Here is a 231,450-nt window from a genome sequence, read left to right on the forward strand (position 1 = left end):
GATGTTTGTGTAAACAAACGACAAAGAAGTAGTGGAAAAAATTAGATGATGATAAATATGCTGCGAACAAGTGACCCAATCCTACGAACCAAAGAAAGAAAAATGAGAGGGTATATTAATTTGGTATAATATGAATAATATTTAGATAATAAAATAGAATTCTCAAAGTTATTTATTTATATTTTATAGTTATCTATTCAAAGATATTTATTTATATCTAATATTTAAGACGATGGCAAGTATATTAATTGAGTCAATTATCTTTACCAATAAATTAGGTTAATAACTCATAAATGTACTTATAATATTACCGGTATATGAATAACTTGTCCGGCAATAACTCAACACGGGCAATACTACCTAGATATCTTATAGTATTAACTTTTTTTTTTCTAATATTCCATCTTATCATAAACTCATTAATAAATCTATTCTCCTATAAATGAGGGACTAAGATAAAATAAAAAAATAATTTCTTCTTGAACAAGAAAACCATCATCGCGCCTTTTATTGTTGGTAATGCCTCCACTCTTAAATTAATTTATAAGAAAATAAATCTGAGTCAATCGACATGAAAACACAAATTGACATAGAAACATCCGAAAGTAATCTCGATTATGTGAAGTGAGTACGGTAGGAGGAATTGTAGTAGAATCTGGTCCTATATGCTGTTAGGGAAGAAATAGTTCTTTTATTGACGTCTGGATGCAAAAGGCCTGTCTTGAGTCGAGTACGATGTTGTCCACACCACCCGCTTAAAGGACGCCCGGGGGAGCCTACTTGAAGAATTTGGTATGCTCTGCAGAAAACAACATCAATTTTTGGAGGGTTTGTTGGACTCGATAAAACCCCTATAACTCGAGTTGGAAAGGTTAACAGGAAAGGTTTGGTAACCAATGATAATGATTGGAAGTTGTTTATGGGAGCTCCAAGATTCTTAAAAAATGTGATCGATAATATATATACATGCATATGTAGCTCTTTTTTTTTAATTCAAATATCTATCCAATTTCGAATTTGAAACTCTTTAAAGTCATCAGAGCCACTTTGGCATGATTATCAGTTTTGTGCGTCGTCAGGAGTTCAAAGAGCCTTGGGGACTAGCGTGCGAAACTTGAACACCTCACATAAGCAAAATATATATATATATATATAGCTTCTTCTTTTTTGTGAATAACATGTATATATATAGCTGGAAATGTTGAGATTTCGTGTACATATACTTATTCATTAATTAAATGCAACTTGGAACATGTCTTTCTATATCATCCATAAAAGAAAAAGAAAAGTCATTTTTCGTGCTATTATTTATGTCCTTAAGTTCTCCAATTCATTATTTCTGATGGTCATCATTTTCTAATATAGCCTTTGTATTTAATTGTAATCCAAGCATTGTACGCAAACTATATATAGTTATATGTGTGTGCGTATATAGTTAAGCTTTTCGATTATTTAATTAATTGGGTTTATTTTAAGGTTACAATTAATTGTCCTCGGTATGATTTTTTTTAGTTGTAAATGAGGTTCAAAAGTCCAATATAAAACTAAGAAATCAAAGTAAAGTAACATGAGAAATTACGCGGGGAGTTCAAGACTCGTTGATTTTAATTGAGCAATTTGTGCCCTGCAATAAGCCTCCTCAAATTTGACATGATGCTTGTCCTGAGATGAAAACCCCTATAACTCGAGTTGGAAAGGTTACCAGGAAAGGTTTGGTAACCAATGATAATGATTGGAAGTTGTTTATTGGAGCTCCAAGATTCTTAAAAAATGTTATCGTTAACATATATGCATATATATATATATATATAGCTTCTTCTTCTTTTTTTTAACTCCAACTGAGTTTAGTCTAATGATAAAGGTGGAACTCAAATACCCATATGATTCAGAGTTTGAAACTCTTTGGAGTTACCGAAACTCTTTTGGCGTAATTATTCGCTCCGTGCGTCGTCGGAAGTTCAAAAAGCCTTGAAAATTAGTCGGGCAAATCCTAAACAACTTAGGTAAGCAAAATATATATATAGCTTTTATTATTTGGCGAATGACATGTATGTATAGCTGGAAATGTTGACATTTCGTATACCTATACTTATTTATTAATTAAATGCAACTTGGAACGTGTCTTTCTATATCATCCATAAAAGAAAAAGAAAAGTCATTTTTCGCACTATTATTTATGTCCTTAAGTTCGCCAATTCATTATTTCTGATGGTCATCATTTTCTAATATAGCCTTTGTATTTAATTGTAATCCAAACATTTTACGCAAACTATATATAGTTATATGCGTGTGCGCATATAGTTAAGCTTTCGATTATTTAATTAATTGTGTTTATTTTAAGGTTACAATTAGTTATCTTTGGTATGAATTTTTTTTTGTAAAGAAAGTTCAAAAGTCCAATACAAAACTTGTAATCGAAAAAAAAAAGTCCAATACAAAACTAAGATATCGAAGTAAAGTAACATGGGAAATTACGCGGGGAGTTCAAGACTTGTTGATTTTGATTGCGCAATTTGTGCCCCTGCAATAAGCCTCCTCAAATTTGACACGATGCTTGTCCTGAGATGAAAACGTCTGCAACATATTTTGAATAGCTATAGCCTATACGCATGTATAGCATGATCCAATTATACTAATCAATCCGACTATAACTCCTCTTGAACAGTAACAATAGACAGGCGAACGAACACAGATTCCTCCTTTGACCGAAAAATAGAAAACGCAGATTCCTCCAATCAGACAGGACAGATCTCCTTCCTCCCAGGCAATAATGTTTTGTATAATAAGGTTGGTTCCAAGTAAATTTTGTACCGCCCGGAAATATGAACTTAGCAATGCCAGAACTCGGCGTTTCGCATGGCGGCACCCGGGGATGCACCAAGAACCTCGTGGTTCGGGTTCTCGCGAGCCGGTGGTTCATGGTCTTCGCATCAATTTTGATCATGTCCGTCAACGGCACGCTCTACATGTTTGGTCTGTACTCGAATGACATAAAAACATCCATGGGCTACGACCAGTCCACCCTCAATCTGATAGGCTTCTTCAAGGATTTGGGCGGCAACTTAGGCATATCGGCTGGCCTCATCTACGAGGTCGTGCCGCCATGGGCCATTCTCTCCATCGGGGCTGTCATGAACTTCTCCAGTTACTTCCTCATCTGGCTATCTGTCACGGGCCGGATCGCGAAGCCCCGCGTGTGGCAGATGTGCCTGTACACATGTACTGGAGCGAACTCACTGTCGTTTTCGAATACAGCAGCTCTGGTGACAAGCGTGAAGAACTTCCCTCACAACAGAGGCATTGTGATCGGCCTCTTGAAGGGATTCATCGGTCTGAGCGGTGCCATCATCACGCAGCTCTACCACGCTCTCTATGGGGACGATTCGACAGCCCTTATACTGCTCATCGCCTATCTTCCTGCTATCGTATCGCTGGCATTCCTCCCCACAGTTAGGATCATAAAGTTCGTTGCGAGAAAGGAAGACGTAAAAGTATTCAGCGATTTCCTCTACATTTCGCTCGGGTTAGCCGGATTCCTCATGGCCATAATCGTTCTACAAAGTAAGCTACAATTTAGTAGATTGGAGTACATTGGTACTGCTGTGATTGTTCTTGTTCTGTCATTATGCGTTCCTCTATGTATTGTTATATACGAAGAAATCAAACTTGCTAAGCTCAGGAAAGCAATTGATAATCCATCTCGATGCGAACTACCGCCGGCAGCCCTCGAGCCACAGTCAGGCTGGTCTAGGGCCTTGACGTGCCCGAATCCGATATCTTGTGTAGCTGACATTCTCAAGCCGCCCGAAAGAGGTGAGGACTACTCCATACTTCAGGCCATCTTCAGCATCGACATGTTGATCATATTCATCGCGACAACTTGCGGGGTCGGGGGGATCCTGGCTGCCATCGATAACCTGGGTCAGATCGGCGAGTCAATGGGGTACCCCGCCCACAGCATGGCCGCGTTCGTCTCTCTAATAAGCATCTGGAATTACCTCGGGCGGGTGGCCGCTGGCTTCTCCTCAGAGATTCTGCTGGCAAAGTACAAGTTTCCCCGCCCGTTGATGCTAAGCATCGTCATCCTCTGCTCCTGCGCCGGGCATGTCCTCGTGGCATGCGCAGTCCCCGGGTCTCTCTACCCGAGCTCAATGATCATGGGCTTCTGCCTGGGCGCACAAGTGCCTCTAGTGAGCTCAATCATATCGGAGATCTTCGGGCTCAAGCATTACGCGACTCTGTACAATGTGGGAACGCTCTCGAGCCCCGTCGGGTCATACATTTTCAACGTGAAGGTGGCCGGGCTGCTGTATGACCAGGAAGCCGCGAAGCAGATGGAAGCTCTGGGGCTGAAGAGGAAGGCAGGGGAGGCGCTGAGGTGCAGGGGAGTGCAGTGCTACAGAACGGCTTTTGCGGTGCTTGCAGCTTCGACAATGTTTGGCTGTCTTGTCTCACTTGCTCTTGTCATTAGGACATGGAAGTTTTACAAAGGTGATGTCTATAAGAAGTTCACAGAGGAAACAACCGCAGCAGAAGATGTCCATGATGAGAAAACTGATGAAAAATGAACGACGGTTAGACTATCTTCTTAATAAATCTGATATGAAAATATGGACTTACGCCACCATCGAGGGAATAGAGCAGTCGGGGTTCGTGGGCTAGAAGGCATTAGAGGAGTGCTAGTGGGGCCCGAGGGGATCGAACACGACGGAGGCAAGAGACCTCGGGGGCTCGAGCGCCTTTGAGCCTTGAGCGCCTCGGAGCTAGGGAACCTCATGGGTTCATACGCCTCGAGCCCAGAGGCCTTGATTGGGTTTGAACCTATCGAGGCCAGAGGCCTCGGAGGGATCGAGCACCTCGAGGCTAGAGACCTCGGAGGAAAGTGGCCCCGGAGGTCCGAATGCCTCGTAGGCCCGATGGCCTCGAAGGGATCAACCACCTCAAGGGCCGTAAGGCTGTCGGTCCCCTTCAAAGGGTCGATGGGCTCGATGGTCCCAACCTTTAACCATATCGATTAGCTCGTTCCTCAAACCGAAACGTCCGCCCATATACAGCGTGTTTCCAAACCATTGATCATCAATGGATAACTAACATCCAATATGGACCTCAGGCCCCGTAAGGCCCATAAGGACTCACGCTGAAGGTAAGAAGTTGGCATGAGGGTCCATTCTTACATCCGAATGACGTAAGTTGGACGCGTATAAATAGAGAATTCACTCACTGATCATGGCAAGTACACATTCCCCGTGAAAAATTCTTATTGCCTTTGACATAAGTTTTCACTTGAGCGTTGGAGGAGGTTCTCCCGGGGTTCCACTAACGCTTGTTTTCGTAGAATCAGGTGTTAAATTAAACAGAGGGAAACGCGAGTGATTAGCAGGAGAACCCGTTGAAGATCTTGGGATTAGGGAACATCAAGAGAAAATCAAGTCGTGATAATTTTATTTCACATCAAAATCCATTCATCAAAATGATATTTAAAATCCTCACTCAAAAGAATTGATTATGAATTGATTTGATTTTATATTCCGACTTCAACTTGCTGCTTTTGTTCATCGTATATGGAGACCAAGAGCACTATGGGCGGCTGCGGTAGATTCGGAATAGAACTATTATGAAGTAGAGCCGGCTTTCCATCCTAGTTCACAAAATAGAAACGTTCACTTGCTAGCCATTTAAGTTCTTTTTTTTTTTTCCTGAATATTTATGTAGTATAGAACTATTATTGACATTTGACTGATTCGTAGCCGTCCATGCCGACTGCATAGAATGAACGCTATTTGGGCCCGTGAGATTGCTCCTTCGAGGAGCTACGTGATAAGCACAGAGCGAACTATTCTTTCGCCTTTTACTAAAGAATATCGTATGCTCGTCACATAAAGCAGTATACATCAATTTTTGAAGGGTGCGCGTCGCATAGAGCAGCAAACATCAACTAAACATCAATTTCAAAGGGACTTCGCTTAATAGCAGAGGGCCCTCAATCAGTCTGAAAAAATAATATCGAATTTGTTATGATTATTTATATTTGTTTTATTCAACACTTGGAATTATAAGCATTTTCGTATTCATGAATAAATATGTTCTTCCGATTTTAGTTTTTTTAATTTGAATAAATGCCATGTGCATCCTTTACAGCTTCATGAAATATCATGCGCACTCCATTCTTTTATAACGGAACAGTTATCACTCATATAATTGCTGATTTGGCAGTTGATGCAATGCCACTGCCACATATGCAACTGTGTTGACGTGTCACCCTTAGAGTATTTTTCAAAATAAAAAAAACAATTATTTTCTAATAAAAATAAGAAAATTTAAAAAATCTCGCAGAAATAGAGGTGCATATTGCAGGGGAGCTTCTGGGCGACCACTAGTGGTGCAAGCCCAAAAAACAAAAACAAAACAAAAAAAAAAAAAACCAAGATTCGGCCCGACCCGATCCGACAAAGTTCTCATCTTCCATTTGTTTTAGTGACCAAAGTTCAAAAATGGTTTAATTTCAATCTCCTTATAAAGTAATCCCAATGTTTTTTTTATAAGTAAAGTAATCCCATTGTTTAGTCGAAGGAAAATTAAATTTTGTATTTTATTGAATTATATACTCTTTTGATAAATTAATAACCTGGTGCGATGATTATGTTGGACATAAATAATCGTAATAATGATAATTAATCGACAAAAAGTCTCTGCCTCATGCTTATCTAAAGGTGGGCTAAATATTCAAACTTTGGACCAATTAACTGTTTTTCGTCATGTGGGTCCATCATGCTATCAAACAGAGTTGAAGATAATTTTTTTAAGAAGTTTAGGATAATTGAGAAATTTCATGGTGAAATTACTTTTTTTTTATTCAATCACTTGGGGCCAAGTATCTAATATAACGGTAAATTGTGCCATCACTTCGTGATAAGGCACCTTACCGGAGCAATGTCAACAGCTACTGAATCTAATGATCTTACTGACTATCTTGCTGCATTATTGCACAGTCGATCATTTAAATTTATTTCCAAATTTGCACTTCTCCTTATGAGAATAGCGATAGCAGACGATACGCAAAATGCCTTTTCGATTTTGGTTTTTTTTTTGGATGAATAAAATGGTTGGCATCAATTTCGTTAAGTTACAGTATAAGTAACAATCATGCTCCGTTTGTTTCCAAAGTCGTGATTTAAGATTTTAACTTTAACTTTAACTTAAAACACTACACAACAAAACACACATTTCAAAAGTCAAATTGGTGGGCCCCATATATTATTAAAATACAATCCCATTATAATTAATTATTTATACGTTCTATTCATTTCATATTTCAAAAGTCAAACTGATGGGCCCCATATATTTTTGTCTTCTTCTACAATCACAATCACAATTACAAATTCGTGACTTTAACTCCGAAAACAAACGCATTGTCAATATCCTTCCAACTCCTAAGCTGCTGATTCAGTTGATATCATGAGCGATGGTTGGGCAACAAACTGCAGATGAACATGGAACCTCGTATCGTCCCAGGAATCCGACATGCTCCCGGTATTTTCGCACTTTCCCAGCCAACACGGCGCCGGGCCCACCTCAGTGTGCTGTGAGGCGCATGCACCTGGGGCACACGGTGATCTGGAGCATGACACATCACCAATCGCCACTAGATTTTTTGTGGGGCCCTGCTCTTGCTGACGCTTCACTTCTCCGCCACGTGTTCAATTATCACTGTTAATACCTTTACGTCATAATATATATAATTTTTTCCCTTTTTCCTATGATTAATTATTAATATATAATAATAGAGAGGCGCGGGGGAGAAATAAATAAACAAAATTTCTAGGAAATCCTTTTAACCATAAATTAGTTTTCGTTTTTTTTGTTTTTATTTTTCAATTTCTTGCCCTTATCTTAAAATGAAAAAAAGAAATAGAAAATCCTCTCTCTCTCTTCTTTGCGTCACTTCCATTCTCTCACTCCCCCCCTCTCTCTCTCTCTCATCTTCCCCTTCTTTCTCTCTCTTCTTTGCGTCACTTCCATTCTCTCTCTCCCCCCTCTCTCTCTCTCCTCTGTCCTGTTTCTTCTGTACCGTCGTTGATTGCCGCAACCTCTTCCCGGTCAACTGCGGTGATCTGACTCAGATGACTCGCCGCTCCGATCCATCGACGGTACAATTCCTCTCGCGTTCCTCTCAGATCCGTTCCCTTGTGATTATGTTCTTATAAGCTCTGAATTGGGTAGCCCAGATGCTGGGTGATTGCTGAATCATAGGGTTTACGCTTCCGCTATTCCCGACCAATGATTCCTCGGGTTCTTTGATTGAATCCCCTAGCTCAACCGTCCCTGATCCGGGGCCTGATTGGCGGTTTCTTAGGGTTAGGGTTCGCTTTTTAGGAAATGTTCAAGAAGATCATAAAGGGTGGGAACCGGAAGCCCTCGAAGTCCGACCCGAATAGCACTTCCTTATATGGATATAGCCAGCCTGGGAATCGGAACTCGGGCTCGGCGTTGGCCCCAAATGTGGTCGTTAACCACGCCTCACGGGGAGGTGCAGGGGCCCCTACCCCGCCTGGTGGGGTTGCCGCTCCAGTTATGGCTCCACCTTCGGGCACCATCGAGCCCTTGCCCGCCTTCCGCGATGTGGCAGTTGCAGACCGACAAAATTTGTTCCTTCGGAAGCTGCAGATTTGTTGTTTCCAGTTTGATTTCACGGATACAATGAAGTCGGTTCGTGAGAAAGAAATAAAGAGGCAGGCCCTTATGGAGCTGGTTGAATATATACAGTCAGGGTCTGGAAAAATTACAGAGCATTGTCAAGAGGAGATGATAAGGATGATTGCGGTGAACATTTTCCGGTGCTTGCCGCCAGCTTCTCATGAAAATACAGGTCAGGAAAATGCCGAACCTGAAGAGGAGGATATGTATTTGGAGCCCTCCTGGCCCCATTTGCAGCTAGTTTATGAGCTGCTGTTGAGATATGTTGTTTCCTCGGATACTGATACGAAGGTTGCCAAAAGGTACATTGATCATTCCTTCGTGTTGAAGCTGCTTGAGTTGTTTGATTCTGAGGACCCGAGAGAGCGGGAGTATTTGAAAACGATTCTCCATCGTATATACGGGAAGTTCATGGTGCACCGCCCTTTTATAAGAAAGGCGATCAATAACATATTTTATCGGTTCATATATGAGACAGAGAGGCACAGCGGTATTGGTGAGCTTCTTGAGATTCTTGGGAGTATTATCAATGGTTTTGCACTTCCGATGAAGGAGGAGCACAAGTTATTCCTTGTTCGAGCCCTCATTCCTTTGCATAAACCGAAGCCGATAGCAGTGTATCATCAACAGCTGTCATACTGCATTACCCAATTCGTTGAGAAAGATTATAAGTTGGCTGACACAGTCATAAGGGGATTGATTAAATATTGGCCCGTGACGAATTGCCAGAAGGAAGTTCTCTTCCTTGGGGAACTAGAAGAAGTGCTCGAGGCAACGCAGGCTGCAGAGTTTCAGCGGTGCATGGTTCCCCTGTTCAGACAGATTGCTCGCTGCCTTAATAGCCCTCATTTTCAGGTATGTATTGGAGTATTGGCGTATGCATTGCTTCGTTATACAGAGCGGGTTACTTTATGTCAGTAATTTCTAATGTGTAACCTTGCTTGTTTTCTTATCCCTATCTTTATAGTTAGTTTAATACATTGAGGGACATATACGGGATGTGGTTGCACTAGGTTGTTGCGTACTTGATGTTGAACTGCTCTCTGAAGCTTTCCACCCTCAAAGCGGTCCAAGGATCATAACTCTGAGATTGCTCTTGTGCGACAATTGTCGACCATGTAAATATTCCTTTTCTTAGAAGAAAGACTGGGTAGTCCTTTTGCTAGGAGTCACCCCTTCAGATAACAGTTAATACTACTATTACTTGACAGAGGGAAGTAGAGGTGGGCTGCTAAGGCAGTGTTCGAGTTACTGCCTGTTTGATGCTCCCCTTGGTAGTTGGTTGCGGCTACAAATGTTTTTGTCCATTTACTTTGGCTCATTAACTCCGAGCAGATCATGTTGGGTATTCAGACCATGTTGGGGCCCTATACTGTTCCCTGTGTCTTTCGGTATTAAATGATAAATTATCGCCTTTACCTAGTTCAGTTTGTCGCAACAGCTAGTTAGTGTTAGATTCATCTGCCTCATTGCCCTTTCTTGAATTGTTTTGAGCAATGTTGGGAATTGAGTTTGAATGAATCTACAGTTGATTTTGTTTGAGTTAATTAGTAGCTCCCTACCGATTATCATCCCCGGTTGCTTATTTGTTGACCTTGTCCTTCCGGTGCTCATATTTTGTTCTATCATGCTGCCACCTCATATGAGATCAGGTATGCTTAGTACAAGGTGTTGCATTCAGGATGGCTTTCAAGATGCTCAAAACAGAGTACCCTTTCTTGGGGACATTTATTAAGTCTTTATATTTAAGAAAATCATGCTCCTGCTGTTACTGCTCTTCTAATATAGTCAGAACTTATCCTTCGATTCGCCTTTCTTCATTCCTTTTCATTGTTTTGGGAACAAAATTTGTCAGTTGATTATAGTAAACTCCAGTTCTTTCATCTTCTTGCTATTTATTTGGTGGGAGCACTATCTGAAGTCATCGCTTTTTAGCATTGTTGCTCAGTTAATCATTTTGTACATGAAATTGTTCTCAATTATGATCCCGAAGGCTGCTTCCAACATCTTTGCCTGGGGTTCCATGCATTTCAGGTCGCAGAGCGTTCCCTCTTCCTATGGAACAATGAGCACATCGTGAGCCTAATCGCCCAGAATCGTACCGTGATACTCCCAATCATATTCGAAGCTCTGGAGAGGAACATCGAGAGCCACTGGAACCCGGCGGTTCACGGGCTGACTGTCAATGTCCGGAAGATGTTCATGGAGATGGACACGGAGTTGTTCGAGGAGTGTCAGAGACAGTACGAAGAGAAACAGGCCAAGGCCAAGGAGGTAGAGGAGCAGCGGGAACTAACATGGAAGAGGCTTGCTGACGCAGCAGCACAGAGTGGAGGAGGAGACGACATGATCACTGTTTAAGAATAGATAGATTGGTGGAGAGGTGATACGGTTCATCTTTTCATCCCCTTCAATTTTTTTTTTTCTTTTCCCTTCTTTCGGTGTAATTCTTTTGTCTTTCCTCTGTTTGATACTCTCTCCCCCTTTTTGATTTTTCTTTCCCTCCTTTTTTTTTCCTCAATTAATTGAAGATATCAATCAGGTAAAAAAGGAAAGCAGCAAAGCCGATAAAATGTAATTTAAGGTGTATGGAATCTCTTAGTAATATATACTGCAGATTGAGAATCTCTGCTGGGATTGCGGATTTGCCACTGTTCCCTTCTATTCATGTTCATGGACAAACATTATCCGGCCGCGTCTGTTAAACTAAGTAGCGTTTTATTTCGTGTGATGTTCTTTGTTATTGCTAAGTTATTCACATTTCCTCACTTTGGTTCCTCTTTTACTGGAACATCGACATTGGTTATGATAGGTCAGATGGGAGTTCAAAACATGTGCACATATCTACAGTTGAAAACCGATCACCTTCTGTGATTTAAAAATCAGGAAACCGAACATTCCGCCAATTTAAGGCAGTTAAGGGGAAATTGTCCGAGTTAGGGTTTATTGTCACAACATTAAATTTGCTGTGTTAAGGTGGAAGAGTAACGAGCCAGACAAAGCTAATGAGAGGAAGAGGAGTTGGGTGGTTGTGGATGGCTTGACAGCAGCATGGTTCCCCTGAAACTTTGCCCTGGCGCTCCACGTACCGAGGTCGTTGTCCCTGCAGACATTATCCGAGCCAAGATCAGCATCCACATCGAGGCAAGGAAGCGTACAAGCAACACGGCCATGAACATAAGCCGAGTGAACATTACGCCGAACACGAATCACGAACCCTAGAAACTTGTCTGAGCAATAGTACGGTAGAGGGATTATTATATTTGCCAGCGTTGGGCCCGTTATGACTTTTGCATTTGGATTCCCTCTCCCCCATTTTACTCAACCCAATTGTGCCCTAAAATTTCAATGGACACTTGAGGCTGATGACGGGCAATGATTAAGGGACTAATGCTAATCGTAAAGGTCAAGCAAATCGCTGTTTCCATAAAGAAAAAGGTGACCTGCAGTGCCCCAAAGGATGAAAGAAAGAGAGAGGGAAAGCAAAAGTGAAGAAAAAAGAAAAATGAGTAAAGCAAATATAGAATAAACAAATATTTAAAAAAAAAAAAAAAAGATTTGTGATTTTTCTTTTTTCTTTTTTCTTTTTTTAGATGACAATAATCTGGAGCCGAATGCGTGCTCCGGCTAGTAATTTTGGATGACTGGCTCGTAGCGTATCGATGTATTCGGTGCTATAACTAAAAAGAGGGTGTCAAGAAGCAAACCTTCCGCCAACGCCAAGAGCACCAGCATGCCACGTGATGAGGTCAATGTAGGCAGCGGACTTGGGCTCGACGCTGTAGGCCTTCTCGTACTTGACCTCTAGGCCCTCTCCCGAGGCCACGAAGAAGGCACCGTTCACCATCATGTCGCCCTCTGACCTCCAGTTCCAGTCCCTCCAGTCGGCTTGATTCGTGTCCACCCGCTTTGTCACCTGCCCCATGCGCCATACAAGATAAAACTATTTAGACAAAACATTTTGCATCTTCAATGTCCATGGCTCTAGATTATGAACAAGCACTGATGATTAAATATATTTGGACTCAAAGTAATTAATAACAGAGCAATATTTTATCGAAGTGAAGTAATAAAGCATTGCATCTTTTCTTGTTGTTGTAAAAATAAACTAAAAAAAAGAGTTTTAGATTCCATTGTTCTCTCTTTGTTGACAAAATATAAGCTAACTGCTAACATAGGCTCCAAAACAGTCTAAGACAAGCCCTTTCATGTCTTCCACTGTCGTGTGCTTTGGGAGGTCCCCTCCTTGACAAAAGCACTTAATTTGCGGTGCTTAATTGCCTAATATTTTAATTTTAAAAAAATACTCGCAGCCCGCAATCATTGCATCAACGATCAATAGTTGTGATTGTAGAAATTGTAGGAAGACGAATGTTTACCTCCTTGGCATTATGGTTCGATGGGGCGATGTACCGGTTGCCCTGGCTGTTGATGGTGGGGTTGCCACTGCCCCCGATGGCGTACATCTCCCACTGGGTGAAGTCGTTGTTGACCACGTGGATGTACCCTAGGCGGCAGCGGGGCATCCTCTGCACAAGCTTCTCCCCGAAGTGGTTGAAGGCGATGGTGACTTGCATGCCTGAGTCAGGAAGGTAATCGTCGGAGTGTCCCAGCAGCATGACCTCATTATGGTGGGAGAAGAAGTTGTTGGAGATGGTGATTCCGGAGGACCCCATCACAGCGTCGATCAGGCCATCCTTGCACTTAGAGAGCGAGCAGTGGTCGATCCATATGTCATGGGAACCAAAGATGGAGATCCCATCACCATCTGATTTCGTCCGCCAGCCCCAGTGAGTCGGGCTCGACCGCACGTTAGCGTCCCCTGCAAGAACCAAGCAGGGAGCATAGTCGATTAGATGTGCCATAAACCTGAAGTCATGGAAGAAAGCTATAGAGCATGATATGGTAAAAGAACCATGTCTTCCATGAGATAACAACTTTTACTTTTACGCATGATTTCTTCTACCAAAAGCAATGATAAATCTCTTTGAATCTGCTGCAAAGACCCTTTACGCCACTTTCAGAGCTAGACTAGGACATTATTATTGGGGTTAAATTCGGTCCTAAGTAACGAAATTCTGAGAAGGAATTGCTAGATAACATGTTCTTCATGATGATTCCATTCCGTGATTTTTTTTATCATTTCTACACTCCAAGCTGGCTATAACCGGTGTTCGGTTTTCAGTTATAAGAGACGGGTATCCCAAATGACATACGAAGGGCTTGGAAACATGGACAAGAATAACCTTAATGGAGCATTACTAGGTGCAAAAACATAGGAAACAGATAAAAGTTACCTGATGGATAACAATCATGAACGTGAATGTTGTGAATGATCACATTGCTGATATACTGCAAGGTGATGCACCCGCCCCCAACAATGTGGACGTTTGCCCCGCGCCCATCCACGGTCTTGTAGCTATTGAAAATGAGCTCCTGGGACAGCCTTATCAGCATGTTCGTGGGGAACACAATCCACAGTGGCTCCTCCTGAATGACCGCGTACCGCAGCGTCCCAGGCCTCGGGTTCACAGCATCATTGTCCGATGAATCAGTAACAATGTAGATCTTCCCGTTCTTACCCCCAACTGCATACTGCCCGAACCCAATGGCACAGTCGGCGAGACGCTGGCGGTTGCTGGCCCAGTCGGGGTCGCACTTCCAACAGTCGTCGACGGGGTTGCCCGTCTGGCACGTGGCGGCCTCGTCATTCTGGGCGAACTCGAGCATCTGTCTCCTCCTTGCTAGAGCAGCATCCACCTTTCTGGATAAAACCCAAAAAAATGGAAATCCAGACAAAATTATTCAATGTCCTAGGAGTAGCACCGGTGGATACCGCGCTCGGGCTAATTACCATTAACAATTCAAGCGAGTATTCACCCAAAAAGAAGAATTCAAGCGGGACGACGTCTTTCTCGCGGACAGTGACAAAGGCTATGTATTGCTTTCAAAGTATGCAATATTAGTCTCACCACGCTGGACACTGATTTGGCAATATAAGGGAAAGATCGGTTCGGCCCAGTGGTTAATGTGCACCCAAGTTTGCACCGAGACCCAGGTTCGAATCCCCTTGGGACCACCGGAACGCCTTTGACATAATTATCCGCTCCATGTGCCGCCGGGGATTCACGGATTCCCGGGATTAGTCGGGCGAAACCCGGACACCCAGGGTTCACGGAGTCCAAAAAAAAAAAGGGAAAGATCCAACTAATGGCTGAACAAATAAATTATGGCTGAAGAAAAGTAGATATCAAAAGACTCAAAAGGTAAATGGAAGCCGTAAACAACTGCAAAGTTGAGGAGAGTAAAGCTTCTCATAACAGTGACATGAACATGTTCATGTTCAAGTTTATATGGTATACACAAAGAAATAACAAATGCTGCATAGAAAAGCTTCAATTTTTACCTCACCAGAAAAGAAAATATAACCAGAGAAACCATTGCTGAACGTTCAATGTCCTGAACTAACAAATGTAGGTGGAAGACAGCAGCTCCATGAACCGGCAATGTGGAACAAAATGCAGCAAACACAGCCCAACAGAGACCAAAAGACATGGGAGAGCAGACCACGATAATGTAGGAAAGACAAGAGAAATGGGAGCCGGGGGGGCACCTGTTAACTTCTTGGACGACAGACTCAGGATCTGTGTGCTGACCGGGGAGGGTGAGGTTCAGCATTGCTGTTCCCCCGCTGAGCGAAGACAGGCAGCAGCCCACGAGCGTCACCAGGACAATGCAGCTCGCCCTGTCGTGCCACATTGTCTTCCTGTGGGTCGAGGAAGAGAACAGAGACCAAATGCAGAGAGAGAGAGAGAGAGAGAGAGAGAGAGATGGTTTTAAGCTGAGACCCTTTTGACGTTTGAGTGTGATTAGCACTGATTTCACTGCAATTAGACGTGCATTTGGGAGATGATTAGGCGTGGGGGGTGGGGGTGTTGAGGGGTTAGTGGCTCAGTGAGAGTGAGTGAGAAGAGGAGGAAGCTCTTCTGCAGCAGAGTTTTCTCTCTGTATCTGTCTCTCACTGGTCAGTGCTCACTACTCACTAGTTAGTCCACTTACTGGACTGGTACTGTTGTTTGACAAGGTTTCCATTATCGTCTCTCCCCCACCACCGGTCTCCATTTATAATCATTGTAAAAGAAATAATTTAAAAAAAAAAATTGAAGTAAAGAGGTTGAGGTTCCCTCAGAGATTCAGTTAATGGAGGGTAAAGTGAGAGAAAGAGAGAGAGAGAGAGAGAGAGAGAGAGAGAGGAGAGGGGGCTGTTGTTTCTTCCAGTGCTGAGAATCTGGCTTTTCTCGAGGCAATGGTCTTGTGCTTTAGTATCTGCAGCCGCGGGGCTATGTGGTCGTTTTGCTAAAAGCATGAGGGAAGCTAGGTCAATTGAAAGGCTAGCGTAGTGCTCCGACTGATTCTCGAGAAAGCAACTCGAAACTTCCGAGATATGCACATTGTAAGTGTGCCACCGCAGTATCAACGCTCCAGGGTCGAGATATATCTGAGGTGCTCAATTTGATGGGAATGAAATGCAGGATGGGTCCAGCAAGCAAGCATTACCCGGAATCACTTGGCGTAAAAACATCATAACAGGAGTCACGAGAATGAATAACCTCGGACAAGATTGCTATCGCTGCAATGTGATTGGGTCGGAGCGCCGAATATTAACCTGTGCTGGAACCACACTTTCCTAGCTATCAGTCCATGGAGGAGTGAGCGAAGGTCTCGGCATTGATGAGGTGTCAGCAGGTGGTTGGACTGTTGCATTGAAAATCGGGAGGGGAGAAGGTAAAGAAGTAAAAAGACAAATCATCCTGACTTGGATGAAACATGAAATTTCGCATTCGAATGTAAAAATTTATATTAGAAAAGCTTTATTCTTAATGACTCGATTTAACTTGATTGGATTAATCCGGATTCAATTATGGAGGTCCACCCCCGAAAAAGAACGAAAAAGACATGCCGTGCCAGAATATTTGCAGAAGATCTTTGACTTTTTTGGGACCAAAGCCCGGTGAGGAACCGTTTCGGTTCTGTCTGGTTCGTTTCATTGCAGGCAACACCTGAGATGAGCGCATGGGACAGGGAAGCAACAGTCAACAACAGTTGTCCTGTCTTCTCTTCCCTCTTCTCAAAGCAATCCCCCCCTCCCTGCAAATTGAGCTTAAATAAATTAGCAAAAACAGGGCTAGAGCTCAGATCGAGGAAAAATGTGTTCACAACTACGTACTCTTGGGATTGGTTCGACGGGGCAGATTGGTTAAGACGGATTCAATTAGTCTGAAGTCTGAAGTATGGTTTGTTTCGAGTTTATCGAATATTGAATTTCGAATTTTTATTTGTTATTATAACTGCCGAACAACGACATGTTTGGTTTGTCATCGAGAACGTTTATGGGAGCCCAAAGTGTCAAAACATGAAAAAAAAAAAAAAAGGAAGGAATCAGGATCGGGCTGGGCTTTATATTTGATTCACTTGCCGGAGGTTCAGTGTCGATGAAGTCATTTTATTGACTATGACGATGGATTTATGATCTGATTTTCCGATCAAATGTCACATATGACTGGTTCCAGCCAGTTGTGGTCACGCCTGCCCCGGCTAGGCTGAACTCAACCACGTCATCCGATTCCCTGGCTAGGGGTTCTCACTAGAGATGGCATATTACACGACTTCGATCTCCTCTAGAGTTTAGGTGACTTGATCTTATATCAATGCAAGCTGCAACTTGATCCTGGCTAAAATTTCCCTTAAATCTCATACGATTCAATAAAACAAACTGTATTCGTTTTATGCTCTTAATTTCTTCGAAGAAAATCTAATTATATATGCCAAACTAATATGTAAATTTACGTCTATGTATTTTACATTTTAGGCTGCCACCTTAAAAATTGTTTGCTCACCGAATGTGATTTCATTGTCATCTGCATGCTGAACTCCGCAGACCTCGAATGGGGCCGAACTGCGCCACAAACTTTCCTCATTACTAATTAAACTCCTACCATTTGTTGTTGTCTTTGTATTTTAGTTCATCTATTTCTCTCATTTCCGTCATACCAAATGAACCATGTGACATTTCATCAAAAGGACTGATAACTCGACCTAAATTCATAAGGAACGAAATTCTGCTATAATACAAGAATTCGATCTCCATACATGATTGCAAAGAGAATATATATACATGTACTTTTATATTTAAAGGATCTCGAGATTCTTCTTTGCTAAAAAGTGAAAGATTATGCTGTTAAAAATCCATGTTGTGAGCTAAATAAACCTTCTCATTGCAAAATTAAATTAATGGATACCGTCTTTTGCCAATCTAAAATATCTAACTGCAGCGAACCGCTTTCATATTTATACCTTTCCTCCTCAACATGCAAAGCAGGCAATCGGCCTGCCATCACGTACTGCTCCCTCTGCCTTTTAAATGGGGCCCTCTCAGTTGCAAAAATTTCAAAATAAGTCCCACAATTATTTTAATGAGAAAAACTTGGTCCTTTGAGCTCCAAAGAACAGACAATGAGATTCTCATTCTCCTGAGATTATTTTAAGCTTGTCGCATTAATTATTGAGCTTAGGAGGCGCAAGGAGAGATGAACGTCCAAACGAGTCCATAAATATTCTAGGTGGATTCTTCTAACATAAGACCTTATCACGATAATACATTCGGTACTTTCAGTTCCAATGTCTTATACTTCAGTTCAAACATTTAGTTATTTTAGTACTCGTAATTAATACAAGTATTTATTGTTCTTACTTTCAGTTCGGGTATTTAGTACTTTAGTTTGAGTGTTTAGTATCATGTACAAGTTCATAGAAATCAATAAACGTACTAAACACTTGAACTAAAATACTAAATAATTAAACTGAAGTATCAAATGTGTCGCTCTAACGATAAGTCATGTTTAGAATTTCCTATATAATCTAGTGGATCAAAGAGCTTACTTATATTCAAACTCCCTTCCAGTTTATAATATGATGGCTAATTTGATTTATTATTACATGACATTCGTCACCGTGACTTAAAAAGAAAATGTTCCTTATCCCTATAAAAAAGAGAGAAAGAAAGGAGATGTTTCAAATTCAATTCTAGCTAGTCGACAAAGTTTTAGCTATATTCCCTCAATATGACCAATCAATTCTAAAAATTTTGAAATTGGACTGGAAGATGAAAATACTATGAAAGGGGGCGATTAAAAGTTAGTTTTGTTAGAACCATGATATCCGAAGTTTTGTTTGGGGGAGAGAAGTCAACAATACTGTGGACAAAGGAAGAAAATTACGATTTGTGTAATGATTGATTGAAGTTATAGTATATACATAGTGATCGATGATCGATCAAGTTTTTGAATCTTGAGCCGGACCATCACTAGAGCTTATCAGCTGCATCACATCCGCGTGGTCTATCCATTTCTCCTGTATCGGGTTGAGCTCGAGATTAATAATATCAAGAGACTCCGGAATATTTGGATGAAGACACCCGTAGCTCGAGGACTGTTTCTCCATCCGACTGTTGGCTCTTTGTCAGTCCGTGAGATCATAAAATTTTCCATGAATCAATTTATGTTTGCTATTTGCAATATGCATTTTTTTCCCCGATAGTACTATATGACATTATAAGAAGCAATGGAGGGATATTCCAAAGCAAACTACATCAATGAAGAAAAAAAAGAAAGGCAAAAAATGGTAGGACCACAAAGCACAGTGTAATGAGCCCTGATGTGTCAACCTCCACCTCTTATCGTGTACAAAGATTCTCCGTGAAGATGGAGATGAATATCCTCAATTTATTAAATCCTTGCAATCTCAGTCATCTAAAGCAGATTTCTCCAAAAAAAAAAATTCACGATAGAACAAAATAGAACTGACATTGAGTAGTATCCTGCGCAATGTGCAGTGTATTAATTACTCCGATGCTAGGGCAATTTTTTAAATAATCAAAACTTAGAGGTCCTTTATTTTCCTTTTAAACAAGATTTTGAATTTAATTTTATGAATAAACAAAACTCACATTTTGAGAGTTTTATTTTTTAGCGAGTCGATTCGGTTTAAACTGAATTAGACTAAACTCATTGGAGTCATTGGACTAGTATATATATATATGAGCTACTTCAGGAGTATACTAATGTGCAAGTATTGTTGTGAAAGATAGTATTCATGCAAATACAGATTTGGTTATTGAAAGTATAAATCTTCTTTTTTTGGCCATACATGTAACATTTTTTTGAGGATTTTTCCTACAACACGAGACAGCAGCATTCCATCTTGTGGGGGGTTGTGTTTTTCTCCAAGAAGACGCAGTCATCAAAGCACCATTACAGTAATTTAAACCTCTTTTTTTTCCCCTGAATGGAAACGTTATATTAGTTTACAATTAGACTCACCAGCACACCACCAACATGATAGTCTAATGGTTAAACATCAAGCGCTTCACTTGAATATCGCGAGTTCGAACCTCACTGAGGAAGTAAAACTCGTCACTATGTGGGTGTATTATGGGATGGCGATGGCCGACCCATAATACTTGATCCAGTGAGTCTTGAACTTAATTCACCAATGTGTTGGTGGACCTGCAGTGATCAAGTTGAGCAAAAATCTCAACGAGCTATGACGAAAGTAACATTCCGTGACGGTTAGATTTCTTTAGTTGGGACAGTTACAGCGGATTAATAATCCGACTTATCCTTTTATTCAGAAAAAAAAAAAAAAGACCCGCCCGCACTTGCATTGCCCGGATATTAGAAAAATACCGATTAAATGGTACAGAACATTATCCATTTTTGGGGCCCAATGAAGACCTTTTCGTGTCTTTTCACGATTCCAAGTCTTTATTCATAATTTTATATGCACATAAAATAACGGAAATTCTATGGCATGGCGAGAACGAGAACATAAAGAAAAATAAATAAAGAATAGGAGAAAAAGTAAAATAAAATAAATGGGGGCACTGTGAGAGACTGTGGGTGTAGTGCAATATTATACAAGATCTTTTCAGCTCAGTTAATGCCGGAACTTGGGGCCGAGAAGAGACACAGGAGGCAAAATGTTTCTGTGAGAAATTAGGTTCGAATCCCCATAGCCATAAAACTTTATTCCTTCACTTATTTGCTATTTAATTACCTTCGCGCATGCGCACATGCAATGTATCTTTCTCATAAATGGGTATTTTTTTTCGATTATAAGGAAATAAAGTGAAATAAATAGTAACTAAATGTCCGTTGGTGAAAATCAAACTTTCATGATCTTTTAATTTTAAATCGTCGTCGTGTATCACTGCATTAAAATCTCATCGTTAGTTCTTGAAAATGTTTAAAGTCACCTGGAGAGAGAGTATTAAGGGCTCTTTGTCAATCTTTGCAATTTTTTATTTAGCATTTAATGGAACTAGATAGACATCGGTCTAAACATCTCACTGCATGGTGTGAACAAGTATTAACAATACTAGACAAGTGTACGGGATTTTGATAGAGAAATGTGGTGCTTATAAACGTTTAATTTGCAAAGTTAATTAGGCGACAAATAATTACCAAAAAAAATGAATGAATGAATATATAAACTTCTTTAAATTAAAGTTTTAGGGGTGACTACTCTCTAACTTCCTTCTAACTCCATCCTAATACGAGCAAACAAGTAAATGAGTAATAACCACATCTACTGTCAATGAAGAAGTTTTGTTATATTCTTTTCTCGGATATATTTCAAGACCTCTTTTTGTCTCTTTTTGTATGCTTATGAGATGTAACTCAGTTAGTCATACTAGCATTCCAAGCACTAAATTTAGGGTTCAAGTCCCCTGGCGATAGTAGTTTTCTAACTATAGACTGGAACAAATAACGGGTTGAGGTTCATATGTTACGCCATATTGGAGTTACTAGGCCGATCACCTCTAACCCTTTTGTTCATTTAGACCCAAAAAAAAAAAAGTTTACTCTTTATTTACCTCTCACAAACATAACAATTCCATTTCTCTGTCGACATCGTAGATTTTCACTTGCACCGAGGCCCAATCCAGCATATGTTTAGCTTTCAAGAAACGGGGCCTCCTTCGCGATAAAGAGACCACATCGAACATGGGCCCCGTCGAACGTCATGTCAATGCATGTATTCCTACTGCTGGCTCCGATTTACCGATTTACAGATCAACCTGAAAGTCTTACGAATTTTAGTGACTAAATGGATCCTCTTTTTTTTTTTTTTTTTTACAAGAAAGGCCTATAGACCTAGTAAAATAAATTAAAAAATTTAATATTAGATAAAGAAATACGAGTAATCTCACATAGTAATTATCAAATCCAAAAATTCTTGATTAACAAGCGAATGTCTCTTAACGGAGGAAAAAAAAGAGAATTTTATACTTGTATTTGAATTTGCGACAGATATAAATGTAAAGGAATTGATAAATGCCACTTATACTTCTGGACTTTTGTCCAGAATATCAAAAAAAAGTGATTCAAATCCTACATAAAATGGATCGTCTTAGATCAACCTCAAATACGCTCGTCGATCAAATATTAAGCACTGCCGTAGAATCAATTTTGCATCCTATTGTTCATCCTATCCGCTCAGCAGTTCCCCAAAGGACCCATACGTAGTTCTTACATTGGGTTAGTGGGTTATTTGTGCCCGTTCTGTTCAATGAATAATGGGCCTCTCTCAGTCAGGACTCTTTTTTTTTTTTTTTTGAAACAACCTACGCCATGTGCGTTGTGCATTAATATAAAAATTCGGCTGCGTTTGGATTGAGAGTTTGATTTTAGAATCATAATTTTAATTTTAACTCTACCCACTACATAACAAAAACACACGTTTCCAAGTCAAATTTATAATATCATCTCATTTGTTATTTTCCACAATCAAAATTAAAATCAAAATCAAAATTACTTTAATTTTGAAACCAAACACACTAATATTTAATAAAGGTATACGGATAGTCCCACTAGATATTAAATTTGAGATTTTTTAATCACCATGTGAGAGATGCATCATTACATTATATCGGGACTTTGCTTTTGATTCACGAAAAAGGAGGCCGGACGATGGGTCCAAGAACATTTCAACTCTGTGACCCAATTATCAAAACCTGGGAGACTGGAATACATTTGCTCGAACAACATCGACAATTTGCAAAGATTTCTTGAATATCGGAGCATTCCTTTCCTCCCAAATTTAGTATACGGTAATTTTTCCAAACAAGTTTCACGATGACTGCCTACAACCTCTGATTCCTTTTTCACGCGTGCGCGAACGATATCGGCTAATTCCTGATCCCATGTGTTCCATCCCTGGATCCCAGTGATACGAAAAATTCACACCAAGAACATTCTTCCACAAAAATACTAGCATTTTCATGCACATTATAGAGGTTAGCGAGACGTCGTCCAGCGTGTATAAGGTTGTAACAGCTCCAGCAAAACTGATACGTACTTAATCATTAGTTTAAAGATCCAATCACATGGATAGAGATTTAGATCTATTTTCTGATTTTATGATGGGCGAACGTACATGAAAGTGATCTCTCGATACCGTCCCCTTAGAGAATTATGGGTATATATGTTTATATTCATTGAGAAACCGCCACAGCACATGAGTATGTATTGAATGGAGCTCTTTGGGTTTGGGGGACCGCAGAATCTTAGGCTGGACCGAGCACAATCTATAGATAAAGACAGCACGCTCGGAGCGTGCAGGGGTACTTTATCCCGGTGTCCCGTACATGTATATTTACACACATATATATCAGTATAAAATTACGTGTAGACAATACATTCGATAGGCAAATCTTGTTATTGAACCTTAAACAATCATAACCTGAAAAAAAGTGAATAAAGTATAGTACAGCAGCTCACATCCGCACTTAAAAATCAAATTATTTCAGGTTATATATTTTATATATCGAATTACGTATTTCCCTTCATCTAATTTATAGTACGAATAGTTTTCGAATCTCCCCATAAATTGAAAAAGATAATCATAAACTTGACGCTCATACCATTATAATTTCAGGCTAGAACATGTTGCAACTAGACTTCACATGCACACATGCCATTGCCACGATGAAACTTTCACCACTTCAAGAAGGAAATTTGATCAATCAGGTATATGCTACATACATAACATGTTATCCATCCCAAGAGGACGGCGACAGATGAGAAGGAACTAGCTAGACGGAAGAAGACGTCATGAGGTTCTTGATGCTTCCATTAGGGCATGCACCGTACGTAATACGTAGCCGCATACTCGTGAACCAAACAATGACCGTTCTCTCTATTCACGGTGCAGCCTTTTCTTTATTATCAGTTTTATTTATTTGGTTGACAGCAACCGCGGCAGCAAAAAATTACTATTAATTTTTAAACACATGGAAGAAAAAGATTGCCCCTCGTTCCAATGGTGTTGCTATCTCCGTAATTTAATTCTGAAATACCCTTCGTAATAATCTCTAAGACACGTGGCTTTTTTTGTCATCTTTTATTAATGATATTGCCATGAGTTATGAAAAAAAAACAAAACGAAAGAAAAGATACAAATGAAAGAAGGGCAAATGTAAGGACAAAAATCTCTATCGAAGTATCTAGCCGAAAGTAGGGAAGAAAATTTGGGATTGAAAACGTGAAAGCTTCACTTTCACGGTGCTTTGCCGCTTCTCACTTAATACAGGATACTCTCGTATCCTCCCATAATTTACATTTGTTTCCTTATACATAACATTGTATTGTGGGATTGTTAGGTGGCTAGGATTAATTACTTGTATCATTTGGCTTACTTTCCTTGTATTCCTCAAGCTCATGATTATATGTACAGAGTCACCGTATCAATAAGATTTAACACAAATTATTAACAGAAATATTAGTGTTTTACATGGTATCAGAGTAAAATTTGCTTGAGGAATACAAGGAGAGTAAGCTAAATGATACAAGTAATTAATCCTAATTAATCCAGCCGCCTAACAATCCCATAATATAATGCTATGTACAAGGAAACAAATGTAAATTATGGGAGGATACGAGAGTATCCTGTAATATCACTCTTTAATAATCCAAAGGAATCTCTATTTTGCAGCGGTATGGAAGTAATTACCCCGAATTATCAGATTTTCTTCATTCACCGAGCGTGCGCAGTGCTGTAGTTGGTAAATTACATGATCAATGGAGCGTGAATGTTACCTCTGATAGACAGAATCGAAACTCACTCGGAGTATTTTGTTATCGAGAAAAAACCAAAATTAACTTCAATTGACAGATTGAATTCCCACATATTCCATGTGCGGAAACCGAATTATCATGGTAAATTTAATATGCTTACAGATATAATAATATTGTGAAGTTCATGAGAAAAAATAGTTTCGACCAATATATGATATTGGCGTGGGGGTGTCGGGGAGAACGAGAATTCGAAAAAGATATATGATTTACAAATTTTTTTCAAATATAAAAATTTTAGGAGAGACAGACACTGCTATCGGTAACCCTCTCGATCCATCTTCGGTGGAGTAGAGTATCGGGGCCTGCTGCGATACGTGGGACGAGAGGTGGAGACCCATCGCTCTCTTTGGTCGGCGTTGAAGGCCACCTTCAAGTCCATGACCTCCACTACTTCATCTGTCCATGGTCCCCCCATCCCATCAATACCAACATATGCACTACATATTTCCCTGAGGATAAAACTTTTTATGTACGTGGTGCCAACTCCAGCGGGCCTATGCGCACACACAGAGCATAGGCAATACACATACACGTGAAAGTCGATTTAGTGATCTAATGGGCGACCTGAGAAAAATAACACGACCCGCAAGTTAACAACGAACACAATAAATAAAAATATGAGAATGAGAATGTGATTACTGATTAGACCTCATGCTCGAGAATGGCGTGTCATGTAGAATGCTGGGTCTCAACTTTTTCAGTCGGTGGATCCGATGGGGAGGTACCGATCGAAAAAAGTTAATTTTACGAGTAATTTTCCATGTGATGGTATCATGGCAGTTAGAGGCAAAGTCTGGAGAATTGAACTTTAAGCTGTTGAAAAGATCATGACCACCAAGAATATATTCTTCATTCATGGTTTTTAATCATCAGTTGTGGCCATGCATAATATTTGAAATTAATTAACACCAATTTGCACAGTACAAACACTACGGTGAGGCTTCTACGATAACCGAAAGGTTATCGTCCGATCAAACGGTAACGGAATACATAGAATACACAAGAAAAATCTCAAAACCAAGTGAAGAAATGCGCCGGCAAATCAGATTCCAACGTGTTTGAGCTCTACAGTTCCTTTCCCACGCTCAATTTTCTACGAGCATCCTCAGTAGTCTGCGGTGGACAGCGCCTCGTGGGTTTGGTTGATGAAGAAGGTCTCGTAAACTAGGCCCGCGAGCCCGCCCCCGATCAGTGGGCCGACCCAGTAAACCCAGTGGTTGTCCCAGCTCCAGCTCACCAGGGCGGGCCCGAACGACACGGCCGGGTTCATGGATGCCCCGTCGAAGGCTCCGCCAGCCAAGATGTTGGCCCCCACGATGAAGCCGATCGCTATCGGGGCGATTATTCCCAGGTTCCCCCTCTTCGGGTCGACGGCAGTGGCGTAGACGGTGTACACCAGCCCGAAGGTCATGACGATCTCGAAGACCAGCGCGTTCCACGCGGTGACGCCCGAAGACAGGGCAAAAGCCGAGGTTGTCTGTGGCATAAAGATCGAAAAACCAACATCCATCATTAAAACAGACAACTTAAAAACATACATACAGACATATATGTATATTTACATGCATATCATGCCGACGTACCATGCCATTGGTGACGAACTTAAGGAGCAAGCACGCGACGGTGGACCCCAGCAGCTGGGCGATCCAGTACAGTATGCCACGGAGCAGAGTGATGTTCCCGCCGATGAAGGCCCCGAAGGTGACGGCGGGGTTGACGTGGCCACCGGATATGTTTGCACCGACGGCGACGGCGACGAAGAGACCGAAGGCATGGGCGATGGATGCGGCGATGAGGCCGGCCGGGGTGGTGGCGCCGTTGTCGGTTAGCTTGTTAAAGGCCATGCCCGAGCCCTCCCCGGCAAACACGAAGATGAGGGTCGAGATGAACTCGGCCAGCGCCGCCTTAAGGGCGTCCGGGTGCACCGCCTCATGGGGACGGCCGACGGCGATGTTCCTGATCGGCATGGCTGCGGCGGGGCGTTCACTGCACGCGCTAAGGAGGCTTCGGGAATCGGGGGGTTGCAAGACAAGACTACTGGTCTCCCCTTCACAAGTGGTGAGTTTATATTGAGCTTAACCGTACGACTCGGTCGACCGGTTACTGCCGGTTTCCGGTGGGAGTTTTGGAATTTTCTGAAATCTGATTGGCTGACAGGTAGGAGGAGGTACGTGATAATTTCGGTGGTTCATAAATCTGTGTTAATCGGCTAAGAGCTTCTACCGGTTACCGGGCCTTGTGTTATGACACGTGGCATGAAGTGATGGGCTGGACAGCAGTAGACCTTTGTCTGTTTGCGGTTGCTCCATCTCTCGAATTATCGAATCACATGGAAACTGCTGGAATATGGCGGTGTTGTGCCGTAATTACGTCATTTTTTTCAGCCAAAAAAAAAAAACTACTTCACCCCACATTTCGCAGGATTATTATTCGTAACAAAGATTAGAATATTTTATTATGTAATTTAATTTAATTTCTTTAAGATTGGTATTTAATGAATTGTTTTATTGGAACCTCAAATATACTTTTTTGCTGCCATCTAAATTAAAGTTCGTCCTTTGTTATTATCATTTTTTAATTAAATTTGCATAACTATCTTATCTGACTGTTTTAGGCAAGTAATAATTGAAATTTTACTGATTCTAAATTTAAATTAAATTAATTACTTATAATTTTGTGGTATTTGGGCAATGTACTTATGAAGCAGTCAATTAAGAAAGGGCATTGGAGTTAACCAAAGTTGATTTTTCAAGCGATTCGGCGCTTATTCCGCTTAAATAATACTTCGAGATTCAAATCATTGTGAATGCAGAAAGTTCACGTTTAAAGAATTTTACCTCTTAGTGGACCGATTCGGTTCGAATGAATTAATCGGGTTCAATTAGGCTTTCAAATACCATAATTAAAAAAAAAAAGCATTGGAGTTATCGAAGGAAAAAGAATAGGCATTCTACCGAAAAAACAAGATAAGCATTGGAAGTAAAATAATAAAATGAAATTAATGTGCTGAGTTTGCAATGATCCTTTTCCTCTAACCAATTCTCAATTGACTTTCCCTCAAATTTACTTCCATATATTGAAATTCTTTGCAACATTTAATTTCAATTAGTTTGTTGAGTTTGCAATTCATATTTTCTAGTTACGCTGATTTAATTAGCCATATAGCCTATGAAAAGGCTAAATCCTCCTAAAAAATATATCTAATAATCCATAGCCTATAGTTTTTTCTATGAAAAACCTATGTTTAATTTTTAAGCAAATTGGTTTATTTTAGTAAATGTTTCGTCTATCTTATAATTTAGTATACATAGAATATTAGATAATTAATACTTCTATTAAGTAGCACATGGACTAAATTAATATTATGATTTAATTAACATCTAATTATTTGTTTGGATACATGTATTAAATTAATATTATAGTTTAATTAACATTTAATTATTTTTTTGGATTTTTCATGAGCCAATCAATGTTGTTGGCTGATTAATATTAATAATGTAATAAATAAAGGTGCTTAATTAATTTAAGGAGTATGTGAAGAGTAGGGCGACTAAGAGCTAAGGATTTGCCAATTGGACAAATTTTGAGGGATGACATTAATCCTTCCTGTCGTCTTATAATTATATATTATATATATAGATAGATGTAATTTTTTTTCCTTTTAACGTTTTGAATTGTTTTACGTAGTTTCATTTGACGAATTGTAAATCGATATCAATAATATGAAGCTTTTGAGATGCTTGTGGAATGTCGCTGCATGTCAATGCAAACATACACACATCAAATTTGCCTATGTCGATCCGCTTCTCTTAACCGAGATGGTCTGGATAAGGCTCTCCACGAAATGCGGACTCACCATTGATCGGTTGTAGAGATATATGAGCTCTTTTCTTCTAGCAAGGGGGGATTGCCTGCAAAGGCTAAAAGCCAAATGGTAGATTATCCTGTTCAGTTACGTCCCTTTGTTGCACTGACATTCTACTTTTGGAGGGGGGGAAAAAAGGGCGGGATAAAATGATCGTTGACGGCTTCTCCTTTTATGGAGAATCTGATGAAAAAGGTGAACTGCATTTGATTAATTATTGAGTGAAAATATGTATGTCTGTAAATGTGTAACATATGTTTTAGCCCACGATTATTGTCCACAGGAGGATATTCTTGAGAATACACAATTTTCGATCTCGATAATATACTAAATAAACTAAAACTCTTGTTGTAGTTGGTCATGCCGTGCCTACAATTTTTAGGCTTTCTTTTTATGGTGTAAGCTTTTTATTATTAAAAATTGTCAAGTGAGCAAAATATTAAGAAATCTAAGAGTTAACATAAAATTTAAGTGGATATATACACGGTAAATTTTTTTCATATATGATAAATTTAAGAGTTAATATATAATTTAATTTACATAAAATAAATAATAATTATGTCGGGATTTTATTTTTTTTTTCTACAGCATAGCGGAGTGTTTTGCACTAGTACATAAGTAACATGTCTACATTTGGGCATAGCATCGACGATGGAAAATATTGCTTAGACGACATTAGAGACTCACTACAATTTGAATATAGCAAGACTAACTGGTCAATATATTTATCAGGGGTGATATGGCAATTATTAATGTCCAACCAAGCCGAGCTAGGTTCCGAGCAATTAAGGACCCTAGAATTGATTATCTCGATAAGGTATCAAACGTGGGCACAATGGATCACCTCCAAGACCCATAACCCATAGGTCAACAAGTTCAACCCATACTCCCCCTAACAGCACGTTGGACACGACCCTAGAACATGTTTTAGCCCACCAAGGGACATAGATCTCGGAACACTGCTCCCTCTGCCAATGACCCTCGAGTTAGGCTACCTGACACCGATTAAATCTGGACTATCTATGTGGGCTGCGGGTCTAAATGATGCCCATAACACGCATAAAACGAGAGATAGTAAAGAAGTCCAGCTTGATTACTAGATGACGACAAGGAAAAGTTCTATAAGTCCTCTAAAAATACAAAACTACTTAACAATATCGGGGATTCTTCATATACGCTCTCCCTACGTACACTGTCTAGACTCTCTCTATCCCTCTCCGCATATCCGACTCGAGTGTTGGATGGGCTCTCGGGCGACCACCCCGATAGCTTTTTATAGGTATGGGACGACGGTCGGAGTCGGATGGAGTAATTCGAAGATTTGTTATGCATCTACATGATTCACCAATACTTCTCTGTGATTCGAGGAACAATTCGAATTATGGACTGGCACAAGGCAAAATTAATATACTTCTTTTTCGGTGAATGTTTTGATATTCGATAAAGGAATATTACTAATCACGTTCAAGCAAGGTCAACGCATTAACGGTAAAACTCTTTCAAAAGGTTTTCTCTATTCACGAAATTCGAATTCGAAATCTTATTTAACGAGGATAAGAATCGAAAAGCCGGAAACAATTCTCGTTACTGAGACAAAATATACTTTAACATTTATAGATAATATACTTTAACTCCTCTTTCCATTAAATTATACATTATACAGTATATACTTCTCGAAGTGGCTCGTTTATTTAATTATAATTTGCCCTTCTTTTTCTGATAAAAATAATGTACGTACAAACTAATAATACAGGGAACGCGACACGTGAAAGAAAGATAATGTCATGGTCAAACGAAGCACTGCGCATGCCATGATGAGCATAACAGCCTGTAAAGAAAAAAGTCTAGTCCTGTCTGACGGACTGATGAGCCGAACACCAAACTCTCGCGCTACTGTCTAGCGTTCAATAATGCCAAAACCGAGAAAATATTCCGTGATAATATAACCGCGTGATTGCGTAAATATCAATCTGGAATAATAGACATGGTGAAAATAAAGAAAGAAACTCTCCAAATTATAACCCTTTATTTTTACATAAATCAGTTCTTAATTATAAATTTTTCATCGTCTTATCATGGGGGACAAAATCCTCTCTGTCAAGCCTTATCCCTCATCGTCTGGGCCCACCTCATGACCCGTGGGCCCTACAGGAACTTTGTTTGAATTGAAGTGTGCGTACGTTCCGTAAAAATTTACCTTTAGTTTAATTTCACAATTATCCTCTTAATCATCAATCCAACTCGAATTGTGTCTCTCTTTCATTTTTATCAGGATGCCATCGAAAAACAAACCATTTAGAACTACAAATAATTATGTTTCCTTTTTTATTCTTTTTCTTTTTGGGCGCAGACATAATTGTTCAATGGGACTTCATTTTGTCAATAAGAATCGGATCATATCGTATGTGCATCAATCCAAAATCATACCGGTCGATTTTATATGAATAGACTAATTAATAGCTTATCCAAGAGAAGAAAAATAATGCATAAAGGACTTTGAATAAGTTCCGAAACTTCTTCATGAACTATGATACAAAGAAGAGGTCGCTTCAAGGTATTATATATATTATTATTATTATATCATATAATATAGATAAATGTAACGATCGTACTAGACACTTATCGATTGGAAAACTCTTCAATTATAAATAATGACGTTATGATGTGCCCTAGACAATAATTTTATTTTAATAAAAACGAAAAAAAATATTTTTTTGGTGAAGAAAAATAAAAAATTAGATTTTGACAAACATACGCGGGTTATTGTGCCCATTATGGGCCCAACACGTGCAGAGGGAGCAACGTGCCGATCGATTGTGCGCATTATCTGGGCCCACAATTTTTCATTTGTTAAAGAGAGCTGGCATTAGATTCTCTTGGCACATCCCCATAAAGGCACTTCGACCGAAAATGTCACTGTCGTGGTGGGCTCAAGAAGGAAAGCGATTTTAGCCCATTAAGCCCAATTTCAGGCCCATCTAAGAATTTTGTGCTCAAAATTCAATGAGCTCCCTTTTTCTTTTTCTTTTTCTTTTTCTTTTTTCACTTTCATGTGGTAGTAATTTTCTTTTCTACGAAATTTCAAAGGGAAAATATGTTCAAACAGATTTGTGCCCAAATGCTGATTATACCAAACGTCAACGTCGGGGTTGGCCCGAGAAGGAAAGTGATTTGAGCTCACTCAGCCCTAACTTAGGCCCATCTCCGAATTTTTTTGTTTCGTATATGTACAATCGAGAATCGACCTTCCCCACCGACCCCGCAGTGCTCGGGCGTAGCCCAACAAAAGCAGAAGGTCAATATTTGCAAGACCAGCGTGTCTCCCGCTTAGTCACCTTGCCCTTAATTTACGTTGGTATGCTATTTGCTAGGCAAGTTTCGGAGACTATGAAATTGTGAATGTCAGTAAGAACAGCTTGATATATGACTGCATGAGGATCTGTTGTTGATAGAGAGCATGCCCTCTTATGAGCCCTTTGAGTTGGGGATTCCACCTCCACCACCCACACCCATCTCTAATGGGATCGATACTGGCGAAAGGCATTACCTTCCCTTGAGCGCTTCCACCAAGGAATACCAGAGAGAGTAGTTTATGAAATCAAGTAGTCTTAAAGCTTAAACCATATCCGAAACTCTAGCTTACAAACTGTTTAATAGCGCCTCTCGAATTTTCGGTTAGAAGATTCCTAAAAAAAGGGAAAGAATTCGATTTTATGATCAACTTAGGCTGATTTAGGTGATTTGACGCATGTTCTTCTTTAAAAAAAGTCTCGTGTTTGAGTTTTGTAACTAGAGAAAATTCGATATGTTCAAAACTCGATTAGTTTGAGTTTTTTGAGCTCTTGAATTCCTATACTACGTTTATTCCGCGGTAAATGGAATAAAGTAAGTAATATGAATTTAGCGGTAAATGGAATAAGTAAGTAATATGAATTTAATACAAAATTATATAATAGCATTAAGATTACATATGGAGAAATTTGTTTTGTTGGATGTAATATAGGAGATGAGAATTACAATTTTGAAATTTGATTGGAGAGAATTTATAGAAAGGACTTGTACAAAAATCCGAAAACACTCACTGAACAGTGATAAATGCCCTATAATAAATAATTTATTAAACAAATATAAAATAGTATATTAAACTTATTTGAAAACTAATTTTAAAATTTTTATAAAAAAAATAATGCTTTTCATTTTCTTCACGTGCTTGTTGGAGCTCACTCAGTTCCACGAGCTTGGGACTTCCTTGGGTTCCTGAATCCAATGGCTGGGGGTTGCCTTGGTCTCATGCACCCAGCCTTGGGGCTCCATGAGCCCCGACTACGTGAGCCTAGGGCTCGAGAGCCTGCGCTTGAAGAGAGAGATTTAGTCTCTGGGTTCACGAGCCCCAGGTGCATCGACGACCCATTTGATTGGAGACTTGAACCCAAGTTTGTGGGATTTTGACCATTGTCGACCAAGATCTCGGTCTTCGAGCCTAGATCTGGCTAAATTGAGGCCGGATTTGCCTTCACGAGCTCGGATCTACCGAAACTGGTGCTCAATGTTGCCGAAAGTGGAAGTTGGCCGAAAGCTACAATCGAGATGAATGAGTAAGGAACTTGTTGCTTATTGCATACGTGCAATTCCCATTGCATAGGTGAAAGTAGGGTTGGTCATTCACCATTTATCACGCATTTTAAGTCCAATTCACAATTGCTATTATGATTATGGATGAAAACAGACGATGTATTAAGCATCGCGTATGGAATCCGCATTATGCCCAACCAAAACCAACACTAGTGATGGTAATTTTGACCCCACATGCTTGCGCCGGCATGTTTAGGTCAAGTCAGGTCTAAATATCGTGTAAGATTCGCCCCGCTTGACGATGTATATTTTGTATTTTATAAATACATATTTAAATTTACAGAATAATTTTTATTAGTAAAATTACTTTTAACAAAATTTTAACTCTTAAATTATGCATTATATATTTATATAATATAATGTAAATCTATATAACTGTTATTTCACTCAAATTTTGCTAATTCAGAGCGTGCGTTTTTCTTTAACATTTTTTTTTTCCCCGCAAATCGGGGCGGGGTGGGGCGGTCCGGTCTGGTCCCGCCCCCAAACAAGGCAGGACCCAGGTTAAGGCTGGCCTGCAGGCCCAGAGCACAGATTGGGCCTGAGCATTCAGATATCCTTCCTAAACTGGCCCAATGCCACTCCTACGAATACCAGGTGATGCAAATCGAAAAAAGAAAAATCAATTTTATTGCAATAATTATATTTTACTACACGACTTATTAATATCTAATATGGGCCGGAGTATTGGGCCTTTCAATAGAGTCCATTAAATGAAAGGCCCAGCCCAGACAGGAAGGAGCTGAACGGAGCTCCCCCCACCGTGTCTCAGTCAGCCGCGTCTTGTTCGTTGAGTGGGACCGCCGTTCTAAACCTCTGGTCGGCTCCTCCTCAAACCCTAGGGTTTAAGGCTGTCTGATTACAAAACCAGCTCGGCGGGAGAGGGAAGACCGACACACAGAGAGAGAGAGCTCTTGGGCGGATGCAGCTATGGTTAAGGCATACCTGAGGTATGAACCTGCAGCGGCATTCGGAGTGATAGTCTCCGTGGAAGGGAACATCACGTACGACAGCTCCGGCAAGCACCTCCTCGCTCCGGCGCTCGAGAAGGTTGGGGTCTGGCACGTGCGTCAGGGTGTCTGCACCAAGACTCTGTCGCCTTCTGCTTCCTCCGTTGGTCCTTCCCTCGCCGTCACCTCCATCGCCTCTTCTCCTTCTTCTCTGGTAAGTTTGCTCGCTCGTTGTCAATGATAGGACGTTTTCAGCTCAAGCTGAAAATTTTAAGTCTTTGATTCAGTTGAGGCGATGAATGTGACTGAGTTTCGAAGAGGTGATATCAAGGAAGCAAAATTTGCTTCCTTTGTCCCTGTTATGCAGTTGTTTCTTTCTTAACACTGGCAGATTCTTTTACTCTGTTCCTTTCATTGAGACGATTATGGCCAACCCTTTTAGTTGTTTCCATTTCGATGTTCCTTCTTTATCGAGAATGAAAAGAAGTCAAATTTTGGAATTCGCAGAGTAAATTCATGGACGGTGGAATAAACACATGGAAATGAGAGGTTTTTTTCGAAATTCTCAATGATGAGCTGATGAGATGTTTGTACTTTTTTTCAACCGATCAGATAGATTTAGTGTCCAATATAAATTTGCTATCTCCTACTCGTGCTTCAATCGCAACATCACTGGAGGTGCACTTTGAATTTCAGATTGCAAGTGGCTATGCAGATGGTAGCATAAGAATATGGGATTCTGGGAAAGGTTCATGTGAGACGACATTGAATGGACATGAGGGTGCTGTTTCTGCTCTTAGATACAATAAGCTTGGGTCCTTGCTTGCTTCGGGAAGTAAAGACTGCGACATTATCCTATGGGATGTGGTAGGGGAGACTGGCCTTTATCGACTGCGTGGCCATCGCGACCAGGTCAGTTGTTTCTGCAGGTTCATGTGGGGTTTCTCTACATAATACACATGCACTTTTCTGTTTGTTCTCCCTTTCAGTCTTGACTTAAAACAATGTTGGCTTGCTTCATCCATTTCAGGTGACAGACCTTGTCTTCTTGGATTCTGGTAAGAAACTTGTTAGTTCCTCAAAAGACAAGTATCTCAGAGTGTGGGATCTAGAGACACAACATTGTATGCAGATTGTCGGGGGCCATCATAGTGAAATCTGGTCCATTGATACTGATTTAGAAGAAAGATACCTGATCACTGGGTCTGCCGATCCGGAACTTCGATGTTACACAATTAAGCATGAATCAGTGGACGGGAATCCACTACTTAGTACAGATGGATCTACTACCATTGTCAATGGCAATATGTCCACTCATAATAAAAGGGAAGTCTTGAAACAGCTTGGTGAAATTAAGCGGCAGACCAAGGATAGGGTGGCCACTGTCAGATTTAATGAGCCTGGAAATTTGTTGGCTTGTCAAGTGGCAGGAAAGATAGTGGAAGTGTTTCGTGTATTAGATGAAGCTAGTGCAAAGCGTAAAGCGAAACGAAGGATTAGCAGGAAAAAAGAGAAGAAATCAGCAAAACCTGGTGCATCTGAAAATGGAGATGCAGTGCATGCTACTGAAGAAGAAGATATTCTTGCAGTCACGGCTGGTGATGTTTTTAAGCTCCTTCAAACCATTCGAGCAAGCAAGAAGATCTGCTCTATTTCTTTTTGTCCCGTTACCCCAAAAAATTCACTGGCAACGTTAGCATTGTCTTTGAACAATAACTTATTAGAGTTTTACTCTGTTGAGACAAATAGCACCAATAAGACACTTGCTATTGAGCTTCAGGGACACCGATCTGATGTTAGAAGCGTTACACTCAGTTCAGATAACAGCCTTTTGATGGCTACTAGTCACAGTGCTGTAAAGATTTGGAATCCTAGCACGGGTTCCTGCTTACGAACCATTGATTCTGGGTATGGCCTATGTGGTTTGATTTTACCTCAAAACAAGTATGCTCTTGTTGGAACTAAAGGCGGAGCAATTGAAATAATTGATATTGGAAGTGGCACTTGCATTGAAGCCGTGGAAGCTCATGGTGGTAAAGTTTATTCTATAGTAGCCATTCCAAATGAAAATCGTTTTGTAACTGGAAGTGCAGATCACGACATAAAGTTCTGGGAATATGGAGTTAAGCAGAAACCTGGCCAGGTATGCAGCAACCTTTCTTTTTTGATAATTGAGTCTTTGTGTGCTTTTTTCTATGGTCTATTTCTCATAACAAGAATTCATATTTGGTATGGCCTACAAGGAGTGCAATTTTTTTTAAAAAAAATATTGATCTTCTGGAGCTTATATTAGTGAAATGGTAACAATTTGTCCTATTTGATGAACAGGATTCCAAGCATCTAACTATATCGAATGTGCATACCATGAAGATGAATGATGATGTTCTGGCTGTTACTGTAAGCCCAGATGCTCAAAAACTCGCTGTTGCACTCTTAGACTGCACAGTGAAGGTCAGAATGTAACTTCGTACATTATTTTTTCGTACTCATTGGATGGCACAATAAATCTAATTGAACTTCGGGTACTTAGATTCTAAATTGAAGTTGTTCAGTAGTAGTGGAACGTTGGTCGTGGTAGTCATTTTTTGTATTTTATTCCGTCAATGATGCAATTGGTTTTTGTTAACTTAGGCTTTAGCCTTTCTGACTAGCCAAGCATTTCCAGGTTTTCTTCATGGACTCACTCAAACTTATGCATTCCTTGTACGGCCACAAGCTTCCTGTCTTTTGTATGGATATATCTTCCGATGGAGATCTGATCGTGACTGGCTCTGCTGACAAGAATTTGATGATTTGGGGCTTAGACTTTGGCGATCGCCACAGATCCCTCTTTGCTCACGCTGATATGTGCGCATATCTATAAATTGAAGCTGTTTAGTTATTTGACACTTACCTAGTATCCTAATGATCTCTTCTTTGTAACTATGGCAGTGTTATGGCAGTGCAGTTTGTGCGCAATACGCATTATGTCTTTAGCGTGGGGAAAGACTGTCTAGTTAAATACTGGGACGCTGACAAATTTGAGTTGCTCTTGACCCTTGAGGGACATCATGCTGATATTTGGTGCCTTGCAATCAGCGATCGGGGTGATTTCCTTGTCACTGGTTCTCATGACAGGTCTATACGCCGATGGGATCGTACTGAAGAACCGTTTTTTATTGAGGTTGGCGTTTTACTCTTTTTTTTTTTGTATTAAAGTGTTTTATATGGTGGAACAAAATGAAGTGGATGACTACTTTTTCTCCATTTTGGTAATCAGTTGATTATTTAATGGATGCTTCCTTGATATAATTGTTGTCTATTTAATTTTCAGGAAGAGAAAGAGAAAAGATTGGAGCAGATGTTCGAGTCTGACGCGGACAATGCATTTGGAAATAGGCATGCACCCAAGGAAGAACTTCCAGAAGAAGGAGCCGTGGCCTTAGCAGGAAAGAAAACTCAAGAAACCCTTTCTGCAAGTGACTCTATCATTGAGGCTTTGGATTTGGCCGAAGCTGAAATAAAGAGAATTGCTGAATATGAGGTATTGCTTTAGCCCAAGTCCCTTTAGTCATCAATGTGAATTAAAAATTGTGGACAATTGGTATCCTGAAGAGATATTTTTGTGTTTTTACATGTGACTTCCTATCATAAATGAAAAATAAGATGGGCCTGTTGAAACATAGTCATCCTGAGAACTTCTTTGCTTCTCTCACCATGTAGACTCTGTATGAAGCATAGGCTAGTGAATGTGGGGAATAATCATCGCTATTGATGGTCCATTCAATTGCAAAAATTTTAATAGAAGTTTGAATTGATGAGGGTTTGTATCTTGAAGCCATTCTATTAGAATTTGCATTAATGTGTTTGTAACTTTCAGGAGGAGAAAACCAAGGGGAAAGTTGCTGAGTTCCAACCTAATTACTTGATGCTTGGACTCTCTCCTTCAGATTTTGTTCTTCGTGCACTTTCCAGTGTTCATTCGAATGATCTGGAGCAGACATTACTGGTATTGAAGCATTCAACTTTATTTTCTTAGAATTTAATTTTTTTTTGCAGATTTATTAGGCTTGTTCTAATTGTTGTTTACGTAGTAGCTATTATGTAAATTACTTCTCCTTGTGCAGGCTTTACCCTTTTCAGACGCTCTAAAACTTTTATCTTATCTGAGGGATTGGACTTCATATTCTGACAAGGTTGGTCCACGTTCTTTTATGTGCATAAATAGATGTACTTTTTATTGAGAAGTTTATGTGTTAACTCTGATTGGCCCCGTCCACAAATTTTAAAGTTATTTTAAATGGAGACTCTATGGTGTCTTCTTACCATATTTGACTTCATTGGTTATTCGAGAATGAGAATTTGCCACTAGTTTCAAACTGATGGCTTATAGAGAAAATTCGTTGTTGGCTGGTGTTATGGAGAAGTAAATAACATCTGCAACATTTTGCGTTCAGGTTGAGCTTATCTCAAGGATTGCCACAGTCCTCCTTCAGACACATTACAACCAGTTGGTGTCTACTCCTGCTGCAAGACCCATATTGTCTAATCTGAAAGACAATCTTCCTAAAAAAGTGAAGGTAAGGATATACTTTTGGGTTTCTACTGTCGGACTCAGGAAAGGAAGAGAGGAGGAGGAGAAGGGGGTGGGGGGTGTTGGAAAAGGAAGAAGAAGAAGAAGAAGAAAAACTTGCACATCGTTGCATCACTCCTAAAATTATGCCGATGTTTAAGCTGGTGGACTTGCCTGAATATGTTCAGAGTTAAAACCATTATTTGTTTTCTTAGCCTTCCAGTGTTAAAGTTTCTTCTCTTAACTTGCTGGTGGTAGTTTCTGCTTTTTGAGAAATGTGGTCCCATAATTCACTGGAATTTGCTGCTTTTGGGTCCTTTGCGTTCGAGCTATATGTTGTGATGATCAGAATGCTGGTTTTAAATCTTGTATCAGGAATGCAAGGACACGATCGGGTTTAATCTTGCTGCTATGGACCATCTCAAGGTGTGTACTGCTTCACTCATTTGCAATTGTTGCCTTTGATAATTTTGTGTTTCGATTCTTGATTCATTTTCTCTATGGGTGCTTTCAGCAACTGATGGCTATGGGGTCAGATGCACTCTTTCAAGATGCGAAAGTGAAGCTGATGGAAATGCGTGCGAGCAATACAAAACGCGCTGAGGCAAGGACAGACATGAAAGGAGAAAAACGCAAAAAGAAGAAGCAAAAGAAATCAGATGATAGTAAAATGCATGCCGTTTCTCTGATCTAGGACAGGTAATTTATGATAAACCAATCCAAGTATTAGCAAGAAATGTATGAGCTTGTGTAGTATCTTGTCATTAATTATGTTGTTAAAAAAATGAATCATAAGAAGCAAGAGCAGGTTCTGAAAATAATATCGATTCGTTTTATTAATGCAATTGAAAGTTTTCTTAAATCTCATCAAAGGGGAAAAATGGAAGAAATTTTCCAAAAAACAAAGCTCCTTCTGCATTCGGGCTGTAGCAGCTTGGTACTTACTTCGGTAATGAACAACATTTTGTTTCTATTGTCACCTTTCAGGGGAGCTGCTATGTACAAAATACAGACTCTACAAGCAAAAATTTACGGCTCATGGAGAAGGTTTATTTATCTCTCTTACTCTCTTACTTGAAGTTCTTCCCTTCGAATGTCTGCCCAAACTGCCAGTTTGGGGGGGCAACATGCCAAGAGGTGGATGTTCTTCCGTCTACAGCCCGAACTCTGAAGGTTAGCGACTGCCCAACTAGCATAGCATCAGTCTCCCATTTTTGACCCCACAGTCGCTTCATAGCCGTCCACGGGGTCTTGTTGCCTTTCACCTGCAAGCCCACGACCTCGCCGGCTCCACCCACATTCCACACGAGCACCTGGTTGAAGTATGGGTTCCCAGTCATCGTGAACTTGATCCCTCCTTTCTTCTGGCATGGCACCCTGCAATTTTGATTCTCGTGTTACATTCCTAGGTTTTGGTATGAGGTCTTCGTATTTTGATGGAGTTCTATTTTATTTCCAATATGGGGAAAGAAATGTAACATAGCATCTCATCTTGTAAGAACGATGATAAACTAACTTATATGAAGGTCTCGTCTCTTTCTGAATTGAACCCAAGACTCGTTGCCCCGTTCAGTTTGCTCCCCATAACCATGTACACTAATTTTATCGTTTGATGGTTTATAAAATTCGTGAAATTTTTTTTTTTGTGGAATTGGACCTGCGGTATGTAACGGGAATAATCCCGGCCTTATAATCCTTGGCCAGCTGATTGAAAACGGGCTGGGCGATGTCGAAGTGCTCACGTGGCGGGTTGCACCACCCTCCATTGTTGCTCGACTGGTAGTAATTTGGAGGGCAGAGGTTAGTGGCAGTGATTATGAGAGATGCCTGCCCTGGCTGGCACCACTGGGGGCTGTTCACGCACTCGATCTCATAACAGGCTCCGCAGGTCTGCCCATTGTTGAACAGAGCCGAGCTCAAAGCCGCTGTCTGGAAGCCGTACCCTAGCTGCACTACGTCTTCGTATCCGCAAGCCCCGCCTACCATTGCAAACCAGACGCATTAAGATGGGAAAATCCGGACGTCCCCAGTGTTATCTTGATAATGGCATCAAGACATACGAGATGCATTATGAAGTATAGGGAAGTATAGGGAAATCCGAGAACGGGAAAGTTCATAACAACTCATACCGAATGTACCCGAGCCTCCTTGGTAGAAGGTGGCGAATGCCTGCTTCCACGGGCCAGGCTGGAACTTGGGCCTGTGATGCTGCGCCTTCGCGAGGCTTCTCTTGGAAAGATGAAAATGATGGACGATCTGGCCTCTCTTACCGACCACGTTGTGCCCGACATGTAACCACGACGATCTAACACCTCCATTGATGTTATTAGTGGCACTCACTTGTTGCATCAGCGTTAGCACGATCAGAACAAGAACAAGAAGTGGATGAGATAAGGCTTGTGAAGGCAATTCCATGGTTCTAGCTGTTAGCTTCCAGTCATACAATTTGAGAATTCTTTTGCAATTTTAGAGAATTTTTGTTTTAAAGGGCTAAATTTGGCATATGAGCTTTCTGTTTTTTCGGTTGGGAGTGAAATTTGGAAAGGAAGAGGTTTGCATTTGCTCTTTCTTGGCCACTCTTTTTCACCAAAATAATAATGTGCCAACTCTCTCACCCTACCTTCTAATAAATCTAACCGTTTCCTTCTTTGATGCGAGACATTATCTATGGCTGATAATGTCATAATTTGCTTTGCATCATTTACCTTCTATATATGCCACACAACACTGATGCCGAACTACCTAATGCAATTACGAAAAACAATCTCTTATTGCGTGATGTGCACGATACAAAGACTTTGACCCGTATGAATCGACTCAACCAAAAATTAAAAGCATTCGAATGGAAACCGAGAAAACTTAAATGAGTCGCTGAGTCTACGTCAACAATCTGCTCATTCGGTGAGATACTTTAAGTATCATGATCCACTCATCTGAATGCGAGCTTTTCCCCTCCATACTGCCTCTTAACATCGCAGCTCTCAGTCGAAGCTCTCCCCGCGATATCCTCCATCCACCGGAATTTCACGCCGAGAGGAGTCATCCTCACCATTTCGTATCATTCAGCCATCCCATGCAGTTCATTTCAAATAATAATATATACTTTTTAACATATATTCCGCGGCTTTAAACATCCTGACAAATGCATTAAAGATAAGATATTGCTCGGAATAGCCAGCATACTTTTCTCGTCAGCGAAATCTTCCCAAATTTCTTTATTTTTCGTTCTTTTCTCTCTTAGTAGACCACTAATCATCCCATATATAACATATAAAGATGATTAGATAGTCCTTTACCTCGTTTTTTTTCCCTTTTTTGGCCAGAATATTTTACCTCGTAAATGGATTTCTCCACTTGTCAAAATGAAATAAGCTTTGTCTACCCGAACAAGATAATAATAAAAGAATGTTTCTTAAAAGAAGAAAAGAGAAATTCATTTTAGATTTGGCCGTTTTTCGTGAATTTTCGTTGCCATGATGAGGAGGCAATCAGTTCCTCTCGTCGACGTTCTTCCCCGGCAGCATTATTCTCTTCGTCCGTCAGCCATTGGCATGCCGTTCCAAATCTTCGGGCGCCGTTCACCATCAACCAGCAGCTCGAGGTCCTGTCATGGCGGTCCGCTGACCCCTTCCACCGATCTTCCCCCTCTACTGAAGTGGCGGCGAGTCAGGGAAGCTGTCATTTGTCTCCGACACGTTCGCATTTATTCCCACATTGTACCGTACGAGAATTATTCATCTGTCACTGCCTTTCCTTGCCGCATTATCTATATCATCCACAGGGCCCGGTCCATTGCTGAGCCAGGACGTTTGGTAGTTACTTTGTTCCTCCTCTTCCTCCAAATTTTTCTCCTCTAGGGTTTGTGTGTGTCACTCTCCTTATAGTTTATCAGTGATCTGCCCGGATTTACAGCGATGGCGAAGAAGAGAATTGACAACATCGCAAAGCACAAGCAGCAACCACGGGGGCCGCCGCCCAAACGCCGCACTGATTTCTCAATTTTCCTCTGCTCCTCCTTTGCTTCTGAAGCTTCTTCAGGTCTCGTAGAGATTGATTCTTGATTGGTTGCGTGAATTTTGACTGGAGTTGATTTGATTTCATCGAATTGGGTTCTCTGTACTGTCTTGGTTCGGATTGTCATGCTCTCACTCTGTAGAATTCTGCCATTGGCGTTTTGAGTTTAGCGGAGTTAGGGTAATTTTGTCGGGATTGCGCTTTATCTTTCTTGCAAAATCTTTCATAGTTCTGGTCTGTATACTCAGTTCAGTGGATGCATTCCAATGATCACTTATGTCGCGCTACTAGAAGTTTCGTGGCGATGGTGATATAGAAAGAATGCGCCATTGCATCATCATTGCAGTATATAGGGACATCACAATAACATCGCAGCCCGAGGATGTTTGAACAGCTGATGCCATTTGAATATGAAGACAGAGTTATCCTTATCTTAGGGGTTTTAATATGCAATGGAGCACGGAAGTTAATGGAACCTTGAAACTCCACAAGCAATAATCTTGCCATTATGCATGGCATTTGAAAATACAGGAGGCTTTCTTGAAGCTTGAAGTGTTTTTATTTTCCTCCGTGTGAAGTTGATGGATGGTAATGAGATTTGTGTAAGTTCGTAGGTCTATGTTATCTAATGCATTTTGTCTCGACTGCAGATGCTTTCGCGGGATCATCGTCATATGCCAGAGATGGATTGTCCAATGTTGCCACGACTGGGTTAAACAAAGTCTATCACTTAAGAAAAGGACCATCAGGATCTACTCTCCTCCCGTGCAGCAACCAACCAGACATGAGAACTCAACCTTCTGATGGTCATTTGACGGGAACTGATCTAGTTGATCTGGATGAGCATGCTGAATCAGCCAGTAACTGGTAATTTGTTCTTACATTTGTGACTGAAACAGATTAAGGTCTTTCATTTTAGCTAGCATAAATTTCGTATTTTATTTTATGGTAGGATTTCTTTTAAGGGAAAGAAAGACCAAGTTGGCATATATTTTGAATCTTTTGTATTCCTGTTGTTCATCTCATTGAATATTTTATATTATGTAGGGATTTGTCAGCAGGAACTCGGGAGCATGAGGATTTGCAGATATTGGAATCACAGGCTACAACTAGCACTGGAGGATGCATGACACCAGTAAGTGTTATACACTGGAATAGATCTTGCGGAGCGTTGAAACATGCTTGATGCTGAAGCATGTTCTCATAATTTTTTTTGGAGCGTAGATAGTCTATCTGCCTGTCAGGAATATAGAAGATAAAAGCATGTCAATGACATTTACACACACCCAAGCCCCAAGAAATATATCTTCAAATAGAATAGGCCATTGACGCTAAAGGAGACAATCCCCATTCTTCCCATTGGTGGACTTCTATAGTCAGTTCTTCCAGACACTTCTCAGAGATTGAGAACAAACCCATAGAACATTTCATAATGGTAATTGGCAATTGCGGTAACGCTTTGTGAGATTCATCATTGTAATCTTTTGTGCTTCTATTTGTCTCACCTGATCTTTCTCCTGCATAAAACTGACATGTCCGTTACTTTCTGGAATTCTGAGTGCCCTGGCTAGATTTCTTACCATAGTCAGAGAGGGCGTGCAATCTAATTTGATACTCCTTGGAATACGTTACAATCCAGCAGCGAGCCTTCTCTATGACTGTCCATTTTATCTCTCTGAACTCAATAGTTTTTCCTTTTGTTTTGTTCTCCAGTGCTTAAACGGAAGGGAAGCTGACACTGCAGATGGTTCTCAAGATTCTTCGAAACATGTATGAATACGAACTGGGTCCAAGAATTCCAATTCAAATCTGCCATTTTCAGAAACTGTTGTAGTAATGTCCATTTGTGATGCAGGTCTCAAATGAGAAGGACCGCGTAGGATTTCGCAGGCAGTTATTTAAGAGCCCTGATAAGAAGAATATCTCAAATCAGCAACAGCAGTCCTCGGGTAAGTTCCCTTTCTTTTTCACCTTTCTATGGTTTCTATCAAGCCGAAGAAAGAAATATAAAGGCACCTTAGTCAAAATTAGAAATGGGAAGCATTATGGAATTGCTTCGCTTTATCTCGATGTATTTTGAGTTGGTTTTGCGTATCTAGAAGATGCTTTAGAGTATATTACCCATGCAGTGCATCTTATATTCATCATACACAGCAATGTACTATTAGAAAGTTCATGCTTGAGATACAATACCTGAGCAAAAGAGATCACTATGATCTGGAGCCTTGATAAGCCATGACTTACGTGGAATGCTTGGGGGTTGGTTTCATTGTTCTCTAAATGCTTGAACAGGTAGAATGACTTCATCGAATTCAACTGAATTAGAAGACGAGTCATCCGAGAGAGGGAGGGGCAAAAGGAAACGGAAGCCTAAGCTTCACTTCGACGTAAGTTGAAGGACCAATAACGTAATTTCTCCTGCCACAATGTGAAATTTGACTCATTGCTCCATTCTCTTTGCAGGAGGAGTCAAATCTTCCCTTGAAATCTGCGAGAAAGGTTCGGCGGTTCAGGATAATGCGGTACCTTGGCCTCATGGCCCCGGTTGGCTCTCCTTTCTGAGTCATGTTTACGGCAAATTATAACCGGATGGGCCTCCTGCTAGAAAAAAGGGGGTTCTGCTAAACCATCCAGCGGTGCTGAGGAGGGGGATGCACGGTGCCCTTGGAGCTCCTTAGAAGCTCTCCATTTTCGTTGGTTATATATTATAGGATCCCTCGACATTAGGATCTTCGTTCTCATCAACAAGGCAATAAGTTACTTCTAAGTTTGAATAGATAGGAATACAGTTTTGATGCATGATATGCTTACGGGGAAGAGGGATATTATTGTTCGGTGTATAGTATACGTCCGGTATTCGTCTCACTTTTTGTGAAATTCTTCAGTTGTCTCATTTTTGTTCTTCGCACCATCAGTTCTTACATGAAATCGTTTATCAAATTGTCATGAATAAGTAGAGTTAGAGCTTGACCGATGCAATGAATTGGACCCTTGGGTCATCGAATCTATCTATATGTAATATAAAAAACGGAGAGGGAGGTATGAGGCGGCGAGTTCGAGAAGTTCACACTCGGGAAAAAAGAAGTGCTTGTGAAGTTCACTCGTTCACTCTTTGGAATGTGAGTTGTTGTATTTGGTAAATATATCGAATGACGGGGGATGTAGATAATCATACAAAATTAGAGCCGATGTACTAAGCACGGAAATCACGCGTATAAAAGACGTTAGAAAAATCGAGTAAATATAATATGGCTTCATATATTTCTGAAATCAATAAAGAAAGATATCAACATTGATGTATTAGAAGTTGGAGGACACATTTAAAGTGGAGAGGGAGGGTGTGTCGAGAAAAAATATGGATGGGTAATTATTATAGGAAATTTACCCTTGCATCTTCAATCTAATGATTTCATTAATCAACGTATACGGTATATCTAGCATGGGCAATTTTGGCAATAAAAAGTAAGATGAAAGGTCCCATTCCAGCTTGGCAATAGTAGAGATATGATTTACTTTTACAGAAATAAACTATTGGTTATGTTATGAACATAGCGCAAGGATTTCATATACGCGTATATAGGCTAAGCAGGATAATTTCTCATAAATAACCCACAATCCGTAACCGACTCTTTGAACAGCTCATGGGCCTAAGCCCTTCTCTCTCTCTTCCTCTCATCCCCTTTCCTTGAGGAAGGCTCTCTCTCCCGATATAGGCCTTCCGGCACCGCCGGACATGGTTGTTCCTCGGCCGAGCGTCACCACCGCCCTAGAGCCTAGCTTTGTCAAGCCCCACAACTAAATCTTGTTGTAATATGAGAATTCCATCATAACTTCCCACCAACCAAATAATTTGAACCAAAATTTCAATATAAATTCTCTCATTCTGTTAATAAACACACTTTTTTTTTAATCAAAGGAGGTGTACAGTACAATGACACATACCTAATACTCATGGCCGGGAGTATTAGGTGCATTTTTTTCGATACTCGTCATGGAAATACTCGTGAACCTTTATTAATTATTATGATTTATATTTTATTATTTTAAATCCATTAGCTTCCTCTATAATCGAAAATACTCATTTTCTCATTTGATCTTTTTCTTTTTTCTTTTCGTTTCTTTTCAATTCTTGTAACTTTTACTAAAATTGATATATACAACTTACACATTATATTTTCATTACGAGTCTAATGATATGTATATAGATAATATTTTCAGTAATAAAACTCACCCTATACACTGGGATTGAGTTAATGAATTATTTTTATGAACATTATAAATTAAAATTGTGCAATTAAGTATCCGATCTATGCAAAAAGATTGATTGTATTTGTTCAATATTTTTAGTGTACCTTTTTTATGGTGTACTTTGTTATTCAGATGCCCAATAAGGATTGACTAATTCAGTTCGAGCCGAGATGACCCACCAAGGAGTAATTATTAATCTACTTTAATAAAATTAATTAAGTCGATTGATTGAAATCGCGCATTGAGCGATTTTACGGTCTAGCGCAAAATGATAATATGGTAAGTCCAAATTTTGGTGCCTACTAGACCGGTTGCCGAAACGACACCGTCCAATCCCGTCCCGCCAAATCATTTCTGCGGGAAATTCCAAATTCTCCCATTGGCACTGAAACTTGAATCCTTTAATACTCCCGCTTACTCAAAGCTCCATCCCATCCGTCCATCTCAGTTTGCGCCCATCCAACGGCAGAGACCCCTCGATCCGCGTCAATTCCAATCGACCAACCGCAGCGCTCCCCAGCCCCCCTATATAAGCAAAACCCCTCGGTCGCTCCTCTCCCCATCAGTACGCTTCGTCTTCAGCACTTCGTCTTCCACAGTCGAATTCCTCTCTTTTCACCGAACCCTCTCTCTCCCGAAACTCTCCGATGGCCCCGAAGACCGAGAAGAAGCCGGCCGAGAAGAAGCCAGCGGAGAAGGCCCCGGCCGAGAAGAAGCCCCGGGCTGAGAAGAAGCTCCCCAAGGAGGGCGGCGCGTCCTCCGCCGACAAGAAGAAGAAGCGGTCGAAGAAGAGCGTGGAGACCTACAAGATCTACATCTTCAAGGTCCTGAAGCAGGTCCACCCGGACATTGGGATCTCAAGCAAGGCCATGGGGATCATGAACAGCTTCATTAACGACATCTTCGAGAAGCTCGCCCAGGAGGCATCCCGCCTTGCCAGGTACAACAAGAAGCCCACCATCACCTCCCGCGAGATCCAGACCGCCGTCAGGCTCGTCCTCCCTGGCGAGCTCGCCAAGCACGCCGTGTCGGAGGGGACCAAGGCCGTCACCAAGTTCACCAGCTCTTAGGCTTTTTCATTCTAGGGTTCCGTCTCCGATACCGTGTAATTGGATTTAGATGATGATCATGCTTTCTATTAGTTACTAAGATATGTAATTGATGGGTTTTATTAGTGGCATATTTGGAAATTCGCTCGGCATTTTTGTCTAATGGTTTACTCCATTGACTATCCCGTTCCGTACGTCATTCTTCAGCCGCCGGGAGGTAAACAGGTCTTTTCGCTATTAGTCGAGCCCACTAGTCGGTCCATTGGGCTGATATTTGGTCCATGAGAATTCCATGGTTAATGGGCTCCCTACTTTGTCACGTGGGTTTGACGGGATGGTATGAATTGAGGCGCGCTCCCTGTCCAATCGTTGGGGGACAAATCGACCCGCTCGACGGGGGTTAAAATTTAAATAATATATTAATATTTTTTTTAAAGATTACTGGAAAAATAAAAAATTCAATTATGGATCAACATAAGTGAAAAAAAACGAAAATTAATATGGATAATTTTTTTTTTTACTGATTATAGAAAAAGGAGAAAAATCCATGGGGACGGGGACGAAGGGGGGAGTGTCATGTCAGAAATAATACGCGCTAGCTGTTTTTATCCTACGGGCAAGTATTTCCGATCAAGTTCTCGCTGGCAATCTTCTCCGTGGCATTTTCCGGTGGTCTCTTACCTGGCAGTGGCAGGCATTTTCAACTCTTTCTCTCTCCTCTGTCCCCTCCTCCTCCCTCCCTGAATCTCTTTACATTCTCTTCCCTTCTTCGCCTTCTTCATCTTCACCTCCTCAATTCTCTGGTTCCCTGCTCGGCGTAGTTCCCTCCATGGCTACTTCCAGCTCCGGGAATTCAGTTCCCGCGTCAGGTACCTTTCTCCCGCCCAATCATTATTCGGTTTCTCCGGTGACCTCGTCTCTGTCTTTCTGATTGGTTGGTTGATGGTTGGAAATTGCAGAGGCCGTGCAGGTCCTTGTCTCCGCGCTTGCCGATGAGTCCCTCTCCGTTCGCGTGGCCTCCATGGCCTCTCTCAAGGACATCGCTGCTCTGTATATCCCTCCCATACTCTCTCTCTCTCTCTCTCAATTGTCATTTTCTCCTTACGCATTGGAGGCTCCCATGGAGCATGACAATGACATGACTAGTGTGCATTATGCAGGAATCCTCCTCTAGTTCTCGACTGCTGCTATGCTGTCTCTCGTGGTGGTCGTCGGGTACTCGCTGTGAATTTATGCTTGGTTTGGAATCTGCGTCCTTTGGTTAGTTACATGGAATGTCGGAGCTGTAACCGGGCTATGCTAATTGTTTGTTTCAGCGGTTCGGGAATATGGCGGGAATATTCCAGGTCATGTCAGTGGGAGTCCAAGCTCTGGAAGCAGGCGAAGTCGATTCCGTTTTCATGTCAAAGCTTGCTAAGCTTGCCACTACTGAGATGATCTCCTCTAAGGCACGTCTCTATCTTAATTGAGTTATTTACTCAGTCGCAGACATCATTACGATCTTGAACTGGTATATGGTAGGAATAACGGACTTAGCAGAAGTTTGCTGAGTTTGGTGAATCTACAGTAAGTATTTAGTATCAATCCTTCCCGCTAGTGAATGTGATGCATTAAGAGCTCCCTGAAGCTTTTTGATGCATTAGCTAATGCTACAGGCTACTCCTGGACTTTCTGTTTTGGTTCATTCAACATGAGTATTTTTGAACTCCGAGTATCTTTGTGTGTCTTCAGTCATTTCTAGATGCTGAGTCTTAGGCTTCTTCTCTAACCAACATTGGAAGAAGATGCTGCACAATAAAATGTATCAACTGCGGGTGGACTGTGTTCGAGCTCATCTGCTGTTTGGATGTTGCTGAAGGTTATCTGTGGGTTGTTCAGTGCTGGGGTTCCTCTGTTGGGATGTTAAGATTTATGCTGCTGTGGAGTATTAGGATGATGTAGGAAGGCTATTTCACGGTTCGTATTAAAGAAAATGCTTTCAGTCTCATTATATGGGCAATAGTAGCAATACCGATCTACTCTAGTAGATCATATGGATGTAGAAAAAGCTTCTGGTTGAAATTTTTGTTCGTTGGTGTTATTTCATATTAATAATTTGTTGGTTATCAAGCTAGAGTCGGCACTTATCATCTGTTATTTTCTGATTGCGAGCATCATTTTCTCATTATTAATCCCTGTGTTTTCCTGTTCCTCATTTCACTTAAAACTGTTGTTTCCTGTTAATACTTGATGTCCTCAACAGGAATTAAATGCAGACTGGCAAAGGGCTGCTTCAGGGTTACTTGTTTCCATAGGTTCCCACTTGCCTGACCTGGTAACTGATGATTTACCATTTTTTTTTGCTGCTTTAAATACAGGATTTTTGTCTAGTTTTTAGAAGAGCACTCCTAGCCATAAATCCTGCGATTCCCACTGGTATATGTGGAAATCTGATCCACCAAGCACTTTTAGTAAATTTTTGTGTTGGGCAGAAGTTATGCATGCTATCCATGAGAATCACTGGGACTAGACGGATACTTTTTGTTCTGTAGAATGTTCTTTGGAGCCTATATGAAAATGGATCTCCCTACTTATATTGGTAAAATTGGATTTTATATATGAAATCAAAGAAATCGGAACTTATGTAATACTTAACGGTCCACTGATGAGATTTGAAGTTTTATTTGGCTTTTTGCTCTGTCAGATGATGGAAGAAGTTTTTGTTCATTTTTCGGGGCCAAGTTCAGCTCTCCCTGCAATGGTCCAAATCCTGGCAGATTATGCCTCTGCAGATGGTTTGGAATCATTCTCTCTTCATGCTATATTCAATCTAGCACTTGAGCTTTCGAATGTTTTGTTTCTATACAGTGTTGAAGATATGTCAGTTTAAGCTAAACCTGCTTCCTACTTTGATTCAATTGAAGCGTTGCAGTTCACTCCAAGGCTTAAAGGCGTGCTCTCCCGAGTTTTACCCATCCTTGGGAATGTTCGAGATCCCCAACGACCAATTTTCGCAAATGGTATTTCAGACTTAACTTTGTTTCGTTAACTGAAAGCGTGTGTAGGAATGTCCGTGGTTAACAACTGCTCACGTATCGGGTTTGGCTTTATAATGTTTCTTAAGCTTGTGACACTCCATACTATTAATAGATTGGTTGATACCCACTGATTGCTACAAATTCTTAGAATGGTGATTGGGAATTCGTTATAGTTGACTGCCATTATCTTGTGAAAGTTATCTTCATTGGAAGACTTCATTTGAGAACGGCTTTACTCTTTTCCAGCGTTCAAATGTTGGTGTCAGGCTGTTCGGCAATATATTCTGGAATTTCCTTCTAAATCATCTTTTGATGGCGATGTAATGTGAGTCATTTTCTTCAAACCTTGTGAAGTTCATTGCTGTGAGGATATGCTCTAATACATGTTCTTTTTCTAGGTCATTCCTGAATTCTGCTTTTGAGCTTTTGTTAAGGGTGTGGGCGACTTCTCGAGATCTGAAGGTTCATTTTCTTTTTTATTATTTATTCCACATGCATTTTGGCTTTCTTATAAATCCTCTGCACATATTTGCGTTTTCTCTGTAGCTCTTTCAAGTAAAATGCTGTCATTTGGCAAGTAGTTGTGAATTTCATTTTCTAAACATGGCGTCTGTTTTAAATAGAAATGGTAAAAGCTTATTGGCAATTCTAAACATGTTTCCTGGTTGTAAAAAACAGAAATGAATGAAAGCTTATTTGGCAAGCTAGATTGGAAATGCTACTTCCAATCATCTCCCAAAGACAGTTCAGGTTCTTTTGTTGGCTTCTACTAAAGTTGATCTCTTGTTTGGCCAATGTAGGTTCATACATCTTCTGTTGAAGCATTAGGGCAGATGGTTGGCCTTATCTCCCGGACCCAATTGAAGGCAGCTTTGCCAAAACTTGTGCCAACAATTTTGGAGTTGTAAGATTTCACTCTTTCCATTTGCTAAAACTATTTCTGCTGCTGCCGCTGCTGTCAGCAGATACTTTCCAGATATATAGATATATGTTTACGTATATTCCATGCATATGTATTTGCAGCATTAATCATGTTTATGTAATATATGTGGACTTGTAACTGTTGACATTTGTGGGGCAACTTCTTTCCTATTTCCACTAATCAGGTATAAGAGAGAGAAGGAAATAGCTTATTTGGCCACGTGCAGTCTTTACAATGTCTTGTATTCCTCCCTCATGTCTGAAAGTGGTCCTCCTATGCTTGATTTTGAGGTAATTTAAGCATCATTGCTTTGATTTCATTTCCCACTGATCATATATGATCGTACCAATTAAACTTCACAAAACATGTTCTAACTTCTACCATAATCCTGCGTGCCGGATTGCAGGATCTTACTGTCATACTATCAACACTTCTTCCAGTTGTCTGTGTAAATAATGAGAGTAAAGACCGCTCTGATTTCTCAATGGGATTGAAGGTGAGATCAAGTGATGGTGGACCCTTAACTTACTTTGCAGATGATGTCATACATTTATGTTATATATTCTCTTCATAATTGTAATGCCTCTTGAACTTGGTCAGTGGAATCTATCTTCTATTGTCTACAATATATTAGGGTGTGTTTGGTTTCGGAATAATATTCATTACTCTACTCCACTTTAACTCTACTTATCTTTAATTCAACGACACAATTATTATTTTTTCTTTTTTCTTCAATTTTTTTTTATCTTAACTACCATTCAATTCAATTTTTAATACTAAATTCTCTCAACTATTCATTACCTTTTCCACAATTCAACAACACGATCATTACTTTCTCTCAACTATTCATTACTTTTTCCCACTTTTTCCCATAATTCAGCAACACAATCATTACAACCCTAAATAAATATAATTATTCGTAGTTGGAATGGAGTGGAGTTAAACCCCACTCCATTCCCATTGCAAGCATCAAAATGAGAGTAGTGAAGTTTTGTAGTCTGACCATCAAGACCAATTGACATAATCTTAGCTTCTACAAAATATACAAAAATACAACAAATTCCAAACATGACAGATGAGATCTTTTGTTTTGCATTCTCGCTGTCAAAACCAACAGACATAAGCGTAGCTACTGTTATTTATTTCTAGTAGTATTTATTTTGGTGTTTAATTTCTTTTTTTGATAAGTATATCGGTGTTTACTGTAGAAGGTTGTGCTCAAGAAAGTTAAAGGTAAATGGGACAGTATTTTATAGATTTGTCCGGTCTTATTCTTCAAATTTTTGCTTTTCTTGCATTGCAGACCTATAATGAAGTTCAACGTTGCTTTTTGGCTGTCGGAATTGTATATCCAGAAGACTTATTTGTATTTCTTATGAATGTAAGTGCCATTATGTAGCAAATATTGAATACTTTATGCTGGTTCTTCAGTGTCTCTTTTGTTTCCGTCAGTTTAATGGATATGACCTTCAGGGACTCATTTTCTGAATGTCACACAATAATTTATTTTTTGTTGTCATATTTCTGTTATCAGAAGTGCAGGCTGAAGGAAGAACCTTTGACTTTTGGGGCACTTTGTGTGTTAAAGCATCTCTTGCCCAGGTCTGTAGTTTGCCCTTTCAATTTGTCCATATATATATATATATTGATATAGTTAGGGGACATACCAGTGACAATGAGGTAATGCTAGATGCTCCAAGTGGTCGGAAACATATAAATACGTCCCTATCTTATGCTTTCAGTTTCAGACCTAAAAGTGGCCTAAATTGCGCAAGTTCAAATATTCTTGGTGAAGGATTATGGTTTCAAAATTGACTACAAAGCTCTATAATACCAAGTTACTGCCATAGCAGTCAGTTTTCATAACTAACCTTGTGCCGGCTGCTGGTTAAGAATGGTCTGAGGGTACTGATATTGGAGGGGTTTAGCAGCTCCAGAGGAGCCGTTATAATGCTAGTCCATGCAGCTTTATCAGCACAAATATTTAACCATTAAGCAACCAAGAGAAGCCAACTTTGGTCTTTGCTATTGTATTAACATTAATTTGTAATATGAAAACAAATAATTACATCAGGCAACTATGCGATGGCCGTGGACCACTATAGCGTACTAATTGATCCTAATCAATTGAATAACCCCATTCCATTAGGCAGTCATTCATTGCAAACCTGTTCTGAATCCTCCTAATTTTCCTCATTTTGCCATTGCTAGGAAGATAATTCCAGTTATCCTGTGGACGTGGGAACTTGGAATGGATCAATAATTTTGGCATGTGTTTGTTTGGTTAGATGTTTCCTGACATATAATCCAGTTATGCCACATTTGTGGCTTTGTTGTATTAACATAATTTGACTGGGTGTACTTGTAAAAACCACCAGCAATATTAGATATTTGTTTACAATTTGAACTAAGGGTAACCTCCTACAATCTAAACTTGTTGCTTAAAAGAGTTTAAACTGCTTGATATTCCATTTGAAGGTTGTCTGAAGCCTGGCACAGCAAAAGACCATCGCTTGTAGAAGCTGCAAAGTTGTTGCTGGATGAGCAAAACTTAGGTGTCCGAAAGGCATTATCAGAGGTATTGCTACTGACTTATTATATCCGTTCTTTTTTGTATGAATAATGCCTTGCCTTTTTTAATTTATCTTTGCGTTTTGTTGTTTTCTTGTGCTGTGGTAGTTAATTGTAGTTATGGCTTCACACTGTTACTTGGTTGGTCCATCTGGGGAATTGTTTGTCGAGTATCTCGTCCGTCATTGTGCCGTATCAGATTTGGAGAGAGATGATGCTGAAAGCTTTAATCAACACAGGAGAACTGAGGTTACTTTCTGACTCTGGGATGAAATTAGTCATTTCCTTGGTGATTTATCTTTGAACTTTATTGTTCTCTCCCCTCAATATTCCACACCAAATTACGTTTGAAGTGCATCATTGTTATACACGAGATCACCTAGCTGCAATACCTCTCAGAACATACTTAATATAGACATCTCCATGTTCATACTTGTTCATAATGAAATAATAAGATAAGTTGCTGATGATTTGTTTAAAAGTTGCTTTACTTGTTTATGCAAATTTTACTTGATATGGTTGGCCAAAAGAAAGGGAAAGTTTTAGTTAATATTGACCATCCACTACATTGCATGTAAGTGCTGTCTCAATACATTATGCGACGACCACTGTATACATCCAGAAATCTGGAGTAGTTAGATGCGGGGATTGTCTCCCAAGATGAGATCTATATGGCCTATCTTAGTGTTGGTTAAATGACACTCGGATTGTTAATGTGAACCAGTATATATACCCGGTCCTTATTTGTATTGGGTTAAGTAAAGAACCACTATATATATACCTGACCCTTATTTGTATTGGGTTATCCTAGGTGAAAATTGGTTCAGTTTCTCCTTCTGAGTTGAGGACAATCTGCGAAAAAGGTCTTCTTTTGATTACCATCACAATTCCTGAGATGGAGGTATGTCAGTATCATGCATAGCTTTTTGTAGTTGAGGTTTCTTGCATTATGTGAAGTTAACCACGAGCAAAATTGTATGGAATTTTGGCAGCATATTCTTTGGCCGTTTCTTTTGAAGATGATAATTCCACGGATATATACAGGTGCTGTTGCCACGGTATGTATACATCTCCTTATAAATCATCACCAGTCATACATGCTTGATGCTGATTATGCAAGCCTTAATCTTTTTGTTCTGTTTAATCTTTTTAAAGCCCCCAATTTGCCTGTCTTGATTAATTTTTCTGTGGTGCAACAATTTAAGACATGCAGTTAATCATTGAACACACTGCATATCTGAACATTTTCCTGACAATTTTGGATGTCTTTATTTCAACCACAGGTTTGCAGATGTATATCTGAACTTTGCCGGCATAGATCATCATATACTAATTCTATGCTAAGTGAATGTACTGCCCGTGCTGATATTCCAAAACCTGAGGTGGAAATTGTGTTGATGTCTTGTTTCCTTATATTGTGTTTATATGATGACATGTTAGTGATCCGTGTACTCATACACTAGGAGATTTTTGCTCGGTTGGTGGTTCTTTTGCACAATCCTTTAGCAAGGGAGCAGCTGGCCTCGCAGATTTTAGCGGTAAGGATGTCTCCTTGCCAGTATATCAGTTAAATAAATAATAAAAAGCTTCCCAGTAGACCACTTGACTGACACATTAAATTATTGAGAATGAACCATTGGAGTAAGGTTACCAGAGCATTATTCCTCTTTCTCAGTCTTCACTGTTTGCATTACCAAAATAGTTACTTTGGATTGAGAAATTTCCATATAAGTTTCTCCTTGATTTTTGATTTCAAGGGTCGACTTCTTTTTTTTCTTTTTTTTTTTGGCCTGAATAGTCTTTTTCTGGTTGACACTTGGCCGTTGACTTTTTCCCAGTAATTTTCTATAATCAATATCATATGTAATAATTCCCTCGAGCTTGCATCTTACGCTGCCACCTCATCAAAATTAAAATCACCTTCTCTCACGCTGCCACGTGATGGAATTTTAAATGCTCTCATGCCACCATATTAGCATCTTATACGCGATATATTTTTTATACGATATCTTAAATATATCCGTCGTCTATTTTAAGAAAGTTTTGTTTGATAAATAATTCTCATGTATATTGGTTGAATGTGATATATATATATATATACTGATAATATCTTGTTTATAAATACTCATATATGTGAATCTATTTATGAATTTATGAATGTATGGATATGTATAGTTGAGAGATGTTTATGTAACTATGTATTTTCTTCTTAATTATGGCAATTTTATTTATGAATATCTGAATATATGTAGAGAGATGTTTATTGAAGGATATATTTTCTACTTAATTACGTCAATAGTTGGAACACTAATCTGCATCAAAAAAAAAAATCAGGTTAAATGGTATCATATACATTGGATAAGAAAACTGAATTTAAACGAAAATTAGTCTGCTTAATTAGCTAATTGATATTGAACTCTCTATATATACAAAGTTTTTTCTCCAATGAAAATATATACGAAGTTAAATGAGGCGAAAGATGATGTTAAATGAGTATATTGAATACACAAACTAAAAAAAAGAAAAGAAAAGCATTTAATTGAGCCATGTTCTCTAAACCCATGGATTTATAGCACTTAAAAACACTATGCTTTTTCACTGTCAAGCCATCCCAAAGAGAAGTTCTGATTTAGAAGGATTTGGGGTTCTCATATATAGTAGCTTCTGTCAGCTTCATCAGATAAGTTTGTAATAATAGCCCTACTCATCTGAAATGGAAGACTTGCCATGAACTTGATTTTGCAGGTTCTCTACAATTTGGCTCCCCTTTTCCCAAAGAACATCAATCTGTTTTGGCAAGATGAGGTATATCAAGCTAATTCAGGAGTTAAGGCTTCAGCTTGTTGTTGGTTCATTTGTAGTTCCCCGGTCAAACTATTTTTTTTTAATCATTGACTTACGGTTTCAAATCTTAGAGGTGAATCAAATCTTATTACATTATACGGGTGCATATATATTGTTTAACATCGTTGAGAGTTTGTTATGTATTAGCAAAGTTCTGTATCTTGCTATTGAATTGCTAGGCATTCATGATAGCGTCAATCTGACATTTATTTTGTACGTCCAATATTGTCTGATTTCTCTCGTTGAAGTTCCTATTGAGCACCATATGGTCTGTAAAGAATGACTATCGTGAAGTCTAATTTATATTTGATATTTGCTAAGCGCTAGATTCCAAAAATGAAGGCTTACATTAGTGATCCGGAAGACCTGAAGCAGGATCTGTCATATCAAGAGGCATGGGATGATATGATTATCAATGTAAGTGTGTTGGACTTTCTCACTTTTGCTTAATTAATAGAAGAAAAGAAAACAAAGGGGAAGGATGCATAAGCTTCTGTGGTCTTTCACATTTTCGATTGCATCCCCTTGGCACCTAGAAGGCCTAGACAATATGTTAGTGTCATCTATGGCTGGAATTTTGGTAATATTGTTATACAGTAGAAATTTTCATATGACACCTGCTTTGGGCTTTCAAAAATTGTACTGTGATCCTGATAACATGGTCCATTTCTGTCATGTGGACAAAATATAGCAGCTGATACTGTTCTTATTTGGTTTTATCTTCCTAGAATTGCATAGCAATTTGATACAAGACAATAAATTTTTAATTATAATTTTTTTTGGGCATGTAATCCATCTGTGTTGGACAGCACTCACTGACGAGAAAACATACACTCTTCAGGAAAATATTGAAATTCAAATAGAGAGAAGTTGCCACAAGTCTGAGTAACAAACTTTGCTCCTTGATCTTTGGTTGCAGTTTCTTGCAGAATCTTTGGATGTAATTCAGGATATTGATTGGGTGATTTCCCTTGGAAATGCTTTTACCAGACAATATGAATTGTATACATCTGACGATGAACATTCTGCATTACTTCATCGGTATGGTCTTTACTGTTTGCAATTCTTGCCTACATGAAATTGTTGGTCTATCATTCATAGTGAATAGTTCTCTCTTTCTAATAAAAAAAACCATGGCTTTGTGAGCAATGAAGGTGCGGCGCTGCCTGAATTGAAATTTTATAAACTTTCATCTTGCAGGTGCCTCGGGATGCTGCTTCAGAAAGTGAACGATAGAGCATTTGTTCGTGAGAGGATTGGTTGGATGTATAAACAAGCGAATATTGCAAATCCAACTAATAGGCTTGGTTTGGCCAAAGCAATGGGATTGGTATATGATCATTTATAGTTTTTAGAATGCTCTTCCATTTCTCTCTATTTCAGAAATTGATGGCATGGAGTACTTCAGGTGGCTGCATCTCACTTGGATACCGTCCTGGAAAAGTTAAAAGATATTCTGGACAATGTTGGACAAAGTATAATCGAAAGGTTTGCTTGCCCCCTTTCTCTTCTTTCTATCGCCCCAATTCGTTGCTTTTGAGTGGTAAGTGTTGGCATTGAACCTCTGTGTTAAATATAAACAATGCAAGTGCCATTAAATCCTGCTTCTCAATCCCTAACCATTGAGGAAAACTTTTTCATCTAAGATTTAGATGCAACTTCAGCTTGTATAACGTGATGACTGTAGGCACACTTTTCATATTATTATATAACCAGTGTCAATATTTCTGAATAGCTTTCTCCTCCAATTGCAGGTTCCTCTCTCTTTTCTCAGATAGTTTTAGATCTGTTGAGTCTGACGATATACATGCTGCTTTGGCGTTGATGTATGGTTATGCTGCAAGATATGCTCCTTCAACGGTTATTGAAGCCAGAATAGATGCACTAGTTGTATGGCTTCTCGTCTCTTAAGATATTAAATTGGGAAATATATGGTCAATCTATTACTAATTTATTTGTCTTTAATCTGCTTTTATTCCAAATTGGAAGATTACGTGCTCTTTTGGTTTGTGGATTCTCCCTAATGAAAACCTCTTATGTGATTATGTTCCATGAGTTCTTGTTTGATTTTCTAAATGCTTTGAAGTCTTCTAATTGTAAGAGTGATTATTAGAGAAGCAATAATGACATTTTATTGATAAGATGTGAGGAACAACTCTGGTGGCTCTGTGGGTAAGAAGCAAGAAGGCAATGGGCTAATTTTCTGAGGGACCCAAGATGTGCTATTTTCGAATATTCAATTATTGAGGAGAAACAATAGCTATTATGAAAATTTCGGTCTATTCTCTTCAGTCTAACTATGTTCAGTTGGTAGCAGATAGTACTGTCCTCCGAGTCATTCAACAGTCTTCTTATTTTTGGTCAGTGCTTTTATATATTTTCTCTTCTACAGGGTACTAACATGCTCTCACGGCTGCTTCATGTGCGACATCCCACTGCAAAGCAGGCTGTTATCACTGCTATTGACTTACTTGGTATGCATATCTCTGGTTCTCCCTTGTGCTTTTTCATGGCAATTCTTCTAATGAGTCTAAGTCTCATGGTTTTCCTAAATAACTCATCCCTTTTTTTGGTGGTATTGACAGAATATCAATTTTTATAGATATTTGAGAAACCATGAAGTGTCATGATGCTTTTCATTGGCATCTGTGAAATTATCTTTAAATGGTATTTGACACACCTTAAGATGGGAAAATGGAACACGAGAAGAGCGATAATGTGGCTGTATTCATCTAGATGCGGTTAAATGACCTATTTTAATATAAAGTGGTCTGTTAATTATGGATGGTTTGACTATACAAGTTTATCTTGGTAGAAAATTTAGCATATATCACAATACTAGTGCAGGTCGTGCTGTCATAAATGCTGCTGAAAGCGGCGCATCATTCCCACTGAAGAGAAGGGACCAATTACTGGATTATATATTAACTCTGATGGGTAGAGATGAAAATGATGACTGGAGTGAATCTAGTCTTGAACTATTGCATACTCAGGTGAGTTGATTGGAGATGACATCAATTGCTAAAAGCTAAAACATTTGGATCAACTCCTGATATACTACGACTCTTCTTTCTGTTATTGATTATTTGCAGTCCCTTGCTCTAAGTGCTTGCACTACTTTGGTCTCTGTGGAGCCAAAGCTAACCATTGAAACCAGGAATCATGTCCTGAAGGTATCATTTAGTGTATTGATATGGATATAATTATTGCAAAAAAGATATTTAAGGGATTTGCTATAATTTTTTTTGTATGCTTTCTGATTTTGTGACAGGCCACCTTAGGATTTTTTGCATTGCCAAACGATCCAATTGATGTTGTCAACCCACTTATAGATAACCTCATTTCTCTCCTTTGTGCAATTCTTCTTACAAGGTATGTGATTTAAGTGATTAGGAAATTTGTTGACTTCTAATTCTCATAGTAATTGTAAATGCCTTGCTTCCTTAGCTGGTTCACATTAGGTCAGCATCTTCCTAATGATTTCTGATTTTAGTGTAGATTTCTTTTTGAAATATGCTAGGTTATCTCATATCCAATGTATCTATGGTGTTACTACTTATTGCTTGTGCAGGGGCACATGTTAGTAGATTTTGAAGAACTTCAAATGGGCTATAGGAGATCATTGTATAAGTGGATTGTTTAGGTGTTTGCCTCAGTTACATGTAAATGACAAAAAATGATTCAGTTGTCTGATATCCTAATTCTGGTTGAAATATCTTTCAGCTTATTGACTTTGCGATAAGAAATGTTAAATGCATTTTTCTGTGATCCTGAGCATATAGTGGATGCATGAAAACACAAATCTCAGGCTTGCACTTTCTAGAGAGATACTTTGGCCTTTGAATTGTAACTGAGACAGAAGTTTTCTGTTTTTCCTTAACCATTAAGTATCTTTTTTAATATCGCAGTCAAATGTGGAGATAGGCTTGGGAACCCTCTTATAAGCGCAGCTATTACCTCTTTTTTTTTAAGAAAACTTTTTCAATACGTAGCAACTAGTACATCTGAGTCACTTGTGCGGCATCTGTGATATGGTGGTTGTTTACTAGAGACTTTGCTAGGAATAAGTGGAAGAGTACTCTTTAATACATGAAATAAGACTGTTCAGTGGCACGTAATAACTTGTTCCCAGTCTTACAGTTGTGATTATAAAAGTGCCTGTTATTCTTTTGGTCTTTTATCTTTTTGCCGTGGGTGAATAGGTTTACTAATTAATCTCTGACTGGTCACATATTCTTAAATTAGTGGCGAGGATGGGAGGAGCAGAGCAGAGCAATTATTGCATATCCTGAGACAAGTTGATAGATATGTTGCCTCTTCAGTTGATTATCAGAGGAAAAGAGGCTGTCTTGCTGTTTATGAAATGCTCGCGAGGTTTCGCATGCTGTGTGTTAGTGGACATTGTTCTCTGGGCTGTCAGGGAAGTTGTACACATACCAAGCAAATAGACCGAAGCATACTTGGGAACATTTCTAACTTACCATGTACGAGAATTTCCTGCTAAAGCTTCTCATTTATATCTTTCTCTTTCTAATCTTTGTTCTCTTGTTTACTACCAGCGGCATATGTATTGCCTACTCGTGAAGCATTGTCTTTGGGGGATAGGGTTATTGTATATCTAGCACGTTGTGCAGACACCAATTCTGAAGTTAGGAAGCTTTCTGCTCAGGTCCGTAAATATCCAGCATCGTTGCATTTGAATTTGATATCAGGGAGCTATGTGCTTCCGATATAGGCCTATTTCTTATCTTTCTTTCAGAATTTCAGTATTATAGAGGATTGATATCTTCTCTTCTTATTCTTATTAGATACTCGATCAAATCTTCAGTACCTCTCTATCTCTACCCCGGCCTGCAAACGCAAGTTCAGTTGTGGATCTCGAATCATCTTATAGTGCTCTGTCCTCCCTTGAGGACGTCATAGAAATACTAAGAAGTGTAAGTCCAAGGACCTGTCTCTATGCATTATTCTTTTTCCTGTGTAATCTGTTCTATTTTATGCTCTTTGGGTTCATGGAAAAGAAAATGATATCTTAGCTATTCATTTCAGGATGCTTCCATAGATCCATCTGAGGTTTTTAACAGAATAGTTTCCTCTGTCTGTGTTCTACTGACAAAGGATGAGGTAAAATGTTCATGTCTCATGCCTTGATTGCAATACCTAGAATTTGGCATATTAGTATACTAATTCTGATTATTTGCAGCTTGTGGCGACCCTCCATGGCTGTACAGCAGCTATCTGCGATAAGGTAAAGCAATCAGCTGAAGGGGCGATCCAAGCAGTGAATGACTTTGTCACAAAGCGTGGAGCTGAGCTGAATGAAACTGATGTATCAAGGTTGGAAGATTCAGAAAACAAATGATTTACAACTGTATACAGCCCAAAGTTTTGTTTTTGTTGTTTTTTAAAATAATTTTTAATTTTTTTTCTTTTTATCTATATTCATCTAAAACTATATATATAGAAATGTAAAGCATGAGTGGGGTGGTCACATATGTATCTGCAGGACAACCCAATCTATGCTGTCTGCTACAGCGCATGTAACTGAGAAGCATCTACGTCTGGAAACTGTTGGTGCTGTATCCTTGCTTTTATCTAACTTCATTTGACCTTTTTGTGTTTCTTTAGGGAAGAGACCTGGCTTTATATAATTTCTTTCCTCCACGTGAATAAATCACCTTAACCATAGACAGATCTCTACTCTGGCTGAAAGTACTAGCTCAAAGGTTGTCTTCAATGAAGTTTTAGCTGCTGCTGGCAGGGACATGGCCACTAAGGACATAACTAGACTACGTGGTGGCTGGCCTATGCAGGATGCATTCTATGTGAGTGTCATTTACTGTTTACCCCCTCAGTATATATCTCTTTTGAAAATTCTTTTTCTGCCTTGTTGCTTATATTAGTTCATTTTGCATTAATTTTTGTTTCTTTTGATGTCAATTTTACTTCCAAAGAGTGATCTTTGATAAAGACATTAGTTAGGGAAGAATTATCTTTTGCGGTTGTCATGCAATTGCAATCCAACTTGATTGAAATCGTACTGATTGCCTTCTAGAATTTGGTTGCAATATTGCCAAAGAAACTCTGTTTCTTTATCTTGGTAAAATTAAATGTTTGACTGATATAGAAGAATAATTATTGTGAGTGATGAAAGGAGTAATTAGTTCACTTTTTCTTTTTCTTCCCCTCTTGTTACAGGCATTTTCACAGCATGCAGTGCTATCACAATTGTTCCTTGAGCATGTCATTTCTATTCTCAACCAAACTCCTATGGTTAAGGTTGAGCCGGAGAAAGGAGAGAATTCTAGCAATTCTGTTGACAATAAAATGGACAATGAGTTTGTGCGACCTGCTGTTTTCGCTCTAACAGCCTTTTTCAGGTTCTAAAGCTATATGCTTCTTCTTTCTAATGCTTTCTGAAGCATTATTTTTCTCCTCTTTAATGTTTCATCTGTGTTCCAGAGGCGGGGGTAAAGTGGGCAAAAAAGCTGTCGAACAGAGCTACTCATATGTTCTGGCCGAACTTATCATACAATTCGGAAGTTGTCATAGACTAGCTAGCACTGGTCAGCTTGAGCCACTACAGTAAGTACTTGGTACTAATGAGTAATCGAGAAACCGAACTCAAATGTTGTTATGATCTGAAATTGAGAAACATGTAAACTTTTTTCATTTTGTAGGGCTCTTTTGGCCGCATTTCAGGCATTTTGTGAATGTGTTGGAGACCTTGAAATGGGAAAGGTCAGGTCAAATTGATTAGATTACTTTCCATAAGATAAAATTTTCTTTCTGTTCAACATGACATAATATGCATATATTTCTCTGCAGATACTCGCTCGGGATGGTGAGAACAATGAAAATGAGAGGTGGATCAGCGTTATTGGAGAATTAGCAGGAAGCATATCCATTAAAAGACCAAAAGAGGTGAATGTTGCTTCCATTTGTCAAAACATCAGAAAGATAATTATTAGTGAAACTACAGATTCAGAAACAACACTTTTTTGGAAAAAGGAATTAGACATTTAGTCAAGCACATAGGTTTCAGGTAAAAAAGGTTTGGAATATCAGAAGAATGTCAACGAGAACACTTGAAACTAGAAACTTAATTTCCTCATATTGTATACAGTACTTATGCCAGGGTCAGTTTCAATCCATTATACCGATTTCACCTTAAGTAATCTGATGAAAACTCGCGAATCCCCACTTTCAAAGCTTATGCTTAGCGTTACTATATGTGCTTGGATTACCCTCTATTTCTTTCAGGCCACTCAGGTTGTTCTAGACTCCCATATCACTACCTTTCCTTAAGTTAACTAAAGCAGGTTCCTTATTCATGTAGTTTGTCTCGACAATAGTTTAACACTTACATAGTCTGACAAAACTCGCTGGGATTCTGCAGTGCTTCTATTTCTGGATCTACCGACTCTCAGTTCCAGATAATTTTCCCAATTCTTAAGCTTGCCTGGATTTATAAATAATTTGACTAGTACCTTGTTAGAATTTTGCGCAGTAGGTCAAAGACGTTTTCAATGTGGCATTCATACATAAATTCTGTTTGAACTGCATTTACTCACCAGAACATGTGCAAGTTATAACTATATTCATGAATGTTGTGATGTTAAATCCTCACCTTTTGGCTTGCAATCTTTTCAGATACAAAGTATATGTCTAATTTTGAGCAACTCCTTAAATCGGAGCCATAGATTTCAAAGAGAATCTGCAGCTGCAGCGTTATCGGAGTTTATTTGTTACAGGTAGGAACTTTATGTTTTTGCCCTTATTTTTCTTTCCCTTTTTTAATGTCATATGATGAGTAGAAATAGTATTTTTTATCTTAAAAGTTGGAAGACTAACTTGTCCATAGAATATCAAGTAGTCCTGCAGGATGCATGCTTATGCTTCTGACACCAAACCCTCTCTATAAGCATCGTTTAGTTTGTTCTAATCTTGCTGTTATTCGAAGTTTCTGCTAAATCGGTTTGCAATATGCAGTGGTGGGCTTAATTCCCTTCTGGAGCAGATGGTCGAAGCATTGTGTAGGCATGTATCAGATGAGTCCCCAACCGTTAGACGGCTATGTTTGAGAGGGCTAGTGCAGGTCTTATATATAGATCTCACATCTTTCTTCAGTGATTTCTATTGGGATACTGCTCTTGATGCCAATTAAATATGCACGAACTTGTTTTGCTATCTCTTCTCTAAAATGAATTTTCTCTCTCATTCTGCAGATTCCTTCTCTTCATATACTTCAATACACAGCACAGGTTTTAAGTGTCATTCTAGCACTGCTAGATGACATGGACGAATCTGTACAATTGACTGCAGTTTCGTGTTTATTGATGGTATTCTTTCTATATCTCTCCCTCTCAATCATGGTGTTTCTCGTCCCTTGCAAAGTAAATTCAATTGCTCTATTGTGTAATTCGATTTGACTCATTTTCTTTTCAGATTCTTGAGTCGGCCCCTAGTGATGCAGTAGAACCCATATTACTCAATCTTTCTGTACGCCTACGTAATCTTCAAGTAAGTGTTATAATTTCATGCCATTCGAATGCATTTTAGTTGGTATTACAATTTTCCTTACATAGCATTTTGATTTTCTCAAATCAAATGAAGCAATTCTCAAGTAAGGGCTAACTTATTTATGGAAATTTGTTTCTTGTCACAGATATCCATGAACGTGAAGATGCGAACTGATGCTTTTGCTGCTTTCGGTGCCCTAAGCAGCTATGGAGTCGGAGCGCAACGGGAAGCATTTCTTGAGCAGGTTGAAGGCAATAAGCTATCTTATATGATCATCAATTATGTGATCTGTTCATTACTGATGCAGCTTCCACTATATAGTAGTTGCAGTTTGTGTTCGATGTTACTCAAACTACCACCCTTGGGATTATATACTTATCATATAATATCTTGCTTGCTAGGCAAGTCATTACTTAAGTATGGTTGGGACAATAAACTAGAGATGCGGCTCCGTTTTAAAAGGATCCCAGTTACCCCTAAACTTCCCTTCCTGATAAATGTATGAGCATTTCAAAGGGAGCCATTGTAGTAACTTTGTTTTGTGTTACTCTAGGTACATGCTGCCCTTCCACGCTTGGTCCTGCATTTGCATGACGACAATCAAACCGTGAGACAGGCTTGTAGGGTAATTTCTTCGCGTCTTCAAGATTTAGTCCTCATAAGTATCTCCCGGAGAACTTGAGAGGAGACTTACACATTGTTATCGTATGACCAGAATACACTGAAGAGGATTGCCCCTTTCTTCGAAACGCATGAATTCTCTGTCCTATTCAGTATGCAGGCTTTCAATTCTGACCATCGGTAAGAGTCAATGAGACATTGAAGTTTGAGCTCTTTAAAAATGTGGGAATAACATTAAGCGACTTCATCTTCCTTCAGAGGTGACTATGAGGACTTCATCAGGAACCTTGCGAAGCAGCTTTCGGAGCATCTCTCATCCCGTGTTAGTACTTACATGGCTTCAATTATACAGGTTCGCCCTATTTCCGTTTCTCTTTCTCTTACAACTTGTAGTGAAGCTTGCTTTTTTCTTGTATTCAAAGATGCAGCTTCTATGTGCTTTCGGTGGTTATCATAATACTCCTCCCTCATCATCTCAATAGCATACCAACGCACAGCTTGATTTGTGGATTGCTTTCTATTCCTTCAAGTCATTATTTGCTTTATTCTGGAATTTCTTTCTTGAAAAAATTGTAATTCCTTTCAATTTTCTTGATTTTGTCAAAATAACAATTCAAGCGTTGCTTAAATAATGCAGGCCTTTGACGCACCTTGGCCAATAATTCAGGCAAATGCGATGTATCTGGCTTGCAGCATCCTCTCACTTTCAGATGATCAACACATTTTAGCAATATATTATACTCAGGTTGGTGGCAAATCTCTTCCAAAATTTTAATGCCTGAGCAAGAACTGAGTATCTCTGACAATTCCTAATGTTTGTAAAGGTGTTCGGGATGTTGGTGGGCAAAATGAGTCGATCAGCTGATGCAGTTGTCAGAGCCACCTGCTCCTCAGCCCTTGGCTTGCTACTGAAATCTTCGAATTCTGTGTCATGGAGAGAAGCTAGACTCGACCGTGTCGATTCAATCCGTAGGGACCAAGGCTCAGACTCTTCTCGAAGATAGCAAATCACTAAGGTGGACATTGCAGTATACGACGTGTACGCTTATGAGCTCCTACTCCAACAATTCAGAAGCAGATCGAATTGACTCATTCCATATTGATTTGGTGTGATGTTTCGCTGCTGGAGCAAAAGTCGGACCCTACTCAGCATCTCTTAAATGGATGTGCGAAGAAGAGTTTATTGTAGATGTAACTTGCTCGGGCATTTTGTAAATTTGTGTGAAGCTTGTTCTAAAATCTGCTGTTTTTTGTAGGTGGTTGTAACAATCCCTAGTCATTTGGATGTTTTTGGGTGGTGTTTGTAGCAGCAGTATGTGTTCAATATTATTGCAAATTCTTCAGCTTCGTGCATTGATAGTGATTCCTACCAACTCAGTTTGGAGAAAATGCAACTTTGGCAAAGTTCCGGATGCGGATTGAAACTGAAAAACAGAGAATATTTGTCTCATAGGATTAGATGGGGAGTTTGATTTACTGTTCATTCCCTAACGTAAGAGGCCAGTGTTATTGATTTGATCCTTTATGAAGGAATCCACTTAAAATGCGTAATAAGAATAGTTTCCTTCATGGTAGAAGTCGGGAAAATTCCCAAGCTTATTTAATCCCAACTTTTGAGGATATGTATAAGGTGTTAGCAGTGTCGCGTCGGATCAATGTAATTCAGCAAAAAAAAGCGAAGGTGTTAGCAGTGTCGGCGTCGGATCAATGTAATTCAGCAAAAAAAAGCGTCGGATCAATGTATGATGTGTCCAAGTAACGGGTGACTTCTGATCCTGTCAGTTCGTCTCGCATATGGAGCCCTGTTCGTATGGTTCGTCCTGTGTTAAGAGGACGTGAATTCTACTGTTACGAATAAAAAATTTATAACTATGTGGTACAAAGTGTTGATTGATCTAGCTCTCTAAAGTAAGCCACAATTATTAATCTCATGAAAGAAACCTTTTTATGGACCTCATGGAGGAGTCTTTCCAGTCGATCCATCCATCGGGCGAGACGATATTGGATTTTGGAGAAGAGAACTGTGGCGTAAGTGTTGCAGACCTGCCCTAGCCACACTCTTCTAGTCCTGCTGATGCTGCAGCGCACAAACGGTGTCCTCACTCCTGAGTTGAATGTGCATCCCTGCCAATATTGATCGATCACTCATGGGCTTTCTTAGTATTGTGCTCCTTAACGATAAAAAAAAGAAGTTTTATCGCCATCTTAATGGGAAAATTATCTTGTGCATCAGAACTGAGAACCGAGTTCCGAGCATGTATATACTATAAAGGAAGTATTTGTGATTATCTGCAGGAAATAAGAGAACGAAAGAAAGAAAGCCATATATAAAAAGGAAAGGAAGGGGTTGGTACATATTGCCTATCAATTGTTTGTAGGTGTTCAGTTTTTACCATCAGATCAATTCGAACCGAGCCGATTGTTCAAAACAGAGCCATCTTCTCTGTGGCGGTTTCAAGTGGTTTCCACTGAACTTCTCGTCGCAGAGCTTCCACACTGTCCGGAGGCACGACCAAGCGAGGGGCCATTTCCCGTCTCGAAAATCTCTATCGACCCCTAAAGGAACTATATGTACGAGAGGGACAGAATCAAGTGTTATGTCATGATTCATTACAGGATACTGGGAAGAGCAGTTCTTTTATGTTAATATAGTGTGGACAACTTATTTCTTTTAAAACAATATAGTACGTACACACATGTACGGTCGTACGCTTCGATGCCCAGTAGTCGGGATTCAGTTTCTAATAAAAATTCCTGCTGCTGATAATGCAGATCTAGGCATAGCAAATGATATGTTCCGAATGAGTGTCATCACGAAATTCTGAAAATGGAGTCTTGAATTGACAGTCGTGTTCTGTGGCATGATGGTGTGATCAACACCGTACAAGTTGAGCAACAAACTCATTAATGCTCTTATCGGAACTCCCTCCTTCACCAACTGCCCGTTTGGCCAACTCTCGCCACCTTGAAGAATTCTTCCTCATCTCTTTGCCTTTCTCCCCTTCCATCACCTCCCTAACACAGGCCTCAATAGCTTCCCTACTTGCAATGCCCTTCTCACCAGTCCTCACCCTAAGCCCGATCTTCCACACGTCCTCGATGAACCTGGCATTGGTGGGCTGGTCCTGCCACTTAGCCATCCCCACCAATGGCACTCCTAGGCACATGGCCTCCAATGTCGAGTTCCACCCACAGTGCGTGAGAAAGCCCCCGACTGCCTTATGGGCTAATACTTCAAGTTGTGAGCACCACGACACAACCATGCCCATGTCCGATGGTGCAATCGCATCTAAGAAACCAGCTGGGAGCTTCTTCTCCTCCGACTTTCTCACCACCCATAGGAAATGGATCTCGCTGTTTTTGAGCCCCCAAGCTAGTTCCTCCATCTGCTCTTCTCCAAGAAAAGCTAAGCTCCCAAAGGATATATAGATGACTGAAGCTGCTTCCTTGGAGTCAAGCCACTTCATGCAAGATTCCATTTCGGGCTTGAAGAGGCTGAATCCATACTCCCTGTCATCTTCCAGTCTATGATCCAAGTAGATTGATGGGATGGTTGGCCCAATAGTCATGAATGGATATAGGGTCCTCATCCACTTGACTACCTACAATATCAAGAACCAATTGATAAAATTCAATTACATCTTGGAACTTTGATTTCAGAACTCCGATCGAGATTAGCAAAGACTGCATAAGTTTATAGAAAAAAGGAAGGATATTATCATAGTTTAACATTAGTAGTTACCTCTTCTTCGAGCTCAAAGAAAGTATTGACCAGGATCCATCGGGCTCTCTCCAAGTTTGAGAACTGGTTAAGGACCAACGACATCAATACCGGATGTGATTCGGTGTCGGTAATATTAGATGGGAGATCACTCGTTTCGAGCTGAGGTGTTGACGGAATCAAACGGAATGGGCCCTGCGCTGGAATCTTGAGCTGGCCATGATTCGCCAGGTAGTGTATGGCATTAACCATGCAGGGCTGGGTGAAGAATGGGGCGGCATGCAGGCCATGTTCGTGGGCTATGTCCAAGGCCCAAGCCAGGGTCGAGTCATACACTAGGACCTTGGGCGGGAACTCGGACTCGACCTGTTTCCGAATGAACTCTCCTAAGGCTCGGGTGACAACAGTAAAAAACCGCTGGAGGCGTTCATCGATGCTCAGGGTGTCGCCATCCTCGTACCCCTTGGGGATGTGCACGACCGATATCGAGCTCGGGGTGGCGCTTGGGGAGTATTCGGTGGTGGAGGAGGGGATGATGAGAGTGACCTTGAGGCCTTTTGAAGCTAACAGCTTGGAGAATTGGAGGAGTGGGTTGATGTGGCCTTGTATGGGAAATGACACCACAAGTACGTGTGCCCTTTTCTCATTCTCATCATCCATCTTCTTCTTCTTCTTCTTCCCTTCTCTTTTCCGTTCCTCTCCTTTCTTCTCTTCCTATTGATCGGACATTCGCGGCCAGAGAATTGATGATAATGTTATATACCGAATATATAGTTAAGGTTGTGTTTGGCAATTGAGTTGTGCTAAGCTCAATTCATTTTAATTTTATATAAAGACAAATTAGGCAAGCTTTTTGAATGACTGGTGGGAATTTACCATTAATCTTGTCGACAGTTTTTCCTTTGCAGAAATTAGAGTAAGACAAGTCAAGTTTTCTGTTTTCCCGTTGGTTGGTCCCAGGATTTTACCGTTCGACTTCATATTTTGTCGTTTTGGGAGTTAAGTTGAAAATTTCTTTGTTGCCAAACAGAGCCTAAGAGATTATGGTGTTAGCCTAAAACATGTATTATACGTATAATTGTCCTTGGAATGGCTGTTAGAAACAAGAACGTTTGTTGGAAGCCGTATGTATTATATTACAATGGGGGTCCCTTACAAAAGTTTCCTCGATTGACTAAGTGGATTTAATTAGCAAAAGAGGTTTTTTATTCCCCTGCCGTCTGGGTGAAACAAAAGGATTTTTTTTTTATTTGGTGGATAAACAGGGCTGAAGCCCAAAGGCCCCAAACAAAATAAATAAATAAATAAATAACTAAAAGATATAAAGATGGGTACTCGTTGGAGAAAAAGTGGCTGCGGGGGAAAAGATAATTTGTCTCACGTCGGCTGAAAAAAGAAAAATGGGGCACATAACATATACGATAAATACTCAGGAGCATATTGACTTAAACTTTTAGATTGTAAATTAGTTAAAATTCGAATTAAGCCTATTTTATTAAAAAAATTGAACCAATTGGTATTAGAACCATGGTTACAATCCCGAGTGTGAATGCGCAGGTGTGTACGATTCGTAGGCTCGAGCATAACTGTAATGTGTGTCCCGAGCAGGCACTCGTTGTGTCCAATGTCGAGATTTCAAAGCGAGGGCGAGTGTGATTAAGTCGTGTGTATGCAAGAGTTGTCCCGATGATTGCTTTAGGTCACGTGACACATGTAAGACGACACGATACCACGTGAGGGCAGGATATTGGAGAAAAAATAACGATGGGAGAAAAGACAATTTGTCCCACACCGACTGAGAAAAGTAAAATGGGACAGTTAATAAATAAGACAAATGTTTAGTAACTTATTAAGTTAAAATTTTAAATTGTAGATGGATTTAAATCCGAATTAAAGCCACTTTATTTAAAAAAAAAATTGAACCAAAACCAACAGTCCTAAAACCCCAACAATATCCAGAGAAAAAAAGGCTCCCACCTCCCTTTGGAATGCTCATATGTATGAACTTCCAAAGGCAACTGTGAAGTTCGGCGAACCAACTAATCTTCATAATGATTCCTTTGATCGATTCATATATATTATTAAGCATTGCATCATGTGACCTCATGATCATACCAAAACAGGTGAAGAAAAGTCAATGTAACAAGAAAATAAACAAGTGAGCAATTATTAAATCAAAGTATAAAAAACTCAACAGCCTAAACTGATGTCGATGTCATACCAAAACATGATTTTAGTTTATTAGATTTTCAAAAGGCTTAAATGGACTTAGAACCCAACTTCGTTTAAAAGTTTAAAATATTAAGTGGTAAACTCAAGTCATATATTAACTTGACTTAGTCAGACGTGGGAGTTGTTTCATTTTGAATTTTCCTTTTCTTAGTCAAACGTGGGAGTTGTTTCATTTTGACTCTTCTAGATTGTTATTCCACACCGATGTTAACCTATCGGCATCAGGATCGAACCAAAGGACAAAAAGTCAATGTAACAAGAAAATAAACAAGTGAGCAATTATTAAATCAAAGTACATAAAACTCAACAGCGTAGACTGAATGCCGATATCATACCAAAACATGATTTTAGTTTATATTTCCAATAGGCTTAAATGGATTTGAACACATCTTCACTTAAGAGCTTAACATGTTAGGCGGTGAAACTCAAATCATATATTAATCTACTCATGAATTTTCCTTTTCTTAGTCTACGTGAGATTTGTTTCCATTTTGACTCTTCTAGATAGCTATTCCTGACCGCTGTTAACCTATCGGCATCAGGATCGAACCAAAGGACAAAAGCTATCCAACTACTAGGATAGCAGTTGCAGGCTAGGAGTGCAATGAAGCTCTTATTATTTTAGTATTTATAAAAGTTTATTTATCATTTTCTGCATGTATTATCATCCAATTTTTTTATTTTATTATAAGAGAAACTCATGATGTTATATAATGAAATATAAATCCTAAAATATAACAAAATGACACGGGTAGTCCTACATGAGTATCAAACTTATCGAACCTATAACCTTTTGATTAAGAGATTAGAGCGTGCGCTACTACACTACACCATCGTTAATAATTTTATTAAGCTTTTTAATTGATACATAAAAGGGTGTATGATATTTTTAATTTTCTTGTTATTGTTATGTATAAAATTGCCTCCTATTTAGTGAGACTCCGTACGTGTTGTGCCCAATCAACCCAGGCTCGAGTTACTTGAATCTCATAGTTTGCCAAGCTCGAGTCTAGACATTAAGGCTCGATCGAGCAACGAGCCGAGCTCAAGTCCATCAGTTTGTAGTCAAGGAGAAATCTAGCTTTGATAAACTGTTCATGCCCAAACGCAGAGACTGGTGTTATTGTTCCTCTTTAAGGAATCCAATTACAATGTGTAATAGAATAGTTTCCTGCAAATAGGACCTAGCTAAGTACATTTCTGAACTTCTTATATCTCAAATGTCGAGGATACATAACGGATGTTGTCAGAGTCAGTCATATGACGTGAAATGCTTGAAATATCTAATAACTTGCGAGTTGGATATCATGACGGGTAGGAAGCCACTCCTCCCCATCAATGTATGATGTGTCCAAGTAAGGCGCAGCTTCTGATTCCGTCAGTTGTCTTGCATATGGAACCCTATTCGTATAGTTTGCTCCAGGTCCCCAACAGTCGTACTCCCCGAAGAATACAGTCCTGCGTTTGAGTATGCGGATTATACCATTACGAACAAAAAATGCGATACCATGCGGTAGAAAGTGTGTTACTAGTGAAAGAAACATTATGTGGACGTACTGGTCTCGGGACGAGTCTCCCCAGTCGTTCCATCCTTCAGGCGATATGACATCAGACATGTAGGTTTTGGAGAAGACGACTGTAGCATAAGCGTTCCACGCTCGCCCGAGCCATACTCTACCAGTCCCGTTGATGCTGCATTGCACAAACGAGAATCCCGTGCCCTCGCTGCTCGAACCTCTTCCTTGAGCTGTGATGGACCCACTGACCTCGGCGCCCAAATCCTTTGCTATAGAGTTGATGGTGCATCCCTGCCATTCATCAATCACCTCAGGCGTTCTTAGTCATGTGTTCTATAAGAAACCTCGGCCTCATGTGAAGCTTTGCGACGAAGATTGTGCAGGAAAGTGTCCAATCAATTGAATTGACTAATGCAGCTTCATCGTTAGCGTTTATTAAGGAAACAGTTGACTTAGCACAGGCATGCTTAGGACACAGAATTAAGAAACCCATGAAGGAAAACGATACTTCTAAGTAAGCCCATTAAGCCCAATGATAAGTCCTGTTCCTTGATCTGATGGAATGTACATTATTAATACTTGAACGAATTGTGATTGCCAGTATGTACGTATCAGGTCGTTACCTCGTAGAGTGATCTACCGTTCCCGAATATGATGTCAATGGATCCCTGGATGAAACACTCTCTGAAATAATGCCTTCCCTGGTCATCATAAAGCGTGTCCTGGGCCCCGTAAAACCCGCAGCCGTAGAACGCTGCAGCATCTCCTGCAATCCTCAGGGCTATGCCCTGCGCTCCTGACTCCCCTGGCCGTGGCTCCGGCGCTGTATTCTAATCATACTCCCAGTGCAGAACGAGACAGGTTTTAACAACCAGTGAGTAATCGATATCAGTTATAAACGAACTGATTATCATTGTAAGGTTTGCAGCATGTGAAAATATCCCCGTTTTAGCACCTGAAAGCCAATGTTGTATGCCGTGAAGTTGGGTGAGAAGATTGCAACAGAGGCGCTGTAGATGCTTCCTCCAGTGGAATTCGCCGTGTCGTTCCACACTATTGCAGTATTGAGGTACCCTTGCCCCAGTAGTATTAGGTTCACCTTGCTTGCATTGACAACCACCTTTTCCCTGGCCACCATTCAAATGATCGATCCGTCAATCGATCGGTCTACTGAGTTAAGGTAAGTTAAAACAGTTAACGCTTACTCGAATATAAACAGACACAATATAGACAGCAAAATGGTGCATTTCTAATTTGAGTACAAGAATGGAAGGTCCTGGAAAACGTGGACCGTCCCGATCAATCAGCTGATTCATGCCGGGTAATTATGGTTTTCCAGTCTTAGTAAGGGGAAGTGGAAGTAACCTGTAAGTACCGGAATTGACGAGGATGAGTGTCCTGTAAGGGCTGAAATCAGGGACTGCCTCCACAGCTTTCTGCACACTGCTGAATTTCCCACAGCCCCTGATGTCAACAGACAACACCAGAGAGACATCATAGTCAGCTACGAGCTTCTTCGACCTGTCCTTCCAGTCCCCCTCATCACACCCATCAACCCCAGGCCCACCCCCTCTATGGTGATGGCGGTGGTGGTAGTGCTTGCTGTACAGAATCCCGGCCACTCTAGCAAGGAAGTTCTGCTCTTCTAGTAAGCCATGGCTATGGTGATTGCAGAGGGAATAATAGAGGAGTACTGAGGAGGAAGCAACAATGGAGGCAGAGAGCCAAAAGAAGAAAGTTGTTTTGTTACTTCTTCCTGTAGTAGTTGTCATGGCTAAGATGAAGAAAAAGGAGAGATTTAGTGGGGGAGATGTTGTGATTTGATCCAAAAATGGTGATGTTGATGTGTTAATATACGCTGAAGTTGGGGACTTGAATACGAGTTTAAAACGATTTCGTGCTTTTGATTGGCGTGGGAGGTAAGGAATATGTATGGATGTGTGTGTTTTGTGCTTTGATGACGATGATTGATTGGTTGCTTTAAGAGAAATTTTGTTCATAGGCATTTTGCCTTAGCTGAAAGTTTCATAAAGTAGAGAGAGATGGGGAAGGGCTGCAAGGAAAATGGGGAGGGAGATCTGTGGGCATTGGTGAGAGGTGCGAATTTGGTGGGACGTCAGTGTGACCTCGTCGCGAATCGGGCATGTTAATAGCGGATACTCACGTTCGAGTATATTGCCGGTGGAATGGCTCGCCATCATTCATTTTGAATTCCAAATGACTGGACATATCTCGTGTTTCATATGAATTGAAAGACGAACCGAAATTCCGTGATGAGAGAAGAGGGGTCATAGCTTCTGACAAGTTTTCAGACATTTGGTTGCAATCTCGTTGTGTTTTCTCATTTTTTAAGTACATTTATTGCTATTTCATTGAATTTTACTACATGCATAGATTCGACTTCTTAAATTTGACATGTTTAATATGGTTCGTAAATATGTCGTGATGTCCCTCAAATCTTATTTGGTTCATGGTTTATCTTCTACGGTATTGGTCTATTTCATTTTTATAAATCCATTATTTTACCAATAAGGTAAGTATTTATTTATAATTTGTGATTGGCCTATTTAATTTAATTACCAGGGATAGAATACAATTTAATTACAATCGATGTACTCTTTTTTTTCTTTTTTTTTTTTCCTTTCAATCGATTAGATATGGTTGTGAATAATTCTTTTTCACCCAAGATATGATCCACGTTCGATCAATTTGTCTTGTCCCCCACCTCGATTGATTGACAAGTCTCTTCCAGAATCATGACTTATTCCTTTTACACCACTGACGGATCACAGCTGGTATACGTATGCACGTGCTGAAATTAATTACATAGCAAACATAACAGAAAAATGGAGAAGATATAATATAGGGGGTGTTTGGTCTAGCATTGAAAGATTACATGGAATGTGATGATTGAATATAAAGTTTAATTATGAATTTTTTTCTGGGTTAAAAGTTAAAATGTAAAATTGTTATGTTTGGTAAATTATATTAAATTATGAGAAATGTGAGTGATAATATAATATATAATTTATTTTTATAAAGATAATTATTGACCATACGACCGTAATTTTCGTTGTAATTTAATAATTGTACATGTTTTCAATCCAAAGTCTTTATCGACCACGGCTTTAAACATCTAATTCAAACAAATAATTATAATGATTAACTTTTACAATCTCTACAAACAAACACGATAAAATACTATGTTATAGAAACAAATGCCCTCTAGGTATAAAAGTTCTATTAGACTATATTTTTTTTATGTAGTTTTCCCTATGATATACATGTTTCCTGCTGACGAAAAAGGTATATGTTTTTTTTCCCTACCCAAAAAAAAAGGCATTTGTACTTTATTTGCCAAAAATTTAATTAAAGTGGGGGTTGCACTTGAGACCAATTTTGCGCATATGACAGTACCCTGTCCCCGTAATCTGAAAATCATGTTTTCTCTCCTCCTTTACTTCTCACGCTTTAGTTTTGCTTTGTATTAGAAAAGATTGAGGAAGAAAAGAAAATAAAAAAGAAAACAACTGCATTAGCTGATAAACAAAAGTATAGCATGTTTAGTACAAAGGAGATGAAATAGAATCGAACAAAAGCAATATAAGTAACGGTACGTCATATTTTGTATAACAATTTTATTATTATTTTTTTTCAGTTACAAGGACATATATGGACCAAGTACAATGAAATACTCCTTTCATTTTTTACCATATCAAACATTACCTAGCTAGTATTCGTGATCCATTGTGATTTAATTAGAAAAAAGACCAAAATGAAACTTCTTAAAAGATTTTTTTTTGTGTACTCTGATATACTAAAGTCTAAAGGGCTCGACTTATCCAGTCTGAGTCGGATCGGCCTACTAAGAGGCAATGCGCTCTCAATGTAAATTTTTTTTCATCCCTAATACTTAAATTCAAAACCATATTTAAAAAGAATAAGTGCTAAATCATTTAAATCAACTCACGTTAATTGTTTTTTTAAAAGATTTATTAAAAGAAATATATATAAATATATATATATCGGATTGCACCACCTGACAGCTAGAAAGTTCAATAATTGGCATTAACTAATTTAGGTTTGAGCTGAATCAGTTCATTAAAGAATAAATTTTTTTTTTAGAAAATAAAAAACTCTTGCAATCATGAGTTTTTTATATTAATAAAACTACAATTCAATTCGAGATCTTATTTAAGGAGATTAGGCATTCAACCTAACTCATGTTGGTTGCTCTATGTGCATGATTATATGAATAGTGAAAGAAGTACATGGAAAAAGAAAAAAAAAAGGAGGAGAGAAGACACAGTACATGATGGTAAGGAAAGAGAGGGGGAGATATGAGTGCAGTACGGAGGCGTGGGTGCATGGTGAGGGGCCCCTAGAGAGAAGGCATATCCCATGGAAGATGCTAAACTCAAAACCTCCGTTGGCACACCCACTTTCCTATTTTCTTTTTCTTTTTTTCACTTTTTCCTAATTTAATTTAATTAATTTTTTTTTTGTTTAGGTTTTGCTCCTCATTTACCCTTTAACCAAAGAAAGGTGAGAGCTCAGAAATGCCCTATAATTAGCTGCCCAGATCTTCACGAGCAAACCCCTTTAATTAACACTCCCCAACTCCAAACCCGTCTTATCATAACATGTAGAGTACCGAGCTCCCAACTCCAATGGCAGCCCCCAGCATATCTGGGGTATGCCCTAATTTGTTTCCTCCGTGTCGTCTTCGTCGGGTTTTGGGTCCGTGGTGAGTCTGTTAACATCTGATTATATATCAGTACTTGTTTGTTTTAAACTCTGCAAGGGCAACTTGGATCCTTTGGCATTTCCTCCATATCCCAATGGCTTCAGTTCCTCATAATTCGGGTTCTTCTCGTTGTCTCCCAGTTGTTCGGCGATGCGCTAATTATCTCGAATATGACCGAGGAGACCCGAAATAGCCGTGACTTATGCAAGTTCAAGTGAAAGGGCTGAGTATGTGTGCGTATATGTGTCTTCTGCATGTATGTCTGTATTTCGTTATTTCGATATGCTTTCCTATGTTTCTGTCATGTTATGTGCAATATGAATAAATTGGCTCTCAGCCTTTATGAGGGATGATTGGTAGCCTTATAAAAATCCCCTCACAAATCCATTAAGAAAGGGTCATGATATTTTTAGTTATTTCTTTGCCTCCTCTTTGCTGTGGGTTAGAAATCAAGGTAGAGCTACGGGTCACCTTGCATGAATATTCTAAGCGATGGTTTACTCCGATTACCCATGGCTTAGAGAGATGCGAAAGATATATTGCACAGATTCCCGAGCGTAAGGTTCGGGAGCATCACATGTACATCGAAGGTAGCATTACGTACATCGTTATTATATCGATCGATTTCTGGTGTTTTCGTTAGCATAATGTTGATGATGTCATTTCAAATAATAAGATTTGGTGCAAAAGGCCGCAGCTATGGGGAAGAAAACTGCCTTTTGACAGCAGCGAAGGGAACTTGAAGTTGGTAGTGGTTGTCCGCTCATATAACTATTAATTATATCCATTAATCGATACCAGACTATATAATACATATATGGAAGTTGCTTCCAGTCAAAATATTCTCGCAGATATTCCATTTCTTTATCGCCTTCCCTCATCTGTCCTTTTCCTTTTATAAATAGATTGTTTGTCTCAAATAATGTTTCAGATCTGAATCTCGTAAATGAAAAATAATAATGTTAAGAGAGTTTTATCCTTTAATGGACCGATCCATCTCAACTGAATTAGTCGGGGTTCATTAGATTTTTGGATACCATAGTGCATATGAAAAAAAAATTAAATAGACTAAGGAAGGGAATTTGATGTAGTGGCACAAGTCGCTACTCGAAATTATGAAGTCTCGGGTTCGATCCTTATTAGTGGAACTTCCATAGTCCTTTATTTAGTTTTACTATTTCTATTATTGTATTAGGCCATAGACTTTTCTTATAATCGAAAAAAAAGTAAGACTTCCCCGAACATATAAAGTGATGGGATTCATTGTTTTATCAGCTCAAACTTTTGAATTAAAAATATATCAAATTGCTTGGTGGACTAATGGAAATTTCATATGGTATCAAAAAGCTAATTAGATGTCCATGTGAGCTCACATCGTGTCAAATCTAATGTTAATTCGTCGAGGTCAATTTTTTGAGTGACGAGAGCTGCTATCTCAATCGGAAAATTGAAAAAAAAAAATCCTAAATGTATATGATGAGTGAACTTATCATTTGATCGGCTTAAATTTTTAGATCCAAACACTTAAAGGAACCTTGTATGAAACCATATGGACTTTCTCTAGAAGAAAAAGAAATAGCAGAGAGACAAAAATATTGGATAGACAAGCTTAAGCCTTCTTTGACTCATCGTACACTGTATATACACACGTATCAGTATACAAGGGAAGTTAGCTAAATATGGTTACAGGGATTACAAGAGATATTCCTCTATCATTTAATTGCTTCATGCAAGATTCTCGATTGACTATTTGATGATTGAGATGGCACAGGATATCTACATAGATACTAAAAAAATTGGGTTCATTAATACCAACAACAGAATCAGCAAGATTGTGATTCTTTCCTTCAATAACCTCCGTCAATCATAAACCGGATACCAACATCTATGGATGAAACAAATATCAAATAAGTCATATGAAACAATTGGATTAAACTAGATTTCCCTCCATCAGGCCTTTCAAATAGTGCCTTGCAAGCAACCCTCTTTGTCCTCATATTCCACGGACTAACCGTGTTCTCCTTTGCCCTCACCTCCCTAATCTCTTGATGGAGGGGCTATGATCTCTTAGGCGAGTAGTGGAGCTGTGGCTAGAGGAGGAGGAAGAGCCAGGATCAGGAGTGATTAGAAGCTAGAAACAGCTGAAGAAGTGATGGAGGAGGTGCAAGGGCCTATGTTTCTCCTCACCAACGCACCTCACTCCTTCAGACAGAGACCACATAAAACGGTTATCCAAATGTTGGATGGATGGTGGACGGATGATAGATTAGGAAACATAACAGAAGTATGTGTATTTTTATATAAAAAAAATAGTTCGTGGTAAAATATAAAAAAGTGTAAATTTTATGTCTTTTTGTGTAGTTTTTCCATATAATATATAGCTATTATACGTAATTTATTTTTTATTAGCTAGTGAGATTTCATTTTCTTAGTGACGCCGACACTACCTTTCCTTTTGCTCCCCTAAGCAAGAAAAAGGTTTGATTCTCTTGTTTCCATTTGCCCCGTGCCGTCCTAACAAAATTTTTTAGGATTGATAGCCTTTGTCTTTTTTATATGCTATTTGTCTTTGGGTAGTAGAACGGGACTAACGCCCAGAATAGAAATAAGAAGGGTTATAAAGGAGGTTTTGCGTCTATTATAGTGAATAAAAATTTTAATAATTAATAAATGGTACAAATAATTCCATAAAATATCGAATTTGAAATCTTTCGGTCACTAGGTGAAAATATGCGTCATTACGCTATACCTTCTTTTGAACAGAAAGAACTTTGATCAGTAAGAATTACAATACTCATTTATTTTCTTTTACTAAACCTTCTCTTAATTTTGAAAAAAAAAATGAAAACATACGAAATTATATGTCACTACTTTTGCTTTTCCAAACCAAAAGATATTCAAATGGTTCACTAATGAACATTTAACAAAGAGGGGCCATTAAACTTTTTGTAGTGTAACAAGTTCTTTGATTAGTTGGTGCTGACATGTTGAATGTTGAATGTGTGTACATTTTGAGAGCATTCGGAATGTGTTCAAGAATCACGAAATCTAGTTAAAATCTCCCTTAACATCATTTTTGGTGGAAAAAATATAAAAGACATTACTCTTTTAATTCCAAAGAATAGAGTATATTTTAGGATCACTTCCCCTCCCGATTAGTACACTTCGTGAAATTTGAAGTTCTTGTGTCACAGGAATTGTTTATATTGTTCCTAACTTCATATTGTTTCAGGGAAAATAAAAACCACACTTGGAATTTGATTGGAAAATTCCATTAATCCTTATTTCACTCTCTTATATTAATTTTGATGAGAAAAAAAATATATAAATCATATTAGGCAAATGTATGAAACCATAAACCTAGGAGCAACCAAAAGAACAAAATCGTTTTTCCAAAAATTGAACTATATGCAGCATTCGGATGATGCCAGAGAATTCGAAAAATTTCATGGAAAAATCCGGTCGGCGAAATTTCAGCCAATATGAGATAATTAAGTATAGATATTTCAACACTTGAGCTCATACATGATTTCATTTTCTGGATTTGGTATATATATATTGAACTTAAAAAAGAAATTGGAAAAAAAAAGAAAAAGAAATTCTTTTAAGTGTCGAAACTAGAAATCTCTACACTTAATTATCTCATATTGGCTGAAATTTCGCTGACCGGAATTTTCCACGAAATTGTTCGATTTCTCTGGCATCACCATCTGAATTTTCATTTTTTTTTTCTCTAGCTGAAATTTCTCTCTCTTTAACTTCAAAAAGAAAAAAGAAATTGGAAGCCTAGAGAGGTGTGCATAGAGCAATTAGTCAGCCCACCGCATGACTTGACCTAAGACTAGAGAAAGAGACTGCGACGCTATGAAAGTCAACCTCGGCCCTTTCTTTCTACCCCAAAGTCTTCGGACTTCGGGTCGTATCAGGGATTGACCCGGGCCGAGTCAACAGTCAAAGTCGGCCCACGAGTCGAGAGAAATGGGTCTCAGCCCTCTTTCTGGTCCTAGTCCAAATTACAAATGCATCAAGGCTACAACAAAGCCTACAAGTTCACACTTTACCCAACCCTTTTTGTAATTACTTTTTCCTCTTACAAATAGATCAACTATGTGATGCATTTTCTGGGTGCACCATGATTTCCGGAACTGATTCGAAAATTATGGGAGACATTGCTTTCACAATTTTAAGAGATCCTATCAATAAATGTGCTTTCTTAAATTCGAACTTGTATTCTCCTCCGTAAAGAGGTTGATGCATTTTAACAATGTGAAATCATAGCATTTATACATCTTTCGACGTACAAACTGTGAATGATGGAGTCGGCCTTAGCAGCCCACTGGAGCAGTCCCGATATTATGAGCGATTAGCCCATAAGAGGCAATATCTATCTCTCACAACATTTACTATCCTAGTTTATCTAGAGGAATATCACACATAATATATCCTTTGATATACAAAATCCTGCATATCGATTCTATCATCTCACACCCCCTCCTATATAAACCTCTTCAGGTATATACGTAATTTAGCTCCAAGCAATATTATATACTCTCTTTAGCAGATTATGCGAGGCATTAGAGAAGGATTAAGATACGAAGATCGATTAGGGTTCGAGGTATGAAATCAAACTCCATCAGTAAATGTACAAGCTTAGAGGTTGAAGGAGTATTTGACACGTCCGGATGATTAAGATCGTATGGTTCATGTGATTCAATGATTGCATCCATATGACCATACTATGCACCTGGCTTGATTCTTGTGATAGAAGGATTAATACGACAGAGTTGATGACTATATGGGCGAAACTAATTTGATATATAGAGATAAGCATTCATGACGCAGTCAGATGATGTGAAATAATAGTGAACGTCGGATTGTTTAATGTATACGTGGAAAGATCATTACGTCTTCGGTAATATCGCTAATATCACCATCAGGCGAAATTCAAAATTCTATATCAATGAATGTGTTATTATCTTAAGTAGAGACCTTATAACCATCTGCTGCCTTCTGTTGACTAATTTATATATTAATCGCATCCACCCAAAATTGACATCAATATTATGTTCAGAAATTTTATTGTGATCGCTGCATTCTATAAGAACTAGTTGACCTTTAATTAGATAATTGATGTTTGATGATTCATAATTGATGCCATGCATATTATATTGATATATTTCTTTAGTGCATTAGCCCGGCCCCAGAATATATTGTAACTCATTTGTTAGTTTTAAGTGATTACCCGAATGGGTTAACTTATTTGGTTCGCTGCTTATTCTTTTTAAACAAAATTTCGGATTCAAATTCTATATAGAAAAAATTCATAATGGAAAGAACTTTATTTTTTAGTGAACGGACCCGACTTTTGGACTGAATTATTCGGGGTCATTAGACTTCCGAATAGTGGGACGCCGTACCAAAAGAAACGAAAATCTTAGTGATTAATTATATTGCCGGAGTATGTAGTGTACGTACGTACGTATGCATGCATGTTTGTAGGTTTTGAAAGTATGACAGTGGATCAAGGATCAATGCTGAGGTGGAAAAGCTAAAAAATAGAAAATGGAAGAGTGAAGGAAGAGTTGTATATACTTTTTCTCAACCAATCACAGCTATATAATAGATGTGGCCACAGAAGTCAACACGTACACTGCTTTCATGTATTGTACAGACTTTTTCTCTTTTCAAATTTCTATGAATGAATACCACAATAGTATATGCCCTTTCATTTTCTTATCAAGTTGACAATTTCCTAGACTCCAGAAAATTCTTCTTCTTGGGCTCACAAGATGAGATGTATTCAAGAAAGCTCGCAAAATCTGTGTCTTTGTACTGCCTTGGGTTCGATTCATCGATGAGCTTTGAGGATGGCCTGATCGTGCACTCACAAGGTAGGCTGTGTAGGGTTGCGACCGATATGCGAGACCTTGCAGAATTCACCAAGACTCTGTGCAATACGCTTTTGTATCTGCCATTACTGAATATCTGTTTCAAAAGGTTGACATTATCAAGACGTTGAATTTCGGGAATATAATCACACCTCACTTAAGCATATCAATAAGAACGATTATGGGATCCTGACCTCAAGGTGATCACCGACATTGACAACGAATGCACCGGGGATGGGCTTGACAGTGACCCAGTCTTCGCGGTGCAGAATCTGGAGTCCCTGGACTTGATCCTGAAGAAGCAGCGTGAGGAAACCGTAGTCAGAGTGAGGGGGCATGCCGAGGGTCAGATCGGGCTCGGGGCATTGAGGGTAGCAATTCACCACCATTAGCTGGCTTCCTTCCTGGAACTGTTCCATAATGTTAATGCTGTCATCTCCCGGCAGCTGGGACAGCCCCAGGCTTTCTAGGACGGCATCCATTAGCTCCAGGAACAATTGTTTGGTCTCTTGCGCGTAGGTAGCCGCCACCTCCCTATTCTTGCATAAAATAACCATCATTATCACTATATATTATACAGATAAGTTATATTTGAGGTGTAAATACATAGACATATATATAGTTTATATATTTTAAGTTATTTATATCGAAGAATAAATTGGAATTGCAATTTCCCACCCAAAAAAAAAAAGAATTAGTATTGCAATTTCTTGAAGTAAGACTAGTATACATATTCACCTGTCCACGATACAAGGGATTTGATCAAGTAGGCTTTATTTTCTTCTTAAGAAAAGAGAAAATCAACGGAATAGGCGTCGATTTGACACTGACTGATACATGTACGTCGACTGAATATATAAGTCGTGGTAGTTTTCTTATAAGATACATGTGGTTTGATTGGTCAGAATGATTTATCATATATAATAAGAACCGTCTAAGATACAGTTTAGTACCATGAGATGGCTCGAAAGCTAAAGGTGTAATGCTGGAGGTAGGGTAGTAAATGTATATGTACCTCATATCAGCAGGAGAAGAAGGCCAATGAGGAAGAACTTGGGACATTGGGTGGTAGGTTAGCTTTAGGAAGTCTCTCCAGCAGAAGACTTTATCTTTGCTCTGGTTGAAGCTTGTCCCATACCGCACTGGCGACGTCATATCTGATGACATGTACTTGGCCCTCTCTTCATAAGGCTGCTCAAAGAACCTTGAGCTCGCATCGGTCATGCTGCTTATTACATTGCTTGGGATCCCATGATTTACCAGCTGCATTTTAGAAAAACAACTTAATTAATGTACACACTCACAAGAAAGCAAATGAACTGTATCATTACTGTGGAAATAATTTCCGAGAGAAGTCCCCATAACATGCAATTACGTGAGGCGTTGATGCATGACTCATTAAAATTATAGATAGCCCATTAGCCACATCGGTTATATATGCCGGTCATTTCTCATATACATGCTGCACCATATCTTATATGTTGGTTCTTGGCGAGGAAAGATTGCCTAAAATTAACCTCTCGGATAGGATATGCATGACCCGAAGAAGTACTCCAAACTTGAGGAAAGCAATCGAAACGTACAACATGCAAGTGGTATGACGTATCCATATATAACAAAATGGTGCTAGACCCACCTGGAAAAACCCGTACTGCTCACAGGCTTTGGCCAGCAACCTGAGGGCTCGTGGCCGGTCCGATAGGCTCCTCAGCTCAGCAAAGTCGACCAAGGGCAAGCTTGTAAGCTGCCTGTTGACATTCGATGTTGCAGTTTCAATGCCAACGGTTCTACTAGGTCGTTCCTGGACTGGCAAAATGTACTTGGAGGGCACCCTGGAGATCACGTTCTCGCATAGATGCTTGACTCCCTTCTGGTACTGGCTCTCATCCACGAACACATCATCGTTCTCAGCTATCGCTGCCATTGCGGGAGACATAGTGTGAACAGGTAATGAGCTTCAGCTAGCCCCTACAAGCTGAGGAGACAGAGGACGGAGGAGCAAATAAGGGGGCAGGGAGAGAATGAATATCGATCCTAGACCGATCAACCCTTCTTAGGGAAAGAATGGCTTTGATTTCCAGAAGGCAAGCGGGAAAGACAGACAAATACAAACACACTGCAAGGTACTAGGAAGTCTGGGATTTAGGGGAATTGGATGGTGGTATTTATAGGAAGAGAGTTCAAGAAAGAATGAGGGCACAGTTGGAAGCAGTTTTAGGAAACCATGTAAAGTTGTCAAAGGGAGGACAAAACCGTTGACGAAGATTAGTTCTATGGTCATACACGAGGGCGAGGCTATGGGCTGCTGTAGGGACACAGACTACTCTTCAGAGTCTGGAATTATTTGTCTTGCTTCTGAGGACTTCTTAACAATTCCCCATGGTCCACGAATGATTTGTAGGTGGCATTTGGTGCATTGTCATTTGAAATTATAGATATTTTATGCCTTGTTTGGATTTACAATAAAAAACTTTAACTTTAATTTTAACTTTAATTCAACATACTACACAACAAAAATACACATTTCCCAAGTCAAAAATTTTAACTTTAACTTTAACTCAACACACTATATAATAAAAGCACACGTTTCCCAAGTCAACTTTATAATCTCATCTCATTTGTCTTTTTCCACAATCAAAATCAAAATCAAAATCAAAATCAAAATCAAAGGTTGCGTTTGGTTTCATAGTAGAATTTTAAAATCAGATTTTGATTTTGATTTTGAGTGGTATAAATGGGGCCCACCCTTTGACTTTGTATGAGTTATGTTGTTTTGTTGTGGGAAAAAGTGATATAAATGGGGCCCACTCTTTGACTTTGTATGAGTTATTTTGTTTTGTAGTTGGTAAAATTAAGTTAGAATTGTGATTCTAAAATACAATCGCGAAACCAAACAGGCCAAGTTACTTTAACTCTGAAACTAAACGCACCATTAGATTTTCACTGTGATATAGTTTCACTTTTAAAATTATTGGTAATTGTTACATTACCTCGTTTGGCTGGAGTAATGTAGAGGGTTACCCCCTGCTGATAAAGAATATTATCAGCTAAGAGGAAAAAGTTGATTATCTTGGCTATCCAAATTTCTAGTAATATTCTTCAATCCCAACATGATAATCTGGACGGCTTATGGAATTTAAAATCAGATTCTCAATAATTCATATGAATTACCTCATGCCAAACGTCCATGGTTTGAAGATGCAAGTATAGTACATGAATAAATTAAGATACAAGAACCCTAAAGGTTAGCGCAAGTGATTAGTACGTGCATACGCTCTGTAAGTGATCCATAAGATCGTAGGTTCGAAGCCCCTACCGGGCGCGTAGCCCTTGGTAAAGCCACCCACACATGTACTTGCATATGGACTTACCTGTATCTATGGATTTATGGGGTGTTCATGGACCGGGGAGGATAAACTCCTCGTTATCAAAATAATAATAATAATAACAATAATAATTACGATACAAGTATAGTGCATGCAAATAAATTACTTTCATCTTTCAAGTGAATTATTATTTTTTTTGGTTACAAGGAAGATTCAAGTGAATTATTTGGTCTCAAGTAACTTACTTGCTTTTTACATAATTTACCTGAGTTGTAAATAAACTAATTAAAAAATTTCAAGTAAATACTCGTTTATATACCATATATGCATCATAAGTACATGAATCTTAGAATTTTTAAAATTAGAATCATTTAAAAGTTGCATATATCTCCACATGTTACATGCTTTCAGAAAAAAAGGGTGTGTAGTACACTAATTACAGTGACTGATGACTTAGTTAAGGTTTTGGATTTAATTCTTGTTAATAGGACTAGCTACTTGTGGACTTAATTTTATTGTACTAAACTGATTACTTCCTTTATTATAATAAACTAGACAAACAGGCCCACACATATATACGGGGTAGAGGTATTGGTGAAAAAGATTTTCCTTTTTAATATGTTTAAATCTAAAAATATAAAACATAAAAATTAATATGGTGAATGAAGAGATAGTTGGAAATGATATGTTATGTATATATGCTGACTTATATAAGAAATGCTAAGAATGAAATGGAAACCTTTTGCACTTCTTCCTCATACATTATCTGCAGCATTCTTACACATATTTATACTTACAAATTGCCAAAATAAAATTGCATTTTCATAAAATGTCTTATATAAAGGCAGAGAATTCTCTATAGAGCGAAGATTTAAATACAACTAAAATGGCGAGTTTCGTATAAAATACTAGTGAGTTAAGATATCAAAATGCCTTATTGTTGAAGCTTATGTAACAACAATTGTCAATACCCTTGATCCCACATATTGTTATTGCTCATAAATTGTGATGATCTATCGTGATCCATCGTTGTTGAAAATGAAAAAAAAAATTGAAACAACTTCCTTATAAACATATCTAACTCGCGGACAAATTTTATCTACTATACCCGTCCTAATAGTAATAATCGAATTTCTTCATATGCCCAATAGCTTTTCATCTAGTTGTGATAATTGAAGTGTTGCTTTTCTTTTTACTGGCTTGCCGAAACAAAAATCCTAACTTTTCTTCTTACATGTCTACAATCATGTACTTCAATCTTAAGTATCTTGTAAGCTTTTATTGGTTGGGATGGGGAGTTGTGATTTTTCCTTTTCAATTTGGGATTTTGTAACTAAAAAAAAAATCAAACAAAACCATAATGACCACCTAAAGCAGAATAAATAGGGAGGCAAATGCTCATGTTCGAATTAATGAAAGAAATGAAGGACGAATTGATCTTGCCAGAGACGATGTTGTCAACAAAATTGTAGGGCATCGAGGGTCTTCTCCTTCTGGGTCTTAGAAGAGGGGTCGGGGTACTTCAAGAAGCCAGTGGCTCCAACAATTTGAACGATTTTGTGTTTTGGAGGACTTAATGTGATAATTTAAAAGATTTATTATTAGTGTCTTTTCGTGTTTCATAAGTGCATATCATTTCTGTTTCAATAAGTGAAGTAGCATTACAATATGGTGTCACTTGTCACATTGTTATTGGGATCACACGAAAAGTCACTCAAGGAAAAGCTTGCTCCGTCCTACATGGCGCTTCTTGAACCGTCGTCTCGATTTTTAGTATTTTATATAGATAAATAGGTAAAAGTAAATAGATAAGTAAAAAGACTTTTCAAATAAAGAAATCTGCGCGTTATTTCAAAAATCAAATAGATGTAGTGGAGCGGTGCACGCTCTTATCTGGTAATCAATACGTTTCATGTTCAATATTTAAGTGAGATTACATGTATTCCTTTATTAGTTATTTATTATTTTATTTTATTGTACTAAGTAATCGAAAAAAAATTGAGAGCGATAAAAAAGACTTCCATTGTGTTTGTAGGGACAGGGGAGCCTTTTACCTTTCCAGCATGCGAGTGTTCATCAATATCAACTTGGAGGCAGGCACTTTCTTTGAGGGTCACTGTTTTTCTTTTAGTATCCCTTTTCATTTTTGTGAGATCCTAGTTTTTGAAGTGCGTCATTAGGTGAAGATAAACCTCTCCCAGGTCAACTGGCCAATTGCCACGAAACTTTTCGAAAAGAAGCAATCAACACTTATGATTGAAAAGCGACGAGAACATGGAATGGAAAGAAAATCATCAAGCACTACATACAATAATCGACTTTGCCGTGCCCAGCTACAATTCTATGAATTTATGGTTTTGATCCCTCATGTATGTTCGGACCAAACTTGTCATTGTAAAAGTCCCCAGCTTCGATTTGTATCCACTAATGCATGTTCGTAATCAGTTGATGGTTTAAGTATCATCTATTCAAAACCAAAGTAATGGGTTAGAGCAAATGAGTCATATTAGTACCTTCCCTTGAAGTCTCGGTTTCATAAATGAGATATATTGATCATTAATCTACACGTTTTTTTTCATAATCAAAGAGAAAATCACGATGTTTAACATTAAGCCCACAGTCTAAACAACACAGCACTGATCGAGGACATCGTAATGGCATTTACCTATGTAATTTCTGATAAAGTGGACAAATCTCAATCGATCTATCACATCAACAAAAAGATTTTGAATCAATCAAACAGTTAAAAGGTTGTGGAGACAAATGCATATATAATTATCGCCATTAAATATCATTTTTTGACAATTGTGGTCATTGTCAATAATTATGGTCATTGTTAATGAGGAACTATAGCATTCAAAATTTCACGCTATTTTTGTTTTCTTTTAAGACTTCTAAATACATCAAATTTGAAGGGGAGCAGTCTGTTTAATACATAAGGCGCCTTAATGGACTTTGGATTCCTGGAAAGAGCTAAGCCTATATGTATATCTATGTATATATATGCCAAGTTCGATCCACTTATGAGAACTGCTAATTATTCACTGCCAGAAACTAAATTGACTTGACTGCAATGTTCATCGACTTCTCAATTTTCTCGGAAGGTTCCAATACATTTCTCTCAAGAGAGATGTACTAGAGAAATAATCAACTAGTACGAGAACATTCGGTGCATAATGTTAAGTAATAAATTAATAATAATAGATCATCATGTATCTAACAACATAAGTAATTTCTAAGAGTGTGGAGATATAGTTATCTCCAACTATTACATGGTATCCAAGTCCAAGTTCAAAATATTATGTGCACATACTTCCCTTTTAGTTAATTCAACGAACAAACTTAATTTACTCAAACACATTAAAAATTTCAATACATTATTTATTTGCTCAATTCATTGTATGGATTTATTTTCATATATTTTTATATCGTTTCTAATTTTAAATATTTAATTCTAAAATGCCAATATTTTCTTATTGAAAATAATTAGTAATTTTCAATTTTCAATTTTAATTTTTAAATAATAATTTTTTGATAAAAGTTAGAATAAGTAGATTATTATCATAGTAATATTTTGCAACTGATTATCTCGATTAATATGGATCATATATTTAAGTAAATTTTTACTAATGATTTGTCACATATATTAAGTTAAGCTGCAATTATAATAAATTTGTGTCGCCTTTTTAAGACGTTTATGACATTCATAGTTTTAAGTTTATATTTTATTTTCTTTATGGCCTTAACTTTCTAGCTAAATATCACAGGTTTTTTTTCTTTTGTAGGACCATAAGTTTTTTTTTTCTTTTTTTTTGAAAAATTCTATATATGATCAACTAATTCTTTTGTAGTCTTTTTTTTTTGCATTGTATATGTTTAGTCTAATGCATTTATATTCATTTTCTATAACAATTTGTTCTGATTTTTGAAAAAAAAATATTTGCTTATAATAGAATTAGACTAATTTTGAGTGATTCAATACATATTTTGTTACTAACAATCTCAATTAGGGTGCATTATATGTTTATCATATAGAGTGTTACAAATACCGATACAAACTTGATTGTATAATTTTTTTAATATAAAATTATATGACATTTTTCTTTCAATTTTTTATTATTATTTATCTTATCATAAGTTCATATTTATTATATTTTTAATCTTATAAGAGAAATTAGGTTAGTATCCAAGTAAATATGTATTTGTTAGTATACTTTTTTGTCACTTATTTTTTGAAATTGAGTTTCTTTTAATAAGCTGCGAAAATATTAAATACTTATATCTTATTAAATACTATTATTTAAGCGAAAGTCTCATGTTGTAAATGTTTTTATTTTTTTATAATGTAATCTTGTTGTAATGCACTCTTAGTCCTACTTAGTCTACTATTTTCATTGAACCTAAAAAAAATACTCTTATAGTAATCTTATTATAGGAATCATATATATCTTACTTCCCTTTAATCTATTAAATTTTCTATAAAAATAAAAATTGAGATTAGATAAAATTACAAATACAGCTAGAAATCACTCGATTTCTAACGGAAAATGGTCCGTCGGGAAATCAGGCGTAACTAATTTTTCAACAGGAGATTCCGTAAAAAATATGGCGGAATATCAGCAGAATTTTTTGCTAGAAACTCTGTTGGAATTTTCTAATGGAAAATTCTGTCAGAAAGTCGTTGAAATTTGCAACGGTATTTTTTCCTGCAAAAGTTAAAAATAAAAAAGGCCAAAGAGCCCGTAGGCGCATGGCGCCTCGTGCACCTACTTGCGCCGGCATATTTATTTTGGGCAATGGGTTCGAACCCCTGATCCCGTCTGAATTCCGCTCATCCAATCTCCTTATCCATCACGCTATCGCCATCACGGTCTATCATTTTATCCAGCTTAATTACTTATATTATATGAATATTGTTTATATTTATTTAGGAAAACACAAACTTTTATATATTTAATTACTTTTCTTTAGTCCTAACACATTATATAACACCATTAACTATTCTTATATTATTTATTACACATGTTTACATATGTATATATTTATATTAATTACATTCTAATTTTCATCAAATAAAATTATTATTTTTAATCAAATTAATTTAGCAAATTAATTATTTCTTATTTTCATCATACATTATAATTACATCAGTTGTGAAATTAATTCATTATATGCTAAATTTTCGTCGAATTATTAATTTCATTCTAATTTTCACAAAATCAACAACTCATTAATTTTCATCAAATAAACTCTAAATTTATAAAATTAATTAATCCTAAATTTTCCTCATACATTCTAATCACATTTGTTATGTAATTAATTAACTATCTTAGCGACGGATTGGTTTATTTTTAAATTTAAATTAATTAATTTTTTTAACTAATTAATTAAATCATGTTTTTATTTTTATTTTTCATCAGTAATCAGTTTCTATTTTTGTTTTTTGTTTTTAAATTCACCGATGGTAGTTCCAGAAAATTGTGATCGTCGATTTTGCGACACTATCCGACAGAAAATTACGAACGAACGGTTTCTGTCGGTAAATACTGAAATTCTAATAGTGAAAAGCATTCATGCTCGAGCATAGCTCGTACATGATATATATATATATATATATATATGGATTTTCCCTCTTTGGGGCCTTGTTGGCCTTTCTCTTTCTCTTTTTTTTTTCCTTCCTTCTCTTTCCCCCGGTGAAATGCTAAAAGGAGCAGAATTATTTCACTGCTAATACAATTGAATTATCAGTTCTGCTAGCATAATCCCGTGTCATGGGAGCACGACTTCTCCCGCATTAGATGTGTGTAGGCCCCGCAGTGCACTAAATATCTAACGGTGAGAGATCCCGTATCACGGGAATACGGAATCATGCTAGCTAGAATTTTCCTTAAACTATATATACATGTGTAATTGCTGTTTTTTTTTTATAAGTACGGCTGATTTTTTTTTTTCATATATAAAAGCAGAATCACCATGAAAGCAGACGGCAAGCACGAAGTCAGTAATGACACAATAGACGCGGTCGTTTTTTAAGTGAGATAAGGCAACGTGCAATGCGTGTCATTCTCACTGGAGTGCAAATATATAATATACATAGGGGCGGATCCAAGGGAGGCGCCAGGAGGCGGTTGGCCCCCCTTACTCGAAAAAAAGTTACAAATTTGTAATACATCCTAATGAGTTTAATACTTTTGATTATTAAATTGTTATATTTGGCCCCTCTTGACTTTACATATAAACTTTTTTTTGCCTTCTCTTTAATTTCGCATTCCTTGAATTGAATTTCTAGATCTGTCCTTGAATATATATATCTATATATACGCATGTAGTTTCACCAAATCAAAGTCAAAATATTTTAAATTGTCTGTGAATGTGAGGAGATTCCTGATTAATTATATTCATCATAATAGTTACTACTATGTTTTTCAGTGAAACCATTAAGCATCATCAGTGAATATTATCATCTAATATTAGCTATAAGTTGTTATTGTCACGAAGTGCTTTGAATAATCTCAAACTCTCATATTGCAAGTAAAATTTGCACACTAACAGCAAAATTCGTAGACTGCAACATGTCTGATGGTTAATGCTCATTTTATTAAATTTTTAACATGGAGACTGGAGAGTAATAGATCATAATCTATGCCTCAAGGAGCGAGGCTTTAGAAAAGAACCAAAAAAAATTCCTTCATTTAATAAAGCCATAATTCAATAATATAAAGGACATTATTGAAGTTTTTAACTACTCATCTTTTTTTTCCCCAATATAATTATGGGCTTCCAGTATAGAGGGAGACTCGGTGACTCAGCACCCCAGCACAAAACCGACCAACCAATAGGTTTTCTTCATTGCTACAGGAAGTTATTATAATATATATATATATATATAGGCACAAACGTAAATATACATACACACACATGTGTATTATAAGTTGAATTGACCAAAAAAAAGGCATACATATCTCCATCAATAATTTAATTTTTTTCGATTACAAAGACACTCAAATACCTACAATAATAAAAGAAAAATCATACGTAACTAAATAACTAAATAACTAATTTAGTTTATATTTAATCATTTATATTAGTAATATATATTTTTAAACATCGATATCGTCTTTATTAGTTACCTGGTTGAAATTCAATGTGGAACTCTTGATTATAAAGTAAAGAGAAGTTAAATTGGATGTATAATCATTTGATAAAAATGGTTGACATATGCATATGCGATAGATATTAATTATTAAATATAATTCTTCTTTGTGGCAAAAAAAAGATCAATATTATTCTTCTCTGTCAAGAATGTATATTTTGATTGGACTATTTGGTAGTTTTATTTATCAAGATTAACCAAAAACATATGCATGATAGTTTTTTCAAAGTCAATTGTTTGCACGTATCTAATGAATACCAATCTTTCTTATATACTAAAGGCGAGTTCTAAGAACTCTCATTAGTTTACCACATGTCAGGGACTAATAGGTGTAAAAAAAAAATTATGGATATAAAATGAAAACAGTTAGGTGCGGTGCAGTCTAGGGTTGTCCTCTTGTGAAGGTAATTGACTCCTAATTTCCGGCAATTTTTCTTTGACATCCATTGTAAGTGTTCTTGATGCGTCCCAATGTGATTAAGATTTCAATTTCTTTTTTTTTTTGGGTGAAAAATTATATGTTAGATCCCCATATAATTCTATCAACATGCTAAAAAGAATCTATTTAATATTTGTTCAATAAATTATTATAGTTTTATGCAAGTACGGTTACCATATTTTTTTTAATATAATCAATTGCTAAAAAAACATAAACATTTTACATTTTATCACTTCTAGTACAAATTTTTTTTCTACACAAACTGTCAATTTGATATCGATATTAACAAGACTTCTATTTTTTTGATCGGTGGGCCTCAACCACAACCACCACCGTCCAATTGAGGTTGTGCATGACGGTAAAGGTCTCCAGTGATCCCAATTAGGGAAAGGTGGCCACCGATGAGAGTTCTACCACCTACCCTCTCCATTCTTTTCTCGATTTTACTTTTTTCTTTTTCAAATTCGGGCAATGACGGCCTCATTGGGGGGTACCGCCGCCGCCATAAGATCCTTAGCGACCTTGGCTACCCCGATCGAAGGGTATGACCACAGATTCTTCTTTAAATTAATAGAAAAGTTGAAACATGCTAAAATTGATACCGAATTGATAGCTCGTGCATTTTTAAGTCAAGAAAGAAGTTCGTAATAGAATTGATAAAATGTAAAAAATTTGTATTTTTTTAGGCAATTAACCCATTTTAATATACTATATTTTCATGCTTTCTATAATTTTCCATCTATTTTTTAAAAGTATTTTGAATTAGTTTACTGTGTCAGGCATTCATAGGTGTAATATTTTTTATGAATATAAAAGGAAAATAGTTAGGGGCGAGGCCCGCGAGGGGGTTGTTTGGTCTTGTCCTCTTATGAAGGTAAGACTCATTTCCCGCAATTTTTCTTAGACGTCCATTGTAAGTGTTCCTGATGCGTCCATCGCATAAGATCCCAAAATTTTTTTGGTGAAAAGTTATATGTTAGGTCTCCATAATTCTATCAACATGCTAAAAGAAAATTTATATAATCTTTGTTCAATAAATTATTATAGTTTTTATGCAAGTATAATTACCGTCTGTGTTAATATAGTCTATTTTTATATCTTCTATAAATTTCTATCTATTTTCTGAAAGCATTTTGAATTCATACAACCCCATCTAATCATACAATACTATAATATAGTTTATATATTTGATGATTTCAATTATACAAAAGAATTATTGGTGGAGATCAAGTTACGGATAGTCACATATGATATATTTAAGAAAACTAAAATAATTTAAATGTAATATAATTTAATTATTGGTTGAAAATATAAATCTATCGAGAAAATAAAAATCTTCCCCTAGTATATTTTCACAATCTGTCTTTTCTTACTATAGAACGCGGGTTGATGTCCCAAAAAAGAAGAAAAAGCCAAAAAAAAAAAACCATAGGTTATATCTGCAAGAAGCAACAAATATAGTTTATATGCATGGAATTTGCTTCATAACATGACCAACTCCTCGCCGTTACTTCACCGCATAAATAGCAAATCAATTCGGGCAATCATCATGTTGAGGAGTAAAGAAAAGGAATTCCACGTCCGACCAATCAGGTGAAAGAATTGGATTTATATGAAACTTGAGTATTACCATTGAACAACTTCTAAGTGAAAATAGACATAAATCCGTATAAATTCAATGTAATTTTAATATGGAGTTGTAGTTTCATGCGCTCGTGTGCGCTCTCACCATGCCAAGCCTAGTGTCTACAGTAGTAATGCGCTTCGTGAAAGTCCCCCCTCGCCCGAGTATGGAAAAAAAGCCTGGCTCAACATCAGTTACTAAGGAATGATGATTAAGAGATTTGGATACCACCACTTAATAATTTGAACTTTTAAATAGAAATAGATTTAAACTTGTATAAGTTCAATGTAAATTTAATACATTGCGTTCCCAGAACGCATAGTCGATAACTTGCCATTCTGATCTGTCAATTAGCTGGGGAACATAAGAATCCGTTCATTCCAAAATGACAAGGGAATTTAGGCTTCTCTTCTGTAACACGAGATGAATAGGCTTCGAGTAGTCCTAGTTATGCACGTACTCTTCTTACTCCGTCCTCCAAGTTAGTTCCACATTCGAATGCAGATCTCAAGATGCCGATACACACCCGCCTGCCATATTAATCATCCCGATCCAACGTCCCGGGCCCCTAATATATATTGCCCTTAATTTAAGACGCGTCATTGGTAGAATGAGTTCATTTGGTTTCTGAGTTAGAATCCAATTCCACTACACTCCACTATATAGGACCAAATATGTAATAGTAGATGGTAAATTTTATTATTAAAAAAATTGATGTGAAAATTTATTATTAGATGAGAGAAAAAGATAAAAATAAGAGTGTGTATATATACATGTAAAAGTATATATGGAACTTTTAACAAATTGATGGTTAATAATGATTAGGAAAAAGGAATGTGTGAGAATTTATTATTAAATGGAAGAAAAATAACAAGTAATTATTATAGTATTAAATTGAAAGAAAAATGGAGTGAAGTGGAGTGAAAGTGTGATTACAATTCTAAAACTAAATCGCAGTTGCTGTCGACAGTGTTTGCATTTAACCCTTTTTTTTTCCTTTTTGAGGAGAAAATTTACGATTGGTTTCCATCCAGGTAATACCTCAAATTGATTGATACAGACATGACATATATAATATGTTATAAGAGTTGCATTGCATGTACATGTGACGATGCACCCAACCCCTCCTATATAAGCAAGTTCAAGTCCATGCATCACAGCTGTCGACCCAAGACTTCCTTGGACTCTATCTCGTTGTCATTACCCTACTAGCTAGCAACAATTTAAAGTATATGTACTCTAGCATTAGCCTTCCCTTAAGCTCGTTGGCCTTTCCGATCGTCGGCGGCAATCGAAACACAGATCTTGTACGCATATTGGCAATTGAGAGGTCAAGAATATTATCGAATTATATTGTATGGGGAATTCTACGGTATTTTAGGGCCTTATTAGGATTTTATTTATCTTGTGTATATATATTTTCTCATCCCAAAAGTATATATATATTGTGTTATGAGAAATTTTTGGATTCAGCGGTCGAATATTCAATCGCTGCGTATCGTATGAAATGTTTTTGTACTTGAAATAACGTTTCCTATAAAAATAAAGTATTGTGTAAAGCAATCGCTCCACTGCATGTATGAATTAGTCAATTTATGTTTTATATGAAATGTTTTCAAGAATAATATTTTATACCGGGATCTCAGCTAAATATTCAATCGATTGGCACAAGAATTGGCCGTTGTGTATAGCGATTGAGCATTGTTTGGCCCTCTGTGGAACACGAGTGAGAGGCGCAAAAGTCAATAGAAATTTTAGCTTTTTATTTAATGTTGTGTGCCCGGCAAAAACATTAGCTGTCGTCCGATCGACAACAGTCTATACTGTTAATAAACATTTGCGCTTTTGTCCCATTGTTCTCCATTCGTTGCATGGCTTTTGCATCTACGTCACGTTCCCTCCAATTAATAATCTATGTATGTCTCTATAGTCTATAGTATTGTGTATAATATATATATATATAGGTCCATATATATTTTAATATTTACTATAATGTATTTACACGGGTCTTCTAAATTTCATCTAATTTTATTCCACAGAGAACATCATATTTTGTCTAATTAAGTGGTCGGCTTCGCCTTAACTAATATTCTACTATATCTATACTATATATAAAACAAATCTAGTGTATATACATACACACACTAGACTATAGTTGGAAGCATTGTTGGTGCGACTGGATATTACTAATTGTATTACGCAACTTCAGGGGGTCGTTGAGCCTAAAAGCATGGTGAGCCCTTTCTAATTTTAGCCATGCATGTGAAGGCATTTCCCTCTGCCACGTCCAAAAAGAAGTTAACTCTCGTACGAACAAAGAAATTTTACACACGGAAAGTACACATAACTTCTCATAAATATACAGTGGGACAGGGCACGTAGACGCTGTCCCATAACGGAAGAGTGGTGATACGTTATACATGCATGTACATTTGAACATCTATATACGGACTATTACTAATTAACTGATTTTTCGGTAAGTTGACAAGGCAAAAGTCCTAAATGATCTAAAACGTACAAAGACAGGGCATAGTAATCCCAGAAAGATCGCGTAACAACAAAGTACCTAAGCCATTAGGAAGAGAATCCGCTCGCCTATCAAGCCAATCGGCACAGTAATTTTCTTCACGAAAAATATGATAAACCGAGAACTCCCAATCCAATTAACTGATTTATATAAGCATAGGTTTCAAGCCTTCGTTGTTTCGGATTCGGGATAGCCAACGGCATGATATACGCGCGCACATCACCATTCAGCTCCAACCAAGGCCCATATTAATCCATAGGGGGGCCCATTGGTTGGCATTTTGAGCTAAGAGGCCCATGATTAGGCAAATTTTCATAAGTCAGAGATCTATGAACTCATTGACCTAATTCAATGGAATTTCCCTATTAGCCTGACCTTAATCAGTTATCTGGAAGCCTTCAAGAAGTATCCAAAGGATCAAAGATTACAGCGTAAGCCATAAACCTGTCCGAGGAAGGGAGCATAATATATGGTGCACAAGTCGCTAGCTCAAAATCAAAAGATTTTTTGGATTCGATTCTTATTAATAGAACTTTCATAGTCTTTTTTTCACTTATATGATTCTTGTATCAATCCCTTCCTTATAATTGAGAAGCAAAAAACGCGTCAACCTTTTGCGGAAGGTAAGGAACATATTAGAATCTTGCTGACTATTTATTTATCAAACATCAAACAGTGAAAGCTGGTCCGTTTCAAGGAGCCAGCGAGGATGGTGGGTTCCCCCACTCAAAGGTAGGACCCACTTTACTCTTCTTCTTTTTTGAACTTTTTAATAATTTAAAATTCTCTCTTTTAATTAAAATTTTTTATTTAATTTAAAAATAATTTTCATTGTATGTACAAAACTTTTTTCTAGTGTATATCACCTATTATTTTTAATTCAACGTCTTATTAATATATTTTCAATTATTTTGGGGTTTTAATCACACAAAAAATCATGAACTTTCAATAAATTCTCAAATATAGCAATAATTTTTTTTATCAAATCTATCAACAACTTACCGACGTTTGTCCAAATCTAACATTCGTCTCCAAGTTCGTCAATTTGGTTGACTTGGTAAGTAACGGCGATAACAGAGCAAACGGAATCCGACGTGACAATGACTAAACATTTTCTTTCATCACAACCTTCTCTCCTATCTTCTTCTTCCTCTTCTTCTTCTTCTTGGTCAATTGCCAAGCACATCCCTTGCCATCCTCATCCTTTGCAGCCTCATCTACAACACCTTGCCACCATAAAATCATTTCTGCACTTTCTTCTTTCTTCTTCTTCGTTCTCTCTCTTGGCAGCACAAATACACGCACAGCCACATAGAAGAGCACACACATGGACCTCACTGCCCTCTCATCCTCCTTTCCTCCCCTCTGCTTCCTCCATTACTGCCTTCATCCCCAACACGTTTTCCTTTCACTCCATTTCCATTTCCATTACCATTCTTCATATTTTCTCCATCCGTACCTTTCTCTGACCACCTTTCCTTTCATCCTCTACTTACTCCATCACCATCTTTCATTAGCCTTGGTCACCTTCCTTCTTCTCCTGTCCTTCACACCATCCATCTCAATCATGATTTAGAACTCTTTGGTCACCTCCTTCCATCATCACCAACGCCACAACCACGATCATCCTCTATCTATCACCACACCAGCAACTTCATCATCATCTCTCTCATTCTCAACTTCCTTCCATCACCTCCAACTTGTTCCCTCTTTCAATCTCCTCACCTCAGGTCACCAGCTTCTTCTACTCCTCTATTCCTTGTTTCTCTCATCTCCATTACCATATCTTCTCCACCCTCTTCCGTTCTCACCACACACAGCCCCCATCCAAGCTCTTTAAGATATTGCCGCTGTTGTTACACCTTTGCCTCCCACTTGCTGCCACTGCTCTGCTCCTTAAGTTGTTCCGCTAGTTACTACTTTTGCTCTACCTCCTTTGACTATCACCATCACTACCATCATCTCCATTTTCTTATGTCATCCTTTTCCCTCTTCCAGTCCCTCTCTTTTCCTGTTCTCTTTCTCTCTATCACTCTTGGCTGTCGGCTTTCCTCTTTTCTATGCCATAATCTCTATCACCAGGCCCACCCCATCCACCTGCTACATGCTCTTCTTTCCTCACTTCTGTTGTTGTTGCTCCACTTTCGAGGTTGTTACTTCCTGCAGTTCTTTCCCGAGCTGCTGCCATGGCTCCCACCTTCCCCTGTTGAGATCCTAAGCTTCTGTTGCTGTTTAAGCCATTTGTGGTGCTACTACTGTGTCCGTTCTCAACCCTATTGCTGACGTCTCTTCAATCTCTTTCCCATGGTTGTTAGAATCGCGATTCGAATCGTAGAATCTTACGATTCTATGATTCAATGGGTGGTTACCGATTCCGATTCCATGGCATGAATCGAGAAGGTAGAATCGTGACTGAATCGCAATTCGAATCGCAGAATCGTAGAATCAGACCGATTCTACGATTCTAGTTTCAACCCAAAGTCATATGCCCCCTCTCTCTCCCCCCTCATCTCTCTTATTGTGCAACAGTATTGCTCATCGGTTCTCTTATTTTATGAAAAGTTTGAAACTTGTCTCCTGACTGTAAGTGATAAGGACTTGGAAAGTTTCTGGAACTGCTTCGAATTGAGTTCCGGCCAATTCCTGATTGTCGTATGGTTTGAGATGATTTAGGCTGAAATTTTTTCCACTTTTTTAGGTGCAAAGATGATTCCAAAAAGGAATATACCAAGAAGAAGTTAGGGAGAAAAAACAACTTCGCCTATAAGATCCGTGACCATGGTACTATATCAATTTTCATTTGAGGTTTATCGCCGAAAAAAATAATTTCATTTGAGGTTGTTATAGTGGGAGCGCTTTCTTGTAAAGACTAAGCACCATCTGATTTTGACGAACGAAATAGAAAGTAACAAGATTTATCATTTGATGTTTACTTCTACTATTTCTGACATGGGATTTGGTGTGTGTATATATATATATATGTTGTTTTTTTAAATATAGGTAGAATCTTACGATTCGCGATTCGATTCTACGATTCATGATTCCACGACCCTCGATCGATTCTAGGTAGAATCGCGATTCTGACAACCTTGCTCCTTCCTCCTTTCCTTTTGGCCACAGCTCCACAAGGTGAGGGGAAGAGCAGTGATGGGAAGAGGATGAGGATGATGATGTTGATGGTGTGGTTGTGGTGATGACAAGCAGGAGATAGAGGTGACAATAGTGATGGAGGCAGAGGGTGGATTTTCGACATGAGATGCAGGTAGCGACAGTGACAAGCAGGAGATGAAGGTGTCTTTTAGACCCACAAATTGGTGGAAAATGCTCAGTCACTGCCACATCGGATTCGATTTGCTCCATCGCCGTCGTTACTTGCCACATCAGCAAAATTGACGGACTTTGGGGCAGATGTTAGATTTGAACTAACGCCGGCAAGTTGTTGCTAGATTTGTGAAAAAAAAAAGAAGAAGTTTATGCTAGATTTGGGAATTTGATGAAAGTTCATGATTTTTGACGTGATTAACCCATTATTTTTCCTTTTTACAATATTTTCCAAATCTTTTTATCTAATTTAGATATACAAACCTTTTTCTTTCCATGTACGCAACCTACTATTTAGCAAATTCAATTCGTCCGATTTATTTAAGTACAAGAGAGGTCGACTCAATATGGTGGAATTTCCCACTCATGGACGAGACCCACCATACTCTTTTTTTTTCTTTTAACTTTTTAATAATTTTTAATAATTTATTTTAATTAAAAAACTTTAATTTAATTTAAATAGGGTTTTAATTGTATACAAAACTTTTTTTCATGGTGTACATCACCTATTATGCTTAAAGTTAACGTTTTATTAGTCTAAATTCAATTAGTTTTCCTTTTACAATATTTTATGTATCTTTTTATCTAATTTAAATACACAAACCTTTTTTTCCATGTATGCCACCTACTATTTAGCAAATTCAATTTGTCCAATTTATTTAAGTTCAAGAGAAGTCTACTCATTAAGGGATGAAGCTCTTCCGATCACGGATTTACACTAATTACAAAACTTGCACTACGAGACCATGCCTAAATGTCTAAAGAAATAAGCGTCGAATTAGGTAAAAATCAACCCACGTTGGTGAAAAGTCATTTGAATTTATCACCAAAATTACGTCATCTATTTTTATTTGTGATGTTAAAAATGTCATTTTTTTTTCATTAAAATGCATGGTCATTTTTTTTTTCTAAATAATGAATAGAAACGCATGGTCATAATTAGAGCATGTTGATTGAGACAAATTCTCGCATGATTATTGACTGTAACTTGACAACAAGATGCTTTCAATAAATATCAAATCATCACTAAAAGTAACATTTGTCCACTCAAAATTAACGAATCACTAAATCCTTTTATATTTTGGGCATCGCTTTCTAATTAAAAATATTGAAAATTCAAATTAAAATTATTGGGAAGTAATGTTAGACTTTACACCGTATGAAATATTAATTAGCTTAATATTTATTAAAAATTTGAAACATTTGTTATCATTAAGAGTTTATAATTTTTAAACATAAATAGTTTTATCATTATTTTAATTATAATTTATATTGATGATTATTACACAAGCTATAAAAAAAATAATTGATGAAATTTTCCCGCTGCGGGATCGACAACAATAGTTTCATTTAATCCGACCCATCCCCCGTTATATCCCTTCGTAGTGAGGCCGTCCGATCATCATGGTTGGTTCACGTAAACTTTGCAGCTAACACGACGTAAACTACCACGTCCTGCAATACTGCTTCGATCCCCTCCCCCCAGCCGAAGCATAAAGTCAAAATTCCGTTGAGACATCCATGTACATCATCGTTTTACATAAGTTGACAATAAATACTATCCCGGCTCCCATCCGACCGGCCAATCCCAATTAAATCGGTCACCTAGAATTCTCCAAAGGGTCCCCACTTGGTTATTTGTCGTCAGCTGCGCCACACACGTGTCATTTCTACCCCCACAGAAAGTGAATGCCCGCCACGTGTCACAACCAAGCTGATGGTTGGTTCAATTGGGCTGTGCTCCAGGCTTCTTACAACCTTGTCTTTGGACGTGGACCACGTTGTCCGAATTCCCCATTTTGCCCTTTCCACCCCTTTATATCATAAAGTCCCAGCCCCTCACTAGCAGTCCAGGCTCGACCGTTCACTCGACACGGAGACAGTTGGTCGATCAGTTTAGCTTTATACATACACATGAGACAATATGGAAGGGCCGACGGGCTCGCTGCCACCTCCACAAGACCCCGGGAAATTCTTCACCCCGCTCCTCATCTCCTTGGCCTGCATGATCGGCACGTGCCTCGTGATCGTGGCGTACCACCTCATCGTGGTGAAGTACTGCCTCAGCCGCACGCGCCAGCGGCTGATCGCCGATGAGATCCTTGCCCGGCATAACCTCCCAGCGGCTGCCTCTGCCAATAACTGTTCGTCCCTCGGAGTGGAGGAGAAGGTCCTGAAGACGATCCCGGTTATCACGTACTCCTCCGGGAAGGGGAATCCCCACTTCCGGGTGGATCAGAGGGAATGTGCGGTCTGCCTGGGGGAATTGGAGGATGGGGAGGCCGTGCGGCTGCTTCCAAGCTGCCGCCATGCGTTCCATGTAACGTGCATCGACCAGTGGTTCCTCGCGCACTCGAGCTGCCCGATGTGCCGATTGCCCGTGGTTGGCCCAGCGGTGGATCAGGATCAGGTGGAATTGGAAAAGCCCCTACCAGCACCCTGCAGCAGCAACGTGCATTCTACTTCGCCGGAGCGGTTGTTGAGCGCGAGATTGCTCCGGCACAGCGTGTCCTTTGTGATGCCGCCGGGGGAGAAATTGGGGCTCCCTCCATGCAGGACTGCGGGCCTGAAGCGGTCATTCTCCATGATGGATCCATCCCATCTTGTCATCGACATCGAACGAGACCAAGTGAAAGCGACTTCTTCTTCATCATCGTCATCATCTTCTTCTTCCCAAGAGGCACTGTTACGGAGTACTAGTGATTCTACGAGACGGTTCGATCAACTGTCATCTAGGTTGCTCCGGTCGTTCTCGCAATTGCGTATCGGGAGGACCGGATCCGGAAGCAGTGCAACCACAGCTCTTCCCAATTAGTGCTTAGGAGAACAATATTGGATTGTCTAAATAGGAAAAGGTATTAAAGAGAAATAGGAGTTCTTAACATTGATCAGAAAAAAAGGAGACGGTCAAATCTCTTCACGTAGTCAAATGATTCACAATTCTCATAATTAAACTGTTCCAGAGTTCGTAATTAAACTTTTGCACTGCTCATCTCATTACTTGGATAATTAACTAATTAAGTAGTCGATATGCTCATTGGTTGGGACTTGGGAGTATGCAATGTTAACTTGTTCAAAATCGGACTATCCAACCCTTCCCCCAACAAAAAGGAAAATGATATATTGGGCTCATCATATTAGCGTTAGTATTGATGTGTGATTGATGAATGTGGGTCAATTACCGTACCAGCTTGGGTTCCTTATGACCATTTTTGCCGATTTCCACAATGAAAGTATAATTGAAGCTTTTCATTACTAAAAAAGAATGAAGCTTTTTATTGATTAATCTAATTAATCTAATTTAAAATTTTAGTTTGCCCTTGGACAAAATTTTTTTTTACTATGCTCGCTTCGATTTAAAAATTAAAACAAAACCCAATCTTTTTGGGAAAAAAAGAGCATATTAGTCGAGTTTTACTCATTCAAATGGGAATCTTTGTAATGCCAACAACGCCGGTGCCATGTTTGTAATGCCAATAACCAAGCTTTGTAATGCCAACAAGGCCGGTGCCATGTTGTTAATAAGCCCAGCTTGTCATGTTTCATTACATAAACACATATCATCTTCTTCGTCAAGCTGTCATTGACATTACCGCTCACACCGCAGCATAATCCATCAATTCAATGTAGACAAACATGTTAAGCTATTAACATACTACGAATTATATTGTTGCCTTGTTGGGATCTTCATCTTCCAAATTACTGCTTCTCATAAAAGCCGGTACCTCTGATTTTTGGATCAGGTTATTATTCATTCTACCATAATAGAAAGATATACACTATGGGCGCTATGAACATAGACAGACGATCTCTTGTTTTGGTGATATCTGCTCTTATTGTCTTGCCATTCGATCTTTTCGTACATTCAGCACCGCTTTCTGGTACCGATGATGGGTCAGAACAGTGGGGATACGTCGAAGTCCGGCCAAGTAGGTTATCTTCTGACAATGAATCAACTCGCAAAATAATTTGAGAGAAATCGATTTTACTCCTAATTTGGATCTTCTACTCATATTTTCGACAAAATTTGCTTCTCAAATTATTTTTGTGTGCATTGTAGAGGCTCATCTGTTCTGGTGGTGGTATAAAAGCCCTCACAGGGTTGAAGATCCAACAAAACCATGGCCAACACTTCTTTGGCTCCAAGGAGGTCCGGTAAGTAACAATATTCAGATTCAAGCAAAAACATAAGCATACATATCTGTGTATATATATGCCTATGAAATGGGATGTTGTAAAGAGCAGAAGTGACCTTATATTAAGTTTCTACCAAAACAATAGGGAGTGTCCGGTGTCGGGTTCGGGAATTTCGGGGAGATCGGACCATTGAATGGGAATCTGGAGCCACGGAACGCTACATGGCTATGCAAGGCAGACCTCCTGTTCGTGGTATCTATACTCAATTAACTTATGCAAATGCTTTTTTACAAACCATATCAATAAGGAATCATGGAGATGGCGCCGGAAGACGACATAAGACATCACGGTACAATTATTCATCTCATGATTTATCTTCTTGAAAATTTTTTAGGACAGTCCGGTAGGCACCGGGTTCAGTTACACAGAGGATGAGAGCCTGATGGTGAAAACAGACTATGAGGCCGCGGCCGATATGACCACACTACTGATGGAGCTCTTCAACAAAAATGAAACACTTCAGAGGAGCCCTCTGTACATTTTCGCAGAATCATATGGTGGAAAATTCGCCGTCACTCTCGGACTCACTGTCCTAGAATCAATCGACGCAGGAAAGCTTAAGCTTCAGCTTGGGGGTAAGCAGTTTCATTAAGCTTGCTATAGCTTTTTTTCTCCTGCACGCTTTCTTTTCGTTCAAAGATACTCCGTATTTTTTCTGATGCTGTGTGAAATCACTGAATTGCAGGAGTAGCTTTGGGTGACAGTTGGATATCGCCGGAAGATTTCATGGTATACATATGATTCCGGCAGCAGTTAAAATATAGTTCGTTGCTTAACTGCCATCTATTGAATTTGAAATCGCAGTTGTCTTGGGGCCCGCTTCTTAAAGATGTGTCACGGATCGATAATAATGGTCTGAACAGCGCTAATAGGTTCGAGCCTGCAACTTCTTCAATCAATCTGCTATGTTCGGGCACTTTGCATATGATGGAGATCATCACATTTAATAAAGTTTTGGTCCGCGAACAGTTTGGCTCTGAAGGCACAGAAACAAATTGCAGAAGGTAAATTCAAAGATGCTGCTGATACTTGGAGCGAGCTCGAGGATGCCATCGGGGAGAGCAGCAACTATGTGGTATGGCCGAGCACGGAAATGAATCAATCACTTCAAATAATAATAGATCAAATTACGTGTTAGTTTCTGGCTTTTAAGGTACGAGCGGTTTGAATTGCAGAGCTTCTACAACTTCATGTTGGATGAGGGGAGCAACCTTGTTGCCAGAAGAAAGAGCACGGCCCGACCGATCGGCCTGGTGAGGAATGTGTTTGCAGACTACGTAACTGGTTCGAAAGGATTAATCAGTGGCCTAAGCAGCTTGATGAACGGGCCTATCAAGAAGAAGCTAAAGATCATACCCGAAAACTTATCGTAAGCATGAACAATTTCAAAATATTGTTTTGTTGAATCACCTGGCCATTACAAGTTCGTCTCAAGTATAATTCTTTCTTACGTAATGTAGATGGCAAAGTTTCTCGGACCCAGTTTTCTCAGCCTTGAATGGAGATTTCATGAAACCAAGAATAGAAGAGGTAATTAAATTAATAAACCATGATTTGTTGCAAAAGTTTAATATTATCTTAAATAAGCACAGGGTCCCAATGTCTCCGTTATTTCCAAATTCTTCTTTATCTTGTAAATTAAGATTTCGGTATATATGTATAGATAGAAATTATATATATATACACACACTAAATCAATAAAAATTACTTTCTCAACATGAATTAGTCCAAACAATTTGACGCTTATTCCACTTAAGCAAGGTTTCGAGTTCGAGTCATTGTGAATACAAAAAAATTACGCTGGGATAACTTTACCCCTTAATGGGCTGATTCGGCTGGACTAGATTAGTTAAGTACCAATTGAACGTCCGAATACCGAAATTAAAAAATCAATAAAAATTATTTTGATTTCTTTGACATTTGAATTTTCCTTTTCCTTTTCTTTTTCTTTCGATTACAAGGAAAATCCGCGAGTCTAGTACATTAAGGTATAAATTCTAAATATATAATAAAAAATCACGGGTAATCCCATTGGGTATTGAACCTGAGACCTCTTAGTCACCAGACGAAAGATGCGCTGCTACGCTAAATCCTCTCTTGATTTGTCCTTTTTTTTATTTTTCCAGGTTGATAAGCTGCTAGCCAAAGCCATAAATGTGACGATATACAATGGGCAGGTTTGTAGTAACATTTTACTTCTTAAGGTGTACGCGAAATTACTACAATGATCTATAACACGAGACAGCTGAGAATAATGTCGATCCGACGTCTGTATGGAGCTAAATCCCTCTAATTCCACATCTACTTTCACAGCTTGACCTCATATGCGCAACTAAAGGTGTAGAAGCCTGGATCAATAAGCTCAAGTAATAACTTTCATTTTCCGATCATCCAATTCTATTAATTCATTAATTATAGAGCTCTTTATATTTCCTAAGCGATCCAATCTATTATTTAAGCATTCAAATTTTCCTCCTTCAAAATAGATTTTTCATATTTTCAGGTGGGATGGTTTGAAAAACTTCATGCTCGAGGATCGTAGACCTTTATATTGTGGCCTCGATGCCTCGGTCACGAAAGGGTTCGCAGCATCCTATCAAAACCTGTTCCTTTATTGGATTCTTGGAGCTGGCCATATGGTAAGTGACCAATAATTCTTTACAATTGATCATGAATTTTGGTATATAATATATCTGATAATATTCTTATTATAATTAATCTGCCAGATATTATTAATTTTATTAATTTTTTTTCCAGGTCCCCATAGATCAGCCTTGCGTCTCTTTGGAAATGGTGGGCAGAGTCACTCAATCACCCAGTGCTTTTTAAGAAGACACATTAATAAGCATATATGTTTTCTCCTTGAATATTATGAATTTCCCAAGTTATCAATTAGCGTAACATGTAAGAATGTTCAATGCTGTCCGTTTCTATATATGAAATACGAAGCCCCCGAAAGATCTATTGATTTGCAATACTGAGATGGATATGAAGTTCAAATTCTCCAATTAATAGTCACTCGATGACTAAAAGTAAAAAACCAATCGAATGAAGCGTTCTGATGAATAGACCAACAGTACAAATAAAGATATATAAAACTCTTATGTGTTTCTAAATTTTACGCGATCAAGTCTTAATACCGATCTAGTTTAGTAAGAGAAACGGAACTTTTTCTGTAAGTGAGTAAACTGCTACATTCACGAATTGATGGTATACGTAATCGATAGTTCATATCGTGCACATGGAGAAAGCACGAACAAGAATATTACTACTATGAATGCTTTATGATTTTTGTATTTCCAATTGAACTATACGGACAGGCTCGGACAAAGTGCCCTTGGTGCTAATATTAACATAAGTACTACTACATCCGACTTTTTCATCTTCCAAAACTGTCGAACCTCTCGCAAATTAAAGGTATTCCTACTTTAAAATGGAAGTACAGTTTTGCCACATACGAGTGCGTCGGCACAAAATCCACATAAAATTGATCGAGGTGAATCGCCCCATTATGCGATAATCTTTCCCGATCCTGGATCAGCATAATTTAGACTCATTTCATGCGTAATTATTGAATTTATAAAACCCTTTTTTCTGCTTTATTTTTTCCTTTATTTATTTATTTTTATTTTTTTGTGAAAATGTATTTTTGGAGAAATATATAATTCTTCTGCTCTTTCCTTAACACTTAACGGGCACGGTCGGTCCCTTCCACGTAAACGCTCTCGGATCCTTCCGCGCGCTGTTCGGAGACTTTCCCCACCAATTGCCTGTTGCCACGTAGGCGCCGCGTAAGAGCGCCGGACATACAAAGAAAGCAGTCCGACACACAAGGCAGAAAACTTACCTCTGGCTGTCCTGCGTAATTAGGGTTCCGTCGCCTCTGATTCTGGTGATCTGCTCCGATTTGCTCGATCGGCGACCTTCCACCTCGAAGCCATGTTCAGATTCTGGTAAGCAATCCGCGCTTCTCGATTAAGCAATCGGTAATCGGCCGATAATTGAGCTAGTTCTGCCGTCTGATTGTTGATCCTCGCGAGGTGTTGCCGTGGTAATTTTAGCTGTAGCGATTGCAAATAGTTGGATTCAATCATCGGAATGATTAATTCGAGGAGTAGTGGCGTATTTGTTATTCAAGAAAAGTTTTTGATGCGATCCGCGTGCATTGACCGAGCTGAAGTACTAATTAGTCGCCGGTGTAGGTGCTTCTGAGCATCATGTTGCTTGGTATGGATGGTGAAGAGAATGATAACGATGAATCTGTTGACTCCAATCGGTGCACAACTTAAGTAATTCTTATAATGGAGTTAAATAAGCACTACGAAAAGCCTTCTATTTTTAATTGAATATACGAAATGCATCTTCATCGACAGCTGTTGGCTTTACCAGTTGCATATCAATTGTGATGCTCTCCGTAGTAGCGAATGCCAATTGATTCTTCTGCTTTTATGTTTTGTTTTCTCTCTGAATGTTTTCAGGGGATCTCAAGAGCAACAAGAGCAGTCACGTGCCCAAGATAGTTCCTCGCCATCATGGTATCCTCCATCAGTTGGTAGCTCGCCCACTTCTTCTCGCCCTTCAACTCCTGGCAGCAGCTCTCATGGAAGTTTTAGTCTTTCCTCACATACTACATCACATGTTTCACCCTCTGAAGCCTCTGGCATCATCAACCAGCTAAAGGATAAAAGGTTAGAATGCAGGTTTTTTTACTGCTGGACCTTCAGTTAGTCCTAAAGTTTGGATTCTAACCAAATTGTAATGATTCATTTTTGAAAATTGAGTAGTTTTTCTGATAATCATATACTGGATAACTTTATACTGCTGTGTGTGTCGTACTTGCTGATCTTGTTTGTGCGGTGTATTTCTATAGAATGTATAAGATAGAGAGCAAGATGTTATATAGCCTTAAGATGAGCAATGACTTTTTAGGGTATATGCGCCCCAACTCTATGTGTCGAAGTTGTAAGGAAGGAAATGAATCTCCCAATTACAACCCAAGCATTTTGAAATCTAACGAAAGGGTTTGATCTGCACCTTTGATATTCTTGGGGGTGTAAACGATGCTCATATCAGTGAGACTTTACTAGCTATTCAGGCATGCCACAGGAAGTGTTTCTCTTTTCTTTTTGAGGAGGAGAAGATAGCTTTGTGCATGTAAAGTCGTTTCCAGTGTTTGACCATGTCAACTGTTGGTATTCCTTTTGGATGGTGTCTTATATCTGCTGCCATTTTTGTCAGTGTTGATGAGCTACGCAAGCTTCTTTCTGACGAGGATGCTTACAACCAGTTCTTACTGTCACTTGATCAAGTGAAAATGCAAAATAATGTAAGCAACCGCAAACTCCAGTTTATTTAATGTGATTTCATTATCATTTCCACCATTGATTACTAACCGACTGCTTTGATTCCTATTTTGTCAACCATTTTCAGCTAAGGGATGAACTACGTAATGAAACTCTTCAGCTTGCTAGTGAGTCATCTGAGACCATCTGAATATAATATGAAATTTTATCATAATTGATCTTTCTTTTAACTTATCAATATCTTGTGGATCAGGGAACAACTTGGAGAAGGAGCCACAGATAATGGAGCTCAGGAACCAGGTATGATCCAATTTCCTGGTGCTTTGCTCTCCATGGCTTCAATTTCTCAGACCAATAAGTGGACTGAGAAGTTCGTTTCATTCTTCTGTGTCTTCTGTGTACAGTGTAGAATTATTCGAACAACAGAGTTGGCTGCTGCTCAGGAGAAACTAAATGAACTAGAAAAGCGGAAGGAAGAGACCATGAAGAGTCTCTCTCCATCGTCCTTCCTCCAGAAGCTTCAAGGTCAATAGCAACTGCTCTTATAGCTTCTCCTCTTTAACTGATCATTCCATGAGCGACCAGGATGAATAGGCTATCAATTTTGATTCTCGGTGATTTTTGCAGAAGCGATGAATAAGACAGAAGAAGATTCTGAAGCCCTGCACAGACAATTGCTGGAACATGAGATAGAGCTCGGTGCCTTCGTGCAGAAGTACAAGAAGCTGCGCAACATTTATCATCGAAGAGCATTGATTCATCTTGCTGCCAGAGCGTCTTCGACAGGCTGACAAGTTTGTTGTAATAAATAGAGCTTATGCAAATCAAAAAATTCATGTTGCTCGGTCATATTCTTCCCATCTTTCTCAATTTTCTGCTTCCATCCTTTCTGTTTCGTCGTGTATTCTACAGACTCAGCCTCAGTTACATATGGTATAGTAAATGAATCCATTTTTTTGTTGGGGAGCCATATGCATGCTTCATGGAAGATGTCATGCCATGCTTTTGTTGATCCCACATATAAAGCTCTAGCCAATCTCCGATTGTCAAGATTGCGGTGATGATAGTCCTTAAAGTTCATTATGATCCTCCAATATAATTTGCCATGAGATTCCAGTGACGATTGCCCTTAAAGTTCATTATGATCCTTCAATATGATTTGCCATATGCCATTTACACTTGCGTCACATGTCGTGACTAGACCACATGGTAATAAGCCACGAAAGATCCTGTGTTCAAGATGGTACGAATTCAACAAACCATGGTGCAAACAAAATCGGCAGAAAACATGGTCCGTTCGCTACATTTACATACACCATTTTTGCTGCAAAGCCCCAAGTAGCAGTACCCGGCCCTCGTAATTAAAACCTCCAGAAGATTCAGCAACTGCTCAATTAGGTAGGTATGTAAATTTCAGGTTGTTGCAGGGAGAACTAAAAACCTATAAGAGGCCGAGCTATAGCATAGGGATGATAACTACAACAAGAGCTCGTCCCCCAGTACAAAACGCATCATTTTCCGGCCATCTAGAACCTCTCCCGATCAGGATTCTTCTTTCAGCCGATCTATTTCTTTCTCCCATTTCAACCCAAACATCTGCCGCCCAAAAGGAACAATGAGGTTGTACCTGAAAACCTACAATGAAATTCCACACAACGAATATAGTCAACCCAGAAGAGTATGGGTCAGATAATATTCAACTACTTAAGAAGAGACAGATGATTGATTAGCCACTCTACTCGCATTGCATGTTTGCCACAAACTCTCTCGGCACTGAATAAGACCTAAGTTATATCCAAGCTCATATAGGCAGAAAAAAGGCATAGATTATTCCAAAGGTCCGCCTTGCACCCAAAGGCAAGGACCAACTAAGGGAACCAGCAAACAATAGAACACACATCCAAAAACAAACTAAAGGGAGATGCAAGTACCTTATCATTGATATCACGCATTTGAACTTTCAAAGCCTCAGCAGACTCGGTCCACTGGGAATTATTTCCAATGCCTCTACTTGTCCATGCTTTCTTCAAGGCGGACCGCCATTCAGAAATCTTACTTCGAATCTCTTTATTAAGCTCAACCCACTCTGGAGCGCATCCGTTCTTTGAAAGGATTCTATATAGGGTGTCTTCAGCAGGGTCTGCATGGGGATTGACGCTGAGGTTGAGAGGCTTTCCTTTACCTGGTAAGTTCTCAAAATGCCCTTCCTCCATTGAGTGCCATATCCTCTGCTCGACGATATTAATGATATCAGTCTCAGATCTGTCAGAAAAGGACAGAAACAAATCACTTCATGAGCCAACACCAACTGTCCATGTTGTCACGTGTTCCAACGATCATTGAAAAATCAGAATTTCATCATTTCATCAAGCACGATCATCAAGTCTTTAAATTAAAAGCCAATATAGTAGTTCAACACCTTCACTTATAATAGCATCAAGATACATATATCTAAGGAAAGCCACACTCAAACAGAATTAGCAGGTCCCTCTTACAAAACCCTTTGTGGGTAAATCATCATTTGATCGTGAAACTCATTTATCTTGCATCACACTTGTCTTCCTGAAAGTATACATGTACAATCTAACAAGTGCAATCTAGTCCTAACAAGAACAACAAACACAATAATAGACGCCATTATAGAGGATAAATCATAATTTAGACAAGCAACTATTCAGGATGACTTCCACTTCAATACCTGTGACCCTGTGCAAATGATTAGCATTCTAGACATGATGCTTCAAAAAGGATCGAGTATATCCAAATTCAGGGGACAACGCATTTTTGTGCAATATTAAAAACCATATGGCCTCATCCGAGAGCCAGTTCTGCTCTGATAAGCAGCCAAAAATCACAAATTGTACGGAACACCTGGTTGCTCGGGAGACATACATCACAAATTAGACTTCGGCATTACAAACGGAATGATCATCAAGTAACCTAATAGCGCGGAAGAGTAATTTTTGGCTCTCAGAAGAATCTGATTTTCGAGGAATAGAGCTGTCTTTCATGATTTGAGGTTCAGCCTTACCAAAGGCAACAAATTGAAGGCTCAACCAAACACAGAAGTTCTTCCGAAGGAAGACAACCTTTTTAAATCTCCATTAGCTAAAATAAAGCTTCAAACAGTATATCAAAGTCCTAACTTGCATTGATTGCAATACAGACGGATCGCAAAGCATGTCAATGATAAAGATGACCAAGGGAATCAGCTGGAATATTGCAAATTGGGCACCTGACTGAATTGCGTTGGCCGCGGAGCTCGGGAGGGAGCTTCCGGTCATTGACGGCATCTATGACTGCCGACAGACGGTCGGTTATCTTCTTCTGCGTCTTCGACGGGGTTCCATCTGGCGAAGGACATGTGGACGACGAAGTCGAGGAGGAGGCCCACCTTGGACCAGTGCGGCCCAGAAAGGCCGCCGCCGTGCATCTCTGAAGCAAGATCGTCGGTTCCGACGACGGAGGGAGCCTCCTCCTCCACAAGCGAACCGCCATTGCTGACGAAGGAGAAAGGTTCTCCTGAACTGCCGTGGCTTTTCGTGGAGGAAGCCTGCGCTTGTGACTTGATGACGTGGCGCCAGCTTGTTCTTACACGTGGAACGCTGGAAGGTAAAAGCTAATTCCTAAATTTTTTTGTTTTTCTATTTTTTTTCTAAATAATTATCTTTTTTTTAGGAGTTTCTCTTTCAATAGTTAAACCCGATTCATGTATTTCATTAATATGATATGGCTGGGCGACCTCGTCTGGATAGTAGTAGTCGGTGTCGGGCCAACAACACTTTCTTTCACGCGATAATATTATCGGCTATCCATCCAACTAGATGTTGGATGTGCAAACATTGTTTCGAATAGTGAATTCACAATTTTTTGTTGATGGAAAGTGGAATTACTCATAACGAACGGGACAAATAAATGTTTGTAGTACAGTTTGTAATCCCTCTGTTTAGTCGATCTCAGGTTCCTCACACATGGAAGAAGTGTAATACAATGGGCCGACCGTGTAACCAATCACTTTGCCGTACACCAAGCTCGGGTGCCTCAGCTTGACCCCTTTGCACCCGCCGGAGAAGTTCGTGGGGACATTGCAGGTGTCACTGGGGGACGACACGAGCCTCACCGAGCACAGCTTCTCTATGATCATCTTCTGGTTTATATATCTGTCAATGACCATGTTGAAACGGCCCGCCTCATCAGTATCATCGCCTCCATAGTATGTGATCCTGCTCCTTTCGTCCATACAGGTGACCGATACTCTAGCACCTGCAGTTCGGGTAAGGCGTGCATCAGATTGCTGATACGATCTAAATAGACAGCTTAGAGATTTAACTTTCATAGGCCGAGACTCGAGAAGACGGTTTACCTTTAATGGGGGTGCCGCCCTTAGCCCAGTCATTCCACCCCTTGGTGCAGTCCTGGCACATCACCCTTCCCCCGACGTGTATCTCTTCGGCCTCCTCGCCCCATCCAATCGCCATTCCCGTAAGTACTGACAGTGCGATGATCGCCAACACGACCTTGCTCCCCATCCTCCTTCGATCTTCTTGCCAAGTGATTTGGGCAATCTACAGCATTGCCGATTAGATATAGGGGAGAAATGGAGCCCCATGATTAGGGAATATGTGGAAGGGCACTACCCTTGGACGTGCATTCCACCACCCATTTTGATTTTAAGCAAACCTAAATCCCTCACGTTGCTCAAGCTTCAACCGTTGACTATTATATGCATAGAATATATTCAATTTAATCATTAGTATTGACCTCTCCCATGACCCTCTTTTTATATCTGATCATCGAGATGCCCTTAAACCAAATGTTATTTTTCAACATTTTACAGATTACAGCTACAACTGATCTTTCTGGGATGTGTTCTGGTAAATTAATATCGCAGTCTTTCCCGTCCCAGAGCAGGCACTAGAGTACTTGGGTGAGAGATTCGAATTACATTTTACTTCATACAATTCTCTTCGATAGTATAGAAAGATTGGTGCCTAAAGCATTGGTACCCAACTAACACAAACTTTTGATCCCAAAAAAGGAGAACATAAATACCCATACTGACTAGCACAACGTCAAGTGCCCACTATCTACTCTACCAAAAGAATATAGACACTGTAAAACTACTAATACGCATCCACCGTCATCGTTCGCGATCTTTTGCAAAATCTAAGAAATGTGACTGACTAAAGAAGTTTAAAGCAACCCAGCAGCTCCAAACGCTTTCTTGAATTCTTCCTCGCCATGCCATGGTGCGACCTGTGTCAAGTGGTGCCAGCAATGAGGGAAAGATCATACACAAATACAAGAAGATAAGAGAAGTACAATATTATGTGGGGCCTCGGTATTACCTCGGTTACTTGTGTGGCAAAGTGGTGTTCAATTTTCGCCATGACTGCTTCGTCCCTTTCACGGCAAAGCAAGTTAAAAGCAGCCTCTAATTGACATAAACACAGACAGTATGAGGTTAACATGAAGATAACTATTTAACTACACAATCGGATGAATCAAAATTACAACTGCACCGATGACCAGTGTGAAAATGCAAGAAATTACGAGAAGGTATCACTTCGAATATACCTTTCCGACCAAAGCGTCCAGCTCTTCCAATCCTGTGCAGGTATACTTCATAATTAGGCTCCGAGTAACTCTGATACTTCTCTGGAAGATCGTAATTTATGACCAAATTAGCCTACAAGATTGAAACATTCAAGTCACCGCTACAATAATATCCAACTCTCTAAGCATAACAACTATTTCCCATCTTCAGCTACTAGAGAAGCAAAGTTCAGGCTAAAGAAAACAAGCCCAAGTTCCATACCTGCTTTTGGTCAAACCCTCGGGCGAGGAGGTCAGTTGGTATGAGGACTTGGGTTAATCCATCTTTGAACTCTCCCACAATCTTCTCTCTGTCTTCTTCACTCAAAGCACCTTGGATTGAAGTAACTTCGTAACCAAAGTCTACCAGTTCCTTGTGCAACATGCATGCACTATTTCTTGTGCGTACGAATATAATAATCTGTCCCACCTTCTCTCCCAGTTCCAAAATTCGGTCTTTCATCACCAAAATCTTGGCAAGTTCATCAGGGCAATGAACCTTGTATTGCCTCACTGACTCTAAGGAGAGCTCTTCTTTCGAAGAGCTGATTGTAATTCTTGACTATTCTCACCACAAAATCCTTCATCCTTTCATTAAAAGTGGTAGAAAACAGAAGATTCTGGCACTGAGAATTCACTCTCTATATTCTTCATTAGATACAAGGAATCAATCTGGAACCCATCCTGCAACACGCTTAAAAATTGAGGATCCAATTTTAAAATAAAAACCATAATTTTTGTTATGGAATACTAATTCTTTGGCTACAACATTTCTCGTGGAAAAGCACCTCATGTCAATAATCTAAATAAAAAATTGGCTATGTAAGACCTCAAAAACATAAACCAAATACCATGAAGTGGCAGCAGAAAGGGAAAAAAGGGAAGCAGCATTCTAACAGAAAATTTGGAGACTCTGGATAAAACAAATGAGGGTATTAGGGTTCTAGGGTCTAAACAAATGAGGGTCGCAGAGTAACTAAGTACCTTGTGATTAGAATGCTGTATGTTGAGTCAAACAGGAATGAGGCTTAAACAGACACTGCATTTTTATTGGACCGATTATCACAAGCATAAAAATAAGATAGCTTGACTAGTAAGATAACAAATGGCGATCCTATTACCATACCATGTTGTTGGCTGGGCTGCGATTTTATCATCTCTCCTATTGGTTTCCCATAAATAAAAGTATATAAATACAAAATTTTAATTAGCAATTTCAAACCAAGGCTATTCTATCTTCTGATAATGACTACAAGGGCAAGCAGTTTGAAATTTCGCCAATACAAAATTCTACATCCATCATATGGAAAATCAGTGGCACCTTTGACAGCAGAGAAGTACAATATAACATGAATTTTGAAATTACAATAGAACAAATTAGGCAGAGCAAGGGGAAAGTTTTGGATTTCAATTACCTCAGCCAGCACATGATCAACCTAATCGAATACAAGAATCTTCAAACAGGAGGCACCTAATTTCTTTGCCCTCATCCAGCTCTTTAACGTGCCAGGGGTCCCTATCACTATCTGCATTGTGACAGGGGGCCGTTTGAAAATAGGGATGCAATTGGCTCCATTGTTTGGCACAGCGCACTCGGTGATTCAGTTGTACTTCCCCATTTTCAGCAAAACTTCCAAGTGCTGCAAAACCAACACACCTCAATAAGGCGAAAACATCACGAAAGAACATTGATGTTGTTCAGACCACATCATCTATAAGGTGAAAACAACATCGAACACTTTAACTTGCCTCAATACGGAAGACACAACCAACCTGAATAGCTAGCTCTCTAGTGGGACAGATGCAGAGAGCTTGGGGAGCTTTCAAGTTTGGATCGACATAGTTCAACATTCCTAGCACAAAACCAGTCGTCTTACCGGAGCCATTCTGTGCTTGAGCAATCAAATTTTTGTATGGTGGCGTCAAAATCATTGGCAAGCTAATGGCTTGAATTTTGCTGGGCTTACTGAACTTCATCTCAACATATAAGCCCTTCAACAGCTCGGGTGATAGGTTCAGATCCTCAAAAGTACGAGCTGATGTATATGGTGTATCGCCCGATGTAACCTGCAATACATTTAATATGACCGATCAAGAACCCAAAACCCAAAAGTCTCCATTTTTTAAGATTCACTAGTCCTAGGCAGAGGATGGAATTGCCATTAAAAGGGTCAAACTCTATATAGAAACTGCATTACGAGTTCCTCGAATCGATTGCCCGCCATTCAATGGCGGTTTCGATGCATTAATCCATTCCAAATAGCACAGAAGAAACCCCTCGTTGATCGAAGTATCATACCGCAGTGACGCTGGAATGCTCAGGCTCATCGAGAAAACTCTCGATCTTCTTCTTACTGTCGTCAATGGACAAGGACTCAATGTCGAGCTCCGAGACCGCCTTCTGGTCCAACGTGGATGGCCGGCTCTCCTCCTTGTCCACCGCGTCGTCCTACCCATCCCCATGAGACCATTTCGGCGCAGGCCCGGCTGGCCTGCTCTCAGCTGAGTTCTTCGTCGTGGCGGTGTCGGCCGCTCCTCCGGGCTCAGAGACTGTGACTTCGCTGCAACGGAGCCGGCCTCGGCGGCGCCGGTGGTGTTATCAGGCATTGCAGCTGGCTGAGAGTTGAACAAAAGAAGCTCGAGAAGTAGTGTCAAACTTCCCGGAGACGGTGACAGGGTAGAATGGGAAGCCCGCGCCGCCATATTCATAGCTCACTCCGTCACCGGAGCCTCCTGCCATTTTTCTGTTTAACTTTTCAAGCTTGCTTGCTTGCTGGAGACGCTCAGCTTACTGGCGAAGCGGGTGGGAAATATTTTCATAGACCGGGCGTACGAAAGCCCAATTCAAAGGAGAACGTGGGACCTAAACTTGCGTATTGGTGGCTCTGGTGAGACCTGTGCACCGAATAATTTCATCCTATGGGATATCCTTATTTAAGTTCATGGAAATTAGTTTGGTCTAATCAAATCCCCCAACTTTCAAAAGTTATCTGTGGCATTGCATTTGATAATGGAGTTATTTTGTTTTTTTATCAAATCGAATTCCACTTAACTTAATTTTTTCTTCAATCTAATAACATAATCATTAATTTTTTATTTTTTCTTCAAATTTCCTGTTATACATTTTCTTATCTATTATTATAATAATTTTTTAGTATTACACTCTCTCAACTATTCAATATTTTTTTCCAATTCAACAACACAATCATTGTGTTTGGTTTTAGAGTTAAGTAGAGTTGAGTATTGATTTTAATTGGATTATAATGATTGTGTTGTTGAATTATGAAAAAAATAATGTGAAAAAATAATGAATAGTTAAGAGAATTTAGTATTAAAAATTGAATTGAATGGTTAAAAAATTGAAGAAAAATGAAAAAATAATAATTATGTTGTTGACTTTTGTTGTGTAGTGAGTAGAGTTAAAGTTAAAGTTAAAATTTTAAAAATCGACCTTAAAACCAAACGGGTTTTTAAATTCTCTCAACTATATTTTTTTCCTCAATTTAACAATATAATCATTACTTTTTTTCCAACTACTTTTATGTTTATCTCTTCAAATCAAACTAAATCAAATTAAATCAAACTTAACTTCATTATCAAACGCAATGAAAATTTGATTTAATCTAATTTAGTTTGATTTGAGGAAATAAAGACAAAAGTAATTGGAAAAAAAGTAATGATTGTATTGTTGAATTGAGAAAAGAAAGTGTTAAATAGTTAAGAGAATTTAATATTAAAAGATTTTTGTAATAATAGATAAAAAAAAATATGAGAGAAAATTTAAAGAAAAAGATAGGAAAGTAATAATTATATTGTTAAATTGAAGAAATAGTAATGAAAAGTTAAATTAAGTTAAGTTCGATTTGATAAACAAACAAAGCAGCTTATACCCCCTAAGTTGGAATCAAAATTTATCAAACTTTTGCCATTCATCGATCAATGAACACTGTTGGAATCAAAATTTATCAAACTTCTATCATTCATCGATTGAGGAACACTGCCACCGTTATCAATCCACATGGCTAAGGCGTATAATATATTATTATTAGGTATGGACACCGCTCATTGTATGAAATAATATGAGATATATATATATATATATATATATTTGAAAAGAAAGAAAGTTATCATATCATAATATAATATGTTTATATTAAACTTATAAATTAAAAATTGGACAATTAAATTTTAAAAAAACTTTCAAATTTTTCGAAAATATTAGAAATATCCTAAATATACTCTAAATATATTTTATAGACAATAAACTTTTATCAAATTTGAATTTTAAGCATATCTAGAGAATTCAATTTTGAAAAAATTATATAGACTTACCACATATTAGCAATTATATATTTTTAAATTAATTTTTTTCAATTATAAGGGAAGTTAATGGATCTAGGACAATGAAATAGAAATTCTAATAATTAATAAAGGGGTACAGGTAGTCCCACTAAATATCGAACCTGCGACCTCTTGATTGTCAGACGGGGGCGTGCATCACTGCGCTACATCCTCTTTAATTTTTAAATTAAAATTTTGAGTAATTATAGACAATATAGAAATATTAAAAATTACAATTAGCTATCGAGGACTTAATCAAATCGGGCTCATTCAATTCCGTTTTCATATGCGTAGAGATTTTTATGTGAAGATCTTGAGCATCAACCATAAAGGACGTTGCCAATTGATGAGATTACTCATGCGGAAAGTGTTTTTGGTTTCAGAGTTGAATTGAGTTGAATTTTGATTTTAATTGATTTGTAATGATTGTAATGTTGAATTATGATAAAAATGTGAAAAAATAATGAATAGTTAAAAGAATTTATTATTAAAAATTGAATTGAATGGTTAAAAAATTTGAAGAAAAATGGAAAAGTAATAATTGTATTGTTGACTTTTGTTGTGTAGTGAGTAGAGTTAAAGTTAGAGTTAAAATTTTAAAATTAAATTATGAAATCAAACGGGATAATTTTTATGCTTTAAAAGCTTGAGTAAATCAAATTAAACTATAAGGACTTAAATCAAAATAAGCTCCAAGTTTAAGGATCATATTGTTGTTATCATGGATGGGCGAACGGACAAATTAATCACAATGGACTTGGCCCAGTGACTACCACTCACCAGTGGCAGGCACTTACACGTTAATATCACGTTGAGTTTAAATAGCAATTGAGATTTGGTGCGGTTCGGTTCCCGTAATCCAATGAATCCGAATTCGATATTAGACGTTGCAGAGTTCATCTGATCGGGCAAGCATGCAATTATTCAAGAACGGTGCGGACGCGATCAGTTGATGCACACGTAATAATTCATCCTTCAATTCTTAAGCCAAACACTCCCCCTCAAAATATATCGACTTGGATGAAATGGACTCACTACCTAAATAGGAACAAGAATTAATATCCTACACAAATAAATACTCCATGTGGGTTGTCAACAAGAAAAGCAATCTTACAATCTTCAACCTTAGTGATTAATTATAATGTTTTAACATTATAAAAATGCATGTATATATATATATATATATAGCTCTTTGGAAGTGAACCAAGAATCGTGCAAAATGAGTTCTAATTTATCAACTCATGAAAGCTTATCGTTTGATGTTTGAGTATTCCATACTTCAAAACTACGTGCAAGATATCTAGCAAATCCAATGGACAATGTCAAAGCTTAATGCTCCCAATAAGCTTTTACTACAAGAAATTTTGCCCTTTTGTTCTGAATCTCCTTCGGTCTGTTAATGGCAACAACCAGTTCCTCGGAATCGGCTAATCCAACTGGATATCGAAAGATGCAGCAGTGCTTGAAAAGCCGGCGAAGACTGCGGGCTTTAGCTGATTGGGGAGTGCTCCTGGCTTTAGTAGCAATGATGCAGCTGCTTCCTGTAGCCTACTGTCCTCTTCCGGCAGAGGCCCATGTATTTGCACTCGAAAGAGGTTTGCAGTTGAACCGACTGGTCGACCTTGACGACGTTCGAGCCCAAGACCGTGCAAGGCACACCCGGTTCACTCAAGAGGTTACCAGGGGCGCTGTTGACTTCTCGCTGAATGGTTCCGCCGACCCCTTCAAAGGCGGGTAATTCTACAATTCATCTCATCACGAGCTTTTGTGTGTATTAAAAAGCTTAGATCGTCCCGCAATCCAGTGCTCTTGTTTACTTCTTCCATGTTCAGGCTTTACTTTGCAAAGGTGAAAATCGGATCTCCACCGAGGGAATACAGAGTACAGATCGATACCGGAAGTGATGTCCTGTGGGTCACCTGCTCCTCCTGCACCAATTGTCCCCGAACCACTGAACTTGGAGTATGTATTCACTTGATCAATGATTTGCTGTTTCATAAATTCAGTAACCTGCATTAATTATTACAGTTTGTCTTATAATTCCTCAGGTTGAGCTTAGCTTTTACGATACCACGAGTTCATCAACTGCCAAAACTGTCACCTGTTATGACTCGTTGTGCATTTCCGAGCTTCCAACTTCAGCAGCAGTGTGCCTCGAGCAGAGCAATAGCTGCGGCTACTCCTTTAAATATGGTGATGGTAGTGGGACTTCCGGTTACTACGTCACTGATAACTTGTACTTCGATATGATCTTGGACCGCCCTGATTCGGTAGCAAACTCTTCAGCCCAAATCATATTCGGGTTAGCGCTCATGCCCTTTGTAAAACTGGGAGAATCTCAAGTGAACTAGACTGTTAAGACGGACTTGATATATATAGGTAAAAGTTTTACATATCATGTCAAATGTCAAGCATGGTAAAAACCGGTTATTTGGTTGGAAAATTTGCAGGTGCAGTACTTACCAGTCCGGTGACTTGACAATGACCGACAAAGCAGTCGATGGCATCTTTGGGTTCGGGCCAGGGCGCATATCCGTAATTTCTCAGTTGTCTTCTAAAGGAATTGTCCCCAAAGTCTTCTCACACTGCTTGAAGGGCGACTCGGCTGGAGGTGGCTTCTTGGTGATTGGAGAGATTTTGGAGCCAGATATCGTTTACAGTCCGCTCATCCCTTCCCAGTACGGTTACGATTCATTTGCTCTGCTCGACTTGTTCCTTACACGAAATATATCATTGTTGATCTGTTCATTGTCCTGCTACAGATTTAAAAGTTCACCATTCACAATTATGCCCGATTTCCTTTCATCGGTTCTGTGAATATTAACTGCAGAGATCATTCTGAATTTTTTTGCATTTCATATCTGAAGGCCTCATTATAACTTGAACATGGAGAGCATCGCCATCAATGGTCAAGCCTTGCCAATTGATCCAGCAGTTTTTGCAACATCGACCTCCCGAGGAACTATCGTAGATTCTGGAACAACTTTAGCATATCTTGTGGAAGAAGCATTCGATCCTTTCGTCAGCGCTGTGAGTCTAAATAATTAAACAGCATGCCATCTTGCATTTGTCCCAACATAAAAGTTCGTCCCCAATGTCACATACTCGAAGTAAATTGCTTCGTACGTAGATAACTGCTGCAGCTTCGCCCGTAGTGATTCCGGTATCTGTCAAAGGAACCCAGTGTTACATAGCCTCCACAAGGTTCATCCCGAGACCTCAATTCCCTGCAATTACCTAGTTTTGACACCGGTTCTTAATAAATCGTCCGATTTCCCTTAACTTATGACAGTATTCCTTCTTATATCTGTGTTCAGCACAATGGAAAATTTTCCACTGGTCAGTTTAAACTTTGCTGGAGGAGCATCCATGTTGCTAAAGCTCGAAGAGTACCTCATATACGTCGGTTCCATGGTAAGTTTGTCCCTCTTCATCAGCAAGTTTCCGAAAAGACCACGTGCGAACTGGTACAACCTTGAACTTTTAGAAACAGACCGACTAATAAACTAGCACCTACCACGATTTCGCACTCACGAGTTCACATTGTTTTAGGATGGGGCTCCTCTCTGGTGCGTTGGGTTCGAGAAAACTCAACAAGGGGTTTCGATTCTTGGAGGTTAGACATAGAAACCGGAATAGACAGCAACCTTAAAACCTGCCATCTAATTCTCTGTTCCCTCTGGCATGACTACATATACGATTTTCTTCGGTTACAGATCTCGTCTTGAAAGATAAGATCGTGGTCTATGATCTAGCTCAGCAGCGGATTGGATGGGCGTATAGAGACTGTAACTTCTCGTCCCATCAACATCAAACAATCGATCTTTCTCTGAGCTTACTTTTACGACGATTGTGACTTTAGCTCATCGCTCTTCCATTTTCACATTTCAGGCTCGACATTGTTAAACATGTCCAAGACATACGGCTGGGACAAACTCATCAGTGCTGGGCGAATGAGTGCAAGCAACTCAATCAGATTTAAGCTCTTCAAATTGCTAGGGACGAGCTTCATAGCTCTCCTACTGCAAGTTCTATCTTTTCTCTTCACATAAATATATACCGCATAGGGACATAGTTCTCGAATACAGACAATGTGATTTAGCTAAATGCGGCGATGTACGTAGTTTTGGGCATTCAACAGTTCTTTTGGGATGGAAAATCCCGCATCTCGTGTCTTGTATGCGGAAGTTTCGAGTTTCTTGATCTCGATCTTAGCAGAAGTTAAGGATAGTTCCCAGATAATTGTCCATCCGAAATAAGTGCTGAATTTTCTCATACTTCCATTTGCCTCATTACTTTCATTTTGTCATATAGGCTCGTCATAGCTCACTCATCTGATCTGCGACCTGAGCATAATTTTCAAATAATTCGTCCAAACAATGGCAGCAAGAAGTATATATTCTTTTTTTTTTTAATTAATGAAAATTCGGATCTATTATCCACCAATTTATTATAACACTATTCAGTATTTTATCATATCACGTGACGATAAACGATAATATAAGAGTTTTTATTTTATTTTTTTTAATGAGAAACGTCTGGGTTTCGTACGATTAGTCAACCCAGTCACGTGAACACCTTTGCAAGCCATAGAACTGGTTAATCCGGCTATGCAAACTATTTAGGTGGACCAATAAATAGTATTTTCTTATATGATTTTAAGGTCACTTGAATTTGAATTTTTTTCAAGGAAGTCATATCCTTAAACTACCAGGTCAACCATGCATTGGGTTCACGTAATTGTAACTTAGGAAGTCATTCTATCCATTAAAACACACGTTCTTATGAATTAAACGAGTATTTGAAAGATAGAATGTCTTCCCAATTTACAAATTGCTTTATCTTAGGATTTTTTTTTATCAACTAATTATTGTTGCAACCCGATCTAGTAGCATGCAATGCAACCGTTCAGATGGACTTAGGCCCAACTCGAATTTGGGTTTAGCTGGGCTTGGGCCTACCAAATCCATTACACAGCTAAGCCCATCCTATCTCTGAACCGACCTTTCAATGGAGGGAGGGACTGGGAACAAATTGGCATCGACGGGACTGGGAAAGACGGAATTTTACCGTTCGCACCGCCATGGGCAATAGCTCGAGACGAAGCAACCGGAGGAGACGCTCGGATGACTCGGAGTCCGAGTCTGCATCTGAATACGAGTCTGATTCCGACAGCCGGGACTCATCCCCTGCCCGGAGGTCCAGCAAGCGCCGGGAGAGCAGCAGCAAGAGAAGTCGCCGGAGCCGGAGCCGGCTCCGTGATTCCGACGACAGCGATGGCGGCGATTCCAACCGCGGGAAGAAGAGAAGATCCTCGAGAGATATATCGGAGGAGGAAATTGCAGCGTACATTGGGAGAAAAGCACAGAAGAAGGTGAATGCAAAGCTCTCACTTGTACTTAACCCCTAAAAAGAAAAGAAGATCTTATTTGTGAGTTTTTAGCTTAATTTTGGCTAAATTTCTGGTTTTGATATGCTTTCATGGATTCCTTGTTACTGTAGGCTGCGAGTGTGGCGAAAAAGTTGAAGTCGCAGACAGTGGCTGGTTATTCTAACGCATCGAATCCGTTTGGCGATTCGAACCTTAATGAAAAGTAAGTTTTCAGCTCTCAGTAGGGTAGTTGACTGCCATTGTTTGGATAAGTTCTTGTTCTGTATTTTGGGAATATTGAGTTCTGCAGGAACTCAAGCCAACATTGTAAGTACTGAGGAGTTTGGACCAAAATAATGTGTTTGAAGTGAATTTCTAACGTTATAGAAAACCCCAACTTTGTCTGGTTGCTTCCGATTTTGAGCCGGTCAGCAAGAAATCCCGAGTTCCCCCAATTTTCCTTTTGATTGACCAAACAAATAGTGGTTTTGGAGGTGCTGTGTGGAAGAGGATTGGTTGATCAACATGAAAGATCAATGACATGTTATTTTTCCTCGGGAATGTGTTGCTCTACAGTGAATACTTATTTCACTTAATATGGACATCCCCAAACCTGTGCTCTGCTTCTATCCTCAAGCTCTTAAAGCACTGGAGCATAGATTACTACCAAAAGTGAGCAGCCTGTAGATGGTAAGAGTAATGGAACATGTATGAGGGGAAAAAAGGAAAAAAGACGAGAGACTACAAACAGAAGCATCTGTCTTGATGCCAGAGCACAGAAGCTCCTGTTAAGATTTAGACTAGATATTACTACCAGTGAGTTCTGGCAGCCACTGCTGTAGGATGTCTTTACTTAAGTTGGTGGCTTTGACATCCAATATTTTTTATTATCAGAGTGTGACATCAGAACATGTATATGTGAATTGCAGATTTGTTTGGAAGAAAAAGATTGAGCGGGATATTGTTCAGGGCGCAACGCTGGATGAGTTTTCTGTTAAAGCCGAGAAGAAGAGACAGAAAGAGAGAATGGTATTTTACATCTTGTCTCAGTACTTTGAAATTCCTACCCTGAAATTTAGTTATGTATCTATTGTCATATGCCCAGATCACGTAGGATTTTGAAAGATAAAAACTATTAGAAGATAATGCAGTGAGTGAATTAGTACGTAACTCAAATGTATGACATTCTCAAACTATATCTGACTTCAGAATCTTTTTTTTTTTTTAATTAACTTCAGAATCATGTTCTGCTATTGGTTTGGAAGATATGATGTGGTTTAGATTTTCGTCGGAATAACTCAAAAAAATCTAGCCTTCGTGGCATGGAGAATGCTATGAATGATATCTACTTCTGAGTGGTTATTGTTTATAAAACCCTGGTGCTAGCTTATTCTGTTTCACTAGCTAGCTGATAACTTTCAGTGCCCTTATCATTTTTTCCTTTATCCTATATGGGTTATGTTTTGATTTAGAAAATAATTAGCCATGTAATCATGAGCAACTCTCTGATATATTCAGTCTCTTTGTGATGCAGGCGGAGATCGAGAAAGTGAAAAGGAGAAGGGAGGAAAGAGCACTTGAAAAGGCGCAGCATGAGGAAGAAATGGCAAGTTACCTATATGGCAGAAATTTATTGTAAAAACAAGTTACTGAAAGGCATGTTTGGTGCAAGTTGAGATGATATTTATCCATCTTCATATTTGCAGGCATTGCTTGCAAGGGAACGCGCTCGTGCAGAGTTCCAAGACTGGGAGAAGAAGGAAGAAGAGGTATGTGAATATATTCTATTTGATGTTTACTGACTTTTACCTTTTCGCTTTCAATTTTTATCTTTCTCATTGACTACCATCACTCTCCTTTGTGGACATACATAACTCATAAATTTATGTAATCTGCAGTTTCATTTTATTCAAAGTAAAGTCAGGTCAGAAAAACGTTTACGTGAAGGCCGTGCAAAGCCAATAGATGTTCTCACCAATCACCTCAGTGGTTCATATGATCTGGGCATTGAACTGGATGAGCCGTACATGGTTTTCCAGGTTAAATTTCAAATTTTCAGCATGTTCATTTCTAATATAATCTTCACCTTCTTCTGTTATGTACTCTTGTTACATTTTTTTTTAACGTTGTTCAGCATTTAATGATACTAAAAGAACGTTACTCAATCCAGGGCTTGACAGTGAGAGAAATGGAAGAGCTTCGTGATGACATCAAGATGCATTTGGATATGGATACAGAGACACCTACACATGTAGAGTACTGGAAGGTATCTAACTTTGACTTTTCCTTTTGATAAATGTTTTATCTGCTTCTGAAACACTATCAGCTCTCTGCTGTACTAGCCAGCAGAATATAATCATCTGCTTATCAAGGCCCTCAAATTTCATTGCTGCTAGGATATAATCATTCCCTGTTGTTGTAGTGCAAATGTTCTGTAGATGTTATTGGAATTTAGAATCTTATTTTTGTAGTTATTTTATATGTGTTAGGAAGCCAAACTGGTGTGGTGGTCCAGCCTAATACATATGATGTGCACATTCATTCCCCTTTAGTAATTTGCAATGCAGAAAAAGGTGTTTATTTGGAAGAATTCAGACACTTGAAAGGCTTCCTTGAGCTGGTCTTTGCTATTCATTTCCAATAAAGATCGTCTTAGCTTAATAACTTCCCTTTTATGCATAGAATTGTTTTTGACCATGCCCATGGTGTCATATCACGGATCTTTTTCCATATTTGTTCCACTCAAGTTTCCCTTCAACAGGCACTCCTCGTGGTTTGTGATTGGGAGCTTGGTGAAGCTCGAAGGAAGGATGCACTTGATCGAGCTCGAGTCCGTGGAGAAGAACCCCCTGCAGAATTGCTTGCCGAAGAGAGAGGCATGCATTCTAGCATTGAAGCGGACGTGAGAGATTATTTGCAGAGGAAAACATACAAAGAGCTAGAGAACATACATTCTGGTGTAGAGAACCAGCTTCGGTCTGGTACAGCGAAGGTTGTAGAGTTCTGGGAAGTCATTCTTAAAAGGATCCATATATACAAGGCTAAGGTATGAAGAGTCACCTTCATTTTGCACTTTTTCAAATGTACTCTTTTGCTTTGTTATTCATGAGTCTTCTATGCAAATTTTCAGGCTTTCTTGAAAGAATTTTACACTGATATGTTGCGTAAACATCTTGCCCGTCTTGAGCAACATCCTGAGGTTGAAAATAGATATGAATCTACTGATGCTTTGAGTCCTATAGAGGAGGATGAAACTGAGCATGAAGGTATGCCTCTATCACTCAAGTGGGCTATATTTTTTACGTTTGAGCATAGTTCTCAGGGTTCAGTAGATCATTGATCTGGAGCTTTATGTCTAACTGGGTTTTAGTGGGTGCAACCAGATTTTTGAAAGAATGTAAGGAAAGAGGGCTGCTTCTGATTCTGTTTTGGTTCTACTGAACAGTCCAGTCCAGTCCAGTTTTAGGACTGGTTTAGTAGCAAGGCATGATTTGTTGACCTACTATGCTTGTCACTGATTTTGATGTACAGATACCCAAGCAATCTCCCCAAAACCGATAGTGCAAGAAGAAACTGCTGAGCCTGAAGAGGAAACTGGATCATTTTCTCCTCAGCTTATGCATGGTGATGATAACGAAGAGGCCATCGATCCTGAAGAGGATAGGGCTGCACTGGTAACTGTTCTATCTGCAAAACTACAGTGTTCTCCTGAATTGCCAAGTGGTTGTGGAATGAACTGATAAATGATTAAGGCTCCAATCATTTATTGGCTCACAGCACCAATTAGTCTCAGAGCAATAATAATTTCCAAGTTGCTTTTATGTTAATGCTGGATTCTTTTTGTTTAGTATTAAATGGTATTGTATCCACCTACAGGAACGAAGACGGTTGGCAGTATTACTAGAACAACAAAGGAGACGTCAAGAAGCTATGGCATCGAAGCCAGCACCATCAGAAGATAACCTTGAAATAAAGGCCATGAAAGCTATGGGAGCTATGGAGGAAGGGGATGCCGTTTTTGGATCTGGCTCTGAAGTGAATCTCGACTCAGAGGTACTATATCTCTACATTATTCATGAAAAGTGAATATTGAGAATCTATATGTTTGCCTCATTCTTTTTCCTGATCTGAATGGTCAGTATGAAATTCACTATAGAAAGCACCAAAAAATGCAAATATAACAAATAGATCAGAATGTTTTGACAAGTCCCAAATTCAAGAACATGGTAGCATTTATCAAATCCACCATCACTTGTGGCCCCCTTTAAAAGAAGTTCTACGTTTAACTTATCAGATATTTTGTTTTGGTTTCATCGCAAACACTTGAATGCTGTTTCAGGTTTACTGGTGGCATGATAAATATCGGCCGAGGAAACCGAAGTATTTCAACCGTGTTCATACTGGGTATGAGTGGAACAAGTACAACCAGACACACTATGATCATGACAACCCGCCTCCGAAGATTGTGCAAGGTTACAAGTTTAACATCTTCTATCCCGACCTCGTTGACAAGTCTAAAGCGCCCACATATACAATCGAGAAGGACGGAAACAGCGCGGAGACTTGCATTATAAGGTTCCACGCTGGGCCCCCATATGAAGACATTGTAAGTATCTTTCAACAACCATCAAATGTTTTCCTATTGTGCTCTTTTGTCATCCAACAAGGCCCTAGAATCAGGCAGGCCATATGGTGGACAAGGGCAGGGGGAGCTGAACCTCGAATTACATTTGGGTTGGTTTGGCTTCTCTCCATCTACTCCCATAAAAACTTGACAAGGGTTTCACTGCTCATTCACTGTCACATTATTAAGTGCACTATCATTTAGTTACTGAAACGATAATTGTTTTGCAGGCTTTCCGAATTGTCAATAAAGAGTGGGAGTATTCCCACAAGAAGGGCTTCAAATGCACCTTTGAGAGAGGGATTCTGCACGTCTACTTCAACTTCAAGAGGTACCGCTACCGGAGGTGACCTATTATTGCTGGTTATGATCTTCTTCATGCTGGAAGCTATTGGATATTTTTAAGCCATTTCAGCTATTCATGTGAAATATAAGATCCTGTTCGTCATGTAGACTATTTTTCAAGTGGTTCCTGTAAGCCCTTCCACACAGCTCTAGAAATACATTGGAACTTGAGACATGTTGTTTGTCTTTTACACCTGTGATGTAAATCCTAGTCGAGCAGTAGATCAGACAAGTTATCATGCTTAAATAATGAAGTCAAATTTTTATTTAATCTTCAAAATGCGTCTCTCGTGCCAGTTTTTTTTTTATATATATATATTTTGACCCGGGGAGTTTACTTGCATCGCGAGTTGGAGAATCCTCTCCGCCTATCGATGCTGTGCTTAATGCCTCTTGTTTTTCCCATCATTTGGGGCGATCCCTACTTTCTAACTGCCATGATGCGTATGATATTTGATCCGCACCACTTCATTTGCTCGCCTTCTATTCTTGGTCTTGCTTGTTATTGCACATGTGGTCCCTGAGTTAATGCAAAAGAAAATCGAAAAATTCCATTTTGGGTGGAAGAAGCTATGTGATGATTGGCTTTAAGAAAAGCTTCCAAATCCTACGAGATAGTTTAATTGAGAATATGTAGGCACTCAAATGGCAGTGGGAGGGCAGTGATCTCTCTCTTGACTAGTGCCATCTTCGAAGATCGTGTCTCCTCGTGTCATTGTGTGTATGAGAGACCGTATTGCGTCTAAGAAATTTGGACTGCGTAAATGGGAATATTGCTAGCTTTGGTCTGTCTGTACTGGTATCACTTTTCGTCCTGGAAAGTTCATTCTTCGAAAGCTTGGTAAGGCAATGGACAATCTCTATCAGTGTTGATTCCGATGGACAAACTTTGTTGATGTTGATTCCGCCTGATATGAGACATCAAAGTGATATATTCCTCACGCTGTGTGGAGGAGAAAGGTGGGAAGCTGCCCCGAAACCTTTCATGGGTCGGAGTCGATGGTAGATGCCAAAGTAACGAGATTTAAAGAGAAGCGTTGTCACGAGAAAGCGAGTTCATTCTATATTGATCTGTTACGTCCTGCGGATGTGATTGCCCTTCGTTATTTTGGTCCAATTTCCAAAAGCAGGTTTGCTTTCTTAAATAAAAGCGAAGCCACCCTTTTGCTAAGTACTGATAGATTCCAATCATCCCAATTCTGTACATAGTCCATATCGTATATATCATCTGCCTTGGTACTTTTTATACAAAGCAGCAGGATCCGATCTTTTTTCTCTACATAGCCTTTTTCCATCATTGCGTTTTCCTATCTACCACATCGACTTCAAACTTTTTCGGGTGGCAAAAGCCGAGACCAATCCTATATTTTTACAGATGATGGTAACACTAACTGGCTTAAAGGAAGAGTATACTGTAAGCGATCCTTCCCGCTGGCTGCATTAACTGTTACTAACCTCGCCAAAAACCTGAGCCTCTTCCGATCCTGTTAGAGTTTGGATTATACCCTGGAGTCCTTGAACAACGTCCTTCATGCTTGGTCGGTCCTGCTTCTTCTCCCGCAGGCAGGCGAAGGCAAGCTCTGAGAACAGCTTTACACTGGTGATGGTGCTGGGAGAAGGTTCCTCACCGAGTAGCCTCATGTCAACCACTTCCATGAGCGTGTCGCTGCGGGCCCGCTGGCCCACATAAATGGCTAGGTTGGTGTCATCAGGGCCCCGCGAGAAGTCAATCGCCTTCTGGGAGGTGAGGAGCTCCAGCAGCACGACGCCGAAGCTGTACACATCACTCTTATCTGTTAGCTGGTAATTCCGATAGTACTCCGGGTCTAGGTAACCGAGCGTCCCTTGAGCACAGGTGGACACGTGGCTAAGACCTGGGAGGGCCAGCCTTGAGAGCCCGAAGTCTGCCACTTTTGCATTAAACTCATGGTCTAGCAGTATATTCGTCGACTTGACATCCCGGTGGTAGATCGGAGTATAGGCTGCAGAGTGCAGGTATGCTAGAGCTTCAGCTGTCTGAAGGGCGATCCCAAGCCTCATCTTCCAATCCAGGAAGCTCGGGAGGTTACCGTGCAAATGGTCATGGAGGGTCCCGTTGGGAATATACTCATAGACCATCAGTGGCTGCTCGGCCTCGACGCAACCACCTAGGAGTTTCACTAGGTTCTTGTGGTTGACCTGTGACAGTATCCGAACCTCGTTCAGCACCTGCTCTGTGCTCTTTACATTCCCAACCTTGGCAGACTTGACCGCGACCAGAGTCCCATCAGAGAGCTGGCCTTTGTAGACTTCTCCGAACCCGCCACTTCCTAAAACTTGCTCTCTCGAGAAGTTGCAGGTCGCCTTCTTCATCTCTTTAAGGGTAAACATTCTTGCGGATTTCCCGCCATTTGTTGATTTCAGCATGTCCTCTCTTGCCTTTGCAAGCTTTGCCCTGTTTCTGAACCTGCGTGATCTCTTCATCGTGACGATACAAACCGCTATAGCTAGAGAGAGAAAGGAAACTGCTCCAACGGAGACTTCTATGCTGAGGTTCGACCGGGCACGTTTATTATTCTTTCTCAGGCAAGTCGCAAGGGCATGGTCCCATTGATAGCCTTTCTTGCAGAGGCAGCGACGGTTTAGGCCATTCGGAGAAGTTGGTGAACATTGAGAATCCTGAGAGCAGTCCTTTGGGGACCTGCAGATGGGTTCAGGTGGTGGAGCCCATTGAATCTCCAACCCCTCTTCCCACTGGTCAGGTGGCTTTTTCGGATCCAAGTGGAGAATGCTTCTGAATGCTCTGCAGCCCGAACTGTGGAGCCGGATCTTATAGGCCGAAGGTGTGCCGCCAGCTTGAAAGGTGCAACACGGACTGAGACCACTTGAACACTTGCCAGACCGGTTCTTTTCCACGTGGCCCGATCCCTCAAGGTACTTGTGGCAGAGGCTCGTAGGGGTGCAGTTGAGAGGAGAGACCAGTAGTCGAGGAGAACAGTTTAACAGAAAGACCGTGTTCGAGGACGTCACACTGAAGGGGAGAGATTGGTTCAACCAAAGCCCCTCGCTCACTTGTGCATCTTTAGTAACACAAGTGTCCCTTATCCAAGGAGAAGGTTGCACCACCATCCTTTGAATAGAGGCCAAGACTTGAATCACGAGGTAAGAGCTACCATTGAGGGCGTTGAAGTAGAGCTTTCTAGCTGCGGCGTCACAGTGGAAAGAGTAGTACTCGGGATCACCGCACAAGGGGCCTGTGCTCAGGGGGTATGGCACTTGCAGGACTCCGCAGCTTGGGCAAGTCTTCTGCGGGGAACAGTGTGGCATCACGAGAAGAAAGAAAATCAGACACCCACAAGGAGAAGTTGGCCTCGAGGCAACCATTTTTGTAACGGAAGACACCAAAGTCATTATACTACGAAGACGGGAGAAAGCTCGGGTTTATATGAAGGCTGTAGAAAGGGAATAAAGTGGATGCAAATATAAAACAAAACTTCAAAAAGTGGGGGAAGCTTTGGTGGCTTTGTCCATGGTGAAGGATTCTCCCTGAAGAAGGTGTGCTCCATAGGGAAAGGATTTCCAGCTTTATTTTCTTCAAAGGGAAAACTTTTACTACAAGTAGCTATATTCTCAACCGATACTATCCTTCTTCTGACTTCATGAGGTTTTGTGCAGTAAACAAACAAATATGTCCGGGAAAAGATGGAGCAAATCCACAGATTTATCAGCTGTTGGTGCTCCCGATTACCATTAATCAGCTTCTTCGGGACAGATGTCATCCCTGTGATCGAACGCATAGCTCATATTGGGCGACTATTGGATTCACCAAGAGCCAAATCACAGGGATCTTACCACTGAGCTGCAGAATCAATCAGTTCTTCTTTGACTTTACCAAAAAAAAATGAGGTGACAGAAGGATACTGTGATCTGTTATATTTCACTGTGATATTCGGGTCACCTGGGTGCATACCAGAGGTTCAGAAGAATCTCGTGTGACATCCGTACTTACTTTGATCAGTGGTTAAACGATTAATAAATTGATACTGCATTGTATGTCATCAGAAAATATTATACTACTGCAACAACATTCCGCTGGTACCTCTCCCGTGTTATTCTCCAGGACAGAGGATGCAATTCAACAGGAACGGTGTTTGAGCTTTTTATTAAACACACCAACTAAAGGTTACATGAATTAAGTACACGGTAACTAACATACGGGATGAGCAATTTACTTCATGGTAACTTACGGGATGAGCAATTTACTTCATGGTAACTGCTCGAGTTGCTCTGATCACAAATGCACATACCATTGGCTAATATGGCTGACAAGAAGAAAAACCCGATCTTTCGCACGAATTGTCAGATCTTTAACTCTTTTCTTGGATTAACCCTCAACGAGCTTAACAGGAGATCTACAAACAAAGAAAACATAATTCTGTTTTACTAACTGCAAAAAAATGGAAGGACAAATGAGTTTTTTTCTCTCCATATATCACTCACCCGAACGGGCTCTGTTTGATGGCTAATAATTCAACATCCAACTGCAAGCCATACAAGAAGAGATCAGAAGAGGAAGCAGTCATGCTCGGATATTATGACCAAAGTGTGATGAGATTGTTCTTAAATATATATGTCGACCGAGTGAAGTTACAATATATGATAAAAGAACCCTTTGGAGTTCAAGCAAGTTTTCGTTTTTATAGAATTAATATGTTATTCCTTCAGAATCAACACATCATTATTACGATATCTAAAAATACTGTGGAACTTGATCAGATTGTCAGAACAGCTATCCGAATGATGATGCTGAGAATATCATGGAAGGCTAAGAGACTACCTCTATTGTTGCATTTGGAGGAATCTCTTGGACCCCTTTGCTTCCATAAGCAAGCTCTGGAGGAACTATTAGTAATCTCTGAATGAACAATGGAGAAAAGAAATGGTTCAGAGAAAAGATCGAAATTTTAAACCCGGAGGCATTGATAAGAGTCTAATCATTGCTTTCCTATGATTGGCTCATCTGTTTTGGAAGGACAGGAGCAGGTTTTTCGAAATGACTTGCAAAAGTCCGAGATTTCAAGGAACTAACAAGGAGATACGATGTTGTAATAGCTTTACCTGACCTCCTACTCGCATGCCTTGGACACCCAAGTCCAAACCTTTGAGAACGTTTCCCCTTTCCGACTGTCCAACATCAAATCCATATGGCTGCAGAAAGAAGAAATGTGACTGGGAGAGGACTTCGAAATGGCCCATTTGCCGGTTTAGATCCGTAAAAGTATCATTCATTTAACCAAAGGGCTTATTCTATTTTGAGCAAATGGGAAAAAATCCATGCTGATTACGAAAAAGAGCGATTATGAAATCTGACCGTGCCACCACCAACACCAAGTCCCTGTCTGCTGGTCATGAAAGTTATGCCCTTCCATTTTGCTACGTAGTGGATCTGCAGTGAGTGCAGATGAAATTAATTAAACTTCGTTTCTTCATTTGGCAGAGTTCTTTATAAATTTTCATTTTAGTATCTTGAAACCTCTGCAGCTATATATTGGTATCAGTTACAGCAGCAGAGTACTGAAAGTAGCCTAATCGGTTTCACTGAAAACAGCGAATCAAACTGAATCACAAACCGTACTGCAACTCTTGAACCTTTCACAGCCTCTGCTCCGCCCCCGACTTTCAAATCATAGTACCTGAAGGAAATTATTTTCCAAGTCGAGTAAATAGGGGATGGTTGTAAAAGCAAGGAGTATCTTCATGGCAAGATGAACTATATTCATCAGAAGCTGAAGCTAAGCTAGAAAGTCCCAATCAACGCACTTTAGACCATTCGGAAGTGTTTTGAATTCACTCTCCGGTATTTTTGAGCCTCTAAGCTGCAATGGAACAGAGAAAAGAAAAAAGAAAAAGAAAAGAAGAGAAGAGACAAAAATTAGAAACCGCAACTCCAAAAATAGCACAAAGTTAGTGAAAAGGTACTAACCGCTCTTCTGCTCGTACTAACAGCCTCGGCCCTTTCGCATGCATAAATGCCTGCAGCTGATGTAGTGCACAGAGTTTGGAAGATATATATTGATAGACAATTCATGAGGTTGCTAAAGAACACAAAGAGCATAAATCAAAAAGCTTCTCGCTGCAGCGTGGTTAGCTCACTTCAGAAAGGCTTCACAATTTGCAATATTGAATTAACCGTATCATTTCGACCAAAAAACAATTAAGCGTATCAAATGTCATTCTGCCCAAAGCTAACAACCACGAGCCTATCCTGAGCTTCAGTTATAGAGTTTTTACTTAAGCCTATATATATCTTCACTCCCATCCCGAAGGGAGAAAATCCCCAGTTTATGAACTCGGGCATCAGCTTTGCATTTTGGGCATTGGTGGCTGTAAAATTTGGCAATAGCAGACTTTCTGAGGCTAATCATCTAAACGAGGCACTGTTGTCCAACATCCCACCTACATCCTTAACCCTATCATTTATCGTTAACCATATATAGAGATAAGAAAATTTGTGGGACGCAATTACAACTAGGCCTAATCATTCCTAATAACTGTATCATCAAAGAAACTGACTAGACCTCCCATCAAATTCGGGTTTTCCCAAGTACAGACAGGACCGAAGTTCTGAGACGAGCTTCACTGCAACTACATCATTGCAGTAAAAACTAGTTACCGGCTGTTAAGAGGCAACCGATCAAGGCTCTCCTTCCATCGGATCGCAAGGATAACGAGGCGGGTCTTGCAGAGTCATCAGAGGAAGAGGAATAACACCGAAGGGAAGTTTCGCTTGACTTCTTGAAGTCCTTTCTTCCTGCAGATTTCAGGACTAGACGGGTAAAGACGATTTGAGCTTGCAGCGAGACATATCGATCAAGGTATAGATATTGTGATTGGTGAGCTTATCAGCTTACTAGTGACTGTGAAAATGGGAGTGAAAGGCTTGTGGAGACAAGCTGGAGGTTGATGAGGGTGAGGAAGAAGAAAGAGTTCCATGGACACAATTTAGGAGTCCCTTCTCTTGTTAGTGCGACAGTTAAAAACAGAGATGCAGTTGGTTGATGGGCTTTTGCTCTCTTAATTTTTATTTTTATTTTTATTTTTATTTTTATTTATATCTTTTTTTCCATTACAGAGAGAAGAGTGAGAGGGGAAAGAGGATAACAGAACCAATTTCGTCCACAATTTTCATCTTTCAGAATTCCAGATCTTTTTCCATTTGTTCTTTTCTTTTTTCTTTTTTCTTTTCGTCAGACAACGCTTGTTTTCTATGACAGATGAATATAGAATCAGGACAGCTTCATAGATTTATTGATGTTGTCCAACATTGTACCATGTCGTATTTTGTATCCATCAGTGTATTTTTGGGTCGATTCCCAGATGGTTGAGGAAATAATGATAATATTGATGTTATTTACACAATGCTGATTATTGTCACGATGTGCTGTCTGTTTTTTTATTAAGTTCAAGTTGAGGTTAGTTTATGCGCTAGAGCACGATTCTCTTGCATGAACGATACGATGCTCCTCAGCCTCGCGGGGTCCAACTTTCACCCGGCTGTGATCATTCCCATTTCCCTCGATCCATTTCCTCAGCTTCTGCAGCAGCTTCTTCCTCTTTGAAAAGTGGATATTGCAGGTCCTGGTCCCCAAAGAAGACCCTTCATGGTCAGAGTGGTAAACTCCGTCCCTCGTTCCTTCTTCTGCGGCTTCCAGATCCGTGGAGTCGGTCTTCGCTGTCAGAAGGTCCTGATTCTCGTGATCGTCCGGGTGATTTACATGGTTCCCCGTTATTTCGTGCCTCAAGCATGCATTGCTCCATCTGAGGTAAATGAGTTCCTTCTCCTCTGCGGTTTGCCCCTTCTGCAGCTGTTCCATTTCCTTCAGCAGCTGCCTGAAGTCCTCCCTTGATGCACCTTCCCGTTTTGTCTGCAAATCCATTGCCATGAATGAAGAAGATCGTTTAGCAATCGTTGCCCGTATTGATTTCCCAATCTAGACAGTAGTATAGGTCTCTATTTTATGAGGACTCGCGACCTTAATTCGTATAAATCCCATTCCATAATCAGACTATATTTATGAGCGTTGATCACATCGAATAATCATGTTCAGCTAGTAACTCCAAGAAAAGATACCGATGAAAGTGTTGATGCGTAAAGGCTCGACACTTGATACAAACTTGCAGCTTTGTGATTGCTTTTGTTCCGCAACTCAATTCAGGAGAAGAACAAGGATAAAGTTTATTGACCTTTAGAACCGATTCTTCGACGGAATTCAGTTTGATGCCCATCTCGTCTTTCTCTTGCCGCAGCTTCTCCAACACTTGCCTCAGCTCTCTGATCTCACCCTCCAGCTTCTGAATGGCATCTCTCTCACCCTCCAACTCCAGTCGAGTTCTCGACGTATCTTTCTCCTGAGCCTCAATCCTCCGGTTACCGTCCCTCACCAAATCCGACTGCTGCTTCACTTTCCTCAAAAGCCTCTTTACCTTCCTCTGCGTCACCTTATTTTCCGACTTCAAGCACTGCATCTCCTGCAGAACCTTGACATACTGCAGGGCAATCTCCGCAGCCCTCTTATGCTCAGCTTCGATGGACGAAACTTCCCGACTGAGTGCCTCGGTGCGCCCCAACTCCAATTCCAGCGTGTTCCCCATCTCCTGCAGCAAAGCCTCTCTGTCTCTCAGCTCGCAGTACCGTAGGAACTGCATCTCGAGCTTCCGCTCCCTCTCCTGAAGGCCCTCCACCAGTCTCCCGAGTCCCAGCACCTCTTCCTGAAACCCGAGTTTGTCCCCGATTTCTGAACTCGTTCCTTCTTCATTACAAGAATCCGCATCTACCACGCAAATGCTCTGATCACTCGAGTTTCTTCTCGCCGCGATGGTCTTTGCCCATATAAAACTGCCCACTGCTATCACCAGCGGAATCCCGGCCTTCAGGATCACCGGCTTAATGACATCCACCTTCGACTTCGGTCCGTCCATGCAGGAGGCTCAACCTGCCGCAAGCTCTTTTGCAGCTTTAGGATGATCGAATGGGACGGGAACCAATTCGGTTCGATGATCGGTGGAGACGCTTGATGGGGTTAAGGAATGGTGCTTGCTTCGTGTCCTAATAATTGTTATGGAAGGTGGGTGGAGGGAAGGATTAAAGAGAGATTCCTTGCCTTATTGATTGATGGTGCGATTGCGTTTCCTTTGTTTAGTGGGGCGGAACGTTGGTTTTTGACTATACTTTCTATGGAATGGAATGCAATATTGCAATGTCATTTGGCAATCTATGAGGGAATCTGATTCCCCCTTTCAGGCTATATCAAATCGACCGATCGATTTTCTGACTTGTGATCATAGCTTCTCCTGAAACACGTGCTCATTTGGATTCGGTTTCCACCGGCAGCGACGTTCCGGGGAAAGAACGCCGCCGGATTCATGACCGATTAGATGTTTCCATGCGTTCGTCTGTGGATTAGATGTTGCCTTCGAGTATATTTTGGATAAAAGGATTCAGAGAATGGTCGCGATAATGACAGACGTCAACACCTGCCAAATTAGAATATCCCTATAAACCCACCTCTCCATATCCCGTCATAACCCGCAATCCAAAGAAGTCATTAATGTGATCAATAAACGGAGGTGGTGGTGCAGTGAGAATGTGGATTTGGCTTTTCGAAACATTAAGAAACGAAATGAAAGTTGCTTTTTATTAAAGTTGTGTTCCAACACAAAGGTCTAGAAACGACGTCTGGAAATGGTTGGGAAGGCAATTTTAACATATGGTATAATGCCCTTAACTTATGCTAAAGGGCAGTTGAGGACCGTCCTTACGTGCAATTTGAGCCCCACAAAGTACGAACAAAATTTTACAAGGAACACAGTATGACAAGATAGATACAATCTCAAAGAATGAATTGAAATTGTCACTGGTAGTTAAAACGTGAACCTACATTATACTCGGATCTTGGACAAAAACACAGATTTCTCCGAACGATACGCTTGTCAAATGGTACAGAAACAACCTTTAACAGCAGCAAAATTAACTTTGATGAGATTGATTGTGCTTCATCGTCATTTTTTTATTTCAATTTATTTTATTTTTTTGAAGTCTTTTGGTTGCTTGATTGATTATGAAATAAGGAATATCGGATCTCTCCGTACCGACCAGAGAGCTTATTCGACATTCATTGCCTGAGATTCCGGCGTCTTATGGGCTGAGGCCCATAACTTTGGGCTGAAATGGATTCAAAAGTTATGGGCTTCGGCCCGTGAATTGAATCTCCTAGCCGGACAGACTGTCAGAGGTTTACAATGCGGAGCTTCTTGCGAATTTTGGAATTTGACCTGGGGAGAGTATGGAGAAGGTGTTTATGGTCACTGCAAATGCTCCCAATAAGATGCATTATAAATCACTAAGGTGACTTGTTACATGATCAAGTGCATATATTTTCATCTCGATGTTTAAGGAAATCACATGTTTTTACGCGTCACGAACTGCAATAACTTTAGATTCAATGGTACCCGATGACGACATATATGTAAGGTCATGCCCCCTGTTTGGTTGGCACAATAGTTTATTGTTCTGTGCGATGCCTCTAGCTACAGTTGAAAAGCAAGATATTAAAAGAGGCAGAAGAAGAAGAAAACAAGGAAACCTTAGGTGCCACATTATTAATATCTATGATCATGTATATTTGTTCATGGACTGTTTTTTTTTTCAGTGACAAAAATTGTGAAAAATATTACTCGTATAACTTCGACTGGCGGAGCATTTAAGATTAGTCATTCTTTTAACAAGTGCATTTCTTGTTAAAAGAACTTATGTCTTCCTTTTTACGAGGATTAATACCGATCATTACTCAAGTAACAGTTTATTGGTTGAGTTATCATATTTTACATGTGTTAGGTCCAAGTTGAAATTTCAAGACCACATACTACACCTATCATATTATTATTGGGGGCGAGGATGAAATGGACCATATTCTCATTCCAACATTCAAAAGTTTTTTAAAAAAAAATCTCCGTATATTTGTAATTTATATAGTACGGAAAATTTAGATTTGTTGTGAATAATCTATTTATATTAAACATAGAGTTATAGTATGAAGAAAATTCGATTATGATATCAGCTCATATTATAAAATTATGTGATTCTATACAATAAAACTCCAACAACGGAGCATTGATCAACAAAATTTTAAAATTATAATCGCGTCTACCATACACATTTCGGACACTTATAATGCATTTGATTTCAGAATTGAAGTAACTTTGATTTTGATTGTAGAAAATGACAAATGAGTTGAAATTATAAATTTGACTTGGGAAACGTGTATTTTCGTTATATAGTGTGTTGAGTTAAAGTTAAAGTTAAAATTTTTTACTTAAAAAATGTATATTTTTGTTGTGTACTATATTAAATTAAAATTAAAATTAAAATCAAAGTGATTTTAACTTACAAATCAAACGGGCCATAAAGCATGTCGAATAATTTCAGCATGTCTGATGCTGGACCCAGCACTGGATATTCAATATTTGTGATTTTGACGATCGAGGGGGCCATCCAAGTCGATAAGAAAGAACATCAGACAATACAAGATGTGGGGCCCGTCGACACCACATGTGGGCCCCACTTTGTCCGTCACGTGGATTCTGGGATCATCCCTCCCTCCAGATTTTATACTTTTCTTCGTTAGCGATAAACTCGTGCCAGCCCTTTTGTTTGGACAATAGTAATGAGAGTGAAAAACTAGGTTTAAGGGGGCCATTTTGATTCATAGTATAATTATTAAATAAATGAGAATATTAAGAATGACTATATATTTTAAAGATGGGCAAAATGCACTCACCTCCTTTTGAGATTGGGAGATAGGGCACATAATCCATATATTTTGAATTTTTTTCTTAAAGCCATATATTTTCTATTTTACCTAATAAGGCCACCGTTTAAATAAAATGTTAGTGTAAGTCCTTCCTTACTTTTAAAATGTGTTCTTTAATTTTATAAATTTAAAAAAAATGACAAAAACAAAGTTTAAAAAAAAGGTGGGCAAAGAGAGAGGAGAAAGCTCTCCGACAATATTGCTTTGAGTACGACTACCATCACATCTCATAATTATTTGATGCAATTATACAGTTTAAAATATGGTGTGCTTGTTTGTGAATACGATTCGTTTTTTATTGTACCATTTCCATCTCCGGTGGCTTGTCTCTAGCCACCACCGTGTAAGACGAGGTGTTCGGCATCCCCGATGGCGTCGGCTAAGGTGGCAGTGGTATATGGCATCTCAACTGGCCCTTCTTCTCTTAATTTCTCCTTTATATTCGCGATTTTTAACTTTTTTCTTTTTTGAATATTTGATTTTTGTTATTTTTCAAAACAAAAGAAATATTTTTAAAATGAAAATATTATGTAATGTGGACCTTATTTAGTAAAATATAAATGTATAGTCTTGAAAAGAAAGAGATGCAAAAGTTATGACCTCAATTGGTATTTTTTCTAAAAATAATGATTTTGTCAAATAAATCAGTCAGGATTGAGCATATTTTCTCAACAAATGTGATTGAGTGTTATTTCTCCAAATCTCAAGACAGGTGAGTGTATTTTACCCTTTAAAGAATTCTAATTTATTGTCAAATAAAGTGAATATTTAATTTCATTTAAATCGAATTATAATCATGAAAAAATTAGTTGATAAAATTAGGAGTTCATAAAGAAATTGAGATTATTGCATAGACAAAATTAAAATTTGTCGCATTATTCTTACCGATTGGTAAATTTTTTGAATTTTCAAAACAAAAACAAAAAATAATAGAAGGTTTCGTTTTATGGTAAAAAAAATTCATTTATTTATCAACATTATGAATTATAGTCGTCCAGGAACTGAATCTCACTCTCTGAAAAGTATTGGAGCTGGAATAAAAATGTATTTTCTCATCACCAAATCAATCTGTGCAAGATGGAGATATATGTATATACACATATACACATATGTGGCGGTAAAGAAGGAAAATAAATCAAGCTAATTAAGGAGAAAATCAAGGAAGATTATAATACAAGTAATCAGGGAAGTTACGGTGTGCCAAAAAAAAAATCAGGGAAGTTATGGAGGATTCTAGAATTTTACACCACTATTAATTATTAACCAAAATATCTTTTGCGCGCATTAAATGGAGAAAGAAAAAAAGTTAATTGGAGGAGATTTTTGTTCTTTTTCTTTAGAATTTTGAGCTGAAATCCACCAGCGTAATCTTAAAATATCGCCTAGTTAATTGGTATTTTTCTTTATAGGCTGAACTGAAGGCCATAACTTTGAGCGGAAACGGAGTCAAAAGTTATATGCTTCGCCTCGTGAATTGGATCTCCTTGCTAGACAAAGTTTTACGATGGGGAGTTTCTTGCAAATTTTGAAAGTTTGAGGGGGAGACACAAAGAGAGGGGGTATGGAGAAGGTGTTTATCTTCACTCCAAATGGGGTGACCCATTTTTTTTGGGGTGGTCCTAGACCCTAACCATTAGTACTTTAGGCGACCTTTTCGAAGGTTCGGCAAAAAAAGATCACCCTAGGTTCGTGTTCTTGTAGTGACTTCTATGAGATTGAATACGCTTTATCGTTAACTTTTTTATTTTACTTCATTTTTTTCGAAGTCTTTAATTGCTTCATTAATTCCTTATAATTAGAAATGAATTTCTCCCCATATGCCACTGAGAGCTCATTTATGTCTTGGAAACAACATCATTCTTCTTGGGCTTGTGATCATATAGGCTGAAGGCCATAACTTTGGACTGGAATGGAGTAAAAAATTATTGGTTTCGACTTGTGAATTGGATCTCCTTACCACTGGGGAGTTTCTTGCAAATTTTGAAAGTTTGAGTGGGAGACAAAGAGAGAACGTATGGAGTACGTGTTTATCTTCGCTGCAAATGCATGCAATAAGATGCATTATAAATTGCTAAGGCGACTCATTACATGATCCGTGCTTAAATTTTCATCTCGATGTTTGAGGAGATCACATCTTCTTATGTGTCACGAACTGCAATAATTTCGACGAGAAATTACATATAAGGTCATGTCCCACGCGTTTGGTTGTGCACAATAGTTTATTGTTCTTTGTTATGCCTCTTGCTACGGGTTAAAAGCAAGATGTTAGAATAAGAAGAAGAAACAACGAAACTTTAGGTGCCACCATTGTATGTATATTATATATGATATAAAATGGACCGTCGCCCCAATTCAACTTTCAAAACCAAAAAATGCGTATATTTGTAATTCATATAGTATGACAAATTAAGATTTGTTATGAATAATCTATTTTAATTAAAAAAAGAGTGATAGGAATGTAATTCGGTAACGGTATCAGCTCATATATTATAAAAATATGAGGTTCTATATTATAAAACTCCAACAATGGAGCACTGATTAAGGGATTAACTAATAAATTTTGAAATATAATAATCGCGTCTACCAATCACATTTCGGGGTCTAAGTACATTAGAACAATTTCAGCAAGTCTAATACAGTGATACTGTACGCAGCGCAGGATAAATGTGCTTATTGATGACCGCGTGGGCCATCCAAGTCAAACAAGAGACAACATCACATGATTCTCATCCGAGGATGTGGACTCGACCATATCACCGTCCACGTACGTAGGCCCCACTTTGTCCATCACGCACGGGGCTCCCAGATTCTTCCTCCCTCCCAACTTATACTTTTCTTCGTTTGAAAATGAACTCGTACCGGCCTTTTTTTTTTTTTGGGGACAATAACGATGAGAGTGAAAACTACGTGTAGGGGTCATTTGGTTTGAACATTGTTAGATTAATGTGAGTGTTAAGAATGACAATATATTTTAGTGAATGCTAATTTATTGCCAAACAAGGGGAATATTTAAATTGCATCTAAATCGAATTATAGGGCCCGTTTGGTTTGATAGTTTGATTTTAGAATTATGATTTTAATTTTAATTTTATTCATTACACAACAAAAACACACGTTTCCCAAGTTAAATTTATAATACCATATCATTTGTCATTTTCCACAATCAAAATCAAAATTACTTTAACTCTGAAATCAAACGCACTCATAATTATCCGCAGTAGAGTTACCTGGAAATAAAAATTACCCTCTAACAACTACGAGTTATATTCGTCCAAGAAATGAATTTCATTTTTTTGAAAGTCTTGAAGCTTGAATGGCAATGTATTTTCTCATTCACTCAAATCAATCTGCAGGAGATGGATATATATATATATATATGCACACACACATATACATATATACATTAGCCCTCTAACAGCTAGTGGCGGCAAAGAAGGAAAATAAATCAAGCTAATTAAAGAGAAAATCAAAGAAGATTATTATGCGAGTAATGGGGGAATTTATGGAGGATTCTAAACTTATACGCCACTATCAATCAATATTCCCTAAATTTCTTCTTCTTCTTTTTTTTCCTATAAGGGAGATCGCGGATGTAGTACTATTTATTAAGTAGAATTTCTATAGTTAATAATTAATAAATATGAATAGTCACACTGGGTATCGAATTTGAAACATTTTGATTATCATATGAGAGTGTACGTCATTGCGCTATTCTCTTTGATATTTTATAATGTCTTTTTGCAGGCGGCACAATAGAGCATATAAAGAAAGAAATGGCTAGTTGAAGATTTGTTCTTTTTCGAGGAATTCTAAGATGGGATCCGTGAGAGTAATCTAAAAAATATCACCCATTTAATTGGTATTTTTCTTATCCAGCGAGATAATTTGTCTTTGGGAAATATATCAAGTCTATTCCAGAGAATTTTTATCCTGCCATATAAAGTAATTTACTAGAGAAAGTGTGATGAGTTGCGGAAATACCCGAAATTTCTCACTATTTAAGCGGACCCTGAAAAAGAGAAATACAATACTGCCCATTTTTTATTTGTATCGTGGCCCAGTGCACAACAGCCAATAAATTCCGCTGAAGCCCGACCAAAATGGAGCACGAAATTTACTATCACTCACTATGCATTGATTAATAACTTCGTACTAGCCTTTGTTTGTACAATGCGCGGATTTGGTGTATATTTTGCTTAAATTTGTATTAAAAATATAATTAAAATTAGCAAATTCTAATTGAATTTTTTTTCATTGTTGATATAATCATCATATTTTGAAAACTCTAGTAATGACTGAAATATACAACTATAAGAAAAATATCATCGATTTTTTTATCAAGTGATTTCTTCTTGGAATATTCCTATTTTCAATTTGCATCAAATATATTTTTATAAGTGAACCAATTACCATTTAATTCTATTTTTCTTTTAACTCTTTTTAAGAATCTCATAATTAATGATTTTCACGTACTATAAAAATACGAAATATATTTGTTCTTTTTTAATAAATTATAAGAATCAAAATATTAAATTATAGTACACAATGTTTCTTCATTAATATATCATCAATATTAAATATATATACATATACTTAATTGGTGTGATTATAAAATAAGAGTGAGAAGCTTATTTACAAAATTTATCTAAAATACTTTTGAGTATTGTAAGGGTAGAAAAGTTCTAAGATCTTTTATTTGATATACTTATTTAAAAAAGATCTCTTATTTGAAATAATTTATTGAAAATAAAATTAAAACTGATTAAATATTTTTAGAAAATAAAATTAACTAGTTACACTTAAATATTTCATACGCATATAATGTACCAATTCTCTTTTACTGTAATATAGATAGATATAGATACTTAAGGTCATACATTGTCAGTAATTTCACGTTATACAGTTATGAAAGCATATAAAGACAGTAATATTTGCCTTATTTTCAAGTTGTAAAATTATTGGAATCTTGTTCAACCCACAAAAGTTACTTACATAGCGTTTGGTAATGAAGTTAAATATGATTTAATTTGATTTAAGGAGATGAATACAAAAGTAGTTTGGAAAAATATGTGAGAGAACTTGAAAAATAAGATAAAAAAGTAATGATTGTGTTGTTGAATTGAGGAAAAAATGTTAAAATTGAAAAAAAAATGTTGAATAGTTGAGAAAATTTAATATTGAAAATTTAATTATTATAAAGATAAGAATAAGTATGAGACATAATTTAGATAAAAATAAAAAATAATGATTGTATTGTTGAATTGAAGAAAAAGTTAAGTTTTTTTATAAGTAATATTAAGATTTTATTACTAAGAAGGTAGCGATACATCAAGATTATGATAAACCTCAAGCATACAAAAAGAGAGAGAAAATTGGACTCGTTGTCGTATTGGCTTAAGTCATGTATATGAGGGTTACTGAACGTGGAATCCAAGTACATTTTCAATATGAGAGTAGAGCTAGTAACCTAACGATATCATAAACAACGCTTTTCGAATATTGTTAAGTTAAGTTAAGTTAAGACATTATTAAGTTAAATTATGTTAAGTTAGGTTAAGTAAAGTTTATTTTTGTAAAAAAAAAAGTACAAAAATTCCTTTGTGGTTTAGGATCCGAAAAAATTGCATCTTGTGCTTTTATTATGAACAATTAGCTGCCCTATGATGTACTCCGTTTAGGGGGGTTACGACGTTAGTTTTTTTTTTTTTCATTTTTAGTTCTCAATCTTTAGCCTTTTAATTATTTTGATTCTAAATCTTTTTTCTTGTATCATTTGTATTCTCAACTTTTCATTTTTTTCATTTAAGTCCTAGAAAGAAAATCGAAAGGGAAAGAAGGGTTGGCGACCTCGACCCTTCCACTGAGGTCGCCAGTCCTTCGTGGGTACCAGCGACATCGGAGGAGGGATCAGGTCGCCGATTAGCGGCCCCAGCCCCAAAATCAACCGAGGCCTCCGAGTCGGAGCTCTCAATCAATTCACGGGGCTGGGCCGTCTATCGGCGACCATGACCCCTCAACCGAGGTCGATGGCGTCATCCGTGGGTATCGGTGACCTCGGTGAAGGGGTCTAGGTCACCGATTGGCGGTCTCAACCCCCGAATCAACCGGGAACTCCGACATCAAGCTTCGACGACCTTCGTGGGCACCGGCAGCCTCTATAGAGGGGTTGGGATTGTCAATTGGTGACCCTAGCCTGCAAATCGATCGGCAATTCCAACTCGAATCCCCTAGTCGATTCGGAGGCTGAGGCCACCAATCGGTGACCCCAACCCCTCCTTCCATTTCGATTTTCTTTCTACGACTATTCTGCATTTAAAAGGGGGAATTTACATATAGGATTACCGCTTGTCTTTGGTAAGTTCTCTATAAGGACTTGTGAAGCTTTGATAGAGAGGATTACTAAGCGTATAAAAACCTAGTCTGTCAAGTATCTATCTTATGCATGCAGAGTTCAATTGATCAATTATGTTCTTTTTAGCATAGCAAATTATTGGTGCTTGCACTTTATATTACCTAAGAGATCTATTAGATTTGTGCACCAAAAGTGTTTAGGATTTCTCTAGAAGGGTCTTGAACAACATACCGGGGGAGACAAAGTCAAGTGGGAGTTAGTATTTCTTCCCAGGAGGGAGGGTGGGCTTGGCATAAAAGATCTAGCCATTTGGAATAAGGTTTGTGTCCTTAAAAATCCGTGGTCTAGTCTTGTTAAGGCCAGATTCCTTTGGGTTGCTAGGGTGCATAGATACCTGCTACGAAGAAGAAACTCGTGGTCATTGAAAGTTGCTGGTGATTGTTCATGGAATTCGTGAAAATTGCTACAACTAAGACATATGCTCTCGCCTTATGTCAGTTCTAGAATTGGTTCAATGTATCTTTTTGATTTGATCCCTGGCTGCATATAGGACCTTTGATTAAGTACTATGAAAGGGGAACCGAGTGTTTTCCAAGTATATGACAACATGCCACGGTTAGTGTAGTGTTGCTTAATGGTAGTTGGGTTTGACTGAAAAGTTCAAATCCCTATGCTACCTCCATTCATGCTTTAGCTGCTCAAGTGGAACTTGTTGCACGGGATATTGTAGTCTGAACACCTCATGAATCTAGACAATACTCTCTTTACAGTACTTGGGGCCGCTTTAGGCCAAGAGGACACAAAATGGAATGGACGGGAGCAATTTTGTTTGATGGGCATACGCCTAGCTCACCTTTCATTAGCTGGTTATGTGTGCTCGATAGATTAAGCACTAAGGACAGATTTGATGTTGTAACTACAGAATGTGAGTTTTGCAGAAGCCATTTGGAGTCTCACGATCACCTATTCTTTACTTGTCCCGTTACACAAGCAATATGGAGAAGTCTAATAGCTTGAATTGGAGTACAGAGACCTCACCTCGATTGGCATTCAGAGTTGTAATGGATGTCATCTTTCAAAGGCACGAAACTTGACACAATATGTTTGAAGCGTCTCTGGACGCATTATACATATCGAATATCGCGTGAACGATATGCAAGAATCTACAAGAAAAATGCCATGTCTATATCAGCTTTCATACAACAAATCTTGTTGAGGTGAAAAAGCGAGTTTTGATTCTTCCTAACATTTCTTTAAAGCTTGTACATTTTGTATATGCTAAGTCTTTAGCAAATTGAATGTGGATAGGGGAGAGTGAGTTATATTGTATCCCTTTGGGGATGAGTTATTGTTTGTTTGATGGACTGCTTGGGCGAATGGTTTTAATATTGTAAATGTTTCTTGATTTTTAATGAAGTTTTACCACTCACCCAAAAAAAATAGTGAGATAGTGTATAAGGGGTTTTTGTGCGATGAAGAGTGCAGTTCTTGCTCGAGCCCACTAGTAGGATTACTTGTTTGCTATTGTTGTAGGTGATCGTCGGGCCAATGTTCTTATCACCTAGTGGAATCCCACCGGAGGCCCTACGTGGAACCCTTCATAAGCTGGGCTTGTGATCATTTGTCCTGATCGTGGAGGCGCCAATCGAAATCTTCAGTCAGGCAATCCGAAAACCCTCATCGGGTTACTTGCACAATTTTGTGTTTATTTCTAGACCTATGAAACCGTGCAGTAACTCGATATGGAAATTTATAATTAGACGACTAAAGCTTTCGATTAGCGCACCCAGGATCGGGACGAATGATCATGAGCTCGGCTTATGAAAGACTGCTCGAGAGGCCTTCGATGGGATTCTAATAGGTGACAAGAACGTTAACACAGTGGTTACCTACAACAATAGCAAATAAGTGATCGCAGTAGTGGGCTTTTGCTACAAAATTGAGCATGCACAGTACTTTTCATTGTACAAAAAGCCCTCACGCACTCTACCAACTTAAATCGATTTAAAAAGTTCGACGCATGTCATGCTTAAGTAAAGTCTTGAATTTGAGTAATTGTGAATACAGAAAATCTATACTGTGAGAGTTTTACTTGGCTTGACTAAGCTTTTGTATACCAAAATTCAAAAAAAAAAAAACCCTTACGCACTTTCTCATCATTCGAGAGCAAATTTAATCCCATCCTAACTGGTTACTGCTTATATTCTTTTCTTTTGGGCTCCGTATTGTCGAGAGAAGAAGATAATATTTGGACATTTTATTCCAACAAGAAATATTTCCTTTTATGTATTTTACATGCGGTGAGTTTAGATGAGGACTGAGGACAACTTCCTTTTTCAAGAAAATAGTTTAAAAGAGGACAATCATTGCAGCGCATCCAAGAACGACATTGGCTAAACCATTTCATAGGCACGAAACGACAAGGCGAGCGCTCCCCGGCGGCTCGGTTCCTCCTCTCCTACCTCAAATAAGGTCTTAATTGCAGAAACATCCCTGTTCTTTAGGTCAGAAGCAATATTTTCCCTCAAGATTTAAATTTTGCAATTAACGTTCTAAAGTTTTGGTAGAGTCGCAATTTGCTTCCCAGTTCGAATTTTATCAACTGTAACTCCTTAGCCTGTATTATTCTGGCAAATCGAACACTGGCTCAGACTTAATTGTGCATGAATTTGAGAGGGCAACCCGGAAAGTTTCATCGTCTTCAGTCGTTTTACTTTTTGTGTTTCATGAAATTCAACTTTTTTATAAAGGGAAAGTTGTTAATCTTTGATATCGTTATGCATAAACTCATTTCTAAGAGTTAGAGCAAAAGTTATTATATGACATTATCTTTATAGCGAGCTTTCATACTTTGAGTAGGTTTGAAGATAAAAAAAAAAGGCTAACCAAGAAATTTAAAAAGATATTATAATTACTTTTATTCTAAATAATTTTTAATATTATAAAAAATAAGTTCAAACTAAAATAATAGCTTAACATTATGATCAATTTATTTCTTTCTCGAGAAAAGGATAATATTACGAAAAATATCATAGCACATCAGCTCAAGAAGTCAGTGTCTTCCCATAGAATCCAACATGTTTCCATTTGGGTTGTTGTTTTTATAATGACGAAGTGAAGGGGTTTTGATGCAATGCTTAAGAGGTAAATTCAACTTATTCTGAAAGTTACTCCATTTGGTTTTGCAATCTGATTTTAAGATTTTAACTATATCTTTAACTCTACTTACTACACAATAAAAATCAACTCTTCCAATTTAAAAAGGTGGGTCCTATATATAAACTCACATATAATTCCATTATACTCAATTTAATTTTTAATACTAAATTCTCTCAACTATTCATTAATTTTTCAACAATTCAACAGTCATTACACAATCATCGATTACAATCAAAATTTAACTTTATTTAATTCTAAAACCAAACACTCCAAGAAGTAAATCGATTAGAATTAAAATCCAATGAGGATATTGCACCTGGCTCAAAGTTTAGGGGGAGTTATGCAATTAACCCGCTATATAAAGGACCGGAACTGAGAAATGGGAACCCGGCCCCCCTCCCTCCATTGCTCTCAACGGCGTCGCGGTCTCCCGCCCCTTGATTTCTGCATCTCCGTCGGCAATGGAAGCTCTCGGCTTAGCGGCGGCGAAATCACCTCTCTTCCTACCCCGAACCTCGCCGTCTCCTGCCGCCGAGAAGCTCCCGTTCAAGTTCCAGATACGAGCCACTCTCCCCAAATGGAAAGGCGATATGTCCCTGAGACCGCCCTCCGCCACCGTCGCCGCCAGCGAGAATGCCGCGACGGTCTCCCCAGCGGCACCACCGCTGCATTCTACGCCACCGGCGCCGCCTCTCCGGAAGGTCTCGCCCGACTCTCTTCAGTACCCACCCGGTTACCTCGGGGCAGTGCCGGACCGCACGGCCCTGGGTGACGGCAGCGGCGATGACAACGTCAGTGCAATGGAGTACTTGACGAATATCTTGTCGTCGAAGGTGTATGGCGTGGCCGACGAGACGCCGCTGCAGCTGGCGGAGAAGCTCTCCAAGAGGTGGGGTGTCAATCTGTTGCTCAAGAGAGAAGATATGCAGCCCGTGAGTCCTCCATCTATATTCTTCTTTCGCCGTGATTAATATTCGACCAATATTTTCATTTGGTTTCTTAAAGGTGGAGCTTTTGGATTGGAGATGTATATTCGTCGGTTCTGAACATTGCACTTAGAGCCTCTGAGCTGAACTTACTTCGATTCTAACCTTCGTGCACATGTTATGCCTGATGGAAGAACCGGGTATGTAGTGGGAGATGGACAACGGACGTAAAATTATCTGACGGCCTATGAGGAAATGAGGTTTTGGCCGGGGGGGCGGCTATCTGGAATTATTATTGGCTCATACTTTCTTGCAATCTACTGGAAAATTTCTTTAACTTCGGGGATCATAGGAAAGTCCGGGGTTTGAGCTAATGCTTCGGTCTCGGAAGCGAAGTTGGGTTACGCTATTCATTGGCCATGAAATCTCTTGGCTAACTTTTAAGTTATGGCTAATTGTGTGATGGCTGGATTTTCTGAAAGTCTGTTCCTTTGGATGAAAAATACAATTTTTAGATTGGAATTGTGGCTACTTGTTTTCTCTATGGTAATTGAATGTGATATTCTTTGCCAATCCTTAGTAACAGCTTTATGCTTAAATCTGCTTAAGTTGTTGTTGTGGTTGATCTGTCCCACCAAGGTGAGGATGAATGCACGAATCATATGATAACTTCCAAGTAAAAAATGGTGATTTTTGGAGTTCCAATTCTCGAAATCTTTTGCTAAAAAAAGTCTGGATTTTTCTGGCAGGTTTTCTCATTCAAGCTCCGCGGGGCTTACAATATGATGGCACAACTTCCAAGAGAGAAATTGGATAGAGGGGTTATCTGCTCGTCTGCTGGAAATCATGCTCAAGGGGTTGCACTAGCTGCAAACAAACTTAACTGTAGTGCTGTGATTGTTATGCCTGTCACGACACCAGAAATCAAGGTTATATTTTACGGCATTTATCTTTGATAACTCCATGTAGGATTTTTGTTTTCCCTAACTGAACTAATGATTCTTAACTGGCAGTGGCGTTCTGTTGAACGGCTGGGTGCTACTGTTGTTCTTTATGGTGATTCATACGATGAGGCCCAAACACATGCTAAGAAACGGGGTGAAGAGGAGGGCCGCACATTTATACCTCCTTTTGATCATCCAGATGTAATTGTGGGACAGGGAACAGTTGGGATGGAGATAGTGCGTGAGATAGTGCAGCGGGGGATAGGTCCACTGCACGCAATTTTCGTTCCTGTTGGTGGTGGGGGGCTCATAGCTGGTATTGCTGCTTACGTGAAAATGGTTTCTCCTGAGGTCAGTGGCATCTTTTTTTAGCTTTTGGGTAAACTGCTAAATGGCTTTGACCTGTACGAGGCTCTTCATTACAATTCCCTGTACCTTATATTTTCTGTGAAGCTTTCACAGAGTAGTCAGTCCATTTTTCTGATTTTGCAGTCTGTTCTAGCTATTTGAGTGCCTATTTGTTTGTTTGTTTGTATGTCTTTCTCTATCTTATGTTCTTATTCTATAGTTTGTTTTCCTCCTTCATATGTGATTATCTATGTGCAGGTAAAGATCATTGGTGTGGAGCCCTCTGATGCAAATGCTATGGCCCTATCATTACATCATGGTGAGAGAGTGATGTTGGACCAGGTTGGAGGCTTTGCTGATGGTGTGGCTGTCAAAGTTGTTGGAGAAGAAACTTTCAGGTTGTGCAGAGAATTGGTTGATGGGGTTGTTCTTGTCGGCCGTGATGCTATATGTGCATCCATCAAGGTAAATGCCCTAAACAAAATTTTGATCCCTTAGAAACCCATCTATTTGTGAATAAAGGTGTAGTCCCTTTCAAGGTCATCAGACGAAGAATTCGAGACTACAATTACATTAGCATCAAACAAACTGAAAAGTTCCTTCTGCTTTTGGGACTATCTATTGAGGATTTTGTGGTGAGAACTCTTTTTGAGTTCTCAAGTATCTGTCCTCTCTTATTTGTACTTGCTTACATCAGAATTTTCTCATATCCTCCCTGCTATTTAACTGGATAATCTACTGCTGCATAGACCTGGTAATTAGTTTGTTCTTTTATTTTATTCTTAAGTAATTGTCTGCAGCACATCCTCTCCATTCTTCTTGTTTATCCCTGTGTAAGAGGTTTACCACCTACCATTAGCCTCATAATCTTTCTGTGCTAAGAATTTTTCATGTAGCAATAGGCTTCAGTTTTTAAGAGAAATTTGTGCAATTGATTGGCCTTTATATCTATGTGTCATGCTGCAGGACATGTTTGAGGAGAAAAGGAACATTTTGGAGCCAGCAGGTGCCCTTGCTCTTGCTGGAGCTGAAGCTTACTGCAAGTACTATGGTCTCAAAGGGGAAAACGTTGTTGCAGTAACTAGTGGAGCAAACATGAACTTTGATAAATTGAGGATTGTGACCGAGCTTGCAAATGTGGGTAGAAAACAGGAGGCTCTGCTCGCAACTGTTATGCCGGAGAAACCTGGTAGCTTCAAGCGGTTCTGTGAACTAGTATGTGTTTCTGGTTCTCTGATGATCTATTTACAAATGGCATTCTCTTTCGCTGAAACTAAAGGACATTTTATTTGACAGGTGGGATCAATGAACATCACAGAGTTTAAGTATAGATGTAATTCAGATAAAGATGCTGTTGTCCTATACAGGTAAACCATATCAATGAGAAAATTCCAAAGCAATAACTTTTTTCTTTTTCCCCTTAATATTTTGTTTTACTTCACCATGTCTTGAGAGTTTGATATAGTGCTGATGAATAATTGGTTCAGTACTTACTCCCGGAGCACCTGACTTTCATTTGGATATTTTCCACTCGGAACAAACTCATCATTTTGGATACTTTCATTATGCAGTGTTGGCGTTCACACGGTCTTGGAACTCAAAGACTTGCAGGAGAGGATGAAAGCTGAAAATCTCATGACTTACAATCTCACAGAGAATGATCTCGTCAAAGATCATCTCCGTTATCTGGTATATACCCTACATGGGCATCTCCTATGTATAAGATATATGTAGTATTTAAGAACTGAGAAAAGTATTAACATCATTTTACTTAGGCAAAAAGTAAACATGCTCAGTTCCTAATACTATATATTGCCTCTTTCAGCTTGCATTATGTAATCTGTTGTTGAATTTTTAGCTTGTTGAATCTTTGCTTGGAAAAAACGATCTTTTCTTGGCTTATTGTTCTAATCTCAGAAATTGATTGCTATATGTTGATGTATATTCAATGTATGAGTTGGTTTTCAGATGGGGGGCCGATTGAACCTGCCAAATGAGGTCCTGTGCCAATTTGTATTCCCAGAAAGGCCAGGCGCTCTCATGAAGTTCTTGGATGCCTTCAGTCCTCGATGGAACATCAGCTTGTTCCATTACCGTGGACAGGTGACTCGATTTTTGAATACAAAAGGTATCATCTTTTGTCTCTGCAATTCTGGTTTCTGATATACTGCTCTTTCCCTATTCAAACAGGGTGAAACTGGGGCCAATGTATTGGTTGCGATTCAAGTTCCGAGCAATGAGATGAATGAGTTCCGGGAACGGGCAGATCATCTCGGCTACGATTATGCAGTGGTGACCAACGATGAGGCTTTCGGTCTTCTGACGCACTACTGATCCTCAACATCTTGCCCCTTCACTTCAACCTCTAAAAGCTTTTACTGAGCTTTCCGTTGAAGAAGGTTTGGGTTGGATTGACACATTAGCTCTCAGGCAGTAGAGAATATGCAGAAGCAGCTTCTCGCGCCCTTACATGCTTGCGAAAATGCGATGCCCTGCGTTCTCCCGGTTTTCTGTCCTGTACGGTTTAAAGTTCGGCTCTTACCCAGTGGAATGAAAGTAAGGGTGTTCATCTTCCTTTTCTTCCACACCCTCTTCTTTCTTGAGTAGCTTTTAATAAGGAAGTTTGTATCAGTAGCAGAAGTTTTATGTTCGATATAGGATCCCTCCTCTTGACAAAGGAAGTTGTCAATCCAATGCGATGTTCTTGCAGTCATTGTCCTCTTAACACGTTAATGGGGCACTCAGCCCGCCGTACATCACTATTCTATATAAATACATAAGGTCGACTACAATGTAATAAATCGAGGTAGAATAATAAATCTCTTACTAATTCATGGATTAATATATTAACTAAAAATGAATTATTAATGTATATTATATTGCAAACTAATAGTGGCATCTATGAAAATGAAGAATATATTAATTTAAACCACTTATTGTTACTTTAATAGAAAATAAATCTATATAAATATATAAATTTGACTGCAATATAATAAATAGGAGTAGAATATTAAATCTCTCACTAATTCATAGATTAGTACATTAAATAAAAATGAATAATTAATATATATCATTACAATTAATAGTAGCAAGTATAAAAATGAAGAATATATTAATTTGAATCACTTATTGTTACTTTAATCGTAAAAGTAAATTCATAATTTTTAGGAAATTAAGAATATATATATAATTTTATTGTTACTTTCTTGTATTGCACGGGGCCTCAAAATCTAGTTAGTAATACTGTTCAGTTATGAGCTTATTATGCTCATCGTCTTTCGTCCAAAGGCAAAACGACAATGCCGGTTAGACTATAACATGAACGGTCAGCTTGTAAAATACGGAGAGCGCGGCAACCTCCGATTGCCGAAACGGAGGTTGTGATTTATGTTGGCGCCCGTTGGTATAATTTATGGCCGCCTTTATTCACTCCGTCGCCGCCGCAAGTTCCCCCCTCTCTCCTCAGCTTCACCGCCCCTTCTCTCTCCACCCTCCCAATCCCCTCTCCGTCTCGCACCCTAAACCCCACCTTCGTACCTCTGCCGTCTCCGCCCAATTTCTCCTCCCTCCGCCGCTTAATTCACCGCCTCCACCGCTTTTCTCCGCGGACTACTCCTCCCCTCCACCCGAGCCGTTCCTTTCTCCCCTCGACGGATGCCTTCAGCTCCTCCGCCTCTCCGTCCGCTACTCCGACGTCGAGCTCGCAAGGGCCTTACACTGCCTCATCCTCAAACTCGACGCCGACACTCATCTCTTCAACGCTCTAATCTCGTCATACCTCAAGCTCGGGCTTGTCCCCGATGCCTGCAGGGTGTTCAGGGCCCTCGCGCACCCCAATGTGGTCTCCTACACGGCACTCATCTCCGGCCTCGCCAAGTCCGGCAGAGAGCTCGAGGCTGTGAGCCTCTTCTTCAGGATGCGCAGCTCAGGTATTGAGCCTAACGAGTACAGCTTCGTCGGAATTTTGACTGCTTGTATGCGAATTCTCGAGCCAGAGCTTGGTTGCCAGATTCACGCCCTGGTGGTCAAGTCGGGATTTTTGGATGGGCTGTTTGTGGCGAATGCCCTCATGGCTTTGTACTGTAAGTGTGGGCAGCCAGACACTGTAATCCAGCTGTTCGATGAAATGCCTGTGCGAGACATTTCCTCGTGGAATGTTGTCATATCGAGCTCGGTGAAGGAACATATGCATAGAAGAGCAATGGAGTTGTTCCGGGAGATGCAATGGATTGACAATTTTGAGGTAGATCATTTTACGCTCTCGACCCTTTTGGCTTCGTGTACAGATAGTTTTGATTTGTGGAGAGGAAGAGAAATTCACGCCTATGCTATTAGGACTGGACTTGAGGGAAGCTTGAGCATTAGCAATGCCCTTATTGCCTTCTATAGTAAATGCGGAAGTATAGAAGACATTGAGGCAGTATATGATAGGATGGCGATAAGGGATGTTATCACGTTGACATCAATGATCACAGGGTTTATGGAGTTCGGGTCGGTTTCTTTGGCCATGGAAGTGTTCTGTAAGATGCCTGAGAAGAATTCCATTTCCTATGCAGCAGTTTTAATGGGCCTATGTCAAAACAGTGAGGCAGGTAAAGTGCTCAATTTCTTCATCAGGATGGTGGAACGAGGTTTGGAGTTAACCGAACAAGCCTTGAGCAGTGTCCTTAAAGCTTGTGGGTTGCTTACAGACGACAAAATTAGCAGACAGATTCAGGGTTTCATTACAAAGTTTGGTCTCAAGGAAAATCCTCATATTGAAGCGGTCCTGCTCGATATGTGCATGAGGTGTGGAAGAATGGAAGATGCAGAGAAGATGTTTAGTCATTGGTCATATGAGGAAGATAGCTCCGTTGTCTATACTTCAATGATATGTGGGCACGCTCGAAATGGAAACCCCGATAAGGCAATATCTCTTCTTTGCCGTGGTCATTCGGAAGGAAAGCTAGAGATAGACGAGGTTGCATCTGCTTCTGCGCTGGGGGTGTGTGGGACCCTAGGTTTCAGTCATATGGGAGAACAAATCCACTGCCACGCTGTTAAATCGGGAATCCTTTCGGATCTGGAGGTGTCAAATGGGTTGGTGAGTATGTATTCCAAATGTTGGAACTTGGAGGAATCGTTTCAGGTCTTCAGCGAAATGCCAACACGTGATATAACTTCATGGAACTGCTTGCTGTCTGCTCATATTCTTCACAGGCAGGGAGACGAGGCTCTCTTTGTGTGGTCAGAATTGCACAATTCAGGCATAAATCCTGACGAAATTACATTCCTTCTGGTTATTTCAGCTTATCGGTATACCAAGACGTGCTTAGTTGATGAATGTCAACAGTTGTTCATGTCCATGAGGAAACAGTACATTATAGAACCTTCAGTAGAGCACTACGAGTCTTTGGTAGGAGTTCTGAGCTTCTGGGGTTACATTGAAGCTGCGGAGAAAATTGTGTTGAATATGCCCTTCAAGCCCCAACCTCGGATTTGGCGGGCTCTGCTCGATGGGTGTAGGATCCACTCTGATGCAGCACGTGGTAAACGGGTTGTAAAGCAGTTACTCTCAATGGACCCGCAGGATCCTTCCTCATACGTGCTCATCTCGAACCTCTACTCTGCATCAGGAAGATGGCATTGTTCTGAAACAGTTAGGGAGGAAATGAGAGAGAGAGGGTTCCGGAAGCACCCAGCTCGAAGTTGGGTCATCCATGAGAACAAAATCATTCCCTTCTACACTAGGGACAGGTCTCATCCCCAGTCAAAAGACATACACAGTGGGCTCGAGATTTTAATCCTCGAATGCCTAAAATCTGGGTATGAGCCGGACACAAGCTTTGCTCTTCAGGAAGTGGAAGAGCACCAGAAGAAGTTTTTCCTATTCTACCACAGCGCGAAGCTTGCTGCTGCATTCGGGCTTCTGATGACTAGGCCCGGAAAGCCTGTAAAGATTGTGAAGAACATACTTCTCTGTGGGGACTGCCATTCTTTCCTGAAACACGCTTCAGCCATTGTGAATAGGGAAATACTGTTGAGGGACTCATCGGGGTTTCACCAATTCGTGAACGGGAAGTGCTCGTGCAGAGATCACTGGTAATGATCGTGCTGCTCCTTCGCAAGATTCTGTAATATATGACGTATGAATTTGTGCATGAAAATTTTCCTTTTTCCCTTCAAAAGAATTACATAACATATACCCTAGGAAAGTGATTGTTCCTTTGATCTTCGGTTGGTATTCATTCTATAATTTGGCTGCAGCGGTGGTAGAACGACTGCGTGTCAGAATTTATTAGTGTACAAGGTATAACATGGCATCCAAAGACTTGAGATGGACACACCATCGGGGAATTGGAAAACTAGTTCTTTATCGAGGAAAAGAAATCAGAATAACCAACTCGACCGTAAGCACAAGATCAAGGCAAACATCGTCTCCAAAAGAGGCAATCTGGGAGGTGTTTCCATCCCTTCCCTTTATCAAGACCACGAAAACAGTAATACATCTGCTTTGTTTTCGCTCTAATGTTTGCATCGGTGCAGTAACTATATGCTAAAATCTTTCTAAGAGAAATCTGGGTCAGAGATTGACTTAACCATTGTCGCTGATTATTGCACGACCCACACGGGATGACCATACATACTGGTTGTGATCCCATCTATTTAATGGTTAGATTTACTCGGGCAGACATGCATAGAATCGTCCATTAAAATGGGTGGTGAAAAGAGACTAAAAAACATGTGAGCCTGAGTTTAATTATATCGAGCATCAATTTAGCTCTCACTCACAACTCAACCTCAATGAGGTGAACTCTCTGGCTACCCTCGGGCAAATGAGCCAACTCCAAAGTCACCAGACCGGATGATGAATCATACCCAAACTCCACCTCTTTCGAGCCCAGAAGGCACCTTATCGGCTTAGCCGAAGAGTAGGCCCCAAACCTTCCGCAGCCCTTGACCTCGACGTGAACAACTCCTACCAGCTCATTGCTGCGATTCTCCACTCTCTTCACTCCCGGACCTGTCCCTTCATCGCCATCCTCCAACTCGGATAACTTGGCCCCTCCTTTGACTTCGTACTTCAGCCCTTCGATGGCCCCGCCTGAGTTGAACATGTCAATCAGCCCGATCGGGGCAAAGCTGAACCCAGGGGCCAAGACCTTCACAGGAGTGACCGTGAAGATGTCGTGCTCGAGGACCTTCAGGGACACGGGCATTGAGACGTTGAAAGGCAGGATGATGAGTCGACCGCTCCTCTGGCAGTAGACAGCGCAATCACCGGTCCACTCAGCAGAGTCCGTGGAGGCCTCACTGATCAGGTGGACATCCCGGCCTCGGATGTAGCCCGTGATGGACTCGGACACGGTTGCGTGGAATGTGTTCTTCTTCTCTACAAGGTTATATGCTGCTCCTTGGCAGTTGTAGACTCCTAGGACTCCTGTGTACTTGTTCATGTTCCATATCTTCAGCAGGCTGTACCGAACATTAAGGTCTCTGAGTTAATTCAATTTCCTTCACTGAAATAATGTAAACTATTAAACGCAAATCCATAAAGAGTAGAATACTAAAATCCTGAATGCCAACCTAACACCATCTCGGGCCGGGTCACAGAACAGGCAGTCACAGGTAGGCCGGCCTGGCAAGCAGGCTCGGAGCACCGACCCATCGGGCAGCACCAGCTTCTTGAGGAGCTCAAAGTTGTGCTTCCCCGGCTCATCACTGTCCAAAAACACAAGAATAATTCCTTTTAGCCATTTGTTTAAAATCACACAGATTAGACATGGAATCATCACCCGAGTCTGCAGATATTACTCCTTACCTGACATAGACAGGCCCACCGCTAATTGCTCGGGCTGAAGCATGGTATTCTGCAGCAGGGTGGACAGAATGGAACATGTCCCAGTCGGGCTGCATGATTTCACCCAAGAAGATACTGTTGTATGCCACTGCTGCGATGTGGATAGTGTGCGAGACAGGGTCCCTTGGGAAGAAATCATCGGACGCTCTCATCACCGCAGTCTGCTTGGAGCTGTTTGGCGACGGTGTGAAAATAATTTGCATTACAATGATATATCAAAGATGTAAAATTAGAATATCTAAAAGTACTTAGTAAAGCTGGGACGACATCGGAATTTTATGCTATTGAACATATCAAATGCATGTACAATCAGCCATTTCTACCAGAAGTAAGAGAGGTACCAGTAGAGCGCATCAGTGTTATGGCTCATGCAGGCAATGCAGCCATTGTCAGGGAAATTCTGGGCCACAGAAGCGTCCAGTGCCTGATGGTACTGACGGGTCAGCTCGACCCGACCGCCCAACCCTCCACCAAGAGTCTCCAGGATGCACTGCTCGTCCACCTTCACCCCGTCGATTCCCGTGCTTGCCAAGTAGCTGTGCAGCTCGTTATAGAACCTGTATACCTCCTTCGGGTTCATCAGCCCCAGACCCTGCAGTAACAATCGTAATTTCAGACTAGCAAGCACGAATAGACAAATAAACGCGGTTGTCGAAGGAAAAGTAAAACAAAACTTTTTTCCTCGAAAACAGAAAACGGAAACAAAGAATCCTTACCTGCACAGCCAGCGGATCGTTCTTCAAGGCGGGCTCGTACTCGATCACACCCTTCGACAGCATCGGGTACTTCATCAATGAACCATACTGCCCAGGACGTACCCCGCCCCAGTACCCGGTGATTGCATGCCAAACATACACGTACTTCAGCCCGTACTTCTCCTTTGCAATATTGACGATACTCTTAATCCCTGTTGTGGGATCATCCTTATTCTGGAACTTTGCATTCTCCTTGATCCCTGTCAGCCTGAGCAGCGGCTTCTCTTCCCCCGGGTCGCCACCCACAGACTGCCATCCATCATCAATTATCACGAACTTTGGCGCAGTCCCACCGGCTGCTAAGCTGGCAAGGCCAGCCTCGACCCCTTCGTGGGTCACATCCTGATAGAACGCGTCCCAAGTGCACCATCCAAAGTAGTCAACAATGCTGGGAAGCTTCTTCTCGTGCCGCAGGCGGAATGTCTTCAGATGGAGCTTGACAGCCCTGATCGCGTTGTGTATTGCTGCGAATGGATCGGTCCCAGCGTGGATGAAGACCGAGTGTGTGAACGACGACGCTTTGGTGTAGCAGTCACCGCTCTCGAGGCAGAGCTCAAGCTCGTCTCTTTCATTCCCTTGCAAGCATGCCCTGAACGAGCCCTCGATCAGGGGAAGGAAGACTGTGTACACGATCTGGTTCTCCTCATTCCCACTGTCCGATTCCAGGCGGGACCCGTCCTTGGTCTCGAACAACAGGAACTGGGTCTCGAAGGGGATCTCGCTCCCCTTGTCGCCCATCTTCTGGGCCATCCACCAGAGCTTGAATCGGAAACATGCCATGAACCGGACATCCTGGAGGGTCCCAAGGGGGACAACGTGGTGGCAGTTCTCCTCATCAAAGACCGCCCCGAGGAAGACACCCTCCACTGGACCAGAGTCAGAACCCGAGTTCTGGATCACATTGTCCGGTACCCCTGTCAAGATGATCCTGTCCTTCACGATCAGCTTACGGTCTGCAATCCGAACTGCCGGCTTGATCGTCATAATATCTCCCTTTTCTCTTTCTCCTCCTGCGTTGCCTTCTTTGTTTGCCTTCTCAAGAGGGGGACGTACCTCCCTCCCCTGCATTCAAACCATGACCCACCAGTCACATCGACTATGATCGAGTCGAACCACCCAGAGCTTATTCTCAGGACTATGTAATGGGCAAAATCAGGAAATGTTGATTGTTCTACTTCATCAATGAATATATGATCAAAGCAAATCAATTTATGTTCAAGCTGATGAGGTCGAGAAGGCGCCGTACCTTGAAATCCGAAACCGAGGAGAACGCTCGCTTAGAACAAGAAAGCCTGCAATTAGAACATGAACCGAACCGAAGAGACCTCGTGAGAACACCTCTAAGACATCAAGAAATCACCACATCTCGCCAAAGATCCCGACAAAATGAAGATCAGAAAGACGAGATATAGTATACCAGAACGAGAAGATGGCTTCTGAGCTGCTCTTGGGATGTTGAGAGAGTAAGCCAATGTAGAGGACAGTGATGAGAAGAAAACAGCGGGAGGTGTCGTACATATACCCAGAGATCTGGAGCTGTAGCCCAATCGCGACACCATTGTTAAAGCCTCTTTCATCTCCAGCTCTGACCTCCCCATCTGTAGGCAGCAAAAATATCTTTCCCTGACCGTCGGTCTTCCGACGGCGGAAGCTCCCGCCACGTCGGATCCACGTCCACCCAATCCAGAAGCACCTTGCACGGCTCACGGTCCGGCTGATCTGGGCCCACGCATGAATATTTTGACGTTTAGCCCTTCACCGGATGGCCACTCCGTGCACCCGGGCGCATGGACCCTCGAGGCAAACGTTCGTGGGGTGATCGGTCCCTCTCAACCTCCACGCACGGTGGCGCATGCACCTCGGTCTACAGAATGCTTGCCGGAGCCACCAGCATTGGACAGCGACCGCGTGGGGCGCTGTTGAGATCTGCCCACGTGGCGCCAGCTCCTTATGAGCATCCGACGGTTCAAATCTCCCTGTCTTTCGTGCTTGCCGATTAGACAAGAAATCGCCTAATTTCATCACGTGTAAAACACATACTAGTATACTCTTGCCGGCGCTTTGCACGGATCCTTGCCCTTTTGTTTTGTTTTTTTTTTTTGGCTATAATTATTTTCTTGTAGTTGAATTTTAAAAATATTTTGTAAGAGTGATTGCTCCTGTTAGTATATTATACTATACATTAATGAATTTTTATTGACGCTGATTACAATTTTTATATTTATGTTTATATACTGCATACATTAATTAATGCAAAGAAAAGAAAGGTCGGTCAATCAGGCTCCTCAAAATACCGAAAGGCTAATGCGACATATTTTTGTAAAATGAACATCTCATTGCTTGTTATCGGTGAGTTTACTTTAATAATCTACAAACAGATGGATGTCGGGATTAGAACTCACATATGTAGTGATGGCCTGGCCATTTTCTCTGGCCAAAAAGGAGAATATATTCAAGAGGAAATCTATGACTGACCAAGGTAATGGAAGGAATTCTTATAAATTAATAAATGGAAAGGATAAAAAAAAAAGAAGAAAAAAGAGTCGGAGAAAATAGCCGAAAGACATAGGAATATATCATACCGCATGCGTAACTCATTCGTCCACCAGGCATGTGATGCATCTGGGATTGGTCTATCATACTTATGGTTTAATATACAAGTATCTTACGTGCAAACAAATTATTTGTATGTTTCAATCAAATTAATCGACTTGCTTTTTGCATAATTTACTTGCATTATAAGTAATTTACTTGGAAATTTTCAAGTAAATACTTGCATGTACCGTACATGCATTTTAGGTTAATATATTTTAGAATTTTCAAATACATCTTACATTTATATCTTATAATATTATTTATGAGAAAATTTCATTTTGTAACTCCCGCCATTTTTCCTATAATTAAATTTTATTATATACATAAAAAGTCTCTTCTGTCGAAAAAAATAAACTATTAAATTCTCTCTTATTTTCTGTTATCTCAAAAACCTCCTCCATTATCTCCTCTATTATTTATTTTTTAGAAATAGAAAATTTCATAAGGATTAAAAATTTGAGATAATTCTTCAAAATAAGAATAGCATCAGATCTGAGAGAGCATGTGAAAGAGAGTTAATAGATAGTATGTAAAAACATTTTGGGGGGATATTGGCATGTGATATATCTGTACTTTGTTTGGGGGAAATCTTCGCCTATATATTAATCAATCTGTACCTTTTTTGTTGTCATAAAATACTAATTACAAACGCTACCGGACTTCTATGTCGAGGCTCTTCTCTCTCTCTCTCTGTTTTTTTTTTTGGTGCTTACCCAAAAAAAAAATCATTAAAAAAAAGAAGAAGAATGAATTTAGAATTAGAATAAGGACATACGCCCATTCCCTTTTCTTGGGCCTTTGCTGGTTCGTGTTTCATTTGGGGGTCTTAGCCCTGCAAGTCCTTTGCACTCGGTGTCTTACTCCCATTCGGTCTATTGTTGGTCTCTTAGACCGATTCTTTTAAATTTGAGGTTCTCTTTTCGTTTCTGTGTATATTGCACAGTATATATGTGTGCAATATATGAATCGACTAGTGGGTAGGGTACTGATTATTGGGCGAAACCTTGGCCTGCTAGTTTTGAAATCATAGTTTTGCCCGGACTTGGATATCGGTTCAAAAACTGATTAATTCCCTGGGTGGATAGTGCCCTCTACACTTGGAGGAAGAATAGATGTCTTACCGGCCTAGTAAAAGCGTACAGTGGTGACTCCAAACCCATCACGGGTCCCAAAACCCACGGACTAACTCTCAAGTCGATATCACCTATCGACAATCCATTTCATTTATTGAAGTATCTTTCATTTAATTTCTCATCACTTTAGATTATTGCATTCCATTTATTCCCACCCATTTAATTTTTTGCAAACTCAAGTACTTTGGTATAACCAGCGTTTGCTTCCCGTTTTCGTTTGATAGGAGTAAAATAATTTCATATTCACTGGCACATTCTCGTCGAGACTCTTTTGTCTTTGACACACACATGCACCATGTGACGTATTTTGTGAATTTTTATTCCATCGTCTCTAGGTAATATCAATATGCATGCCAAAATTTGATTAGGCAAGTACATAACCACAATGCATGTATTTGTCTATCCGAATATATTATTGGGCTGCGGAAGTAAGTGACTGATGAGATCCGAGGTAGGTTAGACAAGAATGATGGGTTTGTTGGTGTGCGTTTGGGGTGCGAGCACCGGGACGGCTCAGGGTACTCCCCGTTGAGGGAGTTAAAGGAAGAAAATTTAGATAGCTAGTAGGGAGAAAATATAAAGGAAGTGAAATAGAACATCAATCGTGGCCTGGCTTTTCAAGTGAAAAAATTGAAATGTCAGATATGAGATTTTCATTTCATAACTCTTAAATTATCGTTGCCTGACTTTTCAAGTGAAAATTTTTCATTTGATAATTCTTAACTTATCGTTACATGACGTTTAAAGTGAAAAGCCTAATAAATTTATAAAAAGAATCTGTACCTATTGACTAGTTAAATGAATTTGGTCAGTTTTTGAATGTTTTGGTTCAATAAATTTTAGATGCTTCGTCTGTATTATTCGTATTTAGGGACATAATTTAAATTATTTTCAAAAAATTAAAAATTCTCTTAATTACTTAAAAGATTTTCGCCAAATATAAAATATTTTTTTGAAATTCAATGTATCACTTGTCACACAAGAAAAATTATATTCTACAGTATTTTCTTTCTACTCTTATTTCTCTCTACACCTTATCTTAACATACTTTCTCAAGATCATTATGCTCCTAAATATTTTAAGCTTAATTTTTTCGATTACAAGGGATTGTCGACTGGTACAATGAAATGAAAATTTTAAACATATCCAATAAAGGGGCGCGAATCGTCTCACCTAAATATCGAACTTGAGACCTCTTGGTCACAAGCAATGACGTGCACTACTGCGCTATATCTTCTTTGATACATTTTAAATGGTATCTATTTCTCTTATAATTTTTTATTCATACCGTGTGTACATTATATATATTTCTATAATATGATTTTTTTAATGTTTTATTGATTCTCATGCTATTCAACTTAATTTTTCATATCATTGCAATTTTATTTTTCTTAATTTTGTTGAATTTCCTTTCTTTTGTTTTTTCCAGTAACTTTTCCTTTCATAACAAATTATATATATTTCAGAGTACTATCTTTTTATATGATTCGATTGTTACAGTTAAATCTTTCGTTCCTATATTAATTCCACTTATTGTCTGTTTTAAACGCAAATGAAAATTATAAACAATACCATGCAATATGTGGAAGCTCCATTTTGATAATTCTCAATTTAAATTTTATTGGTTTGTTGGTTTGTTGGTTTGTTGGTTTGTTTATTATTCATTCCTAAAAAGTTGTAACATTTAATATTATATTAAACATGCAAATAAACATTGAAAGTTTTAAATTGAAAGATTTTATAAATTACGGATGTATTAAAAATTCTATGAAAATAATTAAAAAGTTATACAAATTAAATAAATCATCATACTCGTGCACCATGCAGGCTTATACCAAGTTATAATATATAAGAGCCGAGAAGTGAGTTGTGGTTGTGCTAGGTAAGCTAAATCATAAACCACCTAACTCCATGTTCATTGATTGTTTGATTTCTGTTAATTAAATGAATTTTTCTTGTGTTAAAATTGTCTCATATTTTACGCATTTTGGATGTATGTCCATATTAATATTACTTTCATGTATTAATATATATTGATGAGTCTCTTTGAAAAATTGAAAGTCTTCTCGATAATTTATAAAATTCGTATTAAATTCCATATATTTTATAAAATCCAACGAATGCATTAAATATTTTATAAATAGATGACACATGAAATTCACTATATATATATATATCTTCTATTTGCTTTAGATTTTCCTACAACTTTATTCTTGCACGAATATTTCTCCAATGTTTGGAAGTTCAAGGATCCTTGCCTAAACTAGTTTGAACAAGGTCGGTCCATTAAGAAGTAAAACTCTTTCAATTGTAGATTTTCTCCAATTCCAAGTGACTAGAATCCAAAATCTTATTTTAGGATAAACTCTGAACCACTTGAACAATCTATACTAGTTTTTTAAGATTTTCTATTTTTATTTTGTTCTCACATAAGTCAAACTGTCGTATAAGGTAATTTGACTCTGGCCTTCGTCCCTCTACCTTGCTAAAGGTAAGGTAGGATCAGAATTCCGGGGAGCGTTTTTGATGATGATGATATTGTGGACCACGCCTACAACAACTACAATAATTAAAACATACATTGGACACTGTCGAATTTAATCTGTCGCGAAGCTTCTTGATCACGTGCATGTTTCCGATTAATAGAAGCAGACTGCCAATTTCGAAGAAAAGGAGGAAGACATACTTAGAATCAGGTCACTTTCTTCAACAGAATATTGCAGGCAAATGGAAAGAGATACATCAATAAAGGAATTGGGACAGCGAGTATCCACAAGCTCTGTTGCTCTATGAAAAGCTCATCTCAGGGATCGCATCATTAGTAGCTTAGATTGATTAGTGATCTAATTTTAGAATGAACACATAGTGGAGCTTCTCCGGGATTGCGCTGTATACCGGGCCATACAGCCGTTCGATCCCTTGATTCACTTCTCTCTATCATTTTCTTTCGTTTTTGTGCGATGCAATGGTGCAGGAGGTAGGGCACGTTTTCCTGCCAGTGTCGTGAAAGATTCATCCTATAGTCTGCACTAAGCATCCATGCTATATTGGGAAAGTCTACATTACTTCGAATCATCAATATATACTTCTATATATGGTCCTGATAATGAAGGTTAAGCCGGGTGATCTCAAACGGGAATTAATAATCTCAATTAATAGGTCAACAGCACATCATCATGTTCTCACCCAAAAAAAGAAGAAGAAAGAGAGAGAGAGAGAGAGAGGAAAAGAAACCTATTCTGCCGCAGGATCCTGAGAAAATGGATGGGAAAAAGTACAATTGGAACAACAAAAACCTCAACTTAATGAAATAGATCAAGGGAAATTATTATTCACAATTGTTTGATTAAACATAAACTCCGGTAATATGATGACATGCTGTGAAACTGTATAACAATTAATATGTATGACTACGTGACCAATGAAGGTTTGCTGTAATTGACCAAGGGGTAGGAGGGCAGTAGCCCCCTAAGATCTGGACGCTTAATACAAATTTACATATTGTTCTCAGATTCTCGATAAAATTACATATAATAACTCCCTTAATTCGAAAACTTTATACTCGTATTTATCCCCGTCAACAACCCCCTCTCTTTGATCTAATTTTTAGATAAGTTTATAATTTTTTAGAAGCACCGCAAAGTTTTTTTGGTGCTTCTTAGCGGGGATGAAAAGAATGTCGGAAGTGCGGAACCCCTGGCAGGTCATGGGAGTCGAGGACTGGGAGGGGTAGATTCGGAAATCCGGAAAGTTGCATGATGATAAGGCGCAGACCAGCGGACGTATGGCACTGTTTGACTGCCCATTAATGGCCATATGTTATGTTGCTTTGGTTCTTCCACGAGCCCCCGTCACCCCTTTCACCTGCAATTCTTCTTCCCCATCATCAGCATCCTCCATAGCCATAACTCCCAAAGCTTAAAGCTCAAGCAAGTTACGGTCAGTTGTCACTTGAAGCTCTCATAGAGTGTGTGCTTTGTTTGTTGTTCTGCCTTCAGTGTCGGCGAAGATCATGTGGTCGCTCTCACCGTCTGCAAAGCTGGTGGCGTTCATGGTGCCCTTTATCCTGGTTTCGGTTCTCCTCAAGGTGGTCGGCCCGAGGTACCCCGGCCGGGTCATCCTGTCCGACAATTCCTGGCTGCTATGGAGCTTTGGCTCTTCTAAACACGATATTATCGGTCATGGGGCGGCAGCGGCCAACAGGACTGCCGTGATGGGTGTGGAGCGGATGGCGGCTGTGCTCGAGGTCCGGAAGAAAGTAGAGGAGGAAACCCCACCATCGCATACTGCGCCCCGACCGGAGGCGGGGGATGGCGGCTCCGTGTTTAATGTCTCCGGGCCTGCCCGGTCACCGACTGGCGTGGAAGTTGCGTTAGGACACGAATCTGATCAAACGGTAAGCAAATCTTCAACTTAATATTTTTGCCTTGTTTTAACAGAGCATTACTCGGCTTCTGCTTTAAACATGTCTGAATTAAATGTTTGACTGATTTCAAGGTCAAACTATTTTAAACAATTTAACTCATGCTTGACATTAAATTTTTCCTGGTTCCTAATGGATTGCGGTATTGCTTACACTCCCGGGTTTGATTGTTTTGTGAGATATCGAAATCGTGTACATGAGCTTCGACAAGCATGTTTATCTTGAGTCTGAGTCTCGGTCTAGTTAGTGGAAAGATCTCCAACATTGAGCTCAATGTAATATGTATATAGTGGCAGAATGTGACGATTGAAGATAGCCCGGTTCCGACTTTGAACACTTCCAATCCTCCATCAATGAGCGAAGCTGTTGTACTTCCCGAGAAGAAACTGCCGCCGCCGCCTCCGCTGCGAGAATATACAATATTGGATAGGCTGGAAGCAGGCCTGCGAAGAGCTCGATCAGCAATAAGAGAACGAAAGAATGGCGGCTCGACAAGTGACCCGGACTATGTTCCAATCGGTCCGATTTATCGGAATGCTAATGCCTTTCATAGGTAGTTCAGTGAGAATTTAGCCTAACAATAAATGGGATTTCAGGGATCAACTCAATCGATCTTAGTTTATAAGCGCTCTTTCGTTCTGCAGGAGTTACTTGGAAATGGAAAAGCAGTATAAAATTTTCGTATATGAAGAAGGGGAGCCACCAGTGTTCCATAATGGTCCTTGTAATAGCATTTACGCCATGGAGGGGAATTTCATTCACATGATGGAAATAAGCACGCAATTCCGGACCAGGGACCCAGAGAAGGCTCATGTATTCTTCCTGCCTTTCAGCGTAGCCATGATGGTCCGATTTGTATACGTGCAGGACTCATATGACTATGGTCCCATAAAGCAGACGGTTATAGACTACCTTAATGTTGTGTCTGCAAAATATCCATACTGGAATCGAAGCCTTGGGGCGGATCACTTCATGCTGGCCTGCCACGATTGGGTAAGATTACTGATTCATACATAACGTGTCTTGAATCATTGCACCAACATTATATGGCACTGAAAATATCTTCAGTAGATATGAGTTGATGGAATCGGGACATTTCGTGCCCTTCCTGCGCGGTGAGTTGGGTAAAGAGTGATACTAGAATTGGAAATATTGTTTGTGGGCGCACAGGCTGATCATTATGCTTAACTTTTTTGTCCTAAACATTGATCTTGTATGCTGGTTCTGTGTGGTTTCAGGGGCCGGAGACTTCCAGAGCTGTTCCGAACCTCTATAAGAACTCAATCCGTGTTCTCTGCAATGCGAACACCTCCGAGGGATTTAACCCATCGAAGGATGTTTCATTCCCAGAGATTAATCTTCTTACAGGCAGGATACGAGGCCTGATTGGGTGGCCATCGCCCTCCCATCGTCCGATCCTAGCTTTTTTCGCTGGTGGGCTCCACGGTCCCATTAGGCCCATCCTCCTAGAGCACTGGGAGCACAAGAATGATCCAGACATGCAGATCCACAAGTACCTCCGCCGGGGCGTGTCCTACATCGACATGATGAGAAAGAGCAAGTTCTGCATCTGCCCCAGTGGGTACGAGGTTGCGAGCCCCAGGGTTGTTGAGGCAATCTATACCGGCTGCATCCCAGTCCTAATCTCAGACCATTACGTCCCACCATTCAGCGACGTGCTGAACTGGAAGTCATTCTCGGTCGAGGTCCCCGTGAGCGAGATCCTGAACCTGAAGAATATACTCGAAAGCATATCGCCGAGGCAGTACATAAGGATGCAGAGGAGGGTGGTCCAGATAAGGAGGCATTTCGAGGTAAACTCTCCTCCCAAGAGGTTCGATGTGTTCCACATGATCCTCCATTCCCTTTGGCTTAGGAGACTCAACGTTAGAGTCCATGTCAATCATTAAATCAAAGCTCTCAAGGGTCATTGCTCGTGCTGTTGTAGATTATGGGAATTAAAAACAATTGAAAACGTTGTAGGAAGAGCATTGATTTTTTTGCGAAATTGAAAATTGAAAATGCGTTTCCAGATAGGAGAAACATGGTTTGTCTCTACGTTGACTTGCAAAGGCTCAAGATTCATCATCCTTACATCCATTCCTTCATTGACTAGTGCTCGGTTTTGCTTATCATGGTGTTGGCTTGGCCATTCCCTTCAACCTTTAATCGAAGCAAGGACATCTTTAATCGACTGCTATGGTCTCTCCCAATATGGAGATGCCAAATTCAAAATTCTGTTCATCCTCCGATAATTAACCGCAGCTCCTCGTATTGGACATGCATAATGTGCAATGCCCGGCCTTTTCTGGCCTTCTAGAATGGGACCTCTTTATATCTCACATTAACGGGCATGCAATGTCTGGGTTCTCCGGACATTTGTGTGTAAACCGAATCGAAGCCTAAGAAATAAAGAAGCGATACGAGGATATGAAGTACTCTCCTTACCAACGTCATACGTACGAGTTTACGTCAGGGTATGTGCAAGCGCGGTCTAGCCCTTGAATCAAAGCTGGCTCTAGGGCAATGCTACTAAAGCCTTTTAACCCTTCGCCTTAGGCCTCCCAGTTTGTTACCTATTATAATTATTAGATTACTGTGTAGTATGTAGTATAATTACGGCTCCAAATAGTAACTTTTCTAACTTAATATCCTTATGTGTATTGGAAAAAAAAATAAAAAAAATTCACGTCACTCCTTGTAGTCAAGAGATTTCAGGTTTGATATTCAGTAAGACTATTTGTATCCCTTCATTAACTATTAGAATTTTTATTTCATTGTACGAGGCTTACGGTCTTCCTTAAAAAAAATTCATGGTATGAGAGTTTTTACTTTTTAAAGGACCGATCTGACTCAAAATGAATTAATCAAGGCTCGCTTTCAGATATTATGGTATGCATACTGGAAAAAAAAGATCCTTATGCCTCATTAATTCTTGCTCATTATAACTTATATCCCTTATATATATATATATATAGGTAGGGATAGGATGCATATTCCTTTTACATCGAAAAAGTGGGTGAGCTTTTATCCTTATGCCTCATTAATTCTTGCTGATTATAACTTATATCCCTTATATATATATATATATATAAAGTTACATCGAAAAAGTGGGTAAGTGTGGTGCGCGCATATTCGCCAGTCAAGAGATTGTAAGTTCAATTCTCGTTGAGGACTACCCGGATCCTTCTATTAGTTATTAGAATTTCTATTTTATTGGCCTTGATCAATGACTGAAAAAGAAGTTATACCCTACTCACTTGCACACAATTTCTATTCTCTCTATAAACGCCTAATTTATTTTTCGTATTCGGTATTCCCACGATCCCGACTTCTTATTTAAAATAAGTAGGCAAAGAGGAAATTTCCTCTTGACCTAGTATCATCTTTATACATTATTCCCTCCATAATGGTCAATTTTATACTCCTTACCAATGACCCTCTTTAATTCTCATTTTGTTTATACTCCTTACCGATGACCCAATTTAATTCTCATTTTCTTGTGTTTATGATTCATTTTAATTCTTGTCTTCTTGTTTATTACGATTAATAAAGAAAGAAAATCATTATATTTTTTTTTGACAAGTATTTAAACAATAAAATTATCTTGAAGAACTCTCATCATAAAGTGCACTCTATTACGACTAAGAGAAAATCTAAACTCCATACTCATGTCATGTTCGATTCTTTTATTTTCTTAATTTATAAGATTTAATGTAGAATTACTATGTATTTATGCTGATATTTTTTTCATAAGAATTTCAATATATAAACTAAAAAAACTTTTATGAATTCTGCATCTAAAAAAAGGTAAAATAAAAATACTAATAAAAAATAAGTTAATTTTATTAAATAAATTAAAAATCTCATCCTATAATTTAGTTTTAGGTCACGAAATCTTGGGCCGCCTCTGCCTCAAATTGCACTGCCGTCCAAGTTAGACAATGCAAACCTGACAATACAAACCTGTTAAAGGATTGCAAAATGTTCGAGCCATTGATCGTTTAAACTGAAGTCCTATGTTCTAAACTTATTAAGTATGATGTTCTGGTTTACGCGGCCTTACCTTGACCATGAACAATAACGACAGATTTTAATTTGGTGTTGAAATGGAGTAAATTATATGTATATGTGTGTGTGTCAGCACCCCATTTCGATCCACCGACTCCAAAGCGACAAAATCATCACTTTGTCACCCCGCATGAGGGAAGTATTTTTAGCGAATTGCTCGAGCATTCATGTCCTTTGAAAAAGTGACATCAATTTTATAAAAATATTTTTGCGGGGTGTCTTTGAATTTCACGCGCGTCAACATCAATTTTCAAATCCGGGAAGAAAACTCAAGGTCATAAAATATTTTATTGCATAACATTGATCTATAAATTTTTCTGAACACAATGCTGGTCCTGGATCTCTTTTTGGACATCCAATTGCAAAGATGAGAATTTTAATTTCGAAGCGCGTTAAATTTGAATTCTCGAATTTTTTTTTTAAAAAAAAAAGGAGCCAAGAATTCGGCCAAATTCAGCAAAGGAAGAAGAAAGGAAGTTCGTGAAGGCTTTCCCGGTTTTTGCACAATCATCCTATCTAAACCCTTCCTTCCTTTCTTGCCGGAAATCTCATTCATTCCTCATTAATGCTACAAGCTATCAGCAGATTTCGGTCAGCATTTCCAAGGGAAGACACGGCTAGGTTCATAGGGAGAGGAGAAAGGAAATTCATTAAACCGTTTTCTCGATTTTGGGCAACATTCCTATCTAGACCTTTCTTCCCTCCTTGCCTCTCTCCCTCATTCATTACACATTCATTATTCAGCAAAACATATTCAAGAGAGGGCCAAGAATTCGGCCAAATGCAGCTGCAGAGGAGAAAAAGGAAGTTCATTAACGGTTTTCCCGTTTTGGCGCAATTTTCCGATCTTGGACCATCCTTCCCTTCTTGCCTCTCTCCCTCATTCATTATTCATTGACTCAGAATGGAGGCAGCAACTTTAAAAAGGAAGAGTGAGCAGAGAACAGGGGGAATTCGGAGGAAAGGAGGGCTGCAGAGGAGAGAATAAGAAAAAAAATCGTTATTGTCAAAAAACGTCGTTTTTCGGGCAAAACATCCATCTACCCTCACCCAAACTTCGAAAAAATACATACCCCACCTATTTTCGACCTTCTGAATCCATTGGTGACATCCATTTAGCCATTTGGAGTCCCTAGCCACCCGCTCCAGAGCTGAATGGAAACAAGCTCTTTGTAGATTTTCGGGTTTCCTTGCGTTCTTCGACCCCTACGACTATGGCGAGTCGTACGATTCTTCCTCGACGGGTCTCTAACGATCCTCACTCTCCCCGTGACACGAAGGTCACGTCCCGAGAGCCGTTCCACCGTGCAAACTACTTGAATTTTTTATTTTTATTTTTATTTTCTTTCTCTTTCTTTAAGGTTTCATGGTTTTTTTTTTCCTTGTTGATTCGGGTCAGTTAGGGTACTCACCTCTTGAACACCATCCACAGCTACTTCCGTAGATCTCTTAACAACCTTGAACCCCGTGCCCGATCGGAGGAGAGACCCCTCATTTTCCTCACAGTCACCTCACTCGAGCAGCTCACCTCATACTTTCCCCGATTCATTTTCATTCTTAAGGCATAGGTATGTCATCCACTAAACCCTTAGAGGAGTTAGGTCTTTTAATTTCCGAGTATTGTGGGGGTGATAAGGCGGTCCCAGATCGATTTCCATGCATGTTTTGGTATGAACCGGTGCCCTTTTTATCGATTTCGTTTAAATCCCATATTGTTATGCATGCTTGAATTTTTTGTTTGAAATTCCGAGATTATGTGGATACCGATTTTGCATTTGTTTGTTATTGTCGTGTTGTCGATTCAATACTCGCATGAATTGTGATGATGAGAAATATGTGTCTTGGATGAAAATAACATGAATCAGTCTAATCATTAAACCCGACTTTTAGAAATGAGGCATGTGAAAAGAAATCAATATGAATACGAATTTGAATATTTTCAAAGAATCAGATTTATATTTGATTGTTTGAAGTGAGAATGAGCCCACACGAATTAACTTCATGCTCATTCGACCGTTAAGGATAAAATCGACTAAATAAACCAAGACTGGTTTAATTAATCACTTGGACTTAAAATTGACGAATTAATTTTATTGTGATCATTTTGCCCATATTCTTGTGCTTGGAATGATGAATGTGTCTTTGATCGTAAGCTCACATGAATCGGTTTAATCATGCAAACTCGGCCTAAAATCAAAATTTTAAATTTCAAGACGGTTGGAAATTAGAGTTTATCGGGCGGTTAACTAATGACTATTCCGACGACTCGAAATCCGTAAATTAAAGCATTCAGCAAATTTCTAATTAACCTAAAATTCTACATACAGGATAATCGGGACGTTAAATTTGGCTAAATTAAATCACTTGACTCCTTTAAATGAATTGCACAAACCGATTAACAATCTATAATCACGTCGATAGTTCAAGAACTGTTAGCCATGCCCTTTTTAAAAAAATTCACAATTTTAAAAACACCGAGATACGTGCAACGTAATCTTGATTTTTCATGCACACACATATTTCTCGATTCAAGGGCATGACTACAGGTTCTTGTCCTGCCGTCATCCTAGTGTAGGTTTGTGCATAGAATGGGTCAAAACACGGGAAAACAAATTAACCACAAACTCGGCTTAATCAAACATGGGCAAATAGTCAAGCAAAGGGTTAGGTTTTGGGTTTTCAGGTAAAAACACTCTTGTCATAACCTGTAAAAACCACATTATCACGATACAGAATAATCTAAAAATAACCCACACATTCGAGACTTGACTATGGACATCATGTCTGTCGGGTCCGTTAAAATAATGCCGAATGCTACATCCCTTAAAACAAACAAAAGGGATGATAGAGAGGGCATGTAGCATTCGGCATTATTTTAACGGACCCGACAGACATGATGTCCATAGTCAAGTCTCGAATGTGTGGGTTATTTTTAGATTATTCTGTATCGTGATAATGTGGTTTTTACAGGTTATGACAAGAGTGTTTTTACCTGAAAACCCAAAACCTAACCCTTTGCTTGACTATTTGCCCATGTTTGATTAAGCCGAGTTTGTGGTTAATTTGTTTTCCCGTGTTTTGACCCATTCTATGCACAAACCTACACTAGGATGACGGCAGGACAAGAACCGGTAGTCATGCCCTTGAATCGAGAAATATGTGTGTGCATGAAAAATCAAGATTACGTTGCACGTATCTCGGTGTTTTTAAAATTGTGAATTTTTTTAAAAAGGGCATGGCTAACAGTTCTTGAACTATCGACGTGATTATAGATTGTTAATCGGTTTGTGCAATTCATTTAAAGGAGTCAAGTGATTTAATTTAGCCAAATTTAACGTCCCGATTATCCTGTATGTAGAATTTTAGGTTAATTAGAAATTTGCTGAATGCTTTAATTTACGGATTTCGAGTCGTCGGAATAGTCATTAGTTAACCGCCCGATAAACTCTAATTTCCAACCGTCTTGAAATTTAAAATTTTGATTTTAGGCCGAGTTTGCATGATTAAACCGATTCATGTGAGCTTACGATCAAAGACACATTCATCATTCCAAGCACAAGAATATGGGCAAAATGATCACAATAAAATTAATTCGTCAATTTTAAGTCCAAGTGATTAATTAAACCAGTCTTGGTTTATTTAGTCGATTTTATCCTTAACGGTCGAATGAGCATGAAGTTAATTCGTGTGGGCTCATTCTCACTTCAAACAATCAAATATAAATCTGATTCTTTGAAAATATTCAAATTCGTATTCATATTGATTTCTTTTCACATGCCTCATTTCTAAAAGTCGGGTTTAATGATTAGACTGATTCATGTTATTTTCATCCAAGACACATATTTCTCATCATCACAATTCATGCGAGTATTGAATCGACAACACGACAATAACAAACAAATGCGAAATCGGTATCCACATAATCTCGGAATTTCAAACAAAAAATTCAAGCATGCATAACAATATGGGATTTAAACGAAATCGATAAAAAGGGCACCGGTTCATACCAAAACATGCATGGAAATTGATCTGGGACCGCCTTATCACCCCCACAATACTCGGAAATTAAAAGACCTAACTCCTCTAAGGGTTTAGTGGATGACATACCTATGCCTTAAGAATGAAAATGAATCGGGGAAAGTATGAGGTGAGCTGCTCGAGTGAGGTGACTGTGAGGAAAATGAGGGGTCTCTCCTCCGATCGGGCACGGGGTTCAAGGTTGTTAAGAGATCTACGGAAGTAGCTGTGGATGGTGTTCAAGAGGTGAGTACCCTAACTGACCCGAATCAACAAGGAAAAAAAAACCATGAAACCTTAAAGAAAGAGAAAGAAAATAAAAATAAAAATAAAAAATTCAAGTAGTTTGCACGGTGGAACGGCTCTCGGGATGTGACCTTCGTGTCACGGGGAGAGTGAGGATCGTTAGAGACCCGTCGAGGAAGAATCGTACGACTCGCCATAGTCGTAGGGGTCGAAGAACGCAAGGAAACCCGAAAATCTACAAAGAGCTCGTTTCCATTCAGCTCTGGAGCGGGTGGCTAGGGACTCCAAATGGCTAAATGGATGTCACCAATGGATTCAGAAGGTCGAAAATAGGTGGGGTATGTATTTTTTCGAAGTTTGGGTGAGGGTAGATGGATGTTTTGCCCGAAAAACGACGTTTTTTGACAATAACGATTTTTTTTCTTATTCTCTCCTCTGCCGCCCTCCTTTCCTCCGAATTCCCCCTGTTCTCTGCTCACTCTTCCTTTTTAAAGTTGCTGCCTCCATTCTGAGTCAATGAATAATGAATGAGGGAGAGAGGCAAGAAGGGAAGGATGGTCCAAGATCGGAAAATTGCGCCAAAACGGGAAAACCGTTAATGAACTTCCTTTTTCTCCTCTGCAGCCGCATTTGGCCGAATTCTTGGCCCTCTCTTGAATATGTTTTGCTGAATAATGAATGTGTAATGAATGAGGGAGAGAGGCAAGGAGGGAAGAAAGGTCTAGATAGGAATGTTGCCCAAAATCGAGAAAATGGTTTAATGAATTTCCTTTCTCCTCTCCCTATGAACCTAGCCGTGTCTTCCCTTGGAAATGCTGACCGAAATCTGCTGATAGCTTGTAGCATTAATGAGGAATGAATGAGATTTCCGGCAAGAAAGGAAGGAAGGGTTTAGATAGGATGATTGTGCAAAAACCGGGAAAGCCTTCACGAACTTCCTTTCTTCTTCCTTTGCTGAATTTGGCCGAATTCATGGCTCCCTTTTTTTTTTTTAAATTCGAGAATTCAAATTTAACGCGTTTCGAAATTAAAATTCTCGTCTTTGCAATTGGATGTCCAAAAAGAGATCCAGGACCAGCATTGTGTTCAGAAAAATTTATGGATCAATGTTATGCAATAAAATATTTTCTGACCTTGAGTTTTCTTCCCGGATTTGAAAATTGATGTTGACGCGCGTGAAATTCAAAGACACCCCGCAAAAATATTTTTATAAAATTGATGTCACTTTTTCAAAGGCCATGAATGCTCGAGCAATTCGCTAGAAATACTTCCCTCATGCGGGGTGACAAAGTGATGATTTTGTCGTTTTGGAGTCGGTGGACCGAAATGGGGTGCTGACAGTGTGTGTTGTGTGTTTGCACGCCATTTGGCATGCATAGGTCCAGCTCACTGGCCACGTGGCAGTTCCTCAAAAGGCTCCGTCATCTTCTTCTCATCTTATACCGAACATATATATATACCCAAGAAGGCATAAGTCGGCGGGCTATAGTTAGCTTGTGTCGGGTTTGGGAGCGAGAATGGCTACGACGAAGGACGAGAATCGGGAGAGATCTGAGATGGTGGCCGAAGTGAAAGGGAGGGACGGCCCTGTGGGCGAGCTGAGAAGCCTGAGGGATGCGGCCCAGGCTGCAACGGTTAAGGCCAGGGACTTGCTCTCGGGTGAGGCTGAGGTGATGGATCGCAGGCAGCCCGAGACGGAGGAACTGGGGCGGCAGAAGCTGGAAGAGATGAGACTCAGGGCAACCGGGCAGCACGAGGAAGCTCAGAGATAGAGAGCCGAGAAGTGAGTTGTGGTTGTGCTATGTAAGCTAAATCATAAACCACCAACTTCATGTTCATTGATTGTTTGATTTCCGTTAATTAAATGAATTTTTCTTGTGTTAAAATTGTCTCATATTTTACGCATTTTGGATGTATGTCCATATTAATATTACTTTCATGTATTAATATATATTGATGAGTCTCTTTGAAAAATTGAAAGTTTTCTCGATAATTTACAAAATTCGTATTAAATTCCATATATTTTATAAAATCCAATTAATACATTAAATATTCTATAAATAGATGACACATGAAATTCACTAGATATATATATATATATATATATATATATATATACATCTTCTATTTGCTTTAGATTTTCCTACAACTTTATTCTTGCACGATATTTCTCCAATGTTTGGAAGTTCAAGGAACCTTGCCTAAACTAGTTTGAGTAAGGTCGGTTCAATAAAAAGTAAAACTCTTCCAATCGTAGATTTTCTCCAATTTCAAGTAACTAGAATCCAAAATTTTACTTTAGGGATAAACGCTGAACCACTTGAATAATCTATGCTAGTTTTTTAAGATTTTCTATTTTCATTGGACACAACTACAACAATTAAAACATACATTGGACACTGTCGAATTTAATCTGTCGCGAAGCTTCTTGATCACGTGCATGTTTCCGATTAATCGAAGCAGACTACCAATTTCGGAGAAAAGGAGGAAGACAAACTTATAATCAGGTCACTTTCTTCAACAGAATATTGCAGGCAAATGGAAAGAGATACGTCAATGAAGGAATTGGGACAGTGAGTACCCACAAGCTCTCTTGCTCTATGAAAAGCTCATCTCAGGGATCGCATTATTGATAGACGAAGATTGATTAGTGATCCCTACCGTCCTAATTTTAGAATGAACACACAGGGGAGCTTCTCCGGGATTGCGCTGTATACCCGGCCATACAGCCGTTCGATCATTTGATTCACTTCTCTCTCTCATTTTCTTTCGTTTCTGGGCGATACAATGGTGCAGGAGGTAGGGCACGTTTTCCTGCCAGTGCCGTAAAAGATTCATCGTGCACTGAGCATTCATGCTATATTGGGAAAGTCTACATTACTTCAAATCATCAATATGTACTTATATATATGGTCCTGATAATGAAGGTTAAGCCGGCTGATCTCAAACGGGAATTAATAATCTCATCTAATATGTCAACACCACATCATCATGTTCTCACCGGGGAAAGAAAAAAAAAAGAATCTATTCTGCCGCAGGATCCTGAGAAAATGGATGGGAAAAAGGAAATTATTATTCACAATTGTTTGATTAAACATAAACTCCGGTAATCTGATGACATGCATGTGAAACTGTATAACTATTACTACGTATGACTACGCGACCAATGAAGGTTTGCTGTAATTGACCGAGGGGTAGGGGGGCAGTAGCCCCCTAAGATCTGGACGCTTAATGCAAATTTACATATTTTTCTCAGATTCTCGATAAAATTACATATGATAACTCCCTTAATTCGAAAACTTTATACTCCTATTTATCCCCGTCAACAACCCCCTCTCTTTGATCTAAATCCCGCGTCCGTCCCCGCGATAAGTTTATACTTTTTTAGAAAGCACCGCAAAGTTTTTGGTGTTGGTCGGCGCATGACTAAGAGGGAAGTCGGACCGCCTGCAACCTCAGCCGCTGGAGTAGTAAATATGAGTCGATGACATGAGAGAAGGCAAAGGTGGCACGCATGAGAGAAGCAATAGCTATAGAGCCTTGCACGTAACTAATTGAACGGACGGACCAAAATGCCCCCTTTAGTTGATGCCAACATTGAGTTTCTGTGGATCTCCCCAATATGTGATCAGGCAAAATCCGGTCACTGAATATAATCGAAGTTGATCATGGGAAATCACTCGTCATCAGATGGTTCAACGAAGAGCTAATGAACGATCAAGTCTCTACGAGTTTATGAACGATTGCAACATCGACCCAACATATATATATATATAAATGAAAGATAGAGGGGAAATTCAGTCAGTTTTCGGTCCATAAAAATTTGTAATCACAAAAATAAGGAGTGTTTCGGATTCATTAAAATATAATAGTTAATGCCATCAAAGTAAGATGGATTTTGATGCATTATTATTTGAGATTAATTTTAATATGAATTTTCACCGATATAGATTCCCAATTTAAAATTATAGATATTTGGCAGGGACTGATAATATTATATATTATTACCATTTTTGATATGGACATGCAGTATTATACATTGCTGGTAATGGTAATTTGATAATCACTCCTTGCTGGGATTGTATATTACTAGCTAAATGGAGAAGCAGATTACCTTCAAAATAACCAATAGTATGCATCACCCCAATATGGCAATTATAATCTGATAGGCGCTCTCCTCATACCAACACTGGCTAAGTGCCATTTGTTTAATTCTGGGAATATGATTGCAATCTTCACCTCCTCTTTTTTTAACTCATTCATATTAATATTAATAATTCATCTTCACCTTCAAGCTGCTGAATTTGTGTTCTTCTTAGCGGGGATGAAAAGAACGTCGGAAGTCCGGAAAGGCTGGCAGGTCATGTGAGTCGAGGACTGGGAGGGGTAGATTCGGAAATCCGGAAAGTTGCATGAAGAACCCAAGTTTCAAGGCGCAGACCAGCGGACGCACGGCACTGTTTGACTACCCATTAATGGCCATCTGTTGTGTTGCTTTGGTTCTTCCACGAGCTCCCGTCATCCCCTTCTCCTGCAATTCTTCTTCCTCATCATCAGCATCCTCCATAGCCATAACTCCCAAAGCTTAAGCTCAAGTCCGTTACGGTCAGTTGCCACTTGAAGCTCTCATATAGTGTGTGCTTTGTTTGTTGTTCTGCCTTCAATGTCGGCGAAGACCATGTGGTCGCTCTCACCGTCTGCAAAGCTGGTGGCGTTCACGGTGCCCTTGATCCTGGTTTCGGTTCTCCTCACGGTGGTCGGCCCGAGGTCCCCCGGCCGGCTCATCCCGTCTGACAATTCCTGGCTGCTATGGAGCTTTGGCTCCTCTAAACACGATATTATCGTTCATGGGGGGGCAGCGGCCAACAGGACTGCCGCGACGAGTGCGGACCGGATGGCGGCTGTGCTCGAGGTCCGGAAGCAAGTAGAGGAGGAAACCCCACCATCCCATACTGCGCCTCGGCCGGAGGCGGAGGATGGCGGCTCCGCATTTAACGTCTCCAGGCCTGCCCCGTCACCGACCGGCGTGGAAGTTGCATTAGGACACAAATCTGATCAAACGGTAAGCAAATCTTCAACTTAATATTTTTGCCTTGTTTTAACAGAGCATTACTCGGCTTCTGCTTTAAACATGTTTTAATTAAATGTTTGACTGAGAGAAAAGGGGTATAACGCAGTGACAAACACCCTCTAAGTTCGATTCTCATTAGTGAGACCACCTGTATCCCTTCCTCCTATTGTAACTGAAAAAATATTTAACTGATTTCAAGGTCAAACTATTTAAAACAATTTGACTCATGCTTGACATTAAATTTTTCCTGGTTCCTAATGGATTGCGGTATTGCTTACACTCCCCGGTTTGATTGTTTTGTGATATCGAAATCGTGTACATGAGCTTCGACAAGCATGTTTATCTTGAGTCTGAGTCTTGGTCTGGTTAGTGGAAAGATCTCCAACATTGAGCTCAATGAAATATGTATACAATTGCAGAATGCGACAATTGAAGATAGCCGGGTTCCGACTTTGAGCACTTCCAATCCTCCATCAATGAGCGAAGCTGTTGTACTTCCCGAGAAGAAACTGCCGCCGCCGCCTCCGCTGCGAGAGTATACAATATTGGATAGGCTCGAAGCAGGCCTGCGAAGAGCTCGATCAGCAATAAGAGAACAAAAGAATGGCAGTTCGACAAGTGACCCTGACTATGTTCCAATCGGTCCGATGTATCGGAATGCTAATGCCTTTCATAGGTAGTTCAGTGAGAATTTAGCCTAACAATAAATGGGATTTCAGGGATCAACTCAATCGATCTTAGTTTATATGTGCTCTTTCGTTCTGCAGGAGTTACTTGGAAATGGAAAAACAGTTTAAAATTTTCGTATATGAAGAAGGGGAGCCACCAGTGTTCCATAATGGTCCTTGCAAGAGCATTTACGCCATGGAGGGGAATTTCATTCACATGATGGAAATAAGCACGCAATTCCGGACTGGGGACCCAGAGAAGGCTCATGTATTCTTCCTGCCTTTCAGCGTAACCATGATGGTCCAATTTGTATACGTGCAGGACTCACATGACTTTGGTCCCATAAAGCAAACGGTTATAGACTACCTTAATGTTGTGTCCGCAAAATATCCATACTGGAATCGAAGCCTTGGGGCGGATCACTTCATGCTGGCCTGCCACGATTGGGTAAGATTACTGATATATACATAACGTTTCTTGAATCATTGCGCCGACATCATATGGCACTGAAATATCTTCAGTAGATATGAGTTGATGGGAATCGGGACATTCCGTGCTCTTCCTGTGCGGTGAGTCGGGTAAAGAGTGATACTAGAATTGGAAATATTGTTTGTGGGCACACAGGCTGATCGTTATGCTTAACTGTTTTGTCCTAAACATTGATCTTGTATGCTGGTTCTGTGTTGTTTCAGGGGCCGGAGACTTCCAGAGCTGTTCCGAACCTCTATAAGAACTCAATCCGTGTTCTCTGCAATGCGAACACCTCTGAGGGATTTAACCCATCCAAGGATATTTCATTCCCAGAGATTAATCTTCATACAGGCGGGATACGAGGCCTGATTGGGGGGCCATCGCCCTCCCATCGTCCGATCCTAGCTTTTTTCGCTGGTGGGCTCCACGGTCCCATTAGGCCCATCCTCCTAGAGCACTGGGAGCACAAGAATGATCCAGACATGCAGATTCACAAGTACCTCCGCCGGGGCGTGTCCTACATCGACATGATGAGAAAGAGCAAGTTCTGCATCTGCCCCAGTGGGTACGAGGTTGCGAGCCCCAGGGTTGTTGAGGCAATCTATACCGGCTGCATCCCAGTCCTAATCTCAGACCACTACGTCCCGCCATTCAGCGACGTGCTGAACTGGAAGTCATTCTCGGTCGAGGTCCCCGTGAGCGAGATCCCGAACCTGAAGAATATACTCGCGAGCATATCGCCGAGGCAGTACATAAGGATGCAGAGGAGGGTGGTCCAGATAAGGAGGCATTTCGAGGTAAACTCTCCTCCCAAGAGGTTCGATGTGTTCCACATGATCCTCCATTCCCTTTGGCTTAGGAGACTCAACGTTAGAGTCCATGACAATCATTAAATCAAAGCTCTCAAGGGTCATTGCTCGTGCTGCTGTAGATTATGGGAATTAAAAACAATTGAAAACGTTGTAGGAAGAGCATTGATTTTTTTGCGAAATTGAAAATTGAAAATGCATTTCCAGATAGGAGAAACATGGTTTGTCTCTATGTTGACTTGCAAAAGCTCAAGATTATCATCCTTACATCCATTCCTTCATTGACTAGTGCTCGGTTTTGCTTATCATGGTGTTGGCTTGGCCATTCCCTTCAACCTTCATTCACACGTGCTGCTTGCATTGCATACGTACATTGTTCTCTTAATCGAAGCAAGGACATCTTTAATCGACTGCTCTTGTCTCTCCCAATATGGAGATGCCAAATTCAAAATTCTGTTCGTCCTCCGATAATTATATTAATGGAAACCGCAGCTCCTCGTATTGTGCATGCATAATGTGCAATGCCCGGCCTTTTCTGGCCTTCTAGAATCGGACCTCTGTATATCTCGCATTAACGGGCATGCAATGTCTTGGGTTTTCCGGACATTTGTGTGTAAACCGAATCGAAGCCTAAGAAATAAAGAAGTGATACGAGGATATGAAGTACTCTCCTTACCAACGTCATATGTACGAGTTTACGTCAGGGTATGTGCAAGCGCTGTCCAGCCCTCGAATCAAAGCTGGCTCCAAATAGTAACTTTTCTAACTTAATATCCTTATGTGTAATGGAAAAAAAAATAAAAAAAATTCACGTCCATGTCTGATAGCTAAGAGATTTCATGTTCGATATTTAATAAGATTATTTGTGTTCCTTCATTAACTATTAAAATTTTTATTTCATTGTATGAGATTTACGGTCTTCCTTAAAAAAATTTTCATGATATGAGAGTTTTACTTTTTTATTATTAGCTGGCTCAAAATGGATTAAATAGAGTATGCATCCTGGAAAAAAAATCCTTATGCCTCATTAATTCTTGCTCATTATAACTTATATCCCTTATTTATATATATATATATAAAGTTACATCGAAAAAGTGGGTGAGTGTGGCGCGCGCATACTCACATATTCGCTGTCAAGAGGTTGTAAGTTCAATTCTCATTATAGACTACTCGGATTTTTTTATTAATTATTAGAATTTCTATTTTATTTGCCTAGATCAATCACTGAAAAAGAAGTTATACCTTACTCACTTGCACACAATTTATATTCTATCAATAAACGCCTAATTTATTTTTCATATTCGGGATTCCCACAATCCCAACTTCTTATTTAAGATAAGTAGGCAAAGAGGAACTATCATCTTTATACATTATTCCCTCCACGATGGTTAATTTTATACTCCTTACCGATGACCCTCTTTAATTCTCATTTTGTTTATACTCCTCACCGATGACCCTATTTAATTCTCATTTTCTTGTGTTTATGATTCATTTTAATTCTTATCTTCTTGTTTATTACGATTAATAAGGAAAGAAAATCATTACAGTTTTTTGTAGATAAGTATTTAAACAATAAAATTATCTTGAAGAACTCTCATCATAAAGTGCACTCTATTACGACTAAGAGAAAATCTAAACTCCATACTCATGTCATGTTCGATTCTTTTATTTTCTTAATTTATGCGATTTAATTTAAAATTAATATGTATTTATGCTGATATGTTTTTTTCATAAGAATTTCAATAAATAAACTAAATTTTTTAATGAATTTTGCATCTAAAAAAAAGGTAAAATAAAAAATAAATTAATCTTATTAAATAAATTAAAAATCTCATGCTAAAATTTTAGTTTTAGGTCACGAAATCTTGGGCCGCCTCTGCCTCAAATTGTACTGCCGTCCAAATTAGACAATACAAACCTGTTAAAGGATTGCAAAATGTTCGGGCCATTGATCGTTTAAATTGAAATCCTATGTTCTAAACTTATTAACTATGATGTTCTGGTTTACACGGCCTTACCTTGACCATGAACAATAACGACAGACTTTAATTTGGTGTTTAAATGGAGTAAATAATATGTCCCCGCTGCTGTGCATCCACATATATATATATATATATATATACACACATACGTGTGTGCGCGCGCGTGTGAGTGTGTTGGGTGCCATTTGGCATGCACAGTTCCTGCTCACTGGCCACGTGGCAGTACCTCAAAAGGATCCGTCTTCTTCTTCTCATCTTATACCGAACATATATATAACCGAGGCATAAGTTGGCGGGCTATAGCTAGCTTGTGTCGGGTTTGCGAGCGAGAATGGCTACGACAAAGGACGAGGATCGGGAGAGATCTGAGATGGTGGCCGAAGTGAAAGGGAGGGACGGCCCTGTGGGCGAGCTGAGAGGCCTGAGGGATGCGGCCAAGGCTGCAGCGGTTAAGGCCAGGGACTTGCTCTCGGGTGAGGCCGGGGGGACGGATCGCAGGCAGCCGGAGACGGAGGAACCGGGGCGGCAGAAGCTGGAAGAGATGAGACTCAGGGCAACCGGGCAGCACGAGGAAGCTCAGAGGTGACCGATATAATATAATTAACATCCGCTAATAACTAGCCAGGCTACTTTATAATGTTTTTTGTAATTTTCTTCTTCGTACGGGCCTACGTTGGATGAGATTATATAACTACATACGTGTAATTATGTTGAAATGTTAAGATGAATGAGTGCAGTGATATTTTATTCCATCATGAGATCCTGAAGAAGTCGATTTGGATGGATTTTGATGATTGATCTCTTTCCCAGGGGAATGGAGGCGAAGGACAACATAGTGAGCTCAATAGGGAGCGTCACCGATGCAATCAAGGAGAAACTGACTCAGCCGACCGACGTGGTTAATGAGACCCGGTTGGCGCACGAGCATGGCGCGGCCCTCAGGGAAGACCCTACAGCTGGACCAACCGGGTCTGAACACATCCCACCGGGAGCGGCTTGATCTTGTCGATTTACTGGATTACAACGGATATGAAATCTCTACACATGCATCTTCACTTTCATGAACAGTACAGGGAGATGGATACTCGGTGTCTTATGATTTCGGGTCTTCTGCTTTGTATGTATGCCCTGATTAAACTCGATCCGTAGCGGCCGGGAGAGTCGTGCTTAATCTCATAAAGAAGCGAAACGCAATGGAAGTTCACATTGCAATTGAATTCACCGGCTGGTCATATGGGATCGCCATAGAGCATATAAAAAGTTACATATGTTTCTGAGAAAAAGAGCCAAAGGCAGTGGTACCTCATCGAGAACCTTGAGGTCTGAAGGATCAATTCTCGCCTGTAGAACCTATCATGTTCTTTTATTTTTTATTTGCCTTTTCGGTCACTGAACTTAAGAATCTTCTTTCTAGTTGAACAGAAAAGAAAATCTAATTTTTTTTGTAATTAACGATTGGATGACCTCTACTAGGTTCATAAACCTAAGGAATTCCACTTGGTGGAGATGATAAAATGCAGATTTTTATTAGTTTCATTCAGGAAATATTCAAGAGTTAAAAGAGTCATCCTTGCAGTTCATATTTGAGTCGTATTTAGCGTTCAACTACCGCATATTGTTATAATAGATAGTCTGGATGAAAATTTTGATAATCACCGTACCGGCTAGTCGACTCTGTATATGCTGGTCAGCCTGTTTGTCGAAAAATACTCAAATGGAGAGAGTTTCGCTGGGCAACTATTTAAAAGAAAACGCGGGCGTGACAGAGACAGTAGATCTCAAGAGAAATTAAATAAATACTCAAATATAACTTCTAATCAGATGACGGCGGATGGTTTGGTGCCTTGCTTGAAGGAAAAAAGGGCCTAGAACGTCGAAGAATTGAAGAGACTAAATTTAGATTAACCGAAAGAAGTCTGTATAATGAACCGTAGGGAAAGAACGATGATTACAAACTAAACAGGATGTTGAAAATCTAAAGGATCATATGTACAAGGAACTAGATGGACAAGCCGAAAGAAAGAAACTGCATGAACATTTTGATAGAGTTTCTGATGAATCGATATGTGTGAGCGTATGTCCCCTGATCTCCTAAGCCTAATATTTATAGAGCAGCCAAGCCCCTATCCAACGTAACATCATCCACCTTCCCTTGCTTTTGCCAGTTGATGAACGTGGAAGTTTGATCGTGCATTCGTGCTACTACGGCTTGCCATCAGATGACCAAGTCTTACTCTGCTTCTTTTCCACTTTTATCAGTTTCTCCAAACATCATGTTCCGTCAACTATCACATCATGAACGTACGTAACCGCTTCACTCCATCAACTGTTCTAGGATTATCTCTGACGTAATCTTCTTATCCTCTGATCCTTGACAGAATTGGGTAAGGCCCTAAAAGTACATCAGGCTTCCGCAATTTCATGAGCCGGTTGTAACCATCAATTGAGTTAGGCTTTAATTTAACTTCGAGACGGGCCAAAAACCTATTCGGTCTGAAATTACAATGGGTCATCTAACTCAATCTCATCAATTGGGCCTTAATTTCAGAAAATCCGAAATATGGTGTCAACATTTGCCCCCGCATGTGTGCCTCGAACGATCTTGCGAAGTTCGAGGTATACATGTATTTGCCACTTGATTTCCTCCTTTGCCTTCAATGTGAGTTCATCTGACAGCTTGCGAGACGGTTTCTTGTAAGGTCTGAAACCCTCCTTGATCAGTAGGCGGTGCTCCATTAAGCTACGATCAAGGCCTGGCATGTAAGAGTAATCCCACGCAAAATGGTCACGAAATTCGCACCACAGATCAATTAACTCACTCCAAAATGGTTCATCAAGGAGACCACTAATGAAAGTTGACCTCGGCTTCGAATCAAAACCGAGATCTGCTTCCACCAAGGGGTCTTGTACTTCTGCTTTTACATGGTCTAACTTGGCAGGAGCGAGCTCTAACCTATCCATTCCAAGTTCTCGTTCGACTTTAGATTGTCCTAGCAGTTCGGTCCACTCCGAGCACTTCTCAGCCACCTAAATTTCAATCTCGACGACCAACTTTATTAAGATCTGTTGGACCGCTGCTTCTTTATCCCTTTGAGGGGATTCATGGGACTTCTTTAATAATTGGTTCGCCCTTCTTCGGCCTAGCTGAGAAATAAATTACGCTCAATAAATTTATTACTTTAATTACTATAATATTAATAAAATATTAATTTCCACCTTTCAATACTAATAAATTGATTATGAATGATAAACTCCACTAATTATTTACATTAAATAACGACATAATATTATTTTACAATCAATATCAATTTAAATCTAAATTATACTACCAATGTCATCAATTGATAAAAGAAATAATAAATTTAGTGGCTGGAAAAAGAGATCAAAAAATATTTTAATGCATAATTATTATTGATTTCTATTTCTTATTTATATTCTCATAAATTTAATTTTTTTATTATAAATTTTTGTTTAAAAATTTGTACATTGCGCGGGCCTAAAAACCTAATAATTAATAAATTGGTACGGATAATCCCACTAAGTACTGAACATGAGAATGTGATGTTTCACATCTCTTTTCCTTTAACAAAAACACCACGTGACATACACATGGTGCTGATGTTGCAAGATCGTGATATCTGCTTTTAGGACTAGCCGCATGTTAGAGAATGAAGGTATAGACTTCACGACAAGTACTTGATCGGGCCACCTTGGGCCGGGCCCATCAGAAGATACGTGCATGGGAATGGGTTCTACTTGGAACAGGCAGGAAACCACTACATGTTTCGATTTTCGGTTTCTATGGAGGCAGACAGAAATCGGAATTACAAACCTCATCTAAAAATAAGTTCTGGGTACTTAATCGAGGGATCAAAAAGCCATGGGGCAAGCCTAACCCGGACAGTTCCATCAGAGGACTAGCACCGGGGGCACACGCATCGGCCGCTAGGTTTGAGAAGTTTTCACGGTTGAAGAGGCTGGGCTTACTAATAAATCGGCTTCGTTTGGTTTTGAAAATAATAATTCTACTATACTTTATTTTTTTTCCAATTCAATAACATAATCATTACTTTTTTTATCTTTTTCTTCAATTAAATAATAAATTCTCTCACATATTTTATTCTTAATCGTTATTGCAACTAACTTTTTAATACAAAATTCTCATAACTATTTTATCTCCATTTTATACAGTTAACTCTACCCCAAAACCAAATGTTCACTAAGTTTCAAGGTTTTCCAGTATAGAGAGCGAACATTATTAAATTATAGAATAATTGAAGCGCCCGATTCAATTGATCAATAATATACACAACTTACATGATCATAAAAATAAGGAAGCTATCCAAAAATTAAGGAAGCAAAAGAAGGAGAAATCTAGGCTATAAAATTAATGTAGTACACCTAACAATTATGTTACAACTGGCTAATTTATAGAGAAAATATCTCCAATAATAAAGTCCCATGAGAAGTGCGAGTGCATAACGATACTTGAGATTGAGGAGGATCACTTGGTTAGGAATGGACATGGACCCCGAGTTTAAAAGGACCTCAGTGTCAGTGTCATTAATTAGTGCATGGAGACGTCGGCCACCTATTTGCTTCCGCGTGAATCCGAGACCGATATGGCTGCCTCAATTGCAAAACATGGGAGAGATTATTAGGTGATCCTACCTCACCAAATGACATGAGGAAGAATCAATTAAATTGCAATCAACTAAATAATAAGTGATAATCACTCGATTAATTGTGGTAAGTCTTCTTAATTGAAGTAATCTTATTGGTTCTTTCTCACTGCATCATTATGAGTATTCAAAATTTTCTCAAAACATGGAGAGATGCTTTTCACATTTGAATTGAATCCAATTGAGGGTACAGCTCTCCATGTAGAAACCGCTCCAACCCTAAGAGGCGCCCTAATTATATTATATTGTTGAGGAGTTAAATAAATAAATAAAAGTTGTTCCACATCAGACAAAACAAGAAAAGAGTTGGATTTATATGGAATTGAGTTTCATCGTTACATGACTGCTTTAACTTTTGAATTGAAGATGTAATAAAATTCATATAAATTCAATGAAAATTTAACATTCGATGGAGATGGGTCTAAATCTGTATGAATTCGGTGGAAATCAAACAATGAATGCGTTGGTCTGTTTGAACATATTCTCGATCGGGGTGCAGAAGTAATAAGTGAGACTGATGTGAGCCGAGGACAGGTAGGTTAGAATGATGGGCTTGGGGAGGGGAGACCAGTCAGGATAGAAAGGTGGTTTTTTTTTTTTGGCTCGAAAGGGTAGAAAGGTGGTTGAGGGAGTTAAAGAAGAAAATTAAGATATAACTAAGTATATACAGGAAGAACATATAAAAGGATTTTATTGAGATTTACTCATATTATATAGCGTATTATATACTCTTGTGACTATTAATGATATGGCATGGCCGACCATCACCTTGCTCTAGGTAGTCTCGGCTTCTCTTCTCTAGGCATTAATTTTAGTGTTTTAAATGTTTTTTTGTTACAAAGAAAGTCATAAATCTAATAAGTTGAAATATAAATCATAAATATCTAATAAAAGGACACGGATAATTCTACTGGATATTGAATATAGAACTTTTTGATCACTAGGCGAAAGATTCGTCACCACACTATACTCTCTCTTGGTAATCTTATGTTTTACTTCTTTTGTCTATTTTAAGTGTACATATATGTTTGGATGGCACTTGTTCTGAGTGAGTTGAGTTATCAAACTCCAGAGAAAAGTTATTATGGTATCAAAGCTCATTGATGAAATCAAAGCTCTAGCGTCTTCATGAAAGCTAGGAAGCAGAACAAGGGTGAATTCCCGACTTCCGGCTATCCATTGGACACCGGCTCGATCGTCACAGTCAGTGAATGAGGAATCCTCCACGAATGCTAGCTCTAGAAGAGCGGCGGCGGATTGTCACTTGAAGAATAGATAACGGGGAGCAGTGTCCTGCGTTTTTCATTGACAACAACGTGAATATCACACAAGAGCAGCAAGATTAAAATTAATGCCTAGAGAAGCAAAGACTACCTGGAGCAAAGGGATGATGGTTGACCATGCACTATTATTAATACTGAAGAGTCCTTATTATCCTATACAATGTAATATGAGTAAATCTCAATGACATTATAGTAAAGATAAGAGTTTCCACTTATTGATAAGACAAAAAAAGATAAGAGTTTCTTCCCTTTGGTTATAACGAAGAAAGAAAGGAGAGGAAAGAAGATAAAGAGATACGAGACACGTAAATTCTTGTTTTCAGGTGAGAAAAATGTGCTACAACACTTCATTGTTTCGTGATTAGAGAGACAAGAGTCGATCGTTTGAAACGACGGAAAGACTATGATTGTGACGGGAGAAGGGTATGGGGCAAAATTAGAGGTTATTAAAGGGAAGAAGGAAGGCCTATATACCATATGACAGAATCTAAAACGGGAGTCAAGACAAGAAGGAGAAATCATTGGCGTGCTGATTTCTTATTTATAATAGCCTCTATTTGCTTTGTCACTTGCTCCCTTGGAACGTATTCTCCCCGTGGTAGCCCTTTTTTCTAATGATACACGTGATCCCAATTTTCTCAAATAATAATTGCCAGTATTTTATTTTCAACTTTTTATAATGGAAAGTAGATAATATTAAATAACGAATAATAATATATGATATCAAAAAAAAAAAGTGCAGCGCATTAGCGTAAGCTTTCGGGTGGTGACCAAAAGGTTCAGTTTCATACTCGTGGTGAGACTATTGTGTCCCTTTATTAGATATTTAAGATTTATATTTCATTATATTAGACTCACTAGCTTTCTTTGTAATTGAAAAAAATAACAATATATATGATAAAGAAAGTGAATAAAAAAAATAATCGAGACAATGACATTTTGTTTGAAATGCTCGTTATCTAACACAATCCGGCCAATCGATTTTTAGCGTTACATACATGTAATTATCTATACATTCAAACCAAAATTCTACCTTAGCTTATATATATATATATATATATATATATATATGGTGCACAACTACATATGATGGCATGCTCGAGTTCTTTCCAGAAAAGAAAAAGTGGTCTAAATTAATTAAAAACTCTTCAGGGAGAAAAAGAGGTTGGTCCCTAGGGGTATATGACCTGGTCTAGAAATCAAAATATTCATAATCTGATTTTCATTAGGGGGATAACCTCTGTATGTTCCCCTTTAGGTTAGATTTTTTATTTATCTAGAACCATAAATTATCTCCTGCTAATCGAGGAAGAAGGGAAAAAAAAAAAAAGGAACTTCATGGAAACGATATGGCATATATAAGAGCAGTAGAGTCCGAAATGATATGCTTTTGTTCCCTAGATTATTTAGAATCTGCAAGGCCGTGGCCATCACAATGAGGGGCTTCATCCTATATCTCCTCTCTGCTTCCTCAGTCGCCGTTCTCTCTACTTTACTCCTCCATGTTCGGGACACCGGAGAAACGCGCCTTAAACTCGAATCGAGTTCTGAGAAAGTTTGGCCCGTATGGATCCTCAATCTTTCTTTTAAATCCCGTGACATGCTTATTGTAAAGAGTCTATTGGCTGCAACCTTCAAGAACTATCAATTTTCTTTTTCATATATATGCATGGCGGCAGGAGTTGGAGTTCGGGTGGAGAGTGGTGGTGGCGACGGTGATAGGATTCGTGGGGTCAGCGTGCGGGACGGTTGGTGGGGTTGGCGGAGGAGGCATTTTCGTCCCCATGCTCACCCTGATCGTTGGCTTCGACACTAAGTCTGCTGCCGCTCTCTCTAAGTGTACGTAGTAACGTAAATCTCTCTTATTCCGATCCTCCCCCTCGTTTTTTATCAATGACCCAAATGGAAGTCACATGGCCTCTTCTTAAACTCCTGCATACGATCAGCCATCAATCGTTGTTCTGCAACATAACGAGAAAGATGCAGAAAAGTTGCCGGAAATGGTTGAGTTTCTTGCTCAAGGGAGCCTAAGCATAAGAACTACATGTCCAACCTACGTATATTCATATATACAAGCAGGCACACAAAACATATATATGTATATATATGACGAATGGATCGATGTATTTTTAAGCTTTGGTTCAAGTTACACAGTGGGGGGTTGAAAACGTGGAATATTAGTTAACTGTTTCACGGTGGTTGTTGCTGCAGGCATGATCATGGCGGCATCGATATCATCATTTTGGTACAATTTGAGAGTTCGGCACCCGACGAAGGAAGTTCCGATCATAGACTACAATTTGGCCCTTCTATTCCAGCCCGTGCTAATGCTCGGCATCACGGTCGGAGTGGCTCTCAGCGTCGTCTTCCCCTACTGGCTCATCACTGTCTTGATCATCATCCTCTTCTTAGGTAAGCAAAAGCCAAAGCTGTTTATGTCACATCATCAAATTTACCGCTTCCATCAATTAGTAGTTGTAATTGTCACAGTACTGTTATCTCAACGATCATTTTCCTTTTTCGGATAAGTGAGCGAGTCGTTCAATAAAATGGACAAAAATACACACGCACCTACCAGTCCAGACTGACATTTTCTCACAAACATTATGGCAACGAAAAAATTGATTTTTTTCCGTCAAGTTTCTTTCGAATAAGCATTTGTGGCGATATATATTATGTTCGATTGCAACGAGTGATTGCATATCGGGTCCCTTTCATGGGGTTTTATATCATTTGTCGATTGGTCGCTGGCATCAGGGACTTCGTCGAGGTCTTTCTACAAGGGCATTCAGATGTGGAAGGAAGAGACGATCGTGAAGGTAAAATTATTAACTGGTTATGAATTATTTGTTGAATAACAAATTTAATCTCTCTCTCTCTCTAACCCCCTCCAGCTAAAAGAATTTTGACCAATTGATAAGTTAACTCGATTTGTAACGGTTAACCTAGAAGGAAACGGCCCGACAGCAAGAAGAAGGTCCGGTCAACTCTCGCGGGGAACGTACGTAATCAAACATCTCTCTCTGTTTTTTTTTTAATTCGTTAATTAGGTAATACAAACCAATCAGCATCTGTCGTCACGTGTTGATTGGCAATGATCTGTCAGATCTGTAACAATTTTAACTCAATTTCTCTGTTGCCGTACGCAGTTCTGGTTGACACGGCACACGAGCCATTGATACCCCGAGAAGAGAAATCGGAAATGGTACGTAGTCAAGCCAATGACCACTCCTATGTTGACTCTCCTGATTTAACGCGTGTTTTTAAATGAGATTTCGAGTTCAAATTTTGTGAGTGAAAAAGATTTACGATTAAAAATAATTTTACCTCTCAATTAATGGCCAACTTTATTCAAACTTAAATTGTTTTGGAATATCACAATGCATATCAAAAGAAAAAATAAATTCAATAAGCCAATGTAATAGACAATATAATATATATGTATATATCTGCTGAATATGTGCTTTTCTAATAATCTTTGTGTCTGTCTCCAGCAAATAGTACGTCTCAACCTCAAATGGAAAATGATGGTGCTGCTGCTGCTTGTGTGGGCCTCCTTCCTACTTCTCCAAGTCTTCAAGGCAAGTCACAATATATAGTTTACTTATAAGTTCCTCGTATATATATGTAAAGTAATTTTGCCATTAAATTAATAATCTGTCTCGAGATATTGATATATTTTGTACCCCTATATTCTCTTTTCATGATCCAGTTATCATTAATCATGATATATTATGTTATTAATAGCTAATAATATAATTAAGCTCAGTCATCGTGTGTGTTACGCTTCCAGAACTGCGTAGCGGTGTGCAGCATATGGTACTGGGTTCTCTTCTGCTTGCAGGTAAAAATCCTTTCATTAACCTACCGATCCCGCCGGGGGGGGGGGGGGGGGGGGGGGGGGGGTGGGGTGGCGGGCGGCGGCCTGCGTGGGGCTTGGATAAAAATGCATAGAGAAATAGAACAGAGGAGATAATTAAGGATCCATAATATCATCGAATTAATAGAATTAAGAACTTACGTGCATAATTCTGTCAGAATTTAAGATCAGAAGTTCGGGGGACGACTGGCCGAGCTAGCTAGGGTGGACCGTGCTCGGACCATCCCCGGCCCCGAGCACAGCAGACCGTTTTTTGACTCCCATGCAGTTTCCAATTGCAGTTGCATTGTTTGGATTCGAAGCGGTGAAGCTGTACAGAGAGGATAAGAAGAGAATATCCACGGGAAACATGGACGGCAGAATATGTGAGGCCACGATCCACTGGACCGCCGGGCACATCGCGTTCTGCGCTCTCTGCGGCTTATTGGGTGGCTGCGTTGGGGGCCTGCTTGGCTCCGGCGGCGGGTTCATCCTGGGTCCACTCCTGCTCGAGATCGGCGTCATTCCACAGGTAACATATTATATATGCAATCGAAATCATTACTAACAGCTTAGCTAGCATAATATGCGATTACTATATGGCCGTGTATTTAGAATTTTGAATATCATGTATATATGTATTAATCAACATGTTGGTGAAAGCTCAAATTAACTTTAAACAAGGCTTAAAGTGACGTGCCATCTTGTCAGCATGCATCGTGCTGACCGATTTCTTATGGATCGGGCTTTCTCTCTCGGTAATTGCTTTTTCAAAACTTAGCTTCGCTCTCTATATATTCATCAGAAATAATAATTATTAATGCTTAATGTTGTTTGGTAATATTAATGCTGAGTTCATGTCATGAATTTTTATACAATGTGATTATGATGTTGCGTGATCAGGCAGCATTGTCGGCTTCCTTCCTCCGCTGGTTGTTATTAACTATCTCCAAAATTCAATTATTTTCTGCTAATTTATTGAAGATTCCAAACCATTATACTATGATTATCCTCTAAATATTCCTCTCATTTTCTTAGAAATTAATTGGACTTGGATCATCCTATTGTCTGTCAAGCTAACAGAACCAATCTGACCGACCTTTCTAAGACTATATTATACTGACAAATATACTTAGGCATATAAAATTATTTATTGTTGTCAGCCCCACACACACACACACACACACACATATATATATATATTAAAAAAGAAAAAATCACTGTATCATTCCCTACATCCAGATTTTCTTCGCTGCTTCACATGTAGACTAATATATTAAGTATATATGACTATTTTAAATTATCATGGCAGGATATTTTTTGTAGAGTAAAGTCAATGTTGATTTTATGGTTTGCAGGTCTCAAGTGTAACTGCGACATTTGTGATGATGTTCTCGTCGTCCTTGTCCGTGGTCGAGTTCTACCTGCTTAAGCGATTCCCAATTCCGTATGGTATTTCTCGATTCCCCTTTACCTCTCTCTCTCTTTTCTTTTCTTTTCTTTTCTTTTTCCCCTAATGCAATTCACCATTAACATAAAAAGTCCTTTTCCAAAAGAAAATTATAATTTTCCCTCGTGTATAATTCAAAAATAATTTATTAAGGTTCTATGATTTGCAGCTCTGTACCTCATGTCAGTATCAACTTTGGCCGGTTTCTGGGGGCAATACTTAGTAAGGAAACTCATAACAATCCTGGGGAGGGTTTCCATCATTGTGTTCATCCTCTCCGGTGTCATCTTTGTTAGTGCTCTCACGATGGGTAAATCTCCATCTCCAGAATCCCCATGATTGTCGTTCTTTCGAATTTCTGAATTCCTGATCGATATGATTTGTTAACCCACCTTATTCGCGACAACTTCCTTTCTGCAGGAGTTGCTGGGATCGAGAAGAGCATCGTGATGATCCACAAGCACGAATTCATGGGGTTCCTGAACTTCTGCAGCAGTCAATGATCATTGACGGCAGTAATTTGTATGTGGAAGAAGTTGCTCAATTTGTTCTGAATTGGTGAAAAGAAAATGGTCAATGGCCGGTTGACCATCCCGTCGATAGAAACGATACGCGTTGAGAATAAGGGTGATCATGAGTCTTAGCTACCATTAGTTTCGTACAATTCTTCGGAAAATAAGTGTCATTTGCTTTTTGCTAAATGTGATTTGTTGTTACTTGCGGATTCGATGGCCAATAGACATCGAGCACGAATTGAGAAATTGCGGATTCGAGCCGATTTTGTTGTAACATGTAATCATGTTCAGCGTGTTAATCAAGCACCTAGAAACTCATTCTTAGGTATTCCGCTTTTGCATTGCAGCTCTATGCAAGATTTCTATCGATTTTTATTGATCATTGTACGCATATTCCTCGAGACAGTATGTTTCTAATATAGAATCATCTGTATCTGCCTGAAATTTGTCTTGTGAGAGGAAGACATGACTGAAAAAGTTTGGATGGCTGTAGGACGGGTAATCCTTATATATGAACATTCCATTCGCTTTCTGTCACGTAATTAATAATCGATAAACTAAATATTTCTTAATTCAGTCAACTCTACGAACAAACACGAAAATCGGCCAGGAAGACCCGGAACCGCCGAACATTTCTCAAGATAGCTTACTGCAGGAAGATCTTGGATTTAACGTTTGGAGATGAATCATGAAGCTTCTTGTACGGCAACATCTACGCCAAAATTGCCTCTGCACTTGATATGAAAATTTCCTATTAAGCGTTTCTCTGTTTTCATATAATTGAGCCCAGATAAGGAGAAAAGGCCTAACCCCAATAAAATGGATCGTGGCCCAACATTTTACAGGAAGTGGGCCTCTTGCCGGCCCAATTCCGAGTTCCCTCCGATGGCATTTTGGTAGTTAACTATGCGGTTTTATTAGGGCATATATAGCTGAGATCATCTCCTTCTAGGGTTTGTCCATCGAGGAGGAGAGCGGCTGCAGCACATCATCATCAGCCATGGTTCTGAAGTAAGAGCTCTCTCTGATCTCTCTCGTATGGTTAGCTAGGTCGATGGGCGTTGCATGTTATTATCAATTAACTGTTGTTTGCCATCGGAGTCTCTTAATCTTTCATTAGCAGCTCGATCTGCTTGCCAACTCTGATACTCCAACCATTTTTCTTATGAATGCTTCCGCTAAATTATAATGATGTCCGTCGAATGGGGACATCTTGCGGAGCTGCAGCTCCATGATGATCGTAGACATTTAGGGGCGGCTGTAATTGTGGAGAGATGAGAGAAATGTTAAAGGTCTGAGCTTGGAGGGTCATTTGAGGAATTATATATCCTTGGCTTAATATATTGGTGCTTAACTTTGGCTTGAATTGGGCATGAAGTTTCTCTAATGAGTGATGCGTTCTCGTTTTTGTGGGAAAGCTTACATTTTGGAAGAACAGAGCTGACATGTGCTGCCATCAATTGACTGTCTTCAGTTACATGTATGTCGTGACTGATTGAATCGTTTAATGGATATTTTCCATGACAGGACGGAGCTTTGTCGTTTCAGCGGCGCAAAGATATACCCTGGGAAAGGGATCAGATTCGTCCGATCAGATTCCCAGGTAAAATAACTCAAACTTAATTTTCTGTAGCTTTTGGTTGATTGTGTATTCTTTAGGTAGCGCGTGATTCGAAGTCTCCCACATTTTAGAAGAGCATGGGAGAAAATCTCCGGCTCTTGTTTGTTGTAAATAGATGAATAATTGTTAAAAAGATTACTTTTTCAAGTGAATGAGATGGTGAATAATATCTTTTGTCCACTTGCTTTGGTTTGGTGACCCTAACCTATGGTGTTATTTATTAGTTTGTCCGTGACCCATAATTAAATTGACTCTTCGCTCCCTTGTATTTATACAGGTTTTCCTTTTTGCCAACTCCAAATGCAAGAGGTACTTCCACAACCGCTTGAAGCCCTCGAAGCTTACATGGACAGCCATGTACCGGAAGCAGCACAAAAAGGTTTGTTGCCCGGAAATAGTTTAATTTAAATACCTCATTGCACTGATAATCTGTTGCTCTGCTGTTGTTGAACTTGCAGTTGGCAAGGCTTTTTATGTTCTCTTTGTGAAGTGGTTTATTCTGGAATTAAATGCAGGATATTTCCCAAGAAGCTGTTAAGAAGAGGAGACGCGCCACCAAGAAGCCATACTCCCGGTCTATTGTCGGCGCAACCTTGGAGGTCATCCAAAAGCGCAGGACTGAGAAGCCTGAAGTTCGTGATGCTGCCAGAGAAGCTGCTCTCCGGTAGGTTCTTGTATGGTTTTTTAGGGGCTACCTTTGGTGCACAAGTTTGCTCCATGTTCATTTGACAGCGATCCAGTGATATTAGTTGACTTGGAGAAAATCTTCTTGAACAGTGAAATAAAGGAGAGGATCAAGAAGTCAAAGGATGAGAAGAAGGCGAAGAAGGCTGAAGTGATGTCGAAGCAGCAGAAGTCACAGGGTAAGGGTAATGTTTCAAAGGGTGCCGCACCAAAGGGTCCCAAGCTTGGAGGTGGCGGTGGAAAGCGCTGAAGTTCACGTTTTATTTTTCTCTCGTCTCCCTATTGGGTAGTAATGGTAGTGAAGTTCCCAGTTGGAAGGTTTTGCTAAATGATGAGATGTTACTTTTTGTCTGGATTTGATTTGGCAGAGTTCTCTTATATATCATTCGACCCTGGAATGTTAATGTCATTTGACCTTTTATTCTCGTTGCAGTTTCCGGTTATTCTTGCAATTGCTCGGTTTGTATGATAATGAGGCCCAGACAATAATTTTTGCCTGCTGAGGGCAGCTGCTGAAAATCATGCGGCAGGTCTGATGTTTTGTTCAAACCTTCGAAACTTAGAAAGACATGTCAGCCATTAACACAATATATGCAACCTGTTTGTACGGGTGTTGGCTCTAGTGTAGTTAGAATAGCCTGAGGCAATCAGAGCACAGCTTGTAAATCTGGCTACTTCATAAAGTAAAGCATATCAAATACTTAAAAAAGGAAAGCATATCAAATGATTCAAACCAGAAAGCCAAGTGAAACGCTTCATAAAGAAATGCATATCAAGTGCTTCATAGAGAAAAGGCATATCAAATTATTCAAATTGTTGATTTGTTGCCGGAGATGGTCTTCTGGTCTGACGACTTAGGAAATTATTTTGGATGAAAGATAGCAAAAAGATGGGGTGGGTCAAATGAACAATGTCAACTTGCCAAAAGGAAAACAATGGGAATCCTAATGCTAACATCCCTGAGGATGCGATCTTCCTCCGACCTGATTACTTCCAGTTTCTTACCAGTCCCCGCAGCCTCAGACGAGACTTGAACAATGGTCATGTTGGGCTTGCTCAGGCAGGAAAACATCACTACATCCATAATCCGGACGCCTTGATGTTTTACTTGGCAGTAAAGCACTGGAAAAGGATAACTCAAGACTCAAAATAGATTCCAACTAAAATTCCCTTCTGGTCTAGGGACTCATCCTCGATAGCACTCCAATGTGAAGACATGTATCCGAAAAATGTTTGAAGTTACAGTGCTCCCAAGGCAAAATCCAAAATAATACATGCAGCTCCTCAAAATTGGCATCCACAAAAAATCTCAGTAAGTTCGGACTCTTTAAGCTGATCAGAGCATGTATGCGTCCATCAGTCCTCAAGCTCAATTATCTTGACCACAGAAGCATCTCCGACTTTCTGACAGACCACGACTCGATCGTGTGACTTTATGATCCCAGAAGCCTTCCCATGATCAAGTGCGACCTTCAGGACAGATTCATTTGTCGCACTCATGGACTCAGCCTGAGAAAAAGACACATCGGATTAGAAGGAATGCAGGGTCCAATACTTCAGAAATATGCAACTCCTATCTTGCAAAATCATGGTGGGTTTGTTGGCAGAACTTACTGGATGTTGAGGATCAGCGAGCATGGGGAAGAGGCCCCTAACTATGAGTGATTGCCTTGCCTGTAAGTGGATACATAGAATAAATAATTCAGAGGCAGAACATTTAGTAGAGAAAAAAAAGGAGCACTTGAACATATGGAAAAGAAAATCCAAAGTAAATCAAGTCCAGTATATGATAAACATGAGTTGTTTTTCAGCGAGAAAAGAGGTGTTTGCTCAGGCTATTCTTGGCAGTCTGGTTATTAGTGCCATTTTCGTTTTCATCTTCTTTTTGGCTCAATGGAGCGATCAAAGGTCCATCAGTGCCAGATAGCTGCTACAGACATCAGGATCAAGAATTTTTATATGCGGTTCTGGCCTCAACTAACTTCTCACTGGAGCTGTGAGCCGAGTTGAATAAATATAAGCTCTATATTTTTGGTAAATATATGTAGTCCAGGTTTCAGTGGAATCTATGGAAGAGGTGATATCATATAACTTCTCCAGATCTCTTTGCAGTTCTGATATCCCAATGACGAAACAGTGAAAGATACAGACCTGCGGAAAATTTGTTTGCAAATTTGAAGGCAAAGGTGTGCATGTATTCTGAAACAAATCGGAGGATGTGTTCTGTAAAAAATTGGTGGAAAATGCATCATGTCTGCTGTTATGTCCTCTAATCAGTAACAATCCTTAAAATAAAGGGTTGGAAAAGGATGGTATTGGCAGCAATGTAATGACGACCAATTCCTTTACCTGTGGTTTTGCAAACTGATATTGCCATCTAGCCATAGGCTGAGAAGTACATAACCAATTCATCTCGAAATGAGCCACAGTACATAATTTAACCTCATACCTCAAAGGCACCACTAAAGCTCCACTTCAGTTGGTTTGTCTTAAGGTGGGGGATGACAACGGATAAAACAGGCATTGTTGGACGGTATTTGGCTATCAATCTGTTAAGTAGATAAACAGTCAAAAGCTGAGTAGATAAATTATAACGAGACTAACTGATGATTCGGCAATACCAACATCAAATGCAGTATAATAGCTCTTTGGGAAATCAGATGGGATTATTATATACCTAGCAGCCCTCCCAGATGAAGTAAAGCATATGATTGCGGATGCCTTCACCTTAATGGCTGCTCGAACCTATTAAGTCAAAAGCAATTTTTATTTCAAAAGTCGGAGCAAGGCAGACAACATAAGAAAAGAAAAAAAATTTATAAGATGATGAAATTCAGAAGCATACCGCAGAGGAAGCAATAGACTCCAAATGGGACATAGGTTCACCAACATATTTGATCGTCTTCTTGAAATATAAATCTTGGTTGAACACCTTCTCAGCCTATTGGATATAGAGACAGGAACCAAATTTATTTGTAAACCATCGAGAAGTTATGTAAAACAAATGCAAAGACAAAAAGCAACCTATTTTTCCTACACAAATTTCAGATATTTCAAATTTAAGCAATTATGCAACAAAAGTTAAACTTGTAGATGCAGCAACACAAAAAGTGCAAACAAAGGCAGGCTTATAATACAAGTGAATAGGTTAGTAATCTTTTTTTTTTTTTAAATGAAATAAATGGTTGCAGGTGCAGCATGAAGCGAAAGCAAATCCTGTAAGATATTAAGGTGAATATGACCGTAATGCCATCATTCTAATTAGCAAGAGATCTTCACCTCTGCACAAATTTTACCAACGATCGATATAGTCTCAATAGGGTACAATCCACGCAGAGTTTCAGCACCAAGAAGAATTGCATCAGATCCTGCATCCGAAGAGGGAGCACATAGCAAAATCTTAGCACATTGAATAATGCAGAAAAGAACGTCATAGTACCAGTACAAGCCAATCTCATCACTGTGATGAGGTGCCACAACCCATTCTTCCATCTTTCTACAGCACAAACGATGAAAAGTAAATGTTACTCACCATCCAATACAGCATTAGCAACATCTGTGGCTTCCGCACGAGTTGGCCTCAGGTTATCTGTCATACTGTCCACAACACGAGTAACCACTGCAGGCTTACCAGCCATGTTGCATTTGTATAGAGCAGCCTTTTGAAATAAAAACACCTGCATAATCAATCATGCATTTAATCGAAAACTGCCCTGGAACAATTTGTTAAAATGAAAAACCCAGAATCACATAAGAAGCAGCATCTAAGATTCTAAATGGCTTATAAATTTGAAAACCGGAGTCAGAAGGTTACATGAAAAAGTCAAATATCAGTTGGATTTATAAGTTTACAGGTCCTTTCCTGTACAACAAGCATGGAATATAAAAATCCTGCCTATATAGCCATGAATCAAACTTCTGAATATGATTATGCAGCGCAATATAAAGTCAAGCGTACATGGAGATTTCCATGCTCAACCAAGTAATGTGGATATATGCCTTCAACGACGCATACACAGCAAACAAATTAGATAAAATATCCATCTCTGGGTAGATTATATAAAAAATGAACCATAATTAAACAAGACTTTCATAAATAAAATGATTGTATCTTTCGAAGGAAAATGTTAACCTTCTCCGTCGGAAGATCTATGCCCAAATTTCCACGTGAAAGAATGATACCATCCGCTTCTTCTAGGATTTCATCGAAATGATTTAAACCCTAACAACAGAAAACAATTTATCAGCCAAAAGTAAGATACGTTCACTTCAATGAAAGACAAAACGAACTTCCGTAGCTAGTTGCACAGGTTTATACAGCATGCCAAGTACCTCAATATTTTCGATCTTTGCAAAAATTTGAGTCTGACTAAGATCACCTAATTTGGAAAGAAATTCACGTGCCTGCATGGTAGGACATAGAAATGTGTTATGAGGACATCTATATGATTAAAAAAGTAAAAAAAAAAAAAAGCACTAACCAATGTTGTGAAATGTATTTTGGAAGATTCTTACATGGCGAACATCTTCAGCATGCCTGGTATATGATAATGAGAGGAAGTCAATTTTGTTTTGGACTCCCCAACTGCTTATTACCTGAGATTAACATTTAAGTTCCATTAAGTTGAGTAAGAAATTACAGTACCGTAAGAACAGCAGAACATTGAATACTTAACGATGATGCAGAGTACCATGGAAACTAACCTCCTTGTCTTTATCAGAAAGGGTTGGTAGATCAATATGAATTTGAGAGGCATGTAATGTGAACAATGACCCAGCCAATGTAGCAGAATTCTTGATTACACAAACTACATCTTCCCCCTTCACTTCAGAGACCTATTAAAGAGTTGCTAGATGTTAACAAAAGGGGTTCAACAGACACTGATACCTAATCAAGTGAAAGTAACTGAAATAATTCAACATTCAACAGTCAGTTAAAGCGTGGTTGACATTTGCTGAGTGATCTAATTTCATGAAATTCTTTATAAGAAAAATCCTGTGGTAATGATGGCAGAATCAGAACTTATATTAGCTATTAAACGATTCTTGCGTACCTCGAGCCATACAGATGTAGTTTCACTTCCAGTGAATAAATATTGACCAACAAAGATGGTGTCTCCATTCTTCACTGCCTGAAATAACGAAGTGACAGCCAGCTTTACTAATGACATGATCTAGATGATCCACAGAAACCAACTTTTGTTTCATGTAATGACTTGACGAGAACTACAACATATTCAGGCATGCAAAGATATGATGGACTCCTTCACGCATAAAGACATGTCTTCATATAGGATTGGGAATCATCATCATATGAACAAAAATTGAATTGTTGAAATGTTAACACTGATAACATTCACATTTGCGACATATTTGCAAGCATACGACTCGAAGTGAAATGTGATTATCTGGGATAATGGTTATATAAATCTAAAAGCCAAACTGCAAAGAATGTCACTGTCAAACGGAGTACAAAGTCCCTAATTTAAGTCTGGACCACTCAAAACTGTACTGGAATACTTCCAAATGCATTTATCAGCCACAACACTTACGAAACATGCACAGAGGCATCGATTAGACACACATATTCACATATATTTTGTCAAGGAGCTAAAACCTTCGAAAGCCCATCAAAATTGATAGGCAGTAACTCCGAAGAAGCTTCTTTCTCTTGGTCGGGAGTCAAAACAACAAAAGCATCAGCCTGCAATGAAATAGAATTCCCACTTTTGTTGATGACCTGCAGTTCAGGGCCCACCGTGTCCAGCATAACCTGGAAACAGAACAACTCGGTGAATTCTCCATTCATAGGATGAAAATTGAAAACCCTGCAGAGTATCTGCTTACACTCAGGCAACATTTTACTAAAACGACAAGACTATAAAAAGCCAAGCCGGAAGCTTTGTTCTGTAAACTGCTGACAGGAAACTGCCAAGCCGTATTCCGTAATAATATGAAGAAGACAATAAATATCAAAAGAAAGCCCCTTCTCACCGCGCAGAGATTCTTGGTGCTCTTGATCGCAGCCTTCAGGTTCTCGAGGGTCTCCTGGTGATATGCTGGGTCTCCCCAGGAGAAGTCAAATCTAGCAACTGTTCGATTACATGCAAATTCAAACGTTTATTATAACCTGCACTGATTCCATGTCCTAACCATAACCAGAAGAACTCACTGCAAGAGGGACTGACTGACCGGACATTCCAGCCTTGAGGCAGCCCGAGATGATCTCGACGGAGCGAGACTTGGGGCCGAGAGTCCCCACGATCTTCGTCATCGCAGGGAAGAAACTCTGCGCGCGGATCAATCAAGGAAACAGGTTGAGTTGAGGAGGAGGAGGAGGAGGAAATGGTTACAGATCCGCCATGAAAATGAAGAGATGAAGACGAAGAAGGAAGGTAGAGAAGACTCACTGCCTTGGATGGCTCGAGGATTGAAGCCATCCTGATGGGCTCCTCAAGAAGCAAGTGGCCCGAGTGCATCTTCGCCGATCAACAGAGAGTACCAAGCTGAACTGAGCGAAGAGAAGAGGTCCAAGTGAGTGTACGGACGACAAGGAAAGGAAAGCAAGCTTTCAGATGAACGCTTTTGAACTCAGAGAACGGCGCGTCCTCTTTCACGCTTATATGTATATATATAGAGAGCGACAGGGGAAGAAGGAAGAAGGAGAATGGACCCCACTCACTCTGTTCTCTCCCTCACAATATGGACACGTGGCGGGAAATTATTGGCGGGGCCTGCTTGATCATGGCGTTTTGATGCGGCGGCTGGTTGGCTTCTGGAAGAGCTTTCGTGGGGAAGGCCACGCCAGGTAGTTCGGGTTGACTGTGAGGGCGCGTGTGTGTGACGAACACAGACGGGAGCTTGGGGGGTACGAGGAGAATATAGAATATAATTGGGTTACTTTCAGTCCAAATTTTTGCGCACAAAGTTTGGGCGAAGAGAAATAATTTCTCGATCTAACACGGTATTTTAAATGTTAATTTCCGTCAATTTCTTAATAGAAAGATGACGTGACAAATCTTTTTGTCCACGCGTATACAATCGGACTCTCTATGAGTCCTACTTTTCACTTCTCTCTTTATCTCTCCTTTGTACACGTGGACAAAAAAGTTTGTCACGTCATCTTTTCGTTAAAGAATTGATGGAAACCGACGTCGTGCTATATTGTAAAAACAATTCAAAATATCACGCCAAGTCGTGAAATTATTTTGATTTGTGCTACGTATTTTCGTGCTACAAGATAAAATTAACCAATTTAATTTAAGGAAGGGCACGTGCTATGGGGGAGGAAAAGAGTCTCGATCGTAGTCATAGTGGGGAAAGCATCGAAGTGGCCCACCCGCACACCGGAAAGGTCAAAGCCCGAGCGCGGTGGCATGGACGCATTCCATGGGCCGTCGCTTTCTCGGGATACGATGTAACCTTTTGGGAGAAGAGTATGGTCAAACTTTTCTGAGAGGGCTTTCAATCTTGATCAGTTGTTAAAACACAGAAGACCCATGCTGTTCATGCACCTTAACTTGGTCCATTGGCACTTGGCAGGCGAGTCGGCGGCCAGGGCAAAACCATTCCCGGAACAGCTCATCCATCTATTAAATCGATATGGACAGAGGGGCCAGGCCGTCGCTTGGGAGTGGCATGCCATGCGGTTGGTGGGGACCCGATCGCACAATCGATGAAATTAAACCGACCCAGGTAGAAGTGTTTGGTCAAGTGGAATGTTGTGCTTGGGTGAGGCCATGAAATGAATTGGACAGCCGGCACTGCTGGTGTCCAATTGACTCGGCCCATTGATAGCCTGCCCCATGACAAAATTTTCCGTTCAAGCATCAAAATGGAAAGATATTCTGGCATTGGGCCTGGAAGCGAATAAGAGAATAGGCATGGGGAAGGGGCCAGCAGAGGGAACTTCAACTTCATGGATGAGAATTGGCTTTCAATCCGCGTTGTTCCACAGCAAGGGCGGGTACCACTGTATTAGTGTTCATTCGATCAAAATGAAGTGACTAAACTAAGCTCTACTGCATTCACACACGACAGGAAAATGAAAAAAAAAAGCAATGACTTATCAGAAACATTTCATGAATGACGTCATCGGGGAGATATGAATAGAGGGAAAATAAAAAGGTAAATTCTCTGAAATGAAGGGAGCAAAAATAAATAATTTCAATTAAAAGAGAATGTAACGTAATAGCACAATGTTTCGTTTGTTGATTTAGATGTCACATGTTCAATATCTAATGGGACTATCCGTGCCCTTTTATTAGTGATTTACGATTTTTCTTTCATTGTACTAGCTATTAAGCCTCCTTTATAACCGAAAAAAAAAATAATTTCATAATTATATATATAAATTTGCTCAAAATGTCAAAATATTAGGATGGTCAGCGGTCACTCTCCCGTCGGTCCCCATCGGCCTTCAAGACTTCAGTGTCAGCAAAAGAAGAAAAAGAAAGAACTACTGTCTTTGCACAATGCATAACTTAGCAATAATTTCAGAGGTTGAAAAAACAGTTAAAAGAAACAGTTAAAAGTTAAAACGACATCATGAGTGAGGGACAATACAACAGTTGACCACCAGTGAGTAGGACATCCAAAAAAAATAAAAAAAACAAATGCAAAAAGACCAGTGAATAGGACGTAAAGCTTCTTCTTTTCTTTTCTTCTGTTCTTTTTTTTTGCCCTTTTTGCTTGGAGGGATGTAATGAGTTCTGATGGTTTTTGTTTTTGCCTCATTTCATGATTCTGCTACCCATTTGTTGGAACAGCACGCGGGACATGGAGAGCATGAAATCATTAACATTCGATTTAATCAAACAACTGGACATTCCTCAAAGCTCTGTACAAGATTATAATAGCAATCACTGAGCATAAAAGAAGATTAAATAGTCTGGCTCCTGTCAATAGATGCCATCGTCGCTTCAGAAACAAGGAATGTCTACGTAAACTCGAGACAGTTCATATGGCGATGCGGTTTGGTTGATTTTCGACTTGTTCGGACTAAATGTGAGCTGTGATCTGCAGATTTTAGGAGACCGGAATTCGGAAACTGCTTCTTTTAATCTAGACAGAGTTCTACAGCGAATGAATAACTAGCCGATACACTTCGAATACATTATGGAATTGAGTAATCTACGGGGGAGATCTCCGGACCTTCGAATCTCGACATGGAGAGCGATAGAGACAGAACTTACGCATTAACTTTCTGCAAAGAACACAAGACACCCATCTAACACAGCAACGAGGCAGTGCCAAGCCCGTAACAGAACTGAAATCGATTCATTTCGGGCGGACGCAACACAATGGAGAGAGCATCCATCTCAATACCCTGTGAGCCCATCCTCGGTCGTGGCAAGCGAAGGTGAGAGAGAGTTTCGGGACTCGTCGTAATCCTCTCCTAGCGGGGACTGCTCCACCCGTATGTCCTCGATCATCTTGACCACTTCCGCCATCGTGGGCCTCTTCTCGGGCTGGGCCACCACGCAAGCCAGACCCACATGGAGCATGGACACGAGCTCCTCCTCAATGTTTTTGTACCGGAGGAGCTCCTGGTCGAAAACCTCAGCCGTCCACTCCTCCTTCACGACCGACCTAACCCACTTGGGCAAGTCCAAGGCCTGCTCCTCCTCTTCTCCTCGGGGCCGGGCCGGGGAAGGGAACTGGGACGGAGCCCGGCCTGTGAGGACTTCCAGCAGCAAGACCCCGAAACTGTAGACATCGGCCATCTGGGAGAGCCTCTTGGTCTCAGCCTGCTCCGGTGCCCGGTATCCTCCCAGTCGGGCTATGGCATGGGCAGGGTTAAGGAGCAAGGAGAGCCCAAAATCGGAAATGCAGGCAGCTCCGTTCTTGTCTAATAAAACATTCGACGATTTTATGTTTCCGTGTGGGATTTTCGTGTCGCTGTATTCCTCATGAATCCATGCGAGCCCTCGAGCTGCTCCTAAAACCAAACTTATCCTTGTAGTCCAGTCGAGCGGAATTCTCCCAGGACCTCTGTTTCCTAATTAGCCAACACATCCACCATCATAAAAGTTAATACGATACATAAAAGAGTTTATTCGGCCTTATAAATATACAAAAGATTAAAATTCCTGATTCGCTATATTCTCGCTGTTTCTTCGAGTTCGAGATCATAGAACACTAACCATGGAGCAGGGAGTGCAGGCTCCCATTGGGGAGATAATCATAGACCAAGAGCTTCTCCTCCCTCGCGTAGTAGTAAGCCCTGAGTTTCGCCACATTCAAGTGCTTCACCCGCCCAATCACGTCCATGTACCGCTCAAACTCCTCCCTCGCGCAGGGGTTCGCGTCCTTGAGCCTCTTCACTGCGACTGTGGACCCATCATCGAGGACTGCCTTGTAGACGGTCCCGAGGCTCCCTTTCCCAAGCATCTCGGCCGATGCCCTGAGCAGGTCCTCAAGTTCGAACTTGTTCTTCCTCTCGAAGAACACCAGCTTGCTCCGGTCCGTCACATCTGTCCCGTCGCTGTCCACAGGGCCTGCATTGTTCGCGTAGACACGCCTCTCGCTCACACTGCTGCTCCTCCTTTTGCCTTCGCTCCCCTCCTTCGAGTGGGACCCGCCCGAGTCCCGTGAGTAGCAGTAGGCCACGATGAAGGAGGTCACCACTAGCAGGGCCACACAATTGGCGAGCACAATCGCCGCGATCGAACCGGGCCCGAGCCCACTTTTGGGGTGCTTCTGGCCAGGCCGAATAATGTTTGTCACGGGCATCGAGCTGGGGTTTGACGGGACGGTCTCAATTGGCGGCGGAGAGCCCACAAGCGAGCAGGCGGGCAGCGGGCTTGCCCCGCACAGGCCTGCGTTACCCGAGAAGCTCTTCTCGCCGAATTTCTTCATCATCGGCTCAGGGATTTGGCCGAAGAGCTCATTGTTGGTGAGGTTCAGCTCCTTAAGGTTGATGAGGGAGGCGGAGAAGTCCGGGACCTCGCCAGAGAGCAGGTTGTTTTGGAGGCGGAGGGTGAGGAGGCGGATGAGGGAACCGATGTCCCCAGGGATAGGGCCATGGATGTTATTGTCGGAGAGGTCGAGACGGAGGAGGCGGCGGAGCGATGATACCTCTGCGGGAATATTGCTGGAGAGGTCATTGCCGGAGAGGTAGAGGAGCTTGAGGTTGGTGCAGTTGGTGAGTGGGGAGATGGTGCCGTTGAGGCGGTTGCCGGAGAGGTCGAGGAGGCGGAGCTGGTCTAGCGGGGAGAGGGGGTCAAGGGGGCCTCGGAGGCTGAGGGAGGGGAGGACGAGGGCCGTGACGCGGCCGGAGGGGGAGCAGCGGACGCCGAACCAGGAGGAGCGGCAGGCGTCATGGCCAGTCCAGTTAGGAAGGAGGGCTGCGTGGGTGTCGGCCTGGAGGCGGAACAAGGTGAGGGTGTGGGTGTCATTGGGCGGCGGTGGCGTCGGAGAGTAGGCGGCGGAGAGAGTGAGAGCCAGAGAGAGGAAGAGGGAGAGGAGAAGCAGAGGAGGTGGGAAGTCAGGGGAGTCCATGGACGTTGGAGAATAGCATAAGCGGGAGAGGGAGTGAGAGTCCGAAGTCTCGATTTTAAAAAATGAATTTGGGAATCGGAACAAAAGTCAAAATTCTAGAAAATGTGCATTTTTCTCTCTCTAATCAAAATGATGTTTAATTTTTTACAATGATTAACTATATTTTTAAATTATGATTTAGAGCACGCATTATATCATTATATCGAGAAATCAGTTTCAACGATCCATCTGTATTACAAATATTGTATTGAAAATCCTCAATTTGCTTGATTCTATTTGCAAAGTTCAAAATCAACAGTTGCATTTTTTTATCGTTGAATACTCTTCATACTATGATGGAGCTCAATCCATTCTAGGGACAATAAAACGTTATTTGAGAGACAATATGGCACATGAGCAACCACAAATAATGCCGCGAACCAGATCATCAATCTATTTTCACGGCTTAAGCTTGGCTAGATTAATTATGGGTCTTGCTTTATAATACTATCTTATATACTCATCATGTCATGACCTGACTAGTCGGTTTAAGTTTGGTTGGATCATCACCTCGTTCCCTTGGCGATTTTCTACTCTTGTAAGTGCGTTTGTCGACACTTTTTTATAAGATAAATAAATATATACGAAGCGAATCAAACTCTTTTTTTTCTTTTTTAATTATTATGACCAATACATGGGCAAGAAAAAAAGGCATGACTAAAGAAGAAGGTAGGTGGGGCAATGGGATTGATTTTAATATGGATGTTGAATCTACTTGAGTGAGTGAATGATTAAAGGGGTGATTTGGGCATATTGAGGATTGAGGGTTGGCAAGGGAATGTTGGGGTGAATCATTGCTGTTCTCCAATCCTATGAGGAAAAGAAAGGTAAAGCCATCCCATGGATTGGATCTCACACACTCTCTTTTATTTTTTTTAACCTCCTTTCTTCCTTCGGAGTATACTTCTACTTTCACATTCTTCTTTGGTCCTTAAAGTGGTTCTTCTCAGCTGAGTGAGCAGTGTCATGGTCCTTCCTGCAGCTCTGATTGACACCCAAGTTGCACGGACAATTAGGCGTCCCCTGGCTTTGGCACTGAGAAATGCATGAGCCGGGGGAGACCGTTACGCTACCGATAATGACAGCCTGGAATTGCATTTCGTGCTATCGGGGTGCCTAGTGATATAGGACATGAAGCTAATATGTCAATCTTCGGATCCAAATCTGATAAGTATTTGGATCATAAGCGCAAAATGCGATTCCGTTATGATGTACCAAACACAATCAAAAAGAAAAAGAGAAAAGATAAGAGATGCTTTTGTTTGGTTGATCTTCTTTTCCTTTCTTTCTTTTGGTAAGTGAAGAGTCTCAATCCTCAACGAATGTTGTCAATCCGCTCTTTTTGTAAAATCTAGTCTCCGGTCTCCGGTTCTTCCGGGAATACACTAGATGCCGACACCCTGCATCCCATTGCCCTGTAAACTGATCATGGAATCCCGAACGAATCATGCATGTTACGAACGCAACAGTATCCGAATCCGAGACAAGATAGATTACCTTTCATGTGGTTCGATTCGATTCGATTCTACTATTGTTTTTTTTCTGGCGGTAGCCACCCCTACTATGATTCTCCCTCGGAAGCAGCCCATATCCACATTGAGCTTTCCCGTTACTGGCCATTCTCTAGAAAGCAAAGGCTACGGCATTAGGGGGTGTTCTCTTCTCATCTAAGGTCACATTGAAGGTCATATTTTGGTGATATTCCCTGCAAATTTATTCGTAGGAATTTAATTAAGGTACAGCAAAGAAGAAAGACCAAAATTTCCCTGAAAAAGAAACTGTCCCAATCCCAATCCCCCCGTACCATACCTACTCTACAATCTAAATTTACACCTATGGAGGAAAACAGTTCTTTTTTCTTTTTCTTTTTCTTCTTTTCTGTCTATTTAAAACAGTCTTAGGAACACTACAAGAACAGTTGATCTAATAATAACTCACTGAGTAGGAAAACAACTGGTAAAAAAGGTCATGCCCAATTTTATTTTTTTTTCCTGTTGAAGGTCATGCCCAAATTTTATCCTCATCTTAATATTTCAGATTAATCTCCACTCAACAGTCTTAATGTTTGTTCACGTGGCACGTGGCTTGCCAACTGCAGCATACATTGCAGTTGAAACCATTTATTCGTCGTTTAACTTTTCCTTCCCGATAATACACGGAAAATCTATGATCCCTTAAGATCCTAATCCAAACTCCCTTTAATTTAGGTAATTATTTTTTTTCGATGAACTAACTTTTGGTAATTAACATTGTCAAACTTTCTAAAAGAATTTTCAAATTGGTTCAAGTGATTTTAGTATTTGTTTCTCTTAAATAAGATCTCGAGTTTGAGTTTTGTGAATAAAAAAATATACACGCTAAAAAGTTTTATCACTAAGGGCTCGACCTATATCGAACTAGATTAGTCATGACCCATTAGACTTTCGAATATCATTGTGCATATCGGAAAAAAAAATTTTCCTAACACATTTTCTCAATTTTGATGAGATTTTCTTTGATTTTGTAACATAGAACTCCGGCATCCAGAATGCACATTGTGCATGACACGGTTGCCTCACATACAAGATATAACTTTTGATGAAAATTGACCTTGTTGTGTCGGTCCATTTGTCCCGATGCAGGGCTCATCTGTAGCATTTACCCCCATGATATATATTCATTATTGAGGTTGGCCAAAAAAAATATAATAATAAAGGAAAGGAAAAAGAAAGAAATGGACCAGCAATCCGCAGACATGCAATGCTTTGTTGCATAAAGCGACGGAAATGATTCAGCTTTATTTATTTCTATGCAACAAAGCAAATTGCTTTTGATTGCCAAACATGCAAAAGGGAAAAAGAGCAATGACTGGAAATGAAAAGGCGACAGGGTCCTGAGAGAGAAGGAAGGCAGGCGAGATTGGCGTTCTAATTTTGCGTCAATTTTCTCTCTAAAAATCATCATGTCTTATGTCAGGACAAAGTGAAGTTAATCGTATAAGGTACGGGAGACAGCTGCATTGCATATGGACGGACTTTATCTGTAGAATACGGATTTGAAAGTCACTGCAAATCTAACGATAAGGTGCTCTATGTTCTGCACATGTAGATTTAACCTATAGTGCACGAGTTCAAAATCCACTATAAGAAGCTTGCATGGTGGGGCCAAATCAACATCCGAAAGAGATTAATTGAAATCGGTTAATGAATTGAGAACGCCTTATGTTCTCGCCTTAAGAAAAAAGAGTGGCTGGTCTAGACACTAGACAGCGCAATTTGACAAAAGACAATTTCAATGGATTTACATGAAATTACATAATTAGGGTCGTTGGAAGACGAAAAGTGTCCCAAAGAAGTCAGTCTAAGAAGTTTCTTGACAGAAAAATTGAGGCTAAAGCGGATAGAAGAGTCGATTGTGCTGTGCTTTATAGTTGTCACCATTGGACTGCAACGAACTGAAAGGGATATTTTGACGAGTTAATTGGCAATTTGGTCCTTGAGTTTGTCAATTTACATCAATTTGGTCCTTGTTACATCATTTAAGTCCATTAATAAAGAAACTTGCATCAAATTGGTCATTGTTACATCAGTTAAGTCATTCACTAAAGAAAATTGAATCATTGAGGTCCTCCAGTTATATCAATTTGGTCATTTATCACATTACTGATGTCCTCTATGGCATTCCGATAACTATAAGTGCTAATGTCGTTAAATGATGGGTCATTGTTACATTAATTTGGTCCAACATTACATAAGATAAATCTTTCTTTATTTTCCTTTTCCTTTTTTTCCGCCGAGAAGAAAAAAAAAAGGTCCGATAAAAAAAAAGTCGTTTTGAGTCAGTTACTCAAAATGACGTCATTTTGATAGAATTAGAAGGTTTTGAAAAATATTTCTTAAAAAAATAAAACTAAATTAAAAAAAAAAGACGAATTACTGTTTGTCTTCCTCCTCTTATTTGCCGGAGCTCCAGCAAACCAAAGGGTCCCCTCCTGCCATGCCAAGACTCACGAGCCCGGATCTTGGTTTGCACTGAGGTCGCGAACCCAGAAACGGGGCTTGCGAGGCCCCGGGCTCGTTGAACTAGGGATTGGCATTCCCTGGAACCAAGGGCTCCTGACCCTTGGTTCGACGAGTCGGGGGTTACAATTCCCCTACTTATGACCCCAACACGAACCCAGACCTAGGGCCTCGAGAGCCCCCGGGCTCGTCGAATCAAGGGTCGGGAGCCCCCTAGTTTGACGAGCCTAGATCAGGGTTCGTGGCATGAACCCAGGCAAGAGACTTGCGACCTCCAGGTTCTCGAGCCCTGGGGTGATCCATCATGTAGAGCTGTTCGGAAGGCAAGAGCTAGTGGAAGGGCTCGAGCTGTTCCTCGAGCCATATGGGTTCATATAGGTCATTTCCAGCCTTTGTGCAATTGGATCTAGTTTCTCTGGCTCCAATGTAACCGAGAACACGTCTCGATAGGCGTCGGAGGTGGTAGTTCGACGGCGAAAGGCCGGTGATGGCAGGAAGAACACTAATAATTAGCCATGATTTTTTCAGAAATGAGGGACCTATATGGTGTAACATAATCTTGAATGCATAACAAAGTTACATCGGATGGTGAACCTCGTGCATCAATTTGGCTCTTGAAGACTTAACTGCAGTTACACACCGTTAAACCAATGACATCAATCCGATCTGGAGGGACTCACTTGATATTACCGAGACCTATTTAATGTACAATCTTGTCTTTATGGAATGGATTGATGCAAAATGGGAAAGTCAGGGATCTAATTGATGTTACAAGGACCTAATTGATGCAATTTCAACAAGTGAGGGATCGATTTGATTTAAAAAGTAAGACAGAGACTCGATTGATGCAACATAGCAAAGTTAAGGACCAAATTGCCTAATAACTCTATTTTGACTCATAAAATATATTGATGGAAATATAATTGAATTTAAGGACCTTAACCAACTCCAGAGAAACAGAACATACGAGGAGAGGCGATTCTCACTACGGGACTATTGTTGAGATTGTACAAAGTCATCCAATTTGCAAGACTCTCAGAATCCGAGCGATTTGATAGTACGTGCTGATTGCAGATGAGAACTCAATTTTGACCCTTCCGAAAATCTTATGCGTTCATGGTCAATTACGTCTCCTGTTGCATGTTACTGCAGCATCCTCTTCTTAGGCCGATTAAATCGGACATATCCAAACAAGAAATGCATTGCTAAGAGTTGCATTTGTTCGACCAAATTAGCAATCTCATATCTCAGTAAGTAATGGGCTGCTAGACATGGGGGATGTTTCCTAGTACGACTATTATGAGGATAGAATCGACTATCATGTACGAGCAAAGTGCAATACCTCGAAGCCTGGAAAGTGAGACTTATCGACAGCTAATGAAGTCATCGCTTCCCTCTTCTTCCATTAGAATGTGTTAAAGCATACACCCGCTTGCCACAATGTCCTGCATATATAAGTGAACTGGTTTGAGCTGCCAATGATTCATCGAAAGATTCGAAACAATATATCAGCTAGGAAGCTAAAGAGTTGGACATAGCACCCTGGAATATCATATGCAGTAATCGGACATGTCGAATTTGTCAACACCTCGTGATGCTCCAAGGCTTGCTTTTCATGCCATCCACAAGCTCTGGAAATATTTGCATCATGTGAAGGATTGATGGCGAACTTTAATCTCTCTAGCAGAGAGAGGTGGGGTGCAAGAAAAACAAATCTCATTTCATGAGAGAAACTCAATCTTGTCAAAGCCAATACAGAACAAATCATATCGTCTAAAACATTGATCTCTATTACATGACTGAATCTTCGCCCTGTCAAGGTATTATAATGGACAGGAAGAACACCGGAACTAGCATAGCCATTTTGATCCTCCAGGAAACTTTAGGATAAAGGGGTGGGGACTAAACCGACAGAAAATGACCCAATTGAGCCCATAGGCCCAAAAGAATGGGCCCATTGATCGGGTTGGGGGCCACTCTTCTCTTGATTTTTGATGAAGTGGACTCGATAAGTGTTGAATTTTTTTTTTTGAAGGGAAAGAAAAAGTTTAATATATTAGCACTCGCTCTCAATATTGAACTAGTAATTTCTGAATCTACTTTTCATCAATAAGACATCTCGCGTCTTTTTATTTATCAATATTCTATATTCTAAAAACCATAAGCCTCTTTCCTAATCGATAATAAATGTCAAAGCAGCGAATAATTTGTATGGAGAACACAGTTTTATTATACTAGTTGGACGTGTCAAGATTCAAGAATGGAACCGCTAGTGGTCCATTTCCAATGCAGTGACAAGGAGGGCTAAAAGACCAAAATAAAGACAGGTTTGAAAGCAAAAGCGGTCCTAATTGAAGCACACATTTTCAAGTTGATGAGCAATCGTTAATGTTATTTTGGCTTGGTGATGAAATATAAAATGACTCAATTAGAAAGCCAACGATGTTGTGGTTGTAATATGCCATGCTTTTCCACATCTACGATAAGAACTCTCAATTAATTACTTGAATAATTGAAATTTTTTCATCAAAAATATGTAAGACAACGTGCGAAAGGAGCAAATCTGAAAAGAACATTTGGTGGTCCAAATTAATCGATATTTATAATATGGCTGTGCGAAGTGACCATGCAAAATTAACATATATTCTTTGATCAATGAACAAGAACTTTTGTCTAGCTTCAAGCTCACTATTCATGGACACAACAATGGAATCTCATGCAATTTGATCTCTCCCCGCGCCCGTATATGACTCTAAACCGATGATTATCATTTTCATATCACCATCAGAAATTTCGCTAGATAATATGAACAAAAATAACAGTGTATATTATATTAGAATAACTTGAATAATCTAACAGTTGTATGGTCAAAGACCATACAGAGAAAGAGAATATATGTTATATATCATCCCATCACCATTTATCGCGCATATATGTCTTCATCCCAAGGGAAGCTATCAACCGTGTTAATACATCTTCGTACTTGTTAAATTTCGAAGAAGCAAATGAGGAGGCTAATTGCTTTACTATTCATAATATAGGAGGAGAACTTCCATGAGAGTACATACCAGAGAGCTTCTTGGAGCACGCAAACTCCATTGATGTTGACTAAAGCTCGCATCTTCCGCTAGGGTTTCGAGAGAAGTCTTCCAATGTTCAGAATGAGCTGGGGAAGAGAGAACGCAAAGGACATAACGTACATATATACGAGTATCAAATTAAATGAATTTTCTAAATTAGGGCTTTTCGGAAATAGTTCCCATGTTTTAAGGATTGATATGCGATTGTGGTCCATATTGAGTTGAGCAGGACATGTTTGATTAGATGAGTCCAGAAAAGAGAGTACAAATTCTTTTTGGTCATGGTCTTACTAGTTTCTTAATCGCATAATAATTTTAAACAAAGCATTATGGTTAGTGCTCTAATTCGAATATTTCAGCCATTCAGTACACTTGGGAGATTTGATGGTACGTACAATCACCGATGCATATATCACTATATGCTCAGTTTAACTCGAGTAATTTGCTTGAAATATCATTTAGTTTGCCCTAAAAAATAAGAAGCGTGCTAAAAAATTTATGAAATTCATTCAGCAGATATGCATGAGGTATTTACTCAAGAAATAGCTGGTAATTTTTTTTTTCTATTACGAAGGAAAGGCAATGAATCTAGAAGTAGCTGGATAATCAACTTATATTCAAAGTAATTTAGTCACGGGATGCTTGTGCACGTAATTATTTGACCTTATATAATTTACACAAAACCTATAAAATTGACTCGAAATTTAATTTAACTAATTTATTATAAACGTATGGTGCAATCATATTCAAGTAGACTATCATATATTATTCGAGACGACTATACTCTAAATCCTCTCATTTCCGCAATTATTTTGAGCTATTTTCGACCGTACAGTAAATTTATTTTCTTCCTTTCTTTTTTTTCCCTCTCTCCCGAAACAACTATAGAAGCAAAATCGTACATAGGTGATAATAATTGAGCTCTCAAGCTTAATTTTATTGATCCTCGAATAAACGTATATGTAAGCTGAAGCGTTTACACATAGATAGCTAGTAGTAATCAATGAGATTCTAAACTAAAAGAAAGAAATCCTAACTTCCTAATCTATGTAAATATACAAGGAAATATAATATACAGTATACATGGCAAAATATATCCGTAATAATAGGCATATGGGTAAATTGCACCGGTGGTCCAAAATGTTTTATAAATATTTCAATATGGTACAAAATTTTTTTTTGCTATTTGATGGTACAAAATGTTTCAAAATTGTTTCAGTATAGTATAAACCGTCATCTCGCTATTAACGCCGTCAAGTCATCCTTTACAATATTGTAAATTTTGTACTATCATATATCTTACGTAAAACATTTTGTGCTATTAAGTTACAACTTCAAAACATTTTGCACCATCATGTAACATCCCACAAAAACCGGTTTTGCACAATCAGTGTCGACTTGACGGCGTCAATGACGAGATGACGGTTTGTACTATATCGAAATAACTTTGAAATATTTTGTACCATCAAGTAACAAAAAAAACTTTTTGTACTATATTAAAATATTTGTAAAACTTTTTGGACCGCCAGTGCAATTTATCCATAGGCATATATACAAATAAATATATCTATCAAAAATGCTAAAGCTAAATTAATAAGTGATCATCCTACGAAAAAATCAATAAGTGATCATTAATGGAGAAGGCTGAACTAAGCTCTCACCTTAATTAGCCCATGCATGCACAGGGCTCAATTTAAAAGGGATAACATCAACGTAGATAGGGAGATGACAAAAGAGAAACTCTCTCAGGCCCATTTGATGATGCAATCTGTAATTGAAAGGCTATACAAGGATCCATCTGGTCCCAGATTTCCCTGCAGGGAGGGCAGCGATACATCTACCAGTTGTGCGGTGAAAAATTTTAAAATATCGTAAGGATAAGATTTGCCCTATAATAAAATAAAATTTCTATCATGCTATCTGATAAAAGGACACATCCTATTACGAGAATTAAACTTAAAATTTTTTAGTTATCATATGAAAGCATGTATCACTATATTACACCATCATTCTCTGATATGTATTTATATTTTAGGCGGCCTTCATCAACTATGCCTCTTCCCCCATCATACATAATATAGTTTATGCTTTTGTATGTACGGAAAATATAAAATAATATCTGCAAAAAAACCTTTTTGTTTATGGCATGAAATATACAAAAAAAATTATGGTATATACATGTATATATATAACTTTATTTGGTATGTTCTTATTGGAGTTTTATACATTCATTTCAGAATTTATGCATTTCATTTCATTGAACTAAAAAAAATACTGTTCAATTTGTAACCCAAATACATAATCCTCATGCAGTACGCATAAAATTCTGTCTTTTATATCCGAAAAATGCCATTTCAAAATATAAGCTCTTTGACTTGGTAATTGGTATACATATACATACATATATATATATATATATATGGTCCCCCATTTGGTTTATGATTTTGTCCATTATAGTGAAACGTGGACCATCTAATTTTTTCTTCGGTGAAAGACGTGGACCATCTAATTAATAGTATTTAATTAAATTAAGCGCCTATAGTTATCCGCAAAATGCTATGATATATATACACATTATGCTGTAGAAAATATATATAATTTTCAAGATGTTATAGAGTCATAAATTATCATCTCAACATCCCACTTCTGTCCTCGACTCATTAGGTACATTATGACGACCCACCCTTATATATCAAATCCTTTCAAAACATTTATTTAGAAACAGAGAAATTAACCAACGTCCAATCTTTATTTGATTTGGCCGTACAAGGAGGATCTATATGAAACTCCGAAAGTTCGAAATTGCCAGGTCCTATGCTTCAAATGGATCCAATGGGATTCTTGACGCTTGAGTACGGTTCAAGACCCCCCTTTGGTTTGCTCTGTTGTCGATGTCTTTTCAGAACGTCAGCATCAGATGGTTGAGTTCTACATGGAATTATGGCTCGAGGACCATCCCATGGTTCTATTGGGGTTCATATATGTGTGACGACGGAAGATTCTGATCGAAATTTCGAATTACTATTATATTGTTTCTATGATTAGATTGCTTAGTGTTTCACCTTAAAATTTTCCTACGTAGTATGCCTAATAGGATCCGAATTATCTTGATCTTATAATCTTCAATTATTAAGTATTTGAACATATAATCTCTTCATGTTATGAATAAATTCTCAAGGTTCACAGAAAAAAGGTCACATAAGATGAAATATTTTTAAATGTCCATCGCGTAAACTTAATTAAATAATAAGCATACACATATGGTACTTTGAACATGCGTTTGATATCAAGTGAAAATTTGAAATAGCACAAGCGTGCACTATATAAGGTATCAACCTAGCTTCTTAGATAACAATGTGATATATTATTAATTTGTACATTAAAATAAAGCTAATATAATTTTTTCCATAAATTTTGAATATCAAATCCAAACAAAACATTTTAGCTTTGCTATTTATTTAAAAACAGAGAAAAATTAATTAATGTCCAATCTTTATCTGATTTGGCCGTACAAGGAGGATTTATATGAAACTCTGAAAGTTCAAAATTGCCAGGTCGTATGCTTCAAATGGGTCACATAGGATGAAATATTTTTGAACGTCCAATTCGTAAACGTAATTAAATAAAAAGCATACACATATGCGGTGCTTTGGGACATGCATTTGATATCACGCGAAAATTTGAAATAGCACGAGCGTGTACGTGATATAAGGGATGGACCCAGCTTCTTAGATAACGATGTGATATATTATTAATTTGTACATTAAAAATAGACTAATATATTTTTCCATAAATTTGTACCAGTTTATAGAACACAAGAAATTTATAAAAAAATTGTTTGGAAAGTTATGTTTGATGAAGTATTTTCTTTGAACTCATCAATTATATGCAACACAGACACACTTGATATATATATATATATATATAGGAAATATTGTTGTTGATGTTATATTATTGTTTTGAAACGATGATGTTTGCATATCTTGTAAATGCAGATCATGTTACTGTTATACAGAAAATTAAACAAACTAGGCCTTCCAGTTCCTTTATTATATCTTTGGTCCCGTGCTCGATCTATTTATTGTGCGTGTACATATATATAATATATATGTATGCATATTTATATGTATATATATCGAGAATGCAATCTGATTTGGACAAATTAAAGTGGTTATTAAAATAAAAAAATGTGTAACGTAGTAACATATGTCTTCGTCTATTAATCAAAAAATTTCAGATTTGATACTCGTTATGGTACTACTCGTATTTCTTTATTAACTATTAAGATTTTCATTTTATTATAATAAGGACATAATCCTCTTTTATAATCCAAAAAAAAACTATTAAAATATTGAATTTCGATCCAATAAGGTTGAAGTTATCGCTCATCGATTTCTCTATCGAGGTTGGAACCTAATATACTTTTTGAATATGTAGCCCTATATCTAATTAATAATTATTTTGAAAAATGACAAAACTGATTAATTGATGATAGAAGAATTCACCTAATTGCACCAAATATTGTGAAATCACAGACCTCCCTCGCTTCCTACTGAAAATCAGAGTGGATGTTTTCTCCAAATTTTCAATGTTCATAAAGATGCGCTAGTAATCATAGAAAAGATAACAAAAAGGCAAAATAAATTAATTGATACGAACTGTGGTAAACCTTGGACTAAACATTAAAATATTGGCCAAAAAGAAATTAAAATATTGACCCTCTTCTAGAGTGAAATCCACCACTTTGAATGATATACATAGAGTATATTGAAACCCTAACCCAGTAACCCCCATCCCAATCTTCTGCGGTATGATTTCCCCGCAGCTCAACATCAATTCAATTCACCCCTTGATGTACTAGGCCAACTCAAGCGCAACTCTTCTGGAGCCCTTGATGGTAACCATTTTCTCTTCCTTGCCCCAAGTTAAAAACTTAGGCCTCTCAGACATTCACTGTCGACGATTTACAGACGTAGTCCGATGCCGTGGTCGTGGTTGATTCTATTTTTACCTTGGTGTCCGTTTAGAGGAGCTTCTGATTTGTTTAGATTGTGTATGTGCTTGGTTAGTCTTGGTAGATCTGTTATCGGGTCTAATTTGCTCGGTATCATGTGGGTGTAATTGGTTTATGTACTATGTGCGGTTAGTTTTCCTTCTTGGTGTTGTAATAAAGGGTATGTTGTTACCCAGTAGTTCTATAGGTAGTGTCATGACTAGGATAGATTCCGGCAATATTATGACTGGATTAGGCACTGACAGTATCATGTGATCAATTAATGTATATTATGTGTGCTGACCAATAAAATATATCCTTTCCACTAAAAAAAACATAAAGTATATTATTTTTTTCGATAGAAATATACATTGAATATTGTAATAATGTGCTCATAAAATAGGTAATCTGAAAATGATAGCGAAGGAACCAATAATTGATTACGAGAAAGAGAACTCAAATTCGGACTACACGTACTATTAATTTATCTAAAGATCGTATCTTCTATACATAGTGAGGTTATTCGTATGTTTTTATTAATTATTTAGAATTTCTTTTTTACTATACTAAACGTTGGACCTTGTTTGTGATCGGGAAAAAATCAAATTGAACTTTGCAAACTCTTCTTGATCAGAATATATTTTCTTTCGAAACCATAGTCCGATCCATCCTTCTTTGTCGTGTCTGCCCAAATTCATTGCTGATCATACCAATGGGTCAATTGACAAATCCTCAGTGGTCCATACAGATGAAAACTGCCCAATGTGTGAAGAGTTCGCTCATTGCAACCTCGACTACCGATACCCTTCGATTCAGGTTTCATGATACTCACCCCTCGGGCCTATCGACTACGTCCCCTTTGTCTAAACGCATCCATATTTCTTACTTACCGGGCATATTCTATGGACGTCTCTGTTATATAATTAATTAAATATATATATATATATATATATTATTTGAATTTATCTTTAATTTTCTTCGGTAATCAACATATAGTTGCTTGAAAACGTTAACCTAAATACAAGGATTTCTTTCCTCTTACATAGGAGGTCAATTGTTTAATACAATGAAATACGATCCTAAATAACTAATAAAAGAGTATATGGATAGTCACACTACAATCATTCAAATTAAAATCTCTTTGTTGTCAGACGAATACGTACGTCATTACGCTATCCACTCTTTTGATAGTAAATACAAATTTTTTTGGTGGTATAAATACAAAGATTTCTAAAGCGTGCAATGGCCACTTCTCGAGGGGTATAAAACTAAATATTATTTATGCGAAACATATCTCTAGGCAAAAAAAAAAAAAACCCTCGTCTAGCCAAAAGAAATTATTATCCAAGATCATTGATCACACATCACATACAATATTATCATTTTGGTGGAAATATTATAATGTTTTATTATTTAATTAGTAGTATAATTATCGCTTCTGTCTTCATCTTTCTGCTATATAGGGTCGAACACTAGAAAGAAACAATACAAATCGCCAAAATACGCCTATAAGAAATACTAAATTATATGATGTATTGAAAGGGCGTTATGTAATACTGTGATACCTGGCTCTTGATTTAGAAATAAAGATTCTAAATTCGATCCCCACCCTATATATAGGACGTCCTGCACCTATCAATTGACATATGCATATATATCTTCTTCTTCTTCTTCTTTTCTTCTTCTTTTTTTCTCCCTTTTTAAAGGACAGTATATATGGATTTAGCTATAGGGATCAGGACTCTCTCATTAATTAGTACTCTTCCACTCAAAATTAGTTTCAGAAACACATCTTGGAATCATTTCGTTCCTCGTCACCGATTTTGGAATCGTACTCTTACAATCCATTCTGCGTTCACTGCATGTTATAAACCGAGCTTTCGCATCAAACTCGGAGATAACATGGCTGAAATCCTAGTACAGAATTGAATATAAGTTCATCTGAACCCTGATATATATATATATATATATATGTATGTATGTATGTAGAGATATAAAGTATTAATTAAATAAATATTTCTGTTCATTGCAATTGGTTGATACATCACGAACAGAGCTCACACACGCCATTCATCCTCTTCTGCATGTTTTGTTCTGGGAGCATATTTAGGTTGGAATAAAATCTCACCAATAATGATACTTTATATAAAGAAACATTTGTCATCTACTAAAGGGGAGCCACGGCATACATCTTGCCATACCACCAAGATCCGATAGCCTAGTGATTAAGATTTAATTAAATTATCTTAACGTTTTGGATTCGAGTATTCTCGCAACTGCAGTTATTTAAGACGAGACATGCACATGCCTTAATAATCTTGTAGGGAAGGCTATACTTGACGTAAGAGAGTTCATGTAATCTTAGTCCGTCGATCCTTAGCGCTTTTGATATTGGCTAGTTCCCAGTATTAATAGCTATGTCAACAAAAAGTTAACAGATTAATCCAGGTTCATTCTTTTTATATGCATTAGATGATATCCAAAGGGCCAATAACTAGATTAATCTAAATTCGAGCATTCAGTCTCAGTCCGCTAAGAATATAAAACTCTTTTAACTGTGGATTTGTGAGACCTCTTGTATTTTCTTATTTTCTCTTTTTTAGATTACATGGAAGGTTCATGGGTCTAGTATAATGAAATATAAATCATAAAATCTAATAAAAGTATGGATAGTCACACTAAATATTGAATATGGAACCTCTTGCTTATTAGGTGAAAGCGTACGACACTGCGATATACGCGCTTTGATTCTTATTTCCTCTTTTCATTATTAATGTCTTGGTAAGTTTACAGATTTCCATAGATAGCATATATATTTCTTATCCCGTGAGTCGAGGACGAACCTAGCAATATGACACCATAAGGTTGTCTCCAGCCGACGCCTCAACGGCATCTCCCTTGCCACATGGCAAGGGAGGGAGACGCCTATGGAGACATGTAGGGCGAGAGAAGGCAGCCGCCCAATTGGCAGCTGCCCCGTGGCAGGTCTTGGCCCACGCGGCCCAGACCTGTCTCCATTAATTCTTTTTTTAAATAAAAAAAATTGGCTGCAACTGTCACAAATGTGGCCGTTGCAACCAGTTTGATTTTTTTATAAATTTAATTCATAAAAAAT

The 231,450-nt window shown here is 39.3% G+C and overlaps 30 protein-coding genes, 2 long non-coding RNA genes and 2 pseudogenes across 46 annotated transcripts; 19 read left to right on the top strand and 15 right to left on the bottom strand.

Moving 5' to 3' along the window:
* The first annotated feature begins 2,606 nt into the window (after positions 1-2,606).
* On the top strand, positions 2,607-5,881 carry LOC116194857. Its single transcript, XM_031523762.1, has one exon. The coding sequence runs from the start codon at positions 2,823-2,825 to the stop codon at positions 4,566-4,568; it is 1,746 nt and encodes a 581-aa protein (XP_031379622.1). The 5' UTR covers positions 2,607-2,822; the 3' UTR covers positions 4,569-5,881.
* LOC116198282 lies at positions 5,809-5,920 on the top strand (annotated as a pseudogene).
* Positions 5,921-7,951: 2,031 nt separating this feature from the next.
* On the top strand, positions 7,952-11,340 carry LOC116195621 (serine/threonine protein phosphatase 2A 57 kDa regulatory subunit B' beta isoform-like). The gene is made up of 2 exons (XM_031524910.1): positions 7,952-9,549; positions 10,729-11,340. Exons 1-2 carry the CDS (start codon positions 8,377-8,379, stop codon positions 11,053-11,055), a joined length of 1,500 nt encoding a protein of 499 aa, XP_031380770.1. The 5' UTR covers positions 7,952-8,376; the 3' UTR covers positions 11,056-11,340.
* A 199-nt stretch (positions 11,341-11,539) lies between these two features.
* Positions 11,540-16,250, bottom strand: LOC116195622 (probable pectate lyase 12). 2 transcript variants are annotated; one of them, XM_031524911.1, is made up of 5 exons: positions 15,308-16,250; positions 13,992-14,458; positions 13,074-13,516; positions 12,402-12,610; positions 11,540-11,797 (listed from the first exon to the last, which is right to left on the bottom strand). In XM_031524911.1, exons 1-5 carry the CDS (start codon positions 15,451-15,453, stop codon positions 11,644-11,646), a joined length of 1,419 nt encoding a protein of 472 aa, XP_031380771.1. In that variant the 5' UTR covers positions 15,454-16,250; the 3' UTR covers positions 11,540-11,643. The 2 variants fall into 2 exon arrangements, with proteins under 2 accessions (XP_031380771.1, XP_031380773.1); XM_031524913.1 differs by lacking the exon at positions 15,308-16,250 and adding an exon at positions 14,575-14,708.
* Positions 16,251-25,720: 9,470 nt separating this feature from the next.
* LOC116197939 (aquaporin TIP1-1) lies at positions 25,721-26,935 on the bottom strand. The gene is made up of 2 exons (XM_031528220.1): positions 26,474-26,935; positions 25,721-26,367 (listed from the first exon to the last, which is right to left on the bottom strand). Exons 1-2 carry the CDS (start codon positions 26,855-26,857, stop codon positions 25,996-25,998), a joined length of 756 nt encoding a protein of 251 aa, XP_031384080.1. The 5' UTR covers positions 26,858-26,935; the 3' UTR covers positions 25,721-25,995.
* Positions 26,936-34,183: 7,248 nt separating this feature from the next.
* LOC116196299 (WD repeat-containing protein 3) lies at positions 34,184-40,443 on the top strand. The gene is made up of 13 exons (XM_031525955.1): positions 34,184-34,551; positions 35,034-35,249; positions 35,368-36,480; positions 36,666-36,788; positions 37,003-37,184; positions 37,269-37,500; positions 37,651-37,860; positions 38,197-38,325; positions 38,444-38,512; positions 38,774-38,896; positions 39,265-39,315; positions 39,404-39,588; positions 39,877-40,443. Exons 1-12 carry the CDS (start codon positions 34,318-34,320, stop codon positions 39,581-39,583), a joined length of 2,862 nt encoding a protein of 953 aa, XP_031381815.1. The 5' UTR covers positions 34,184-34,317; the 3' UTR covers positions 39,584-39,588; positions 39,877-40,443.
* Positions 39,929-41,349, bottom strand: LOC116196300 (expansin-A9-like). The gene is made up of 3 exons (XM_031525956.1): positions 41,019-41,349; positions 40,547-40,868; positions 39,929-40,266 (listed from the first exon to the last, which is right to left on the bottom strand). The coding sequence occupies exons 1-3, from the start codon at positions 41,302-41,304 to the stop codon at positions 39,960-39,962; spliced, it is 915 nt and encodes a 304-aa protein (XP_031381816.1). The 5' UTR covers positions 41,305-41,349; the 3' UTR covers positions 39,929-39,959.
* A 966-nt stretch (positions 41,350-42,315) lies between these two features.
* LOC116194139 lies at positions 42,316-45,796 on the top strand. 2 transcript variants are annotated; one of them, XM_031522871.1, is made up of 8 exons: positions 42,316-42,701; positions 42,782-42,927; positions 43,554-43,770; positions 43,951-44,038; positions 44,617-44,673; positions 44,759-44,852; positions 45,196-45,290; positions 45,367-45,796. In XM_031522871.1, exons 2-8 carry the CDS (start codon positions 42,804-42,806, stop codon positions 45,463-45,465), a joined length of 774 nt encoding a protein of 257 aa, XP_031378731.1. In that variant the 5' UTR covers positions 42,316-42,701; positions 42,782-42,803; the 3' UTR covers positions 45,466-45,796. The 2 variants fall into 2 exon arrangements, with proteins under 2 accessions (XP_031378731.1, XP_031378730.1); XM_031522870.1 differs by having other exon boundaries at positions 42,317-42,701; positions 42,802-42,927.
* Positions 45,797-47,693: 1,897 nt separating this feature from the next.
* On the top strand, positions 47,694-48,363 carry LOC116193765 (histone H2B). Its single transcript, XM_031522517.1, has one exon. The coding sequence runs from the start codon at positions 47,799-47,801 to the stop codon at positions 48,219-48,221; it is 423 nt and encodes a 140-aa protein (XP_031378377.1). The 5' UTR covers positions 47,694-47,798; the 3' UTR covers positions 48,222-48,363.
* Positions 48,364-48,776: 413 nt separating this feature from the next.
* On the top strand, positions 48,777-68,087 carry LOC116193763 (protein SHOOT GRAVITROPISM 6). Of its 4 annotated transcripts, XM_031522511.1 has the most exons (51): positions 48,786-49,069; positions 49,160-49,250; positions 49,361-49,415; positions 49,517-49,648; positions 50,443-50,514; positions 50,884-50,974; positions 51,104-51,199; positions 51,464-51,542; positions 51,616-51,679; positions 52,018-52,121; positions 52,324-52,429; positions 52,546-52,635; positions 53,443-53,520; positions 53,674-53,741; positions 54,618-54,717; positions 54,819-54,959; positions 55,522-55,611; positions 55,703-55,768; positions 55,994-56,092; positions 56,174-56,248; positions 57,456-57,515; positions 57,882-57,971; positions 58,474-58,595; positions 58,755-58,884; positions 58,963-59,042; positions 59,309-59,444; positions 59,947-60,028; positions 60,402-60,547; positions 60,647-60,727; positions 60,826-60,926; positions 61,800-62,038; positions 62,114-62,223; positions 62,363-62,491; positions 62,604-62,678; positions 62,758-62,891; positions 63,061-63,133; positions 63,248-63,379; positions 63,753-63,934; positions 64,017-64,139; positions 64,235-64,295; positions 64,383-64,478; positions 65,208-65,308; positions 65,547-65,652; positions 65,783-65,896; positions 66,003-66,077; positions 66,223-66,321; positions 66,631-66,702; positions 66,793-66,878; positions 66,957-67,050; positions 67,336-67,443; positions 67,523-68,087. In XM_031522511.1, the coding sequence occupies exons 1-51, from the start codon at positions 49,030-49,032 to the stop codon at positions 67,700-67,702; spliced, it is 5,154 nt and encodes a 1,717-aa protein (XP_031378371.1). In that variant the 5' UTR covers positions 48,786-49,029; the 3' UTR covers positions 67,703-68,087. The 4 variants fall into 4 exon arrangements, with proteins under 4 accessions (XP_031378374.1, XP_031378371.1, XP_031378372.1 ...); XM_031522512.1 differs by lacking the exons at positions 48,786-49,069; positions 49,160-49,250; positions 49,361-49,415; positions 49,517-49,648 and adding an exon at positions 49,720-50,156; XM_031522513.1 differs by lacking the exons at positions 48,786-49,069; positions 49,160-49,250; positions 49,361-49,415; positions 49,517-49,648 and adding an exon at positions 49,720-50,156 and having other exon boundaries at positions 51,112-51,199.
* A 1,196-nt stretch (positions 68,088-69,283) lies between these two features.
* On the bottom strand, positions 69,284-71,179 carry LOC116193764 (UDP-glycosyltransferase 74E2-like). The gene is made up of 2 exons (XM_031522515.1): positions 70,441-71,179; positions 69,284-70,300 (listed from the first exon to the last, which is right to left on the bottom strand). Exons 1-2 carry the CDS (start codon positions 71,077-71,079, stop codon positions 69,572-69,574), a joined length of 1,368 nt encoding a protein of 455 aa, XP_031378375.1. The 5' UTR covers positions 71,080-71,179; the 3' UTR covers positions 69,284-69,571.
* Positions 71,180-73,733: 2,554 nt separating this feature from the next.
* LOC116194241 (probable pectinesterase 15) lies at positions 73,734-76,242 on the bottom strand. Its single transcript, XM_031523001.1, has 5 exons — positions 75,534-76,242; positions 75,124-75,295; positions 74,792-74,998; positions 74,209-74,459; positions 73,734-74,109 (listed from the first exon to the last, which is right to left on the bottom strand). The coding sequence occupies exons 1-5, from the start codon at positions 76,172-76,174 to the stop codon at positions 73,935-73,937; spliced, it is 1,446 nt and encodes a 481-aa protein (XP_031378861.1). The 5' UTR covers positions 76,175-76,242; the 3' UTR covers positions 73,734-73,934.
* A 2,453-nt stretch (positions 76,243-78,695) lies between these two features.
* LOC116194322 lies at positions 78,696-79,331 on the top strand. Its single transcript, XR_004154401.1, has 2 exons — positions 78,696-78,915; positions 79,056-79,331. It is a non-coding gene; the product is annotated as an uncharacterized LOC116194322 (long non-coding RNA).
* Positions 79,332-84,486: 5,155 nt separating this feature from the next.
* On the bottom strand, positions 84,487-86,954 carry LOC116195005 (protein DMR6-LIKE OXYGENASE 2). Its single transcript, XM_031523950.1, has 4 exons — positions 86,440-86,954; positions 85,819-86,066; positions 84,998-85,337; positions 84,487-84,900 (listed from the first exon to the last, which is right to left on the bottom strand). The coding sequence occupies exons 1-4, from the start codon at positions 86,737-86,739 to the stop codon at positions 84,652-84,654; spliced, it is 1,137 nt and encodes a 378-aa protein (XP_031379810.1). The 5' UTR covers positions 86,740-86,954; the 3' UTR covers positions 84,487-84,651.
* Positions 86,955-105,052: 18,098 nt separating this feature from the next.
* On the top strand, positions 105,053-106,170 carry LOC116194565 (RING-H2 finger protein ATL72-like). The gene has a single exon (XM_031523415.1). The coding sequence runs from the start codon at positions 105,118-105,120 to the stop codon at positions 106,006-106,008; it is 891 nt and encodes a 296-aa protein (XP_031379275.1). The 5' UTR covers positions 105,053-105,117; the 3' UTR covers positions 106,009-106,170.
* A 646-nt stretch (positions 106,171-106,816) lies between these two features.
* LOC116197258 (serine carboxypeptidase-like 51) lies at positions 106,817-110,336 on the top strand. The gene is made up of 13 exons (XM_031527341.1): positions 106,817-107,122; positions 107,254-107,348; positions 107,475-107,582; positions 107,725-107,965; positions 108,076-108,119; positions 108,195-108,262; positions 108,360-108,465; positions 108,566-108,759; positions 108,851-108,920; positions 109,517-109,567; positions 109,704-109,756; positions 109,894-110,029; positions 110,148-110,336. The coding sequence occupies exons 1-13, from the start codon at positions 106,975-106,977 to the stop codon at positions 110,217-110,219; spliced, it is 1,386 nt and encodes a 461-aa protein (XP_031383201.1). The 5' UTR covers positions 106,817-106,974; the 3' UTR covers positions 110,220-110,336.
* A 753-nt stretch (positions 110,337-111,089) lies between these two features.
* Positions 111,090-113,663, top strand: LOC116195902 (vacuolar protein-sorting-associated protein 37 homolog 1-like). Its single transcript, XM_031525308.1, has 7 exons — positions 111,090-111,343; positions 111,869-112,078; positions 112,629-112,716; positions 112,821-112,860; positions 112,947-112,993; positions 113,098-113,218; positions 113,321-113,663. Exons 1-7 carry the CDS (start codon positions 111,330-111,332, stop codon positions 113,482-113,484), a joined length of 684 nt encoding a protein of 227 aa, XP_031381168.1. The 5' UTR covers positions 111,090-111,329; the 3' UTR covers positions 113,485-113,663.
* A 243-nt stretch (positions 113,664-113,906) lies between these two features.
* On the bottom strand, positions 113,907-116,218 carry LOC116195901 (dnaJ homolog subfamily C member 28). Its single transcript, XM_031525307.1, has 3 exons — positions 115,929-116,218; positions 114,625-114,955; positions 113,907-114,328 (listed from the first exon to the last, which is right to left on the bottom strand). The coding sequence occupies exons 1-3, from the start codon at positions 116,189-116,191 to the stop codon at positions 114,236-114,238; spliced, it is 687 nt and encodes a 228-aa protein (XP_031381167.1). The 5' UTR covers positions 116,192-116,218; the 3' UTR covers positions 113,907-114,235.
* Positions 116,219-117,613: 1,395 nt separating this feature from the next.
* Positions 117,614-120,991, bottom strand: LOC116193905 (annotated as a pseudogene).
* Positions 120,992-123,864: 2,873 nt separating this feature from the next.
* On the top strand, positions 123,865-126,906 carry LOC116196265 (aspartic proteinase-like protein 2). 2 transcript variants are annotated; one of them, XM_031525908.1, is made up of 10 exons: positions 123,865-124,363; positions 124,462-124,591; positions 124,678-124,931; positions 125,080-125,307; positions 125,497-125,659; positions 125,760-125,833; positions 125,947-126,043; positions 126,182-126,245; positions 126,346-126,417; positions 126,521-126,906. In XM_031525908.1, exons 1-10 carry the CDS (start codon positions 124,029-124,031, stop codon positions 126,679-126,681), a joined length of 1,578 nt encoding a protein of 525 aa, XP_031381768.1. In that variant the 5' UTR covers positions 123,865-124,028; the 3' UTR covers positions 126,682-126,906. The 2 variants fall into 2 exon arrangements, 1 of the variants encoding a protein (XP_031381768.1); XR_004154795.1 differs by lacking the exon at positions 126,182-126,245 and having other exon boundaries at positions 126,521-126,663.
* A 747-nt stretch (positions 126,907-127,653) lies between these two features.
* Positions 127,654-133,249, top strand: LOC116196259 (cactin). The gene is made up of 13 exons (XM_031525897.1): positions 127,654-128,003; positions 128,132-128,223; positions 128,930-129,029; positions 129,535-129,606; positions 129,707-129,769; positions 129,899-130,039; positions 130,171-130,266; positions 130,762-131,046; positions 131,131-131,266; positions 131,532-131,674; positions 131,877-132,053; positions 132,340-132,606; positions 132,855-133,249. The coding sequence occupies exons 1-13, from the start codon at positions 127,713-127,715 to the stop codon at positions 132,972-132,974; spliced, it is 1,983 nt and encodes a 660-aa protein (XP_031381757.1). The 5' UTR covers positions 127,654-127,712; the 3' UTR covers positions 132,975-133,249.
* An 882-nt stretch (positions 133,250-134,131) lies between these two features.
* On the bottom strand, positions 134,132-136,390 carry LOC116196260 (wall-associated receptor kinase-like 20). The gene has a single exon (XM_031525898.1). The coding sequence runs from the start codon at positions 136,357-136,359 to the stop codon at positions 134,410-134,412; it is 1,950 nt and encodes a 649-aa protein (XP_031381758.1). The 5' UTR covers positions 136,360-136,390; the 3' UTR covers positions 134,132-134,409.
* A 579-nt stretch (positions 136,391-136,969) lies between these two features.
* LOC116196268 (peptidyl-prolyl cis-trans isomerase FKBP16-4, chloroplastic) lies at positions 136,970-140,028 on the bottom strand. 2 transcript variants are annotated; one of them, XM_031525912.1, is made up of 10 exons: positions 139,860-140,028; positions 139,622-139,774; positions 138,932-138,987; positions 138,769-138,824; positions 138,584-138,641; positions 138,320-138,394; positions 138,067-138,156; positions 137,786-137,863; positions 137,449-137,489; positions 136,970-137,360 (listed from the first exon to the last, which is right to left on the bottom strand). In XM_031525912.1, the coding sequence occupies exons 1-10, from the start codon at positions 139,939-139,941 to the stop codon at positions 137,333-137,335; spliced, it is 717 nt and encodes a 238-aa protein (XP_031381772.1). In that variant the 5' UTR covers positions 139,942-140,028; the 3' UTR covers positions 136,970-137,332. The 2 variants fall into 2 exon arrangements, with proteins under 2 accessions (XP_031381772.1, XP_031381773.1); XM_031525913.1 differs by having other exon boundaries at positions 139,622-139,759; positions 139,860-140,024.
* Positions 140,029-140,338: 310 nt separating this feature from the next.
* Positions 140,339-142,120, bottom strand: LOC116196267 (protein CHUP1, chloroplastic). Its single transcript, XM_031525911.1, has 2 exons — positions 141,193-142,120; positions 140,339-140,873 (listed from the first exon to the last, which is right to left on the bottom strand). The coding sequence occupies exons 1-2, from the start codon at positions 141,925-141,927 to the stop codon at positions 140,427-140,429; spliced, it is 1,182 nt and encodes a 393-aa protein (XP_031381771.1). The 5' UTR covers positions 141,928-142,120; the 3' UTR covers positions 140,339-140,426.
* Positions 142,121-154,702: 12,582 nt separating this feature from the next.
* Positions 154,703-159,260, top strand: LOC116196261 (threonine dehydratase biosynthetic, chloroplastic). Its single transcript, XM_031525899.1, has 9 exons — positions 154,703-155,261; positions 156,005-156,184; positions 156,269-156,550; positions 156,806-157,012; positions 157,514-157,762; positions 157,844-157,914; positions 158,119-158,236; positions 158,516-158,650; positions 158,738-159,260. Exons 1-9 carry the CDS (start codon positions 154,791-154,793, stop codon positions 158,879-158,881), a joined length of 1,857 nt encoding a protein of 618 aa, XP_031381759.1. The 5' UTR covers positions 154,703-154,790; the 3' UTR covers positions 158,882-159,260.
* A 516-nt stretch (positions 159,261-159,776) lies between these two features.
* Positions 159,777-162,792, top strand: LOC116196256 (pentatricopeptide repeat-containing protein At5g03800). Its single transcript, XM_031525893.1, has one exon. It carries the CDS (start codon positions 159,960-159,962, stop codon positions 162,630-162,632), a length of 2,673 nt encoding a protein of 890 aa, XP_031381753.1. The 5' UTR covers positions 159,777-159,959; the 3' UTR covers positions 162,633-162,792.
* Positions 162,793-163,116: 324 nt separating this feature from the next.
* Positions 163,117-166,817, bottom strand: LOC116196257 (probable galactinol--sucrose galactosyltransferase 6). 2 transcript variants are annotated; one of them, XM_031525894.1, is made up of 7 exons: positions 166,560-166,817; positions 166,389-166,447; positions 165,104-166,204; positions 164,729-164,979; positions 164,349-164,558; positions 164,114-164,248; positions 163,117-164,002 (listed from the first exon to the last, which is right to left on the bottom strand). In XM_031525894.1, exons 1-7 carry the CDS (start codon positions 166,738-166,740, stop codon positions 163,315-163,317), a joined length of 2,625 nt encoding a protein of 874 aa, XP_031381754.1. In that variant the 5' UTR covers positions 166,741-166,817; the 3' UTR covers positions 163,117-163,314. The 2 variants fall into 2 exon arrangements, with proteins under 2 accessions (XP_031381754.1, XP_031381755.1); XM_031525895.1 differs by having other exon boundaries at positions 166,389-166,434; positions 166,560-166,737.
* Positions 166,818-172,574: 5,757 nt separating this feature from the next.
* On the top strand, positions 172,575-188,982 carry LOC116196262 (probable glycosyltransferase At5g03795). Of its 4 annotated transcripts, none has more exons than XM_031525903.1 (4): positions 172,575-173,266; positions 187,118-187,374; positions 187,466-187,814; positions 188,060-188,982. In XM_031525903.1, exons 1-4 carry the CDS (start codon positions 172,883-172,885, stop codon positions 188,729-188,731), a joined length of 1,662 nt encoding a protein of 553 aa, XP_031381763.1. In that variant the 5' UTR covers positions 172,575-172,882; the 3' UTR covers positions 188,732-188,982. The 4 variants fall into 4 exon arrangements, with proteins under 4 accessions (XP_031381763.1, XP_031381761.1, XP_031381762.1 ...); XM_031525901.1 differs by lacking the exons at positions 187,118-187,374; positions 187,466-187,814; positions 188,060-188,982 and adding exons at positions 173,584-173,846; positions 173,938-174,286; positions 174,532-175,387 and having other exon boundaries at positions 172,654-173,266; XM_031525902.1 differs by lacking the exons at positions 187,118-187,374; positions 187,466-187,814; positions 188,060-188,982 and adding exons at positions 173,590-173,846; positions 173,938-174,286; positions 174,532-175,387 and having other exon boundaries at positions 172,654-173,266.
* Positions 188,983-190,929: 1,947 nt separating this feature from the next.
* Positions 190,930-192,081, top strand: LOC116196270 (late embryogenesis abundant protein ECP63-like). Its single transcript, XM_031525915.1, has 2 exons — positions 190,930-191,211; positions 191,440-192,081. Exons 1-2 carry the CDS (start codon positions 190,961-190,963, stop codon positions 191,627-191,629), a joined length of 441 nt encoding a protein of 146 aa, XP_031381775.1. The 5' UTR covers positions 190,930-190,960; the 3' UTR covers positions 191,630-192,081.
* Positions 192,082-197,802: 5,721 nt separating this feature from the next.
* On the top strand, positions 197,803-202,746 carry LOC116196266 (sulfite exporter TauE/SafE family protein 4-like). Of its 2 annotated transcripts, none has more exons than XM_031525909.1 (12): positions 197,803-198,158; positions 198,274-198,433; positions 198,806-199,006; positions 199,352-199,413; positions 199,544-199,595; positions 199,744-199,799; positions 200,089-200,175; positions 200,388-200,438; positions 200,743-200,985; positions 201,812-201,905; positions 202,073-202,213; positions 202,324-202,746. In XM_031525909.1, the coding sequence occupies exons 1-12, from the start codon at positions 197,979-197,981 to the stop codon at positions 202,404-202,406; spliced, it is 1,410 nt and encodes a 469-aa protein (XP_031381769.1). In that variant the 5' UTR covers positions 197,803-197,978; the 3' UTR covers positions 202,407-202,746. The 2 variants fall into 2 exon arrangements, with proteins under 2 accessions (XP_031381769.1, XP_031381770.1); XM_031525910.1 differs by having other exon boundaries at positions 199,547-199,595.
* A 592-nt stretch (positions 202,747-203,338) lies between these two features.
* LOC116196269 (60S ribosomal protein L24) lies at positions 203,339-205,149 on the top strand. Its single transcript, XM_031525914.1, has 5 exons — positions 203,339-203,429; positions 203,946-204,021; positions 204,317-204,418; positions 204,555-204,703; positions 204,817-205,149. Exons 1-5 carry the CDS (start codon positions 203,419-203,421, stop codon positions 204,971-204,973), a joined length of 495 nt encoding a protein of 164 aa, XP_031381774.1. The 5' UTR covers positions 203,339-203,418; the 3' UTR covers positions 204,974-205,149.
* A 705-nt stretch (positions 205,150-205,854) lies between these two features.
* LOC116196264 (pyruvate kinase 1, cytosolic-like) lies at positions 205,855-211,344 on the bottom strand. 3 transcript variants are annotated; one of them, XM_031525904.1, is made up of 17 exons: positions 211,134-211,344; positions 210,916-211,012; positions 210,718-210,815; positions 210,341-210,496; positions 209,778-209,855; positions 209,428-209,559; positions 209,239-209,319; positions 209,056-209,127; positions 208,856-208,945; positions 208,256-208,400; positions 208,003-208,091; positions 207,569-207,664; positions 207,401-207,468; positions 207,173-207,272; positions 206,875-206,946; positions 206,338-206,397; positions 205,855-206,232 (listed from the first exon to the last, which is right to left on the bottom strand). In XM_031525904.1, exons 1-17 carry the CDS (start codon positions 211,200-211,202, stop codon positions 206,080-206,082), a joined length of 1,656 nt encoding a protein of 551 aa, XP_031381764.1. In that variant the 5' UTR covers positions 211,203-211,344; the 3' UTR covers positions 205,855-206,079. The 3 variants fall into 3 exon arrangements, with proteins under 3 accessions (XP_031381764.1, XP_031381765.1, XP_031381766.1); XM_031525906.1 differs by having other exon boundaries at positions 206,091-206,232; positions 206,879-206,946; XM_031525905.1 differs by lacking the exon at positions 206,875-206,946 and having other exon boundaries at positions 211,134-211,343.
* Positions 211,345-213,748: 2,404 nt separating this feature from the next.
* LOC116196258 (leucine-rich repeat receptor-like protein kinase PXC1) lies at positions 213,749-216,275 on the bottom strand. Its single transcript, XM_031525896.1, has 2 exons — positions 214,869-216,275; positions 213,749-214,723 (listed from the first exon to the last, which is right to left on the bottom strand). Exons 1-2 carry the CDS (start codon positions 216,223-216,225, stop codon positions 214,044-214,046), a joined length of 2,037 nt encoding a protein of 678 aa, XP_031381756.1. The 5' UTR covers positions 216,226-216,275; the 3' UTR covers positions 213,749-214,043.
* Positions 216,276-221,135: 4,860 nt separating this feature from the next.
* Positions 221,136-222,506, bottom strand: LOC116197366. Its single transcript, XR_004155030.1, has 2 exons — positions 221,804-222,506; positions 221,136-221,707 (listed from the first exon to the last, which is right to left on the bottom strand). It is a non-coding gene; the product is annotated as an uncharacterized LOC116197366 (long non-coding RNA).
* Between the last annotated feature and the right edge of the window lie 8,944 nt (positions 222,507-231,450).

Source organism: Punica granatum, chromosome 2, assembly GCF_007655135.1.
Source record: "Punica granatum isolate Tunisia-2019 chromosome 2, ASM765513v2, whole genome shotgun sequence".
NCBI classification, from domain to species: Eukaryota; Viridiplantae; Streptophyta; class Magnoliopsida; order Myrtales; family Lythraceae; genus Punica; species Punica granatum.

Excerpts from the sequence above, each read along its gene's own strand:
- LOC116196259 (XM_031525897.1), top strand. The coding sequence starts at position 127,713 with ATGGGCAATAGCTCGAGACGAAGCAACCGGAGGAGACGCTCGGATGAC. Across the intron at positions 128,004-128,131 it reads GGAGAAAAGCACAGAAGAAG|GCTGCGAGTGTGGCGAAAAA; the intron begins GTGAATGCAAAG and ends TTGTTACTGTAG. Across the intron at positions 131,267-131,531 it reads GGATGAAACTGAGCATGAAG|ATACCCAAGCAATCTCCCCA; the intron begins GTATGCCTCTAT and ends TTTGATGTACAG.
- LOC116193763 (XM_031522511.1), top strand. The coding sequence starts at position 49,030 with ATGGCTACTTCCAGCTCCGGGAATTCAGTTCCCGCGTCAG. Across the intron at positions 54,960-55,521 it reads ATCAACACAGGAGAACTGAG|GTGAAAATTGGTTCAGTTTC; the intron begins GTTACTTTCTGA and ends GGGTTATCCTAG. Across the intron at positions 67,444-67,522 it reads TAGCAATATATTATACTCAG|GTGTTCGGGATGTTGGTGGG; the intron begins GTTGGTGGCAAA and ends ATGTTTGTAAAG.
- LOC116196267 (XM_031525911.1), bottom strand. The coding sequence starts at position 141,927 with ATGGACGGACCGAAGTCGAAGGTGGATGTCATTAAGCCGGTGATCCTG. Across the intron at positions 140,874-141,192 it reads TCGAAGAATCGGTTCTAAAG|ACAAAACGGGAAGGTGCATC; the intron begins GTCAATAAACTT and ends ATGGATTTGCAG.
- LOC116196270 (XM_031525915.1), top strand. The coding sequence starts at position 190,961 with ATGGCTACGACAAAGGACGAGGATCGGGAGAGATCTGAGATGGTGGCC. Across the intron at positions 191,212-191,439 it reads CAGCACGAGGAAGCTCAGAG|GGGAATGGAGGCGAAGGACA; the intron begins GTGACCGATATA and ends TCTCTTTCCCAG.
- LOC116196300 (XM_031525956.1), bottom strand. The coding sequence starts at position 41,304 with ATGGAATTGCCTTCACAAGCCTTATCTCATCCACTTCTTGTTCTTGTT. Across the intron at positions 40,869-41,018 it reads AGGAGGCTCGGGTACATTCG|GCGGGGCTTGCGGATACGAA; the intron begins GTATGAGTTGTT and ends TTGCAATGGTAG. Across the intron at positions 40,267-40,546 it reads ATTCCCGTTACATACCGCAG|GGTGCCATGCCAGAAGAAAG; the intron begins GTCCAATTCCAC and ends TCAAAATTGCAG.
- LOC116195902 (XM_031525308.1), top strand. Across the intron at positions 112,717-112,820 it reads AAGTGAAAATGCAAAATAAT|CTAAGGGATGAACTACGTAA; the intron begins GTAAGCAACCGC and ends AACCATTTTCAG. Across the intron at positions 112,994-113,097 it reads TAATGGAGCTCAGGAACCAG|TGTAGAATTATTCGAACAAC; the intron begins GTATGATCCAAT and ends TTCTGTGTACAG.
- LOC116193765 (XM_031522517.1), top strand. The coding sequence starts at position 47,799 with ATGGCCCCGAAGACCGAGAAGAAGCCGGCCGAGAAGAAGCCAGCGGAG.
- LOC116196258 (XM_031525896.1), bottom strand. The coding sequence starts at position 216,225 with ATGGACTCCCCTGACTTCCCACCTCCTCTGCTTCTCCTCTCCCTCTTC. Across the intron at positions 214,724-214,868 it reads CCTGCACTCCCTGCTCCATG|GAAACAGAGGTCCTGGGAGA; the intron begins GTTAGTGTTCTA and ends TTGGCTAATTAG.
- LOC116195621 (XM_031524910.1), top strand. The coding sequence starts at position 8,377 with ATGTTCAAGAAGATCATAAAGGGTGGGAACCGGAAGCCCTCGAAGTCC. Across the intron at positions 9,550-10,728 it reads TTAATAGCCCTCATTTTCAG|GTCGCAGAGCGTTCCCTCTT; the intron begins GTATGTATTGGA and ends CATGCATTTCAG.
- LOC116196261 (XM_031525899.1), top strand. The coding sequence starts at position 154,791 with ATGGAAGCTCTCGGCTTAGCGGCGGCGAAATCACCTCTCTTCCTACCC. Across the intron at positions 156,185-156,268 it reads TCACGACACCAGAAATCAAG|TGGCGTTCTGTTGAACGGCT; the intron begins GTTATATTTTAC and ends CTTAACTGGCAG. Across the intron at positions 157,763-157,843 it reads TCAAGCGGTTCTGTGAACTA|GTGGGATCAATGAACATCAC; the intron begins GTATGTGTTTCT and ends TTTATTTGACAG.
- LOC116193764 (XM_031522515.1), bottom strand. The coding sequence starts at position 71,079 with ATGGATGATGAGAATGAGAAAAGGGCACACGTACTTGTGGTGTCATTT. Across the intron at positions 70,301-70,440 it reads TCTTTGAGCTCGAAGAAGAG|GTAGTCAAGTGGATGAGGAC; the intron begins GTAACTACTAAT and ends TTGATATTGTAG.
- LOC116196257 (XM_031525894.1), bottom strand. The coding sequence starts at position 166,740 with ATGGGGAGGTCAGAGCTGGAGATGAAAGAGGCTTTAACAATGGTGTCG. Across the intron at positions 164,980-165,103 it reads ACGATCCGCTGGCTGTGCAG|GGTCTGGGGCTGATGAACCC; the intron begins GTAAGGATTCTT and ends TTGTTACTGCAG. Across the intron at positions 164,559-164,728 it reads AACACTGATGCGCTCTACTG|CTCCAAGCAGACTGCGGTGA; the intron begins GTACCTCTCTTA and ends GTCGCCAAACAG.
- LOC116196299 (XM_031525955.1), top strand. The coding sequence starts at position 34,318 with ATGGTTAAGGCATACCTGAGGTATGAACCTGCAGCGGCATTCGGAGTG. Across the intron at positions 37,501-37,650 it reads AAGAACCGTTTTTTATTGAG|GAAGAGAAAGAGAAAAGATT; the intron begins GTTGGCGTTTTA and ends TTTAATTTTCAG. Across the intron at positions 37,861-38,196 it reads AGAGAATTGCTGAATATGAG|GAGGAGAAAACCAAGGGGAA; the intron begins GTATTGCTTTAG and ends TGTAACTTTCAG.
- LOC116196256 (XM_031525893.1), top strand. The coding sequence starts at position 159,960 with ATGGCCGCCTTTATTCACTCCGTCGCCGCCGCAAGTTCCCCCCTCTCT.
- LOC116194139 (XM_031522871.1), top strand. The coding sequence starts at position 42,804 with ATGGCGAAGAAGAGAATTGACAACATCGCAAAGCACAAGCAGCAACCA. Across the intron at positions 44,039-44,616 it reads CTGGAGGATGCATGACACCA|TGCTTAAACGGAAGGGAAGC; the intron begins GTAAGTGTTATA and ends TTTGTTCTCCAG. Across the intron at positions 45,291-45,366 it reads AGCCTAAGCTTCACTTCGAC|GAGGAGTCAAATCTTCCCTT; the intron begins GTAAGTTGAAGG and ends TTCTCTTTGCAG.
- LOC116196269 (XM_031525914.1), top strand. Across the intron at positions 204,022-204,316 it reads TCGTCCGATCAGATTCCCAG|GTTTTCCTTTTTGCCAACTC; the intron begins GTAAAATAACTC and ends GTATTTATACAG. Across the intron at positions 204,419-204,554 it reads ACCGGAAGCAGCACAAAAAG|GATATTTCCCAAGAAGCTGT; the intron begins GTTTGTTGCCCG and ends AATTAAATGCAG.
- LOC116196262 (XM_031525900.1), top strand. The coding sequence starts at position 186,291 with ATGTCGGCGAAGACCATGTGGTCGCTCTCACCGTCTGCAAAGCTGGTG. Across the intron at positions 187,375-187,465 it reads AATGCTAATGCCTTTCATAG|GAGTTACTTGGAAATGGAAA; the intron begins GTAGTTCAGTGA and ends TTCGTTCTGCAG. Across the intron at positions 187,815-188,059 it reads TGCTGGCCTGCCACGATTGG|GGGCCGGAGACTTCCAGAGC; the intron begins GTAAGATTACTG and ends GTGTTGTTTCAG.
- LOC116196265 (XM_031525908.1), top strand. The coding sequence starts at position 124,029 with ATGGCAACAACCAGTTCCTCGGAATCGGCTAATCCAACTGGATATCGA. Across the intron at positions 124,592-124,677 it reads CCCGAACCACTGAACTTGGA|GTTGAGCTTAGCTTTTACGA; the intron begins GTATGTATTCAC and ends ATAATTCCTCAG. Across the intron at positions 125,660-125,759 it reads TCGATCCTTTCGTCAGCGCT|ATAACTGCTGCAGCTTCGCC; the intron begins GTGAGTCTAAAT and ends CTTCGTACGTAG.
- LOC116196260 (XM_031525898.1), bottom strand. The coding sequence starts at position 136,359 with ATGACTTTGGTGTCTTCCGTTACAAAAATGGTTGCCTCGAGGCCAACT.
- LOC116195005 (XM_031523950.1), bottom strand. The coding sequence starts at position 86,739 with ATGTCTCCCGCAATGGCAGCGATAGCTGAGAACGATGATGTGTTCGTG. Across the intron at positions 86,067-86,439 it reads AGCAGTACGGGTTTTTCCAG|CTGGTAAATCATGGGATCCC; the intron begins GTGGGTCTAGCA and ends TCTAAAATGCAG. Across the intron at positions 84,901-84,997 it reads ATGTCGGTGATCACCTTGAG|ATATTCAGTAATGGCAGATA; the intron begins GTCAGGATCCCA and ends CTTTTGAAACAG.
- LOC116196264 (XM_031525904.1), bottom strand. The coding sequence starts at position 211,202 with ATGCACTCGGGCCACTTGCTTCTTGAGGAGCCCATCAGGATGGCTTCA. Across the intron at positions 210,816-210,915 it reads CCTCAAGGCTGGAATGTCCG|TTGCTAGATTTGACTTCTCC; the intron begins GTCAGTCAGTCC and ends GTAATCGAACAG. Across the intron at positions 207,665-208,002 it reads TTGGTAAAATTTGTGCAGAG|GCTGAGAAGGTGTTCAACCA; the intron begins GTGAAGATCTCT and ends TATATCCAATAG.
- LOC116196268 (XM_031525912.1), bottom strand. The coding sequence starts at position 139,941 with ATGGAACTCTTTCTTCTTCCTCACCCTCATCAACCTCCAGCTTGTCTC. Across the intron at positions 138,642-138,768 it reads ACACTTCCGAATGGTCTAAA|GTACTATGATTTGAAAGTCG; the intron begins GTGCGTTGATTG and ends AATTTCCTTCAG. Across the intron at positions 137,864-138,066 it reads GCATGCGAGTAGGAGGTCAG|AGATTACTAATAGTTCCTCC; the intron begins GTAAAGCTATTA and ends TTGTTCATTCAG.
- LOC116197939 (XM_031528220.1), bottom strand. The coding sequence starts at position 26,857 with ATGCCGATCAGGAACATCGCCGTCGGCCGTCCCCATGAGGCGGTGCAC. Across the intron at positions 26,368-26,473 it reads AGTTCGTCACCAATGGCATG|ACAACCTCGGCTTTTGCCCT; the intron begins GTACGTCGGCAT and ends TTTATGCCACAG.
- LOC116197258 (XM_031527341.1), top strand. The coding sequence starts at position 106,975 with ATGGGCGCTATGAACATAGACAGACGATCTCTTGTTTTGGTGATATCT. Across the intron at positions 107,349-107,474 it reads TTTGGCTCCAAGGAGGTCCG|GGAGTGTCCGGTGTCGGGTT; the intron begins GTAAGTAACAAT and ends CCAAAACAATAG. Across the intron at positions 107,583-107,724 it reads AGGCAGACCTCCTGTTCGTG|GACAGTCCGGTAGGCACCGG; the intron begins GTATCTATACTC and ends AAAATTTTTTAG.
- LOC116195622 (XM_031524911.1), bottom strand. The coding sequence starts at position 15,453 with ATGTGGCACGACAGGGCGAGCTGCATTGTCCTGGTGACGCTCGTGGGC. Across the intron at positions 14,459-15,307 it reads GTCGTCCAAGAAGTTAACAG|AAAGGTGGATGCTGCTCTAG; the intron begins GTGCCCCCCCGG and ends GGTTTTATCCAG. Across the intron at positions 13,517-13,991 it reads TCATGATTGTTATCCATCAG|GGGACGCTAACGTGCGGTCG; the intron begins GTAACTTTTATC and ends TGGTTCTTGCAG.
- LOC116195901 (XM_031525307.1), bottom strand. The coding sequence starts at position 116,191 with ATGGCGGTTCGCTTGTGGAGGAGGAGGCTCCCTCCGTCGTCGGAACCG. Across the intron at positions 114,956-115,928 it reads GGCCAACGCAATTCAGTCAG|ATCTGAGACTGATATCATTA; the intron begins GTGCCCAATTTG and ends CTTTTCTGACAG. Across the intron at positions 114,329-114,624 it reads TGCGTGATATCAATGATAAG|GTTTTCAGGTACAACCTCAT; the intron begins GTACTTGCATCT and ends ATTTCATTGTAG.
- LOC116194241 (XM_031523001.1), bottom strand. The coding sequence starts at position 76,174 with ATGCCTATGAACAAAATTTCTCTTAAAGCAACCAATCAATCATCGTCA. Across the intron at positions 74,999-75,123 it reads CATACAACATTGGCTTTCAG|AATACAGCGCCGGAGCCACG; the intron begins GTGCTAAAACGG and ends GAGTATGATTAG. Across the intron at positions 74,110-74,208 it reads GGAGACTCGTCCCGAGACCA|GACTGTATTCTTCGGGGAGT; the intron begins GTACGTCCACAT and ends ACTCAAACGCAG.
- LOC116196266 (XM_031525909.1), top strand. The coding sequence starts at position 197,979 with ATGCTTTTGTTCCCTAGATTATTTAGAATCTGCAAGGCCGTGGCCATC. Across the intron at positions 199,007-199,351 it reads GATCATCATCCTCTTCTTAG|GGACTTCGTCGAGGTCTTTC; the intron begins GTAAGCAAAAGC and ends CGCTGGCATCAG. Across the intron at positions 200,439-200,742 it reads GGGTTCTCTTCTGCTTGCAG|TTTCCAATTGCAGTTGCATT; the intron begins GTAAAAATCCTT and ends ACTCCCATGCAG.
- LOC116194565 (XM_031523415.1), top strand. The coding sequence starts at position 105,118 with ATGGAAGGGCCGACGGGCTCGCTGCCACCTCCACAAGACCCCGGGAAA.
- LOC116194857 (XM_031523762.1), top strand. The coding sequence starts at position 2,823 with ATGAACTTAGCAATGCCAGAACTCGGCGTTTCGCATGGCGGCACCCGG.